This window comes from Larimichthys crocea, chromosome XXIV (assembly GCF_000972845.2).
Source record: "Larimichthys crocea isolate SSNF chromosome XXIV, L_crocea_2.0, whole genome shotgun sequence".
Taxonomy (NCBI): domain Eukaryota; kingdom Metazoa; phylum Chordata; class Actinopteri; family Sciaenidae; genus Larimichthys; species Larimichthys crocea.
Genome location: NC_040034.1, coordinates 18,268,255 through 18,526,540, shown reverse-complemented (window position 1 = coordinate 18,526,540; position 258,286 = coordinate 18,268,255). Strand labels below are relative to the sequence as shown.

Below are 258,286 nucleotides of genomic sequence, written 5' to 3'. Positions count from 1 at the left end.
CATATTGTTCGTCAACGGCCTTTTTCCCTTGACTAAGACGAGATGATGACGAGACGATTTTTGAAATGAAAAATGTGCCACTGTGCGTTTATGACGAATAAAAACAAGACGAAAATGTCATGCAAGAAATAAAAAAATGAACAAAAAAACGTCCTCCTTGTTTTCGTCTCTACTATATAAGAAAAAAAAGCAACATCCCGTCCTGCTGTCATGTTTTTGTGCCAGCACTTCTTTTACTGTAGGCAACGTCACAGCCCTACGTTTGAGATCCTCTTGCTGCTCTCGCACCTGTGGCTTGAAACAAAAACACCATGCAGGAGAAACACGGCGTACGGACAGGCGCATCATGCTTGTGTTACGGCCCAGCCCTGTCCTTTTTGGACGGTGGCCCCGCACGTGTGTGTGATGTACAGGTGCAAAAAGGTAAACACGGAGGGAGAGGTACACATCCACTGTGGTAGATGTACACAGAAGAGCTAGCTCACGTGAATGCCCGAGAGTTTGTTCGCAGGATTTGAATGGCCTGGTGTTGTGTTCTGCTTTTGATGAAGAGAGGAATTAAATGTGTGGTTTGCACGAAAGCCCCTAATTCGTCCTCTTTTCTTCCACCAATTTTCCCGGACTCTAAGAAGCCAGTTACCAGCAACGGCCCAAATATCAAACCAGCTCCCAACTACGGTTCGGAGCGAGGGAGTTTGGAGTAACCCTTGGAGGACAAGAGGCTGGACGTGTGGTCCCATTTCCAATATTTAGAAGCAGAGAAAAAGTCACAATGCCTGGTTTTCACGGATGGGAATATGTGCAGGGAAAAAAAATTGCTGGTAAAAATACCACCACCTGAAAAGGCAGATTAACCCCAGCCACCCCAATATTAAGTAAGCTAACTGGTCTGGCACGATCTGAATGCATTAGTAGCTATCCTAGCGCTAGATGATTCATTCAAATCAATTCAGTCAAGACATTTATCAATATGTAGCTGTGGAACACAAGTGAACTAGAATAATAAAACAAAAAAAATCCTGAAATAAATGAAAAAAAGACTAAAATGTTTGACTAAACTGCTAAAAATTGAGATTTTAGTCGATCTAAAATATGACTAACAAAATGATTTGTGAAAGACTAAAAGTGACTAAGACTAAGAAAACTTGACACCCTTCTTAAAACCCACCTCTTTCTTTGGCTTAACCAGTAGATGGTTTATTTTATGTGCATATGCTTTTGTTATTTACGTACTTATTTTTGTCTATTTTTTTTATTTATTTATCTATGGCCTTTTATTTTTTATTTTTATTGTTTTCTACCTTCTTTTTCTCTTGATTTTTGTTGTGTTTCTTATTGTTATTCATTGTGTCTATCGTATTGTGCAGCACTTTGGAAACCCTGTGTTTGCTAAAATGTGTTATAAATAAGTGGATTGGATTGAATTGGACAAGACTAAGATACTAAATTGAAAAATGGGTGACAAAATGAACACTGGTGATTAATTTAAACTAATATTGATACATTATCACTTTACAATGTTGGCAAACATTAGCAAGCAGTTAACTTTTAAACACATCAAGCAGACACATAACAACTTGTAACTTTGAAACACCATTAACTCTCCTTTGGTTTTTTACGACCGCTGGAGAAAGCAGGCTAGCGGTAGCAGCTTCACTATATTTACCAGGCAACACCATAAAATCTGAAGCACGATACAATCGAATATGACAGTAGAACTGAGATAACTACCTAATTTCAAATTCGAGATTCCAAATGCCCAAATAATATCTGTTTGGTTCACCATAACTGAAACAAAATGACATTTTCAATGTCTACACATGCAGCTGCAGCAGTAATGAACTCCTCTTCTCGTCTCTCTCAGTTTTCGAACCTGCTTTTTTCTCTTCAGGGTCACCGAGGGTCGTGTAGTCTACCAGCATGCACTGCATGGGAGAAAGGAAGGGGAAAAAAAAACCAATCCCGAAACACCCGTGACAGGTCGACCGTCTCTCACGGGGCCAACAACCGGAAAGCTAATTCTCACCTTGAGGTCATTTAGGAGTGTGGTTTACCTGGCCTGCATGTTCAGGTTTGGTTGAGGAAAATGGAACACATAGAGAAGCTCAGGCAAAAAAACAACAACCCAAAAAACAGTGGATTTTTATGATAGGGGGAAAAAATGATAGAGGAAAAAGTAATGATTGGAGCAATTACTATCATGCTGTCTGCCCTCTCTTATCTAATTTGTCTTCCTCTCACTCTCTTTGTTCCCTTATTTGCTGCCCCCCCACCTCCCACTCAGCGTTTCCCCCCTCATAAACCTAGACTGACGCTTGCCTTCCCATTGAACACCTGACCTTTGACAACATTTAAGCTCCAGATCAATACATATTACCGCAATTTAATTACCCATTCACACACTGTGGATAAGTTGTTTTTTTTTCTCCTGATAAGCATGCTTATGTTTAGTTGCTGGAGAGGAACATTCAAAGCCAATTATGATCACATTAGCCTAGTCATGCAGGTGGGGACAGGATGATGGCTCAGCAGGATGCACTCACAATGGTTGTCCATTATTAATAGTGTTGCGCTGTTATTTGCCGCACATTCATCCCATTTTCCATAATAAAACTAGCTAAATACCTACCTGAATCAACCCAAATGCATGTTTCAAAACATGGCAACTCTTTATATAAATGTTATACAGAATCTATTGCGGAGGGGTGATTAAATATCTTTTTTTTTTATGACATTGGAGAGACTAGACATACAGAAGAAACACTTATAATAAATAAAATGCAAATTTTAGAAGTATTACATCAGCAAATCTTTGTTAACCTGTCTTCCAGGAGGTCTATCCATTTTCTTTCCTCCAACCCTTGCTTCTTGGAAATAACTTTGTCGACCCAGAAATTGGTTTATCATGGTGCGATGATGAAGAACTGTCTGTGGGGACAGAGAATGTGGCTTTAAACCGAGCACCAATTTTACCTCTCGCCACTGTTTCCTCTTTTTTTCCTTCCATTTATTAATTCACTGACCAGCTGGAGAAGAAGAAGAAATGACACTGCAAACACTGAAAAATCTGTGTTCGAGTTGAAGTAATAGTCCGCACAAACTCAGTCTACTGGTATCCGCTTAAAGGTTTAAAGGTGGCTGTAAAGAATAAAAAAGTACTGTAGCTGTTTGCGCTTTGCTTCTTTGTGAAGATCAGCACTTGTAATCAAGTCTGTGACCAAGTTTTTGGCCAGAGAGGTATCAAATCACAAATTTGGGGAACTGGGAACAAATCTACTATGGCTCAATGTCTGGCAACACTGATCCTTCTACAATGTATCTGAAAGCAACTATCCACATACTTTTTTACATTCTAATGGACAGGCATCAGTAAAACTGTGACTTTGATATGACTTTGTTGATTATACGTTCAAAAACATGTTTGTGTTTTTTGTAAATATCGCTATATTTGAACAAAACTGTTGCTGTCAATCATCTTGGGAGTACATCAAAAAACAAGCATTTTATAGTACCTTACTGACTGATTACACACATTTTTGCTTTTCACTGTGAACATATAGACTTACACCAGATTATTATGCACATCTGGACTTGGACAGCTGATATGACTACTACATTGACTTTGAAATCTAACATTTTTGCAGTAAAATTTATGATCAAAAATAATAGTTTTACTTCTTCTATGTCCGTCCTTGTCAATCTTGTAGCTTGTGTTTACTTTTAACATCCCACGTACTACTCTTCCACTAGTCACACAGCTTCGAAAGACCCCACCAGACAAACTCACACAGGCTAAATGCATTTGCTGTACACAGCCTGTCAGATGGAAAGAACAGAACTGCAGACAGACAAACAAAGGTCATACGTTTGTTGTTCCAAGGACAAACTCGCCTGTCACTGCTGCAGCATTTATTCCAAATGGAAAGTCACTACATGAGTGCGTAATAAAGTAAGGTCCAGTGTATAGGATTCAGTAGCATTTTGCTGTGTATTTGGTTGCAACCCCGTGGCCTCACCTTCTCCTTTCAAACATGCATAAGAAATTACAATGGTCATGGAAGAAGAGGACCTGATTGTCTGTAGACATAGAAGGCTCATTTGAAATAATAAACAATTTCTATTTTCAGCTGATTATACACTGAAAAATATTGCATATACATTAGAGCTGCAATATGCGCCCCAAACCTGCACAGAGCCCCTTAAAGTAGTTTCAATAATGATTGCAGTCTGTTGGTATTCACACAGAAAACATAAGGGCGGTCAATTTTTAACGTACCTGATCTGGGTCGACGTAATGGAAAAAAAAAACATGAAGTCAAAATGGACTGGTGTTGTGGTAAGTGAGAAGCGGGTTACATTGTACCATCGTACTACATCCAGTGCATAACCGACAGAGTAATGGCGGGGGAAACCTGCAGGGGTTTGTAAGGGGGACACGCAGCAGAAGCAGGCGGCCGGCCGAGCAGGAGGCCCCAGGAGGGCAAGAGGCGGGGGAGGGATGGGGCACAGTACGGGGGGGCGTGGCCGCTGAGAGGCGACCGGGGAAAACAATATTTCGTCTCGTCTCGTCTGACAAAATTAACACTGATTATCGCACTTTATTTGTTTTATGCAAACAGCAACAGTTTTTACGCTAGCTTGAGGTGGCGCTTGTCTTTTTTGAAAAAGCCGTAATGTAGTGAACATTTGCTTCACGTGACTAATCAGCTGTTTGATCAGCCGTGTGATTGTGTGCATTCGTTTACACATTCTTTTGCTGAATTACTTAATATTTGGTGAAAATGTCAAAATTTGGACAGAAACACGGTTAATGTTGTGTTAACCATAACTCCTGCAAAGTGTGTTCTGTTTTTTTTTGTTTTTTTTGTGCCTAAATCCAACCATATAGCTGTATACGATCAATATCTTTTCTCACCACAAATTAAGTACAAACTATATGCAAATTATTATCAGGTTATATCATATGAATCCTATGATATAAGGGTCATAGATGTAGAAACTTAGGGCTGGCAGTCTATAGCGAACCAGAGGGTGCCCGGTTCAAGTCCACCACAGTATGGAACCTGGTGGCAGTAGCTGAAAAGGTGCCAGCCAACCTCCTGGGCACTGCCTAGGTGCCTTGAGCAAGGTATCAAACCCCTAACAGCTTCCAGGGCACCGCTACAAGACTGTCAGTACTTTCCAAAACAGCAGCAAAAAATGTTGCTCTTCCTATGGGGCTGCTAAAACAGAGATGTCACAAACTACATTTGTGTCATTTAATCTGAGGATATGAAGACATCATAAATGGTCAGTCATTCAAGAAATGTATGAAGAATTGATGGATGTCAAGTGCGTGAATGATAAGAATCACAATGATTGCACCTGCCACTATAACTGCTGAGGGTCTGAAATGTAAATCATGACACAGTCTTCCATACTGTATTCCTTATCTGAGGAGCACATATGTGTTGATGAAACACTTTGGGTTTTCTGCACTACATCTGCGTTTCAATAATGAAGTTTATCTCTCCTGCACCACAGCAACTATTATATTTTCTACATGCATCAATAGCATATTTCATATACAAGGATGTACAGTGTTTTCCACTGACAGTATACAGCCACTGCACAATGCACTGTCAGCATTTAGACCTGAGGAGGTAATTGCCAACTGCAGGAACCAATTGAAAATTTCCCAAAAGATTCTGAAAACATTCTTTTGTACCTCCCTGCAAATCAGGAGTGCTGTTTAAAAATCTGCTTATGTGGACAAATGTCAAAGTGATAATCTGACAGCAGCTGGAAAAAGCAGCTTTTATATGCAGCATGAGAAGAAAATTATAGAAACTTTTCTTTCACATAATCTCTTCGAGCTATGGTCCAGCTTTGTTAACTCAAGCTTAACATCCTTACACTTTATTATCCACTGTGAAACATAATGATAAAGAAATATTCCTTTATTTTTAAACATGTTTAAAAGAGACATAAAATCCATCTATAAGAAATACATGATACTCATATATATACAATGCTTACTGTCAGAACAAAACACTGCCTTAACCAAAAAGTACACATTTTCTTGTGCACACTTTCATTTTAGAACAATTTTAAATGGGTGAAATAGAGTTCAAACTGTGAATTGGTACAGGGATACACTAGGGGAGTATACTACTCAAAAAAATAAAAATAAAAAGATGTTATTAAGAATTTCTGGAGACCCTGCATGGTTTTTAGTCAAGGTGCAAGGTGTGCTAACAAACAGGGTCAGAAACCAAACCGGAATGACTAAGAGTTAATGGAAAGAAAATCAACATGAGTTGTTTTTCTGCTATAAACTGCATGAATTACAAAAGTAATGAATGGAAAATGTTTAACATCACAAGAAAGCCCAGGGTGTATAATTAGACATTAGCATATAGCAAAATGGTCAGGTCCCTGGGATTTTAATGAGGCGCTGGATAAAATCTTACAGAATTTGTGGAAAACAAAGGTAAGACAGCTAACAGTGTCACTGTGTGTTTATGGATGTGTAATGAATATATTAAAAAGTTGGTCGGGCTCTGGGATCAATACTTTGCTGACAAGTTTGATGTGTGTTTAGGTTGTGATGTTAACAGCTTATAGAGCAGACTGATGGCTTTGGATGATAATGGCTTATGTTATTATTTTCATATTCCCCTGTGGCCAATAATTATAATAATGTATTGATGCAATTTCTATTTTTTGTACTAACATCTAGCAGAGCATTGCTGTCTGAAAACCACATATCTCTTCTTTTTTATGATTTGGATTTGGATAGTTTAATCTTTTTTTAATCTTAATGACCAATGAAAAGATGCTTTGTTACATCATGTCTGTAGAACAGAAAGAAAGAGGATAAAGGATGGATGACAAGCTCTGTGATCCTCGCATGTGACTCAATAACTTGGATTATGCTTGATTAGGTGGAAACATGTAGCATAACCTTGTGATTGATAGTTTACCATCTGAGGTGGACACAAACAGGAGAGTCAAGGCTTGGAACCACTAAAGATAAGACATAAGAAAGTGCAAAGTACAGGGGAAAAGACACAGAACCAGCGAACACAGAGAAATAGGGAACAAAATGTAGACACAGAAGCTAAACACAGCAGAGAAGGCATGCTGACGAGACAAGAAATCACGGTGGAAGAGATAATCAAAAGTGGTGGGAAATGTAACAAAGGCAGGAAGTAAAGTTACAGAAACGAGGAAAGGGGAGAATTATAAAAAAAAAAACAAAAAAGCTGTAAACCCAAACCTGACAGTTTTAGGTTCATCTTGTAAGCTTTTTGAACAAAGAAGGGTTTTTCACCCTCCTGAAGAAAAATATTTCAGTAGAAGTATTTAGTGTCTGCTATATTTTGATGTCAAACAGAAGGATTTTCATACATATTAGAGTTAAGAACATGGAAGCTTCAACTTTCTGGATTTTGTAACATTATCTATGAACAGCAGGAGTGTCCTTTATGCTTAGAGTACAGTAACAGTAGTTCATTTCTTTCACTGTCTCTGCTTCTAGCTGATGTTTCTTACTGAAATCATGTTTCCGATTCCCTTCCGCTAATTAACACATATTAAGAGAAGTGTGTGCTACCATACATAATACTGACTGACAATATTTCTGTTTGATTGATCTGTTACACAAACCACTTCTGCTTTAAGCGGCAATACCGCTGTTACTATGATGATTCAGTTCCTTATCACTCTGATTTTATCATAGTGGATGATGTGTCTCACCTTGTTCTGAGAGTATTTTCACTTCGCCCCTTTCAGGAAGATCAGAGATGAGGTTACTCCGGGTAAAGGCTACTCTCCCATGTTGATTTCCTTTATTAAATCTATAGCAATCACAGAGGAGAGCATTTAAAGAGAAAGGTTCAGATAATATCAGTTGATATCTCTTAGGCATTGGAGGATAACCAAACTCAGACATAAAACCCTGCAGAAATACTTCAGGGATCTTCACTATTTCTTCAGAATCTCATTTGCATGCTGCAGTGGATCTCTGTCCCTGGCTCCAAAGTGAATCAACACATTTTCCCAGGGGATCAAGTGGTCACTGATCGGTAAATAAATCAACTGTCATGAGAAGATGAATGTCTCTCTGTCTCCCTAGTGTGGCATATTGACTGACTGACTGATTTAGGCAGTGACTGTCATCTGGTCAGTTAATTCATCATTTTGTGTCAATGACAGTGAATGCGTCACTTCAGTAATTGCTCATATGGATGAAAGAGCATGTGTGAGAGATTTATCATCGGTGTAAGATAATAAAAACGATGATGTTCACTGTTTTTTGAGAGAAAATTCGCTGGACACTTTCCTTGACTTGACAAAGGGAAATGTGTAGGAGGCACAGATACCAGCATATTATGGATTGTCTTTATTACAGGGGAAACGTTGATTCAGTAGGCTACGATTTTATTCCATTTTGTTCTTTTCTAACCAGGCTTGGATATGTTTGGCTTTATATGAAATGTGTCTAATGGATGGGTTATCATGAAATCTGGCAGACATTTGTGTTTCCTTAAGATTAAATTGTTAGAACCGGTGAGATCCTGTCTTCTCATCCAGGAGCTTGGACATCCAGAGGGATCTCAGAGCTCTTTTTCTTCGAAAAGAGTCGGATGAGGTGGGCATTTGATTACGATGCCTCCTGGGTGCCTTCCTTTGCAGGTGTTCTGGGCATGTTCAACTGGCAAGAGACCCCGGCACGGACCCAGAACTCGCTGGAGGGACTATACGGCCCATCTGGCCTAGTAGTCTGTGTTTAGTACTAACTGACAAATGCTAGCATGCTAAAATACTAAACCAGCATGACTGCAGACTGTTGGTCTTGACCAAAATATTCAAATACCAAATAATAAATGCTACAGAAAATGTCTGTTGCCACACCAACAAACTTTAACTCAGACACTGGAAATGTTTAGCCTGGAAGGCCATTGTTTACCTCGGTTCCTGGCTCAGTGTCATCCTTCTAAATGCTTTCAATAATGCTGTATGGGTGAGTAAGTAAACAGCACGTATGCTCACATCTGAGTAGCGAGATGTTTATTTTCTATTTTAGAATATAATATAAAGACTGGAGTGCTGTACACAAGTGTCTGAGATTTCCTTCACTGTGGTCATATTGTGGCTGACTTATGAATGAAAGTGCAAATGTGACTGGAGAATATAGTTCGATGTATAGATCTAGCAGAATCTTTCCCTTTTTCTGCTATATTGCAGGGGGAATATACTGTACCACATTTATCTTATAACTAAAGTACAGTTGCTGTCAGATAAGTTTAAATGTAAAACACATTATAGGTCAGAAAAACAAGATACATTGTACATATTACATGATACATTGTGTAGTGAAATTCATGTAATTGAACTAGTAGTTTGGCATTTTACAATAGCTTGTTGTTCAACTTAATTTATTGAGCAGTGATTCAGGTGTTGAAAAGACTTTTTGGCCGTTTTTTGAATTGGCTAAAACTGAAAACAATTTTGAGCAATGAAATGAAAGAAAGTATATATTAAAGTTTATATTGCCATTGTTTTTTTTATAATTAATCCCTTTTGACCAGCCTCACCTCTATTTTTCTTTCTTTCATCCTGACCTGCTGTGAAGGCACAATATAACAACAATAATCACATTTATATAGCACTTTTCAAGCTTAGGGACAAAGTGCAAAAAGTGCAAAAAACAAAATATTATGACATGCATAATAAATTACCCATATGCATAATCAAGCAGCACTGACCCCATACGTAAACAGATGGAAGTGCATACAGGCATGACATGCATTTGTCAGGCAGCCACCATCACACCGGGTGGCTGTTGCTCAGTGCTCACACAGCAACAGTGTCATGAAGAGGATAATCCTCCCGAATCTCAGCCTGAGGAAGAATCACCATGGACATGCTAAAGGAAATACATGACACAGGGTCCATCAACAAAACCTAAGTTTTTATCTGTGAGCAATGCAAAGAATCAGAAAAAACACACTATCTACAGCAAAGATGTCAAACACCAATTTGCTGAATTGAGCCTTCTCCATGGTACATTTTGCTGTTAATACTAGTCAACTTTGCTAGCAGCCACATATCGAGCAAGTAAGAGCAAGAAGAGCAACAGCTAGAGGCTTTTTATTTCGCAGTGCTCTCACCAACAACTAAAAGTCAGTCCCACATTTGCTCTCGTCCAGCGGCTTTCATTTTCTCTCAGGTTCCCACGCCAATGTCCTTCTCAGTCTTGTTGCCTCAGTCATTATATCCATAGAGTCAGCTGAGCCCAGTTACACCGCTTGCTTACCCAGCACTGGTTCTGGTATGTCACCGACACCACTCAGCATCCGCTTTCTCCTGCCCCCCCCCCCAGGGCTGACAAACTGAACTAACATAAGCTAACAGCAGCTACAGTTTAGAGAAGTTTACTTTGCTGTCCATCAGGAATTTCTCTTAATAACCCAAAATTGTGCAGCAGCTGGAAGACATCAAAGAGAAAACCAGAAAATATTTTCTCCATAAAATATCATCCTGTTTTAACAAAATCAGTGAAATAGTTGATCATGTGTGACTTAGTGCCGTAAAGTGTTACGTACTTCTCGCAGGTGAACATAGCCAAAGTTAAATAGGGCGCCATTCACCTGATTACTGTCATTATAGCTTCAAAATGATTTTTTTAAATGTTATTTTATGGTAGAAAAATTGGAAAATGTTACAATAAAATTGTAATACTTCCACCACTGCTGGAATCAGACACATCCTGATGCATCTCATCTCAACTATGTAGTTATATATGCTGATTCAGTCAGTGTGTGATGTAGCACCGCTGCTCATTTTCTCTGAAGCTTAATACGCCTAATAATGTATTTCATAAAGCATAATAATTTCTTTTTTGGCGGAGCTTCTCTTAATTTCATAAAACGCTGCGGGAAACCCTGGATTAGACCATTTATTTGCATTCATTCTTTCAAATGAAAAAAAATCAGCTCCTATTTGATGCTCAATTAAGATCAAACCATTAAACAACGGAAATGTCTTTGTCCTCGACATAATGAGACATATGAAGGTCAGCGGGTACAGTGACACCACCAGCTAACAAACACATCAATTAGAAGCTGTAATCTTTGACAGCTGTGACATCCTACATCATTACACATCAATAACATGTTCCCATCATTCATGACCACGTGATCATGACAGCGAACAGCATCAATCACTTCATTTTCACACATGATGAAAGTTCATCTGACTGATTGTGGGGTTAACTGCATTAGCCACATACAAGTGGTCATGCCTTGTTTTGTTTTTTCACTTCTAGAAACATGTTGTTAAGTGCTTTATTCAGTTACGTCTTCCCCACAGAGGCCAGTATGTCAGCAGGTCACAGACACTGATACCCTGACAGCCAATCGACTCTGCGCTCAAGACGACAGATCAATAGAAACGGAATGACAAACTGAACTCTATCCACTTCACCTTTGATGGATTGCAACAGAGTAGCAAAGGATAAGGGCCATGCATCTTCGCCATAACGTTGTCACGGTGCCGTAAAAACACAGAGGACAAACACTGCCGAGTGGTGAAACTGGGAATGCCTTCCCTTTTTTTCACTGACAAGCTGCGGGTGCTGAGATGTGAATCATCGGGCGTATGGTGCTCCGCTGTGGAAACTGACACAAACAGGAACAGTATGTATGTTTCCCGAAGAGAGTAGTAGAGTACCAGTAGCTGCTGGTTTTGTGAGTTTCCTGCATTTCAAGTGATTACCTCGACCAAAAAGTTATGTGGCGCTATTTGTTTGCTTGTCTGTCAGCGGGATTTTGGAAAAAAACCACAAGCGTGATTTTCATAAAATTCTGATGGAAAGGTGTGGCATGAATCACGGGGCGGATACATGCATTTTTTTTCTATGCGTACATAGCTCGGTTCATTGAATTTGTCAAGCATGTGCAAACAGGTTGCAATTGAAGTGAGTCGTGTGTGACTAATCATACAACAAACATGATGGCCATTGTAGTTCTTTAACAAAAGCCATACAGACAATACTCAGTGGGACTATTTCATTGCTGCTTTGAGTCTTTTCATGGGAATCATTGCCAATAAGAAAAATAAAAATATACAAGACTTTTTTTTTAAACTTCCAAAGCTGTGATACGAAATATTGTTGTTTACTCTACACTAGGACATGTTGACTATAATGTTTCTTGAAGCGTACACAAAGACCAAGTTTAAAGGTGAAAGAGTCCTTTAATGAGTGTATCAATGTGACTCCATCTCTCTGAACGTCTTCCATCAGTGTTGTTGGACTCCTCCACCCTGCCTGCATTTGTATCCCACTCATCCCACTGAAAACCATAATCACTGCTGTCTCAGCTGGCCACTGCTGTTCTCTATCTCATTACCCTTTCTTTTTAGTGCCTTGTCTTTGTTGTTATGGCTTTGTCATGTTTGCTGTTGAACACGTATGCAGTAAGGCTGTCAATTGTGTCTTGTTTACTGTCTGGCTTTCATAACTTGTTTTCGTGTCTACATTTTCCTCAGCAACACAGTTCTGTTTATTTCGATCTATTATTTGTCTGTGCACATTGATGTTTGGCAGTTTGGTAATGAAATGTACTTAAACTAAATGAAACAGCCCTTGTCTCCAGTTCCATTTACACAGGCATGCTTACGGCCTACTTACAGCACTTTTACTGTAATTTAACTGTAGCTAAAAGCCTTGTTTGGAATCATTATTATAATGAGTTCTCCATAGCCAAAGGGTCATTCACAAGAGTCACAACAACCACGACTATGTGTCAAAATGAAATACGAAATGGTGTGGTTTATTAGCCTTTGCGCAAGTCTCATAAAGCATAGTGGAACGAGCACAAAGTTTGAATTACACCCTGTTTCCCAACACAATGATAATGTTTTTTATGTGAACATTGAGTGGCTCTTGCTATGTCGTTAGCTTAGCTGTTGTTTAAAGATCAAGAAGTGTGTCAGATCTCGGGGGCCATCTATTTTCGTTAAAAAATAAGAATCAATATGTTTTTTCTTTCCATGTAATGAGCCTTTTAAATCTTGTATATGCCACAGGTTTTTCTTCCACTGAGTCCGTCATGTTGAAACACCATGTTTCGACAGCAACTCAAAATGGACAACCGACACACTGGCTCTAAATTGGGCCATTTGCGTTTCTCTCATATTTTGTGGTATTTCTGTGGTTGTATCTCCAGTATGCTAGGAAGGAGAGGTTGAAGCAAGCGGGTTACAATATAACTGTAGTGTCTCGGTCATATAATGATTTGAAGTCCATTGCTATGACTTTAGAAGCCACAAGTCACCGTCTGAACTAAGTTGTTGTGTCCTGCATTAATCATCTAAACTCCTGTAGAGGTCTGTACTGTATGTGAGGTATAACTTAACCCTCAATTAAACCAGGTTTACGTTCATAAAGTTCATAGTAGTATGAACATGAGCATAGTAGATTTATACAGCTGAGATGATTGATCGTCTGAATTTTAGATGTTCAGAACATTTATGTTTTTTTGAAGGCGACATGATAAACGTCTATAATTGTGTGGTTTCAGTTACAGGCGTCAGTTCTTCCTCAATTAATTTTTAATGCCAGAAACATGATAACTGATGGTCTGACAAACATAACATTCAGTTCATTGATGCACTGATGCACGTCCAGTGGGTGAAAGGGGGCCATGTGGTCAGTAATGCCAGTAATGTAGAAATCACAGCAAGAAATAGTATTGTCAGATCAGTTCCCACCACAATTTAATGTAAAACAATGCTGAAATTATTGATATACTATACACATTAGACATGAAAACACAAGTATGGAGACAGATTGTCACTTAATGTGATTCATTGTTGGAACTAAATTTATTATCAGTATTGCATTATCATAATTCCATTGGCCCAGTGCATGCTGGTAAACCATTAGACACGCCTGTGTGCTACATGATGATGAGGTTCTCTGCAATGAATGGCTTGCATTTTGACGGATCAGCACGCAGCTACCTGTTGAACACCTGCAGGTTCTGGTTTGACTAGATCTGTTTAAAAAAAACACATTTCTCAGCAGTTAGCAGTTTAAACTAGACAACTAGAACAACGTGTAGTGCGGAAACCACATAAGCACTCTAGCTGTGATCTATAGGCAGAGTTGCAGGTCAACACGACACTTATACCATTGTTTCTTTTGTAAAAATATATTTCTCTTTACGGCAATTTGAAATGAAATAATAATACATTTCAGTCGTCTGAATGTTGCTTTAAGTGGATTTGAAAGGAGGATATAAACACAGATCAATGGCACAGTGAGCAAGAGAGGCACAGCAGCCATGTCTCCTGCCGTCTGCATCGATAACAAACAGAGGGAAAGCTAAGAAAAGGGAGGAGAAGGGAGGGAGAGACTTCCACTTCTTCTTCCTACAGAGCTCAACAGCTACCAGACAGCTGCCAGGGATCCTTTATAGTTCAAGAACACTAGAGGACAAAAGTCCTGCCCAGTGTCCAGCTACTAAAGACATATCAATGGAGTCGATGGAGATCAGAATCAGCAAGAAAACCTCTTTTTAAAGTCTCTTTTCCCTGAAGAGGTTTACCCTTCAGTAGAATATACTCAGGTCTATTAGATAATAAGCAATAACTTGCATACAAAAAGAACATTAATTTGTATACTACCAATTTGTTTTGCAGATGATGCTTTGATTGGAAAAGTAATTTCTGTCTGAATTGAGTTCCAAATGTTTAATTGAGGTTTATGTAACAAAAGCACAAACCACGGTTTGGGTAATATTGTTTTTTCATTTAAAAAAATCTGTTTGTTTTTTTTTTCTTATTGGGTGTAATATAAAGATAACAATACTTTATGGTCATTTCTTTTCCCAGAGATGTTACCACTAGGGGTGTGCGATATTACAGCATTTGGTATCCAATACCAAGTAAATACAGGGCCAGTATTGCAGATACTGATACCGATTATGCTACTAAAAAAGCAGCTGATCTACTTTCATGCACCCTGGGGGGGGAATACTGATGTTCCCTTGACAGTTGACACAAAAGGGTTATTATATTCAGCCATATTTACATTTCAGGTCTGAGGTATATATCTTTATATAGGAATATATTTTTCACTTCCAGTAAAATGGTTTATTTAGATGTATTTTAACTGGCTGAATATATTATATGACTGTCTGGATGATCTATATTTAATAAGCCTGCTAAAATTACAACTATGATGACCAATTACACTTTTAAAAATAACATTAATGCTGGAAATCTTACTTTCACTTCTATAGATCAGCTACCTGGATATACTTGACAATACTGAAAGACCTCTCGCACTGACCTCTGTCTGGGGGTCTGGTACTGGTTTGGGGATCCCCCTCCTCCTCCCTTCATTTAGCAGTTTGCAGCTCAGAATTCTTTTGAGTGTGTTTTTATAAATTTGTATAGATTTAAGAGGAGCGGCGTGTTACCACATGCACATAACCACTGTGCTGTAATGGGAGTTGAACGTAGAGAAGAGAACGTGAAAAGTAAGTATTGATCTCATCATGCAAGTATTGGTCAATACTGATACCAACGTTGGTATCAATGCTATCGATATTTTAGGTCAAGAATTAGATTAGGTTTTGATTATGTCAGAAGACCAAAAAGAAAATTAGATTAGGTTTTGATTATGTCAGAAGACCAAAAAGAAACATTTAAAACATAAAATTTTTAATTATTATTATGATTTTCAGGCCCAAAAATTAAATTAAATGTTTATTTTTTGTCCTTAAAATGACTTAACACCTGAATCAGCCTACAAAAACAAACAAAAAGCTTTTTGCTTGTTAAAACCTGCAATTGCAGCCTGACAATACCAATCAGTGTCCTCAGTAATAGCTATACTGCTGATTCTGTCTAACAGGAACTAATCATCACACGCTGATATATAAGTGGTTCCGAACCTGAACAAAAACACAATGAAATCTGGTGGTGGACTGGGAATCAGAGGTAATATATTTCTGCTACACAGAATTGTTTATTTGGAGTTTACTCTAATGTTTGCAATATATTTGTGATTTGCTGACTAATTTTACCTATTTGGATCAAAAAACAATTCAAATAAAACAGGAAATAAAACACTCAATATGAGTGTGAATGGTTGTCTCTATGCGTCAGGCCTGTGATGAACTGGTAGTTGGTCCAGGGTGGGTACAGGCGTGGTGCCTCTTGCCCAATGTTGGCTGGGATCGGCTCCAGCTTCCTGGAAACCTGATAAGGACAGGCGGTTACAGAAAATGGATGGATAGATGGATAAAACTCTTTGGTTCACAACCAGGAGTGAGAAAGGGTCACATGTACGCATATCGGGGTTTTTTAAGGGGTCACACCACAAAGTTGGGAAACTGAAGCTAGTGAATCTAACAAGCTGAAACATTAACGGTGGATGATTTATTCAGATCAGTTTTATTATTATCAATTATCATTAAAAGTAAAAGCCCTGCACTAAAAGTGTCACTTTAAGAGAAAAGTACTCATATGCAGGATGACCCCTATCATTGTAAACTGTTGGACAGTTCAATATAAAAGTGTTATGTTGTGTTATAAACAAATCATATGTCTAGTGTGTAGAAGTATACACAAACATGAATTGATTGGTTTTTCTTTAATCACTGACCAGGACACACAGGACTGTTGTCCCTCACTGTGTCAGTATTTCAGAACGGAAGTAAGCTCTCTTGATATTTGAAGGTCAAACAGGATGCAACCAGCAGGTTTTTTTTTTTAAAGATTTAAAGATGAACAATGCGCACGCATGGGCTGTTTTTTTTTTCAGGTACTGACAAATAATATAAGACCACGGCTGCCCCGCTGTCCTAATAGGCTACTCTGTTGGTGTGAACGCTAAACACCACTAAGCACACACTAATCCGTGGTCGGTCCTTAATCTCCTGCAGACAACACGGTACTCGCTGTGGGCCGTGCCAAAGTGGCTCTTCGCGCGTAATCATCGCTTCAATCTCATTCCGGTATCTGTTTGCGTAAAAAAAAAAAAAAGGGCGCTGTGGTTCGAGCTGACCTGCCCGTTGCCCGCCCCTGCCCCCCTCTCCTTCTCTCCTCCCGGTGGGCTCTGTGATACTTCGTGGTGTTTGTGCCATCTAGGGTTATCCACCGCTCCATTGCAGTCTTTCTAGCGCAGAGACTTCGCACCTAGGGTCGCACCACTCCTATCTTTCCGGCTTTTTTTTTGGATAAACAAATAACTCCTGCAATTATCGAAAGAAAAGAAAAACAACTTTCTTTTGGATGTACTATTTTCGCTATTCTCTTCAACTTTCTGACTTGGATGTGCGATTCGGAGATTCAGAGAGAAGCAAACAATTACCAAGGACATATTGTGTTCTCACTGACAAGTAACTCTACAGCACCGCGGGGAGACGAGGAGAAAAACGCCTTTGCCATGTAGCAACACTCTAAAAAACCAGTCTGGAAATACAGAGAAGAGCACACACACACACGCGGGCGCGCACACACACTTATTAGTAAGCTGGTTATTTTTACTTGAAGGGGAGAAACTACAAATATGCTGTGAAGCTCTTCGTCGCAGTTTGGCTCCCGGCAAAGGCGCAGGTTTCCAGAGCATCTGCCGGTGGGAATTTTTTTTTTTTTCTTGCCAATGAGAGAAGAAGCGATATGCGGCTGAGAAGGCAGTTGCTGTTGCAGTCCGTCTCCTGGAATTAGTGGATGAATGGGAAGGGAGCGGCTGTAGCCTCGAACCAGGGAAAACAGAATATACTGTATAGCCTGCGGTGGCACACAATGGATACGTGTCCCTCTCTGAAGGTAAGAAAAACCGCTAATTGTCTTAATGCACGCAGGAGTTCTGACTAACATGCACTCCTCACGGATTAGATTAGCAGTTAGGACTTTATGATGTTGCTTTCCAATCTGCGTGTGCTGGATCTTTGAGTTACAGTTCACCTTCAGCTGGGCTGCATGTGATTTTTAACGCACCGAATGCGATTTAAATGCAGAATAGTGTTCCCTGTTGTTAAAAGCGAACTGGATGAACGAGTGTGTCACACTCTTGGACAATCACAGGGAGCCACAGAAAAGTAACATGATCGTCGGAAATCTGATCTTTGCATTGGGGGGAAACTGTGCGTCCGATTGTTCTTTTTCATTTTTGTACTGTCACATATGTGCGCAAGGTTGCAGCGTTACACGGAAAAGGTTGGATAGCTGTGCACGACGCATACTAATCCTGGGTGTGTGTATAAACGTGCGCGTTTTGTGGGTCCGCCTAGTGTGTGTGTGTGTGTGTGTGTGTGTGTGTGTGAGAGAGAGAGAGAGAGAGAGAGGAGGGAAAGATTCGCCTACTCTTTCCAAAACCTTCCCTTGTGATAACAGTAGGATCAGACGTGTATTAAACTCCCTTTAAGTTGCAGGGATGGACTGCTGCGTGTGCGTCTTGGAAAATTGCATTGTCTATGTGCGTGCGCCTGTGTGTTGCTGGTTAAGCGATCGATGGCCGTCATGAGGCACCATGGGCAGCAGTGTAACGCCACCAACCACTGTAATCACCACCCTCTTGTGGATTACAAGTGGTACCATGGCACTAAGAAGAAAAAAAAAGTGTGGCTCGGTCAGCACCGCGGACAGCGCAGAGAAGTCTGGAGCTCCAGTCCGTTTGGACTCCCACAACGGGGCATATATTGACATATGAATAGGGTGGTGTTCTCCTTAAAAGAATACAGAGGGTGGAGTTTTTTCCTGATTCCTGTGGTTTAGTGAAGAGGTTCGACAGTGTTTTATTCATGAAAATTATTCTGCCACCATGCTTTACATTTTGTTTTCACAGTCACTGTAATTTATTTCAGTCGTTCTCATGGAAAAAGTCTGTTAATAGACCAGAAAAGAAAGTAAAAAGAAATAGACAAATGACAAATAGAATAAAGAATATAAAAGCAGAACACAACAAGAAACATCACCTCCTACTTATTCCAGTTTAGTTCATCTCTATAGAATCTCTTAAAAACCCTGAAAACACTGAGTGATTGTTTTGGTCACCAGGAGGCAGCAGAAACAAATTGACATTGACATATCATCACCTTTTGATATGACAAACGTGTTAGCAAACAGTTGCTTATGTAGAGATCTAGCATTTATGGAGCAACATTATAATTTTTTGGAGTCGTGTTTTTGTCCACCTAGACTCTCCGTTTGCTCTGTTTTGGTCTCCACCAACTCCTAAGGGAAGTATTTTGGTTCTTTAGCTGCCACCACCTGGTTGCTAACTGTGTCAGTCTGCTGTCTGTTGCTGGGAAGGTAGTATACAGTGGGTTTTTAGAGATTTTAAGCGGAAAACAGCTAAATGAAAGCAGTGAAAGTGAATCAAAGCAGTAAAGCTGTCGGCAGGAGACTCTAAACAATGAGCTGGAATTTGCTAGAAAGCTCCATAAAGTTGAGGGCGGCTGCAGGTTCAGGTGATAACTCTCTGTAGGGTTATTATTATTATTGTAGAGTTATTTGATGCATCATTCTTGTAAAAAAATATTGACTAAATACACAACAATAAATAAAAAAACAAACATCCAGATTCGAATGATAGTGACCAAAGGAGTTGCCATTTGTCATTAGATGTTGTGAAATCCTAATTGGTGCACAGGAATATGTAACATCACATTTCCTAACCAAGATCCACCCACTTCAGACCAGTGAGAAGAGCAGAGACAAAAACCGAAATACAGAAATCTCTTTCTCAAAAAGACTTGACCCAATCACTCCCATAAAGCGGATTAAGAAAATCAGTTTTCAGGGTCTTTAATTCAGTAATTTAATTAAAATGTAGCAATAATTAAGTCAGATTAAAGTCATTCTGCTGATTTTTACAGATGAAGTTTAGCAAACTTGTCGTGAGTTGTACCACTCTGTGAGTTTTCTCCTCTGTGTTTCTCTGGAGGGAGTTTCATAAAGTTGTACATATAACCCTAGTGATGTCATCAGGATTGTGATGATGTCATCAGGGTTATTTATCTGAGACTACAGATTTGTTGGTTGGATTACAAAAAGACATGGGCATGTGCACCACAAATGAAACATGCCTTTGAGTTGCATTATGGGTGTTTTGGGAGCCTCCACAGTATTGAGGCTAAAAGTCTCTGCAAATTTGACTTTATTTTATGGTAAATGGTAAATGGACTATACTTATATAGCACCTTTCTAGTCTTCCGACCACCCAAAGTGCTTTTACACTACATATCTCATTCACCCATTCACACCCATTCACACACTGATGGCATTGGCTGCCATGCAAGGTGCAAACTGCTCATCAGTTTGAGGAGCCAACCATTCATACACATTCACACACCGATGGCACAGCCTTTTGGGAGCAATTTAGGGTTCAGTATCTTGCCTAAGGACACTTTGACATGCAGACTACCGAACCACAGCCGCCCCTACTACTTCACATTCTGTCTTTTGTATTAAAGACTAAATACTAAAATGTTGGTGTGACCCCTTTAAAATATGTTTTCAAACTCCACAGTGATTTTTTAAAAATCTGTCATCATCATAATCACACAAACAGCCTTTACAACATTTCAAACAATGATCTGTTTTGAACTTGAACACAAAAAGTTTTAAATTCAACTAGCAGCGACATCCCAATTAAATAGTTTAAATAGATTAAGCTATTGTTTCCATTTTGGCTTGCTGCTTGTAGATTGTGTCTTATTGTCCTTCTAAACTTGATAATCAGAGAACAAAATGAGCAGGAACTCTTTACGTCATTTTTATTCATTCTGTATTCATTGTTATTCAGGTCTTTAGTCTCCCATTGCTAACAGTCACAACCAAATTGTCAACAGTGCTCATCTGATATGTTGATATCACAGTTAGCTGTTATTGTCTGTCAATGCTTGATGCCAGAATGATGCTGGAGGGTTAATGCCTTCTGTCAAGATGGCTCGGTGAAATTGATAGGCCTGCTTTGACAGATGAGATAACCTGCAATCGCAGGCAAATGCAATTTACTGGTACGGCAGATGGATGCTGAAGAGGCACTCAGAAGTAGGCCAGTTTTACCTTGGGGAAAAGCTCGGCATGCACAGAAGGCTTCCAGAGAATGCTAGAAAGTTGTTGTTTTGCAAGGGAAATGAAGAGAGCGAGGTGGGAGGAGCGGGAATGGGAGGACTGTTATATTAAACATACAGTGAAACAGCAGAAAGGGGTTTCAGTAACCGTTCGCATGGAATAGCCTCCGATGGAAGGCATTTGTAGTTCAAAAATTAAGTGGAAAATAACTTGGGAATTGGCTTTATTATTGGTGTCCCTGCACAACTCTCATTTCCATGTGTGCTGCGTGAAGAAAACGAGAGCTTTGTTCCTTTCCAGAAAACTCTCCCTCATGATTTCTCACCTGCACCAGCAGAACAAGGCGGTGAAAACACAACAATTAAATAAATAAATCCAAAACTGAAGCTAGGAGGAGCCAACATGCAAGCAGTCGGATGCGTTTGATCTCTTGTAAAATAATGCACATGCACTACGGCACTTCATGAGAATGCGCAGCTGCAGGGTATTTCCATGTGCTTCTTCATCTCAAATTGCCACGCATTAGAGGAAGACATTTCCCTAATGAATTTAATCATTGCTCCTGTTGTCTCTGACTTTGGGCTTTTGTTTGCGTTCACGCCCGGTGACTGTAGTACAGCTGCTGTAGTACAGCATATGTGCAGAGTGAAGTTGACACTTGATGCAGCTTTTCAGAGGGATCAGCTGCATGGGTGGAGCCCCAGCATTTGAAGGAACGGACTTCATGTTAAGGAGGGTTTTGTTAGATAATTGAGTTGTCTTATTTTCCAACCCCACCCTTAAAACAATCCTTTAAAATCCCACCTATGTCACAAATATCTTAATGTTTTTCAAGGTGTAACATATATGAAAACTTGAATTTGTTTTTTGACACAAGAAATATGATATAAGACATTTAGTCAATGGAACTGCTTTCTTTGTATGATTGAGCCCACTAATTACAAATAAATTAGTGTTAATATCCTGCGTTTATTGGCAACCGTTGTTTTCATCTTACATTATGAAAATATTATGAAAGCCAACTTTTCTCAAATCAAACTTACGTTATGATTTTAACGTAATGACAGCGAGAGAAGTCTTACTACTAATCCAGGTGTTGCATCCATGTGCTGGTGGGAAATCCTGATATCTGAGAGTTTCTTACACAAAATGTACACATAAACTATACCTTCTGAAACTGAAGCTTTCAACATTATACAGGCTGCTGTTCTTTGCCAACTGCATCCCTAGTTTCCAGTGTGGGACCACTGCGGCGCTTCCCACCAGCTGAACTGGAATGGAGTTACCCCATGAAGCCTTTTAAAAACACTGTTTGCCTTTGTTGTGTCTTCATTACCTCCCAAGAACAAAATATCTATAAACATAGTAGTGGAAGAAGTAAAAAAAACTTATCACCCTGATCACCCTGACCTAAGTTTTACAGGTATAGGCCTGAAATACAACCACACACACAAGGGGCTTATAGACGTGCAAATGTGGATAGATGGTGGAGTGATTGGTGGCTGATGGACAGTACCCAGGAGGTGAAATGGCACCTCTCCAGCTACTAGTTCACCTTCCATACTATGATCTGTGGTGGACATCCCAACCTACAGAACAGGCTGTAGATGCAAGCCCAGAAATTCACACTCTGGAACACAGGGTGGTAAAAAGTTAAAAAACCAACAGTACAATAAACCATTTTATTATAATCACCTTAAAATATTGACAGTGTAATGAGTCATACTGTTTTTTTCCATGTATGTCAGTTCAGCTAATGGAAATCAAGAAGTTCTCAAGTGAGCCCCCATAAGTGAATGATGGAACAAGAGGAAGAACTTTCCCAAAAAAGCGATTTGGGCTGGTGTGAGTTCACCTGCCTTGTGCTGTATCCTCGTGGCCACACTGCTCCGGCTTGTCTGTGATGTCTCAGCAGGAAGCACTTGACTCCAGAATATATCAGAGTGAGCTGCAGTCTCTGAGGGCAGAGCCATTGTGAAGCTTTAGAGAGAACCTCGGGGAGTTTACATAGGCGACAGCGCCCATCCTTTGTGAAACACTAGTCGGAACATTAAGATGTCACTGCTGACTGACCAATATGACCATGGGGACACAGCGGCTACGGATGTGAAACTTCAGAACACTTCAAGTCAGTGGGAAGATGTCTTCTGGTGCAATAATTATGGAACCAGTATGGGCGACAGTGTGTCTGAGGCATGACTCAAGCACTTTAAATACATTAAGAAAAATTATACCACGAGTCAGATTACAGAAGCCAAATTCTTATTTCCTCCCTTTATGTTTCTTTGTTTTGTTTAATTTCCAGATTCAACAGGCCTGTAAGCACTGAGAGCTGACATTCTAATTTTGCCATCACGCAGTTCTCCTCTCTCTCCCACGTGAATTCTCTGATTCTCTGTTGTTGTTGTTGCACTTTTGAATACAGAGGCCCCCGTCATGTAATGGCGGGCTCATTCATCATACTCAGCATATCCAGCCCACTCAAGCTACTGTATTTCAACAAAGCTTTACATTTTAATAAAGCCCCTGGGTCTCAAATTTTGCTGCTCATGGAGTGTTCCGTGCAGCTGATATTTGTATATGTCACAAGTACACGTGATAAAACAAATGTTCAGTGACCAAGACTATTATATTTACAAAGATGGTACACGAAGGGAATGTAGAAACTCACAAATTGTTGTTTTCTGTCACGTAAAAGAATGCAAAAGATGGTAGAGCTTGTCCCACAGTGCATTGCACTCAGTGTGTCCAAATCACACACCCTAGTCGACTGTGACATGGCTTTCCGTCAACAAACTTGTGGTGTAATGTACCCTTGTCTGTTACAGTAATTTACAGCTCACAGGCTCTGTGCTTCACAGCCTCCAATGAGAAAGGTGATACATCATCATGTCAGTGTCAGGAAACGTGGTAACTAGTGGTGATTAGCTTTGATACAGGGCACAGTTTTTGATAATGGTGGTTTTCTCAAAAATGTCCATCAGTCTCTTGACTTTGACTTGTAAAACAACATTGTGTAGCTTTTTTCTATCATAAAATAAATGAATGGTGTCTCTACCATTCCCACTCTTCACCTGCACTATGTAACTTTGTGCTCCAGGTACGATCACCCACGAGAAATACATTAAGTTGACACACTAAGTCACACACCACCAACTATTTCACAGATTTTGGTGAAACTGGATCATATTTTATAGATTTCAATCTGATGTCCTCTGACTGCTGCACATCAACTCTCTGTGATCAGTAATGTAAACTGCTGCCAACTGCTAATGTTCGCTCAGTTCGTTAGCCGAGCTGCCTGGACTGTGAAATCAGAGCACAGAGGGGGTGTTATTGTTAGTGTACCACAAGCTACAATAAGCTGGGCAAGTGGGTAATGTATCACACAGAGGCTAAGCAACCTCTGTACATGGCTGTGGACATAATGTCAGTGTGGAGGGGGCTTGGGTTGGCACACAGCTGCAGCAGAAAGAGAGGCGTGGGGAGGAGAGCAGTAACTGGTGAGTTGACTGACACAGCTGGAACTGGTTATCTAATCACTCTCATCTTTTAACACAGTATCGCGTTGGACATACGAGGCAGACACACAGAAGTCAGAGGTGGACTGAGGTAGATGCGCCCGCCAGTTTGAGTTCAACTTGAGCAGCTCGGAGTACATGAAAGGCATTTATTTGCTGTGTTAAACTGTGTGTTCCTGCAAAGTATCAATAAAATAATTGGTAATTATTATTACAAAGACCGAAGGGGATGTTGATGGAAGAAGTGACCGAGCAAGAAGTCACTAGATGAGAGTAAATCTGGGACTAGCTTTTAGTGGTTGGTGAGAGCTTGGTGAAATAAAAGGCTGAAAGACGAACTGCTATCAGACTAGTAAGAAATATTAGCTGGCTGCTATGTCTTGTGTTATTGCACTTGCTTGATGTTTGGCTGTTAACAAAGTTGTCGCTTACTATTTATTTATTCTTTCATAGTGATATTGTTCTCTGAAACTGGGGGTGCTACGCATTGTTGCTTCAAAGCTTGACAAAACCTCCAACTCAAGGCCCACTTACTGAAGTTTATGCGTGGAAATAAATTTTTTTTCCATTTAAATCGGAGTAAAAGTTAAAGAGTAATTTAATGCCTGGCTGAACCACACCTTTCCAGCACTACAGCCAAGTGAATTTAAACCACTCACCTTGTGAGAAGAAGCTTGAAATAATTTCAATTCTGGCTTCATAGCTTGCTCTGGAATGTTTTAACCTGCATCACATGGATTTCAACTGCTGCCACACCTGTTCAGGCTGGTGTTATTTTAGTTTTGAGTTGAATTATTGTACATGGCCCAGGTTATTTAAGTATTTTGGTCCTCTAGATTACATTAACATTATTTAAACTGTTTAAATTAAGTCAACTAAAAAATATCTCTTTTCAGCTTAATGAAGCCCAGTATGTGTATATGTACGTATATGTATGATTATACCTTGAGTCTGAGATGCAAATCACCAGATGGATGTGTTGAATGTAAGGTTGTCCTTATGTTCAAATCAACACATCTGGATGAAAATGTCTATACTTCCATCTGGATGACACTGAAATGTCTTTATGTGTCTGGTGTGGTGATTAATTTAATTGGGCAGATCTCATATGTGTAACATATGTGTGAGAAACAATTAACATAGATCCATAACTCCACACACTGCAGTAATTCCTTATCCACATTTACAGTATTTGCATTAATGTGACTTCTACAGTGTGCAGTTGGAGTTGGAGGGTAATCTTCATTCTCCAAACATACACTCCCACATAACCACCCCACACTGTGAAAAAACACAGCCATTGCTGAAGTTATCACTGAGAGCATGACAGCAGCTCTGTTAGGCCGGCTCCTCTTACCCGTTGATGTGCGGTGGGCCCCAAGCTTAGCAACAAAAACTCTTTAGAGATCTAAAATGGAGAGCTCCTCATGCCGGTGTGGAGCGATAACATTCAGGCTCTGCTGGGGATGTCGCCTCTGTGAAGAAGCTGTAATTTAGGAGAGGGGGTTGGAAAAGCTTATCTCCCTAAGCCTCTGAGAAAAATAAAGAAATAGTTGGGGGGTAAAAAACACACTTGACAGAAGGAATGAGTCACTGTAGATGGCAAAAAGGAGTAAAAAAAAACAAAAAAAAAACACTTCAGATTCTGTGGCCCCGCTTATTGTTCAAGGAATTCTATGACTAAGACAGTGAAAGTCAACCAAACTGGGTCCAAAAGGTCAATTGCCACTACACACGGGCGATGTTGTTCATTCTGCTACAGGGAATATCTCAGCAGGAAATCAAAAAGGTAGACAAGAAATGAGATATTCGGTTTGTCTTGCTATGACAAAGTTGTTGGGCTCACAGGATGCTGACCCTGACCGTGCCGGAAAAGCATCATTATTCTTTTCCTGTTTTCTTTCTGGTTTGATTTTCTTCAAATCCTCCTGAAATCCCTTTCGAGACATTAACTTAAGCTTAGGGTATACATGTGTGTGGCCTTTTTTTTGACAGGAATTCTCTGGAGATATTAACATATTTTGACACAGAATCGCTAGAACCATCAATAAGTACAATTCACATGGATGCAATTTTAAGTGCTCATTATAATTGGCTCTCAAGATTCCAGTTTCGCAGTCATCCATGCTCTGTTATAAATTGCAGTCATTAGGCAGAAAATGTCCCAATTCTGCTTTAAAGTTGAAGTTCCCTCTCAGCAGCGTCTTTGATAAATTGATAGCAGGTCTTTTAATCTCACTGTGCTCCTTTGGGGTCCTCCCCGATGATTGCTCTGTTGATGGGTTCTTTGCAAAGCGCCGTCCTTGTCTCATAGCAGCGAGCTTACATCTCTTAGTCAGCACCAACCTAAAGTATGCACACAGTGTTCCCTTGGTGATGCTTCTGAACGTCAACCTTTTCTTTTGCTTGTTTGTTAGACAGTCGGTCGAGAGAAGTTGCAAAGGATCAGAGATTGTGAAATGTTTTGCACTGTACAACTCTCTGTTAGCACACATACCAATGAAGTTAGATCTGTTGATTGTGGTTGGAGGTCGAATTTAAAGATACACTTCTGTCTTTGACAAAGTTTACATTGTTGACAGAACTAACATACAACTTTGTTGCATCAGTAGGCTACAACACATTATACTGCAACTTCAACTCTTTTATTTGTTTAATTAGCCATGTTTTTCAAGAAAAACAGATTTGGTTGGGCTCCATGGCAACGTTGATTAGTCAGTGCAACATGTTGGTGATATATTGAGAAGTATTTGATGGACTGCCATGATATTCATGCTCCCCCAGAGGATGGATCATCTCAGTAACTAATACTTTGCTATGGGAAAGACATGTATGGTCTTTAGGGTATGAATTTTAATAACTTTGTTATATGTCATAATGCATAGTAGGTACTTGAGTTTTGGGACTCTTTGGGGCTAATGCACTGGTTGGTCTTCAAAGTTGTAACAAGGATAGATGTGTACACATTGATAAGGTAATCACAAATAAAAGGCAACAAGTCTTTGCTGTGCTGAGTCTTTGGTTTGTGCAATATGTGAATTATTGTTTTGCCGTGGTAAATTATGTTTCATTTAGTATTATTCATGAGCAATTATAATACAGAGATGTGTTGACAAAAGTGGATGATTATGCAGATCCCAGTCAGATATTAGTCTATATTGTTCCTATAGTGTGAATACAGTCATTTAGTTGCTTTTCTTCCTTTTAACTGTAACTAAGATGTTTCGCACTGCATGGCTTGTGTTCCACATGATTACATGAAGTGGTGTAATTGTGCTGTAATTAGTTATAATAAGCTGCTGGCAAGCATATCCTGGGATGCAGGGAAAACTGCCAGAAATAGAAAAAATTAGGTGAGAGCTAAAAATGTAGCTCGGTGTGCCTCTGATGATCATTTTGTGCAACTGCATTCTGACACAAAACAACCAATTTCAGTAACACAGAAAGGAAAAAAAAAACAGCTAAATGAATTCAGTTCCCAGAGCTGAATGCATGATCATGGATGCCCAGTGTATCCCTGTTAATCCCATTTGATGAACCAATGGTCATGATCTGTTTCAGCCAGTGTGCACACTATGCAGTGAATTGTTACTGTGAATTGAGAGTTTTGCTCCCAACAGACGATCTTTGCCAGAAAAACAAACAAACATAGAAACAATATCTTAGTATTGTGTTTTTTTTTTTCTTTTTGCTGGTGAAGTGCATAGATGGGGAAAAAAAGCCAGACAGCTTCAGGCATTGAGCCCATATAATCCCACAGCAGGCGATCTTTTAGATGTCAACAGTAGCAACAAAGCCTCAATTTGTTGCTTGTATGAAGTGGGAAGTGGGAACTCAGTAGAGGCACAATGAGACATCATTCACAAGTCGATGGGACGATGGGAAACATAATGCAAACAAATTGATTTGACAAATACTCACCTTATGAATTTTTAACACTGATGTGCCTAGGCTGTTCTTTAAGTGCAACAGTTTAAGAGTTCTCACCTGTATTTAAACACCACAGAGAGTCAATATCTGCTGTCTGAGATTCATGTTGTAATGTTTATGCAACATCTCTGGTGCTAAGTGCTCATCAGCGTAGTGTTTTATAGCACTTCTTTAAGGTCACTCCTCAGTTAGAGTGAACTGAGAAGTAACCTTAACTTTATTATTTTAGAGCTGCTAATGCTGAGGACCCTGTTTTATTAAAATATTTTCTAAATGGATTGGACCTTTGTCTTTAAGACCTGATTCCATAAAACCTGACACCAAAATCTTTATTTCATTCATTACCAAAGTAGTTCAGTCTAATTTCCCAGGCTAATGCATTGCATTGGCCACACTTGTTGGTTTTCCTAAGAACAAGAAATGTCTTTCCTGTGTATCTACTTGCTACATGCACATGCATGCAAACACATGGAATCAGACAACTGCACAATCAAGGAGAAGGTGAGAGGATGTAAGCCCATGGCAGAACATGTTAAAAAAGCTCCTCACTGATTTGCTATTGCAGTCACAATGGACAGAAAGGATCAAAACTGATGCGTCAAAATTAGAAATATTATCTTTTTTACCTAGTGTCTACATTACTCGAATGCCAACAGTAATTTGGGTGTGTTATGCTAGAAGTGCTGGTAATGTAGTGTGTGTAATGTGGTAAGTAATGTGCTAATGTAGGCTCTTGCTGCTGGCCTCCACATCCCCAAATATTATTTATTTTCATGTCAGCACCAATGACACTGACACAAGCAACATCAACATCACTTGAGTCAATTTATCAGATTTGGAACTTCATACAAGTTTCATGCACCGTAAACAGACATTCATGTTGGAATTCCACCAAATCCTTTTATAACCTGGTTTTGAGTTGCAAGATACTGCAAACATATATATATATATATATATATATATGTTTGCAGTATCTTGCAACTCAAAACCAGGTTATAAAAGGATTTGGTGGAATTCCAACATGAATGTCTGGGTATTGAGTTTGTATGGGATGTAGTATAGGTTTTAAAATTATAACTTATCATTAGTATTATTAGCCCTTTATTCTTCTTATTCTTATTTTCTGTAATTATTTATTAATTATTACCTTAATCTTATTATTATTATTATTTGTCCTGGGTTTTGCCTGTCTTGATGTTGTTGGCGCCACCCCACCTCTATCATCACCTTGTCTGAAACCACAGTACTGAGTCAACTTTCAACCAAATGCAACCACTTAAACCCTTTTTTTGGAAACTATAAATGGAGTTGAGTCGATTGTAATCAAAACAAAAACGGTGTCATTATAGCTCGCACACCCTGTACTGGTCTGCAAGCTGACAGTAATAATGGCTTATGAGTGCTAGGGGTTACCCTCATTAGTCATGTGATCAGTCGATGTAAAATGCAGATGAAAACAACAGGCTATATATAGTTACTGTAAGGGTCCCCTGTCTTGCTCTCTATTTCTCCCCCTGAGTACAAGTATTAAGGTATCACTCAGTTCCTCAGAGCCGTGAAAATTTTGAGCCATTCATTTGGAAGGAGTTTCTTTGTTTCTGATTCCAGTTTCTACTTTTAATATATGTATGTTTATGTATCTCAATTATTTATCAGCCAGTGGAGAAACCGGTAGGGAGCTGCTTGTGCCTAAGCCTGATGATTTGGGGTTGGTAATGGTGGTAATATAGTGGAAAATTATGAGATTCTTATGACTCATGCAAGCTAGTGAATGATTGGTATGGTATGGTCATTCAGCTGGCACACAGCTGAGCAATAAGGTATGTGTATGTATGTGGTTTGTGTGTGTGGAGCATCCATTTGCACTGCTCATTTGGAATAACTGTGCCATCATACTGTCATCATATTGAGCTCTCCTGCATGAAATAGCCCTGTGAACATACCAGTAGATAATCATTGAACAATGCCTTGCCGGACCTGAGCTGAGCTCCGATTTATCTGCATGATTCAGTCATACACTGAAAGGCAAATTATCCCAGAAATTGTTGCTCCATTCTTCTGCTTGAGCAAATTGCTTCTCTTCTCACTAGCAACAATAGCTGTCTCATTGACAGCATACAAGGAAAACAAAAAAATGTGTCACTCAATGTTCTCTCCCATCTTTCATACGGCTTGTTTCAGGGGCACAATTTTTCGCCTGCATGTTCTTTTTCTACATGTCGCTGCATGTGGTGCGGCCCTGTGGCGTCAACTACTCCTTGCAAACAAGGCACCCACTGATTTTAGTCAAGCACCAATCTTAGCTTTTGTAGTCAGCCTTTCATCTACCAGTGATGCTGAAGAGCCCCCATGCATCTCAGTGTGCACAAGTTTCCTCAGACGCAGAAGACACTGATGTGGGAGGAAGCTCAAAAAAAAGGGATACTGGGTGATCAATTAAAGTTCCTCTCCAGTGATGCCGGGAGCATTTCTTTTGCATTTTTTTTAAATAGACATTGAAAGAAAATAAGTGTTTTACTGAGCAAAGAGAAAGTAACATCTTTGTCACCTGAAACAGACACAGCCGTACCTCCTTAACAGCTGTGTACCTGATGAATAGAAGTATTTAGAACTTAAAGTTCCAATGTGTATTTACAAAAATGGATTTTATTAGTTTTTATTAGTGCACAATCACCTGAAAATAGGAGTGATAATAATCTTTAATTTATATAGACATTGCAGGTACTCTTCCATGGAGTCCAGCATGTTTCTAGAGTAGCCCATAACTAGAAATTAAACACTAGATAGGACCTTCTGCATTTCCACGTTACACTAGGTGAAAAGTGTAAGGCGACTGGGATGCCACTAAGCTTCAATTAATTCACTTACCAGTCAGTTTACACAATGGTTAATACTCAGTCTGTAAACAGTAACAGTGTACATTGTCTTTGTGTCTCTGGAGACTTAAACAATTTAAAATCTGACATTTCTTTCAATATACATTAAATATGTTGAAAAATAGTTGCTGAAAACATGTGAAAAGACTTTGAACAAAATATTACTGATGTGGAGTTAGAGGTTAAAACAGGTTTTCACCAGTTTTCAGTCCAGGATTTTGTGGGCAGTCCTAAAGGGTGGCTTGATGACACACTGAGGTCACCCTGAGCACACCCCTGCGTCCCTAGCAGAGAGATAGAGATTAATTCATCTCTCTGTGTTTCAAAGTTAGTCTTGTCATTTTCTGAACTCACCTGACACGTTTCAGTCGCTTCAAAACTGCTGCTTGACTGCTCCCACAAGTGGGCGTGGCTTCAGCACATTCAGCAGACACACCCCCACAGTCCTGGAGCTGAGAATTCATTTTTACACGATTTTGACCTGATTTCATAAACTTTTCGATATTTTTAATGATTTAAATTTGGCTGGCTGGTTAATAACGCTTTCTTCTTTGGTACTTTTGTACTGGCACAACCACAAGTACACGTCTACATCACTGAAGCAAGGGTGACGTGAGAAGTAAAACCACCAGGCGTAATTTAAAACAAGACTTTCAGGTGCTATTAAGTTGCTCTTTAAGAGAAGGTTTTTTGATACGAACCTGTTGTGTGACATTTAGTCTGCATTTACCAGGAAAGGGTGATCAAATAAAATATCCTAATTGGTTGCGGGAAGTGTAAGATCCAGCTTTTGAGGAGATTGACCCAAAAAATGACCTAGATAGACCCTAAACTTTCTTCCACAGGTTTAGTAAATGCAATTAAGAAATGTCTGCCTGTGCAGCTCTCCACACCGGTTTGAAGTGGTTCTGTTGGAAAAAGCTGATATGTCCATGCACCAATAAAAATTTAGCATTTTTTGTGTGCGTCTGTCAGAATCTAATGACAGTTGCTAGCCGGTTGCTTATGTTGCCATCTGTAAAGGGCACTGTCAGATCAAATCACACCCACATGGTCCTGAAGTTTTTGAGTGTTCAACTCTTAATAAAATAATACTTAACGGGGGGTTTGTTTTTTCCATCTTCTTGTAGCGCATCTCCTTTCTTTCTCTCTGTTGGTATTTTCCAGACTGGTTAGCAGATGATTTTGTTCACATTTTCAAACAGAAAACAGCAGCCTACAACATTTTCATGGAATGTTTCAGTGGGGTGATAACGTCATTAGAAGAGCCTTTCTTAGTGTTGTGTTGTGGCTTTCAGAAGCCAGAACAGACCCCATAAGGCCAAACGTTGCTCAAAGCGGCGAGCAGACTCAGACATCATGGATGACAGTGACATGGCTGAAGATTGCTAGCAATAAAACTGTGGCCGTACTTTCATGGCCACGGTGCTGACAGCCCCGGCCGGCTGCCGCAGTTCGCTTCATCCTCTGTGTCTCTCACCCCTGACAAGATTGCAAAGAGAGCTGTTACTGACTAATAAACATCACATAGTGTCAGCTCTGCCGGGGCCAGACCACAAAAACACACAGCAGCTTTTGTGCCCAGGCCTGAATTGATAGCTGTGGTAGTTTGGCTTCTGACAAGGCTGATGTTCAGCTATCTCAATGGCCCCCTTCTTTCACTGACTCTCCCCCAGCGGCTGCTCTGACACCCTATAACGTGCTTAATGCCCCTGGCATTTAGACTGACCTTTTAGATTGGTTTGCAAGTGTTTCATTATGTTTATTCAGTAGCAGAAAATGTTTGTTGCGTAAGAAAAAATATGAAAGTGAATCTAAAGGTTACATTATGAAAAAGTCTACTATATGAACTGCAAATCACACTTTTTCACAAATTTTTACAGCTTTAGAATGGGCAAAAAACATGTTATACATTAGAGAATCACATAAGCCATACTCTATTATCATATTAGCCTTATTACTTTACATGCATTAACTCCGTAGTACCAGCCAACAGATGTTAAAGCAAGTACATTTCCTCTCAATTAGTCTGAGGTGCTTGTGTAACCATCATCTCCAGGGCGATAATTTAAAGATAGGGGAAACAAGCCTGCCGCGTTCTTCTCTATAATGGCTGTGATAAAGGCTGTTGTTAAAAAAAGAAAGTAGTTTTGTCTCACATTCAAGTTTAACGGTGCTAGTGAAACAAAAGCGAAGCCATGGATCTCCCGCTGCATTAATGAGGAGTCAGATTATGATTAGAAGTCAAATGAGTTTTCACAGGGCCAGAATGAGCTCAATTACCTGCATTAATGGAAGTTACTGGTGACAGTGGAAATGCAAAGGAGATGGATTAAACATGGCCTTTGGCAGGTGCGTGGCAAATTATCTCTTTCAAGGGTAGTGCCCAGAGCATGGATCACTTTGTTCTGTTTGGTTGATGATATATGTATTAAGACCTTTATCATTGCTGTCCCATAATGGCATGCAAGTGGTTCCAAGTCTCAACTCTTCTGTCTATGTCAACCTCAGTTGAAAAACCATCAATAGCAAGGCTGTCCTAAATGTTTCCATAGAGCACATTGGCCTAATCAAAGCTATTTTACTATTTTACATTATACATTAAAATAGAGACACAAAGAAGTTTAATTTGGTTTGTGCCCAGTGGTTTCGAGAGAGAGAGACTGACAAAGAGAGAGAGAGAGGAGATCCTGAATCTCTGGCACATTCATACACTTAAGTGCATCTCAAGTTACATAAAGGCAGACATAAGTTCAGCCAGTGTGATTAATTTCAAATAAAAGATTACGAGAATGTTGTAAGCTATCTAACTTGAAAGTAATATTTTCCGGTTTCTTCAATCTGCTGTAACAGTAATCTGAATATCTTTGGGTTGTGAACAGAACAAGACATTGAGGATGTCACCTCGGGCTTTGAGAAACAGTGATCATCAGTGATTCATTTTTCGCCATTTTAACTCAAAAAAAAAAAAAAATGACAGATGACTCAGTAATAAAAAAAGTGCTTTCAATAAAGATAAGCTCAAACTATATATATATATATATTATATATAAATATATATATATATATATATATATATGTTATAGCAAACAAAGAACCAACTGCTTATTCACACATCCAACAGTTATGCAATAACATCAGCATTTATTTGGAGTCGTGTTTGTGGCCTCCCCCAATTCTTAAGGGAAATATATGGCTCTTTAGCAGCTAAATGCTCCACTATGTTCACAGCTAGTCGCTTACTGCGTCTGTCTGCTGTGTGGTGCTGAGCAGGTAGTGAAAAGCTGTTTTAGTGGAAACAGCCCCCTGCAGCAAATTGTCATTTGGTACATTGTTATTATAAAAGCATCAATTACAGTTGCTTTAGTCATAAGTTTCAGTGTAGCTTCCTCAACACTGTGGCCTAACAACAAGAAGAAGAAACTGGCTGTTGTCTGCAGTATTTCTTCATTCCGTAATGGGATGTTTTGCTGTTTTGTGTTTTCTTGTAGGCCATCCAGATATTTGCCTAATGTCAGTTCCAGACAGGTAGTTAGCATTAAACATTAACATTTGTTTTTTGTTGTCAGAATACACCAATAAAATTTGAAGCTCATCATATTATTTGAAATGATCTCAAAACGTTTGAATTGAACCTCTGTGATTCTGAGCTGTGCAGCAGTGCAGTTAAGTACAGAGCTGTCAATAAGGGGGTCTGACATTGTCAGATGTGACTATAGTAGTATACTGCTAATGTAATATTCTAATTCCAATTGTGGCACCCTGAAAAGTCTATAGGAGCACCCCTGGAGCACAGCTTTTACCTTATTTGAAACTTACCTGCCATTCATATTGAAAGAAGTGACACAGCACATTTCTGAGACTTGCTAGACATGAGGAATGAATCCTTGGGAACATTTCGTGGATGTTCATTTAAATTGAAATCCCTACCATTTTCACTAAAACCCATCTGGATTTCACTTTCACTTTATGGGCTTTATGGCAAGAAATGTATTTCTTTGACTGCTTTCTATGGGCCGACAAAATGTATCTGATTGGTTAAATGTCATGTGCAGGAATAGAGAGATTGAAAGAGTGCAAAACCGATTTCATTAGATTCAAAAGCTATAGAGATTCAAAACTGTTAAAATAATAATAAGGAATTAATCTTCACAGGGATACATTCCCTTTGCCCAGAAAATTCAAATGTTTTTTCATACCTTTTAATTGATGGAGGCCGGGCATGCCTGTGCCAGTTTCTATGTCAAGATGGAAACAAGGTGAACTAAAAAGAAAAGTGACAAATCCTGCAATTCCATGTTCGTCCTCAGCTGCTGTTAAGCTGGACAATGACAGTGGGGATAAAAGTAGCAGAAGTAGAGAAAAGTCATAAAATCAGCAGCTGACTCAGTGATACACAACAATAAATCTTTAGTTTGCTAACATTAGCTACTGTTAGCCACCATTAAGTAATAGTAATAATTAAGTAATAATCATATGAGACCAAGTAAAGTTGTAGCACCAAAACCCCTTAAATGTATTGAACTGAATAAGTGTGTGTTTTATTGCTAATGAGCTCAACTTTTTTTATTTGTGAGACGAAGTATGTGTTATTTTTGTCTGACTTTAAATGACAGAAGAGAAGTTATACTAAAATGGATGGAGTTAATTTTAATATTTAGTGTAATGATTGGTCTATGGCTGACAGTATTAGCAACTTTCTATTTCTTTGCATATTTCATCAGCATTCCTTAGCCATGAAAATCTGATTTTACTGCACTGACTCAGCTTTAACTCTCCTTATACTATTACCGTATTTCTGCCACGCCAGCAGCTTGTCTCAGAAATGTTCATGTATCAACAATTTTAATGACTGTCTTCAAATATTTGACAGTGTTTCTAGGTGCATAATGGTACGATAAGAGAACACTATGCTGTGTATTCGTATACACACAGTGGAAACAGGAGCCAGGTTAAAGAACTGCCAGGTCAAAACAAGCCCTGGTGACCCCAACATTTACTCTATGTTGGATACTGATTCCTATTTGTGAGTGTTTCCAGATTTGCAATTTGGATTCCAGACAGACACTGTGCGAAGCTTACATGTTGGCATAGTGTCTATGTTGACTCTCTCTGGATTCTCTTAGACTCCCTCCCACAGTCAAAAGACCATCTTGTGATGAACTGGCAGCCTGACCCTGGGTGGGTACACCCTGGACTGTAAATTAGATTGCACCATCTCAAACTCTGTATGCTTGTACTTTTTGTAGTTATTAAGGGTGGAACAAGTTGTATCCACTGAGAACTATATTTTGTGATATTAGGTGGAGGTTGCTGCTGTCATTTCCAAGTCAAGGGCCTAAAAATGATCAATAATCCTGAGTGTTGTGCAGTTTAAAAAAATAATTTAAAAAATCATTGAGATACACAGGTGTATCTGTCTTGCCTCACTGGTATCTGAACTGAATTGTAGATTAGAAAATGGCAACAGCCACAAAAGTCCAATTGAATATGTCCAATAACAGCTGTGGTAGTAATATATGACAGCATGAAAATCTGTGAAAAGTCAAAGTATCAGTTAACCGCCTTCAAAGTAATCTTCAGCACTTTTGATTAACAGTTAAAGACACACAGACATGCTAACGAGACTTGTTAAATGTCAGTCAGCCTCATCCCACTACAATACTTCTGAAACTGCAACAGTGTGCGAGCGCTGTGCAGAGCAGCATGCTTACTCAGAAGGGAGAACATTGATTTTTTTCCCTTGGATAACAAGGCTTGACCGACTTGGGTGCTTGCCTAAGTTCGATTGCTTCCTCTCCCTGCTGGTTGTCTATACAGATCTCAGACGTATGCATCAAAAATCTAAGTGTCTTCACACGGTTTAGGATGTCTATAGAGAGAGGCGACCTAACAGGACCTCCATGATGCCTTTCAGTGCAAGTTTTCATACAGGTTGATTAATAACAAAGAGTCTGATGTTCAATCAGGGGAGACTGGACAAGACAGTTAAAATATAGGAGAGCTTTAATTGATTAAACGTAGCCGTTTACAACCAAAGTGGACTTTGGAGGTTTTTGACAGTTTCACATTTAGAAAAGCAGTGGCAGTAGCAGCTGGGAATACTTCATTAACACTATTTGAGGAGAGGAATTTCAAAGTTGCGTGTTATCCATTCATACTGCTGAAGCTGGAGGGTCCAGTAATTGATTCATTAGATTATTTACCCTGAAACAAAAATGAAAATGTTTCATTACAACACAAAATTAAATGTTTTTCTTCTTAAAGGGGCACTCTGACCAAATTTAGACATAAAGCTCCAGAATGATGACTTATCATCCTGGAAGAACTGTTGAGTAGGATCCAGGGTTTTGGAGATGTGAGTCATGCAGCTTCTGCTGCTTCTATTTTGATCTTATTTTTTTTTAATCCATCACTGGCCTAATTTTATGGAAGTAAAATACTAATTTGCCTCCATAAGTGTTTTATATAGCCCGTCATACATATACAAGAAATACATATACAATACAAGAAATCCAATCTTCATCATAGCAAAGTGAAGAAATGGGGGTAATTGGGGGTCAAATTGGGTTGATAAGATCATTTTCAAATATCTTGTGTGCAAAGTGTGTGTGTGTGTGTCTTAGGACAGGACTCATCTCGAGCCCAGCAAAGGTTTTGTAAGAAAGATCATTTAAAAATACAAATGCTGAGAAACAGATATTTACAGACAAAAAAAAGTTTCAGTTTATGCAGCTGACAACCTTTTCAGCAGACAGTGCTGTCAGCAGAACTATCAGGAACCTGAAGGCTGATCTGGCTTCAGCTGTGGGAAAAAAATTAGGTTATTACAGCAGCAGAAAGTAATTTAAGAGAGAGGTGAATCAAATATGTTTCCATATCTAGAAAAATAAGTAAATAATAAATGAGATAAAAGCAATTGAAATAATATACAGACATTAAAAGTATAGATTGTATAAAGTGGGCTAAAAATGAATAGGCTATGTTTCTAAGATGACAACCGCATATGATGTCATGAAACTGCAAAATACTGAGTATACAACAAAAAAGCTTATGGAGCCATATTTTCATATGATAACAGCAAATTAGCTGTTAGCCCTGAGAGTTAATGACACAAACTTGTCCAAAAAGTGGGTTCACTGACTGCTGGTGCTTCTTATCAATGACTGTAGCATACTTAGGCTGTGGCTATGACCTTGGAAACTACTAATAATTTATTGAAGCAGACTTCAGGCTGCTGTTGAGATTTCATTATGAAAATCACAAGCAATGCATCTCAAGGCCCCCCAATATTATTTTAGCATTCAGCAGAAAGAAGAACAAAAATCTCATTGAGCAGTTCAATAATAATCAGCATTAAATCATTTGATTTAAACACTTAATATCATTGTATGTCATATAATCACATTCTATATTTTTTGGTGTCAGAACATGAATCCCAAAGCCTGAGTTTAATGTTTGGTGAGTTGGTGGCTTTTTACAGCAGGTTTTTGTTTTGTGTCAGTGTCGGCAAGAAATTCAGTGGATAAAAACAATAGTGCGATCAGGGAGGCTTTACTGCAACACAAACCTCACCTGGAACGGTATAAAATGTGACAAATTTGATTGTTTTATTTGTTATTGTCACTTATATTGAAAATAAAATCTGTGCCCCACTGTTTTTGGATCTACTTTTTGTATGATGTGACAATACTTGAGATGTGCATATAGAATTAAACATCAAAGGTATAATTGAGTGGTGAGGTAGGAAAGGATGGAGGCAATCTCAAGGTGAAACCCAATACACACAAATGCATTATACTTAAAGATGGTGCTTGAACTAGAGGGCTGATTGTGTCTTGGCACTCATCCTCTCCCAGTAGACATATCAAGCATGTCAACAGTACACCCTACAGTGGATTGCTTGACAACACCAGCAGAGTGGTGTCATCTGTCTTTTTCCCAGCATGCCCAGCACTCAAATCTACTGCCAGTTTCTGCAGACTGGATGTGGGGATTTTATAAATAATAGAAAAACCCTCCAGATTGGGAATACAAGCACCAAAAGCAATGGAGGAGCCACATTGTTTTGGCTTCACCAAGTTAACATCATTTCATTACGCATTAATGAGGAGCACGGCTCATAACCTGCTCCTGTTCTTTGAAAGCTTTTTTTTATTTTTTCATGAGTGCTGACCAGTTTTTGTCTGTGAAGAGATTTTTTCTTGAAGTTCTGAATTGACTGGAATCTTTTATGAGAAAGTGCTTGATATCACAATAACAGGGTCAGCTTACAATCATGCAACTTTTATGACTGAAGCCAGGGTTGAATAAATAAAAATAAACACAGTTTAGTGCACTCCAAGTTCAGAGACCAGCTTTTAACCTGTTATGCCCACCAAAAATTCAATCTAAAATTGTGACAATTTAAACACATCTCTTCAGTGTTACTTTCCTTCTCTCTTCTATCCAAAGAGATGTTGATTTTTGAGAAAATTATTACAATTAAAATCTCATAGATATAGAAACATAGATACTTCATTGGCCGCTGCTGTATGTAGATGCTATATCTGCAAGGTCACTATATTGGGGAGGTCAAGATCCGCTAGTACATAATATGACTTCATATGACATATGAATATGACTTCACTATGAAGTTGACTGTAACTTTAATTCTGAAGCGATATCATGAAATTTGTTTTGTTAGAAACGTGACAAAATGAACGTAATACCGGTTACTTGTTGTAATTCATTTTGGTTATTGAGGTTGTACAGGATTTTTCGGAAAAGCCACATCTTCCACTGATGTGTAGGCTCTAATCTATGAACAGGAAACGTGTCAATAATTTGAAATTTCAGCTTTTCTATATCCATGATAGCGTTATGAAGCCACCCGTTTGCTTATTATTGTATTATTAATCATATTGCATATCAAATTGTAAATGTATAATCTGTGTTTCTATGTCTATGAGCAGTCTGGCATTTGCAACAATACTACAACAATATTATCATCTTATCATCTCTCTAAATACGTGACCTAAAAATACAGTTCTGATGCTGTCCAAGCTCAATGCTTCAGTAATTGTAGGATTATTAAGAAGCCTCCTTTTTACGTTGGTCCCACAGCAGGCTTGTAAAATGCTAGCACTCACATAAAGTCTTGCCTGTTTGTACTAGAAGCTGTTGTTAAACAAATGACTGAATACCGACATCAAGAACTCCAGCTGATGCATCATGAACTAGCCACCTCTGCTTTGCCCCATCATTACACACTCATTATACAGCTAACCGTCCAGCATTTACTGTCGGTGGGGTTGTCTTGGCTCTGACTGCACAACAATTTTTCCCATGTGTTGAATAGGGCAGCTATTAAATGTGCAAAATAGTGGCTGCTGGGTAATAAACAAGTGTCCTATTGCTGGATGTAAGAGAGAAAGCACTGATTAATGGTGATATTATGCTTTTCCGTAGCACAGGAAAGTTTTTTCTCGACCTTGGAAACAGGAGATAAAAGATAAGAAAAACTGTACTGTATGGTCCCCTTTTTTTTCTCAAGCTTTAGATTAAAATATCCTTTTTATCACAATCCCTATTGTATATATGAGGAAGGATTGAGTCTAGGGGTCTCAACCTTCATACAGACTTTATTTATGTGTATTTTATTTCATCAGATATTATGCAGCCATTCATGAAAAATCCAATGATGGTGGAAGGTGGAAACGACAAAGATTTATTATTAAAGTTTATTTTCTTGCACCATACATAAAAGCTGAAAATTTGAATTAATAAAGTACATAAAGAAAAAGCCATGAAGCTCATCATTATTCTCACATAAGTTAATTCATTTATAATGTTAGCATTCAGTATTTCTACACAGCCTTTCTAAACACAGGATTTAATACAAACACAAGGCAGAACTATCCACTAATCACTCATACAAATCCATGAAATAATCAAATTAAGTGATTGAAACAAATACAATCGTGATAATAATTAATTGATTCAGTGGTGCAAAACCACCATTTGACTCTAACTCTACAGTATAAACAATATTGTAAAACATGTATGAATGTGATTTGTGTCACATTATTACAACAACAATACTAATAATTTTAAAATAATAAATATAATTTAAAAAAGGGGACATATAGGAACTGTCAGTGTAGCTCAATGGCAGTAAGGAACAGCATACTTTAACTATCAGCTTTCTTTTCTTGAGTACCTTCAGCCTTCACTGAAATCCTGGCTGAGCTCACACTGACTGACAGCACACATTCTCCTGCTGCTACAACCTCTTTTTCTTTTTCTTTTTAACCTTAAATATGCCTTATAATAACCAGTCGCCTGGTTGTATTGAAAACAATGCCAGAGTTTAAGTAAGCGATCTTGCGAGTGAGCTCGCAAGATTGCCAATCCTTTAAACAAAGAGTTTTCATTATTTTCTTTGAGAGTTGGGAGAAATTGTGGCAGTGTCCCTGAAGGAATGCCAAAGTGGAAGCATGCCAGCAGACATGGCTTTCAAACATGAGAAGAAAAACAGTTGCCTTTGCTGGAATGGACAACTTCCTACTAGTGTTGGAATGTCAGAGGAATAGATGAAGCGTGAAAAAATAGCAATCATTCAAAAGCATCACATCACACAGTGTGGACTGTATAATATCAAGGTGATAAGAGAGGGTGATGATTAGTCCATGGCACTGCAAATGATGGGGTTTCTTTCTCTTCTTTCATGTCCATGTGAATAAAACAACCACACCAACAGAAGCCTCTCATCTTCCATGTGGGTTTGGTGGTTTTGTACCAGGATTGGATCTTCTTTGGATTCAGTGGTCTAGTCTAGTCAAATTACTTGACTGCACAGGCTCTGATATCATAGCTTTTTTTATTAAAGTTTGTCCAGGCTCATCTGCCAAATATCACAGCATGGTAGTATATAACTGTACAGACCTTCTGGAAACATGGAAGCAGACACAACATGACAGTCCATGCTCCAGTTGAACCCAAACCCGTTTGACAGTCCATCGGTATAACCACAAAGTATGTCTGAAATTCCTGTTGTGACCCACATGTTGAGGCCACATGGCAGGTTTTTTGTCTCCGTTTGAATCAGGGCTCGGTCTCAGTCAGAGTTGCTGAATCCCCTCTGGCTCTGTCAGCCTGTTTGCAGTGTATCATGGTCAGCAGAGATCAGACATTACATCAGCAACCAGAGAGGTAGCATGTGTTAGCCTTTCAGTATAGACTTGGACCTCAGGTGTTTGCACTGTGCTCATCTTGAATTGCAAATAACTCAAGTTATTTCATTTCCTTTCTCTGCGTGTTCCATTCTTCTGAATGCTGTGGTCATTTGTGCTCTGTGGCAAAGCCTCAATCATTTCTTTTCATACAGAAGTCAGAAACCATTCTAGCAGTGTATGAAGGTTGCAATATCCAATAAATATGCAGCAGAAGGACTGTCTTCATTTTTTCTGGTCTGGGAGCAGCTGCCATTAATGACTGGGCTAATTATTAGTACCATATATCCCATATGGTCTGTTTAAGATTAGCATGAATTTCATTTTAATTCATCACATGGTTTAGCTGTAGCACAGTCTCACAACAATTTAAGTTGTATATTTGTCATTCTGGCAGATCATTTTTATGAAATCACTGTTATAATAACTACTTAAAAGCAGGAAAACAGAGCGATCTTTTTATCTTTTTTTTTTTTTTGTAATGGCACACTTGGCATCTCCCACAATCCACCAACGTAAAGGTGGTTAGGGCTATTTTTAATAGAATAGCCGTTAGCCTCTTTGCTTTTAAAATACACATGACACATTAAATGTGTACTGACTCTGTTTAATATTCAAAACCCAAAGGTAAAAATACATAATGCATATTTTAGGTTCTAGGGGAAGGTCTACTGAAACCAGCAGTTCGATTTTTTTTCGCTTTTCAGAAATTCCCATAGGCAAAAGTCAAAGAGCGTTCCTTTGACTACACTGTAGTCGGTGTAAGTGTCTGGGATCCCATTTTAAATTTATAACGTACCGAAGCAGCAGCCAGTTGTATTATATTGACTTTAGCTGAGTATTTATTGAAGATCTTTTCATTTTTTTGTGTTTTCTTTCAGTCTTCTTTTGATACATTTTCATTAAGGTTGTTAATTATATCTTTTTTCAAACAAATTATGAAATTAAACCTTTGCAATAACATTTTTAGTCAAGCAAGGTCTGTCTAAGGTAAACTATCTGAATAAGTACTGGATAAAATGAAAAGAGAGATTCAACAGACATTCATGGTTCCCAGAGGATGAATCCTGAATCCCTTGATTTTTCTTCGAGGTTCACATTTGTGTTTTTTTTTTTGTGTAACATTATGATCAGGCTTTTCAAATCTACTTTGTGAAAAATTAGCAAATGTTAGCATGCTAACACACTAAACTAAGATGGTGACCATTGTAAACATTTACTGCTTGTTCAGTCATTGTAAACATGTTAGCATTTACCGTAATCACAACAGAAGTACAGCATGGTCCAAAAACATCTTTCTTATGAAACTGTGGCTATTTATAGGAAACGTTATCTATTTTCAACTGCTTGTGGTTCAGTAATAACACTTTTCAACAGATCTGAAAATTGATGACTCACATTAAAATTCACCATAAGAAGTGCTGAAACTGTGCCCATATGTTTAGGAATACTTGGTCCATTTTTACCTCTCAGTTCTGTTCAGGTCAGCAGTTTAACATTTAGAGATTATGGTACAAAAGAGCCTAAAATCCAAATCTCTTTGAGGCACTACGAGTGTTTTGCACACAGGGTAAGAGGGAGGAGCTGAGTCAAAGGGATTGAATTGTAGCCCAGTCAGAGTCTTAACTGCTGGAAAGCTCCACGTTTAGAGGTGGCTATGATTTCAAAATAAAGTTTGGTTTGGTTGTTTTTGCCTTCAGACATGCAATGAGATAGCTGTGCTTCAGCTTTCATCACTAATGTGCAGTGAAGACCAGAAACAGTCTCTGTTTTGACTGTTCTTGAAAAGGCTCCATCGCCTCTACGGCTAGTTAAGAGCACTGGACCATGCAGCTTTTTATTTGTTCCACAATGAATGAAAAACCTCAAGGGCAGATACAGTTTGCATTTTATTCAACTATTGCATACAATCCAGCTCGTTTAGAGTCGTTTATGTGCTCTCTTATAGTCAGCAGATGTCTAATTGAGGTTAAAGGAATTATGGATGAATAAACTAAGCCTTGAGGGAAAACACACATCTCTGGACTGGGATTTGTCTGCTAGGCGTAACTTGTTGGATCTCTGCAAGAGCTCACTGGTGTATGTTTAATTCAGGAGTGATCACATGTGCTTGTGGAATGCAAGTGAGGGGTGAAAGAAAAGCTTTCGGCTTTCTTCTGCCAGTTCATTCCACTGTGGGGGTCAAGTCAAGGATTCAGAGTCCCACAGTAGGCTGTGCAGGATTAGAGATGTGTTTGCTTCTGTAACAAAGGAGGGAGCTCGTAAGCTAACAGTGTTATTGAGTGACTGTGTAACATCTGAGTCAGACTCACCAGTTAATGAAATGTATCCCTTTGAGTGTTCATTGTTTACATTAAGTGTTTCTTGCCAGAAGTGTTGCTCTGTATTATTACGTACATTTCTTACAAATTACATTACATAACTGCATAACCAGTTTTTGCAGTCAGCAAACATGTTTCACTCCTGGAGTCCTGAAAGGCATGTACTTCCTCATATAATATCTATGCTTCCTGTGGAACACAAGAACATTACCTACCTTTACCAAGAACATACCTTTTCAGTACCACTAGTCAAAGCAGTGTAATGACACTGCTAGCTATTTTATGTGCAACAATTTTTGGACCAATTCTCATAATCAGAAATAATATCCAAGCCTTAAAGCCTCTGGGTTACCCATGGTAGTGGGCCAGGTTTGCTAAGAGACACGCTACTGACTGATGAACCTTATGAACATTAATACAAAGCCCTTGAAGAAGGTTAAATCTGGGGTAACTGGAGTTGTAGATCTGTGAAGATGTTTCGCCTCTCATCCAAGAAGCTTCATTAGTTCTGACTGACTGGTGGGGAGTCACACTTGGCCTTATGACCATCGGGACTGGAAACGTCAGGCGAAACGTCTTCGTGGATCTACAACCAAGTCCAGATGCCAAGAAAGATGACCTGGATGACTGAGAACCTTCACAGAATACAAGGCCCTTTTTTTCCATTTGGCCCACATAGTATTAGCTATCAACTGTCCACTCAACATTTAATATTTAGGGTTGAGTTTGTATTCCACTCCAGATAGAGGATGCTAGTTACTTGAGCTTGCTTCCCTCACATTAGCAACAATTCACAAATGATGTTACATTTTGTTTGTGGTTTTTCAACAGTCACTGGCAGCTCTCGCACACTCAGTGTTGTGTTCATAGAAAGGAGGAGGTGTAGCTAGCAATAGCTGTCTTTCTTTCATGCACTCCATATGTCACTTAATCACAACATGGAGTAAAGTACGTCACAAAGTAATGTTTCACAGCCACCTACACAGCTATTCCATTGTCAGTACAAAATAATCATGCTTACTAAATTACTCTAACATATTCAACTGCAGAAAAATAAACAAGAAGAAAATCATTTTTTGGCAATAACAATTTTGACAAAACACAAACCACACAATACAATTCACACAGCGATCATCTGTTTACTGATTTCATAGCAAAATGAACTCAAATCTGAGTTCAACTTTGAGAACGCATGGCAATTTAGAGGATAATGGTTGACAGACATGTGTAGTGTTTAGGTTGATGAGACATCTAGAAGAAAGGCCGAGAGATCTTTTAATAGTCACATTGTGACAGTAAGCTGTCTGGCCTTTATGTTCACTCTAACACAGAGCTGCTGTGAGATTCAGCTAATGAGATGCAATCTGACATTTAATAATGGATGAATTAGCAGAAAAAAACAGAAAGAGAAAGTAATTAGAAAATGGGAAATGCAGAAATTAACGTTAAAGTTCTTAACAAATAGTTGAAAAGTTTGTTTGTGAATTAAAGGGTCACTTCACAGATTATTTACGACTCACGGTGTGAACAACTCATCTGTGAAAATAGATGCGTGCCAGCTTCTGCAGCTCTGAAGCAGCTTGTCAGATCTAAATAAATAAATAATTGTTATGATGTCATTGCAATGTCATTTTTGGAGAAGTTGGGGGAATGGCGATTGAAAGATGTGGGTGTGTTGGAGAAGTTGGGGGAATGGCGATTGAAAGATGTGGGTGTGTTACAGACAGGGAGGGTTTAAGCACAGGCTCTATCATGTTGTATTATGGGAAGTGTAGGATCCAGGGTTTTTGGATGTTGACTCATACTAATGACTTCTGCTGGCTTGATTTTGATTATTCTTTTAATTTAGTCTCTTGAAAGTTGCCCTAATCCTTGGACTGGTCAACTAAAGTTCCAGTGTGTAGGATTCACTCACATCTAGTGGTGTAGTTGTTGAATGCAACCCCCTCCACTCAGAGGATTGTCGCCAGAAACGCAGAAAAAAACACGAAAGATAGATTTTCTGAGCCCTTTAAGACACATTAGGTCTGTTCATCCAACCACTAACTGAGCAGTGAAACACTCACATATATATCCATCAGTTCAGTTACTTCTCCAGCTCACAGATAGGCCTTCTATGTTGTAGTAGGGATGTAGTTGAACAGGAAATGAGAGGTTCAAAGCTGAAGCAGCTGACAGATGATACTGCTCGACACTAATGACCTCTCATACAGCAGCTTCACTCAGCCTATAAAGGTCGCTGTCCAAGGTCCTGAACGCGCTTCTCTGCTCAAAGGACACTGTTAGACTGTTAGACTGGACACTGTGCAGTTTCTTCATTATTTGTATTTATTAATGCTCTTTTTTTGAAGATATGGGGCTCTAGACATAGGGGAAATCAAAATCGATCTTACCCCTAGTAAGATCGATTTTGAGTCTGTATTTGAGAGTTTTAAGTTCCATATTATAAAGATCTAGTGAGGCACATTTGTTTCTATTTTAGGTGACACGTAATTATGGAGTGTGTGTTAAGTGCTTTCAAATCTCCTTTGTGTTATGTCCCTGTGTTCTCACCAAATGTGATGGAAAATTGAATAAAATGCTGGCCAAGAAAAAACAAATATCAGAAAGATGATACCACATATGTAAAGTAATATAAGCATTAAAAAGTCAATTAAAAACATAAGTAGGACAAGTTAATGAAATGTTTTGATTGGGGTGGTTTACGTCTCTGTATGGAGTTATTGTGTTCACTGTGCTTTCCTCCAAGTAACCTGGTTTCTTAGTGTAGTCCAGAGATGTGCAGATCACTCCTGAATGTGTGAGTGTGAACATATGTTTGTCTGCATGTATTAGCTCTGTATGTTGACCTGTCTATAGTCTAAGGTCACTTCGAGCCCACTGGTTAGATAATAGATGGATGTTCTCAGGAGTAATTTAAAAGAAGCGAGTGTTAGAAGCAGGCCTGATCTCCTCCGGCATCTTGCTCCACTGATACACTGAAGCCTAATCAATCTTCATTGTCAGCTTGAATTTAGAAACTGCACCCTGCCTCAGGATTTCAGACTGCAATTATGTTCACAAAGGTCAGAGATATAGCTTGGCGATAAACCAGCACACTCCCCGTGGATGACCAGTTCAATCAGTTTTAAAAAGGTAGACAAGCTAAACATTTCAGGGCCAAATAAAAGATTTCCACACACAGTGTACGGATATCACTAAGGCAATGGCTTATGTGCTTTTATGGTTGCATAAGTTGTGTGCATTTATGCACACACATGTCCATAATGTCTCAGTCAAAAGACATTTGTGACTGCAATGCCATTTTCCAGGGTGATTGAGTGAAATGTACTCAACAATGACTCCCAGGAGTGGTACACCTTATTTTTGAAGACTTAAAATGCACCTTTAGTTCTCTGGAGATTCTAAAACTAAACATAAATTTGTCAAAATACAGCAAAGAAATAACAGCAGCAAAACTAGTGGAATATCACATTTTACCATTAACTAATCAAGCCCACAGTTTTATTTTACAGCTGCGTACTGTAGGTACGAGACAGCTCAGGCTGCTGCCACCGGGGACATGCCGCAGCCATTATAAACCATGATTTCTTATAATGCATTTGGAAGTTAAGCACATTAGACTTAATACACTTTAAGATTTATAGGGGCACATGAGCGTAAAGGCCAACTTTCCTCAAACTTAATCCCAGAATCACACAAATGTCAAGGCTACAGCTGTGAGCCTGCGGGTGGTGGAAAATATCCAGAAGCAGAATGAAAAATATCAACATTTCAAGTGCACTTTAGTTTGTGTTATTGTTTTTTTCATATTTTTCATCATGTGGCTCTCGATTTGAACACATTTTATTTGGGCATGTGGTGTTTAAAAATAAATTGAAGAGGGCACATACGTAAGGTTTTTATAGGAGACATGCTAGACAGTTCCATCCACTTAGAATTGCCGCCCCAGGCAGCTGCTGGTATCGGATAGATCCATTCATTCCAATGACATAAGAATGGACCTGTCATGGACTAGCCTGCAATCCTAGACAGCTGTATCTCTACATGCAGTTGGAATACAAGAATAGTGGAAGTTAGACCTGCAATATTTAATATTTGGGACAGTGTCAGCTGCTCAAAAGCTATAAACACATCACTGACATATTATCACGTTACATTTATTTGCAGTCTTGCCGCGTTCTCCGTCTTCCTTTCACACTCCAAAGTGTTTAACAGGTTAATTGGTGACTCCTAATTGGCCGTAGGAGTGAATGTGAGTGTGAATGGTTGTTTGTCTCTGTGTGCCCTGTGATGAACTGTGACTGAACGGTGACCTGTCCAGCGTGTACCCCGCCTCTCGCCCTGAGTCAGCTGGGATAGGCTCCAATTTATTTGCAGTGTGTTTGTTTGTTTCGGCTGAGAAATATCTAAAACAGTATGGTGTAATAAAACCAAAACAATGAACTGAAAGATGCTAAAACTTGGGCATCTTTGTGATAATTCTCCGTGGGTTCATCACAACAAGACACCATTGAACCATTTGACCCATTTTAAACACAACAAGAAATCAGCTGCACACCTTCACGATATGCCATTCATAATCATCTGCTAGTTGTGGTTGTGAGTTTTGAGTATTTCAATCTGTTGTATGTCTCCTGTTTTTTTTCCTCGAGATATTCCTGAGATTCATTTGAAATGATTTGAGTGCTGATAATTAATTTCTAACAACCTAGATACTCCTGTAAGAGAGTGCTACTGCACAGGCCTACTATGCAGGTCAATACCAAAAATGTATGGGTGAATTTGTCCTTTTAGAGAAAGGATTTTATAATAGGCCGTCAAATTATATTTTAGTTGCCAGTATCTGCTATAAGTCGTCTGAAATCCTGACTAACTATCACTTCAGAATAGTTTTACTGTGCTTCAAATTGATTTTTAAACTTGTGCTTTAAAAGTGGAAAAAACGTCAATCAATGATCTGACATTTACTTTAAGTGAATCCAAGAAGGATATAGATGAAATTTGATTCTGCTAGTCCCCACAATGTCTGGTGAGGCTAAACAGCACGACTGTGGGAAATGTAGCAACAGATGCTGCTCGTGTGGGTGTTGCACATATGGTTTGCCAAATAATCTTACACTACAGCGAGAGTGAGAAGTGAGCGAAAGCATTGTGTGAAGTGGCTTTTTTAAAATCAACAGGATTTTCTGTTGAAATAAAATATCTAGTGTGTAACTCTATATATTGGTGCTTTGGAGTCTGGAGTTTCTGAGTATGTTCTGGGCTTTAGAAAAAGTTGGATGTTGATTAATCTTGACTACACCTCTCAGAATTTGACTGTTTAGAGAGATTTTCTGTTTTTTAATTAAATGCAAAAAAAAAAGTCAAAAATAAGATGAGGAAATTTCCACCTGGCTAATGTGCCACAATTCCGTTGACCTATAAAGGCTTCATACTGTCACTTATATCCCAATTCTGAGCAACTGTTGAAGTGTCCAGCCTGCCAAGCACATACATAAGCAATGACTTCTGCACTGACAAAAGGTCAGAAGATACAAGGGAGCAGTCTGCAGAAGGAGTCTGATATAAAGGGCACATACACTGCTGGGTCTCACTTTGGCTGCCTTTCAAAGAAACCCGTCAAAGAAAAAAAACAATACAGCTAAAGGCAAACAGTGACTGGGCAGAGAGGTTAAAGTCATTACTGGATCATTCTTTTTTTATCATTAACCGGCCAAATTAATCTTTTTCACAAATCTATCTATCCACCAACAACGATAAATGATGCATTAATGAACGCCTTTGTTCTTTTGACTTAGGACCTTCGCTTTATTTGCCAGAAGCCAAACGAAACGCCCATATGGCAGCTTTAATTTATGTGTGTTCACTTTCCGAGGTAAAACGCTGTCACCTTGCCCGCATATGCAGCGGATCAGCATGGTTTCATGACATGACAGATTGTTGTGCAGGTTATGCCCGCAATATGTGGAAAGCAATATCCAAGGCTGCAGAACCAATATGTCCTTTACTGTGTTGTAACTGTGTCATTCTCTGGTGTGTGTTATTCCCTCTCCTCTTGTTTGCACGAGAGCGTGGAGGTTGTACAGTGAACAGTAAGAGATGAAAGATGGTGGGATCATGATGCAGGCCTTAAGTACCTGCTGTTGTATTTCAATTAAGCATCATATGTTATGTTTGCTCTTAACACACCACACATGTACTAACTAGAACTAGAAGTGGAAATCGTTGTTGTGGGTTTATAGTCAGTGGGAAACATGCCATTACACCTCCATACCTTCCTTACTGTAAACAGGGGGTAGTGAAATGTACTTGAGCTGCTTAGTGTGTGTGTGTGTGTGTGTGTGTGTGTGTGGTAGTGAATTAGCTAATTAGCTTCATGCATGCCAGTTGAAGAGGCCAACATGCAGGGCATACATAAAGAAGGCAAGGGAGTGTGGGACTTAGCTCCAGAGGTTGGAGGCATTCAAAATAGATCTCACAGAGTAGACACGCGATACAGTTCACAAACGAGTGCAGGATCATACATGGAATGCTTCTCTCTCCATTGGGAAGTTCATTAATTTCAAATGAGCGAATCCATTACGGCTGCATGATTCACTGCAAATGCACTGAATCAGGGCGACCGTGTTGGCATGAACGCTGTAAAGATGTATAGGCAATTTACACGAAAATATTTTTTTGTTGGTGAATCAGATACAAAAGTTGATCGTGTAACACAGATTGATCAGTTTTCTCCACAAGCATTTGAAATACAGGTCTTACCAAGACTGACATGAAACGTACATGCAGGTGGTTAGCAGCACAAATCCATTATAGATTAAATGTGATCCAGGAGTAATGCTGCACATGGTGCTGTGTGTGCTTTTGCCCTCTGAGATATCAGCTTGCCTCGGGCCTTATGGAAACATTTTTCTGTTTTTTTTATAAGCAAACTGTAGGGAAACACCAACAACAGCCTGAGGACACACTGTGGCTATGTTGGCAATAGCAGCTTTACAGACTTTATAGATGCTAGCAGCTCTGCCTTAAGGGAAATTCGAAGGAGCTGACATCTACAATAAAGACGGCAGGGAGTTATTGCCATCCTTAACCCTCCGGTAGCATGTTATGTGACATGTCGCCTTTGAAAAATGCACTTTCACATTTTAGGGGTTAAGTGCAGGCCAGTGATGCTGACTTCAATAGGGTGATGCTAAAATAAGAATGGACTAATGCGATGTGGTTCACATCCAGGGGTGGTATACATGAATCATGGTGACAGTCTTGTGACCACGGTTTAGCTCCACTAAAGGATGGTTTTAGGAGGTAAACAGTCGAAACTCTTCATACCCTGTGTGTGAGAAAGAGCGTAACAGTGGATGCACTGTGTATCAAAAATTAATGAGCTTCTTTACACAAGGAACCGATGGCAACAACGATCGTGAAAATAATTATGTAGCAGCAAAAGTTTGACGTGTGAAATAACAACAGAACAAGAGAAGTGTGCTGCTGTAGTTCATGTTGCTATCAGCTCCCCTAATTGTCTGTGTTTGCCTCTACCGGACAGCTGGAAGGACACAGTGTCACATATGATGACAAAAACAAAGTCTTGACCCTTACAACCCCAGCTGGAGTGGCTCCGTAACATTCTCCACTCACGGAAATAAATATCAGATTGCACCTGACCTCAGCCCCACTGCTCAAAATCCTAGTGCCACCATAAGAGGCTTTACTACAGACCAGAGGCGGGTGAATAGGGATAATTTAATGAAACATTAGATGAGGGCACTCCACAGTCCTTTAACAAATTGTTTTTCTGACTGCCAAGCTTGGCTCAATTTGGGTTGCCTGAAGGAAGAGCTGAGTGAGAACCTGAGAAAAGAAAAGGGAAGGAAGAACAGTTATGCACCTCCAGCGTTAAGAGGTTGTGTATAGTAATGGCGCCAGAAAAAGAAAAACTATTGAAGTGTGAAAGATGAGGCCATCCTATGATGGCTAAGCTTTAACTAGAAGAAGAAGATCTTCTTTTGTATTTATGAGAACTTTCCACTGGACAGATTAAGTGCTATTGACTTTCCACCAGAGCCAGCAGAAGGCACACTTCCTCTCATCCACAGCCACCTATAGGCATAAACAGGTGGCTGCTGGGTACTGGCACCTTTTCCTTGGCAATGGTAGGTGAACAAAGGCTGGCCTTATTATGCTGGCGAGACCCAGGGAAACATTTTCGTGGCATCACAAAGTAGATTCACCCTTCATTACCTCTTTGTGCTACATAGTGTTCCTAAGCTTGGGATTTAAAGCTGGCCACAGCGAAAAGCCTTGAATTAGCTTAATGAGAAGAGCCAGGCACATGACTTAAACCTCACGTGGAGAGAAAGTCACAAACAGGCACTTAGGAGCCAACATGATTATTGTATCTGTGTGCCGCGATCACGGACTGTTTGCGTGTGTGGTTAAAAGAGTGGAGGCTTACATGCGAGAGAGTGAATCATGCCAAACTTTGTGTTTCTGCCGGATGGATTCTTGGTGTCTTAATAATGAGGGCAGAGAAAGGCACACGGCCATGAAATGTATGTCTCAGTTGTACATCGTCGGCTTTACTCAGTTCCAGTGGGTGTAGGCTAAAGCGTTATAGTAGAGTTTAGGGATATAATCTGTATTGTATACTGTGGTGTACAAAATAATAATTAGCTGAAAGTGGAAGAGATGTGTTTCATTGTCTTGTAGCCACCTCTATGGATGACAATAGAAAAAACAAAGAATCTCCAACAATGCACAGACTGCTAATGATTAGCAGTCAGCAGCAGCAGCATGGAAAGTGTGTGTTTGTGTTTTGAGTAAGTGTGTGTTCTTAGGTGTGCTGTGCAGCAAAGCCATTTAAATAAATTCCTTGACCTCAGCCCATGATCAAACATAAAAACATGTTTCCGCTCCTTCCCTCCTCATTATTCTTCTGCCGTTTCCTCTGTGCATTGTCCGTCCGTGCAGTGGTACCCTCGGACAGAGAGGTTAGAGTTCCCGGTGGCTTGACAGTTCATTGCAGGTTGTGAGCAACTGCCAGAGCACACACCATCCATTTTTTATTTTTTTTTCTGTGTTTTTCATTCTTCTGACAGTGATTGCATGAGCCTGGTGATCACATAATAGAAAAAGAAACAAGATGATTGGATTGTGTTCAACCATCAAGAGATGTTGATACTTTATACTGAGTTCAAGAGCAAGAGATCAATGAGCAGTGACCCAAGATGACATACGAGGAGTCAGTGGATGCAGTAGTTCTAAAGTAGTTCTTAACACCTGCTTCATAGTAGCTGCACAAGCAAATAGTTGCCAGCTGGCTCATAAATCAAGAGTTCACTACAGCCTTTAGCTTTGCACTTGTGACATGACCTGCCAAAAAAAAAAAAAAAACACCCCTCAGCTTTATGGGGGGAAAAAAATCCATTAACCAAAGAGTAAATACTTGGAGCCCTGTGACCTGTCTGTACACTCACACACACTTTCCGTAGATCTGTAGTGTGCATGATCTCAAGGTCTTTTTGTCAGGTAACACTGACAAGCAGAACATGGGAATCACATTAAACCCTGCATGCATCATTATCAATGTGCATGGCTGACTGTGTAGACAAGTATTAAAGCCTGGAGGGAAGCAGTGTGGAAGACGTAACCTTTGATCAAAAAATGTTCAGGAATTTACGAGCAGGTGTATCTTTTTAAGCCAAAAACCAGGAGACTGAAGGAGTATGTTTGGACAGCCGTGGACTCCTTTCAGGTATGTATGATTCATGTTGAGGGACCAGCCGACCTACTTTGGTGTCTCGTCCAATTTCATTCTTAAAATAAGAAAATGACAAAACCCTGTGATTGGATACAAGATTACAAAATTGTGAATGGGTCTGGGTTTCTGTAGCAGCCTAGTTTGCCTCAGTCCATTCACAGATGGATTTTGACATCAGTGGAGGATGGGAAAACGCTAAGTTCCTTTACACCTGAGGGCTCTTGCATCAATACATCACAGTTTCAGTGTGGTCTGTTAGATTTAGTTGAATTTGGGGTGGTGCTTAGCTCAGTTGGTAGAGCAACCGTCCGATGTGCGAAGGCTCAGTACTTGCTGCGGAAGCCCAGGGTTCGAACCTGACCTGTGGCTCTTTCCCACGTCATTCCCCATCTCTCTCTCCCCACGTTTCCCGTCACTCTTCAGCTGTCTCTAAAATAAAGCTTGAAAAGGGCAAATAAAATCGATTTAGTTGGATTCTGTCACTAATGCCGTTTTGGAGAATGAGACAACGGATAGCTGCTATGGCCCCTTACTCAGTAATGAAATGTTTCCCCTGTGATTATTGCCACATTGTAGTAAAATTGGAAATGTGTATTGTATTCACATATTTGTCAGGCAATAAGCAGTGATGTGACAAGGAGCTTAACAGGCAGGTAAACAGGCTCACTGACAAAGCCTTGCTGGGATGAGAGTCACTCCCAGCGTTGGCTGGGTGTCCACATACTAGCAAATGAAACACCCGAGTTATCCATTTTTTCCTAAAAGACATGCACCACAACACTTAGTGTTGACTGGGTATGGTTTATATGATAGCATGCATTGACTTAAGTACTGTACTGGTTTTACTTTTACAGTACTGTTTTTATCTGACAGCTAGAGTTACTTTTCAGATAAAACAACAGATAAAACATACTAAATCCACTGCCACTAAATATCACACTAGAGCACCTTAGACCAAAACAGACGGTTGTTACAGCCTGCCAGACTCAATTGACAAAGCCAGCAAAATTGTAAAACCCACTTCAGAAACAAAATAATACTCTAAACTTAACCTAATTTATTGAGTTAGATTGGAAAATGCAAAAATGGCTGCAACATAATTGGGACAAAGGGCACAAATCGACAACATTATGGAAAGGATCTCTGCAGATGTATAACTTTCTGTTAGATTAAGGTCATTTTTATTAATCAGAAATTGTTTTTATCATCGCTATATCACTTGCCACCAGACTCCCATCAGATAACAACACACACACACACAGACTGCAAGATCATTTCATGCCCAGGATAAAATAACTCCACTATACACTACATTTTACATAGTAAACAGTTGTTTGCTGCTTATTAATGTTGTAATGTTCTCATACTGTATATAACCTATAAATCAGTGATTCCCAACTTTGTTTGATCTGCTTGTTATGTCCCAGATTTCCACCAAATAGATTCTTGAACTTCTGAATGTTTCTTTTCAATTCTTCAAACAACTAGGTTTATGGTTTATGGTTTTTGTGTGTGCAACACCAAGAACATTTTCTATCCAAAAATCCATCCAACCATTTATGTTCACTTTCTTGGGGTCGTGTCATAGTGGCAGCAGGTCGACCACAGCAGTGTAAATCTATTTGAAAATGTGAGCCACAATCCTACGATGTAATTTCTATGATTTATTGTATTTATTATTATTAAAGAGTTTAATGTCTGTAACTGACGTAATTGACGTTGACGCCAACCTCACACCGACGGGAACGGAAGCGGCCGCCGCGGTCACCGTAGCAAATAGAATCCAGTCTAGTCAATGAGAGCACTCAACAGGGCGCGGATCAGAGCACGCGTCCCAGAAGCGGCTCTCCGCGCCACGGCGCGAGCTTTCCGCAGGATTTCTATTTCTTCCGCGAGCCGGGCTGAACCTCGTAAATTTCAACAGAGCACTGCGCACCAGACAGGAAACCGGGCCTTGAATCAACGTAATAACTCCGCCCCCTTTCAAAATAAAACACAATACTCAGTTCATGTAGCTTTTACAACTTCACATCAACGTTACGTCATGACCGTGGCACCAGGTGATCAAAGATCGATCAAAGGGTCTCAACGAGAGACTAATTGTTGAAGTGGAACAACACACAATCTTTATGACACAAAAGATGCTTTTATAATCTCCTCCACGTCGGAGAAGCAAAGTCAGCTGTTTGTTGTTTGTTGTTTTTTTATACACTGTTTATCGGCGGGGTCTCGGGTATGTCCAGGATTCTCTCGTGATCTCGTGTGAATACGGCCGGCTCGCTCCGGCTGCCGTTCCGCGGCTGATCCGCGTCCGGTGTGAGTTGACGCCGGGCAAAGTACTGTTCCGCTTCCGTTCTGCTTCCGTTCCGCTTCCGTTCCGCGTTCGGTGTGAGTCCCGTGTTACCCCACCAGGTTTCATTTTAGCCTTTAGTCGTGGTTACCCATTATACAAAATAGTTAATTTAAAGGCAAAACTGAACTAAACTTAAAACCGACAACATTAGACCGTGTAGAAAGTCTCAGTGAGCTTTTCTAAATTGGAGTAGTCTGTGAAAACTGCCTTCTTGTACAATTTAGGTTTAGTTTGGAAGCAAAACAGACTAGTGAAATTGAATTTATTTGACAGCAAAGTTTTCCACCTCAAGTTTACTTGTGTCTCAGAGGGTGAGGGGAAAAAAAAAGAATTGTATGGCATCACCTTTGGGAGTAACTAGTAAGTAGCAAGTGCTAGAGTGGGTGCAATCCTGCAGCTTTCTCAGCCAACCCTTTTGCTAATGGTGTTGCAGAAGTATCTCCTGCAAAGAGAGGAGAGAGGCTCAAATGAGGCAGTGGAATGACAGTCAATAGACTGGGAAATATGAGAAAGAGAGAGGGGGATGTACTCAAGTTGATGTGTTTATTTGCTGCTGCAAGTGCCCAGTAGAAATCTTGATGGGCAAATACATTTTGGGTCCCCAATGCATTAAAAAAATAGACATGGCCTGTCTCCTACCATCAAACTCTTGAGGGATAAAACATGGCCTGAGACATTTTGTGACTTTTGGCTTTACTTGGGATCAGTTCATACATGGCTCCAGAGTTGAAATTCTATTTAGTCATAACATAATTCACTGATTTTGCCTACGTTTTGAGAAATGTCTAAGAATGTGAAAGGGACTTACAGATTTCAGTTCAGATCACGTTTTGACACACAGACAACTTTCATTTACGACTGAAATGTTATTGTAAATGGGCTAGGCCTGACAGGTGAGATGACTGTGAAAGTGTTATCAAGTGCAATTGACTGAACAACTAAAGACACAAAGGTGCGAACAGGTGCCAACACAATAGCTTTGGATTGTCAGTTTGATTTCTCAGGTAGGTGTACTACAACCCAAATCGGAGCAACCTGGCTTTTTCACAGTCCACCAAATTTGAAGTGTACCACAAAACCATTCCTGACGGCTTGATGTACAAGACCTGTTCGATTCATATAGCACAATCAAGTCTTTATTCAGCATTGAATTAATTCAAAGAAAGGACCGATGCTTCGTGACAGTGAGGCAGAGTAATGTGTAGCATATTTAAAAATATCCAAGCCGAGATGATTCATTACATTAAGGATAACTGCTGACTCACATGTTAATCAATGATGCATTGAAACATCTAAGGTTCCTTGTTAACCTTTCATCCAGCGCTAGCTGTTGATAGCCCCGAGGCATAATGATTGATGAATGTTTTTGTTTAATTAGCATTGCCTAGATGAAGTTAGGCACACTGAAAAGAAGGCTAATGTTAAGATATTGTAGTTAGTAAAGTCAAGCTAATGACAGGAAGTTTGAGGTTGAAAAATGAGGCTAATGCTAATTTACAGGTTCAAAAGTCAATCTAATGTTAGGACTGAGATAGGAAATAAAGCTAATAATACAAAGGTTTTAAGTTAAAATGATGAATCACTGCTACGATTCAAGGCTAATGGCTTGTATGACTTCTAATTATGTGCTTTTAATGTTATAGCCACATGTCATGATTCATTAGGGAAGGGTACAGAACACCATACTTTTACAGGTACCAACCCAGTGAAGCCTGCACTGAATACTCATTCACATTTGATCAATTGGTGCCAAATTTCAGTGCCGTTTGCAACTGAAATCACACATTTCTTAAGAGAATAAAGTAGAGAAAAAAGATACAGCTGGGTACTCTTACTGAATACCAATATCTGTATTCTACCATAATTGTAATGAGAGAAGGCCATGAGAGAAGACCTTGCCCTCTTTCATTATCACCACTGAGGTGCTGTGGTTGTACTGGGAAGCTTCCAGGCCTGAATGTGTAACTGTGGAAATGTGATCAGGACTGTCAGTGAAACACCCAGGAATACTGTAAATAACAATCATAAAATTAGAACTGTATGTTCTCCACTTTCACACATATATTTGGACTTAGTCTGAAACACAAGATCAGTATTTTCTACTGTATTGAAAAGATGAAATAAAGAGGATGGTGGACAAGCTGGCTTTAAGCAGATATATGGATTGAAATATTTCAGTAGTAACACTAACAAGAGCCTTTCTGGACAGTTGTTTTGAGAGAAGGATGACTGGTGTTGCTGTGGCTCATTGACTATCTTCTTCTGCTGGACGATGATACAATAAAGCATCTATATAAGGGCATTTGAAGAAATTACTTCAAAGAAGCAACTGAGATAGCAACTACCCAATCAGATCTCACTTTAGCAGGATAATGGCATTCAGGTCCCCAGAGGCAGAAACAAGGATGTGTCATAAATTATGAATTTCCATGAGAACAGATATGGATGGCAGTGTCATGCAATAATTGGCACAGCACTTAGCGCCAAGTGAAGCTGGCTGGTGGCTGGCTGATGTATGCCACAGGCATCTAGCCCGAAAACACGTTAAAGTGATTTGCAGAGTCAGCGTGACACAAAGTGGTGCCTCCAATTATCATGTTGACCCGAGGCGCTATGATATGGCAACCTAGTTTGATGACCTGTAGGGCAGGATTGTGGGGAGGCACAGTGGGTTCAAGGTTAGAGGAGCCCTCTGAAATGATTGGATGTGCACTTGAAAATATCCTCATGTAAAAATACACCTGTTTTATTAAAGAAGGCTACACACTGAAAACAGGCTCATCTCCATCAATATACACAATAATTTCCAAATTGTTTGCCAGCCAAAAAGATACTTTCATAAACATTTCACAAACCTGACAGCATTTAGTTCATTATTCTGTTGTCATTATTTATTTGTCAAATGCAGTGTTGAAAGGGAAATGGAATTATCTCAAACAAATGACTCACAGACATAAGAGTTCCAAGAACCGTTAAAAGCTCATGATTTCAACAACAACAACAACAACAACAACAGGACACTAAACAAAGACAAGGAAGTTGCAAAATCAAAGACATTTAAGAAATATGCTATTTGCTCTCTTGCTGAGATGATACGATTAAAAACATGTACATGTCTGTACATACAATAATAAGCATGGAGCTTAGGCTGAGATTCATTTAGCTTTGCATACATAATGGGGACACGGGCAAACAGCTAGCCTGTTTTGGCCCAAAAAAATCCAATTACCAGCAGCTAACATACCTCTAATAGTAATTTAACCAACTACTGCATTATATGGAAAAGCTTGCAAAACTTTAAATTAAAGATTAAGTTCACAAAGACTAAAATGAAAGGATTTTAAACTAAGTTCATATGAAGAAATAAACAGTTCACATTGGTTCCGTTGTCTTTACAAAAGGCTGGTACTTTTGACTTGGGAGGACCTTTGCTTGTTGCAGTTAGCTCGTTGTCTTAATGATGTTTCTTTTAATGATTCCTTCATTTAATGAGCTGGATTACCATCTTCTTGTTCTCTTCTCTCTTCAGCAGTGTGGCGATGTAATAGCCCTGTGGAAAATTAAAGTGAAACCTCATTTCTGCCTGGGATTGTTTCCTTGTGTACTCCTTTCCTGTGTTTTAATTGAGTTATAAGTGAACAGTTTGTGAGCGTTGTTCTTATGGGCGTTAACGACGGTTACATCCTCAGTCATAAGTAGCAAATGCATGCATTCAGTTCACCGAAAACATCAACATGTTGAGTGAACGGTGCTCTTTTAGCATAATTTGCACCCTCCTGAGTTAAGTAACCATAATCTAAAGAGCTCTTCCAAGCCCAACTGTATTAAAATCCCTCCTGCAGGGTCCAATGGATTAAGAATGTTTCAGCAAATTCAGAAAACTGTAACAACAATATTAATAACAGTTTTTAAAAAAAACATAAATCAACAGAAAACAATTTGTTGTCATGTGGATTATCATTGCCCAGAGTGTTTGCAGACCCAGTGTTCTCTGCCCTTGAAATTAAAGGGATTAGATGTCAGACAAATGTTGAGGATCGGTGCCATTTCTCATTTTCTCCTGCTGTCTGCTTCCCCTCGTCGTTTTCCTGCAGGTGAAAGACTGAGCGGATGAGGTGGAGGGTTTCTTCCTCAGCTCACACAGAAACGACACCTTGCAACGTTCATCCGTGGGAGGAGGGGAAAGACTTGGGATTGTTTGCGGCCCGCAGGAGGAATTCAAGGTCAGTGCACAATGCGCTCACACACAAACAAACACACACACACTCACACACCTACGCACACACACACACACACACACAGTCAGGTTTGAGAGCAAATAAATAGATGGAGGCAGCTTTTGCATCGTCTGTGTTTGTATTAAGAGGAGTCCGATGAATTGAGAAGATTTTATGCATGAGCTGCATCACCTTCATGAACAAATATTGGAGAACAAATGAAGAATCTGTTCAATATCTCACACAGAATAATAGATTTTAAAGATAAATTGAGATGAAAGAAAAAAAAAGAATTTAATGACAATTCCCAAATGTCTGGCCTTCTTTATCTGCCATTCTTCTCTTTCCTTTCATTTGAGTCATTTAATTTAATCCACTCTTTCTATTTTATTTCCTTCCTCGTGTTGCTTCCTTTGTCCTTCCTCCTATTCTAAATATGTATATATATTTGAAGTAAAAAGTAAAAAATTTTAATTTATTTAAAGTTTCATATATTGAAAGAAAATCACTAATCAAAACTTTCAAACACTTTGTTGGGCTGTCCAAGGTTTTTTTTCCCTGTGAAGTCCACACTGTGGGAAGAATTTGGTTTTAATTGCTTCCCCATAGATTGCTGCCTCACTGAGAAACTAGGTTAATTGCATAAGAAGAGAGTCACTTGTGACCTTCACTGAATGCTGCCAACTGCAGTTACTGCAGCACGCATACTGCGGCGTTGCGTTCAGTTTATTCAGCCATAGCTCTAAAAATAAGAGGGCATAGCCTGGATGTCGGCCTGTTTTATATAAATGTTGACATCGGTTTCAAAAAGCTTTTTGAAGTGTCAGTCCTACAGAGCTTTCCTGACAGGATCATGGTTCATTCTGTAAATCCTCGTCCTACGTGTCAGCATCAGCCATATGGGTTTCTTCAGTGTTGTGATGGCACTACAGGTTGATTATCAAAGTTGCTTTATGATGAAGAGAAAATAGAAAGTAAATTTAGAATGAATCGAAGTCCGAGAATCCAAGTGCATCGGTATTTCTTTGCTTACTTCAGTTTTTACCTTTTTTCGTCCTTCCTCTCTCATTTGTTTTCAAGGTGAGTTGACCGGCCGTCATTTATCCTTTATATTCAGACAGCCGGAGAAAGGAGGGATTCAGCCCCGAGACAGGTCTGGCAGAAATCAATCAGGCCTGCAAAAACTGAGCCCTTCAACTATCTCTAGCCTTCCTCCTTCCATTCCCTTCTTTTTATTTTATTGCTATCTTTTTTTCTTTGTTTCCTTTCTTACTCTCTTCCTACTGTCTTTAATTCCTTACTTCCTTTGCTCCTTCCTTCATTTTGTTTTATCTCTCCAACTTTCTTCCTTCTTCTTGTGTTTGGTTTCTTCCATTTTCCATCATTTTTCCATCATTTTTCCATCATTAATTCCTTCCTTCCTTCCTTCCTTCCTTCCTTCCTTCCTTCCTTCCTCCCTTCCTGATCTTTTGATTCTTCTGTTCTCCCTCCTGGATATTCTCCTTCCTTCCATCCTGCTTTCCTTCCTTCTTTTTTTCTTTTGTTCATTATTTCCTGCCTTCCTGCATCCCATCTTCTTTCCTTGATTCTTCAGGTCTCCACCTCCTTCTTTAATGCATCCCATCTATTTTTTAGCTTCCTTTCCTTCTTTCCTAGTTCCTTCATGTCTTTCCTTCCTTCCAGCATTCCGTCTGTTTTTATTTTATTTTATTTTGTTTGATCCTCTCTTTCTTCTTTCCTTTCTTGCACTGTCTGCCCATATTTCCCCATGATTTTCCTCATCTCTACTTTGCTTCCTGGTGAATGTGAACCACTGACACAGAGCCAATGATAGCTGGAGATGAGGTTAGGGCCATGACATTCCCCTTAGGACTTATGCCTTGCACAGAGTCCTTGCAGAATATTCCGCCAAATTACGTCACTAGCTGAGGATAATAATACCTGTTTTATAGGTTGAGAATCCCAGGGCACTGTGAAGGACAAGCAGGGTCAAATGAAAACACAGACAGACTGTAAATTGTATTTCATTGTCAGAGATGGCATTCATTCAAATATACATAAGAAATTTAGATGATATAGATTCAGAGATGATTTGATTTGGTCTCATCATGCTGACCTTTTTGATACTCAATTCAATACTCAAACAATTTGCGGACGTCATTGATGGACTGGTGTCCTCACAGTATCCAATGTTAAAATTAATCAGAGAGGAAAATAAACAAACAACAACAACGGACATCAAGTATTAGGACTGCTACCTGGCAAGAATAGGACACATGTAGTGAGTCATATTCAATTCTCAAATGCCCTTCAGAATTTAATGGAGCCTCTAGTTTGACGACAGTAGTGTTAAACGTTATTGGCAGCTCAGACTGACTGACACAGAGCAGCATTATTGGTTGAGCTGTTGCTAATGAACAGAATAAGGTTAATTAAATGTAACAATCTGCGCTGTGTGTGACCATATAAACTGCTAATATGTCTGAGTTAAAAAATGTTTTAATTTGAGATGCATCAACCTCTGCATTAAGCGTATCACATTTACCTTCATCTTCTACAGTACAAAAGGCATTCAGGATAAAGAATGTAAATTTGGATAGCCCCATTTACAGTTTGTTTTTATGGCTTATTCAATTCATTCAGTTACCCATTAGCTGTTGCTCTTTAAAAATGAATAGGTGTGAATAGTTGTACGTCCTCTGGAGGTAACGTTCAATGCAAAACACACAATGATGTCACATTCAGTGTGCACATCTTTGTGTTCCTGACAATTCTTCAGACACAATTGTCTCCTGCGCCGGGTCATGAATGCCACCACTTCCTGTATCTATTTCAAATTTAAAGCCTGTGTTTCAAATTAAGGCCATACACAGGACTTCATACTGTCCAGCCATATACTAAGTCTTGACTTACTCTTGTCATTTGACTTTGTCCAACTTTGTTTTTAACCATACAATATCAAATAAGTTTTGTCGGTCAGCTGGTCCACTACTTTAGTCTATGCTGTATGAAAAGGAATTGATGGATTACCATGACATGAATGACTTTAGTGACTTTTCCTTTATACCACCATGAGGATGACATTGTGGCTTTGTGTGAGATATCTTCACAACTATTGGATGAATTGCCATAACCTTAAATCACAATGTCGCAGTTTGGTTCCGACATTCCCGTCAGCCTCTGCTATACTGTGTGGTAAGTGCCAGTTAGCAAATCTTAGCATGCTCACACATCAAACTAACATAGTAAGCATGCTAAATACTTTACTATACTTTATATTTAGCTCAAAGCAGAGTCCCAAAGAGAGGCTGCAGTCTTTTCATTTGTAGCTAACAGTTAGTTTATGCTGTTTTACTCATGTCGTGTCAGTATAATATTATTATAGCACATCTTCCTGGCTGTTATTGAATTTGCCCACTCATTTGGAGAGCCTCTGGAGAGGCCACACAGTCTAACAGTAAGGAGATTTATTGGTCAGTTGGCTGTCAGAGTTGTACTTGTAATGTACTCATCAAGGTTTAACACTTTTAGCTGAATATTTGATGACATACAAAAAGCTGCTAAATGGAATGATACTAGTGACTGACAGGGCTATTAACTTTAACTCCAATCTATAGACAGGAAAAAGCCTAATCATTTGTTAATAATCAGTGAATATCAATCATATTAACAAATCAATAGTTAAGTCCTCAAGGAAATTCTCCTGCTGCTTTTTGTCTTTCCAGAAACAGGCTCCTCGCCTAAAGGAGGACAATATTCAGTCTATCACGTCAAACACAGACTAATTGATTTGCCAAATAAAGCTCTTCCTACAGTGCACCAACCCCCCCACACACAGACACACATTCTACCCTCCATAATATGAATTTTAATAATAGCCAATGGAATATTGATGTGATCTCAATATGTCATTCCTCAACATATTGAGTAAGTGAAGTCTAGCTCTCTGAGGACTGACTGTATTACAATGTAATGAACTGAGGCTATTTGATTAAAGGGTTGTTTAGACTAGGTTTTCAAGTTTGCACTTTAGATTTTGGTGAACACACAGATTGGCAAAGAATGTATTTTCATAAAAGTTACTTTTGAATTTCAGGCCACAATTTAACCAGTATTAGTCTTGTTGACACCATGTCAAAAAAACACTACAGCTAGCAGTAGCTAGTTGCTACTTAAGACCCAATAAAATGAGCTCTGTCCATCAGAAATGGTCAGAGGTCTGAAATGTTGAGTAAAAGCAGCCAGACGACTTCAGAGGGAAAAGCAGGAAACATAAAGTATTAATGCAGCTTCACCAAATCAAAGTTGGGATATAGTGTTATGCACATCTCGAAGATCGTACAAAGCAACCCAAGTTACAGTGCAAGAACAGGCCACCGGGGCACCATTTCCACTATCATAAGTCAGTGTCCCATGAAAGAAAAAAATCTATAGCTGTTATTTTAAAGTTAATATAACAATAATATTTGCATAATGTTGCTTTAATATCACTTTTCTCTCTGTATCCACCGAGTAGCTCAGTACCTGGCACATAAATCAGCCTTGGTGGGACAAGGAGAGTGTGGAATCCTGCATGGATGCACTGTTGAACACAGATAACTAAATATTGTCAGGAGGCAAAAGGCAGAAAAGAAGAAGGGAAGGAAGAAGAAAATATGTTGGGTACATGACCCGTTGCAATGAAAGTGATGTGGCGTCAGTTTTTTGAATAACGCGGAGACGCATTAGTTCCTCAGCAGATATCTTTTGAGAGTGGGTGTACTTGGAAGGGTTTGCTCCGAGATCTGTGAAAAGAATACAGAGAAATATATGACATGCTTTAAACATTAACCAAACAAATTGAGTTCAAAGAACTAAACCAAACTTGACAGTCAAACAAAATCTGCTACATCCCACAGTCATGCAGATTATATAAAAACTGGCTGATGAAATTGTAGCAGAGAATCTGCTGTGCAGCAAAATGTTTAGTTGTTGTTGTTGTTTTCTTCCCTCCTCTGACTGAGCTTTGATCAGAAAATGTCTGGATGGTAAGATCCCTGAATAGCTCATCCTCCTACAGCAGCTGTTTATGAACTTGTCCCAAAACTGTCACCGTGGTTGATGAACGGTAGCACAAGCCCTAGGGAGGAAGTTTTGAGCGAAGGATCATATCAGCCCCTTCCTCAGAAACTTTCGATGGCCTAAGTGCTTCTGTATATTACCTGTTCGCCCCCTGGAGCTACCTGATTTGTGTGTCCTGTTCACCTGCCTTACATGTCTGGAAGAAACTGTTGAAACTGTTTGTGCTCCTACCCAAGTACTTGTATTGGTGTTACAGTTGGTGGTGGTTTAATGAAGTGTGATATGAACGTTTTGATAGATACAGATACAGGAGGAACTGAGATAGAAAGAATGAGGTGAACTATCTACACATGTGTGTAGATAGCCAAATGGATACATGGGAGGCCAGTACTTCCAAAGTGAAACCCTCATTGGTGGTTTACTTGTAGTGTTGTAATGTGATTTTATTATCATATACTTCTAAAACCTGGTGTGCTTATAAAACCATGTGACCACATTTATTCTAACAATTATCCAATATGTCTGCATGAATAATCCGGTATGCAATAGGAAGAACCTGCAGTTTATCAATTTGCTACTCTCCACAAAAAATGTCAGGCAAACACATACAAATAGCTAAAACTAGTTAGCTGGCTATCAGGACACCATGATTCTGCCAATGACTATCCCAAAATTCAAAAAGTAGAAATAGTGTTGCGAGTAATGGGACACTGAATCCTCCCACAATATAAGGGCAGCCAGACAAATCAAGGACAAAAACTACCCAGCTGTGTTCAACCCCAACCAAACTCTGCTTTTTACAGTTTTATAACCTGTAGTTTATCTAGCCTATTTAAAGCACAAGACCTTGTTTGCTATGCTATTGTGAAGGTGCTTTTACAGATATTTGAATAACAGTTCCTGGATACAGGTGTTGACAGTGTACTGTACATTGAACAGTTCTTTATTCTGATGATATGAAAGTAATGTCAAATGCTATACATTGAGACAGTCTTTATAGAGTTTGCGGTAGGGTGTAAATCCTACTGTGCCTATTTGTCCAGTGTGGATATAATTCCTGGTGACACTGAGCTGGTTCATGACAAGGTATCTTGAGTTACATGACCTTTTCTATGGATATTTATCAAATACTTTTTTGGTGACTGTCCCGACCTTATCCCCAATGCCACCATCCAGCGCGGTGTCTCTTCCCAGACATTGTTGCCACATTGTCAGCCACTCGTACAGACATACAAGGTAACCTTTGGCATCTTTCTGAAACACTTTAGGCTTTCATCTACTCCAATGTAACCCACATAAAGAACAACAAAGTTGATTTGTCGGGAGTGTATTGAACAAATCCAAGACTTTAACCCAGGAGATAGAACATTTCAAAAACAAATGTCAACACTGACTTATTTTAAAAATTGTTATGTACGTGACTTGTGTCACATAACTTTATTCTATTCTTTACTCTATTTCAGCAACCACATGTTTGACAAGTGTATCAAACATATAGCACATTTTATACTTAAGGCAATCTGAAGTTATCTAGAAAGTTATCAATCTAAAAAAAAAAAAACATTTTCAGATATACAGCAGTATCAGTTGTATCAGTCAAACACATTTAGGTCTGTTTTTAATATCTAACTCTATATCTCTGATGGATTTCGAATATGGTATCTGATATGTTTAAATGAATCTTGTTTGAATTAAGCTCTTTGTAGATGCCACAAAGAGAAGTGCAATTAATCTGAAGTGGAGGAGTTCTGACATTGACATTGCATGCATGTCTTCCTCATTCACCAAAATGGCCATGACCATGGGAGTCTGTATTGTTCTAACTACTGTAATGAGAATAACATAATTTATTTTGTTTTCCCTTAATTTCCCTCTCAGACTCCCAGTTGGGTTAATTGCACTTTCTGCAAAGATTATGTTACTGTCACATGATACACAGACTGATACGGTACACCATTATCTGAAATCACTGCGTGGGTTCAATGACGCACAGCAATTCCCATTCGCAACACTGCTCAACACAACAGGTGACCATTTAGTATCACTGTCAGTGATATGAGGTGGTAAAATGTGATTCTTATAAAACTCATTCAAGAGACAAGCACTGACATTTTGCATATATTCACATAACTGCATGAAATTGCAGTACTGAATAACAGTGGTGTGTTGGTGACATACCTTCTCTCACACCAATGTATCATTCTGATGAAATAGAGAAAAACAAAATATGTCTACAGGAGATAGAACCATCCCTAAGAGGCCACAGGGTTGGGGAAATGATTAATACCAGTTAATTACAAATAAGAAGCCATTCTTCAAACGTCATTGAAAAATAAAAGTTATCTGCACAGAAATACTCATAAATGTGGAGAAAATCAACTGAAGATACATTTTCCAGTTCTGGTAATCAAACGGAAAAGAAAATACACACAAAAAAAAACTGCTAGTCTTTTTTTAGAATGTGACTGAGCGACTGCTGACAAAGCTTTTCATGTTTTATTAATCAAAGGAGCTATTGGTAGACGAATGCGCTTTTCTCCATCTAATTAACTGATGGCATACATTGTAATGCCAGACAACAACAGTCCCACGTCATGCATATGTGGAGAACTTTTCATTCGCCACATCAGAGGAGCCGATGCACAGAGTGAGCCTCATATCAACCCTGTTCCTTTATTCATGTCTGTCTTGGGTGTTTCAGATATTTTTTGTGCTTCTGTTATTGCAGTCAGCAGCTGGTTTTTAGCAGCCTGGAAAACGGAATGAATGTTATTAACAAATATCTGTGTTGCATCAAAGGGAACGAATATAATTTGGTCACATTTCACTGACTGACAGCTTTGTGGATGTTTGATTTCATTTTCAGGAAGTTAATCAGACGTGACACACCTCAGCATGTAATCTGAAGGTCGGTTTGTTATATAGACGCTGTTTAGAGATTTATTTCAATGACCTTTCAGCCAATAAATACGCTGATAAAACATTTCACTTAATTAAATAAATAAATGAATAAAATGACAGCAGTTTCAACATTGTGGCACATTTATTATCAGACTGTGGATTCATTTGTCAAGTTGTATGTATTTAACTGTCAATTTGTGCATTTGTTTAACATGACATGTTAAACCTACTGTAGCTATAAACTTAGCTATATAAAATTCTCCACTCCTCCCAAGATTTTTAGGGGGAACAGGAGATCTTTAGGCAGAGTGTAATGGCTTCAGACATTATGATATAAGTATGACTTTCCAATTCTCTAGATTTAACATGAAATAACCAGTAACCATTTCTGACCATGTAACTTTTAACACAATGCACTGGCACAACAATGTTTCAATGTCAAAGTTTTTGGTAGATTACTTTTAACATGACACATTCTACTCTGCAATAATGGTAATGGCGGATTAAAAAAAAAAACATATACATGCAGATCTTTGAGAAACCCAAAGGATTATTTAACAACACTCATTGCTGTTCTGAAGATATCTCGGGAACCCTCAAAGGCTCCTAAAACCATCTGGATGAATATTCACTTGTTGCACGCTAAGAAAGTATAGCTAGGAGGAGTCGAAGCATTCTCGTCTTGGATCACATGTGTTGTATGGATGTGGAAGACCTTACTGCGACAAAACTTTCTTTATGATAAAGTTAATTAAGATTTCCATAGAAAGCATTCACAGATATAAATGACAACTATTATATGAAATACATCACATTGTAACCTACATAAATTGTGACAATCAGCCTTTGTCCATTGTCTGTAAGACTCCATCTGTATAGGAAGCTTTCAGACAGTATCGTGAGCTTGGTGACGTGCTGTAATATGTCCATGACAGCAAAATCCAGGACTACTGTCTAGCTTTTGGCAAAAAAACTGAAAGGAACAATCAAACCAAATCAAGCAAAGACAACATAATTATCAGGTACTAGATTCAGAGGTAAAGTCATTACAGATAACAGCCTGAAACCTTTAATTGTGAGGTGGTTTTCCTGCAGGTTTTGCATTCCGGGGCTGAGTCAGTTTGGTTAGCTACACGGCTGTCCAAACTAACAATGAAAGTTCGTAAATCACCTGAGGAATGTAACATCATTCCCTGTTAGTCTCAGAGGCTGTGCTTGAAACTGGTATGGCTGCTGTCATCAGAAAACTGTAAAGCATATAGAGTTGAAGCTAAGCAGCCAGAAGACATCAGCGGGAAACCAGCAAATATATCCTGTATAAAAAATAATAGTTTCTCACAAATCACTGAACAGTTATGAAGTTGTGCCAAATTTGCATGTAGTGGTCCTCAGAATCGAAAAAAATATAAAATACATAAAATATAATGTAGAAAGGTTGTGAGTAGTAGATAGGAAAATATCTTTATGTAACACTTTGTCAAATGAGGCATTTTCAGTGTTTTGAGTTCAGTGTTGAGTCAACATCAAAATGTGACAACCTCCTTCATCATCTATGATTAACCCTGACAGGAACCAGAGTCTGGTGGCTGGCTGTCACAATGAGGCACTGAGATCTGTCCAAAGGTGTCACAGCTTTACTTAAGTTAGCACCATTACAAACCAACTCACAGTAAATCCATCCAACACTGAGTGACAGGACTTAACCTTGATAATACCATGTATTTTATTGATGGACAATAAGTGGCCTTTAAATGTAAAGATTTTCATTTTCTGCGTGAAAGGCCATTCAAACACTCTTGCAAAATAGTGTTTGTAGGCAAGTAATGATTGCAAGCTTCCATCCAGCATAAAACGCACATATCTGTGATGAATTATGAGATGTTTTCCGAATCTGAAGTGTAAACTGTAAAACACTGCAATAAAAACAAAATGACAATAATGTGGTTGTTTACAGATTTGCATAGATTTATTTGTGCAGTTCTGACCCGGTGGTTATTTACCAGAAGAAAGGAGAACAAAAGAGATGATGTGGCAGGAGTAAAGATCATAAAAAAGAGGAGTTACCATGTTACCATTCATACTGTATGGACTGACCTTTCAAAATGCCATCCTTTGTCGTCAAGGACTGACCCTCTGCTACAGGAGAGCAGTATCACCGCTGCACTGCCACCTACACACGTGAATTGCCCTTCTACTGAGGCAAATGTACTTGAATATTTACCAAGAACTTCTTGAGTAATGGTTTAACAAGAACAAGGCAGAAAGGAGTCAGAGTAATGGTGTGAAACTAATCCACAGTCAGTTCATCTTTTGCATGCGGAAGAATACCGCTTTGTGTAAACAGGGAAGATGATGTACATCAGCTTGGCGTGGTTGTATGATGCAAGATAGAATGATGCCATATTGTATTAAGCTTGTTTCCAAAGTCTGTTGTGAAAGTAATCCAGCTAGCTTACCATTTACATCCTGCATACATAAGCGAGTACATTACAACCTGACAGGAGACAAACATAAGCTTCAGGCCGAGGCTCTTTATCTGAGCCTCATCCCAATATTCTCCCAAAAACAGATTTAACAACAACAAAGAGTTTTTGAATTTAAATGTTGTTACCCTTGCATACATAATGCACCCCTTCGCATCTCCCTTGTGTACTGAGCTCAAGTATTTCATCTTGGGTTCGGAACTGGAGGGCTCAACTTACACAGTCAATTACTGTATGTGGCTTCATCATACATCTGCATGCAAATGAGACTATAAATACACCGACTTATCTCTCAGAAGCATCACTCTGTTGAGGTGTCACACAGTGTGCTGTGACACACTATAGGTGTTTGGAGTCAACTTGCCCCGACAAGTTGAAAACAAAGAGTTTTCTTTTAGTTAAGTCATATCGTTTAGTAATTTATTGTAACTATTCATGGATAGGATCCAAAATATGTTTTGCTATCTGCTATATTTATATTCAGATCGCTAATTGCTGTAGCTAAGGATAGCTGTGTATATCTTTCATGCTCTTGCGCTTTATGCTGCATTCAAGCAATGTCGACATAATGGGAAGTGCATGTAATATTTCAAGGTGGTACGCCTCAGTGCTAGCCCTTTTAATTGCACCAGATAAATTTGCCATTTTGTGTTATGTAGGCTAGGTCTATTTAGTGAGTTGTGTTTATCTGCTGTTCAATTAGCTGAATCAATTATTTTAGTGTTACTCTTAAATTAAATCCCCATGCTCGCAGTCTGTTAACACTTAATATGGGAGATTTTTCATAAATGACAGAAATAACCAAAGTTCTCAGGCCGGTAATTACAACTCAGAGGCTGATGTGATGTGCGCACAGGATTAGCTGTCTAGTTAGCAGTCTCTCTGTGGTAGAGTACATGCAGTAAATATCATATTCACAAATTAGGCTCTAATAACTGCAGTCTGGCTTTTAGTACCACTGAAAATGTAGTCGTAGGTCTACATTAGTCATGTACATAGAGTAGTAGCCTGTGTCTTCAGGTCCCATCCCTGCCAATTCTTGGGTACAAATATTTGTATTTTGACATTCATAGGCATCCATTACCTAAAATACATGCTCAATGTAATCATAAACTAATTTTAAACATTTAATACAACGAGTTGGCATCACAGCACCTCACATATAAACTGCTACAACACACTCCTCCTTGCAGTGAGACTGGTTGCACCTGTTCAGCGCTGTGATGATGAGTAAATGGCTAGTGGTTTGAGCCAGGGCAACATTAATTCCTTTCAAGCTGTTTTGCTCAAACACAGATAAATTATGTTGTGAAGGCCCACTGAAGCAATCCATAAGCTGTGTCAACGGTGCTGCAGAACTAAAGTTAGAACCTAGGGAACCGGTCAGGTTCACCTCCCCTGCACAAAGCCCACTAGGTTTAATACAGAAGTGGTTCAAATAGCCAGAACACAGTGTTTAATGTCAAACCTGTCACAGAACACATTATATAGCAAGTAGCAATGCGATAATGAAAGTATGCATATACAGTACAACTGGAAAAAGTGAGTAAAAATGTCTGACAGTGTTGGACCACTGGCTCTGGGTTTAAGTGGGTGAGACAATGTGTTAGCTTGTGTGTGAGTGTATGATTAAAGCTTGGAGAGGAAGAAAAGGAAGCTGTGTGTCACACTGTTTGTTCAGAAACTTTGCTAAAGTTTGTTAATCTCCTTCGCAAACTGGTCTATTCTCATCCAACGAGCACATCTCAATTTTGCACCTTTGGGTTGAGCTCTCACTGCGACCTGCTGAGCTATATGAGAAAGACTATTGCGCAAAACGTTGTTCTTGCATAGGGCCTGCTGTCTGATATCTGCACACACCATATTGTTTGTGTGAAGTCGTCTTTTACATCAGGTTCAATAGCGTAAGGTGACTTTAGGGAGCAATGCTTCTTTGAAGACATCATTCATTAGCATTCAAAGGGACAGCCCCGGTCCAACCGCCCAGTGCTTGGATCAAAACATTGCCAACAGCAGGGCAGAAGGACGTGCGCAGCATTCTCTCTGACCTCAAGTCTTTGAGACACCTCATTTGCAGCTCAGTTGTCATGCGCAAATCCCTCCAGATAGATAACGTCATGGTATACTCAGCAACCTGCCGTGTTATTATGACAGGCCTGTTTGCAGAGTGAGATTGGATGTGATTTTGAAGGACAGTACACCAGTTCTTTGATGATCTAGATCCACATGGAAATAATAATAAGGAAGAGTATATACTATATGTGTAAGACTTATGAAAGACAAGACAAAGTCAGTGGAAACTCTCAGGATTTATGGATTTCATCATGTTGGCTTGTGCAAGTGCACCATAATAAGGACCTCATGACTCATTCTGTGAACTTTCTCTCTGTTGAGTGAAAGTTAAAGAGGTACTCCAACTATTTTACATGTCAAAGTCAATATAGTAGTCACTGGTATTACCACTCAGCCTGGGAAAACTGTTGTGTAATGTTTTATATTGTAAAGTCTGATAAAAATGACTCCAGTTTCATCAACTTGGTTTCTTTTTGGCTTGCAGACAGTTTTTTTTTTTTGTTTTTTTTTATCACAAAGTATGCATTACAAATGTGGGTGTTTGCCAGTCAGGGACGGTCGAATAAAAAGACAGTTACATGATGGGAAGTATAGGATCCAATGTTTTTGGAGCTCCACCCGCATTAGGAGCTTAAAAAGTCAGGATATATCAGCCTCTGCTCCATCTATTCTTGCTGTTTCTTGCCATTTTAGCTGGGTGGGTTGCCAATGTCGGTCTGCTGGCCCAGACTGAAATATGTCTAAGATGGATTACTATGAAATGTTGTGTCGGCATTCATTGTCCCACAGGATGAATCCTACTGACTCTGGGGTTGCTTTTTCTACTAGCATTTGTTTATTTGGATTGCCTTGAGAGTTGGCATAGATATCCATGGTATGAATATTTCCCTCGAACCACCAGCAGGTTTTAACATATCCAGAGAAATCCCTACCACTGGTCTGTTATAATGTTTTGTTCAGATATTCATGGTCCACAGATGCATCTAGCGCTAATGACTAATTTAGTGCTGATTAGTCATTGTTAGCACAATGACACACTAAACTAGAATGGTGAACATGTATGTGCTAAAGATCAGCCCCATTGTTTTTGTGAGCATGATAATGTGGTTACATTAGAAATGAGCAAGTACAGCCTCACAGAGCAGCTAGAACGAATCTTAGTGTTGTCTTTCTGTTAATCTGCTATTTATTGTATGTATATACATGTATGTATTCCTTCTGGTGCTGTGGGAGTAAGATGTAAAGTGTGCAACCTCAAAACAGACATCACCTCCCCTGAAAGCAATACGAGTTTACATTTGGATCTGGGTTCCATTAATCAACCACCACCCCCTTGCTTATTTTAAAAGTATGTTGCACTTAGTAACTAATATACAAGAAGATTAAATAAAATCTAATTTAGGGGCAACACTGGGGAGCACTCTCTGCCCTCTCCATTTGTGGCTTCGGTTCGGTATCAGATGTGTTCTTTGTGGCTCAGATCAGATTATTGTGTGTTGTCTGTTTGTGTGTGTGTGTGTGTGTGTGTATGTGTGTGTTTGCTATGTAGCTGATGTTCTGTTTCTTATCAAATATGACAACCTAATGAATGTATTGTAGACACTTCTGCGTGTTCACATCTGTGCCAATTAGATATATACTGCAGACTAAACAGTGTTATTCACAGTGTCTCTGCAACTCCTGATGTTCCCATACTGCTGTATCTTGTGATTGAATCCTTAATTCAGTCAAGGCCTTCACAGAAGGGATCGTCCTCATAATAAACCAATTCAAGCTTTAACATTTATTTTACCAGGATTTCTTTGCCCCCCTCCATCGGCCTTGATTGACCCCTAAAAGAGTACATAAAAGACAGGACGCATTCTTGATTGATTACTTTGACACAACTTCTTTGGAATAAAGTTCAGAGACCATGCAGCTTAATTAACTTTCTTTTAGACACTCTGTAGCACGCGTCTTATTTAAGATATTTGACATTCATGAGCACACACGCTGCTTGTTATACATCAAGAAACGGACAATCACAGCAAAGGTATTGGAGTACTTTTGGTGTGAGACAAAAACAGACTGCTATAGATACTAACTCGTTTATCATACAAATAAGACGGACAATCCTTGATTTACATATTCATCATCTTCAAGGCCTCGTCTGCATGTTTAATACCACGCTGTAAATATGCATTAACAAAACAACCTGAGCAAGAAGCTGAAAAGTGACAAAGGAACACTGTGTCTACACACAGTTCGAGAAAGCCATTTCCAGTGTGCCATGTTTCACTACGTTACATCAACAATAATCTAGAGTGACAGCTGTTGATGACCTACGCTACACGCAAGAGCAGTGTCTCAATTATCCAGCGTGAAATTGTTACGGCCTGATTTCTGGTTGAACTTTTACAGCTTCATGCCTGTTTGCACTCAAACAATGTTAAGCTCACTACAAGGCAGTGTGGGCACTGGGCTGCTGTAGGTGGCGAGAGATGGAGAACGCTGCTCGCAGGCTCTGGAATCTCATCAAGCATATTGTGCTGCCAGAATCAAAGAGGTGCACTTGGCAACAGTTAACTGCTACAGCCAAAGAAGTCAGGGAATCTCTGTGGCTTAGTATCACCCCACATTGCAGAAAGAGCTTGTCAATTGGGTTTTGGAGAGGGTATTCTGCAGCTTCTCACTTTGACAGAGGCAGAAATCGCATGACATAACTACTGAAATTGTTTGACAAAGAGGGCAAATGGTCTTTTCCACCTATTCTTTTCTAATTTATCGTTTTAAGTCCTAAGGAAAGCATCAATCAGTCATATCTGGGACTATGTGTATTTTCTGTTTTGCTTTTGAATCACTGCAGGCATCAGATCTTTTTCAAAAAGGTTTGGTTTTGTGTTCACTAAGGGCTGTTTCCTCTGAACCAATAAAGAAGCAAAAAGCTGACTAATAAAAACCCAACTTAAATGGGCATATTTATTTTGCTAGCCCTAGCGACTGCTACTGCAGCTCTTGTGTTAACTTAAAATGGTGCTGATGCAACAAATCATGTAGTAATTGAAAATGAACATGATGCAAAAAGAAACCCAGTTGATGAAACTGGAGTAATTTTTATCAGACTTGACAAAGTTCTTCCCGAACCACAGAAAACATCATGTTCATCAAATGAACAACCTCAGCAATCAAGAGGAAACTAAACGCCAATCCACTTTAGGAATTCAGGGAAGTTATATCAAGGCATAGATATGAGCTATCCATTTCTGCAATTTCCTTCTCCGTCCAGAATCACTGTCCGCCTCACACCAAGGGTAAATCTACCTACAGTAGAGAATGAAATACTTGCTTGGAAGTATTTCACTCCTCCTAACACTCATTTACCAGGCTACTGAAGGTAGCAGGCTAGTTATCTTGGGAACAATTACAGTTCATGTTAGAGCAGAAAGATTTAAACACCTTGACTTCACTGCTTAATTTTTGTTTTTAGTGTTACCCTTTGTGTTACTTGACACGTTGCTAAGTAATATTTAAAAAGCTAAAACAGCAGAGTATCTTTACTTACTGGCTTGTTTCCATATTGTTAACACCGAGCTGCATTACTATCACAGCAAAATTCAGTGTTCAAAACCAACCCAGAAAATGTGACAGTGTTGGTTGCCAATCAGAAAGAGTTCTGATAAGTCAACGATCAGTCACTCAAAAAAAAAACAGCAGTCAAGAGGAGAGCAGGCAGAAGAAAATAACTAGAAATGTAAAAAGTTATTTTGCAGAAATAAAAAACATTGCCCCTATTTTTTTCTAGGTTCTCTCTTCCCACAAGAGAAGAGCAGTGCACCTTTAGATACTTTGGTGAATGTGAGGGGATTATGCACAGGTAGTTAATTATTATATTCTAAGTATTTATGTAACACTCACCACAGTAGGAAGTCAAGAAATGTATTTTTATTTTTTAATATGATGCCTTCACTTCAGTAAGTTAGACACTGATGCTCTCACAACACATTTTTATGCAAAAGGTTTTCATTGGAGCTACTTATAAAGAGAATAAACAGTCCCAATGAAAGTTGTTTCATGTCGTGTGTCTGGTGTCCACACATTTCTGGAAAAAGATGTCCATGTCAACTTGGGTATCATTTCATATCTGGGTGTATCAAAACCAGGACAGATACAAATCAATTGTTCTTTTCCTAATTTGGATGAACAGACCCTTTAAATAAGCAGCACATCTCTAGATCTCTGGTACGGGAAGATTTTAAAAAGGAGAAAGTACAAAGGATGGTTGTTCTCAGGGATGTGCTTTTTTGTTATGTTAGGCTGCTGTGACACAGCGCTTATTATCCGGTATCACACTGACACTATTTAATTTGGTGTCTCTTGTTCTTTGTCATACGACTGCGGCATCTTCTCCTTCAGTCAGTTGGATTTTGTGTCATTTAGTGTTCTACCCCATCGTCCGATTTGGCAAAGACAGACGTCTGGCAGATGCAGACGTTAAGAAGGGGCTTGTTTTTAAAGAAAGATATATTGTTCTGTAATGAGACCACTAATTGCATTGAGACTTCAAAATTGCTCTTGTTTATTCACTTTAGCCAGTGCAGTCTGGAGCCAGAACACAGTTTTCACCAAAATAAACATTATGAAACCTTGTTGTTTCTACCTTTCTCCCTCTCACTCGGCTTTTATCTTCTCCCATTAGGATGAGTAGTAGCAGCAGGCTTTGGGAGAACGTGTGCGCTGACATGGTCACAGAATTTTAATGAGGAGATGTATTAATGCTGTGTTATTAGACACCAGCCATTCCCTCTTTTCATTAGACTAACACAGAAACTGTCAGAGGACTGCTTTGAAATCTTGTCTGAAAACATTATGGATTTGAATTTGTCTCTATCTAACCATCAGGATTCTTATGTTTATATTTCCCCTTAAACTGACTTGCCTGTCCTTTAAATGCACAGACTGATATCAAAGACTCAGAAAGGTATAATTACCAAACTGAAAACTAAAATACAGCTTTTCTGCTCTCTGCTGCACTCTAAAGTGCAGTTTAAATGTTTGATGTTTTAATGCCATTGTGGTTATGGCCTTCTGGTACCAGATGCATCTCATGACAGGCCCAATCTAAAAGTGCAGAAAATCTTCAACATTCAATATCATTTAATATAGAAATGTCAATTTCCTGTTTTGTTTTTTCATAGATTTGACTATCCCATGCCCATAACCTTCACTTATTGTCCTACTGTGCCTCTTCCTTCTTTAGGTGATCTTGGAGATCCAACAGAAACAAATGTGACAACTATCAAGAGGAGGTGTTGTACGATTCAGACCCCACCCTCATGACATGACTCAATATGTGTTTGGATACCTGACCGAACCAAACTACTGATCCTGTTACTGTGAGTACCGAAACATCAAACATCATTTTCTCACAAAATGATTGAGGTACAGATGCCATCATTTAAACCACATTATGTAAAATGCGATATTTGTTTCAATTTTCAGCCCTCAGTTTCAAAGTGTAATTCCCTTATTGTAATGATGGACAGTTGTACATGTGCGTTTGTAATGATTGTATTACTTATGATTGAAAACTAGGAAGTTAATAACTTTGCTACAAGCCAAACATCAAGCGAGTGCAACAACACAAGACAAAGCAGCCAGCTAATATTACTTACTAGTCCAAAAGCAAGAAGCCCAGCTCATCGTCTGTCTTTCAGAGTTTTATTTCATCAAGCTCTCGCCAGTTACTAAAAGTCAGTCCAAGATTTACTCTTGTCCAGCCCCTTCTTGCCCACTCTTTCTCCTTTTCTCTTCTTAGCTTCAACTCTCAATGTCCAATTCAGTCTCTTAGCCTCTGCCATGTCTACAGAAGCTGCCGAGCCCGGTTACATTCCTCACTCACCTAGCTCTGGTTTTGATCTCCACTCCCTGGCATTTTCCATTGGCTAAAAGAACCTCCTCCTCCCAGCAATCCAAAGCTCCTCTGCTACCAGTGCTTTGAGCTCCCAGTCCAGACAGCATGAATTGACCCAACTAGCTCAGAAGTTAACTTATTTTAGCAACAGTTAAAACTTTCTGCCAATCATAAAACTCATCACAGTCAGAGTTGAGGCATGGCAGCTGGAAGACATTTTTAGGGAAAACCAGTAAACCTAAAATATGATCCAGTTTTACAAAAATCTGTGAAATTATGATACAGTGCTGTGTAAAAGAATATACCCCTTCTCGCAATAAAGTCTAATGAAATAGTTAGACTTTATTGCGACCAGGTTAGTTGAGTGTGTGGTTTTACATGTGAGATTGTACCCAGAGTTAGTGCAAGAACAGGTTGAGGCTGTGCATCAGAATAATTGTGAAGGTAGAAAAGGTAGAGAGGTTTCATAATGTTGCTTTAAAAGCACATTACTGAAGGAGTACACAATGGTTTTAGTCAGTTTACTCATTTATGATGAAGTGATGGCAGCACTCATCCTGTACTTAACAGGGTTATAGTCAGCTTTCAGCAGTAATGTGATTTCTGTAACATTGGCAAAAAACCTGTTTTCTTTTTTTTTTTGGAAGTTCTCCAGGTAGATTTTTCTTGAAGAAAAAGACAATTTCTTGGCCACATACCGAAAACATGCAATAAAGCAATGGAGGCTATGGTTAACTGCAGATGTATGGATGGTGTTTTCATACTTAGCAATGAGAGAGGAACCTCACATCAACTTTTTATCCCCATGTCCAATTTTTCCTTTCACAGACATGTGACATCCTTCACCAAATCTTCTTAAGACCATTCTGTCACATCTTAAGTCAGCATTTGTGCTGCCTGCACAACAATGATTGGATGATATGTATCACTTCAACAGGACAAACACTCAGCAAAACCCAAAGCGTTATGATTTACAAAGTTGGATTAGGGTCTTAAGCTATCTCCCCAAACTCTTCGTTTCCTTTCTCATTCTATCATCCTCCCTTTCTCTGAGAAAATTGGCATCATTTACTGCTGCCACTGCAGAGCTCATTGTCAACTATTATCCTAGGGACAAAGCTGCTGTGACATTGAGTTAATCCGTGCTTGTTTCAATTTTGCTTTCAGCGGAAGAAAATAGATAAAGAGTTCAGGTAAGTGATGGCAAGGAGGCGCCATACCCGAGGCAAAGAAAAGGACTGCAATGATTGGGAAGCTTGAGAGAAAGATAAAATGCAATCTGCCAAGCAAATTAGGTTGATTTCCTCAGAAATGTCAGGGACGTGTTGGTCGTGTTTGTGATTTTTTATTATTTTTGTCTCTGGGATTGATGGAACACTCTTTTAAAGACAAAAAATGTTTGCCAGAATGTCAGGCACACACAAATACTGTAAAAAGACGACCAGGGTAAAAGGAACATTTTATGAAATCTAGGTCAGGGGAACTTTAGACGGAGACTCTCCCTCATCAGTATCAGTGCAATCATCCACATGAGACATATTGTAATGATAAAACACTGCACTAAGACCTCTGTCAGAAGCTTTTGGAAGTAGAACCATCAGTCTTCCAAATATATGAAATAGCCTGTGATTCTACTTAAAAGTGAAATGTCACTTCTAAAGTTCACTGTCTTAGATAAATCTCTTTCCAGGAGTCTAATTATAGCATGTCTAAATCATATGCTGTATTATGAATCTGCAATAAGCTCACTTAATTACATCCACATAATGTATGAGCGACAGAAAGTAATGTCAAGTGTAAATCTACTGTGACGTCACCCATTGGTGAACCCAATAGTTTTGAAGCTTCGAGTTTGACATTATGGATGCATTATGGTGTTTCTGTGCCAGATACACTTCAAACCTGAATGCTCTCTCTAACCATTGCATAGTGTTATGGTGTTTAACCTAAATTGTGCCATAGCAATGTCATGTGAAATTACAGAAATCAAATATCATGTGTGTTACATATCATGTCTACTATTAGCCTGTGAAATCAGTTATGGAATCAGGCTCTGGTACAATTTTGTCATGTCTGACAAAGTGACTCAAATGAAATGAGGTTGGACATGGAGACTACATATTTTTAACTGAAAGCCTGCGGCACAAACTGGGGCTGTAGAGAAAGACATTAGTGTTAACCAGGAATGGAAGGTTTTGGGTTACAATGTGGGAAATGTAGGATAAAGAGTTTTTGGAGCTTGACCTATAGTTAGGAGTAAAAGTCAAGCATTTTAGCCTCGGCTGAAGACCAAATTTAAAGCTTCAGGCCAGTTCAGTCTATAGTCAGAACTTACTAAATGCCTGCAAAACATTACCATTTGAAACAGTAAAATGCTACCAGTGGATTTGATTTTGACTAATCTTTTGTGTTGAGTTCAGCTTTAGGTGAGCATTGACAAGTAGCAAACAGCCTTGACAGCGCTGACCTTTGAGAGAGTCCAAAATGTAGAAATATATCCTAGTTTTTCCTGTGTTCTATTCAATCTTGTTTAACCCTCCTCCGTTACAGTTCAAATTGCTCCAAAATAGGTCTTTATACAGAAATTAATGGTACGTTTCCTGAAATTACACTATTCTAAAAGCAATAAAATGTAGTCTTGCTCAAGTCAGTGCACCCACTAGCTACATAAGTAGTGTCACTTTGAATAAATTGAGTGAGTACATTGTCACTTTTGCAACTGAGCTAACAAGCTTGTTAAATGGAGCTAGCTTGGAAAGCTATCCTGACTAGAATTGAACCCATCTGCTTAGCATATTAACTAATTACCTGGCCAGTAGCTCACAAACTAGCCCTGCCAATAGTCACTACCAAGCTTCTGGCGCTTACTATTTCATGAGGATGACCTTCGTTGTGGCATCTTCTCTTCTTCTTCTTGTGACTGGACCTTCATAAGATACATTAGCAGAAATTCAGCACTTTATGCCAGGGTATTGGCAAGCCTCAAATCTGATTCATACATTGGCAGTGCTGAAAGATGAATCTGGATGTAGGAAGAACTCACCACGTGAGAGCAATGCTGAGTTGGCATTCAAAGCAGTGAACAAAACCTAATAAACACGACAAATATGTCACCGTTATTGGTCTTTAATACCTAAGTCTCTCTCCAAAAAATATCTGTACCCATCTGTCCCATCTGCTATGATGGGAACAGTGAAGTAGTAAAATGCCTCTTGACAGCATATTATGGGCAAATTAAGCAATTAACTAGAAATAGATTCATAAAGCACTCTAAGATCACATAATGTTTGTGCTGAAAAATTAATCATGAACATTTGTGGTGCTGAGAAGACACAATTGCTGAACCTGGGAACTGGCTTCTTCCCTCCCATCCCATCTCAGCGGGATATCAAAAAGATTATAGCAAGTTAATATCACTGTGAGATCTATTGATTTCACTTGTCAGCTTTTACAATCTGGCCTCATCTATTGGTCTGCGTTCCCTCTGTCTCATTTTAGAGTTTCCTGGGAGCTGAGGTGAGCCCGTCCTCTACCTGACAAACTATTGCTCCCTCATCCATTCAACCCTGGCTGCTACCAGCCTCACCCACCCCTCTCATAGCTGCACACGAGAGCCCTATCATGGTTCACTAATAATCCTCATTAAGGCAGGCCCCAAGGCTCTCGTTACTGTACATCTATTCCCACATGCCTTGTACCAGACTCATGGCTTTCTTCTTTGGCAGCATGTGCAGATGTCATGAATTTGCCATGTGCAATATAGTATGTGTGTCAGGATTTTGATGTCTCAGTCAGCTGCGGGATCAGATAATGAGACGAAACAAAGAAACTGTTCTCACTCAATCTTGGTACCGGTGGAAAAATTGCATGGATTGCATTGATTCTATCAATGTCTTTAGCACATAGTGTTTTCACCTACACTGAGGCCTAAGTGTTTTCATTTTGGAGACTTTGTAAGATTTTCAGGATCAATATGAGTTGAAGCGATAGTTATATAATTATGTGTGCATGTGGTGTTTGATACTCCAGGTTAAGCCTAAGGGCAGCATCCATCTCTGCATTTATTGCTGTTATTCTTTTTTCTCATGGCAGTGTTTTTATACCAAACTCACCTCTAGGTTCTAATAGGAGAAACACAAATACATTTTTTATAGGAAAAATAGGAAAAGTTTTCTTGACGGTGTAATTCTGTCCGCTCTTCAGTTCTTTCATTGCTCAGAGGATCTATATTAACCTTGCTTTGAAGTTACTCGTACAGCCCGTGAGCTCTTTGGATTTCCTTATTAGAAGCCTTTCTGATTCATCTTCGAAACAACTGAGACCAATCGGAAACTGCCTCATCCGGAGAAGGGGGGCTAAATCCTGGGGATGCAGCATACCCATCCAGTCACATAACTTCCTCTGACAAACGATGCAAAAGCTCCGGTGACAGGCAGCAGGCAGCAGAAGAAGGCTTGAAGGACACAAATCATCCTCTGTGAAACTGAATCACATAGTCAAGCAGCTTTGGATCTCTATCAGAAATATGCTCTGAGTTATAGGGTGTTCTCTTTATAAGTGAATTGTAATAAGGAGAATGGGTGTGTGTCACTGCACCAGAGAGGAGTTAAATGTTTCTGGCAAGGCATTAGGCCTAAAGAACCAAAGGTGGCCTAGGTAAAAAATAGCAGAATACCAACTGTTTTTTTGTTTGTTTGTTTAAATTCTGCATAAAATGTAACATCGCATTCTTTTGTTAAAACAGTGTAACTCCAAGAATTGGTTATGTTTATCTTAAAAATATTTCATTTTGTCTTTTGCATGGCTCAAGTAGGTTGTGTAGAATGTGTTTTTTTAATGTAAAAAGAAATCTGGTCTGATCTGAAGTCTAATTCTTACCCTGCAATATTGTGATAATATTCAAATCATTTTAATGTTGTCGTCCATGCCTGCCACATAGTCATTGCTTAGGGGCAATATCAAGTGTGGGGGGCTAGTATTTTTGATGGCAGCCATGGCAAAAAGTGACACTACTTGTGACTTGATATTTGGTTGTGTTAGTTATATTTTGTGACTGACCACCAGCAGTTTTGAGAATTCAAAAATCAAGTCGACCCAAAGTGCGAACACAACCACAGACTAGAGTACAGTTCAAAAAGGGTTATTTTCACAAAGCCAGGAGGGGTGATGAGGGTGTCAGGTAGTGAGGAGATCCAGACGGCGCAGGGCTGGTGGTGGCTGAATTCTAGAGATGGGAGTGATAATGAAACAGGGCTGGATGTGGCAGGCGAATGGCAGGCAGGGATTCTGAGGCACAGAGTGAGAAACGTTAGCAAAATAAGTCACAAAAACTAGAGAAAGGCTCTGTATTTGGCCATAGCATTGTTACTGCAAGCAACTGAACATCTAGAAGGTTGGACCAGGTTTATGGCGATTAGGCGATTAGCCGTAGGTGGTGAAGGTGATCAGGCAGTTTAGAGGGAATTGAAGGCCACACCAAGTGACACACATACATACATAACACACAAGAGCCACAGATGCACAAGGAACGGGGAAACAAGGAGGTTGATAGAATATTGATCAACTAGTATTTGAAGGCACTACGTATATGTTCTTCTGATGTGCCAGCTAATGCTGAAATAAAATCATCACCCCACAAAACAAAACCGCCTCTACAGACAAGTCCATATGAGACAGATGTGACAAAATAAGTCCAGAGCGAAACTAAAAATACCAAACTTGATGGTTTCAACAGCCAAAACAATAAACTCTTTTCAAATAAGGTTGAGGAAATTGTGTCTCTAGTAATCCCTCTTCTCAAACAAGTCGAAATAATCTCACTTTCAGTTTTCTTCAGTTCAGTTTCCCCCACAGAAATAAATCCTCTTCTCAAAAACCAAATCAATTACGGATCTCTCAAAACAAACGTAATACAACATCTTCGATGCTGTCAGAGTTGATTGTCACAAGCTGACTGTTTTTTTTATTTTTAGTTTGGCGTGCATCGATGATGCATGTCCATGTTAAAGAAGAAATCACTCTTCTGCTTCTCCTCATGACAGCTTTCAATCATAATTCAGTTATTAAAGACAAGAAGCTAAATAGTTGTCATCTAACATACACATAAGGAAACGCACATAACATATTGTGAAAGCCTGACCTACATTCCAAATTTTCTGCAATACCTGTGTGTTTTCATGATTGTGTCTTGAGGTGAGTTGGACCTGCCATTAGTTCAATCTATTAGACCAATATTAGATCTATTGGACCAATATACATCATGTTTGTAGTGCAGACTCTACGATTACAACACTGATATATTTAACCACAACTTATCTCCCAAATGTTTTTGTCCCGAGTCTTGAATGTGAGACAAATAACATACTTAGAGAATGACGTTTATGCATGGTTGCTTGTGGTTGTCATGGTTTCCATTATAACTACTGTACCCCATAAATGTCACGGCTTGAATTATTATTGGTATTAAAAAAAATATTTCCTTATAAATCTACAGTCTTTAAATCTCAGCTCCTTCATTTTTATTGATATGTATGGAAGGATTCATATCATAACAATATAACTTAATATCATGCACCAGTGCCTTTCTATATTCATAATTACGTCCCCACTCTTCCCAACTTGCTTTTCCACTGACATGATTCGCAGTCGAATAGCTACTTTAAATGATTTTCACTGTCGTAGTTATAGTTTCTGAGAGCAATAGAAAGAGAAAAAAAGGGCAATATCAAACCGCCAATGCTTAACAAAACCAGTTTGTGTTCCTGCATGATATTGAAGGCAGGGCATGGCAAAAAGGTGGCCAATAGAAACAGTCTTGAGGCATAGTGTGTTTGTATTAAACAATAATTAATACAGTCTGTTTTTAATATGGAAATGATTATTCTAATAAAATGTGAACTTTCCTAATTGATCTGAAAATGTCCCTGTCAACCGCACAATTTGGAGAACATAAAAAGTTGATGTCTAAGAAAAAAAAAGGTGCCGATAGGGTGCAATAATGTGAATGAGTTGTGAGTCAAACAAGCATTGTGGAGCGTACAAAGAAAATCTTGTGGAGTGTTAGAAAGTGTTCTATGTTGCAGAACGGAAATTGGAAATAGAGACAAATAAAGACTAATAGGGAAGTACATTATGTTAGTCAACAACATAATGTACTTCCCTAAATAAACTGAGATTGAGGTTATTCAGTGTTTTCTCCAAGTTAAATTCTCATCAGTATTCATTTAGAGGGATTTGGCAGCTGAGACTGAGATACATTTTATCATCTCACCGCAGATTAGGCAGATAGGAACTGCCTCTGTGGTTGTTTTCACATTGGAGCTACCACGTGCAGACTAGAAAAGAGTTGCAAAACACAAATATTGAATCCAATATTCTCACATATGCATGGGATATAAACTAGGACACACTATGGTGTATTTATGGGAACATAATCTGCCTAAATCAATATAAAGGAGGGCAATAGACCAAAGACTTTTCTTTGTCTTTCCTGATAGCAAGAAACAGGGTTTTGTTTTAACTTTAGTTGGCTTTTTCATTTTATATTGCACAAAAATTAAAAAGAAAAAATGGAATATTTCTGTCCAGTTTTTCACACACCTGTAACCTGTTGTCATCATTGCACCTGTTGATTGCCTCTGTGGGCATGGTCTTTATAAGAGTCTGTTTGAGCTCTTATCTTTAACGCTGACAAAGGCATGCTGCCAAAACTTGTTTGTGGCTTCAGATCCATCTTTGACAAAGGCTTTATGCATACAAGCATACAGTTGTGGCTAAAATTGGAGACCCCTTTTGCTTTATCTATAAGCACTTGTGGAGTTTGTTCAGGCTTTTTTGGAACATCCAAAACACAAATGCTGTGTCCCAATTCAGATACGTCCATTAGTACACTTCTATGTCGTACACTAAGTACTTCCTGGTGTAGTGTGCTAATTTCGGCATGGTAGTGCTGACTCAATTCAAGTATGACCACTGTGCACGCACCACAGATGATAATTGCAATGTTTTTAGTATGTTTTCTTTGCCTATTTGTAACCAGGCTGAGTATTAGCGCCAAAGCCTGACTACCAAAATATAAATATGAAACATATGTACATCTCACATTTATATACTGTATAGCAGTATTGACCCCAAACATTTAAGCTCTGACAGTTTCTTTTTTTAAAAATGCCAGTGGTTCCGCACCTTCTGCTACAAAGCCAAAATGGCATTGTGTGGGTGTCGAGCACTCAACTTTTTGACTGTTATGAGTGCACTATATGAATACTCACAGTACACTGCATTTTCCCATAGATGACAGTGTGAACGCACTCATGTACTCAAAATAGCAAGTGTGTGGAAGTACGCAAATTGGCATTACATAGAGCATACAGTTTTAAGAATACTACTGTAGACGAATCCAGAGGCATACATATTTCTATATTATTTCAGTGTTTCCTCTTCCCACACACACACACACACACACATGCGCGCGCGCGCACACACACACACACACACACACACACTGCAGTGTACATGCAGAGCTGTTTGGTGCCCTCTTAGGCCATGTTCACATCAAAAATAGCCTTGAATAGAGGTTTGCATTGATGTAGGCGAGCTTTTACAGGTACTGGTGAGAAGATGAAACCCAACCCATGAAATCTAGTTTAAAGTCTTATCAGACACAAATACAAAATGTACAGCAGCTTGTGTTCCTGTGAGGCAGGACTTTACAACTCAGAACCATGTGTGCACAGTTATGGATTCTTGAGTCTTTCATGGTAGATACTACATTACAGAATGCAACAAGGTACACAGTAGTCTATCTTGTGTTTATTAAAACAACAAAAATACTGTATTGATGTTGGACTGTGCTATGAGTTTTTGCTACCATGCATCCTCACTGATTAATACAGTGCACTCAGTGAACAAGAAGCCTGTGTTCCTTTGATGAAGTGCTATTGTTAATCCGAATGTAGGCTCATTGATTTATCATAGTCATACTAATGAGAGACAAACTTCTGAAGTTAAAAATCCACAAAATGATTTCAGTCCCCTCCAGTCCGTTCACACACACTTCACAATACTTAAAAAGTGTTTTAGCTCCATGACATCTTCTCTTTGAGCTTTTGTGTTAAGTGGTCCTTTATTGAAGAAGGCACTTACTAATATACTTTTAAATGTATGTACAGTTGATAGTTTTTCAGACTCTGAAGATCTAACTCTTTTGTTGGCATACACTTTACCAGGAGGGAATAAATCATTGAGGCACTTGAAAGCAGGAGAACACAGCACTCAGTGACGACAATATGGAGCTCTACACTGACGTAATGAGCAATATTGTTGCCATCCCGCCAAAACAAATAAATCAATTTGTGGCATTTGGACACTTTTGCCTCAGGGTTTTATTTTCTTTCTCAAATTCTCACCTTACGTTTTTGTACCTGGTCTCCTGTGTTTGTTTTTTTCTTTTCAATTTTACACAACATTTCATTTTAACATTGTGACACTCATATTGTATTTCACTGTTGTACCATTACCTGGGGATAGAAAGATGGGCTGGGGTCACACAGTACTCATGACAACCATTAGCCACAGCCACTATGGGATATTATTTAAACTTTGTTCAGCTCACTGCTGCCCCACACATCCACAAACCTCACAGCGAAAAAAGACTCCAGATGGCCTGTGTCACCCAAACTGGAGTAAACATACTTGTTCTTCTCCATGCTTAGATGTCAGGGATGACATACTTTGGACTTCTAAAGAGGCCAGAGAACTTCTTAGCCCACTTCCAGATCTATAATGGAGAAATGATGGAGGTTACAGACTAAACATTAAACAAGTAATGTCCTGCTTAGTTTTTTCTCAGTGGATCAGGGTAGGTTTTTTTTCTCTCCACAAAGCATTCTTCCACAACCAATGATTTGGACAGCTTCAATAGTCTTCAGCAAGTCTGCAGAAAATGAATGGAAAGATGAACAGTAATCTGAGTATTTATATTTCTCCATTTGGTGTTTTAATGATGGTGGTGCTGTTAAACGCACTGTTCCAGAATCTCCCATAGGCAGCTCTTCAGTTAAACTGATATCTTAAGCTGCATCAAAGTGACTAATGGGGAGAATCTATAAATTCTGAATTTGGTCGAAGAGTGGTCTACAATGTAATTCTTATGGGCATTCACACATCATCAAAATATGTCAGCTAAAATTGCTTGGTTTTGCACAGACCGGCTCAGGTTGTGATATAAGTGTGGGGTTCTTTTCCAAGGTTGTCAGACAGAGGATAGACACCATTCCTGTACCTTTCGCTTGATTTGTGTAACAGACATTGAAGAAACAAACACTTGCAAGGATATTTTCTATTCTAGCATGCCACATATAGGGTTACACAGGGTCAAGCATATATCCCGAGGTTACTGTAGGGATATTGTTAAATCCTGGACTGACTTCTATCCCTGAGATACAGAACAGATGTATGTTACTGTACTCATTACAGTGGTAACCAAGGTCAGAGGATAGGGCTGTCTCACTCCCTAGACACAACAGATAGGTAAATAATGTAGAAGCTTCTGCAAAGTCGGATAACAATGTCAGACCACTAAGGGGAAGCATAGTTTGTGTTCCCTTAGTGGTCCATATTATATTATGTTTGTAGCCTAACAACCATTTAAGGACAGAGAGTATTTGTGGCCACTATTCTGAGTGCATAGACAAGGCAGAGAGGACAGCTTCTTCAGAGTTGTAAACAGTATATGGACTATACTTATATAGCACCTTTCTAGCCTTCAGACCACTCAAAGTGCTTTTACACTACCTATCTCATTCACCTATACATACACTGATGGCATTGGCTGCCATGCAAGGTGCCAATTGCTCATCGGTTTGGGGACCATTCATACACATTCAGCAGCTTCTTGCCCAATGAGACTTTGACATGCAGGAATCGAACCACCGATCGTCTGATTAGTGGACAACATGCTTTACCTACAAACCACAGCCGCCCGCGTCATGACAAGTGTATAGATAAACCCTCTATTTTCCTTGGTTCAATAAACCTTTCAACATAAGACATCTTGGACCCATGTTCACTTTCTCTGATCTGACCATTGATGAATGTTCTTGACAATTTCATGAAAGTGAAACATTAAATTACTACAACATTAACAACCACACCACACGCTAAAGAGTATGACTCAGAAGTATGAAGCCATATGACAAGTAAAACAGATACAAGGTTTTAAAATTGTTTAAAAGGTATAATTGCTATCTCTAGACTTCAGTTTTTGACAGCAGTAAAATAATAGAAACATTTAATAATTTTTTGACTCAGGGATTCACCAGTAAACCTATTGTGCGATCACAAAAACACCAAATGCAATTCATCACACATCCCTCAACCTACTTTGTAATTTCCCTCAGTGTTATCTAAAGCACTCTTAGCATAACGACAAGTGTGTCTTTCTTCGCCTTGATACTCTTTAAACCACACTGGTTGGATATAAGTGGTCGCCGATACTGAGGGGGAACCACATGGGCTGCGTAATGACAATGTGTGCGTATTCGATAAACCCTTTTCTCACAGGCACTGGAACCACCCTGGCGGAAAACGTGATTACACTTCTCTACAGGAGGTGCAATGTAGGACGTTGTTGCAAAGGGAAAGTGGTGCTTGGCTTGTCATTTAAGGCCACAGTTTGACTGTTGCCTCAATGCCACTAACAACTTTGACATGCATGTAATGTCTGAGGAGGGATGTAGAAGAGGCGTTTCTGTCCATTTTCTGTCCACATTGGAAGCTGAGTGTGAGCCAGTTACTAATGACTCAATGATGTGTAATGTGGATGACACCATGTGTTGTAGCCTCTTTGATGTAAACTGACTAGAAAGTTGTAGGGAATTGAAAAACAGAATAAAACACCAGCATACTGTGGTCACAAAGCGAAGGGTTTTTAGTTTGAGCCAGAATGCAAAACAGCTGCCAGCTGCCAGGGGCTGTTGTTTACAGCCTCATGACAGATACATATTTTACTGGAAAATGGATAAAGGATTTACTCACTTACAATGCACTAGAAGAGTTAGACTGGTATGATGACTGCTCTTTGAAATAAAATTAAAATACTCAGCCTTGATCAAAATCCTGGAATGTCTGACTTTTGGCTTATTTCTGATGGATGAAGTGGTTTCAGTGAAAGTGTTTTAGAAATTCTAAACATATCTAAGACACTGTGGCCTTAGTATGACAGAGAAGCAGAATAAATTAGTCAGGCTTTTCTTTAGTAGCACTGCTCCCTTCCCCCCTACCACTCACTGGTATTCAACTGACTAAAAATATCTGAATAGTAGATATAATTTGCCTTTTTTTATTCATTTTTCTTCATGCTCAAAGTGCTCATGTATGTCATTGAAGAGTTTTATCTAAGTCTTTTCACAAATGATGACCCTAATTTAATCTAATGTAATTAAGTCTTCCAATCTAAAATTTGGGCTAATTATGGAGAAATGTTGTGAGAGAATTAATCTCGACTTGGAATAATGGTTATTTTAATTTTAGTCATTTAGTTTATCATCTGAATATCCAAAGTTTAGTATCTGTCAACAACCCATTCATCATTGGTGTTTAAAGGATTTCTTTTGTATTTTTTACAAATCCCAAAATATCTTAGTCTGTCTCTCAATACTTTCTATAATTGTTCCCTACCATAAGGTGTCTGTGACTCCACGCCCATTAATTTCTACTAAAGATGTAAGTCCAGTTTATTCTGTAAAGTTTTGTCTTCTAAAAAATGATTCTGTAATTTCCTAAAATAACTGGACACAAGTATTTGGTGTATTTGCTGGACTATATTTAGTGATAGATTAACAGACATTTGGTGCACTGGCAGGACATATGTTTGATCTGTTCAAAATTAACTACTGCGTGTAGATTCATGGCATGTGTTTTAATAGTCTTTGGAAAACAATGGAGCTCTATAGTCTTGGGTAGGGTTGGTTTCAAGGTACGGTTTTCCAATCATTTCTACTTTTAAAGGCCCTTACAATATGTAAAATTAAAGAGTATCTATTGGCAGAAATGGAATATAATATTCACCAGGTTGTGTTCATTATAATTGCCTGAAAATACAAATTGTTGTGTTTTGTTACTTTACAATGAGCCATCTATATCCCCGAATGTGCAGGTCCTCTTGCATGGTATCCACAATGTTGTACCACCATGTTTCTACAGTTACACTGGCTATAGAGCCTTTCACAATTTTCACAGGATGGTAGGGGGGAAGGGGAATGTAAGGTGAAGGGTATTTAGTTGACTGCAATCTTCTACCTCTAGATGCCACACTGTCCTACACACTTGTCCTTTAAGAATAAAGTTAAGGATTTATTTCATCTGATCTGGAAAACAAGAAGGATGTTTCATTATCTTGAAACGTTATATTCTGAATATCATGGAACAAGGATGGTGTACTTTTATAATGAAGTTTGGCTGTGTGCGCCGTACATGTATTTGTCACTCTTCATATGGAAATGTTGCAACTTTATTTCCTGGTTTTTAAGGATTCTGGATTCTGCCATCTCTTTAGCAGAAGAGTCAGTGGAATCATTAATTTAATTCATCATTTTATTTTATCTCCTGGCATCTGTCATAAAACAGGCAACCTGCCCTAGCAACCTGCTGTAACTAATGTATACAGCAGCGCAGATCTCCCGCTGATGTGCATTCACATTTTTTAGGCTATTTGATATTTGAGCTGACCTTGTTTGGTTTTGTTTTTTTTTATTTAATGAAAAATATTTGTTCACGTTGTCCGTTGCAAGAGGGACACAGGACACTTTTATTTTCCACAGGTTACAGCGCACGCACGTGCCAATTAGCGTTCCAACTTGTGCGTCAAGTAAAGAGACTGCAAGGATGTTCTGGCTGCTGTCATGTTACTTATCAGCTACTTTTCAATAATAATAATTGTTGTGAAATCTGTGGAATTGTTGTATTTTTGACAGAAAACATGAGGTTTAAAAGATATATTTAAAAATATATATATATTTTAAAATAAATCAACGTCATCTAGCGGGCCAGATATAATTGTTGGCAGGCCAGTTTTGGCCCGCGGGCTGCTAATTGCCGACCCCTGCTGTAGGCTTTTCTCATTTAGTGCTACTCAGTAACTGAAGATACATCTAAAATATGGCTAGCTAAAGGTGTAATGCATGTCACATTCTGAATGTGTTTTTCATTTCTATATCTCCAATTTACATCCCTTTAAAATCCTCTATTGTACATTTGTAGTGGCAGGACATTGAGTGCCTATCAGCTACAGTAGATTGTCCTCACAAGATTTCACCTCATCCTATGCAGGCTAGTTCTGAGCTGCTAAGGTACTGTAACACTGTAATATACTGAGTTAAAGCACATTTTTATGGTGCTGATTTGTAAATGATCCACTTACGGATCAAATTATTGCAGCATGTCACAAAAAAACAAGCGACAAATAGATTTTAAATACATTGTGAATGTTATTAATAGGCTTATTGTGTTGTTATAATGAAACAGCATTCTCTTGACATCTTTTAAGTCTCAATTCCCTCAGTCATTTTGTCAGCAGGTAATTGCTGAAAGCAGTGTTTAAATATGTCTTTGAATAAAGACGGCTAATGACAGTGGGTCAATAATTTTGTGTTTGGATTCTCTAGTTGCAACTCCTTAAAAGCTAATAATGACTTCATGAATGGGCAAATCTCAGGTGATCAGCACCAACCCACCAGACACCCTTCTGGATCATTTGGACTTAAATATATTTCAACCCAGGAAATGTGTGAGTAAGAGATACAGTCTCTTAGGTTAGCATGAGTGCATCCTGTGTTGGCGTTCTTAACACTGCGATTGACAGGCAAAGCCCAGCCAGGGACCTGCTCAAAACTGAGGCTTTGATTGTTCTTTTGTAGGGTCCCCTGGTCGACAGAAAACTGTTGATGAGCGAGATCTGCCCCAGATATCAAAGCACCGTTGGGGGTGCACTTCCATGTCTTCCTCTCATCAGACTGACATCCTCTGCATGATCATGAGCAGGAAAACACGGCAATGAATCTAAACCAAGAGAACTTGTTGTGTCGTGGGTCCCCAGAGAGAATCATATAAGGAACAGGAATGTGTGAATGTGTATGAAAAGGTCAGTCAATGCGGTGGGCTCTACTCGAAAGGCTGGATCATGTCATTCTTGGGTGGGAGGCAAATGCATGGGAAGCAACATATAAACATATCAAAGGACCTGCTCTGAGTGGGATATAAAGACGTTTACTATGAAGGGATCGTATGCAGCATTCATCGTATGAATGCTGTATACGATGGCCAATTTCAGACTACCATGTGTCCCATACCCTCATTTATAACATTGGGGGTACAACCACTGGTACAGTACATGCATGACCTGATAAATTAAACATCCCTTTCTCATAAGGAACATGAAGCCGAGCACAAACATATTCAGGCATGTATACATGCACACCCACACTCATATTTGCATAGCAAACAAACAACACAGCTCTCAGAGTGTGTGTTTTTAGAAAGGCAAACAGCTTGTTGGGACGACTGGTCATAAAAATAAGAGAAAGAGACGAATAATGCACGTTCAGTCATTGCCGAGATTATAATGTCACTTGGGAGCCGGGGCCCTGCACAAACATCCTGCTGTGCTCTATTTCAATAACTTTCCATAAACCAATCTAATCTCCCATCCCTCCTACACGATGCTTTAAGGAGCTTTTGTTTGAAAATAAGATAATTCCTTATAAATCTTAATAACGCTGCCTGAATTGTAAAAGGTTTCACAGCTTAGGGGCATGATTGGCTCACAGCAAATACAATACACAAGACCACCTAAGTATGTTTAGGATGTGCGTCAGATGGCATTCTTTCAGACCGTCTCAAAGGTTAACTTGTTATTCCTGCTGTCACACAGATCACATGCACAATCTGTAGCATGGTTCCTCATTTACAGTAGGGCACTTGCATTGCATGCAGTGCTATACAACACAATATTCACTGATAGTGGTACAATGAGTACATCAACATTTCAACATAATAGTGGGAAATAACAGAAGTAAAATACTGGTGTGAAAAATGGGATTCTAACAACTCACATTTCCTTTCTATAGGCTGCCTGTTCATCGTGCTCTTTGAGTGTGAATGAGTGGCCTTGAGGTGTTTTCAAGGGACCATATGGCACAATACCATTCAGTATAGGTAAGTGTTTCTAAACCGTTGTCACCCATTTACGATAGAAAGAGTTTGAGGCTTGAAATAACTCCTGAATAGTCAATGACAAGTCTTATCACAGCACATACAAAGCAACCTCAGACCTAGGAAGGATATTCAGTGTTGACAGGACTTTTAACATGATAAAAGTGACAGAAACCTTCAGTGGGAGGTGATAAATCGGAGCCTTTAGCGCCAGATTTGTGGATTTGGTTGGTGAATTATTCTTATTCTCTCTTTATCTTTCACCCAGGATGTGTGAGGCTTAGTATCTGGAAAGTGAAACATTTTGTAGTGTTAGCATGAATTAGTAGTTCTGCAAACACATAAAACTGTCTCAAAAAGAAAAATTGCAGAATGACAAATAAATCTGTCGGGTCCATGTTTCATTTATGATAGGCTAAGTCTGCTATTTTTCCTCTCCCTTCAGCTCCTTACTGTGCAGAACGCAGACAAATCAAATGAGCTAATAGCACCTCCCACTCACATTAAAGGCTTCCATATTGAGCTTTATGCAATATGTTTATTTTAGCATTGTACTTGTATAATGTCTCCATTTTTGTTAGTTAATTAAATGCACTTCATACACTGCATTCTTTTAATTTAAATGGCCCAGCTTCATATTTAATGGACACATCTTGAGACAAAAGACTGACACCAACCTGCCAAAATGATGATGCTAACAATAAGAAAACTATAGGCAACTAATTGGAAGTTACTTTTTTTGTGGAGTTTCCACAAAGGTTCAGCCAAAGGTTAAAGAATATAGAACAGATTGCAAAGCAATAAAAAAGCTGACCTGGCATGAAAGTTTTAGTCTTGACCTTGGAAACAGCAGCTGACAAAACCATTTCATCACAATGTCACTCACTTGATGTTGGAGCTTCTTTTTTTTTCATCAAATAGCACAATATTTTACAGCGGTGACAGTGACTCTGACAACAGTATGCTGGGATAATGACTGAACAAATTTAAATAATGAAAAAACTGTCCAGTGCCAGCTGATGGAAGTACAGTTTTTGTCTTGTCCAGTACTGAAATGCTGTCATACTGTACGTATACTGTATGCAGGGATCTATGAATGTGCATGTAGTGATAAATAACCCAAAATAACACCTGGTTGTTAAATGCCTCAAAGTAAGGCTGTTGCCATCCTTGATGTCTTTACTATAAAGCAGCCTATATTGGAAGTGAGCCTACATTTTCCTGTATCTTCTAAGTGATCAAAAGAATGCTTTCATGCTTGTGAAGCTTTATGGTTCGTCACTCAGAAGGTTTGAAGGTCATTAAAAAATATAGAACAGGTGCTTTACATGGAGAATGAATGTGTGGTCCTTGATAGACTAATTGGAAACAACATATGCGTACAACTTTCAGTCAGTTTGGCTTCAGTCTTTGCAAACCCTGTACTGAAGAAATAAAATGCTTAAACTCGAGGCTGTGGGGGACTTAGCTTGATTCAAAGCACATCTAGTTGGAGTATACAGTACTTGAATCAAGTGCAGTGATGTCTGGCTGTTGTTAGAAAATGAATTTTCATTGGTTAGATTACTGTATATGGACAAATAAATCAAGTCAATTCAAAATAGAGTCTCTCCTAGATGATTCATAAAGTATCTTTTCATGGTGTGGAGAAGGTACGTCACATGTTTCCATTAACATCTGACTTTGGTGATGCTAATGAGATGAAACAGATGAAGATGTATTTTTGGAGCACAATGTGTAAAAGCTTAATAAATCAGCTCTGACCTACAGTAAGAAGATCTGACATGCTCAAGACTCAATAAAGAAGTCACTTTCCTCATACACTGTTTTAATTAGTTCCCCTCTTCATCCCATGATTCCACAAGTCTGATGTCTTAATGAAAACACTTTGCACATACACTGTAGATGTTAACTTGTCAAATTACTGGCCATGCATAGTGTGACACAAACTCGTGTTATAGTCCGATAACATCTGCAGCAGTTTTTCTACTTTGTTGCTAAGTGACCCAAATATATTCAAAATGTGTGTGAATCTGGTAGGCAGTGAAGTCTGAAGATCAGAAAATCAGTTACAGTATAGAGACATTTTACCTCATTTGAACTCCATTCAGGTCACTGGCATGGTTGATTTAAGAAGCCCTGACCTGAACTTGAGCCTTGTTTGAGTCCCTACAACCTAAATATTTTTGTGCTGTTAAAGTGGTTACTCGCAATGGCAAATCATGCATTCTTTGGGGGTTTGTGTCCGCCCAATTCACAGAAGATCATATGATGATGATGATGAAGATGATGAAGGCTTTAATTTGTTATTGCAACAGTACAAGTACAGTACAATGAAACTGCAAAACCAGTCTGTCCATATGTTAAATATGTCATCCTTTTATGAACCTTGTCAACAGATCTGTCTCTTGTTGTTTACATTTTCAATCTATATATTTAGGAAAACACGAGTGTGTGACCCCAACCTTGAAATGTACACGTAGTTTCTACCCTCATTCAGTGTGGCCGACTTTATGGGTTTTGTACCTTTCAGACCCTTTTAACAAATGTATTTCTAAAATGCAACTAGTGACACATTTAGCAACTTATACTACTACTACTACTACTATAATATATTATATTGTAATTCATTCCCATGCTTGCTACACAGCCCACATGCCTCTTCAGCCAACAGTGGTAGGGTCTTCCCTTCCCCTGAGCTTTATGGTTACATGGACGCTCTTGCTTTGAAACTTTGTCTATTAATAGCTTGTTTGAGTTTCTCTCTTACTCTTTCTCTACAGATCTCCAGATTACGGTGTTCCTAGAGCTTGTAAATATGCAACACAATAAATATGCAGCCACTAAAACTGGTAATGAAAGCAGAATACTAAAATGAAAATGACCATCAAGGTCATTCTCTGGTAAAATAAGAACATGGGTGGGATCTAATTGGCTCAATGCCCATACCATGGTTAGCTCTTTAGTATCAGTGAAACTACTGAGGTGTAAACAGGCTGTTTGCTAAGACACTGGCCACACTGGGGCTGTTACTAACACATATCTTGTTAGTTAGCATATCATAGTAGATAAGTAAGTGGTCTGACCAAACCTTCTGTAACACACTTAGTGTGAATATTCCCTCAGTATTTGTTTTTACAGCTGAGCTGCCACATTCATGATCAGGAAAAGAGAAGCAGGTGCGATGAAAGGAGGGAGGGCTGCCGGTGGTGGTATTGGTGGTGGTGGCAGTGGTGGGGGGGGCTGATCAGGAAATGGTGTAGGGAAATCTAATTTATTTTTCATACGCTGCTGAGATGGAATGTCATATATCATGCTATGCAGCAATTTTGTGCCTGTCCCAGGCTCACAAAAGATGAAAGAATAGCGATCAAAGATACAGAGAGAGAAGTCAGCTGCTGGAGTTGCTATGGGATCCACTTCCTCTGAGAACAATATAAACTGTGAACTTGAAATAGTCATCCAGCATATTGTCACTGTTGGTTTTCAGCAAGGGACAAGTCGCTTCATATATTTTACACTGGAGGCGACCGGAATGAACACATGCGAACACTTTTGTGGCATGTGTACACACTTGGAAAAGAAACAGACTTGGGACTGAATGGACACAGTTTGAACCACTGGACTGCAGATTTACGGGAAGGTCTATGGAACCTCGGAAAAATCTGCATTAAATAAAAAGACATAAAATAAATAATCAGATTGTGTAAAATAGAACCAACAATAACACAATTCTACCCATTATGTAGTGTTATTTGGCCATTCAATTCCAAGCTTTTTATTAACATTTTATTTCAAAATAAGGTTTTTTAAAGGTCCAGTGTGTCAGATTTATTTTTTACAGAATATGGCATGAATGTTTTTTTTGTTTTCATTTGTTTAAGATGACCTCAAAATTTACAGACACCACAAGACTTCTCACCACAGTGTCCACCATGTAGAACTATGATATTTCTGTCTTGAAAAAAGTGAAGAGGGGTGGTTGCAATCAGAAACTACACGACTACCACTGATCAAGTTGATTTTGATTCCATGGCACAGCTGTTAAAGAGCATGATATTTCCACTCAGGCGTTGGTAGAGGCTAAAGACAGAGCAAACACGAGACCTTGTGATTTAGTCAAACAACACACATTTAAACTAGTTCAGGCTAAGCTAATGGTTAGAAAACAAGAACATAATATTTATTATATAAAATAGTAACTTAAAATATTAACAATGAGACATTTCCTGCCTCATTTATGATCCATCAGCTGCATACATTCTCTTTTTCACAAACCAAACCACCTCTTGGGTTTAATCTGTTGTTGCTGCTGTTTTTTTTGTTTTGTTTTTTTTTGTTTGTTTTTTACAGTGATCATTAAACCATACATGCTTTTAAGATTCACCAGAAGCTTTCAAAGCTATAAAGATATTATTGAGTTGGCTGTGAATGTTAACAGACAGACACATCATAGTTTTTATGCCTCCCTGATGTGCTTCAATTGTTCCACATGAGTTTTCTTATTTTATTTATTTTATTTTTGCTGTGTTCAGCCTCTATAAAAACACTCATCCATTCTCATATCTATTACAGCACACTTCTTGAGTGTATACTGCTAGCTCAAACACAGTATGGACCACTGCTTTACAAGACAGACAAAGTAGAAAAGCATCCATCATTCATATTAATATACAGAACAAGTCAGGGCTTTCCCTTTCAATTACTGTTTGATGTATTTCTTCATTCACACAGCTTGTCATTGATTGGCTGCACCAACATGGCCACTTTCCAACCTTTCCCCCCTTTTTTTTTCTGCTTCAAGGTTTGAGAATTTCCATCGTCTTGTTACACACCAGAGCTCAACCAATTTACAGTATCTATATCAGGCTTTAGAAGCTCTTTCTGCTTTACTGGCTCCATGGAAAATGTTCTGATCTGCTCCATGTTCCACATTATGATTACTAAAGGAGATATCAAGCTACATATACAGATGTACAGCATATCCACTGCTAAAATGTCCTTTTTAGCAGTCCATTTGTTCGTTATTTTTTACTGATATAATTTGCTTGTGGGTGTGTGTCATTATCTTCAAACAAGAGAAGTCGATTTGCATTGGGAACAAGCAAAAACGTGCCCTGCAGATGCAGTCAGTCAGTACTAGGTTAAGTGACTAAATGGGATTTTTTTATTTTTTATTTTTTATTTTTTTTTTGGGGGGGGGGTTCCTGATACAACACTCAACACAGTAAACCCACATAGCACTTGTCTTTTGCTTTATGAAGATGAATACAAACCAAATTGGCGAGGACTTTGAGTGAGTGTAACGTTTGTTTGTGCCTTCTCACTCATTAATACAATAATTGGGGCTACTCTATTGCCTTGAACATTATCATAAGTCTGTGTGCCGCAGAGTAAAAGTCTTTGATTCTCTGCAGGAGCAGGAAGGATGTAATAAGCACATAGACGTGGTGTCTGCTTTAAGAGATACTAAGATAATCCTTTATGGATCCCCCAGAGGGGAAACTTGGTGTAACACTGGAACAGGGATAAAATAAGTACAGATAAACAGAGAAACTATGAGCAAATTGTAAGAAAATGGCCAGAAAATAAAATAGGTTTATTTGCAACAGCAATATAAATTATATGATATACTGCAGTATAATAAGGTGAAATGTAGTCATATATAATGGAAATACAGATATATAGCTCAGAAAAATACAATCTTACAATTAAATGCATGAATATTATTATCAGTGTCTCAAGTGTCCATGAGACTCATGTGAAACGGGTGTGTGAAGTAGTCAGGATTGCTTTAACATTTGGACAAAGCTTAACTTCATAATAAGTGTCAAGAGAGTGATGGCATGCAATAAAGATCAGTTTCAAAGGGCCAGTCCGCCTATTTTACATGTCAGTACTACTACTAAACCTATGAAAAACTAAATCACTGGAGAAAAAAAATATTTGTTTTGTTTTGTTTTGTTTTTTACAAACTTCGTGCCATCATTTAGGCTTTCATTATCACCACATATTGTTAATATCGACCTCTCCACACACAGATGTTGGTGTAATGGAGCCGACCAAGTAGTCAGACAAACAAGCCAAAAATACTTTACCAGTTTAGCCATGCTGTCAAAAACCATGTGGGCTTTATTACAAGTTATTTAAGTTAAGTTCTCCATTCAAGTTGTCTTTATAAAATCTGTCAGGATAAACAAACAGCCAGTTACTAAATACATATATAAAACATTAACAGTATCATCTGTCTTAATATTGTATGGCTATTAGCAAACAGTGCATATGTACACATAAGAGAAACATTGTTTTTTTTGGCCACCTGGTGAATACAGGTCCAATATTTCATCTCCTTTTAGCTCAGTTTTGGTCTCCACCAATAGCAGAGGGAAATATCTGGCTGCTTTGGCTCACCAGGAAGTGCACAGTGGCCTCATAATAGCTTTAATGCTATAAATGCTGCAGGCCACGAAACCAAAACAATTCTCTCAAAAAAGAAAGGAGGGGAACAGCAGAGTCGGATGATCATTTCCTGTGGCTTTGTCACCACAAGCAACCCTTCTCAGATTACACAGTCTTGTGGGCCATTGTTAATATGAAAATGTTTAGTGTAGTTTGAAGCTTTTGAAAAATCCAGAGCTGTTGCTGTGAAGTCCAGCACCAGGTTTTATGTGTAGTGTAATTATAACTCTATCTTTTATCTTTTACAAAGCAGCAATGAGACTAAATGATATCTATAATGACCTGACTGTACTTAAGTTTTAACTGTGAACATCAGTGAGGTGTTTAAACTGAGCCCCTGGTGCAATCATGCCCACACATTTTAAATCAGTGGAGGTGCTGTGAATATGATGCAGGTATTTTGCAAACACTCCCACACCATGGTTCTATATATTATGACATTTTTATGTTGCAAGCTTAACATTAACTACATCATGGACTGTAAGTGTAAATCAAACATTAGCTTTTATTCTTTGAGGCCATCAGGGATCCCTCCCTGCAGTTGTGTTGGTGAATTCACAACCGCTTTAGTACATGCACTCATCAAATGTTCTTAATGGCTCACTGACAGGTTGTTTTCCATGAATGCAAATGAACATTATCATTGTAGCATTCAACTAGAACAACAACAAATATACTTCTTTATTTGCCTGGCTTAATTGCTTATTAACTCAGCATTACTTTGTGTTTTTATTAAATGATTTCACATGATAGTTAATCAGTTACAGTCCACAAAATGCAGCTCCTCCTCAACAACAGCCCATCAGCCAAACAAGCTTATATGAAGCATTGCAAACTAGGCCACCTCTGACGCTCTGCCGCGTTGCACACAATGCACAACTCCAGAGACTGGGGAGCATTGATCTGCAGTAAATCTGCATGAGTTTTCTATCCTCTTCCGATTCGGTGTGACAAACCCACTGGAGCTGAACTAATGCTGTTAAAAAGCTGCACCAGTTGCCATGTGCTTTTTGTCTGATGTGTTTTCTCGTTCGCTCGCCGCCACCGCTGTGGAAGGGGGGAGAAGAAGAAGTCTTGCAAGTGAACACAGAGCTGAGTCAACATGCAGCAGAGCTCGGTCTTGCCAAAAAAGAGCCAATCTGTCTCTTTTGTGATGCCATTTTTGGATTTTCACTTGTTGGAGAAAATCTATTTTCCCTCTCAGTCTGATTCGTGTTGTAAACTTTTCTTTTCTTTTTTTCTTTTGCCATGTTTTTCATCACCTGTCGCCCCTTCCATGATTAGCTTGTATTACAGCATCAAGGGTAAAGCTTTTGTGAGGATAGGAATCTTTTAGTAGAGCACATGACATTGCCTCTCATTGCATCATACATCAGTATTATTTGCATGCCTTGGAAATGTTTTAAGGGGGATTCTTCAGTACAAGGTCCTCCATTATCCTGCAGAATGTGTTTTAACAAGTTTGCGGCAGGAAACATGAGTGCTGTAACTGAAGTGGTGCACTGCATAAAATAAAGGTCATCATCTGTGATTCTGTTAGAAATACAGCTCAGAATTGAGACAAGCTCTTGGCATATGATGATATTTCTCTCTGGATATGAACATTTGATGAGCTCTGAACATACAGTACAGCTTCTGAATGTACGCAGTAGTATTCCACAATCCACTTCCATTTCTTGCTTTGGAACAATTTGCCAAAAACTTAAATTAAATCAAATCAAAACACTCTGTAGAAAACATATTGTTGTTACACTGTGCGCCGCTGTAATGTCAAAGTGTAAACCTCTCGTTACATCACATATTGATTTGTGGATAGCCGTTTTAAAGCCTTTAGCCTTGAGATGTTATATAAAATATATATATTGAGAACTTTTCTTGTGTTGTTCAGTGCAGGTAAAAGCTTGTCTGACGTCCAACAGTTGTTATTTTTAGCTCATGATCAGACACTGAAGTCTGGCACCTTGATCTATTCGACAGTCTCTAACCTCAGCTTGTCAGTTCACGTCTCCTGTCTTAGAAGTGCAGAATGGCCAAGAGTGTTTTTTAATGAATGTGAATTTCAAACCACCATTATTTTATCTTAAACAATATTAACTTGATTTAATCATATACACTTAAGTAACAATGCTATGCCCTGTATTATTTTCACTATTCACTTTTGGACTCAATTTTTTGTTTTTAAAGGTAACAAATCATGTTCAGATTATTATTTTGTTCTGTTTGTTTGTTTGTATTCTGAGAGTCTTAACTTAAACAAACATGTGTAAAGGAGTATGAGGAGTAAGGAGTAAAAAAAAAGACAATTTAAGACTGAGGATTGAAGATGATGTCTCATTACTTCCAGTACAAGCTCTGCTCACAGATACAGACAGCAGACTTCATGTTACAACTGTACTTGCAGCTGCTGCAGATCCCAGAACAAATGTTACCGGTATCAGCATTGTCATTGCAGGTTGAGCACAGGAAGAAGTTTTATGGTAATGTTTTCCAATAACCCATTTTACAATATGTACAGATGATGTCCATCTACATCTGTCAAAGTCCATTTCAGGGTTTGATGTTATAGGTTCAGCAACTATCTTCCTATTTCAGACTATTGAAGGATGATTAGAACAGGGCTAAAATGTTGTCTTTAATGTGTTTAATATTCATGTCACGTTTACTGTTTTGGGTCTGGTGATTTCACCATTTTATTCTTTTTATTTATTTCTTAACAAAACTTGTATTTACCCAAGCAAGTCCCATAGATATGGATAGAATCCTGTTTTGTTCAAGAGATATTGCCAAAACAACATAAAAGCTTTTAGATAGAACAAAACAAATTCAGGCAATGGATAAATCAAAAACAGAAAATACTCAAATAAAGTATTAAAGTAAGCTAAGAACAGAGAAGTCATGTAAGAGAAGTCACAGTAGTGCACAATAATTACAGTTCTGTTGGATTCATGTTATTTCCCATCTCCGTCTTTAAGAACAGATAGATAACCAGTCTTTTGATCTCAGATAATGATTGTAGGTTGAACTCTAACTAAAATAAGCTGGTGGAGGCATGATGGAAGTTTGCCCAGAGCCTGTACCAGTCACTCAGTTGAAATATAGAAACAGACAATGGGTGATAAATCTGTTTATCACAGCATATTTAGATTTGTTACCAGAGTCCAACATGTGAAGACATTGCTGAGGCAATCATATACATCAAATCACCATAATGTTGCCTTCTTGTGATAAGAGATTTTCTCTCGGTCAGCAAAAATATATTCTTCTACAACAAAAACAAATTAGAATTTCTATGCAATAATATGAAAGCCTCTTCAGGTGCTAAGCTAACATTTTCTGGACTATTTCCATAGCTGTTTTTGAGATACAAACAATATTCCCTGTGCTAGAGCACTTTAACATCTCAGCATACTTCAGCATTGGATTTAGCAAGCCAAGCTCTTAAACTATATACCCATTCACAAAGCTGACTGCTGTGATGTTTTCACATATGACAGGAGAGGCATCAAATGTGACACTGGCTCTGGCCTTGAGTATTACATCTTTTCAGCTTTTACCATTGAGTTAAAATGTGCAGAACTACGGCGAACTATGGGAGTGAAAATGATTTGTACATCACTGCCTCATACAGTCAAATGAAGAGAATGTATGTTTCCGATTTATTGTTGTGAAGCTAGGCAGGGCCACTTCCAAACAAAAAAGACCCTTCAAAACATATGGTAAAGAAATCACTGGGTAGTAACTGTCATCGCTGAACTCATGGCATCCGATTTGAATCTGTTGCTATGGGAAACGAGAAACTACAATGTTAGATAAAATGACTGTGCCGTGTTTTCTAATTTCTGTTTACTATTCACTGCCTCAAGCAAAATCCATATGGACTACATGAGTCTTCAACAGGATGCAGACAGATTTTCAAAACTAAACATAGTTAGTGTTCTTGGTGTGGGGATGATCAAAATAAGGGACGCAGAATTAAAGAAACCGTCTTGTGCAGGACATCGTACATTCTTTAAGACTCCTCAAATCATCAAAAAATTCAAAATTACAAGTCTCCTTTGGCAGACTGGGTGTAAAGGTTACATGGTTTTTGAAGGGAGTCAGTGATGTCCTTCTGAGGATCCTATCTTGTCAAAGGAAGCAGTGAGCAGCCAACCAAGATCGATAAATAGATTTCAGGAGCCTGCAACCCCATCAGGCAGATTTGACAGTACACATACACCTCTCTCTCCCTCACACACACACACACACACACACACACACGCACACACACACACACGCACACACATACACTCCTCTTGACTGTTGTGTTTCAATCAATGGACTCCAGTGACTGTGTGTCTCTGGTCAGTGCAGCCATCCCAATGAGCACAGCACTTATCGAGTTCCTGTGTGGTCTTTGCCCTCTGCAATAATACAAAACAGAATGTTCATGCAAATGCTGCTTATAACAATAAGCAGTGAAATGCCACGGTAAAAGAAATGGAATAATTAACCATTCTTATAGCGAAATGAAAATGTAAGTAAAGCACAGTAATCAGTAGTACAGATTTATCTTCTTACCACATGCTGTTTTAAAATATTGAAATTTAGAGCTGCACTAATCTGTATTTTTTTATAGTCCCACTGTGGATTTATATGACTCTTTTCACAAGATACATTTAATTTCTTATCACCTGGATCTGCAGTTTGTTTTTGCTCTATGTAGCATTTTATCATCTTTCAGCTTGTTGTTTTGGCTTTATAGCCTGCAACTTTGATGTACAGTAATTGCCCAGCACCAAACAGACAAAGTTAGCAACTACTTTGTGAATACAGCGGTGCATTTAGCAGCTTAAGAGCAACAGATTGTCTTCAGGAGTTTAAAGGAGAGTCAATGCTGGACCGTGATGAAGACATCAGATATCAAGTAGCTACGTAGCCGGTAGATAATGCAGCCAGTGTCTACAAGACTACAAGTTTGAAAATGATAAATGAATTAGATTAATACACTACAAAAGTAGTCTGTTGGCAGCCTTAAATCTGGCAATGTAGGTCTGCAAACATTTTGGTGTTACAATTTTTTCCATTTGCTCAAACACAATTTTGCAAACTAGGCTGGTTTTATCAAAATACTAACACAATTCACCAAACCACACACCCAAACTGCAAAACATCTCATATATCACACAAAATGAAGCACTGCAACCAAAATCTAACTTTTGCACCAGATGGCACACACTTCATTTACTGTCTCTTCATTATCGTATTTGTAGATTTTTGTCTAACCAACTACACACTGTTGGGCATAATGAAAAGCACTCTCATCTTTAGTATGCTTTGCCATAATACTAACATAGTTACTTAGTAAACTGTAGAGAATTCTTCAGATTGTTTACATGCACAGAAATATTTGCAGATACACACACATGCTATTGAAGTATTTATTTTATTTATTTTTCACCAAACAAGTCAGTGCAACATATGCACAGCAGATATATTTACATTGAAGTGAACTAAAATATGTTCACAAAACAGTAAGCTGAAAAATACAATTGCAGAAAAAATCCCCTCCCCCTCTCATTCTCCCCTCCCTCTTCCTCTTCCTCTCTCAACAATGTCTTCCAAAGATGCTCACCTATCTTCTATCGTCTTTTATTGCTTACTTCCTGATTGAAGTGTTAACAATTACATAACACCATGTTTGGCCAGGTGGCACATATACAGTAGTGGCCAATGAGCTCATGTAGTGTCATTTTAAATGGCGTGTTTTGACTTTATGACTTTATGTCAGATTGTTGTGTCTTATGCAGAGAACCGCGTTCAGTACACTTAAAAAGTGCCACTTCGAATTGCAAAATGTGTGTAAAGCAGAAAATGTGTTTAAATTTTTGGAGATTTGAGATGAGGTTTTGCTCCCTGCGTGTCAGTTTAAATATTTGTGCTATCCATGTCATTTCAGTGTGTTAGCAACTAGATAAAACTGTAAATAGAAAATGCGCAATTTATAAATACCACTCACTGTATGAAGTGACAGTACATGACTGTACTTCATTTTTTTTTAGTTCAGCCTTTTACATTGACTACATTGTGTTCATAAGATGAGCCTAAAATGATAAAAATAGCATCAGACTGCAGATAAGTGAAACCGATGTCAATAATTCTGAATTAGAAACAAACCCACAAGATCGAGACGTCTGAGACAGCAGAGAAAGTGTCTCCACACCGGTCTCGAGATCTATAGCCCAGCAGTCACAATATGCAATATAATGCTTATACTATTGACTGATCTTATTTCTGGGCCCACAAGCCTATGAAAAGACTTTCCTGGGAAACAAGTAAAATGGACTGCCACTTTCTCTTTTTCCCAGTATCACCAGTGTGTAACTAAAGCCCAGAGAGATCAGAAGGAGGCAGGAGCTTTAGTGTACGGCTTCAGTTGCCTCAACATGCACTAAAGAGGTTCACTAAGCAGTATAAATTACCAGCTGCCTTTGTTGTACAAGCCTCTGTTGATGGGAGATCTTTTATTATTTATTTTTTATTTTTTGTCTTGTCTTTAGGCCAGTTGTATGACAAAGACAGGCAGCCACATCTGCTCTGTGACAGGGGTGTTCGCTGCACAGAATACGCCTGCAAAGTGCATCTCACATCAAAGGGAGCGTTCAGTATCTCCAAATCACTTCAACCATACATCACTTTGAGTTCTTTTATTATCGAAATTTTTTAACTAATTAAAAGGGGGCCCTTATCAGGCTTTGAAACCAAATCACGTATTGAGTAGGAAACAAAAGTTAATCCTATTATTGCAGCCGGGATATTGGATGAATGAATCACATGCAGATTATTTTGATTTGATTCGAATCTGCTCCAGCAGCTCCTCTTCAAACAAATTCGTGACATACTGCTTTCTGTCCACAAGGGAAGCCTCGCATCAGACATGTTCCTGTTCGACAAAAAGCTGGCTGACAGCCTACTGATTGGTTTTTGTGCCCTTCATACAGTATTCTCTTCCCATTGTGTATCTCTGTCCTGAGCATATTTCTCCTCAGTGACTTTTTTTTTTCTCCCTTGTCAGCCATTTTGTGAACATGCAGGATCCCTGTACATGAGGGCTCTTATTTCAAAGCTGCTTGTCTCTCATTCAGGAAGCTTAAGCTCTTTAACACCTGCAGTATGAATTATATAACAGGCCCCCCCATCATATGGACAGTGTCCTGCATGTACACACACATCTTTCTCCTCTCTGCATCCGTCCGTGTCCAATTGGAGACTGATCATATCTGACAACACCTCTGTTAGCTTTCACTCAGTCTGTGGACACACCTGGGTTCATTTTCTATCCGCTAAAAGTTCTTGATGTTTGTTTTTAACCTTCTTGGAGTGGCAGATGGATGGAGAGTTTACTACCTTAGAATTTTGGGTAAAGTTTGAATTACAGATGGCTGTGTTATTTTCCTCTCGCAAACAAACCAAAGCCAAAAACTTGAACTAAGATAGTTAAAATATTTCTTTAGAAACAAACTTTTTAGAAAAGTTTAACAAAGCATTAGCGGGGGATTAGAATTTTTGTAGGATTTTAGTTGTGTTATAATAGTATTGTTTTACAAGATAAGGCCTAATTAATTCCTTGAAAAGATCAAAACCATCATAGACCGATCTTGCTAACACCTATTGCCTGTAAAGATGAAGCTGGATAAAATGGATCTCATTCCTCTGTGCCCTTATTGTCCAAAACCATGACTGAAGACTGGAGCCACACTGGTACCCTGGTCCATTCATTACAGGAGCATGAAAAAATAAATTAAATCAATGCATCAATCTAGTACATCTTATAAGTAGATAATGTTTATTAACCAACAGCTAAAAGTAGGCTCGTTTAGGAGTATCTATTGGCAGCAATGTTATACAATATTGATTTAATCACCTAAAATGAAGAATTATTGTGCTCCCATTGTCTTAAAATGATCCCCTTATATCTACAGTGAGAGTGTTCAAGAGGAACGGCCATGTTCTGCTTTGTTCTACACATCCCAAAACGCCATACACACCCTCATCCCCGTTCAGCTTCAAATTGTTTAGAGTAAAGCAGTCGTCCTGCTGATAAATCCTGAGCCCCATCAGAACTGTCCAAAAATGTATTTCAGAGGCTAAAGGTTGAATTCTGTTCCCTCAGGAGAGTTTCTTGGTTTTACGACTGCAACTTTTCATTTTTCTGCTTAAATGTCTGACAAATTCTGCTGCAGGGACATTAAAGAATGATTAAAATCACTGAAAGGAGTCTCTCTAAACTTGTGCATCAATGCAACACACAATAAAGAAATCTAATGGAATGCCCTGCTCAACATTATCTGAAAGGCAATAGAGCTGACAGAGACTGATAGAGGTGGAGTGAAAATGTCAAGGTGGATGCTGGTCTCTGTTTCGGAGAAAATAACTCATTGGTGGGTGTCGTTTGAATGATATATCCGTACAAATGAATTGGGATGACGTCAGAGGTGATAACTAGTACTTACCCATCAGGGCTTCACTGACTGCTCTCCTGCCTGCAGGTCGACTCCTGTCGCTCCCCGCTGTGCTGAGCTGTGTGTTACCTTGTGGGAAGCGGCGAGGTCAGAATGAGCGTTAAATATTAATGCTTTATATATTGTAGCTTATCTTACTGAAATATGACTAGGCGATTGACAGAACATGAATCAGCAGCGATTTATCAAGAAGAAACACCTCAAACGCAAAGGTTATGCTGATTTCTCTATATTATGGCATCAATTCATTCGAATCATTTAACATTTTTGGAGTGTTGGTTGGATAAAACAGACGTGACATTGACCTCTCAAAACTTGCGATGAGCATGTTCACATAAATAAGCCCTTGGCTAATTTTTCAGATCCAATTTTTTTTCCATTCTTCTCATCCTTTTGATCCCTCAAACACCCACACAAATCTCTCTCCTTTTTTTCCCCCACTTTCTGTAACAGAGGTATGTTTTTATACAAGGCTCAGTACCTTTTATGACAGCTTTTTGTATGTCCCTGTCTCTCAAACTCCAATGTTATGCTCACATACTCTGCTAGCTTTCCGCTGTTTGTTTGGAGGACGACTGGAGTTGGTAATCAGCTTTCACCGGCAGCCTGAAAAATAAGTTAAGGCAGTGAGCAGCTGCCAGCCATCGTGTGTATGAGTGTGTGTGTGTGTGTGTGTGTGTCGGCACATCTGTCAAGTGTGTGTACATCTGAATGTCACCACAGATAGTTGTCTTTAAGCAGAGCATATGAGAAAGTGAAAGAAAATTGAATTTTGAGGCTGTCAACCGACACACTTTCAGCAGCCTGTCAAAATCTAATCACAGATGGCTTGATCAGACAGTGTATCTCGCTGTGGTAAAAGCTTTTCTGTTTTGCTCATATGAAATTTAGAAAGCTTCCACCCACATTGAGAGGCTGCCTGTAGGCTTTTGCATACACTGTGTGCATAGTTGGCTTTGCTGCTGGGCCTGTGCTGTACATTGGAGCTGTAACAAGGGTGATGGATGAAGCTTGTTACTCACAAGTGATTTGCATCATCTATACTGTTGCCACATTGCAGCCGTGGGAACCAACGTAAAGTACATTTTTTCCCTCCTTTTTCACGGTAACAGATCACACTCTGTCAGAATCCATCTGAAGTTGTTTCTCCTTTCTTTGGTCTTCAGCCTCTCAGGCATGATGTGGTGAGGGGGAAAAGAGACTGGTCTTTTTCAGGCTACAGATCCACTTTTTCCCAGAATCCCTCTGCTCCAATCGACCCACCTCTGCATGGTGATCCACTTTTTTCCTTCCGAATGTTCCCAGGCTATACGTCTCTTTTTCCCTCTTCCTCTCCCTCTACTGTATCTCACTCTCTCCTTTGCTCTCCCTCCCCAATGCGATGGCTTCATGTTGCGGTGCACCTTCAGGCTGTGTGTGGGATGGTGTTGTGGGCTGGCATCTGGCAGCCTCTGATAAGAGAGCGAGTGAGCTGGTGCTATTCCTTCTGAGATGTTTTTAATTTTTTATTTTTTTTTACCTTGTCCAGGGCAGCAAGGTTCCTTTATTGTGTCTGAAGGACCTTGCATGAAATGTACTATACAATAGACTTTGATCACAAAAGACTTTTTTTTTTTTTTTACCTGAAGGCACGTGTGTCCACCATGTTTAAGTGTCATTATTTGCTCTTTTGTGATGATTTCCTCACATGCTGTACCAAATCTTAAAGCTACAGTAACTGATTTTTATGGCTTGGCAGTGGCAGAACGAGCTGAAAACACAACTTCATATTTTTGTTCTACGTGTTAGAAAATAATTGCCTGTAGCATTCAATCTTTTGTTTGTTCCCTTGATGACAAATATTCACCCTCTTTCTCTTTTTTTTTAGCTCCATTTTGGTCTCCACCAACTCTCGAGAAAAAATGTTCGACAATTTTGCTGCTAAATGCTCCCCCGTTTTGATCAACAATTCGCCAACTCTTTTAGCAGCTGGCTGGTGGTTGGTGTTGGTCGGTTAGCATGTGGTTGGGTTTTTATTTGCCTATAAAAGCTCCCTTCTGTGACTGGAAGTTAGGCAGTTTGCTTGGCGGAAAAGCAAAACATTGAGCTGAAAGTGACTACAAGCTGAAATGAGCTTGTCCTGCCGTTCCTGCACTTTTCTGATTTAATGTCCCAACTTAAGTGCCAACAAATATACTGTATGTAAAACCTTAAAATTAAATTAAAACTTTCACCACAATTGAAATAACATTTTTTTTGTTTTGTTTTTAGGTCTTACATAGATGTTTAGTGTGTTCTGTCCCATTCCTGACTACCTAACCCGATATGAAGACATAAACAATGCAGCACATCTGAATTCAATACTGAATTGTCTGTACACACGTCAATCAGTGTCATTGTCAAGGCTGCTGCTCGTCTGTGTGGTACACTTTGGGGACTCGGTTTGGGCGAAATATGGTCCCTATGATTATTCTCACATAAGCGACACCCTTTCATATATTTCCTCCCATTTTGTCTGGCCTACTAGGTAGTTGCTAAGTATAACTGTTAAAAATGAGTTGAACAGGCTAAAAGGCTATGTAAGGGTGCACAGTTGTTGATATTATTATGTTGGTTTGTCACTAAAGAGGGACACCTTACCTTTTACAACCTACCCTTTTATTATTATAACAACATGAACTTGGATTACTGGGATCTGTGGCATCTGTAGATCTGAAAGGCTCATTCTAAGGTGTCAAAAATATAATTATTCTTATTTTTAGGTGATTATGCACCAATGAAATTGTGATTTTTTTGTCTAGATTTTCATGATACTGTGCTGGCTTCCTTCAGGTACTGATTGTGAATAGTTTGTAGCTAAAAATGCTTTCTAGAAAGTTGTGGAATTACTGCTAACCTCAGTGGATACTATCATAATTTGTGTATAATCATTTTAATCCCCTACCCTCATGCCCCTGAGGGCATGCCCCTTCTTAATAGAAATACCTGCAGTTGTAGACTTTTTCACCAGCTTAATACTATGTTTGACCTAGGGTTATGGGCGTTGCAGTATAGGGACTAACACTATTTGTCATTCTGCAATTAATTGCAAATGTGACTTCACGGAAAGAGTCAGATATACCTAGAGTAATTGCTATCCATGTCCTCAAAGATCGACCTTCCCTCTGCAAATAGTAGCATCAGAGAGGAGGAGTGCCAGACTGGCTGGCTACATCATTTCCATTCTATTGCTCCACTGACCACTCAAATGTGTCCCCAAATCCCAATTTATAAACCCTATTGTATTTTAGAAGTCAGAGTCTGTGGTTTTTGTCTTGTTCAATACAAATCCCTTTATGCTAAAAATTGTTGAATGTCAGGGGTTCTTACCCTCAAATTAGAGTCATAACATGTAACACATACAAACCACTGAGAGGTAATTTGTTTTGAACTATTTTTGGCAGGCCTTATATGACTTTTATTATAGCCAGAAGTAAAGAGATGACTGGAAATGAGGGAAGACAGAAACTATGGCCAGATATCAACCAGGGAGGCTGTTGTTTTCTGTTGCTGCCTTAACCATAGGCTACCAGTGTGCCTTGAATTACTGAATATGTTCATATAGAGTAGATGGACAAACATATGTGGTGTCACTTCCTTTCTCTTAGTCTTAGTAATACAAGTCTTTGAATGATGTTAAAAATATGTATTTGTGGGGGTGGCCAATGGTTTTAGACACATTATTAATCATTTTCTGTCATCACACTACTAAAAGAAACTTAAAAAATCATTTTGTACTGAATCTGAATGCTGAGAAGAAAATTTATGGTTTCACATTAATCTGATAAACTACACTCAGTAGACCTACTTATTTTTCAGTCAGCTTTGAGTATACCCTCTTCTAAATGATGTGCATCATTCAGTGGTGTTCTGCATCTGTGGGCCTGTATTTATTGCAAAACTTCTTCTGTGGATACTGTTAAAGTAGTCAAGCAGCAGAAGTTAGTTAGTTAGTTAGTGAGTTAATATACAAGAGTAGTCTAACATGCCGGTGTTTTTAACACGGTGTGTTTCTCCTTTGCTACATGAGCCGCTTTAAAAAGAAATTTTGCCATTTCTCCAGGCACCACTACACCACTGAATACATCTTAATCCTCTTTAAAGGCACTTGGAAACTTGGTTTCAAACCTAAAGCATACCATCTGGGTATGGTTTGATCAGATCTGACTCACAGTGGACTGGCAACATAAGCAAGCGACCCCTGAACTGCCTTGACATTTTGATATATATATCTTGCTCAATGACACCAGAGAGAAAAGAACAGTCAGAACAAAAAAATAAAGTAAGAAATAAAGAAAAATCTTTTATGTAAAATAATCAGACCTCTTCTAGCTTTTGCGCAAAGAAGACGATTGCCAAAATATCAATGTGCATAATGTTTCTGGGCCTTTAACATCTTTACTGACTCGTGTATTGAAAAATATCTTATTCTGCCTCTAATCTATGCCAGAAATAAGGATTAGAAGCCTACGTATATCCAAGTAAGTTTGAGTCTAAGTCATGCATACAGTACATTTTAGCATTTTTGACAATAATTGACTCGCCCCAGTGCTGAACGTTGTAGAATTGAACAGGTATGTAGACAGTAGAATCATTTAGATGTGATGTTCCACATCTTTGAACCTTTGTCTTGAATAAACTTCTATCTATCATTGTCAGAGCTCCTCTTTTTTTAAGAGACTTGATTCCCCCGTTAGACATGTGATCAAACACATCATGGAGCATATAAAAGTGCACACACACAATTCTGGCCCTGGGTATCTCACCCTTTGCACCATCTCACGCTTGAAAGGTTCAGAGGCTTTGGCCGGAAAGTTCAGCAGTCAGGAGTGATGTGATATGCCGGGCAGTGAGCCAACCAAATATTAAATGAATGAATAAGAGACACAAGTGAGATTCTTTGACTGGATAAAGGGAGCAAAAGCATGAGGTGTAGCCAATGACTTGTCAATTATCCATTTATGTCTGATGTAGCGCAGAACCTTTGAGTCGCCTCAGGAGGTGTGTGTGTCGGGGGTGGGGGGGGGTTATGTGATGGATACAGGAGCGTATCCACCACTGCAACCTGATTTGTGTGGGAGCTGTCTGAAACTGTACAGCATACTGACTCATCCTTACATATTTATCTTGTTTTATACTGTATGCAGGTTCCATATCTGCACCTCTACAGCCACTCTTATTGAGTAGTTATGGGGGGGGGACTAATTCAGTCTATACTATAGTACTATAATACGGGTTGGTTTAGATTTTTCTGTCTCTCAGAAATCATGTGTTTTGGAACTATCTGAAAAGGAACTAGTGGAAACCAGGATATAGGAGGATACAGGAGTTTAGATTATGCAAATGTGGCATGATCAAATTAAAAATGTGCATACATTTCCAGAGCAAAAATAATCTCAAAAATAATAAAACCAGGTTCAAAATGTATTTCATGTAGTTGACATATTAGAGTATATGCATGCTATGAAGAAATCCCTTTGAAAAACCTTCAAAATATAGATTTGGTGTACGTAAGTACTACTGAAGAGGAGATTTCTGACCCAGAATCAACCATCTATCCATTTCCTGTAAGCACTTATCCTTATCAGGGTTACAGGGGGCTGGAGCCAATCCCAGCTGACACTGGATGATAGGCGGGGCATACCCTAGACGCCAGTTCATCACAGGGCTGACACATAGAGATAAACAACTATTCATGCCTATGGGAAATTTAGAGTCACGAATTAACCTATTAACCCACATGTCTTCAGACTGTGGAAGGGAAGCAGGAGTACCCAGAGAGAACTCACACAGACATGTGGAGAGCATGCACAGAAAGGTCCCAGCCGGCTGGGGATTGGAACCAGAACCTCAGTGTCAGAAAAACCTAACGTTGAGAAAATAACCTTTAAAGATATATTCTGCAAAATTCTATACATTTTGCAAGACGGCAGGTGAATAGGGTAACATTTTTAACTGATATATATGACCACAGTATAATCCCCCAGATGATTACATGAAGACATTTTTTATATTACAAGATTATGAAATGTCATGTTGAAATATGCAAATGAGGCACCATCTAATGCAAACCAAAATCTACAGACACAAAAAGACAGTAAAATAAATGTTTAAATGTGTATTTTGGGCATTTTCTTTCCACTAGTCTGAAGGACGGCATCACTTATCTAAAAATTGACTAGTTCATGAAATGTTCTTGCCTCTAGTGTCAGTTCAAATTCTTTATAACTTTTTTTTTTAAACTGACAGCTCCGACTCCATCCATTTAAATATAACAAATAAAATGATGAAACAACACAGAATTGTTGCGTTGCATGTGTTGTTGCGTCAAAATGAGCCTCAGAGAAAGCTGCAGTTTTCACTTCATTGTCAGACTAACTGGCTTACATATCTTCATACTACAGTATGTAAGATAGGGCGGACTTGTAGAGATTCCTAGTTCCTGATTTAGCTCCTTTCGCCCTTGGATAAAATGACCAAAACAAAGATGTCTGTCAAAATCAAAATCATTCTTGTTCTTCTCTTCCAATTATTTGGCCACTTGTAACAGAGTACAGTGAAAGTTGCCATAGTGTGTCGAAGCTACTGTTTTTGATGCTGTCTAAACACAAGCTTGGAAACTGGATCTAAAAATGAAGACGATATGTGATATTGCTGTTCACTGTCAGTAGCAACTTTGTGGTAGTTTGAAGGAACTGGTAGATCCTGAAACTTTTATTTTTCTTCTGTTCTCTGCTGGCCACTAATGGCAAATGTTGACAGCCAATTTGTTGAGTAAAGCTACACACATGCCAACTGTAACATTCAGTGAAACAATCTAGTTAATCCAAACATGCGAAAATTCCTGTGTAACTATTGAGAAACTCTTATGGCCAACAATTATTTCAAATCCCAGCTAATTACATTAACCAGGTAGTGTAGTGTCATTTGTTCCTTCAACTTGTGGCAAACTCCAGATGGTGTGAGCAACTGACATCATGGTGGTTGGAAATAAAATAAAACCCTGTCAAAGCCTGATTCTCCATCTGCACTATCCAGTGTCTTAATCGTGCTGCTGGCACATCTTTACTGCTGCATATCCCTGACAATTCAGTGCAACCTGCTCTGCTCAAATGATTCAGCTTAACTCCACTGGCACATTTGCTGCTGAATATTAAAAAAACAAATAAATAAAAAATAATCATCTCACATCAGGAAGCCCAGGCTGCTAGTGCATGTTGTAATATCATCACCACCGCCATTAACCTTATAAATTGACTTTTTTGTTTTCATTTTCAGTTTGTTATTTTTCATCTGAAGGCTGCAAGCAACCCCTCTGTCACTTCTCTGTCCTTAACACTTCCATCCTAAATCACTTCACAAAACATTCTAATGTCATTTCCGCAGAAAATTAACAAGAAGCATTGGGACATTTAAAGGATGCGACACATGCAGGTAAACATTACGCCATACAGAAAAAGATAGATAGACACAGTACAAAGAAAACAAACAAACAAACAGCATTTTAATTTATTAAGTGCCGGCCTCAAGCAGCATCAATTACTTTGATCCTCTTTGGGGCTGTGGAGACCTCCCCCCTGTGCTGGCATTCATTATTGTGCATGTGGGGCTTTTATCAAAAACCAAGCACTGTTTTGAAGTGTGATTCAATTTATCAGTGTGTATGTGTGTTTGCAGTCAGATGTCGGTGGCATGTATGTAATTAGCACAAGACAAAGGTAAACTACAGCAATAAAGAGGGTACACAGACTTAACATGTCTGACCTTTCCTACCGTGACGGCTTGTTAGAAAAGCAGCTGTATAGGATGATAAATGAAAATATCAGAGATGAACAATGAAACAAAGTGTTAATCCGTAGCTGACACATAATTCGTACATATACTGTCTTGTACCAGGCAAATGTTATGATTGAATAGACATTGAAAAGATGTTGACATAGCCTGTACACGGTAGATGTGTAAATATAGCACTAAAATGAAAGCTGAGAAAAGAAAAGCACAGACCTTCCCTTTCTGAAAAATGGAGACTCGGTCGATGGCAGTTCAAAACAGGAAGCCTTTAAAGAAAACGTGTCTGCTGACAGTTTCTAAGCTTATCTCAGAACCTTGTTCAGAGATTCTTGAAGCAAAGATACTGCATAAGGTGAAAGGGACAGGAGCATGTTGGCATTCTGAAATCAACAACATGAAAGTTAGTTATTGTAAGTTTGGCTCGCTCACCAACACAGTCAGCAGTTGGAGCTGTGGCACTGACTGTGACACACAGCTCATGAAGGCAGTCAAGATACTTTAAACCCCTTAGTGCCCAATTGCAGCATTTTGTGATAGTTATCCACATCCAGGGGTAAACTGCAACTGCTAACAGCTAATTCAGCATACTTTTAATGGTAGCATTTTGCCAAAATATAATAAAGACCGGGTTCTCAAGCTGTAGCCCGCAGTTGAAACTGACTCCATGGCAACATTATACTTCCTGTTTCCATTCCACAAAGTGTCACATGAACTGTAATTCTAAAACATACAGCATGATCGTCCAGCAAATAGACAATGAATTATGATAGGATTGTCAAAATCCATTAATATGAACTGTTTTCATGTTGCACTATGAATATTGTTTTGACATTACAGGACTGAGTGCCCAGTCAACGCAAACACAAACTCTTCTCTGTATCCGTTGGGTTGGGAGGAAGTTGTATTGACTTTAACTGGCAAAAATTGTTTCTTGCAAAAAGTTGAGCTCGTTCACGAAAAGCTGCTTTACTCCAGCAAAAAGAAAAGAAAATTGCACCTGAGTATCATAGTGGTTCTCTTGTTAAAAACTGCAGACAACAATTACAATTGCACCTTGCAGAGCAACAACCATTTCATAACTCTGCCAACTAGGCTGCAGAGGCTAAAAGATTGTCAAAGACAAAGTGTATTTACCGGCAAACTCGAGGCCGATTATAGAGTTTTCAAGTGTATTGTGCAACAAACTGAGTTTTGTGGGTTGTCTTTGATAGATAAACAATCTGGACATTTTTGGCTCTTTCAGTCATATTACATCATACACAGACCAGGGATGCATTTGAATGAACTCTGACTATAACAAAAGCTGGAGAAAGAGAAAGAAAACACACTGTTGAAGGGAGAGAAAGAGAGAGCCGGAGAGTTTGCAAACTTCAACTTACCTAGATACAGTAATAATGTCTTTAGTGCCAATGAAGGCTGAATACCTAGCAGGCTAAATTATTTTATTTTTTTGAATTATTATTACATTTGGGAGACATTTGCTATTACTATACTGCCTCTCTGAGGCTGCACTTGGGCAGTAATGTTTTGCATGTTAACCCTCTGAGTTTAGCATATTGACAGGTTGGCAGGCTGTCCCCCTCCCAAAAACCCCCACCACACTAAAGATATGACCTCATTGTCCCAGTGTCTGGGGGTGTAACCTTCTTTCACTAGCCTGCTTTAGTATTTCTTACTGACAGGGACCTTCTGGCTTCATATTTTAATTGCCGCCTAACATCATTATATACCCAGACTTGCAGCTTTGACTTTTTAGATTCAACTTAGTTGATAATATTGATGATTCAACTGTCCAACAAACCCTTGGATGTCCTCCAAGGCAGTCGACTCCCATTGTCTTTATGCAGAAAATTAATTGGTCTTAAAGTCCTTCAACTTTCTAAGTCAAGTGCTGAACCACAATAACCTTGGTTGTGCAGTAGTAAGAGGTTACAGTGGAGCTATTATGCTGATTTCCATATCTATATTCTTAGTCTGAGATTCCAGTAGCTTGGGTGATTCAAGCAAACTCTGAATCACTGAGAGCTGAGGCAGAGAAGTCAGAAGACATCAGACGGAAAACCAGAATATATGTAACTTTCTCTTATTATAACTATTATTACCTTATAAGTTGTCATTATTTTATTATTTATTATTTTTTAGACTTGTTTAATATCAACATCTGACACTGGAACATTAGATATATGACAAAATCAAGAAAAAGCATAATTGGTCCCCTTTTAAAAAGTAAGCTAATTTTAAAGCTCTTGATGATGACCTATGTATACTACCTAGTAAACATGTGGTGATGACCATTCAGAGTAACTCTTTAGTTTTACCACTTGACTTGAAACAGACATGCTCTGTCCAAGAATACTCCAACAGAGTTATCCTATAGGCTTGAGACTGATAACTGCATCTGAGTCTTTTTATGAGAAAGGTAGCAGAAGACAGGCTCACAGCTGGTTGATGTAATCATCAATAGCTGGCTGTCGCTCTTCTAGAAAGTTAGACCCATTCAGGTGGTCCTTTCTTATCCAGCAGACACAGATGACTCTGTACAATGTGTGTGTGGGTATGTGTGATTGAACAGAAAGATTGCTTTGGTTATCATCCAAAGAAGCTTCAGGTTTTAGCCGTGATGTGCTGGTCCCATTTTTCACACCGATAATCTCCATCTTTTGTCAAGACTTTCCATGTTGACAAGATCCAGTTTATAAACCCTGTGAATAATTTTGCACACGCATTTATTTTCACTTGTAATTTCCTAAAGACGCCAGATTGTAGATTCATCCTATTAAAAAAAAAAAAAAAAAAGGAAGCGAGAACTGTCATGTCAGTGTAAAGCTGCATGAGGTAACTCTATACGTGCCAGCTGCTCCAAATAGCAGCGAGAGATAACTGTTGTCACATTTTGAACGTCAGCATGCACAAATGATGCAACATGACATCAGTAGATTGTACGCAGCACACCCAGGTTTACCAAGCTGTCATCTTCTGACACGTTTTATCAAAGTGCAGCAGAAGAAAGAGAAAAGATGTAATGCTGGTGAGTCTAGCTCTCTCTATCTGCTCAGTGCTCACTCAGTGGAGACAGCAGTAGTCACCCCAACTCGCCGCCCACCCACCTCCCATGTGCGTGTTGCAAGATTACACCACTGAACATAGCTGACAAGTGCAAATATCACTGAGGCAAAGAGACCAGTGCTTAGGGTAGTTAGAAGGACTGGGGCTGTCCTCACTGCTGCAGCCTCATTGAAAAGATAGGAGAAAATATTAGTAAATATTAAGACCTGAATAATTAATTTGGGTCTACAGAAGGGCCTTTTTAAACATTAAAACCCTTGACTGAATGATAAAAGGTTTGTTGGTGGCAAATGAAGAATGAATGTCCTTCTGTCCCTCAGGGCCTACACTACCTATAGTACACTTGGATTTTTGCCTAACAGATGGCAACACAGCTGTGCAGGCATGTTCATGTGAAGGTTACCCTTGTTCAACAAACTCCCACTCGCAGAACAGACCTTGTTTTTGACAAACTCTCACTGTCTCTCTGCCACACCTGTCTGTCTTTGTCTGTCCCTTTTTCCGTCTCCCCCGTGGTACGTTCTAATAAGTTCTCATAGCTACATGATGAAATAGATCAGTATGAAAGTGATTCATGTGAGTGGTCTGACATCAAGACTGCGATGGAGGTTAAAAAGCTACTACTTGGTTAAAGTTAGAGAAGCGTGGTCATAATTAAAGGTAAAAGTGATTGTTCTTGGACGGGTTGCAAGCAGACAGAACAGTCAGTATTCACATGAAAACAAGAATTTGCTTCTCATCTAACGCATCGGTTGTTTTAGGGACAAACACCCTTTACTGCTGAGGACAGTATTGTTTTCTGACCAGTGTGCAAAATATCAGGTTTCAGAGGCTCTGAGACCTTTAAAAATTCAGGAATATTTCAAAAATTTTGAAAATGCATTTATTCTTTTTATTCCTGAGAATTAAAGCAGAGTATTGGTACCACTCACATGTATGTCTATCAAATATAAAGCAGGCAGGAGACTATTAGCTTAGCCTTAAGGCTGGAAGCAATGAGAAACAGATCATGTGCTGCTAGCAAAATATGAAACTATTCACCATAAGTCTTAGCACTGCTTTGAATCCCCAATGACTGGTCACATTGGTTCATACTTACTGACTATTTGAAATCTAGTCCACCAGCTGACCTGACAAACTCAGTGGTTGACTTTGTCACCGGTCAATCAATGTCTATCAGCAGTCAATATGATATATTTGCTACTGACAGGAAATCAGTTCCATAAATACATGTTCACTTTCAGGAAATGGACAAAGAGCAATTGATCAGTCTAATCTAGAGTTTCTCTGTGTTATTGTGTGTACTATGTATTTATTATGCAGGAATAACAAGCATGTAGAGACTGATATGTGAAACTAAAATCAAACAAAGGATGTGTGACCATCCTGATCTACCTAGAAAGCTGGAAAGGTACCTTTCTAGATGTATGAGCCTCAAACAGTGAGTGAGAAATGAAGAAAAGATGTGAGCTTGACCTCTAGACTGGTAAAACTCACAATCAAGAATCAAATCATTGCTGTTATCCTCTTTCAATAAGATAATACATTCAGACAGCATCTGCATGAAAGAGGGAACAAAGTATTTAAAGCAATAATCCATAGACGTGAACTAATACCTGTCTGAGAACTCTTTTTCTGTATTGAAGTTTGTTTATTGCCGGCACAGCTCATTGATACTGATACCAACACAAGTGATTCAGCTAATCCTTTAAAGCTTGTAAAGATTTGTTTATCTAAATACCTTGTGGGTTATGAGGTCTTCGAAAAAAATTTAAAAAATCCCTGATCTGCTGTGGAAATGATGTTCTTTTACATTCACAGAAGCAACAACAGCACATTTTATTTTGTGAATGCATGAAAGCGGAAGAAATGTAGCAATTTGCACAGTCTGCACGGGATCCCTATCATTCGTCTTGGGACCGTCTCTAAAGTACAAAACACTAAAGCAATGAATGCAAATAAACAAAGTTGCTGCCAATCGAGGAAAAAACACATTAGTTCAACCTCAATTCATTTGCATTTTTTCTAGGTGCACCTATACGGCTAAAATCATTTTCCAACTGCATGTAATTAATGCAAAGTAAGCAAAACAGTATGTAAAAAATAAATAAATAACAACAATAATACATGTACAAACAGTAGCTGCACTCAAATAAATGCTAATATTCCATGACGGATGCTTCCTCTCAGGTTTTAACCTATCAAGTGACACACAGCTTTTTTATTCTTCCATGGTACATGCTCATGCTGTTTCTAGTGGCAGTTTTACTGTCAAATTCTTCTTTTCTGATGTAGGCAATCACTGAAATCACAATTATCAAGACTCAAATAGAAGGCACACTTGTTCTCCAAAAAAGTGGAGGCTAGAGCTATAGTTGACGGTACATATATATAAGCCATGTCAATAAAGGAGCAGCATGTTATGTATTTTCAATGCAATATGGTGGACAAAATCACAAACACACATCAAACACAGTTTGGATTACAAACGCTCAGATTTCAGGAATCAGAATCGGAATCAGAATCAGAAGTACTTTATTAATCCCCGTAGGGAAATAGTTTTTGTTACCGCAGCTCCTAAAAGGTAAGTGATAGCAAGAAAACAGTAGTAAGAAAACAAAACTTTAACAATATACCCTATAGAATATCCTATTTTAAACAATATATACACACTATATACACATGTATAAATGGCAGTTAAATAGAACCAGTAACAGTAACAATAAAAAAAAAAAAAATAAGTAGCAGTGAGGTAACAGTGAGATATGAGATAATTTAGTTTTGAAATAAAAAACAGTTAAATAGAACCAGTAACAGTAGATTAAAAACTAAGTAACAGTGAACTGTGCAATATGTACATCGAACTGGCTCCCACACATACAGTATAACCACACAATTGTCCATAATGACAGTAATTACTACAAAATAATTCAACATTAGCTAATGATATTCTAACTATACTATACTAGTTAGTCATTAGTAACAGACAACCGTGTCCCAAAGGGGTGGCCTGCCACTTCTACATGATATTATACATTAGGTATTTATTTTCAATTAATAACGTATATTTTTTCCACAATATTTCATGTGAAATAAAATAACATTCAAACAAAAGTAAACTCTTTACATTGTTTTTATCACTAGCCCTATAATACACACTGACAAGTCCAATGCAAACTGCTTCAACCTGACGAGAAGGCTTCCTGGGCTTAGTTAGTCACTGAGCTATTACTGTGGTGTTTGCGGTTTGGTAAAGAATTATGCTAATGGTCCATTGTTGTAATGTTCTAATGACACAACAAGTAATATGTAAATGTTATTTCAATATACACTGTATTCTTTAAATAACTTACATATTCAATGCTTATCCTTTACGTGCCACACATGAAATAAAAAGCCAAGTACGCTTACTTATTTCTCACAGCAATAATAACTACCCAGAGGGTCACACATGTTCAAATGACATTAGAATGAATTTCACATTTTTATATGTCATCACCACTAATGCAATCTGTAAATGTATAGAATGTGTGCTTGTTGGTATTTCAGCAGCGTATTTGTCCCTCACATTGAACCGTAATTGATGTTGCAGCCTTAGTAAAGGCCATGAGTAAATGGATGTGGACATTAAACATCATCCATGGTTCTCATCTCTTTGTGACTGGACTTCTTCTATCCATAAAAGGTCACATCTGCCTCTCGTCAACCTGTTTTTCTCTGCCCAGTAACCGCATGTCACACACCGTTAATGGGAAACTGTTGCAATACTGGAAATTATACTGTACCTTTCAGCTGTATCCAGTCAGAGCTATGTGCATTTCTGCAAATTTGTATATCCTCTCTGGTTATCCATCACAGTGCTCCATTTTCACAGAGAAGGAAGATCAAAAGAAAATTAAAAAAGAGCTTCTTTGGGCTTTTCAATAGTTGTTTCCAGATGCTGTCCATTAAAATGAATCGATGAGAGAAACTGCTCATCATCACTGACAGCTCTCACCATGAGGCCATGTGGAGAATAGCTGCAGAGTGCTGAGAGGGTCAGAACAGTATGCATCAGGTCTGCAATTATTTGGCTACAATAAACATCGTTTCACAGAGTTTCACGCCATTTTCTGCAGTGCTGATTAAATTCTAATATAATGTGCTACTCAGAAACATGTGACAGCTGAGAGAGGTCACACCGGCTTTGCAGTTTACTTTTTTTTTTCTGTCACACTTCCAAATTAAACTGAAATTAAAATTCATTGTTGTGAAGCAGTCAGCAATCACTTTATGACCTTGGTGTTTGTTTTGACGTGTACATTTTTGGTTATGGTTGTACCATATTAGATAGAGATTTTACACTCTTATTTTTCTGCAGTGACAGCACCTCAAACATGACTGCTCTTGCAGTGATTTTCTTTTTGGTGCTTTACAGTATCAACAATATTTAATTGGTGAAATATCTGTATGGGCGCATTTTTTTTTAAATACATTTTTAATTCTGATCTTAAATGGCTAAAGACTGCTATCCAGTGCTATGTGAGCCTGTAGGAAAAGAGGGGAAATCAACATCAACAGCTAGTCAGTCTCCATCTACCATAATCGGCAGTTATTGTGACTAACATTAGCAGCATGTTAGCCACCCTTTCATAGATACTGCAGTGTAACTGAGTCAGCTGCTGACTCTGCTGGCTTTATCGTTCCACTTAACCACTGCTGTGACATTTTAAGCATACATACTACATACTACAGAGTGTTGCATTAAAGTTGGGAGTTCATCTAAATAACCCTTCGAGTACATCTACGCTATGCAAGTAAGCATTGTATGACCAGTTTATTTGGTTAAGCCCTTTTTTTATTTATGATAACTCTGTATATCATTTCTACAATACTAAAAGACTAAATAGTGGTACAGTGAAATGTCTGCATTTGGTCCCATCATAAATGTACCTCATTTTATGAACACTGTTTGTGAAAATGTCAATTTCTCCACTGTTATTCATTAAATTCTTCATTTTCAATGATTATTAGTTTCTGGGAATGACTTTTCCCTGTTCTGCCTGCCATTTCATTCTAATTATCTCTGTATAGCACACAGTCCAGATGCAGTGGCACTTCATGATATAATTACAAACTGGTATCGAGAAGGAAAGAGGTTATTTATGCATATTGCCTCTTGTAATTATGAGTTATTGAAAAGCGTAGTCCACACATGAAGCAGTGTTACAGGGTAGGCGAAGATGAGCAAACCTCATGCTGTGACCAGCATCTCCCACATTTATGAATGATAATGAATGATAGCACAAACATGTGTTTAACATAAAAAACATCACAACTGTTCCTTCCCATGTCTCTACTAGAAACCATATAGACTAGAACGCAGAATTTTGTGTGTAAAAAAAAATATGATTGAAATTGATTTTTAGGTTTGGGTGCATTAGGAATTAATGATACAAATGTCTGGGGGAATTAAAAGCTTGTTGGATGAAGCCAAGTGTGGCCATCCATTCGACAGAGTCAGCCAGGTGTGAGGGCTGTTAAGGAATTCACAGATGCGTGCTGATTTCATCAGTCAACTCTGACGAGTCTCACACCTGCGGCTTTCGGAATACTTTTTTCTCCAAAATGCATTATCTTTTACGAAAACAGAGCAGACATGATAGTAAAAGAGAATAGATGCAGACAAAGAAGACACTTTAATCCTACAGATTTTTCACATTTACATTGGCAAGATGATGTAGCATTTAGATGAAGAACACATCTATTGTTCACTGCATGTATATATATATATATATGTGTGTGTGTGTGTGTGTGTGTGCAATACACTTGAACTAGTTTCCACTGCATGCATAACATATCTGTATGACAGCCTACTATATAAGCATGAACATGATTAAAAATAGCTTTTTGGAGCTGTTTAAACCCGGGGTTCATTCAGAGAATTCTCATGTGATTTCTCACACCATTTTTGCATTGCAAAAGACATGCAGATGAACGTCATAATGGAGAATATTAATGTAAAAAAAATCCTCATGATGGCAATCAGACCAGCTCATCAAGTAAAGCAATTTTTGCTTACATGGTCCAAAGACCATGGTGAAACTACACTTTTTTTTTTTTTTTTATGTTTTGTGGATGAGTAAGTGAAAATTTCTCTGGATGTGAATATTACTATTTTAGTTTGAAATTCTAATATTGCAATGATTAGACATCGACATGCAGCTTAGTGCAACCAAATGTTGCTGGACATAGGCAACTAAAAATATGTTGTGTGGTAATTGGTAATACTTTGTCAGCTGGTTATAATCTTAAACTTAGACTGATCCTTCTTTCTTTTGTTTTTGCAGGTCCCCTTTGTATGAACTAACATGGACAAAGTGGTCATCAGTCTCCTGCTCCTGGGAACCGCAGTTATGATGGTCCATGCATGTCCCAAATACTGTGTCTGCCAGAACCTCTCAGAGTCTCTGGGGACTCTGTGCCCCTCCAAAGGCCTGCTCTTCGTACCACCGGACATCGACCGACGAACTGTGGAACTCCGGCTGGGTGGCAACTTCATCCTCAAGATCACCACTCAGGACTTTGCCAATATGTCAGGTCTGGTAGATCTCACCTTGTCCCGCAACACCATCAGCGCCATCCAGCCCTTCTCTTTCCTCGACCTGGAGACCCTGCGATCCCTGCACCTCGACAGTAACAGGTTGACTGAGCTGGGACCAGATGACCTCCGAGGTTTGATCAACCTGCAACATCTGATCCTCAACAACAACCAGCTGAGTCGAATCTCCAAAGCAACCTTTGATGACTTGTTACTGACACTGGAGGATCTGGATTTGTCATATAACAACTTACGCAGTGTGCCTTGGGAAGCCATCCGCAAAATGGTCAACCTTCATCAGATGAGTCTCGATCATAATCTCATCGCCTTCATTGCTGAGGGGACTTTTATAGATCTGGATAAACTGGCCCGCTTGGACCTCACCTCTAATCGTCTCCAGAAGCTCCCTCCAGACCCCATCTTTGCACGTTCCCAGAGCAGTGTAGTTATGAGCACTCCTTATGCTCCTCCGCTCTCTCTAAGCTTTGGTGGAAACCCATTGCACTGCAACTGTGAAGTGCTTTGGCTTCGAAGGCTGGAGCGTGAGGATGATATGGAAACCTGTGCTTCTCCTACTAGTCTAAAGGGGCGCTACTTTTGGTCTGTTCGTGAGGAGGAGTTTGTTTGTGAGCCCCCTCTAATTACGCAACATACACACAAGTTACTAGTGCTGGAAGGCCAAACAGCTAGCCTGCGCTGCAAGGCAGTAGGTGATCCAATGCCATCTGTGCATTGGGTTGCTCCTGATGACCGTTTGATCAGCAACTCCTCCCGAGCAACAGTATATGAAAATGGTACCCTGGACATTATGATCACCACATCTAAGGATTATGGAACTTTTACTTGCATAGCTGCTAATGCTGCTGGGGAATCTACAGCCTCAATTGAGCTGTCAATTATTCAACTCCCCCATCTGAGTAATGGTACAAATCGTACCACACAGGCCAAGTCAGGGCTATCGGACATAACTAGCTCTACCAAGATCAGTAAAGGGGAGCCTAAACCTCTGCCAGAGAAGGTGGTGTCTGCAACAGAAGTGACTGCTGTCTCTGCTCTTGTCAAGTGGACTGTTAGCAAGTCAACCCCAAAGGTCAAAATGTATCAGCTTCAGTACAATTGCTCTGAGGATGAGGTGCTCATTTACAGGTAAGAATAATGAATGTAGCCTGATCACATCCAAGTAGGAGCTGAAGTAGTAGGTATAATCTTTACCTTCAGAATACTAGCTGCTGAGCTTCTTGAGGCAATCGCTAATTGTTTGCTGGGGTACTTGAGAAAATCAATTTCTTGAAGTGTTACCCAGAGATCAACTTAAAATTTTCTTAATCCATCTTGAAACTTTTCTTTTTTTCTTAATTTGCTTTTACCAAAAGAATGAACAGCGAGTGCCATTTTAAAGAAAAGTAAAAACCCAAAGTGAAATCCTTGCCCTGAACCATTAATTAGAAATCCAAGAAACGAAAAAGGATTATAGACCCCCCCCCCCCCCCCTTTTAATGTATCCTTCTTAAGCTGCTCAAGCCCATAAAGTGTAAGCTTGGATACTGCAGCTGGAAATCTTTGGGCTCTGTGAAATCAATTTCCTATGTCAAATGAGACAGTGAAAGTAGTGACATTCAACCAAGATAATTGAGGAGGCGATATAGAACAGAGCCTTGGAGTTTAACATTAAATCAATTTGGGGAAGACATTAACAAAGATCATATAGCTATACTGTAAGAACAAACATATCGATCAATTTTATGAGGCCTATATGTGAATCTATGGGAACATTTCATCTGACGGCTATTAGACATTTTCGGTATTTACCATAGATATCCCATCACACTCTTTTTCGAGTTCAGTATCCCATTGGGCTCCAGTGGCTCAATATACTTAAACACAACAACACAATTAGAGAATTGCCTCACTATGCTAAAGATAGTAGTTACAGCATCAGAATAGTGTGAGAATTGACAAAGTGGCCTGTCAGTGGTAACTGATTGCAGTTACAGCAGTGTTGTCAGTTTCATGCTTCCTCTAATACTGACAATTGATTGTGAATCCCTTTAACAACAACTCATCCAGTAATCTATTCTGTGCCATACTCCTGCACAATTTACCTGTACTGTGTCTTCCAGTAAAAAGAAAAAAGATATGACTTTGTTCAAACACCATGATTGCAACTCACCATTCCTGGAAATTCAATAATACAGTGTTTATTTAAATGTCTTGCTTGCACACACTGTGCCACTTGCTAACGCCCGAAAAAAGAGAACAATATGATTTCCGATAATGGAAACATTGGATGACTCACCTACATTTCTTGTAAAGGCATTTATTTTCCATCATGTCTTCAACATTGCAAACATAACACTGATCTGTGCTTTATAAACAGAATTTTTCCCCCTCATTCATTGATTTGCAACAGCTAAACTATTTCTGTGTTTTTTTTTAAATAGCATTCTTGATATTGTTATCAGTAAATAATTATAAATAACAGCCCCTACAACATATAGATATAATTGTCCTGACAGCTAGTTTGAAACATGCACACAAGAAGTGGGTAGAACGTCTCTCTGATAGCCATTAATTTCCTTAGTATAGCGATTAATGATTACAAAGTTTAGCTTACTTTCCTGCCCATGAGTCCTAACTTTCAAATTGCCCTGGTTATGTGATTTGTTGCTTTAAATTGTTTTGTACTTCATAATCAATGGACACTGTACATAGTTCATAAAAAAGCAGAAAAATTCCCTAAAGAAATAGATTTATGTGCTCTTTTATAACAGCTGTGCAGTCCTTTCGCATGTCAGAAGACAAATTAGGAGCTGGAAGTAAAAGATAACGAGCACAGAGAGGCCAACTACTGTTTTCAAATTAATATTGATATGACTTCATTGCTTGCACATGCACACCTACTGCGCTCCTCTTGTTGGCTGACACAGTTTCCCAGGGCGCTGCCCGCACTCAAGCAATGGCATGATTAAAAATCAATCAGAGCCATGTGGGGGAGGAGAAAAAATTGCATGGCTTCTCTCAAGCATGTGAGCTAACGCAGCTTCTTCCTAGTTATGGAAAAAGGCAATTAAGGATGAATAATGGACTATAGCCCTACTGGTGTCTGGGCTCTGTGGTGGAGCCGCTTCAGAGGGATCAAAGCTATGGATGCATAAACTCTTTGAGAACATCAAGCCAACAATGGGTGGATGACGGAGGAATCTATTTATAGATAAGGGTCATTAGTACCCATATGGTATACAGTATGTAACAGCTATGATTCTTACTCCATGTTTTATAGCTTAATTAGTCATTAACCTATTTTGTCAGATGTACCCATATCAAATGATTTCAAGTACCCATTCATAATATGGTCTGCTATGTTCTAAATGTGTCCTGAATGATCTTACGTTGTTGATGTTTGGATCCTGTTTGAAGTAGCTTTGGTCAACTACGCCACAACCTGCAGTGGAGATGTTGAGCTGGATCCAAGTTTTAAGCGTGACATCACACTGCAACCACAAATGATAAGATCAGACAAACCCTCCACAGTCAGCCTGAAATGTCAGTGAGACAAAGGCTTTAATGTTTTAAAGGTTATACAATAGGAATTTAACTCAGAAGTATAAATCCAGCTCAAGTTTAGGGAAACATCATGCTTACCAATTAATTAAAAAGTCATAGGTCAGTGGCAGGACACAGACTATTGCAACCTGTCCATGAAAAATCTTATGGTTTGTGTATACAGTTTGTCAGCAAATGATTTACATAGGTTTGACATCTGTGATATCCCATGCTGTTTTAATGAGATGCAGTCAGTAGAGTTAATTACACTTGTCAGACAGCTTACTGTACAAAAGCTACAACAGCCGCAGCAATGACTAAATTCTTTCAAAGCTTAGAAATACACCTGTGTAATTATAATTGCAGCAATTGTTTGTAGTAGCCAGATGAGTAGACAGTTGACTCTGATGGAGAAAAAACACTTTCCTGTCTACAAAATGCAATGGTTCCTACTGCATTGCATTGATACAGATAGAGAATTAACCTACTACCGAATTATTTCCAGTCAAAATTATGCAGTCAAATTTAAACATCTGGAATAATAACAAAATAACTTGAAACAACTTAATGTGTTAAATGGAATGAACAAGAAATGACATTTAATCAAAACAATATTCAAAAAGTGGCAATTGAACACTCATCTCATTACTATTGCTTCATGCATATCAAATTGGATATACTGGGACCAATGGAGTCATCTTCCTGAATTACTCTGCATATAAATAGCCACTTAGCTTACTTCATTTTGGGTATTTCTTTGATCTACCCCAGCATGTTTAAAGCAACACTGGCTAAGTCTGCTAAGCCAGTGTTGCTTTTAAGACTAAGTTCCCTAAACTTGTCTTGAACTCCCATAGTAAGAGGTTTGAATTTTAATGCTGTACCGTTCTGTCTCTCTGCCTCTTTTCAGGATGATTCCCATGACTAACAGAGCCTTTGTAGTCACAAATCTTGTCCCAGGGATGCAGTATGACCTGTGCGTCTTGGCCATCTGGGAAGACACTGCCACCACCCTCACTGCCACCAATATAGTGGGTTGTGTCCAGTTCATCACCAGGGAGGACTACCCACAGTGTCAGTCTCTTCACAGTGGCTTCCTGGGTGGCACCATGATCCTGGTCATTGGTGGCATCATTGTGGCCACGCTTCTGGTGTTCATCATCATCCTCATGGTGCGGTATAAGGTGACCAGTGGCATCCAGACTAATAAATTACCCAATGTGAGCAACACGTACTCGCAGACCAATGGAGGATTGAACAGGTTCAACGGTGCCCCACCACAAGTCAAATCCACTGTGGTGGTCATGCGTGAGGAAATGGTAGAGTTCAAGTGTGGATCTCTCCAGAGCAGTCTCTCTTCATCTACATCCTCTTCTAACTCGTTAGGCAGCCAAACAGGAAGGGGGGCTGGTGACCGCTACAGCATGCAGGGCAGCGAATGCAGCACTCTGCCCAGCAGCAAGTTCAGGAGACACGGGCATGGTGCCAAAGCACGGCCAAATCTGGACCACCTTTTAGGGGCCTTCACCTCAGTGGAGCTGCGAGGGGTAGCGAGGGACCACCAAGGGGCTTCTGGCCCATCCACCAGTTCCAATACTATGATGACGGTGGCTATAGTACCCCCGTCTGATAAAGAACCCCTTCTTGGGAGGGCCGAGTCCACCACCATGCTGGGACGTCTCCTAGGGCTGCCCCAGGAGGGTAAGCCCAAGAGGAGCCACTCATTTGACATGGGTCACGTTGGAACCACACAGTGTCGCAGCAGCTATCCTCGCAGGATTAGTAACATCTGGACTAAGCGCAGTCTGTCTGTTAATGGCATGTTGTTGCAGTATGATGATAGTGAGGATGAGAAGCCCACATCTGAGAGCTCTGAGTGGGTGATGGAAAGCACTGTTTGAGTGCAGTTGCTCATAACTGTGAGGTCCATGGCTAAACCACAAACCTATATCAGGAACTAAAAGAACATGAGTGTAGAAGCAGGGATGGTCCAGTGGGGATCTGCCTTCGGGTACTGCATGAAGTTCATCCATGTGAATACTGTATAAGTAACTATGTGAGAAAAGACACTCAAATCGATAGATTCCTGGCCATGAACCCAAATTGTTGACAGTGTTTAACTGTATTTGTTTCCAATTCAAAACAACATGGAGTCCTGGCAGATGGAATAAATCCCTATCCACAGGGCACGTGAGAGTCTTTCAGCCAGAAAAGGGGACAAGAAAGATGAGGAATTCAAAGTGGATTTACTGCATCTTTATCAAAAGAACTGAATGCCAAGAGGATTTGCCTCGAATGTGGTGAACTGTATGTGCATCACAATGTCTTGGATCCTGAGCTTTCAATGGGACTACTGCAACAGTAGAGAGAAGGACCAGAGGAGTGAATAGAAAATTTAAACAGTCATTTTTATTTTCATCTGGGTTTTTCTATCATTTTTACTATTTATTATTTCAGGTGATCCATCAGCAGGCAGAGGCACAGCTCTTCAGTGAGGTTATCAATGTCAGTAATCAAAGAAAGAAAAAAGACACACAGAAGCTTCACATATCACAATTTAACATAATTCAACAGTGTTTTCAGTCAAACTTGATTTTCTATTTTTTTATTTTACAAATTGAAAATATGATTTCTTCTGAAATAACAGCACGACCCCATGCTCTAGATATCGGCAACACAACAAGCCAGTCTTGTATTTCTACCTCAGATTATATATCACATGAGGTTATTTATATATGAAAGCAAAAGGAAATACAACAAAACCTAAATGCACAAGACAGCAGCTCAAAACACAAGAATTATTTAGTATCCAGCCAGTCATATTCAGCTTAGGTTAAATTCCTTTTGTGACAAAATGTCTATGTTCTGATCCTCTAGCCACTGGTGAACGTTGGTGACAACGATCCCTGTAGGCTAAAAGGCCATTGATGTAAACAGAGAGTTTGCCTCAGGGCTTGGTTTCAGATGCAGATGAAAATATTACAGTCGCCAGACCAGAATAGTCTTTGAAATCCATCAAACCTACTTAATCATTTGCTTAAACCCACAGCAGGATGTATTATTCAGCTGTAATTCTCTTTAGGTAACACAAAACAGAGAGTCAGACAATTACAATTACTCATTTTGCTTGGTTAAATGGCAGAATGAGTCTAAATTGAATTTATTAGCTTGATAAAGGTCATTATGCTGCTTAGTAGAAGTTGTTATGGACGGAGAACGGGCAAAAAGATAACCTTTTAAGGGCCAAACAGCTGAAAACTCTCTTGAAATCGCATGATACAGAACCACTGTTGGTTTTTTTGAATTGATTTGTCAAATAATGCATTCATTTTCCATTCACATTCATACAGAGCTGTACATTGCAGTAAAATACTGTGAATTAGTGGCTATTCAGATTACTGCCTAAACCAATACATCCCGACACATTCTGATGCCTTTTTCAATATCTTGTTTATCTCTGCTGCATTTCAAGATGTAGGGTGGTCATCTTTTTTTTTATTATTATTGTTTCCTTCTCTAGGTGTACTGTTCTGTATATTGGCATTTTTTTGTACAATATCTGGGTGAGAATGTAAAGGGGGAAAAATTGTGCAGTAGTACTTTTATTTTCATGTGAAGCAAACAGTGAGAAGGTGCTTTACTGTGGTGTTCTGACCTGGTCATTGTTAGTTGGCTCACTGAAATTGGATTTTACATGATACTGCAAGAAGACTGGCAAAGGGTCAGTTCACCCAAATTATAAAAATACATAATTTCTGACTTACCTCTTGTGGCATCTAGCCATGTAGATAATTGGTTTCATTTGCCCAGTTTTTGAGATATCCTTCTTTAGATTTCTACTTTCTACTTTCAGAGAAGATATCTTTTTAATCTCTCTGGGTATATTTATTCTTTGTGTTTTGCAAATCATCAAAGTGTGTCTGGTGATATTCTATATTTTTCTCATGGTCAATGGATCTCATGAAAAGATCTGATATATCTTTTATCTTCTTCTATTGTTGTCCAGAAACAAATAAGTGACAAGTTCCTTCTTTGCCATGAATACGCTAGTGTATTTAGACTAGATCCCATATACAGTAGATTGCAGTCCTGGTGCATTAATCCACTGCTGAAAATAGACTCAACAAATGTCATTTGCTGTCGAAGGTCTATATACTGTAGGCTTTTGTTTTGATTGGTTAATAAGAATATAGAATATCACCAACCCTATTCTTTTAATTTGTCAGGTATTTTATTTGTTCAACTTGTCAGACAAAGATTATTTTATCCATTAATACTTTCTCTGATGGATTTCCTGAAACCCCAGTAATAATACTAATGATGACAAGAATAATCACAATTCCCATGAATGTATAGTTACATGTACAGTACTGTGATAGAGGATTTTATCCACATCACCAATTCTGTGAATGTGTGGACAGTGGAGGCATCCACAAAATCAGCATAATTTGCTATGAACTGATATCTAATTGGAAGTAGGACAATTCTTGGAAAGATCTCTGTAATTTGGTGCTACTGATCAGTGAAGACATACAAGACATAAAATTCAAGATGGAGAGTAAAGTTTTGTAATAATATCTGAATATGGGGCCGTTCTTTCAAGGACGTTCTGCTTGAAATCAACAACTTCTCATGAACATAACACAACTAACTGAACTCTAATAACTCTTCTTCCTGAACTTATTGCCATATTACATATTCTCCAGAAAACCTCCTAAGAAATTCTGTACCCATAAAATGAAGCCTCGCTACAGTTGTTTCTCACGGAAAACTGTTTCACTGAAACCTTTGAGATGTAAATTTTGAGTACTTTGAGTGGCACAAGTTTGAGCTGCATTGGTGTGGAGCCAGACATCTCAAAGATGGATATCCCAAAACATGCATAAATCAAACAAAATATTTTGGCATGGAAAGAAATAAGAAAATGTTTTTCTTTTTTTAATTTAGGTGAACTTACCTGTTACCTGCTTTCTCTATTTGTGACATCATGTAACATCCTCTTCCACTCTGCTAACTAAGAATACAAATTAAGTGTGTACTTGACTTAACATAGTCATGATTCTCACCTGGAGTTCTAGGTCAAAAACAAGAAAAAAAAAAAACTGTTTCTGTGTGAAAACATTTTGCTACAAAAGAATATAAAATATTGATTAATTCCTATGAACCAAACTGGCTCTTCTGTGTTTTTTTTAATCTTCTTGCAACATCTCACAGACACACAAATCTTTCCACGTGCCTTAGATAACATCATTAATTACATTTTGGCCATCATCCTTCTGAGGTTAAAGTCTTGCCACATTCTTCCCACTTACAAAGTACAAAGCAGCTAATGGAGTGTCCTTCCTACCCTGCTGTATTTGTTTACCGTGGATGAGCCAAGGGTTTTCCTCTTGAGGTCCAGATGCTGTAATCAGGCCAGTCGCTGCTGACTCACCTCACCGCTGCCCTTATTACAAATCACTAGTACAGGCAGCTCCTGGCCAGAGCCCATAATAAGGCCTTAATTCATATAATCTGTCAAGAAAAGTGCTTACGGCAGCATAGAGTAAATATAATCTCCACAAGGGCCCAGCGTTGCATGATAAGACAGAGATATGCACCTGCTGAACTCTTCGGAGGAGTCCTACTGCCGGATATGGAACTATAGGAATTATGTCATTAGCAGGTTTGGGTTTGGCACAGAAAAAAATCGAATCAAGGTAAATATATATATATTTGTCTTTTTGATTAACATGTGTTGAAAAAAGTCATCAGACAGAAATATTACATTTATGATAAGGTATAACGCCTTCAGCGCAGTGTAACTCTTATAGTTGTGACTTAATCATCATCACAGCAGGTGAAAATGTCTCACCTTGCTTGATGTGAAAACACTTGAAATGAGTAAAACTTATAAAAAGACACCTTTCACCTGAAAAAATGTGAGGTTACTAAATTGACTTACGTAAATTGACTTGCATGTGCTGCAAAATAAGACCTTTTTTTCACACTCTTGTACGTGTCTGGGAATCAATGGAGCACAGAAAAAGAGTTCTCTGCTGCTGAATTTGGGATATACAACATGAAGTCTCACCTCTGTATGAGGAGATACTAGTGAAACAGTCTGATGTTGTCAGCTGAACAACAAGATCAGCAATTAAATGAGACTGTTTTTGTAAATGGATGGTAAGGAAATATCAGTACTACACCCTGCTTAATAAGAATGAATGACTTCTTCAGTTATATCAATAACATAAAGGTAAAGTTGTGTGGAAAAAAGAACAGGTTGCTGCATTTCTGCTGGCTTGTCTTGTTGTGGTGCCATGTGGGGAGCTCCACTGAAGTAGCCTAACTTCATGATGCATCTCAGTCACTCTCTCTCTCTTCCTCTGTCTGTCTCACTCACTGTTTCCATCTGACATGTGTCTCCCTCCCTCTGTGTGTGTGTCTGGTGAAACAATGCAGCAGATTTTACACCTTTACATTTCAGATCCACTTTTGCCTGCCGCAGTGATCAGTCTGTGATCATGTGCGGTAAATTTCCATTCTCTCCTCCCAGATTTTTGCACCTCTGAAACGGAACAACAGGAACGCCTTACATATTACATAAGAACAACTTTCAGCAGTGCCTCTCTAGTGCATACATTAATGTAGTCCTTTAGTCAGTGAGGTGACTGGCATATAAAAAGGGCCTAAAAGTCCTTAGTGAACATACTCCTAGCAGATACTGATTACTTCCTATGAACCAACCTGGCCCAAGTAAGGCGCAAGGTTAGGATTTCTTATCGGTTGACAGAAACAGTTGAGTCAAAGGAGTTTAAAAGTAGTACCAAAATCCGCCCACTAACTTTTCAGAACTCACTGAGTCGCTGATCTTGTTGTTCAGCTGACAACATCAGACTATTTCACCAGTATCTCATCACACAGAGGATTCCTGTTGTGCAATGAATGCACACCTACAGTTCCAAAAGTGTCTATCCTCTTCAAGCAACGATCAATGTCAGCAGCAGAGAACACTTCTTTTTTTTTTTTTTTGCACTTCATTGATTCCCAGACAAGCACATCATTGCGAAAAGAAAAAAAAAAAACAGTAAAACGGGCTGTACCAGTTAAATGATTAAATAATAATTAGCTATAATAATTGGCTATAATAACAACACCTCCCCTTTGTTTAGTGCAAAGAAATACAATGTTCAAAGACAAAACATTTGATAAACAGCCTACGATGTCTCAATTAGTCACATGTATGTTTGAACTACAGTATAATGGAGTGGTTTACTTCTTTCTCTGTGCAGTGGACAAATCAGGAATAGCTGTAAAGCTTCCACACTTTGCAATCCAATTGGAAAAATTAAACCCTTTGGTAGGCCGGTTCTGGCCAGCAATGTATGTTTGATATGACTGGTCTACATTCCAGCCACTCTACGGGGATTACTTAAGCACAGTACTACTTTGATCACGTCCACTACGTCCATCAGCATCCAAACATCACATTTGTTAAGATACTTCACTAAAAACAAAACTCTCATCCTCATGGTTCGAATCCCCTGGCCATTATAAATATCTGTTCTATTTTATGCCAATTCATGTAACAGTTGTTGTGTTACACTCCACTGAAAATGGCAAGGATTCCCATGTTTTCAGTGAAGTTAAAGAGAACTGTCGAAAAGAAAACATGCCCTGAGTCTTTTTATTTGGCACGAGGCAACTGATTTGACAGGACTCTTGTATGTGTGCCAACACATTCAGATTCAGTGCAATCACTTGAGCAGAATTACCAGTTTGATATCCTGTCTACTTGACAAATTAAAATAAATCCTTCTTGTTTTTGTTTGATGCGTACAGAAAAAGAACAGTAGATTTGTTGACTAGCATTGTATCATTTGACAGTGCTGCCTACTGGTGACATCCATACCAATTATCTTACTCTACTCTTATTCCTGACCTTCACTGTCAGTGTTTTATTCCAGAAAATACAACAAAGTTTTGTTTTTACAGGGCAATGACCCCTTTTAGGTTTTGTAAAGTACATTTTCTGCAGTTACTTTATGCTGCATTTGCAAACTAGCAGCCCCACAGTGCTTCTATCCATCATCTTTTATGCCTGAGCACGGCCTGCAGCAGTGTTTTTTGTAGTTTTATAAAAGGGAAAGAAGACTATATTGGAGGTCATGACAAAAAGTTTGCATTTGGAGACTCTCATATTCCCAATAAAAGTGGGTGTCCATTACAGAAAGCTCTCTGAAAGCAAACCTTATCTATCATCTGCTTCTGCAGCCTCATCACCATTTTCATGGGGATTCTTTATTCCCAGAATCCTATATTAATAACCTCATTATTAATAATGTCTGCGGGAAAGACTGGCTGGGTGCGGGGTTTGTTTATTTCTGAGACAAAGTTGTCTGGCTGGAGAAAAGTTATCCAGCAAGATTGGAGAATGAAATTTGAACCTGCCAAAGTTGATTTTGTCTTGTCTCAGAAGTGAAATCCACTCACTCAGTCTTAATAAGTATCTCATCCGCTGTCACTCGTTCTCTCTCCCTGTAACAAGCAATTAAGTGATACCTGCTGGATAGTGTAATAATCTGTCAGAATGCAATAAAATGCTCCTCTGGATGACTAGAAAATGCAATCACATCACCACATTATTACATTAACTGTCATTTATGGTATTTCTTCATAAGGGTGTCACACATTTTTAAACAATAATGTAATTCCAATCCTGATGCATTCATGTCTGCAATTATGAATAAATAATATGGCAGTATTTTCATTATAGGAATGTAATGTAAGAATCACTGGTGTGGAAGACTAAGTCATCCACTTTAGTAAAGTAGTAATACCACACAAATACAGCTGCAAGTAAAGTGTTCAAAACTTTAGTTAAAGCTGCATCATTTTGTTTTACATAAACAATGGATCAAAAGACTATCTTTTAGCCCATTGTTCTGGCTTACTGCCTTCAAATTTTCTGTACAGCAGTTTTCAGTGAAAAAAAGCTCTGATAAACTAAGCACCAAACAGCAAATAGACAAAGTTCAGGAATTAGTGAAGACAAAAACAGAGCTTAAGGCGAGTCGATATTGGACTTAGATTGATCAGGTGTTCAGATACATGACTCCAACTGAATGGTAATTAAGGGATCGGACTAATACCTGGAAAACAATCAGTCACAGCAGTAGACTCCTGTATGTAATGGAACCCAGTTCACTACCCCAGCAAATAGCCCGCACCTCAGTAACGACCTAGCAACAGAAACGATTTCTAGTCCCATTAAAACGTATGGAGATCGTGGAGTTTCCCAAACTGAACAACTAGTGCACATATAAACACTAAACTGCTTTGCTAGTTCAGTCTTGTAGTGACTAAGATATCTGCTGAAAAGGAGATTTTTCCATGGACAGATTGGCCTCCTAACTTCACATTTATTTTGAAGTTGGCGCCATATCACCGGCACAGATGATGAAGGATGATCCAAACATATCCAGTAACTCCACAGTGTTGTAAAGTCCAAAAGTCAAAATGTATTGAGCAAAGATCGATGTAATCAAAATGAACAACGTGTTTTTATCTAATCACATATTCCTCCTCAGTCCATATTAGTCCACCTGTAGTCTTTAAAAATATTTTCTCTGCGCTCACTGAACTGTTTGATCTCTGACACAAACGAGGTACACACCTGTATTAACGAGGCGGTCTAACAGCTCCGTAACACACAGAATATTCATTAAAGAAAGCTGAAATTGTAAATTCAGGTGTATTACTTTATTAAAGTTGACTTCCAGTGGACTTTTCCATATTTGTTTACATGTTATATATTTTCAGGACACGACAATGTGGAGATGACAGTGTGGAGTAATATTTTTAGTGATTAGTCAGGTGTGCTGTCATGCTTATTTGAGCACATTCTAAATGTCTTGTTGACCAATCAGATTGTTCAGTCGGACCTACATGTTGTATAATATTGCTCCATGTCTTTTGGATGTATCAACAGGTGACTGTTTGCTAACATTAGCAATGTTAAGTTATTACAGTGATGATGATGTGCTAATATCGCATGTTTGTTCCATGCCACATATGGAGATTACACAGGGTCAAACATATGTGAACATAAACATTTTATGAACACTATCCCTACAGAAGCTGTAGGGATAGTGTTCATAAAATGTTATGCTGAAGCTGACTTCTCTATGTTCTCTATCATCCTGATCACTAATATGATACTGACTGAGGTCAGAGTATAGGGTGGTCTCACTCCCTAGACACAACATATAAGTAAATAATGAAGAAACCTCTACAGACTGATAACAATGTCGGGCCACTAAGGTTAAACACATTTCCTTGTTTGCAGACTAATGACCATTTATACTCATAGAGTATTTGTGGCACAGACGGGGAAGAGAGGACAGCTTCTTAGGGATTGAGACGACATCATGTCATGGCAAATCTTCAATAAACCTTTCAGTATAAGACACTTTGACTTGTGCACTTTCAATCCACTGACTGAACTGACCACAGAATTCGCCTCAGCACTCACAGTACTCATACACTTCATTACTCATGCATCCACCTACACTGCTGACCTAACTGATTACACATGCCACTGTTAAAGTTTAAAGCCTGTTTTTTTAGATAAACAATGATAAACTTGTCTGTGTGCATCTCTTTTATCATAGTTACATGTGACACAATATCGGTGTTATACTTTAGGCTCATTGTACATAATTACAATGTGATCTGCTGTTTGGTATTTGATCTATAGACATCTATAGATGTAAAATAACTGTAAAAAGTATAAAAGACATCAAATGTAAGTGCTCAGGTACCTCAAAATGTTAACCATTATATAACTCGAGCATTACTCACTTGATATTAAAACCATTTCAAGAAAAATGACTGGCAGTTACTAGTTATGTAACTGTCTGGTTCTTTGTTACCTACGGTTTTATCATTATTTCCTTCGTTTGCAGATGTTTTTGTACAGATTCTGCTCAGAGTTGCTTTTGTGCTACAGAGATTTCAATCTTTCTTTTTTGTCTCTTTTTTATTTTTTATTTATGTAAAAATCTCAAACTTGTGTGAGTTTTTAGAATCGGGGTAAGATTCATACTCATGACTGATAGATGCACCTCCATTACGCCTGAGCTAAACTTTCCCTGCAGGGAGTTTTCAAATATCCAATCATTGTGTGCCTCGTGTTGCATCAACACCTCTCCACCCCAATTGATTTTTCTTTCACCACTGCCAACTTCTCATCTTTTTTACTTCAAGTACTGTATGTCCAAGCTCAAGGACTACTGCCATATTTTTGACCCTATATGTTCACCTTATATGTGATGGGAGATTGGCACTGAAATCACCTCTGTCTGCTGTCAATATCTTCATCCAGTGTGCATGTCAATACTAGCTAGAACAGACTACGAACTAGCAATTTGCAAAACTCCTATCGGCATAAATCTAGAAGATAAATCTCCTCGTCAAATAGTCTTGTCAGCAAACACACATTTCAATAGATTTAAGTCTGTTTGTGTACAAAGTTTTGAACTTTATCTTTTCTGTATTGCAGTTGTACACCTGCCAGCTCAAACTATAAACACTGGCCTAATTTATCGTTCACTTGACAGCTGATCATAACAATTTGACAAAAGGAAAGCTTTCAAATATTTCTGTTTACTGAGCTTACCCAGAGGGAGGATGAAATAAAATTTGAAATTGAATTCTTGCCATTCAGAGTGGCCCCTACTGTTCATTTTCTGTCCACATCAAGCCTCTGGCACAAAAAAACAACCATAATTTCATGTATTTTCATTAAAAAACATGGTTTTAAACAAACACCTCTCACTGTTCCTCTCAAACAAAACTGGTATCCCACTGATTGAAGCTGCTGAGCACAGCCCCCCTGCCTGACATCTGTGACACAAAATGTTTGTATTATGGCTATGAGGTTAGAAATCATGATGACATTCTCTTCAACTTAAAGCTGCACTAATTAATTTTTTGTTTCATATTAGAACCTTACCAGCCATAGCAGGCAGCAAATAAACTATGATAAACCCACTGTAGTTTACTTTCCCAGCGTGTAATAATATTTTAGAAATATGTTGTATAACACTAAGAAGCTTAAGGGGCGGCTCATGTAATCACAGTGGCTCCAGTCTGAGTTCTACCTTTGAAGCAAATTATCTCATTTATATTCATCTGACTTTCTCCTCACTGTCATGTTATGTCACCTCACTACTGCAGTGTTTCCTGCTTTTTTTTTTTAAAGCTCCTTTTTATGATGATTTTTTAAAATGCTACCCCACTTTTTATCGTTTGTAAATATAATATGGAAAATATAGTTAATGTCAATTTTTTGTTTGTTTCTTTGTTTATTTTTGTTTGTTTTTTTTTGCGATCCACAACTTTAGCAATAAGACACCCACTTTGGGAACTACTACTAAACTACTAAAAGATTAACATGGCAAAACAGCACAGACAGAGCATTTATCTCATGCTAAATAACTGACATTGTTCTAACTCTGGCAGACACTATGTTCATGGTCCCCCACTGCTCTGCTCTTTGTAAGATGCTGACAGAGAAAATATGTTTTCTGTATCTTTTAAAAATTCACTTCATGTTGACCACATACAATATTAAAATCTCTTAATCTATCTTAATGCATTAATGATAACCCTATATATAAGATAATATAACATTCTGCAGTTTCTTACTCGCCAAACAAAAAATCATATGTACTGAATGACCTTAATTCTTCCACCACTGATAAAATGTGCAAAGAAAATAATTTTACTGTATTGAATATTGAATATTTACCATATTGGTAACAGATTAGATTAGTCATTTTCAATAAATATTGGCCAGATATAGCCTTGTCAGCTAACACTAAGACATATTTGCTGAACTGCAAGTTAAAACATGAAAAAATTGATATTGTCCAAGGTTTTATTTGAAAGGAAATAAGTAATGTTATGTATTGATTCTCATCTAAGCTGTACTTCAAACAGTGAGCACAGTATAATGTAGCTCAGTATGACATCTAAAGCACGGCATGATGCATCTCAGCAGTTCACCTCAGCTCACCCCTTTGTAAAACATTGTGTAAATGTCACTCAGTAAATAGAGCAAGGGAAGTGTGTGTGACCTTGAACCATTTCTCTCTGAGGCTCCAGTCCCCCAACACGACTGGATCTGACTAAATCATCGCATCCAACTGTAGCAGGTATATGTGTTAAACTTGTTCGCAAATCTCATGCATAAAAATTGCCTCTGTAATTGAGAAGAGAGATTTTGTTTCTCAACAACGAGCATTGTGATTTTTTTTATGGCACACTTTCAAGTTGTAAAAGCTCCAGGAAATAAGCTGCATCCAGAAACTGTATTAACTGAAATGATATTTCTTCAGGCCTATATGCCAGGTGAACAGTCATCCTCTTGTTATATCTGTTTTGTTTGCTGTTACCAGTGTAGGAAATGGGCAGAGACTAGCAATGACTCAGATATATTCTGTTATTGTCACCTATTTCCCAAAGAAGAAAATGAGCTTCTTTTATATTCTCCATGACATTTTCATCTCCTGTATGAAATTTAGTTGATCTGACTTTATTGATCTAAACTACAGTAATGCCAAAATGTGTAAACCTGTATTTTCCATTAAAATTATTTTACAGAGAGACATATTGACAGGAATATGCAACTACGAGACCAAGCTATCGCACTCTATGACACAGTCAACTAAAGCGCTTATGCAACATTAAATCAAGTAAAACATATAGCTAGCTTTTTTTCCCCCTGTTCTCCCAGCAATTAAAAAATAACAATTTTGACGAGGTAACATACGCTTATGTGTCATCATATATAAGTAAATGAGGCAGTACATAAATCTAGTTCCATCCATTCATTTACTTCTGCTTACCCAAGGTTGGGTCGCGGTGGCAGCAGCTTTAGCAGGGCGTTCACCAGCAACCCATTCAAACTCCTCCTTGGGGATCCTGAGGTGTTCCCGGGCCAGATGAGTTAAATAATCCCTTCAGTGAGTTCTGGGTCTGCCCTGGGGTCTCCTGCCAGTTGGACGTGCCCGGAACACCTCCAAAGAAAGGTGCCCGGGAGGCATACTAATCAGATGCCCAAACCACCTCAGCTGGCTCTTTTTGATGCCAAGGAGCAGCGGCTCTACTCCGAGCTCCCTTCAGATGTCCATGCACAGCCACCCTACAGAGGAGATTTATTTCAGCTGCTCGTGTTTACAATCTCTTACAGTCTTTGGGTCACTACCTAAATCTCATGATCATGGGTGATGAGGAGAGAATGTAGAATTACTGGAAAATCAAGAGCTTTGCCTTCTCGCTCAGCTCCCTCTTTCTCAAAACAGTCCGGTACAATGTCCACATTACTGCTGATGCTGCACCAATCCGCCAGTCCATCTCAAGCTATATTTTCTTGTCACTCTTGAACAAGACCCTGAGATATTCAAACTCCTTCCCCTGGGGCAGCAACTCACTACCAATCTGGATATCTAGTTATGGAACAAAAAACATGCCGTACATTTCTGAAATACAAAATGGGTATATACATAAGTATATGTTTCTACATTCGATAAGTTGTCTTTCTTTATCTGAAATTCAATATTTGTTTGTAGGATTTCTTCTAGGATTTCTCTACCTCTGTATGCAGAGAGCATTGTAGAACATTGCATTGTTGGCCTATCTCGAGTATTTACATCAGACATATTTAGATAAGTTCTAGAGCTAGTTGCTAAGTAATGCATCTATATTTCCCAAAGATGTATCTTTCTGGCAAACAGTGCTAAGAGATAATAAGAGACACCCAAACAATAACTAATGAACCATTTCTGTAATGCAGAGATATGGTCTCTATTAAAAATCTTACAAGGTGCAATATCACAGTTCATTTCTATGTGGTAAAGAAATAAAGACATAAGGATATTAACACACACACACACACACACACACACACACTCCACAACCCCATATGGCTGATGTTTAGTGCTGTTCTTCGCATCATTACCCGGGAGCAAGCAGGTTAACTATACAGTATTATACAGTGGGTAATTAGTGCTCTGATTTTTCCTTATGTCGAGACACATTGTACTTCACATTCTGCATGTCAACTTTACTGGATGAATTGGTTACATGGAACGGCGTGTGCTTTTAGAAACACACATGAGAAAACTGCCCTTTGTTTGTTATGTTTTTCTCTCATCAGTTCAGAGGGAGCATTAGAGATGTTTTGGAGCATGTAGTCATAAGCATATCACTGCAGTGTACACGAATAATCAATCCAAAAATCGAGCATTCCGCATACAAAATGTTGTGGTTTTCAAGAACACTCATGGGGCAATTTTCCAGCAGCCAGAAATGTCTACTGCAAAATCTACAAACATAACTTTTGGAAACAATAACTCCTTTAACTGCCTGGCCAGTGTATATCCAGTTTCAATCTACCATTCCCAGTTATGTGCATCCCCTGAGACAGTAGCAGAGGTTAGCGAGTGTGGAGACAGATATGCAGCTCAGGCCAGACTAAAGTGGCGTGTACTTCCTGTGTCCTGCAAGCATGCCCTCGGGCTATGTCTGAAATCCCTCTGGATTGTGGAATTTGCTGGCAAAACACTAAGGATAACTCAGTGGAACAGGATACAACTTGGACTGGAAAGGTAGAATATATATATATATTGGGAGATAGCTAACAGCAACAATAGAACTCTGAACACAGTGTCATTAAACTCAGCCACAGCCAATCAATATTCCCTGAATGACAAGTAAATCCCATAATTCTCACTTTTGTCAAAATCTCAGGACATTGGAGAGTCTCACGATTTAGTGTGTCAAAGCATGCCATAATAAGGTATGGGTTTAGCAATTGGAAGAATTACCTGTTGACATGCTGGCATTTAGCTTTCAAGTGTAGAGACACAAATGCCACTTTGTTACAGGATGAAGCTGTGTGCGTCCTCTTTTCTACCAAAAGCCAACATTGGTTTTGTGTCTAAACTAAATCAAACCATAGCGAGGGTAGATCAGAAACTTTTGTATCTGTAAAAATTTTCAGAAGTAAAATATATAATATGTGCAGTGTGCCTAAACAAAGTCCAGAAATGTGTAACAAGTATATGAGAAAACAAAACAATCTATTCTCCAGTCTGTTCCACAAACTTGAACTTGTGACTTTTTTTTTTCTTTTCTGTCACAAAGTTGTTTTTTGAAATTATTGATTGACAGAGCTAATGGCTCACATTAGATTGTTGCATTGTATTACTGTCTGTTTTTCCCATTCCTCTTGAAGCAGCAGACACTGGTCCCCAGCAACTGAGCATTAATGGTGCATGCTGGGAAAAAATGAGTATGGCTGTAACCACAGGGGACATGTGAGACATCGAGTGCCTTTATTGTGAAGTGTTATCCCACAGCATGCTACAGGGTATAGCTTGGTGTTGAGGATGTACTTCCACTGTCTTTATGTTCTACAAAGCTCTATAAAGGAACTTGTCCCATCCAACAGTTTTCAGTGATGCATAAAATAGTGGGCTATTTTAGATAAGTGAGTCAACTTTTCTCCAAACTGGAAAGAGCAGGTCACATTCTGATTTTAAAATCTTGTACAGGATATTATGCTCTCAAATAAAAGCATTTCCTGACAGAACTGGGGCAAAAAACTAAAAAAAAAAAAGTATTATTTTGGCACACTGTGGGGAACCCAAGAAACTAAATAATTGCTACAGAGTATGTGCTATTTACAGATATCCCAAAAAATGACAAAGGGTCTGGTAGGATCTGTTTAAATCTATATTGTAAATGATGCTACTTAGCTCTGCCAGCTAAGTCATTTATCAAAAGGTCAATCCAGGCATTCATCTGAGGGGTGTTTAAGAAAATCAATGAGAAATTAGCATATATTTGGAGTTGGTGGAGAAAACAATCGATTCTTCAATAAAGCAGTTGGAGTGATCGCAAAATGGCAAATAAGAAGCACTAATGAGCAACGAATTTAAAAGTCAATGAGGTATCACTGGCTTAGTCCGTCTCTGTGTGTTTACGAAATTAATCTGTAAGTAAACATCACTATGGGGATGGTGGAATATGTAAAAGAATAAAAAATCCTGTATTTTTCTTTTCATATTAATCTTTTTGTACTGTAGTGCCTCTAAGGTTTATTGAGATCATGTCTGACAGGAACTGGAAAGCTTAATCCTCACCCAAACAGTGATTGTTAGGCAGGTCTGTCATGCTTCTAAGCTTTCCAAAACTAAAAACACTATAGCAAAGTGCAAGGAATTGATTAAACCCCGTCTTTATCAGTATAAACGGCAAGTCTGCCTGACTAGTTCACTACTTACACTACAGCAGTAACAACCCAGAGTTACTTCAAAGGCTAAGTTAGCATATTATCAGGGGTTATTCTAGGATTTTTTAAATTAGGTGGCACGGATGGGACCAAAAACCAGTCAGGGGAGGGCCCATGGGAAATCTATTAGAAAGAAATACAGCGTTGAAAATTGGCTTAGAAAACAATGGACATGATTCTGGCTTTTGTAGTACCCTGTGCCCTAATACAAGTATTACATGGGGAATAAAGAAGCTGAATCTTTTTGTATAAAATAATAACAACACAATTTTATTCTACTGAATATAGGGAAACATTTTTAAGATTTTGGGGTCTTTTATTGCCTTTTTTTAGATAGTAGCAGCTGTGGAGTGACAGGACGGTGGGAGGATAAAGAGATGAGATGACATGTAGCAAAGGGCCACAAAATTGGTATCGACTCAAGGCCACTGCAGCAAGGACGCAGCCTTTGTATATGGGGTGCATGCTCTACCAGGTAAGCTAACAAGGTGCCCCATTTAACTCCAGAACAAACATTGCAGTGCTTGTGTATGTGTGTTTCTGAGCTTGAAATATGTGTAAAGAATAAGTAAAAGTCTCTTGATTAGACAAACCATTACGCATTATACAGTTCTCACCCTTGATGGCTTTCTCTTTTAAGGTTTCAAGAATATACTGTCTATCTAATGCTAACCTCTGTCTTACTAGTATGAAAGATAATCATCCAAAAAGGGTTGTGTTAGAACAAAATGGTTAAGTTTTTCTTCATCATACTTGCCTGGGACCTTTAGAAGCCTCGATCTTAGCACAATATCATATGTGGCCAGAATCCCTGAAATCAAGGGATTTTCAAAAATGAGAGGTATATCTGCCACCATTATTGTAAACTGTGGATTTGCATGAATGGGATTCTTGACCGGCACAGCAACCAGGGGTGGAGCCCCTGGCTCCCTCTGGAAACTGACTGGACACCCCAGGTGCCACCCAAGTTGATTGACAGCTCACTGCCCGTCTCGTCGAAAGCAGCGCAATTTAGGAAACGCAAACGAAGAAGGCAGTATAAACATTGTTCAAGTGACTGGCATGGATTAAGAGGACCCACTCTCAGTGAATACATCCATTGTTGTTTTAAACTTGACAATTTGACAGCACATTTAAGAGATTTTGTCCCCAATAGTTCAACTGTGTAAGTAGGCTAATGTTATCAAAGGCAATATTCTGACATTAGCCTGAAGCTATGTAGATCGAGACTACTAGATCAATATAATATGGGAAACCACATCATAGTTAGGTTACAAGTGTATTTACAGTAAGGACTTTAAATCATTATTGAGTTCACAAGAATGTCATACTAGACCTCAAAATAAACTGTATGTATAAACTGTAATGAATGCCCAGAAATGGTCTCGGTGTCCATGTACAGTAGCTTGTTTGCTATTGTGAAGGTCTAAATTATAGCCAAGTTACTTCAGCTCCAGTTTAATGTTAAATGAGCTAGGTAGGTAGCTAGGTAGTTGATTTGAAGCTACAGCATAAGAATGTGGAGAAATAGTTTAAGATTTGGCCTAACACAATCTTAAGGTGTAACAAGGCTGTCTTATTTTGTAGAGGGACAGATAACAATGAAGAGAAAGGGAGATATATTTGGCTTTTTTTTTGTAAAGAAGCACAAATCAGGCACAGATCAGGCCACAGCCCAGCTATCAGCAGCCCTGGCAGCTCCCAACCTGGAACTAGCCAGGCAAGTCAGTGTGATCATACACAAAGACCCAGTCTACCACCACCAGGTCAGAGCATACAGAGGCAGTAAATTATAAAATGTAGACATTGTCACACTGTAACAATAGATGATTTTGTGTGTGATGATTTTGGTTTCTTTAAGGGATAAGAGTGACACAGAAACTTCTGCATCTGAGGTGTTACATCCGGCCTAGGGGAACCGAACATAAGAAAAGGGTGCTCCCCTCTTTCCCCCACTCCCAAGAATAACCAAGGTCACAGAGTTGCAGTCCAACGAAAGATCATTTATTCAATTATCACTATTATTATTATTATTGTTATTTCCAAAGTGGTAAGTTTTAATGATTCAGGGTGAGCATGGCCCAAAACAACAAACAAAACAATCTGATCAAAAACTAACTTACCTAACCAAAACAAAGAAAACAAAATACAGGGTTCTAACCTGCCTCCCTATAAAATAAACAGGAGAAAAAAGGAGATAAACCAAAAGAGCTACTCACCCCTACTACTACCTGGACTGCTAAGCTAAAGTCTGCAAAAGCAGACTTATACAATTTCACAGAGCACAACACAATCAATAAAATACAGTCTGGTGCAGTTGGGAGTAAGGTCAAGAGAAGAGAACAAAGGAATCCAGCGGTGGCCATTTATAGCTGATCCGCCAGTCCATTAACCAATCGGCAGGCAGCACCTGGAGAGAGGGAGAGACCCTACAGTGGTAGCACCACCCCTAGGCAGGGAGGAACAATGACACAAAAACAACACATAACACTAAATTATGACCCTGGGTCATAACAGAGGAGTAAGACAGTGAGCCAGAGCCGCTAAGGAGGAGATGCCACCGAACCCTTCCACATCCACATCAAGCACCACCAAAAGGACCAAGTGGTAGGCCAATAAATACTTACCTATCTATGAACCTATTTAACAGCAGCTGTTCTGACGTGATATATTACGACAAATGCAGTGTATGTGTGTGTGTGTGTGTGTGTGTGAGTGTGAGTGTGTGAGTAAGAGGCACACACACATGCACACATGCATCTGGGTTATGAAAATTTTCAAGAAGGCATATTCTTTAGGTACCAGGTTAAAGTATCACAGCGTTTTCCTTTATTAGGCCTAGTATGGACCCCCCACTGATAAAGCTTTGCCCACCCTATGGCCACCCTTTCTATAAAAGTCTAGTTCCGCCACTGACAGCAACAATAATAAATGGAGAGCTTTTCATAACAAAGGGATTTGTATAATATGACTATATGATGCATTGCACAAAATTGGCGAGAAACTTTCCCTCCCAGCCCTGGCTTCTTGGGCTTATGTCCCCACAGCACTGAACACCCAGATAAAGCAAGGCTCTCCACCACCAGTGCTCTTTATGAAATAAGAATAAATGAACTGCACGCTAAAGTCCTTTCTAAGCCAAGACTAGTAACGGTGCTGTGCGTAGGGGTGGGGTGGGTGGTTATTGCTTTTTCCATATATTGAAACTCCCAGGTGTATTACTTAGCTTGTTACGAAAGGTCAGGTCTCACAGGAGCGGAGATGCAAGGACAGCAAGGAGTGAAGGTTTTCAATGAATGTCAACAAGAAAATGCTTACCAGTCCAAACGTAGAAATGATCCTGTGGTGTGAGCTGGACAGTTTCACTGCATACTCCACATTTGACTGAAGGTCAAAAAGCTGTTTAATCAATCTATAAATAAATAACAGAAAATGTTGTGTTTTTTTTCCAGTCACATCCTTAAAGGGCCGAGCCATGTCTTATTATATATTACTGACTATATTCATTAGAAATTAGGTTTGCAACCATAAAACTTTAAAGACATTAGATAGACCTTGGAATTTTTATTCCGCCTTCCGTTATTTTTTATGTGGGGAAAGTACTTTAGGGTAATTATTTTTGATTCTAAAAAAATTGAATAATGTTTTATAATTTCATATTTTTAAAATGGACATGTAAGAAAGTGCTCATAAGGAGAAGATAGGTCAAACAAACACAAGACTTTAACCCAGGAAAATGCTGTTCGTGTTCTGTGTGAATCCAAAAATCAATGTGAACTTCAAGTGACATAAATTAAATTATGCAACATACTTAAGTCACGTGAGATATATAACGGAACTTATTATCTCTTTCTCAACAGAATCAAATAGTTTTTGTGATGAGTAAGACCATTTCACAACATTAACCAGGCAAGCCAAGTCAAATTGGACTTAGCATATTTATACTTGCATACCAACTTGACTGTGGAACCCTTTGCCTCAAGAAATTATGCAAGCGAGTTACCTCAGGTTTACTTGCAGCATCATATTTTGAAGCAGACGGAAGCTGCCCAAGTTGGGAGTAAGAATGTGTTGACAGGATCATCACATTAATGTAGAAGATGTAGTGTAGATGTTTGATGTCTAAGTTCTGTCCTCGTCACTCAACACCAAGCACAGCACACTAGCCAGGGAATGTGAATTTAAACTTAATACCACTGGGGCCAACTGCCCCAGGTGGTCAACTAGTTTATGTTTATTTAAATGAACATTTGTTTGCACCACAATATGTGCCACTAAATTACAATATAAATGGACATGGTAAGGGCCTCGAAATAGGCACAATAGGCACCATTAACCCTTGTCTCCGTCGCAGTTCATTTCGGACATGTTTAGAACTCCTCGTCAATGGGTGATCAGGGTCTCAAAACGTTGTATATCCACGTGAAGTACGGAGATTTTTGATCATATTGCATGATTTTCATCATCAGTTGTTATGGAATTGTAGATTTTCCATTTTTTTAAGCACTTCAAAGGCTTATCATCTATGTTGAGTTTCAAAGTTCTTTCTTGACCTGGAAAACCAATTTCATTCAGTTTTTATTAGGGCTGTCAATCGATTAAAAAAAATTAACTAATTAATCGCAAAAATTTCTGTAATTAATCGCGATTAATCGCGATTAATCTATCAATAAATATATCAATACATTAAATGCATTTTTCTGAGACTGAAGCTTATAATGAATATTTATTTATGTAAAATGATCAAATTAATGTAGAATAAACACAGAGAAAGTATATTTAAATTCATTCATTTTATTGGCTTAAGGTGCACATATGCACAGTGCAAACAGAAAAAAAGCCAGAATGAGGAAATATACTGAGGAGTGCCACACTCCTGTAGTGTAGACTGGGTGTTTTGCTTTGAGGTGATATGTTAAAGTCGTGTTACTTCTGTGGAGTTTAAATTCGGCTTTGCAAACTGTGCAAATTGTCTTGTTTTTGTCCAACAAGCCGTCGGGCAACTTTTTAAAATGAAATGTTCCCCCTAAAAATCCGTCCTAATCCATCTTTCCGCCATAGACTCTCCTTTAGTTAGGATAGATCATAGACATATACACATAGACGCCTCATTGAGCGGGTTGGTCCGTTGTTGCGATACGTTAACAAGTCCGCCATATTGGATGTGGCAGATCTGCCCGTAAACTAATACAAGCAGGGCCGGTTTTAGCTGTGGGCAATGTGGGCGACCGGCCAGGGCGCAGTCTCCGTGAGGGCTTTAAGTTAATGCCCATTCACACACACACACTAATATATCTGGGAAACAAAGCTCTACTTTGCCACATCCAAAATGGCGGCCGCCACCGGAAGTAAACAAAACAGCGTTAATTGCGTTAATTTTTTTTAACGCGTTAATTCTTTAAAATTAATCGACAAAATTAACGCGTTAATTTTGACAGCACTAGTTTTTATTCATTTATATAGTGCCACAGTTATCAACCTATCTTACCTCAAGTATGATTAAGATCATGTGAATGGTATTATCAAAAGTTCCAGCTCTATTAAATGCACATTGGGGTGAATTGCCATTGTTGGCATTACAGTATCATCTGCTTTTTCCAAGGTCAAGAATTAATTTTTAAAGATATATGTCGAGTATTTAAAAGCACTCCCACCGGTGTCTGTGTCTGTGCCAGTGTTTTTAAATGGTCTGGTCTGCTTGAGATCACATTAAACTGCATGTTGCCCATGATGTTTGAATGTTAAAAAGATGCTAAACTGATGCATATTTCACTCCATAATGTTTCATACTTTTGTATCAAAATGAGTCAAATATCCGAACCTGCAATATAAGAACAGATACTCAAAGCACCACAACACACACACAAATATTGTTTTATCTAAAGCCGACATCCGCTATTCTTCTTCCATCTGAACACTTTGGTTTGTCTTTGAGATGTTTCACACTCATTAAGTCACGCTGAGGCACGTGAACATGGCGATTTGCCACTGAGAGTGACAGATTAATCATGTGTGAATCTGCAGGCTTCATCCTGCTCCCATACCACCCCCTTTCCACCTCAATTGTCTCTTTTCACATAATCTCACCTTTTATATCTCACCTGGCTCTTATTTCACATGTCACGGGGCAGTGGAAGCTTTTTTTTCTCTCCTCTAAGATCTCCAGGGATGAAGAGGAAGTCTGCTACTTAATTTAGAGCCTTCTATGACTCCCGGTGGATTGGAGCCATGTGGGGTCTTGCACATCACAGACTATCCTATCATTTTCTCTGAATTATGATATCAGAGCTTGACCTCCTATAAGCAGCCACTCTGACTGTGTGATATTGTCACAGTGGAGAGACAATGGGTTCAGCGGGTCATCTGGATTTAGATTAAAAAAAAAAAAACAGCTGTTTAGTGAGGCTGCATCTATCTTTCAGCATTTCAGGTAAAATATGAATGTCATTTAAGCCCACTTTCTTCATCCAGTGTCTGCTTTATAGCCCCTCTTCAATCATTTTGCACTGCATGTTGCATGTAATTGGACTTCCTGACATTCACTAATTTTGTCATCTTAAAGGATGACAATTTTACAGTGTCAAAACTAAATTACCTGCTTCACAGGCTCACAGAGCCCCCATGAATGAGAAGACATGTATGTGACAATAAAGTAAGTAAGGTGACATGTGAGGATTAATTCTCACAGTCCTCCATTTCTTTCTGGTGCAGCAGTCAGAAAAAAAAAATCTGTGCTCCTACAACTGTATAACAGTAGAAGTAAAAGTGAAAATCCCCTGGTTTCTGAAAAAGGAGATTACTTTAAACTGATTTTCAGTCTGATTTCATTTTTTTTTACATCCTAAAGTTGTTTCTCTTCAGACACCAAGAAGTTGCTGATCACCATATTTCACAGTAAAATGGTCCTTTTGTAGTGAGCACAGCTCAAAAAATGCTTCTAGTAAGAGGAAATAGGAAATAAAGAGGAATAATTGGGGTAAACGTCTGTGTGCTGCTGACTATGCACCAAAGTCAGTAATCAAACAAGGTGAAAATATTAGCTACTGAGTTGTATTGTGTTATAAAAATTAGGATCATACTGGGGTGCAGATGTCTTTTAACTCATACAGATAGTGTGTGTCTGTCCTGTTCTTTGTATGTCTCGCATACCTCCCTTAGTTGGCCTCTAATTTACTGAGGCTGGTAGGGAGAGACAGTTATAAATTAGTTGTATAAGGACAGGAGAGACAGGCTAGGGGAGTATGCATGTGGATGTAAAATATAATGCTCATTACTGAGCAGTAAACCAACTAAAGGAATGTTATGACATTATCTGTATCAGTGGGGAGGTGTCAGAGACAGCCCATTTTTGAACAATGTATAAGAACTTATTGATAGTGCTCCTCAGGGAGCCTTTTCCCTGTAACCCTCTTGTGTGTTGCACTGTTAAACACTCCTTCTTGTACAAGAATATTAAATTCAACTTAAGCTTTGATACTTTGAATCCAGTCCTCTTTATTTAAGAGTTCTTCTTAAAAATTCTTGTAACATATTGGTTTGTAAATCTGAATTTTCTTTTCTTATAAAGGGAGGAATATGTACCAGATCCTCAATTTCTCCACCTACACTGACTGTGTAAACATCAACATGAGGTATTAAAATTAGAGGACCTAAATTATCGTTTAAGCACCAGGGTCCCCCAAACGGGGTACTAACCCCTAACCCTAACCCTAAAAAACAATGCTGGGCCTTAAGACGTTAATTCTACGGTAAATTTATTCCAAGTTTTAGAATCTGCTTTTTATTTTCTCTTCAGGGCTGATTTTCGTTGAAAGTAGCAGTTTAGCACTGATGTCTTCTTCGCTGATATAAACTGCTCTTTTATGATGTCAAAGTTGACAAGAGTGTTGGCCCTAAAAAGCGTACCCTCACCAGGAATTAGCTATTGGTCACTCGTCACTGAGAATAAGTACTGTCTCTGAAAACCAGTAGCACATGCATGGTAGCATTACTGCTGGATCCCAACAGGCACCATGGCCACTGGAGCTGATCGTTGGCCATTCAAGACAATGTTTTCATCTTCTTGACACAGCTGGTCGAGGTGTCTGTCAAAAATAGAACAGCTGTGTATTCTTTACAAAGCAGAGCAGAGAGCTGCTTCTGGGATGCTTCTGAAACTCACTGTGGCACTTCTGGTCGGATCACAGAAGCACAAAGTGGATCGAGATGGCCGGAAGTCAGCAAAATAAAACCCCCTGTGCAAACTTCAGATCGTAAAAACACCCATCAGAGAAAACACTTTAACTATGTAGCCTACTTACACATGGTAGAAAACCAAGGAAAAATGAAGTTAACAAAGTCTGGTCGGCAAAACTGCAGCCGCAACGTAACAGAGTGCCTGGTGGAAACCAGGAATTGCACTGTTTTAATGCTGACGATTGGTAGGACAAGATATACACCCATAGAACACTCTTTGCGTCTCAACAATCATGTTGTTTGCTGACATGTTAATATAATCACAATCTTTCCTATTAAATGTCCAGTGTGTGTTGCAACCGAAAGAATACTCCCCCACGGCTCATCCTCTTCTTCCAAAAAAATATGAAACATAAAAAAAGCAAAAAGACATATCTAGATCAGTGTTTGGTTTGTCTGTTCTGAACTACTAAGAGCACCTGCTCTCACTGTAGATAAAGGACTCATTTTAAGACAACAAAAACACAGAAATTCTTATTTTCAGGTCATACACTAATGAAAACATACTTGAATATTATATTCCAGTCCTGCTAATATATACTCCTAAATCTCACACACTGGACCTTTAACATTAACCATGTAGCAGATTACTAAAAGAAACATTGTTATGATTTGTTTTTCTGTAGGGGATTGGGCTGCACTCCTGATATATTTTGAAATGTTCCTTTAGCTAGCACCCAGGGGCCATTTATTGAACTGCACCCTAAGGCCCTTCAGAATTCCTGTGCATGTTGTTTTAGCTGTTCAACTACAGTGGCTAGTACTACTTATACTAACTATGCTGTCCTGTTGTTTTTTCAACAAAATAAAACTCACTTCCTCTTTGCAATAACTGAGAATTAACTGGGTTTAGGTTTAATCATTTCACTAATCTAAACCAGTGGCTGTGATGCCATTATGCAGAGATGCATATTTTTAGAATGCAGTGTTTTGCACTTTCTCTTCATTGCTTTGGTTTGTACCAACAGCCCACCTCCTTTCTGCTTCTCCCACCATCATAACTGAGAGTAGCAGCGTGCTTCCCCCTCAAGCACCTGCATCTTTTGTGATGTCTGTGAATTTCAAGAGCATCAAAACACCCTCCCTGCCTCCATCCCTGTCTGTTCTACCCTTTCTCTCTTTCTCTTCATATCCCTGACCGTGCCTCGCTCTTGCTCCTCTCGCTACTTTCCTCCCCCGCCCCTCGTCTCATAGTGAGAGACATATAATCAATAACCGTGGCTAGGCATTCCAAGTCTTATTGACTTTGTCTTTCAGGAAGACTCCATAAAGAGTCATTGGGGAGATTCTGTCATTGCCCGTTCCATCCCTTGGCATTAAAACCTCCTTCGCTGCCGCCAAAGACAAGAAGTTGTGGATGAGTTCTAGGTCTGCGTGACCACTAGAATACCAAATAACAGTGAATGGAGACAGCAGTGCCACCTGCAACAGAGACATGGTTCAACAACGTGTGATGAGAATACAAACAACGCCCCAGGTCCTTCAGAGATTGAGGAAATGCTCATGCGGTTTTTGGATGTGTAGCTGCAGGATATTTAGGTGATTTCACATGATAAGCTGCTGGGTGAATTGTGTATTAAAAGGGAGAATAAGTTCAAGTTTTCTTGCCCCATAGCAATGACAATAAAATCTCTGCAGGGGTTGATGGGGTTGTTGATCAATACCAGTGACACAGCAAATTACTTTCCGTCCTTCACCTGGAGTGTCAAGGTTTGTTAGATTTGTGTCAGTAGTTTGGGTCATTTGAATTATTTCTTACAAGAGATAGATCAGTGAAGGTCATCAAGGACTAAATGCCTCTTAAAACCTTTAATAGGCTTCATCAGACACCATACACTCATACTGTATTTACTGTATTTTTTTAAAAAGAAAGTCTCTGGTCACTAATAGAGACAAGTTGGAAATCATTTGTGGCTCACATGGTGAATTCCACACAATGGACACATCCACAACACTACAATAGGTACTTGAAGCAGTAATCCTTTGGAGCTGCTGGAAAGCTTTTTAAGTGAAATATCTATGTAGCTTGGCAGGAAGTTTTGGGTTTCAGTGGTGGTATCTTAACACAGAAAAAACCCAGCAAAGTAGACTGCAATGAATTAATGACTGAGGTCAATACTTCTGTAATATCAATAAATAACAGCAGACATGAGGATCAGGTTGGATTACTAACCAGGCAAAGTTAACAGCTGCCCCAGGGAGCTAAAAAAGCCATGTAGTAATTGATTTTTTTAAATGAACACAGAAATTTGAATAACTGCATATTTGTTAGAGAGTTTTCTTCACTAATTAACCAATGTGAATTATTCAATATTATTACAACCAGTCCTGGATATTACATTAAATGTCTCATAAGGTAAAATTACAAACTAACAAAAGCTGACTTATCCAAGTTTTGTGCCATTTATGAGTAAGACCTAAATTCCACCAGGAAATTGGCTGTGACACATACCAGTTATTACCAGGAACTAATCGTGCCCAATCTAGACAATGCTTGTGATTCCACCAGAAGTGTTGCAGCTCTGTTCCGTGGAGAATACTCAGTTGGTCCATTTTTGAGGGATGGCCGCAACAAGCAGCACAGAAGAGTAATACACAGATATTACACAGAAGATCATTTATATAGCTTACTGACCCATGGTAGAAGCACATGAACCACAGAAACGTAACCAAATCTGATCAAGCTTGCAAAATCTGTTGGGCAAAATGGCCTGCTTCTAAAAAAAAAAAAAAAAAAACTTAACTGCGACATCACAGAGCAATGCCCTCTAAAATTTAAGGTTCAAGCTCTTTCCATAATGAAATTCCATAGCACCATTTGTTAAACCATCCCAGGCTGATAAATGCCAATGCCTTTTAAACACCCCAATTTGTAAATCTGGCTTTCTGTTGGAAACATCAAACATCCAACTCATCGGGGACATTATCATCATCAGGGTTATTTTCTCACACTTTACACTCTCCAGAGGCACAGAAAACATTATACAACTGCTCACAACTCCCCATGAGTAATAAACTGATCATGTGTAAAGCGCTGGCCTGCCTTTTGCACTGTGCTTGATGGGAAATATGGATGTATTATAGTGTAGGAACTTACTACTCAAAAAAACAAAACAAAATGGATCTTATTCACATAAATGAAAATTGCCTGCTTACTAATCACATAAACAAAGTTTGTTTTCTTACACTTGTGGCCCCTGCACATGCACATTGGTGTTTCACCAGCTCAGTCCATAGACTTACAATTGGGATGATGTCATGCACATCAAACAATTTGAGGCTCTGGGAAAGGTTTAAATATATTAAAGCCTCTGAATAAGTGGCTTGAAAAGTAACAGAAATGTATATATGATATCAAACTTGAACGGTGAGCACTTTGAACCTAAATGCATGAAATTGAAGTAAATTAATTTTGGTTGCAGTATTGCAAGTGACCACTGAGATAAAGTGTGTCACCATATTCAGCACTCTCTCCTTCCCAGTGTAAAGGAGAACACTTGAAAGCCCCTGTCTAGAGTCAGCATTTAGTTTATCTGTTCTAGGCTACTGTAGAAACACAGTGTTTCAACATGGTGGCCTCCTTGAAAGAGGACCTGCTCCCACTGTAGATATAAAAGGATAATGTTAGTTAACAAAAAGAGATTGTTATTTTCAGGTGATTAAAAGTAGTTATAAATATTATATTCCATGTCTGCCATATTCTGAAGATAAAGGCTCCAAATCTTACACACTGCACCTTTAGCGCTATATTGTGAAGCTCTGTGTGCTTGGCTCTAGATGTCGCCATCTTGGACCCCACCAGCAAAGATTATTGAAACCAGCTGCCTGTGATGGCTATTATCTGTCACTCAAAGTGGCGATGTACTTAATTATGCATAACTTTAAGACCAAATATAATTTAACTGGTGTCATGGGTGGTTCAGTTTGGTTATTTCCTGTTTCATGTTGAAAGACTCTTTCCTCATGTCCTGGTTAAATTCATTTTCTGTCTTTGTGTGTTTCCTACTAGTTTTGATTGTCTGCTCTGCCCTGATTTGGTTCACCTGTGTCTTGTTATCCCGTCTTGTTAGCATTTCTCAGTCTCTCTCACATTTTTCCAGTGTTGTATGTACTTCTTCTTCTTTTTGATTTTTATATTCTGGAGTCAACCTTGTGTGGCTGTTCAAGGAACTACAGTTTTTGCCACTTCTGTGTTGGCCTCATTTGCCACCCATGGAGGTTGAAGCTTCTTCTCTGTACATCCATGATGGGACAACAGAATAGACACATAATGAAGCGAGCGTGGAAGCCCTGGGGCTGCCTCACAATTTGAACTAACCATGCATGACTGTGTTGTTGCACTGCAAGTACATTATGCTGACTTTATCCAGACAACAGGAAAGCAAATAGGAAGTGTAGCGTTTGCATTAACTGCAAATTAAAACATGAGCAGAAAGCATAGATGTCTCAGTGAAATGTACGGCGATATACTTAAAATAAGGAACATTAGGAATAAAGACCTGCATAACCTCACACAAGGCTGAAACCTGATCCTCTCTGGGGTTGAGGTGAATGAATGTAAGCATCTATGGGAGTAATGTAGGAAGGTGGACTCTTTTAATAGCAATTCGTCAGCAAAGGAAGCCCATGCAGTGATGATGCAGACAGAGTCTGTGGTCATAGAGTACACTGGCAAGATAATTCCCAGCAGCCTACACATCCCCTATAGTGAACATGTGGGATAATCTCATTACAGAGAGGCCACAGCTCATAGCTGTCATAATGACAGGGAATAGACCAGGTGACAAAGCTCTGAGGATGAGAGAGGATCATCTTAATTTGCTTTAGCACAAGATGCAATGAATCCACAGAAGATTTTGAAGGATATTCACCCAAAGCACAGAACATGCTTCGTTAGAAAAGACGTGTCTGCGTGGGCTTGCAGGAGTGCTGCATGGGTGGTCTTGGCTGTGTATGATGTGTTTATCTAGTGTACTAATGAAGGACCATGATGTCAGTCAAAAAGCTGGGGCCTCCTCTTCATGGCAATGTGCTCCACAGGAGGACTACATCTATTAATCATCAATCAAACTTTATCTCTCTCTTAATTTCACCCTGAGAGGTCATGAATGATGTTGCACACAGGCAGAATGTAAAGCGCTTGACGCGGCGTAAGTCTGCTATACAATATTACAAGATCAGTGTCTAAGGATAGCTGTGCCACAGCAATGTAATGCCTCCTAAATATAAGGAGCAGGGGAAGTTTTGCGCATTTTCAATAATTATACTCTACCATATTGTTGGATTTAAATTACCTTGCTTTATTTCGGATGCCTCCATAAAATCAATAACCTTTTCCACACTACAATGGGTGAGGACTGGTGAGGATTAGCTTATTGCACTAAGCCATTATGTTTTATTGCTTGAAACCTATGAGAGTCCGGTTATGAGCTTCCATATGCCCTGATGGCATTAGTTTTTATTCCTGTTGACAAGCAGGAGCAGAGTAAGGCTGCTGTGAATATCGAGCATAGATCCAAACATGCATACAGCATGTTGCAATATATTATACCTACTGTACATAAGAACAAAGACCAGAGCTATACTATTGTAGGCTATATGAGAAAATCATTACTTATTTGGGCTTACATGTCCCAGACTTACACGATGGGACAGTAATCCATACAGTAATATATTTTTATTAATGTCTCCAATAGAGTCCCATTAATGCAAAAGCTTGTCTAGCCGATTGGAAAATAAGATCAGCTCAATGTCAGAGATTGAAATAAACTCCACCATGTTTTGTCTCTCTGTTTTCAATACTGAGGAAGCTGTCAGCCTGAAATGGATCTGTTTTCATCAATAGCTTGCTCTTGCAGGGATAAATCAGTAGTTAATCATTTAGTCTCCAGAGAAGTAGACTTAGGAGGGACAAAACATATTGCCATTTCACATTATAAGAAGTAGGGTAAGATGGACTCAAGATGAAACGGGAAATTTTGCTGTCAAAATCTGTTCATAAAAGGTAGTAATATAAGTATTACACATGCGAAAGAGGTATTACATGCTCAGTTCTCATATTTACAGATGTGGTTTATTCCAGAACCTTTTTGTGAATTAGCCATATATGGCTATTTGCAGAATAAATTACTGGGGTAGGCCATTCAAAATTGCGTACAGAGTACAAACTTTGCCAGTTTTTTTTGAAGTGAGAAAAAACAAGGTAACTTGTTTACTGTTCCAGGTATAATGTATAATGTTACACACAAATGTTACACTTTGATTGTGTTTGTAAGATAGTGATACTGATTTGTTAGTTGGCAGTAAGACAGTGATGCATTTTGTTATTTATCACTGCTGTGCACTTTAGAACATGATAACATGTTGAATGTAGTTCCAGTTAGTTAGAAAGGAGGGAGGTTTGTAGATAGGTTGGAAGGTAAAGAGGTAGGTAGGTGTGGAGGGAGGGAGGGAGATAGGTGTAGGTAGGTATGAAGGTATGAGGGAGGGAGGGAAGAAGGTAGGTAAGTGTGGTGAGAGGAAGGGAGGAAAGTCTAGATAAGTATGAAGGTATGAGAGTATGGAGGGAGAGGCAGAGGGAGCAAGGCAGGTGTCGGAGGGAAGATAGGGAGGGAGGTAGGCAGGAAGGTAAGGAGAGAGAGAGATGTATTTATTGTTGGGACTTTTCTTTTGTGCATTTTCCAATAAATCCAATGAGTGTTCACTATTTATTGTGTTTTTGGGGCTTATTACCATTAGTAATGTTTTTGTTGTTGTTGTTGTTAATTAAATTAGCATGTGTCATTTTAATGTATATTGTAGAACTCGTTTAGGTCAAGAAAATTAACGTTGAATTTACCTGAATATGATAGATGAGTAAAACTAGAGAATTAAGCTTTCACAATTCATTAATATTAAGTTAAATCTACAAAAAAAGATATCTGAAATCCATTGATTTGAGTTAATTTAAGTACTGCAAACTCAAAATAAATAAGTTACTGTAATCTAATTTATCTAAATCAACAGAAATTACTTTTTTTGAGGCAACAACTTTGCATATTTTTTTAAGTAAAGTCAACTTATTATTTTTTACAGTGTAGCCAAACCAAGAATAACCACAAAAGTACAACTATGCATGATAAAATTGAAGAGGGTAATGTTTAAAAGTACTGTAGGTAATCAAAGCAAGCTGAAGTTTATTACAGTTTATTCAAATCCAGTGTCTTGTATTAAAAACAGTATGATGATTTATAGCAATTAAGTAGCCTGGCCCTTTTTAACTAAACAAAAGCAAGTTATTAAGTGAGCACCAATTTGGAAATGAAAAGAGTTGAAGTTGTTCAGCCTTGTCTCTCCTCTCTAAGATGAACTACCATTGGCTGCTACAAGGATCACACACAAACTTCAATTTTGTTGAGCGTTGGACCATTTCATGCCACACAAGCTAACTGGAGTGGAGCGACAACTTCAAACTTATTCTAATAAATCTGCTCTGACTCTTTATGATTTCTTGGCCAAAGTCTTTCATAGGAAGATAATCTGAGCGGCCACCAGGCCTAAATACTGACTCACACCAGTGACCAGAACGCAACAGTACCAGAGTCAAATACTCACTGTGACCTTTTTCTTCACTACACAAGTCCAAGTGAAGGATTATTCAACAACATGGAGGCGAATCAACTTGGACAAGGGCATAACTTTCTCTGTGTAGTTGTCAAGAAACACAGTACAGAGTTTGTGTATCCTTTTTATCTCAAGGTATTATAAAATATAAATGTTTTCTTCTGCTGTAAATTAGTTCTTGTCAGTTTTTAACTTCTGCTTTTCTTTTCATTAAAAATAATTTGTTGCAGTCTATATGTTCTAATTTGTATTTTCTGTAAACTCCGGAAACACTTTGCCAGGATGAGGTGTATGAATTCATTCAGGGTTCCCAGAATTCAATTGCAGTTATTTTAACTGTCTTTTCCCTAAAATTGTATTCATCCACAATCCAAACAATAAAAAGATAGGCCTGTGTCCCAGATTTTATAATATAAACTCTGACATACTTTTTTTCACACCTCTCTGATACTAAAATTATGCTAACATTGATAATCAAATAATGATGATAAGCTTTCCATGTACTATTTGCACACAAGGCTGTGGCTTTCAAGATAAGATTTTCTTTTTTACTTCTAGCATATTGTTAGGCTGGTGAGCCCCCACTTTGACTGAAATATCAGCTACTGAATGAATTGTCTTGGAAGTTGATACCAATGCTTGCCCAGCAGATGAGTCCTAATCAAGTCTTATCTTATACTTTTATCCAGGGTCACCAGCAGATCGAGTTTTTACTTATATAGTGACATACAGCATCTCAAGAGATGGTTTAGTGGACATATTGGTACAAACATTCATGATTCTCAAAAAAAAAGTATTCCAATGAGGTTCATTAGTGCTGAAATTGGGTTCATTTCATACCCGTTACAAGCTTTGGCTGTACTTTGTGCTTAGTCCTAATTAGCAAATGTTAGCATGTTAAAATACTAAGATGATGAGCATGGAAACCTGCTATACATTCACATGTTACCATGGTAGCGTTGCGTTTAGCTCTGCTGTGCCTGAAAACTGCCTCTCAAAAGCTGGTGGCATTGCTGTAGCCTTTCAGTCTTGTTTACAGAGAAGTTACAGCACTGTTATCATATGTTCTAATTCTTATGTTAAATTAACTGTCTGTAATTTAGTTTTATAATTAGGAATTGATTTGCGGGAGAGTTGGACATTATTTGACATAAGGATTTAAATTCATGACTTCACAAGGACAAGATGTGCTCACTTTATTTTGTCCACATTGCTCACATCACCAACACCACTCGCTGCTTTCCAAGAAAGTCTTTTGAGAGGTTCTTTCTTGCTTAACACTGCATTCTCACATCATGCCAACCAGGGGTCAAATGAATCCTGCACAGTCAGGAGACAGCGGCATGACACCAAGAACTTTTTCACCATCTCAGACCTGCCCTCCTAAAGGGCCAGCGACCTTCCCTCAGGCTCCATTATTTTCCCCCTGTGATATAATGGATCAAGAACCTCCTGTAGAAGGAACAGATGGTCAGAGCTGGGCATAACCCAAGGCCCTTCTACCCAAGGCCACTTTTCTTTTCCTCTTTTGTAATTATGCCTTAAGGGGAACAACCTAAAGTGGCTTTCCAGCTTGAAGCTTTTGGCCGGAGCTCCAGGTTTAGCTCCAGACTCTGTCTGAAAAAGAAGGGTGTCGTGGCACAGATTGTAGGGTCAGAGTGACACAGAGAACTTAAGCAGAGCTGTGGTACTTTAAATCCCAGAGATCGACCAAAGGAAAAAAAAAAACTGAATCTGTATTTAAATATTAATTAAAAGTATTACATGGTGTAGAATCACATGCATTTGGCATGGAAATTATGAGAGGTGCACTCAAGAATTCCCAACCACACATTGTATTGAGTAAGTGAAAGAAACAAACAACATAGAAGGGCAGCAGTAATGTTTCTTAAGCAATCTGACCCAAAAATCTATTTTTTTAATTTAAAAAATGTCAGAATAGCTATAAAAGGCTACCTGGGTTGAAATGATTACTGTACCAAGGCATGGCAGAGTAGAGAATGGGGTTATGGTTAAATAACATCTTGTTATTGTTTTTTAACACTGACTATGTGACCTTCTATGTGGGTTATAACAAATTAGAGCAGTTATTAAGAAGCACAGCAGCAAAGCACAGACAGTGTAAAATATCACAGATTATGTGTCGGGATAAATTATGAGGAAGCAAACAAAGAGAGCAGACTCATTGTGATTCTGCCAGAAGAAAGAAAGAAATGCAATAAGTGGCCGCGAGCACATGGGGACAGTCAGAATTGGAAAAATGCAATTTGTCCTGGATAAACCGTTCTTGCTGTGTGACAGTTCACACAATGCCAGGGTGTGGCTGGAATGTGAGAGACAAGCCAAGCAGTCTGAGACCTCCTTATTTATTTTCAGTTCACTTTGTAATCTTGCAGTAATATAAAGTGCCATTACTTTTTTTTTATTTAATATAATTTAATATAATTTATTTTTTGATCTTCTTTTCTATCATAATGCACTTTCACGTTGTCACTCTTTTTCATCTACTAGCCAGTCACTCTTAGCAGGTCATTAGCAGTCCAGTCTCATGGTTTGCTGCCATCCGGTTTATTCTGAGCTGTTTACCTAATCTCATTCTACAATGCAGCTCAACAGAACAGAAAGGGCTTTACATGTCTAATTTACACTTTTGTTATATCTCTGTTGTGCTGAACACGCCCTAGAAATTGGAATGACACCTATTCAGACAGCCTACAGAAACAAGTTGTGGACATACCACCTTTTAAGTTGATATGGCAAACATCCTAGCAAACAGTTATTTGGCTCTTTAGTTAATAGAAACGTGACTATGTTCACCAGCAAGCCTGTAACTGTGTGTCTGCTGGTAGTGTAAAGTTTGTTGGCAGATTTTTCAATGCAGCTAAAAATCATGCTATAACAATGACAAGATGAACCAGAACACTGAAGTTTTGGGATGGAGAGCTAAACAATGAGCAGAAATGTTCACTGTAATGTAGTTCCTGCTGCTATAGGATCCGTCACTTTGCAAGAATAACAAAAGATGTCATGAAGTAGCCTAGTGTGGGATTATAGAAATTGCCTAAACAACCATGTAATAAGGTAATGTGTTCATTTCAGTTACGTTTAGTGACATTTGACAACAACCTTCCTCACTTCCTTCTGTTTACCCTGAGGTTAAAGAAACTAGAGGCAAGTAAGGAAATCCACCATAACCTGAATCAAGGTTACAGATTTTCTTGGGTTTGAACATCGTTGGGCACATTGGGGATATTGTAAGTACAGTAGTCCCTCGCTATATCGCGGTTCACTTTTCGCGGACTCGCTGTTTCGCGGATTTTTATCAGTGTAATTTTGCATGCTTTTTATTTACAGCGTACTTTACAGTATGAACGCGCATTGTGTTCTGCGTCCTAAATTGGCTAAGGGAGAACCGCACTGCGTCCTGATTAAGGAAGTACTGTACAAAATGCGTGTAAAAAGCTGTATAAAAGTGTGTGGTTAGGGGTTTTACGGCCTTAAAACATGTATAATAATTGTAAAACTTACTTCGCGGATTTCCTTTATTGCGGGTTATTTTTAGAACGTATCCCCCGCGATAAACGAGGGACCACTGTACACAACAAAAACAATTATGTAGCATTTATAAACATTTCAAGGCGTAAATGTTAGATTATTAAAGCGCAATAAAGCTCAAGAAATTTGCAGCTTCAGGTAACAATTCTCTGTTGGTTCATCACTATGACTCCCCTTTGCACATTATGTATTGGCGTTTGATTTGCTATTCTAAAAATATTGATTATAGCAGTTAGCACTACTCTGAAAAAAAATGAACTATTTACCGACGGAAAGAGAATTGTCAAACGCTCTTGCGGTGGCAGTCAAATCAGGAATATTGCTGTCAAAGGAAAGGTTTGACATTTTGGTTATATGTGTTAGCTTCCTTGCCGAAAGTTATTCGATGCCACTCGATCCTGCATGGTAGCTGTAGCCAGTTAGCTTAGCTTGAAACATTGAGAAACAGCTAACTTGTGACTGGACTAAGATAAAGCTAGATGACACGTTATATCTTGTTTCTTTTATCTGTACAAAAAACAAACCAATGCTTTGCTGTTTTACAGGGTCCTTCTATTTGCTGAACTATGTCTTGGCCTGGACCAGTTGCTAGGCAACCTGCAGAGCCTGCAGGAAGTTGCTTGTCCTGGCCAAGAAACAGTCCAGTAACCTTCAGTAAAATGGAAAATTATGGGTTTTAGACTTTGGTATCTAACCAAAGCTTGAGAGGTGCAGATTATAAAGTACCTAAATAAATTATTAATATAACGGGATGTTTTGGAGAGCAATAACAACACAGAAACAGCCTATTTTGTCATTTTTGAGATGCAGTATCTGTAGTAAAGGAACAATTTTTGTCAAAGAGACATGTCTGATCTGGATTTGAATCATAAAGACAAAGGAGACCAGAATTTTATTATGTTAATAAACAGGCTTGCAGCAATAGATGGGCAGTTTTCACATTTCTGATGGGTAAAGACATTCTGAAAATCTAGTTTCAAAATTAAACTCTCCATTCCTCCATCCTCTTTCATCACCACATCACGAAACTAAACTAGATTTTGTGAATCTATCATGTGCCAAAAAAAATCTTAATTAAAAGGTTGAAATGATTGACAGGATAAAAGATAACAGATAATTATTGTGCTTTTTGAAGAGAACCAGGTACAGTACCTTGAGGTTAAAGAAAATGATAAGACTTGGAGTAATTGTGAGAGATTTAAAGAATAATTTCTCAGCATTTTAGGAATAAAAACACTCCTGTGATGTGCACTTTAACACTCTACACTTAATTTGCCTGTGTGCTTGTCAAAACACATAAAGAGATGTTACCTGAATGCTGTTGAATTGTATACAAAAGCATCACAAGTGACGGGAAAGAACAACTCATCTTCCTTGGAAGTGAAATTTAAATCTTGATTCCAGTTATTGCATGTGTATGTGAATTTCACGAGGAGCTTTCATGCCTCAGGATGTCCGTGAACCAATTAATCTAGCCCATAATAGACTGTATGCCAGTGGATTATTTTACTGATTGGAAGGTTCAGACATGAGCGGTTAATTAGCTTTAAAGAGTTCAACTGACATCCACAGCTCTCTTAACTCCCTAATTTAATTTTCAATCCTAATATAATTATCACACAGACCCAATTATTGATCAGCTGCAGGTATGGTGACATTCAACAGGAGGATGGCTCTGAAATCATGCCACTCTCTTCAGACTCATTTTTCCACTAGAGACTGGCAGAAATATCAGCGGCTCCTGCCTCAGTCTGTCCGCACTCTAATAAAAAAATAACATGAAGATGAGATCCATATTGTGTGAGCCGGGGAGCAGACAGGGCGTCCGGGTACAGAGATAGGAACTAATTGGAAGCGACAGTGAGTTGATAGGCTGACATGATCCAGGTCATGGTAACACTGGGAATATTACATCATTCAATGCCATCCAGGACTATGTATGAAACAGAAGATTTAAGGATTTGTGCAATTTAACTTTGGCTTTAAAAATAAAAAAATTAAAAAATTAAACCTTTGATGCAGTACAGACATGACTGCATCCAAATTTCAAAATCCCTATGGCATATTTGCTTTGAAGTTTGAAGTGTGTAAAAGTGGCTCTTTTTTGTATGAAACTGGACAATGTTGTGCAATACCAGGTACAGTGCCCACCCTATATGTTGTTTTTTTTTTTTATCCATGCAAAAAAAAATCAATAAGTTCACCACTTTGGTTCAGACTAAATCAAATCATAACAAATATTTGCTGTCTTACCATGAAATTTTATGCCTACTGACAGCAGGTCAATATTTTCACATAGTTAGTGAAACATCTCCACTTTTCCTCCATGATTTGGCAAAGTCATTTGTGCAGACATTCATTGTTCTCAGTTACTGAATCCTATGACTTTGGTGGTCCCCCTGGAATGGGCTGCACCATCTGTTTGTTTTCTCTAAAAATCCCTCCTAATGCAAGTCTTTTTTGTAAATAGCAGCTAGTAAACTAGTTGTTCACAAAACTAAGTTGCGCCAAAACTTAAGGAACATCTTAGGTAGGAAAGGGATGGAAATGTGTAAATTGGTTTTCAGGAAACATTTGTAGCGTGTCCAAGTGCCACAGTTACAAATTACAAAGATAAAATACAGAAAGTACTGAATCCATCCAGCATAGTCTGTTAGAGGAAATGTGACAAACGCAGTTCATTCAGGCCAAAAGACATGTGTTAAGATTCACTTCTAGGCTGGATTATTGCAGTTCTTTATTATCGGGGTGCCCCAATAAGTCCCTTAAGACTCTCTAGTTGATCTAGAAAGCTGTGGCAGCACATGTACAGGAACTGAGAAAGGGATGATATTTCTCCCATTTTTAGCTTAGTCTCCCTGTAAAAAAAAAAAAAAAATAGAATTTAAAATCCTTTTCCTCACCTGCAAAGCTCTTCATGGTCAGGCACCATCATATCTCAAAGAGCTGATAGTACTTATTACCCCACTACCCCAGAATGCAGGGTTAAGCAGACACCCTCTCTTTTTCATAGAGCTTATAGTTGGGGCTGGCTCAGATGAGTCCTGGACATCCTTTTAATTATAAGGACTTTCTCCTCTCTAACTTCTCCAGAGTTTTTGTGGTTTCGTGTCTCACAGGTTTTCATGGATAGGTTGTTCCTGGATCATGGTTACACCTGCTGCCACAGTCCTGCTTGGCATCCACTGCTACTACTACTATTATTATTGTTGTTGTTGCTTTTATTGCTCTCTGTTTTCCTCTAAATCCAACCAGCAGAAGGCAGCCCATTTTGAGCCATGTCCTGGTCAAAATGTTTTTCTTTGTCACTGTTGCCAAGTGCTTGTTCAATGTAGGAATTGTTACATCTCTGTGAATAATATAGTGTACAGTCCAGATGAAGGTCCCCTGTGGTAACTTCTGTTATGATTAAATAAATAAAATTGAATTGAGAGTACTCCATTGATGGATGGATGGATGGATTGAAAGTATGAATGCAAATAGTGTTTTGTTTCAAAGTTTCATAATCAATTTTACCAATTTTTACATTTTTACAAATATTATTATCAAACTGTTTTTGTCATTTGGTGTCATGAAGCTACTTCTGGCTAGTTAGCTATAAAAATATTTAGTCATAACTCATCTCATCCTTAAATTTCCACATCATAAACACTAATATTATAGGCTAAGTTTGAGCTTAGCCATTAAAACTGTTTAAATGTAAAAAATGTGTGTTTCTTTTACCGGAGATAGAATTTTTCAGAAAATCATAAGTAAGTAAGTATAATGACATGGATTTCACAGGCAAGCAGTTGAGTGTAGTCCAGGGATCTTACAAGCCTTGAGGAAATCTAACTATTGATTAACTGATTAACAAGCAGAAACTTAGTTGCCTTGGTGTGTCTATATGCCTGGCATGTGGCCGGGAAAGAAAAATGTACTCAAACAGTAACCATCTGAGTGTATTCAGTAACATTTGCATGTTATAATAAACCTAGAGATGATGTTAAGTCAAGTTTAGAGTGTTTATGACTGATGGAAGATGGGCCCTAGTGTCACATGCAATTTATGTCTGATTTAAGCAAAAAAAAAAATGTAGTCAATAATTCTCTCAGTGTATCCCTGGTGAGGTAGTTATTAGTTTTCTTTCTCATCCTTCGACACATCTATCTCAATCAACTGGCACTCCATGATCTATTGAATTGCACAGCAGAAATAGATTTGCAAACTTTTCACAAAGCAAGTTGGAGAATGGTGTGAGGAAGACATCACTGAGAGTACAGCTATTAACATGACAGGGGTGGAGGTAGAAGCAGATTGATGCAGCACTCACTATTTCCTACTGTTCATTAGCAATTTCTGAACCGTAGGTTCTTAATACCATTTGGAATAAGAGAGAAACACCATCTATCATTTTCAGACTGTTGGCTTTCACCTGCATTATGCAATTATTCTTCCTACCACTTGACTCAATTGTCTTGCTTGCTTGATCAGTTGGAAAGCTTTTTAGCTCAACCACTAAAACGATTTATGGAGAGGATTTATATTTGTCTATGTAAAGGGTACCTGAAAAGTGTTCCATGGCAGTACAGCGGGCCATTAAATATTTCCTTGTACCTCACTGCTAATTCAATCTAAATCAATTCACTTGGGAAATGCACAGGGGAGGAGGTGAAGGGTTAAATCTACCACCATGTGATATGGACATCACAAACCAATTCTGCATGGCAACCTGTGAGTCAGTCTGTACAGCCACTCAGTGGTCACTGGACGCTCAAATAGGACTTTATCATCTATTGGCTCATTTAACAAGGAACAGACTCAGGGGAGCTGATTAAAGACCAATCAGGTGATGTCCTACGATTTCTAATTGCCTCCCGGGGGTCTAAGGGCTATGAACTAAAAAAAGGAATGTAGGAAATCAGGGGATTTACTGTATACACTGTATATACCGTGTACTGTGTGTGTAAAGAGAACTCCAAGGAACATTTGCAGTCTGACTGTAACAGACATAGTCTACTGTAAGTGTAAGGATAAGGAGAATTAGAGCCAGCTGCAATGTAAGAATTTGACACGATTAAATCTGACATGCAACACCAGAAATCACAGCTGTGTACATAAATACATTACTGTAGGGCTGGTGCAAAAAAGTAATCCTTCACATTAATAAACAATCCCAATATTTTTTTTCAGGTGGGCTCATCACTGTAACCAAACAGTTGGATATATTGATGGATTTAATGAGTGAGATTAAGGAGCTCAAAAGACAGAATATGGAGAAAGACCAAAAGATTTCTGTCCTTAAAAAGAGACTTGATGACTTGGAACAATACAGCTGAATTAATGACTTAATAGTCAGTGGACTGCAAACTAAACCTCAGGCCTACGCCAGGGCTGCAACTATGGATGCTTTGCCCACGGTTAGTGACATTGAGTTGTTCGAACAACAAGTCATTATCTATCTAGGAAAAAAGGAATACAGATACAAACCGATGATATAGAGGAATGTCACCCCTTAACAAGGAAGAACAAAAAAGAAAATCCGGACATAGAATTACGTTTTGTAAACAGAAAGCGAAAGGTAGAAGTCCTGAAGCAGGGCCGTAAGCTGAAGGGCTCAAATGTACTGTATACCTAAACGAACATTTGACGAGGAAAAATGCCAACATTGCCCACCAGGCATGTGTCCCGAGAAGAGAACAAAATACAAGCCACCTGGACAACAAACTGCAAGATATACATCAAGCTTAATGGTACTCCAGAAGAGGCAAAGACACTGCTTATTAGTGAACTTTCATAGCTGGACCAATATGTCTGATGCACATGATGATGAAATAACAACTTATGGCATAAGAAGACAAAAACCAATACTTGTTGGCTGTTGTTACAGGCCACCGAGTGCCAGGATAGAGTATTTAAGTGTATTTTGTAATACGCTGGACAAAGTGACTGAGGAAAACAGAGAGCTATACTGGCTGGGAGATTTAAACATTAATTGGCTATCTGATAACTGCCCTCTGAAGAATAAGCTTAAATCTATGACTGACACCTGTGGTTTATCTCAATTAATGTATCAACCTACAAGAATTTCTAGTAACAGTAAAGGATCTTTAACATCAAAATTCATTGATCATATTTACACTAGTATGATATGTGCTCTACACCTGTTTCTGTACCAGTTGGCTTCAGCGATGATAACTGTGTTGCTTTTTCCAGCAAAACAAAGCTACCTGTCCCAAAATTATAATGAAAAGAACTTATAGAACATTCAATGAGGAGAATTTTCTTAATGAACTGAGCAACATTCAATAGGATTAATTTGCTTAAGGATTAAAGCTATTTATGATGTGGATACCTCTCTTAATGTATTTATGGATCTTTTTATGAGAATTGTTAACAATCATGCCCCGTTATAGAAATTTACAGTTAAAGCCAAAAGTGCTCTTTGGATTGATAATGAATTAAAGAGCTTCATGTCTAAAAGGGATTAGGCTAAAAAGGTTGCTGTGCTTTCTGGTTCTACTGTAGAAAGATAACTTTAATGTAATCCAAGGAATTGTGTGACAAAATGAATAGAGGAAAAAATAAAAAATATTATCAAAAGAGAATCTCAAATTGCAAATTATTTAAATGATTATTTTGTTATTAAGGTTTCTAAACTTTGCATTATTTGTTGTGTAATTTTAAATTTCATCAGGTCGATACTGGGCAGGTGGAAATGATGTTGAGATCTTTGACTGTTGGTGGGCCAGCTGGTACGGACAACTTGGATAGTAAGCTGTTGAGATTATCTGCTGCACAGATTTTCAAACCTATCTGTCATATATTCACCAGATGTCTGATTAATGGTGTGCGTCCAAAACTTTGGAAGGAAGGCAAGATCATTCCTCTACCTAAAGATAAAAAATCTGATTTCTGTGGTCCGAATAGTAGGCCTATTAGTATTCAGCCTGTTTTGAGTAAAATATTGGAAAAGATTGTATCTAAGCAAGTGCAAGATTACTTTTCCCATAATGATTTAACAACGTTCCAACATGCTTACAGGTCTGGCCATTCCACCTGCACTGCAATGACACAAATGTCAGATAGCTACTTAACATCAATTGTTAACTCAGTGCTTGTCGGTACAGTATTGCTTGACTTCAGTGCTGCTTTTGATGTTATCGACCATGACATTTTGATTTCTAAACTCACTAGTTTTGGTTTATGGTTTAATTTCTCTGCAGTTCAGTGGTTTAGGAGCTATTTGTCTAATAGGTCACAGAGAGTATGTTTTAATGGTGCTTTTTATTGCTGTAAGTCTCTGTATGGTGGAGTCCCCCAAGGAAGCTGTCTAGGACCTACTTTATTTTCATTTTTATTAATGATATGCCATATGTACTCAGTAACGCTAGGGTGACTATGTTTGCAGATGATTCTACTCTTTATTTTGCCCCCACATTTTCAGAGCTTAATCAGGTTCTGTCTTGTGAGATCAGCATATTATTAAACTGGATCAAAACAAATGAACTTAATATATCAAAAACAAAGAGTATAATGTTTGGTTATAGTATATATTAATACATAATCCTAAAATAATATATAAATAGATGGTCAAACAATACAGAAAGTAAAAACTCAGCCATGCACATTGTCATGGTCTGATCACATCAGAGTTGTTGCCAAAATAAGTAGAGCTGCTGCCATAACGAGTAAATGTGCTCTGTTTCTCAACTCACAGTTGTTTTATTAAGTAGTTTGTTCATTGGTTTTATGTCATCTTGATTACTGTTCAATTGTATGGTCTGCTACATCTAACAGTCTTTTAAATTAAGACTTAAATTTAAATTACACGTCGCTCAAAACAAGGCTGCAAGACTAGTTCTTGGTTGTTCTCCAAAATTGAGATTATTATTTGACATCAACACCTTAATTATATCATCATCTTTTTTGAGTGTGGTTGGGTTATGTGGTACATGACTGTATAATGTTTTGCTTTCATTTTTATATATTTTTATATGTACTTGAGATTATATATTATTTTCTGGACCCCAGAAAGACTAGCTGTCATCTTGGCATCATCTGATGGGGATCCTTTTAAATAAACAAATTAAAAGCACCATGACAACAGTCATAGTCACCATACTAGTTTGCACTAAACCTGATCTCCCATTCAAGTTGTTCATGTAGCTCTCCACAGTTCCAAACATAATCACACTGACAACCGGTTTGAATGATTTCCAGTGGGACGAACCGCAGCAGCAACTACATTTGCAGCAATTTTTGCTAAAAATTGCAATACACTTATAGTCAATATAGGCACTTTTTTAAAAGAGTGGTGGTGATACAGCATGAACAATGTTTTTTGTGTTTTATTTTGGAGGAAAGTGAGACATTTACAGTAAGTATGCATTAATATTTTTTGTGTCTTATGGTCATAATCCTAATGTTATCTTATGCTGAGACAGCCAGCAAATGTTCATTTTAAGACAACAGCACTTGTCAATAGTGCAAAATATACAAGGTAACCAACTGCATTCAACAAAACCTTTTATTATATAGCATGTGAGTCCATGGAGAGGGGCAGATAAGTTTTTCCTCGAATGAGCACTCTCCAAAGAAACTCATTCAACCTCCTACAGGGAGCAAATGATGGCAGAAAGCAGGCCAGGAAAGGCATACAGTGTTCAGAAATTGCTATTGCATTCTTCCATGATGGCAAGTCCCTTTATCATTGGCATACTATGCTATCAGGCAAAACCAGGGTTGAAACCTGGTCATGGATGAGGTATTTACACGTCACCCCAACAGCCAAGCACTCATGTCCAGTGATGCTCTTCCACTTCTGGTCTTGCTATCGCGACTGCTGCTCACAAACCTCAGACTGAACACACACAGAATTATGGAAATGGAAAGCACAAATACACTAGCTATTTTCTTACGATAAACATTAACTAAAGCTGGCTATATAAAATACTGTTACTGACTAGATTCGTGAGAGGTTAGCTACTGCATTAAAGTGTCACAACATGTGTAATGTGCTAGCTTGTTGGGTTCCCACCAAATGGCCGAAAATCCATTAATGGAGAATTAAAGAAATATTGGGGTTCTGAAATAAGGTTGGGGTATGTAATGCAAAAAAGCTAAAACCATTTGGTTGTGGTTAGAGATTATTGTCATGTTTAACCAGCATTAAACAGGACATGAACCCTCTGGTGCCAAACTAAAAGTTTAGTAGTTCCCCTCCCTACTTTTCTCTGAGACATATGAATATCACATTACTTCTTGCATTGGCGTGACTTAATGTCCAATGTTAAAAAATAATAAATTGCTGTTACAAATCGAATGTACATGAACATGATATGTAGGAGAAATGATTGGTTAAGGTCTTAATGCTAGAAACAAAGCTGCTACAGTCAACAAACTTTGTACACATCATGACCACATAGCAATGGGCAGGCTTGTTTCCTTTCCTTGAATAAACTTGGGGTCATGAATTTTAAATTATGTCAAACAAAAATACATTAACATTCTCACACTCTTGTGTTGGCACATTGTTCCGGTTAATAACAATCATAAGTTTCTTGGATGTTATGCTGATGTTTGTTTGTTACAGGTAGGAATCATTTTCTTTTTAATTCAGACTGGCATCTTGCCCATCTCCCAGCTTGAAGTAAAATGCAGAGCAGAGAAAATATTTCTGTTTCCAATGTTGAGAGAAGTGTAATTATATTTTCAATCAGTCAGTGTGTTGTAGTTTCTACCACTGGAGTGATTCTCAGCAAATTCATGCAGAGGGCTTCCTGGGGAGTAAAGTGCTTTGACTAACTTATTGTGGAGAGATTCTGACTCACTCGCCATTTCTATTTGGCTGTGAACTAGATGTAAGCTCAAGTGTAAATATGGGGTAGTGTAGATGAGTGCACCAGTGCTCAGTAAAAAAATGGATGAGGACTTTAATGAAAGCCAGGTATGTCTGTATTACTCAACCATCTTGTCTGTTTCTTTATTTAACACCCAGTGTCCAATTTTAAACTACCCAAAAACTGTCAAGTGTTATGTTGGCTCTTGGCACACCCTCTTTCCTCCTACAAATTACTAGCAACTAATATATGTGTAACTGCAACTGGCATGTTTTTGCCTTTACAAATGGCTAAACCAGAACTATATACAGTCCACAGGTTTGTCCAAGCAAAAAGAGGCTTTCACATGTGTTAAATCTTGGCTGAGCCCATGGTTTCCCATGAAGCAGTTTGTGGAACTTGATTTACTGAAACTGGATCCGTTGTATCCAAAGTACAATCCAGCGACCAAAAGTGACCACCCCATCGGAAGATCAATACGAAGAAGATTGGATTAGTTTCCCAAGAGACAGAAAAGCAACTTCAATTCTCCAATCAGTGAAAGTACTGTCACAAAAATGCTAACTAGTAATGGTCTCAGGGGATGAGTAGCAGTTTTAAAACTACTTCTCAGGAGGGGAAACAAGGCCAAACACTTGGGGTGAGATACCAACATTTCACAATTTACTGATGAATCTAAGTTTGAGATTCATGGCAGTAATGGAAGGGTGTATGTAAGACGACAAACCCTACTCTGATGTGGGACACCTGCATCAAATGGACTACATCCTGACCAAAGAGAAGCAGCACTTTATTCTTCAGAGACATGCTACACCCTCTTTATGGAGACTGCAGCAAGATAATGACCCCAAACACACCTCAAAGTTTTGCAAGAACTACTTAAATACCAAAGAAGATGAATTAGTCCTGACTGCCATGGACTTTCCTTCACCTCACTTCAACTTCAACCCCAGGCACTTGAGGACCGAGAAAGCCAAGCATTCTGTGACATCACAAGAGGCTCTTTGGGACATTGTCATATCATACTGGGATCACATGAGTCATCAGGTTTTACACAAACCTGTGGAGTCTATGCTGTCATGACAGCAAAATACAGCCAACATACCAAAAAAGATGTACATTTCTGAAAGTTTCTCATCCATTCACTAACATTGCATTTACTAAAATAATATTATATTATAGTTGCTAAAGTGGCCAAACCGTGCATCTGTTAATACTGACAACAGTTTGACATTGCACAAGTTTCATTTCATTTCTAGTCCTATATATTGCTGCTTTAAACAAACCCTAGAGCTGAATGGGAGTGTGCTTTTGTATTTGCCTTATGATAGACTGGCAACCTGTCTAAGTGTTTCTTGCCTTTAGACACAGTTTTCCACCAATCATTTTCAGACTCTAGTACACTAGAAGGCTCTGACTTTGATTAAGTTAGTGACCCACTTTAAAACACCTCTGGTGCAGCACTACAATATGTCCCCTGGCTATGCTGAACTAGGGAGAAATAACAATGAAAGCGGTTAAAGTGACAGAGGGCAGATACTGTGATATAGGAGAAAGCAAGAAAAAAAGAGAGCCTATTTCTGTATATCTATAAGGGGAAACATGGTAGTTTAGAGAGACGGCAGACTCCACACAAGCTTTCATTTGTTTAATCAGACCTTTGTGCTTTGCATGCATATTACAGACCAGTGTAATTTGATGAAACCTCTTCGCTCTCATAAAATGAGTGTAAGCGCTGCAGAATATTATCAGGAGAACATTCATCATTAGGCGCTCTCCGGGAATCTGTGCATTGGGTATTGAGCGGTTACTCGGTTGTTTTCTCAGACAATGCCTCTCAGACATCCAGCCTCAACATGTTCCTTATCTCCACCTGCTCTTATGGGCTCACTGCCACCGTCAATGATGTGGGCTCATTTGTTTTACTCTACCAGAGGATATTGTTCACAGAGGAGCCAAAGGTGATGCCGATAGCCTGATCTGTCTATGTCTTAGTTTTATCCGCACCTTTAAGCAGTGAAAATGGTAACATTTGCATAATGCATTTCCACAGTGCAGCAATCATTGTTTTTCCATGTGCTATCATCACCTGTTTTGGTAGGGGAATAATTCATGAGCTATTCCCTTTAAGTGCATTATTCTATCTAAACTATTGCCATGAAGAACTTTGACCCCCATAAAGAATGATTATCATAACCAAAATTATATAAAAGCATCAAACTTTAGCAATGTATTCATTTTTTTCAGCAGCAACAGAGGAAGAGGAAGATATATAATGTAATTAAATTTGCTAAAATCACCCCTCTGTCAGCTACTGTTGTGATGCCTGCAAAGTTTGACATCCTCACACATTGCATACACATTAATGATAATTAATTATGGCAGATGTACTACTGACATTCATTGTAATTTTTGAAACAATGGGTCCTTGACTCCAAACAGGGGTAAGCAAAACAGCCCTACAAATGAAATTGTTTTTGAAATTTTTGAAATTTTGCTGGCTGAAATGACAATCAGGTTTATTACCTAACTAACTAATTAAGATAATGGTAGCTTCATGAGTGGCTTAAAGGGCAAATTATTATTGCAAAGGTCATAATTTTGGTAAGAGGAAGAATCAGGTTTACATCCTCTTCTGGCTATCAAAGGAAATCAAAGTTGACAATAAATGTTACACATAATTTAACTCATGTTATAATAACCTTGGGGCACCACCCTTTGAAAAGGGAAAATTGTTAGTGAATTAATCAGTTTAGTCTAAACCTTAAGGTTAAGCTCTTGACTTGAGTCCAGTGACCATACACACACAAACCACATAATCACAGTCTTTACTATTTTTTTAGGGGGACTATAACATTGACTCGGGTTAGGGTAGGACCAATGATTAGGATTTAGTGGCTGGCTGTACAGTTGATGATTGCAGCCCCCTTGCCTCACCCCCTCCTTCCTAGACAGTAAAATGCTTCTATGTAACAAAGACAGAAATTCTTATTTTCAGGTGATTATACATTAATGAAAACATAGTTTTGAATATTATATTTCTTTCTTGTCATGTTCTGTAAATACAGGCTCTAAATCTTAAACACTGGACATTATAAAAAAAAAAATCCTACAATACAAAATGATATCCTTGTGAATCTGGCTGCAGACTTAGATTTGTCTGCATTGCATCCTTCTCACTACTCTTCTCCATCTATACACGTCTGATGCTAAAGACTGAGGCCACCAGGGAAGCTGCACCACCTGCCTCATTGTGTTCTCTCTTCCCTCACTGCAGCTGTACTTCCTCCACTCAGCTCAGATCCTCCCAGCACAAGCAGGTCCCTGCAACAGCAACCCAGCGAGACTTTTACCCTGCATGCTGTATGATTTAATAAAGGGATAGAGGGTTCTTTGTGGTTAACACTAATATATTGTTTTACTGGTGCTACCTCTATAGAAGATAATTCTAACATAATTATTATTTTGGGGGCAAATACATCACATATGTCACTTGATAGCTAACAGGAAGTGAATACAGATTGTGATTAAATTATGTTTTTTGCGACTGCACTTGCAAACAACTAAAGGGAAATTTTATGTACTTAAAGTGATGATGTCATTTCTCTAAATGGTTCTTGCCATAATATTGTTTACTACAGCGGTTGAATAGGGATATTTACTGTATGCCAACACAACCTCTTAAAGACATAAATGATGTTCTCAAATATATAAGGAATGCAAAAAATTACACTAATTAGCTTTTGACATGGTACCCCTGACGACCTCATGAAGCATTGCGAGAATGGCAGTGGTGTGCAATGTAATCAAAGAAAAGGGTGGCTACTTTAAAGAACCTGACATATAAAACCCATTTTAATTTGTTTAAACTAAAAACAGTTACACAGATCTACAATCAAAAACCTCCTGTGTTTGCTCTGTCTGCTTTCACACCACAAACAAACCATTTGGAAGCAGACCATCCTGTTCAAACTGTCTTGCTCTGGTCTGATTCAACTGACATCTTTTACACCAGAAGTGCAAACGCACCAGTGTTCTTTATAACCAAACCAAACTAGTATTATTATGTGTGAAAGCACCCTAAGAAACATTGCTACTGTGCTTCACTACAACGCCTGCAACACTGCACAACCCTCCTCTGTCATGGTTAGGTCTGATCTGTAATAATGTGAATTAAATGTACCGGGTCATTTGTCTTTATACAGGCCTAATTCTTATGCCGTACCTGTTCTGATGGAACAAAATAAAACTCAGCTTATTCTTTCCATATAGACAATTTTGCATTTAAATCTTTTCAGAACAAGTACGTTCAGGCTGCTGTTGTTCACATGTGAGTTAAGTGTGACAGCAGTGGTAAAAGTTATGCTGTAAATTCATACAAATTTGTTATAATAGACCTTTCATTTCAATGTTCTACATGAAAGACCCGACTTTAGACTTGAAATAAATCACAATCAAGCATTTATTTTAGCTCAGGAAGACAGAACTGGTCTATTCAAACATGTCTTGTATATAAAAGTATACAAATTTTTCGAAAAATTGTTTACCATAATCATACTTTTTAACACCTGTACACAAGTACATCTCATCTCACAGATTTATTTCAACTACATTTGGTTCACCTCTATGCACAGTAGATGACAGCACAGTACTTGTTGTGACTAAGCCTGACCTCATTTTAATTTCATTTAAGCTATATATCTGTAGCCCTTTGCATTCCCAAGGGTTACAGGCCTTTTTATGTAGTTATTATAGTTATACAGTGACACCACTGCAAATCCCACAAAGCATTAAGCATAAAGGATCAAGCAGCTCCAAGTGGAAGGTTATTAGTAAAATGTCTAAACCTACCAGGCATAAAGATGCAGTCATTACAATGGCCCTTCATGTATGTGAGGCTATTACTGTTACCACAGGCCACTGACTCTTAACCTGTCTCCTCTGATTAAGTGCAGCTGAGAGAGAGAGAGAGAGAGAGAGAGAGAGAGAGAGAGAGAGAGGCTGGGACATGACAAGCTTCACACAAATACAGTATTGTGAAATTTATGACAATGATTCTGTTTTAGACAAATACAGTATTGTGAAATTTATGACAATGATTCTGTTTTAGCTCTTTTGAAAATAATAATATTATAAGCAGCTGGGATAGTCATGGTTCTATGTTCGAAAATGGTAGAATTCTCCCTCCAGGTTGGGAGTGAGTGCCCCAAGCAAAAGGGTTCAGGTATCTTGGGGCCTTGTTCACAAGTGATGGAAAAATGGTGTCTGAGACAAATCTGCAGATTGGTGGAATTGGAGAAAGAGTGAGCTGAACTGGAAGTCATAGCTCTTGGCCCATCTACATCCCAACTCTCACCCAAAGAATGAGATCCTCTGCCAGGTGTCTGGGCTCAGCCTAAGAGATATTGTGTGGATCTCGGCTGTTTAGATTGAGCCACTGCTACTTCTGTTCTGGGCACATCCAACTGGCAGAAGGGACTCTCTGGAGGGACTATATAGCATCTGGCCTGGGAACACTTTGGGATCCCCAGGTGATCCCTGGTGATAGGGATATCTGGAACACCCTGTCAAACCTCGTACCACCAAACCCAACCCAGGATAGACAGAAAGAAAATGTATGTATGTATGTATGTATGTATGTATGGGTGGATGGATGGATGGATGGATGGATGGATGGAGACTAAATACTGGCCCTACATCTAGTCTAGGATGAGCAAAGGTTAAATATTAAAATCTGCTATTGGATTTTTTGATCCATTATGTCTGAAATTTTGATTTTACACTCATTCATTTTACCACTTTTGATTGCACTTGTATTTCTCCCTTTGTCCACCATTGTGGTGCTTTATAAGATGACTTTTAACCTAGCTGTGAGTGGCTAAATGAAAGGTAAATTATCATCCTATTCAAAGTTGCAAGCAGAGGTCTATCTGTGCAGTACTGTATTTCATTGAAACCTACCTTTTAAATGACCACTTTATGTCAGCCAGCTGTCAAAAGGATTTGGCTGAGTATTATAGTTTAATTAACAGACATTTAACCTTTGGAAGAGGCTAGATGGAGGACAAGTAGGAGATTCTCAACAGGAATGTGTGCTTGTGCTTCCATTGTGTGTCCAAACTTAATAAGAGCACTATATTTACAGTCTACCATTTCCATTTGACTGCCTGAAGGTGAGTAGGAAAGTAGTGCAATAAATTAAAAAGATCCCAAAATGGAATGAAAATGTACACTAAATATGTTGATTTCATTTGATTTTTGTGTGCAAGGAATAAGGTAATTGACATAAAAAGGATTTTACCAAACATGTCTGGAACTGGTCAGAAAGAAAATCACAGATGGTGCACAAAAGTAAGAAATTCATACACACCTACATCCAACAAGATTGATCTGCTCTGTTGGCTCTGTACGAGCCCCTCAAGAACCAAATTCTTACCCACTTTTGCGTAATTCCAAATTCAGTTCATTTCAGGGATGACTGATCTGTAGCACTGTCTGAATCAGAGACCTATGCATCACGTGCACCAGTCACGCAAGAACATTTGTCATGGAATCTCACGTCCAATTCATGGCAGATGGAAAGACGTTCAAGTAGCCCCGACAGAGACCTTCACTGAGGTCAAAGTTCCAGTCTTAGCTGCTGCATTATACTGATTGATTTGGGCAAGTTAAAATCTAAATGTGCCAGTGGAAAATTATATTGTTCTAATTTCAGATAATGAATACGCATTACTTTTTCCACTGCATCCAAAGTTTAAGCATAGTTAAAGAGTTTCTCTGATTTGCAGCAAGCTGAGCACACAGAAGAGCTCATCCACCAAAACAATTTGTTATAAAAATTAGGGTTACACAGCTAGTTAGATGTTTTAACTTATACAATGTTTGTTCCTATTTATTATATGTCCTTAGGGCCACTTACCTTTATTGCTGTTTACTTCAGGACTGGCAGGGTAAGGTCAAGTTGAGGTTAATGTATAAATAGAGGGATTTCAGAACAGAATGAGCCAGGGACAGGTCAGAGAGGTGACATCTAGATTGGGGACATACTGGATACTCATTAGGTGATATGTAGAAGAAAGCTGTTTAAATGCATTATATGCAAATTGACTGTTACCAATTTACAGGGGTTGAGACAGCCCATCTTCAGGAAAATGTATAAGAACCAACTGTTAACGCTCCTCAGGGAGCCTTTTTCTCTGTAACCCCTTTAGGGGGTTGCACTGCGAAACGCTCCTCTTGTACAAGAACAATAAATTCAACTTAAACTTTGATGTTTTGAATCCGATCCTTCTTATTTAAGGGTTTTTCTTTAAAAATTCCCGTAACACAATTTATTTATAATAACAGACAAGTTTTTTTTGTTGTTTTTTTTTTATCTGGTAATAGTACACCAAAAAGCAACAGCAGTGCGTTTGTCTGTGAATAAAAAAAGAAAGAAAAAATTAGATGATGGTGGCTACAGTGCTTCGTTCCATACATTTAAATCTCTGTCTAAAATGTTGGAGCTGTTTCAGTCTTAAGTCGATCTGCTCCCTGAATTGGAAAACAGTTCAGGTCATCTATAAGTGATGCAGGTCAGTGTGAGGTTCAAAAGACTGGAGGTTGCAATATACTGTAACTGAACTGTGACAAACCAAAGATGCGAATAAACTGGCACTAATCTGTGTGTAAACCTCCATGCAGTGTGCCAACAGAGGAGACAGGGGTGCTCGGGGCATGTGTGTGAGTCAGGGGGGAATGTGAGGTCAGAGGTGTTCTTCTGTGGTTCGGGGATATAGTATGTTAACAGCAAAATATCACAGATGTCAGCTGAAAGTAAACACCTTACAGCAACACATGAAATAAAGTATATACGTAGATAGAAAGCCAAATCAGTTGATGTGAAACGTCTGTATTCAACTAAAAGACATTTTGCAGGTAGTTTCATAAAATAAGGCTGACATGCATATCATTTTTGTCAATAGCCTGGCAGTAGGATTCTTCACTACAGCGAAAAATCCTAGAAACTTGCATTGCCTTCTCTAACTCAGTTTAAAAGATGCTATGGGAGGACTCACGAAAATCATTTAATTCCTGCAAACAGAAAATCATCCCTGACCAATAATTTTTGTTTATGTTTCGTGTTCCTATCGGATTTGACAGGAACATGTTGGCAAACATCATAGAAATGATCCGTGCAGAGAAGTATGGTCCTAAAAAAAAAAGTTCAAAGGTAACTTCAAAAGAAATGTCTCTCACACTTTGATCAAATTTGACTTTCCTGCATTTTCGGTTCTCAGCACAACTTTTAATTCCTCTGGGTTTTAATAAGCTGTAAGGCGGGGTTAACGGAAAACTTTTAGCTCCTTATATTTCAGGTTTTTGGCCCTTGGAGCACACAAAATGTTTCACAAGTTTGACAAGTTACGACAGTTTCCCAAATCAATTTATCTGAAGATGACTAATGGAGAGTGTCAACATAGTTAATGAGGAAAGAATGGCGACCTTAATACATTTTTGAGATGCAACCGTAATAACAAATGATGCTCTGCAGCCCGTCCTCAGAGTCTATGACAGGCCATAAAACGCTGACCTGAGTCTAGCCCTCCTGCATGAAGGAAATAATCACCAGGTGCGCCGAGCAATATCTCTTGATTTATTGAAGTATTGATTTTGTTACTCAATTTTAAAATGGGGTCTTGGTGACATATGGGGCAGCAGATGAAAGATAAATGTTATAAAAACAGACATACCAGCAGAAACCATGATTTACTCATTGCATCAGTGTTTTGAAGCCAATATGAAGACATGGCGCGTGGAAGCATGCAGGGCGTAGTCTTCAGCCAGCTCGCATGGCTGTCATTTATCATGCTAAAACCTCTGCCATACCAAAATGAAGACCAAAAAAAAAAGTGTCTCGTCAAACATATAAATGTATGAATGTAAAAGAAGTCACGTAGGATTATTTACTTTACTGTACTGGTTAATATTTGATGCAAAGGCAGATTTGTGTGTGTTCAGAGTGGAATGAAATAATATTTGTTTGTTTATTCTGCGTCTAAATCATGCAGAGTGTGTGATGGTTTTTCATATTACTTCATTGTTGATGTTTTCCTCGTTCTGTTCCTGGCAGCCGGCGTATTTACTCTGTGTACACTGAAAATACAGTAGCAAACAAACAGTAAATTTAGAAGAATTTCATTGTGATTTACGAAGACCATTAAAATGTTCCATTAGTGTACTCCAAGCGAAAAGAGCTTATGCAGAGTAATTGACTGTATAAGCTATTGAAAGCCTGTACTTAATGAAAAATAGATACACTTTCTATGAATACAAAGCATATTCCATGCATATGGCAATGGCAAACTGAGGTGTAATTATTTTTCCGTGCTCAATAAACTACCTGACTTTCTTTTTTGTTAAAGTGCACATTATTAGCTTGTGCACTGCAAGCAATTATGTTGTATATATACTCTGCTCCTCAGGGGCCCACACTGGACAATGACGCTTCCCTGGAGGCTGAGATGTGATAGCAAAGTGAGTTTTTAAAAACAATCAAGATAAAGGCCTTGGAAATGGTCATGGCTAAATTGTTTTTGATTCTATCAAAAGTACACCTAGATCTCAGAAGGTGGGAAGAGATCGATAACCATATATGTGTTATTATATCTGATGGAAGATTGGAAAGATTGCTGTAGTCAGTAGAACTGACAAAGTGTCTGACTGGGTTTTCTTTGCTGAAGCGCCGTGTCATGGATGATCTAAATCTGAATGGAGTCTGTCAGCCAATTAGTGGTGATGTTGCACCTTGCACCAGGTGTACACTTTTTTTTTTTTCATTTAATGTATGGAACAGATGCAAAATACATCTGTCAAATGAGATCTAAGATCTCCTCCTCTCCTCTTCTCACCAGTATGGTTAGGGTTATTCATTCATTTGTTTGCATTTGATCTGAAATTCATATGAAGCACACATTTCTCAGAAACAGATTTTTGAGTTTGAGTCTTAGAGGTCATTCGAATCTGCATGTACGCATAAATCATCCAACCAAAGAGATGATTTTCTCTGCTTTACAGACCCACACCCACATGGACAGTTCACCACCCTGTAGGCTATTTTGTGAGCTTTCCAGACAGTTTCTTTCACTGTGTTGTATAAAATGTTTTCTTTAATAAATTACTGTAGTTGTTGGCTGCTTTTTTTTTTTAAGTGTTTCCATGAGTGCAGTAATGTAAAAGACAAAAATAAAAACTGTAGTCAGTCGACAGGACAGAGGAAAAAGATTTTATCAAGAGTATACTTCAAACAATTTAAACCTGGATTGTGTTGTCTGTTTGGATATGTAGAAGAACACAAAACATGAATTCACATTAGATCCTGACCGTTCCAGTTAGCGCGTCGGGAAGTTTAAATAATCAATGTAGTCACACTGTTGTGCCTCATATGTAAATGTGCACAGCGTCTCTCTTAATGAGGAGATGCTTCACCCTATTTCACCCACCCACAATCCATCTGTTATTAATCAGAATGTTCATCTCTGTAGGGATCGTTTCCATAGTACTACAACATGTTTTTGCCATCGACAGGCTCACATTGTTTTTTCTGAAACGTGGATTTACTCAGTTTTGAAGTATTACAACAGTAATCCAAAAAAGGTCACCAACCACAGGAAACCATTGTGGGGGGTCTCAGTGCGTAACACTGAAAAAAATTCAGTGATCTTGGTTCCTGCATTCTGGTGACTTTTAAAGAATGGAAATAACAAATCAGTACACTGCAATGCTTTATCTTAATTCTGTAAAAATAATATAGAATAATTCACCCCACTGATATGAACTTTGATTAATCTACAGCATACTAGTTTTAACTCCTTCATTCACGTGTTTGTCCTCATCAGGGTCTGTCCATTATAATCAATAAACACTGCAAAAATTATTTCTTTAAATTTTTTCAAACTGCTCTGCCCTGCTTAGCTGCATCTATGTCCCATGTATTTCAGGAGTTCTACAGGCTGGACAGTGCCAGAAAAATGTATTTCAGGAGTTCTACAGGCTGGACAGTGCCAGAAAAAAGTTGTGATAATGAAAGGGGAAAAAAGTGTGAAACTTTGTCATGAAATGGGAGAATCATGGTAGAATTCTCCTCGAATTTAATCTGCGATAATGAGTTAGTCATGCTTGGGCTCTGCCTCACCCTCATGCCCAGTATTTCAGCTGTTTATCCGTCTCTCGTGTCTCTTGCGTCCCCTGTTTGTCCTCTCTCTGTCCATGTGTTTTGTCTAGGCGTGGCACTCCATCTCACTCCTGCTGCCAACAGTTCTGCACAGCTGCAGCTCATCCACTCATCAGGTTACTACAGGATAAACACCGCGGTCTTCTCCACTCTCGCCAGATTGTTCAGTTTGCCTATGTGGTACAGATGCTACAGCCAAGTTTGTAATGAAGCTTCATATTTTGTCATGCTTTTTAAAAATCCACGACTCACCTGTAATCTCTGCCTGCCTGCCTGATTTCACCCAGTGCCACTTCACTCTGTTTCCTGCCTGCCCTGCGCCACAATCCTGATCCAGCCCTTTAACCTCATTTCTCTTGTGAATAAATCCAATTTGAACTGTTGAAAAGCCTTTTGTTCAAGTCCTGCGTCCTTTCCTGGGTCAAATAAAAGTACACAGCTTAACGGAGTTCAACTTTTGTCGACTTAACCTCCTCTATTAAAGTAAAAACTGTTTCACAAAAGAGTACTTTGGAATAAAATTAGTGACCAAGCTAAACTAATTAGCTAATGTGGTAGCTTCAAGAGGATTATTATATATTGTTATTATTATGAACAAAACTCCAGGGGACAGTAAATGACTGTAAAATGGAGAGAAGCTCTGGAAGTTATTGTGATGGAGCGAATGATTAGCTTCTCATCCACAGCAGTCCACTGCTTGCCACTAAATCTCTGCCCCCGACCTATTGTCCCTTTGTGATACGACTGCATTACTTTCTTGTTTCTCGTTTCTCGTGTCTTGAATCATTCACCATGCTTCTATAGTAGCCCAGAAAACCAAAATACGTAAGTGCTTATGAGGTGAAGGTGTTGTAATCAGCAATCACACTGCTAAATGCTACTAAATCCTCCACACTGGTCCTTTAATTAATGACTGATTTAATGCACCACCCAGAGAGTTTGTGAAGTGACCCAAATCGAACATTATGGCAACGCTGCGCAGGTGCATGCTGGGTCTGGCTAAATTCTAAATACTAACGTGCTCGTGGTGAACTCTCCAGCGTTGACTTCTCAGTTCACTGAGGAACTTTTACCTTCTGCTGTTTCAGACAATAATCCCAGACACAGCTGTCACTGCAGAGATCTCATTCAGCTTCAAATGTTAGAAAACTATTTTAGGAGCACTGTGGGACAGAGAGGCTCATTGGACCGGGTTATATTATGCATCAAGAATGAACGAGAAGATGAACCTATTTGGGGGAGGATTGTGCATTGCACAAGACTCCGAATGCTCATTCAGATGGGTTAGTTTAACAACAAACTCATTAATCGACGTAGTCTCCAGAGAACATCCACAGCTGTGTTACTCTGCAGCATACTGATGTGTGTGTGTGTTTGTGTGTGTGTGCTACACATTTGTCAAACTGTGCAGCTCTCTCTAGTTGCTTCAATATGTGTATCTCGTGTTGCCTGTCTTGGTGATGTTTTATTCTGCTGCTGACAGCATAAGACGCAACCATTAGGCTTATTAATTCATGTAGCTTAATTGCCCTTTTCATTCAGTCGCTCGTTTTTTATCTCTTTTTGTCCTCTTTTCTAATTCAAGCGAGGGTTCACTGAGGAGGACGCTGTATATTTATAACAGGTAATCAGTCGCACGCCGCAGACTGCAATATTGGTACTATAACTAATCATTTGAAATCATTTTAATGCTACATTGACTTGTCATCAGTTGAATGGCTGTCTGTCCTACTCTATATGCAGTGTACTTTGTGCTCTAGGTGTGATCACCTGCAAGAAGTATAATACTGCTTTACAACACTTGAAACTGGCTCAGACTTTAATGGAGAAAATATTTTCTGTTTTCCATCTGATGTCCTCCATCTGCTCCGTCTCAACTCTGTGATTTACAGAGTTTCCCGATGAACAGCAAAGTAAATTGCCGCAAACTGTAGCTGCTCAGGAGTTTTAGTGTTCTCTGTGGTTGTCCCCAAATGGTGGAATGACCTACCAACGGCTACTAGAACAGCAACATCCCTTTCGACCTTTAAAAAACTTGTAAAAACCTGTTTCGAGAATGCTTCCGTGCCTAACAAAACTAACAAAACTAACAACTATTCTGTACTCCTTTACACCTTTCTCAGCTTATGTCCTCCTCTGTAAGTCACTCTGGATAAAAGCGTCTGCTAAATGCAATGTAATGTAATGTAATGTAATGTTTGTACCACAGACATTTTGGACCCCCAGAGGGAGGAGGGCCGGGGGCGCGAACAAATGAAGATGACATGCAAAAGAGCTAGTGTCATGCCAGAACTGGGGGGTAACTGGGGGTTAAATAACTGGGGGTGATTAAGCACTGATGGTGCTTAATCACACACCAATTTCTACACAAAATTGCTATAATTAATGCTACCCTATTTTAATATTAAAAATGTAATGCAGTGAGGCACCGGTTAGCTCAGTTGGTAGAGCGTCAGTCCTTGCTGCAGTGGCCCTGAATTCCAACCTGTCGCTGCATGTCGTCCCCCTCTCTCAATCCCCACCTTTCTGTCACTCTTTTGATATTTCTGTCAAACCTTTATACAGTGACGCCAAAGAAACTGGGAGAAAGGGAGAGGGCCACAGGAATTGAGCCAGGACTATTTAGTACACATGGTATGTGCTACCAGGTCAGCTACCAATGCATTTTAACTGACCTGCCTTTTACTTTCAACTCAGGTAATTATATTTGATACATACATACATATACTTGAGTAAAATATTTTAGCACTTTCCATTTCTCCCTTTGAATCACGTCTCTATCTCTCTGCCTATCATTCAACACATCTGTGTATCATCTAAGAGTGATTTTAAAGTTATTCCTACTGGGTATTACCCAATTTCTACCTCTACATCTGTCCTAGGTTAAATTTCCCAAGCTGTATAGTTGAACACCTTCTAATTTTATCTTCGCTCTCCTGTCCTATCAGGTCATATCCAAACCATATTTCTGTGTATCTTTAAGCATGTCAATATACAAAATAAACTGACCCTTTAACACCATAAAGCTCCACTGCAGCATAACGAGATGTTTCTAAAAAAAAAAATCCTCTCACATGGTAATGTCATGGAAGTGATGTTGGAGTTTGATTAGGGGTTTAGTCCAGAGATTTCAATCAATAGAGGAGAACACTGAGGCTGAGCCCAATTAAATACATGGGCCCATTATATCAGAACTGATTGCATCGGCAGCAGAGGTCCACACTCGACAACAAGAGTAGCGCTCAAAACGAACAGGCTTAAGATTGTAGATTTCGGGGTGGGAGTAAGGAGACTGAAATCCTTTAACTACCTTTAGTTGGACTTCTTGAAGGGGATTTATAGATATAGAGAAGTGAATAAGGAAATTTATGATGGGGCCATATATAACAACGATAAATGAGCTCTAGAATTATTTTATTAATAGAATAAATTCCATGCTAAGGTGCACTATGAAAGGCGTGGGTGACAATCAAGCCTCTTAAAGCACAACTAAATATTTACTGTTTCTAACATGGTTAATATTTAATTTTGTCATTTACTTAAAATGCCATGTTAATATGAACGGTAATGTAAAACGTGCATCAACAGGCTAATTTCCTGTCATCTTAAGTGTCAAAATTAATGCACCAGTGGCTGATTTACTGTTCAATAAAATAAAACTAGAGCTACTTCAAACCTATCATTTCAACAACAGACATTTTTAATTTGGCCGTGTGTATTACTGCAATTTCATGCACTGCCGGCTTTGTCCTTGCTCATGACCCTTTGGCCCACTGTTCCGAGCTGATGGATAATCCCTCCTGCAATGTTTTAGTTTTTCTGAGCAGCTTGGACAAGATATTCGGGCCAATGGGAGTGATGTTGTGCTTGGATGACATAATGAGGAACAACACGTTGGTGGAGCTGCTGGATGCTGCTCTGCTCATTAATCGCTGCAATGTAGGAGGAAACGCAGTCTCGTCAGAATGCTTTTTTGTCCATGTAATTTATAAACAATAAAAAAAATGATGAAAATACGCAGCTAATTACATACCTTAAATAAACTGTTTGCCAATTCAACCCGTCTAATTGCTTCAGAGCTGGTGTAAGGCAGAAAGACTTGTAAATATGTAATTTGTAGTTGTACAGTGTGCATAATAAACAGCAATTATTAAAAGTACCATGGTCAGGGACAGATGGCTGCGCGAACACTGGAGAGAGAGAGAGGCTAGAGCAGCTATATCTAGAGATATATAGATGCTAGATTATATATATATATATATGGCATAAATGCACAGGCAAAAGGCAGATGACTGTTTGTGTGTACATCATAATGTTGCAATGTAGACCCATTACCACTGAAAATTCTCAGTTCTCATTAGCTGGTACATGTGAATTAATTATTTGTTAGCAGACAGTATAACTAAATGAATGTCGCTATTTACTGTAGGTTAATTGCAGCAATGAGGCTCATCTCTAGAGATTAGTCCTTGGGTTATTTGTTTAATGTCATGTTCACACTACACAACATCAGCCTGGTCAGACAGACGTACTGTAGGGTATCGGGAACAAAAGTGGGTGTCGGGCTGGAGATTTGATCATTTTATCCCATGTAGTGTATCATAGTTAAGGTCAACTAACGCTATAGTTAGGTTGCCTTACAACGTCCAAACAAAAAGACTAGCAAGTGTTTTGTCTTCCAAAACAAATTCCATCAATCCATCCATTTCTTTTAACTTATCTGGGATCAGGCCTTGCAGCAGGTTTAGCAAGAAGTTTGGCATTCCAGATGTCCTTCTACCCGCAGCAACACATTCCAACTACTCCTGAGGAATACTAAGGCATTCCCAGGCTAGATGGGCTATGTAGTCCCTTCAGCGGGTTCTCTGCCTGCACCAGGGTGTCCAAAGGGACACACCAAGGAGGTATCCAGATGGCTCTTTTCGACGCAAAGGAGCTGCAACTCTACTCCGAGCTCCCTCCGGATGTCCAAACTCCGAACCCTAACTCTGAAGCTGAGCCCAGACAACCTGAAAAGGGTTGGCCGGTTGTATCTGCAAGCTCATTCTTTCTGTTACTGCCCAAAGCTCATGACTACTATATAAGTGAGGGTTGGAAAGTGGATTAACTGGAAAATCACGAGCATTGCCTGACGAATGAAGTTGGTGCTGTGAGGAGAAATTTTGAAACAGAGGAAAGGTCACTGACGCTTTCTTGCCCATGACAATTGTTCATTAACATTTTGTCTTTCACCATGTAAGATCATAACCCATTGTGCATGTGACTGAATGTGAAAGATAAATAGATTGTTCAAGAAAAATCTACATGGCTAGGATGCTAATGCTAATATTGGTAACTTCCAAATGTGGGCTTACAGATGAGGAATGATTAGTACATTTAGTAGAAGTTATTTTCAGTGAGATTGGTCAACGTTTCAGTCCTGGATTAGATATTATTATAGCTTTTGGGGTTTATGGGGTTTTCCACTCTCCTTAGATAACAAGAGCAAATTTCTTCTTTCCTTTTACACTGTTATATTGCTTCCTGACCTTTCCAATCCTATCGTCTCCCAGTTTGTGTCCTTTGCCAAATGAAACTAATCAGTCTCTTTCTCCAACCTTTGCCACCATAGGCTTTCTACCCTGTCTTTTATTTATGCACTCACCTAGGTGGGGGGGGGTGTTCAATATGCTTCAGCCCATTGCTCTCCCTTGCCCCCTTTTCTTGCCCTTTCTATCCCTATTTGTCTTCACAATCAAACCTGCTTGTATCACATCTTTTCACTGAGAACTGCTGCAAAGGTTTTCCAAGACACACAATATCTTATATGTGTCTTTCCTCAGGTAAAGCAACATAATGAAGGCATGTTGCATTGTGGAATCTTAAATTTAGAAACAAAGAAATATTATCATGGCTGCATACATTTTCCTTGATTTACATAATTACCTGATTTTGGTTAAAGTTTCTGATGAGAAAAGCTCGGAGGTTCAAGAATAAACACTGCATCAGCATCAACATTATCACAAAGTAAAGAGGCGTTGAGAAATTATAAGAAAATCAGAAATTATAAAACAATTTAATCTTCAGAAACATGTTTGTAGAGAAAACAGGATGTTGTGGGAGTTTAGCTATTTTTGTTTCTTACTTTCCTCTTTGTGTCACACTTGGCATCTTTCTTTTTTTCTCTGTAACTCTAAGGAGAAGTTCAACATAATTTCATATCAGGTGAACATGAATATTCTCTCACAGGTGGGCAGAAAGGATTAATTGTCTTTATCAGTTTTGTCTGCACTGAGGGAGATTTGAGTGATTGAAGTACTATGGATATTATTTAATTTCTTATTTATAGGGCCATTTTGGAAGACCTTGGTTGTTTCAAAGTACAGTAGTTGTCTTTCCTGTTCCTTTCTGCTGTTCAATCTTTCCAAAGTATTATACACAACAAGAACAACGAAGGTCGGAGGAATAAACATGGATCTTCAAGATACAGAGACATCTTACACACCTGTACAATTCCAAAGATGGAAATGGTTTCAAGCTAAGTGCACACCAATTTTTCCAGCTGGAGCTCCTGAGGTTTACTTGTGATTTACTGTAGAAGTACAATTCAAGCCTGTGAAAGCCAGATGATGCCAGCTTGGACAACTCGACATTTTCAAAGAAAGTCAGTGTACTATTGATAGATAAGTAAGAGGTCTTTCTAAAATGTCATGTCTGACAAGTTGCCAAATCTATAGCAAGAAAGTTGCTAAATTGGCAACAGATGCTTCAACTAGCTATTTGGCTAGTCACAAAAATAAAATAAAAACCCTAAATCAGCATAGTATAAACATTATCTTATTTGTGAACTATTATTATCGAAATTACATTGATAGCATTCCTAAAATAAGGGCAAGGTAAGCCGTCTGAGTAATGATAATTACTGGACTGAAGATAGCCTGCAACCTACAGAAAGATTTCAACTTCATCAGCTGCATTTTCAAAGATTGTAGGTTGGGTGCCTTTTGGAAATAGCAACTGTCATAGCTGTTGTTATAATACCCACAAGATATTGATGCATTTGACAAATGTTGAAGACTCAGTGATTAGGTTAATCGCTTCTCTTATCCATTAAGTTCAGTGTTTGCAGGTTGATATTAAGTTTCAGGTATTAAGTTCAGCTCTTAGTATTTGACTGAATTTGTAATTGTACGATAAAATGCATTTTCTGTCTGATTCTGCTATGAAATTACATTTGGTAACATTTTATTTGACTGGTGAACCTACAGATATATGTATGTATATATATTATAGAGTATTTGTAACACTTCAACTGTTTATTAATTCATGAACTGTCAAACATATTCTGTTGAATATGTTAAACATCTGCAGACATAGCTGAACTGTTGTAATGCTTCAAATATTCTATGAACAATCTGTAGCCGGACTTCAAATGAAGTGTTTCTGTATAATTACATCAAATCTGTATCACAGTTTCATTTCTGAAACACTATTTTCTCTCAAGGTCTCAAGGTATTACCGCCATATCTCTTTCATGATATACATTTCTTGTCTGCTTTCAGGGTTTTGCTGACTCGCTCCTATCTGAGTTTTGATGTTTTCAGTTAAAGTTTAGAGTTACATCACAAATCATCACTCTTTCTGGCATTTTTCTTCTTCAGGGAGGCATTTGTTTGACATGGGGGTGTCACCTCCGAGCTTTCTGTTACAGTGGCAATAAGACAGAGGAATATATATGTGTGTGTGTGTATGGGTTCACACACATTTTTCTTGAGACAAGGGGAGGGAGACAGAGGATAGGAGCACCACCTCATCTCTCTCCCCCTCCCACACACCCATCTCTTCTCCTCCCACGCCATCCGTTCCATTACAATGATAATGGGATTTGGAGGGTTGCATTATTGCTGCTGTCTGAGCTGGGCCTTGTGATATCCCTGTCCGTACCGCTCCTACCGACTTGCATGTTAGTCTCCTGATTCATACTCCATTCGGCGAGGCCTCCATTTAAGACCGAGGGGAGTCGTTTGGTTCAGGGTCGTTATAGACCTCTGCTATATGGACTGCTGAGTTTTATTCTTGGCAGACTGACCACTTTAACAAAACTGATCTGAGCTATGGGGGAATCCAGTTTAACGGCTGCTCTGCTATAGCCCCCAGCGAGGCTTATTTGTTCAGATGGAGGTTATGTTTATGGCCATTCATAAGGGCAAATTTGAAAAGCCATAACTTACAACAGCGTTGCTTTTAAAGTTTTCCCCTCATTTTTAACAACTGAAAAGAGGAGCACAGTTGCCAAGGTCAGAACTGAAGCCAGATCCCCTCTGAAGTAAAGATACAGTATGGTAACCAGTGATAACATGGCAACAGCGAAGAGCAGCCTCACACTTTGCTGCAGTACAATATGGTAAACAGTGTTTTGTCTTGTATTCAGACACAGCTACAAGTTATACTGTAGTACTGTTTCAAGAGCATACTGTATGTATTATTTGTACTATTCAAAGATTTATTCCTTTTTAATTAGCAGTAAAAGACAATAAGGACCAAAACAATCTGTCTAAATTCAAGCAACATTGTGTAGAAATTGGTATTTTTGCGATTTAAAAACCCAGTTTCAGAGTGCAGTAACACTTTGGTAAATATGGACAGTACACCTGTGTTTGTTAAATTATATTATATTACTTATGAGCAAAACTAACAGCCAAACATCGAGCAGCTTTTTCTTGGTCATTCTTTTTCCCTTCTTAGCTTCCTTCTTCAACATTTGGTCTTTTCACCTCTGTAATTATATCCATGGATGCGGCTGACCCCAATTGCATTACCCACTTGCCCAGCTCTGGTTCTGGCATCGGACCAGCTCCTCTCCCCGCCAGCATTCACCCGTGCCCCAGATCTGAAAACCTGAGGATTCTCTGGCATTAACTAAGAGTTGAGGTAAGGATGTTGATCCAGTTTCACTAAAATCGGTTATTTGATCTGATATATGGTTACACGGTTTGGCTATTTTATGTTGCTTTAAAAATGGTTTTACACTTTAAACAGTTAGGCAGTCTCCTGCTAGCAGCTCTGGGATGCTGGTTAACAGGTAAACATTACCATGTCCACCATCTTAGTTTAGTGTGTTAGCATGTTAACAAATTCTAGTAGCAATGAACACAAAGTACGACTGAGGCTGAGGGAAATGTAAATGTTTTGCATGCATCTCTCCAGTCCTGTCCAGTCAAGTATTAGACAATTTAAATTTTTGATTTGATGATGACACTAGAATAAAAGTTAATGGATCACCAAAGCTTGGTTAGAGGAAAAGTACCCAAAGATCCATCTTCTGGACACCACAAATCTGTGTGCCAAATTTCATGACAATCTATTGATCATCAAGATAATCTTCCCTCATGGCAGAAAAAAAAAGTAGGATTCAACCTCTGCAAACAATTAATTCTAAAATGAGTACGTATGCCATGGCAATTCATCCAATAGTTGTTGAGAAACTTTAGTCTACTCCATCAACCAACCAGTCAACACACCAAATAATGTGGTTTAAAATAGAATAACAAACTTTTTTTTGTTGTTTTGCTTGATTAACCTCAAACAGGATTTAACACCAGTATAGTAGGGGATCTTAACTTTTCATTTTGCAGGGTTTACACTGTTGAATAATTCCATGCACTCCAGCTCACAAGCAGCTCATAGATAAATCATCTGCTCAGAACAAATATTTGTAAATGACCTCTCTTCTTCTCCCTCTTTAGTCATGGTGTTCACCTCTAGCTATGCTCTTCAGCCTAATTCCTGTCTACATCATAGCTCAATGTCTGGCTTTATGTTGTTGGCAGTGTTCAGAAAACGGGATGGATTTTTTAGGGATTATCACAGCTCTCAACTCCTTACACGGGACTCACACCGAACGCGGAACGGAAGCGGAACGGTACTTTGCCCGGCGTCAACTCACACCGGACGCGGATCAGCCGCGGAACGGCAGCGAGCCGGCCGTATTCACGCGAGATCACGAGATCACGCGAGAATCCTGGACATACCCGAGACCCCGCGATAAACAGTGTATAAAAAAACAACAACAACAAACAGCTGACTTTGCTTCTCCGAAGTGAATCTACAATGCAGACCAAAACAGGAGTTGTTTTAGAAGGCTTTTAATTGCCAAGACACAACACGAACAGACAACACAGGAGGAGTGCGGGAGGAAAACTTCAGGGCAGGACGACGAGGGCAGGTGAGCAGACGACGGTAGGCTGAGCGTGGCTTGCAGGGCAGGTGAGTGTGGCAGGGCTGGAGACAAAAACAGACGAACAGTCAAAAATCTCCAACAAAGAACCTTCAAAGATGGTTTCTTCCGAGCCAGTGCAAGAATGCTTACTGTGAAAGGTACAACTACAAACTGGCGAGTCTGGAGTTAAATACCACATGAGCTTGATGAGATGCAGGTGTTAGAGCAGAGCAGATGAGGATCAATGAGGGAGTGGTTGGAGCCTCCACAGACATGGGAGACAAGACAAAAACAGACACAGAACATGAAGGGCAGGGAAACACCGGGTAATAGACATCCTAACATGTTTCTATATTCAAGTATTTGGGAATTCATGTCGTCTTGGCTCTTTTCCAGCTTCTTGGGATAGCCAGACATGTGTTCCAGTTATGTGATTATATTCTTCTTGAGAAATTTCACTTCATTGAATATCACTTTTATGGTTGTTGTAAACAATTTTTGGGGTGGTCAGATTACACTGAGGGTATGCTTGAGCTATATAAAGCCTCACAGAACCTAACTCTGCTCAGCCGATATAACTGACCTTATGAAGTTAATCAAATGGCTACTTTATTGTAACAAGTGACACAACTTCAAAATGCCATGAGTGTACCAAACTCATTTCAGACCTCACCACACACAACTCAACATTTGTGTTTTAAACGTAAAGCAAAATTCTATTTTTACTGTCAAATAGCAGCTTCAGACTTTGTAATAGGAAGAATGGTGCCTCTGTCATTCCCACTGCACCCTGTAGGCGACGCCTTTTGTTGTCAGTTTGGTTGAACTGGTATGGTCCCTCTGATATCATCTGGCAGCTGGCAGATAACTTCTACAGCTGCTAACTGTAGTTGCCATTAACAAGTTAACTTCTTGAGCAGTTCCCAGCCTGAGAACTCCTAGAACCGGGGGAGCTTTGAACTGCCAGAAGGAAAAGGTTTTCAGGCCCAGTGTGGCACACTGGAGGGAAGCCTGAGTCGAATTGGCTCCAGACCCAGAGCTGGAAGAGCAAACATCAGGAACAGGCTCTGCAGCCTCTGAGCAAAGAGGACAGTAACGGGAGAAGCTAAAATGAGAAATATAGAGTGACCAAACAAGAAGCTCATGCCTTTAAGTCATTGGTGAGAGCTTTGTGAAATAAAAAAAAAACAAAAAACTAGTAGCACTCATAAGTATTATAAGCTTAACATGATGTGTTGTTGTGCTTGCTTTATGTTTAGATTTGTCAGCAGAGTTGTCTTATTGCATGTTTTTTGTGCAGCTGTCCATATTTATGACAGTGGTGTAAGTCAATTGCAGTCTGAAATTGTAAGAGTGCCAAACCACAAAAAGTACCAATTCTTGCATAATGTAGTTTTAACTAAGCTAAGTTTGAACTTATTAACAGCTGACGCAAACAGTAACAACATACTGATGCAGAATGCAGAACTGCTAAATCTCTGTAGGTGTGAATGTGAGTGTGAATGGTTGTTTGTCTCTATGTGCCCTGTGATGTCTTGCCCAAAGTTGGCTTAGATAGGCTCCAGCCCCACTGTGACCCTGATGAGGATATTTGGTGACCCATGACCCTTCTGAACGAAGGGTGTCACGTGGCTGTCATATTCTTGAAGGCCACACGGGTCAAGTGTATTGTATTGTATTCTGCTTGCTTGTTTTTATCAGTCACTGCTGAAAACAGCTGGCTGTTCTGTGATTTCTATGCTGCTTGATGCACTTTCACATTAAAAGTTTTCTAAAATTGTTTTTTATTTCAAAGTCCATTTACCCACTTCTGAATAGAAAACACCATTGAATCAATAAATAGCATTGATCTAAAGACACACACTTACTGAACTGCAATAGGTAGTTTTATTTCTTAGTGCAAGCACTATTCATGCATTTATTAAATACATTACAGACCTTGTAGTATAATTGATCTGCCCACTGCAGTAAACAAGCTAATGGTAGCAGCAAAGCATAATACAATGGGCAAATCAATTAAGGAGGTGGGGATTGTATTGAATAAAGGCACATGTAACAAAGGACACCTACCTATTTCACTTACACTCCTGTGTCTAGCTTCATCCAGCCTGTGCTGTGCTGAAGACATTTTTCAGTCTCTCATAGCAACAACATCTTCATTCTTTCATTCTTTGTTTTATTGTGTTTGCCTTTACGCTGCTAAAAGTTAATTTAATTAGGTAACACTTTGTTTGGATAGTCCGCATACAGATTTGATTTACATTTCAAGCAGTAGCAGCAGATTCAGTTGCGTTTCCTGTTTCATTTTCCGACCGAAGAGCTGGGGCTGTAGTCAGCCAGGCCGCCAATGGTGTTGTGGTCCGCTGACAGAGGCAGGATTACAGGCAAGCTTCAGACACAAAATGGAACGACAAAGAAACACAGGCACTAAATAACCATGCAGGATACCAGGTAAAGCTTATCAGGGACAGGTGCATAATCAAAAGCAGGTGGGAAAACAAGGCTGGAAGTAGAAATGCGAGACACAGACTTGGGAAAACTACAAAATAAAACATGAAAAAAAAAAACTCAAAACTGTTATACATATACTACAGATAATCTGTTAAACACCTACAGACAAAGCAGAACTATTCAAATGTTATAAATACTCCATACAATATACTATAAAGTTATCTGTAGGCAAATTATCCAAACAAAATGTTAACTAATTAAAATAACTATGAGAACTCTGGATTTTTAGCGGTGTGATAGCAATCGCCATATCATCCAAACCTGTATTACTTTTAACATCACGCCATGCACATTGCTTCCTGAGGTATGCATATAGAATAATATGTACTATAATTCAGTTCAATTTATTTGTCACATACAATGAATATGCGCATAGATGTGCATATTGGATGTGGATGTGGATGTGATGCAAGCATGACAAGCTGCACATGCACGCTGCAGCAAATGCGGACAGTTTTATTCACAGAGCATCTCATTCGTTGTCTCACCCTTTTTCAGGTTAGAATGACAGCCCCTCAAAATGTGCCTGGATGAATCTCAATAACTGGTAATCTTCTTTTTCAACTGATGCCACCACCAGGTCAAAGCTTTTACTTATTGAGTGATATGTCTGAATGTTGGCTTGATCTATTGGTGCAACATTTTGCACATCCTTATTTTATGTTCATAGTTTTGGTCTTTGAGAAGGTTTTCAGCAATCTGTTTGTGATTACTGCCTCTTCTAAAGTCAGGGCCCAATGCAATGGAGGGGAACAGGTAACTGTAATAGATGTGGACCCTTTGAACTATAGGTCAATGAACTTGTGAACATCCTTCCTCTCCTTGCCAGTGAAATGTTGGCCCTGCCTGTTTATTTTTAACTCAACCAATTAAGTTATTTCAGCTTGTGAAGCAACCGGATGTGAGAAATGTGTTTAACTAAAACTTCAGTCTGCAGTCTCCCCTGTGCCAGCTCCTCTTTACCCAGCCATTACCACATCCGAAACAAATCGGCAGATGTGCTTCTCCAGTGGAACCTCTGGCTCATTAAGCTGCTGTTGTTGACAGACTTGAGGAGTCCACACAGGGCTCTTCTCAGTCTGATTAGTTAATCTCTGTGAAGATGATATAAATGCAATTAGCAGCTTTTTTTTTTTTTTATCATTTTCAGGTTGTTTGAATGAGACAACTTTTCAATGGCCTTCAGTCTTCTGTAAGGACAGTTAATCCTCTATCTATCTGAACTCTACTAGATTCTTCATGTATGTCTTCATGTCTTCATATTTAAAGGTTTGTATGTTTGTGATCAGGGGATTGGTGCAGTGTCAGCAGTATTGTGGACATTTTACCAGACTGTTGTAGGAAAAAGGGTCCCGAGCCAAAAAGCGAAGCTCTTGATATTCCAGTCTAACTACGTTCCATTCCTCACCTATGATCATGAGCTTTGGTTAGTGATTGAAACAACAACAGCACAGATACAAGTGGCCAAAATAAATTTCTTTCGCTCAGCCTTAGATATAAGGTTAGGAAACCAGACATCTGGGGGGACCTCAAAATAAAGACACTGGTCCTTCATGTCAAAGGGAGCCAGCTAAGGTGGTTTGTGTTGTGGTGAAATTGCAGGAGGGAAGAAAGTGCTCAGGAACCTCTGATGTCTTATGCTGTAATATTTATTGACGCTTGCCCAAGGAGAATTAGAGACACTCTCATAGTACATCAGAATTGCCTGAGTCGGTCTCACATTCTGCCCCAACTCATGCTCATGGACCCCTGCAGATAACACCACAAATACTATACACCCTGAATTAGCCAAAGAGAATGTCTTTACCCTTGTTAGTGTTACCGTCAGCACATTCTACTCTGGAGACACTGTTGTCTGTTCACGCAGATTCGAACGTCAATGGCAAGCTATCTATTATGTCTAGGAAGGCAGCAATTAGGTCTCTTCGACCCTGGCCACCACAGTGTTGAGATAGACTGGCGCCTACTGTTCCCAATCAAAGCCAAACAATTAATACTGCTGAGGACCTCAAGGCCAACATGTGACCCTATGTACAGTTTGGGCATCTGATTAGGATACCCCCTGGGCACCTTCCTTTGGATGTGTTCCAGGCACATCCAACTAGCAGGAGACCTCGGGGCAGACCCAGAACCCGCTGGAGGGACTATATAGCCCATTGGGCCTGGAAACACTTCAGGATCCGTCAGGTGGAGCTGGAATGTGTTGCTGAGGAGAGGGACATCTGGAACACCCTGTTAAACCTGCTGCCATCACAACATGACCCTGGATAAGTGGAAGGAAATGGATGTATGGATGTTTGTGAAGGTCAGAATAAATAATCAAATACAACCAAAAGTATTCCCATTCTCTAGACTAAATCAAATGATATTACATTATATAAAAGACTTAAAATCTAAATCTTACAGAGGTTTTATTCTGAGAAGCAACTTTATTTTCCCTGAGACATTTATAGGGATCTCCATGTCATTAATGTCTTGAAGTTCTTTCAGAGGATAATGCGTTCAGGTGTGACCAACAGAAAATCTATCTCATGCAGCATTTAGATAATTGATTAAACATTATATGAAGGTAAATGTATGGATCCACATCTCCTTGGTCCACAGAGTATATCTGGTGGTGATTTCCCTGGTGTATAGCAGAGCATGACAATCAGTGAATTCTTCATCACTACAGTAACAACCTGTAGGCTATAATTTACACTGCTTGTATTGATGGAAAAATAAAAAACAAGCCATGTGTTATTTCTTTTATTTATTTATTTTTCTCATTGTTGTAGTTGAGATAGTCAGAATTTGACTTTGCCTTGTCTGTCATTTACTGTGTGTAATGTCTTCTTATATGCAATGGTTTTCATTCTAAGGCTGAAAGAAAATAAAGGTAAAGAACAAACCTTAAACAAACAAACACAGTCAATGAAATAATGCTCCTAAGCTTGATATTTTTTATGGACACTCTCCAGGTTTGGGCATCTAAGAGTTGTCAAAAAAAAGTCAGGCATCTAAGTTATTCATCTTGAATAATCAAAATGTAATCATTTATGCCTATTCATTATGCAGGAAGGTGCACAAATCAACCAGGTGAGATGTTAAAAATAAAAATAAATTTCCCTTGTGAGTACCTAACAAATTCCCCTGCTGAAATTGTTTCTTATTTAATCAAATCCTCAGTACAGGCCCTGCTGAGTCGAAGCATTGAATTATGGACTTTCTGCCTGAATAAAAGGGCCATAGACGGATTAGCAATCAGCTTTGCAAAGCATAGAATTTAGTTTCCGTTTCATTTTAGTTTTGTGTGAAAATAAATAAAATAAGTTATTTTTCTTTGTTCAATCATAATCGGTTTGTATGTGAGGTTAACTGGAAATGACACCCATCTTGTAGATGAAGGAGGTTTACAGAGCATCTTGCACATTACCATCATTTGTGTATTTTGGCATATTTAGATTGTATTCAGATTGATCGTACAATGTCTGGATAAAATAAAATAAAAAATACATGAAGTGCAATTTGTGCAAATCCAATCCAAGTCAATTGGATGTGGTTTGAAATGCCATTCCATGCAGATTTACAAATGTGTTTTATTCCAGATGGTTTTTCAAGTGTCCTTCAAGTCAAAATAATGAACAATGGCAAAGCCAAATTCAGAGTGATGGAAGATGATCAGAGCGGCTGAGCAGAATCATGCTTCTACTTGAAGAGCGCTATGGAGGACAATGCAAAGATCAACAGTCTGCAGCCAGAGAGTAACATAAATTTCACCTTCTGCACAGACAAAGCTGGAAGCAGACAGGCCTCAACAGAGAAAATTCACACATACTTTCAAGTGAATTTTCTCTGCTGTGATCAGGGCGGTGTTACATTTTACGTGCTTGTAAAAACAACCTGTACTCTAATACTCTGCAGTCTTGTTCTTAAACCATTGTCCATGTTGGTGTATGCTTTTTTTAAATTTTATCTGGTCTTATCTATTTTTTTTGTTTTATTTTTATCCTGTCTTTTTGTCATTTTTTTTTTATCAAGTATTTATTAACTCTTCCACATTTACCTCCCTAGTATCATTTATCTGTGTGTTTGTATGTTTCTGTGTGTAAAGCTGCTCCAAATGAATTGCTCCCAGTGGGATTAATAAAGTTGTTTTCACATATGCGAAATTAACAAATGTTCAACCTCCCATTCACTTCCATTCTATTCAAACTAGGGAGCAACTGAAACCTTCCTTTCTGCAGCACATCTTGCACTGTCCACATGTTGTCTTGACATTCACGTATGTGTGAGCATAGCCAAATTACATCCCACACCACCATCAAACCTCTAGGGTAGGGGGAAATGGTTGTATATTGTAATTAATGATATGTTTGGTTTTGTTCAGGCTTAAAAACAAAGGGTAAAATATGAGGTGCTGCCTCTTTATCATATTCTGACTGCCTGTTTCTTCACCGGAATACTTTTCTGCATCATTTACACAGCTCCAATCCTTCATATTCAATGATGGTTTGGTAAAGAAAAACAACAAAAAGCTGTGGTTCCTTCCCTAAGAGATGCCACCTGCGTATCCACCCATCTCTGCAACCCCCCTATGACTCCCACCACCTGCAGCCACCATTTGACAAACAATTCAACAAGCCTTAGGTGTTTATTTTGCCTCTGTTACTTAGCTAACGCTGTGCATCGACAGACCCACTTGGGGACACCAAGAGATAAAGGCTGATAGCTGCACATGGGACAGAGAGAGCACAAAATTTTACCCAAGTATCCGGTATGCACATGTGAGAAAAAAAAATGAGGTAGAGAATGAGGCCAAAAGACTTATTTTTCACACATCCTTTCCTCAAGACCTTCCCTAGTCATTTACTACAGGAAGCATGTGGCAGCTGTAGGGAGAAAAAGGAGCAGAGAAAATTGGGGACTGAGCTCATGGTTCCCCTCCGGTGACTTCCTCAGGCCCCCAGGACAGAAAAAGTGTTAATCCTAGTGCATGTGTGTGTGTGTGTGTGTGTGTGTCTGTTAAAGCAGCATGGTGGTTCAAAGGAAGGTAGACAGCAGTGTAGAGAGGGGGTAGAGTTATGACTGTGTGTGTTTGTATGTTGGTGGGGGTCTGAGGTAGGCGGAATGATAAATTTCATTTGTATTCCATGAAGCAGCTATAGACACTGCAAAGGACATGCACACAGGGACACAAGAAATCACACCCCCTGGTTATGAACACAAACACACACACACACACACACACACACACACACACACACACACACACACACACAGTTTGAGGCCATGAGCCAGTATTTCAAGAGCCTGTATTCCCTGCAGGGCCAATAGCAACATTATGATGTATACTTTGTCCCCTTCAGCCAGCATGTTGGGAAAAGAACAGATCCTTCTGAGGCAAAGGGTTAAACACCTTGTCAACCCCTCACACATCATCTCATATCACCCACAAACCCTCTCCCAAGTCAGCAATCTATCTGCAAGCTACTTGTTGGTAGAAGACGGGTGTGTTGCTACAATGGCGGTCCCTCATGACTCAACCATCCCTGTAAGCCCCCACCTGTTCTTCCCCACCCCTCAGCCTTCCACCTGAAGGGCTTGTTGCACCGCCAGTGGATCTGTCACAGGTTTTCTGGGGTGGGGCTCAGAAGTTATGAAGAGTGCCGCTCAAAATCTAGAGCATGTACATAATTCAGCACTTTTGTACTGGGATTTCTTTATCTTGTCATGGTGGTGATTCGGTCCCAGAGCCTTGAAATCTCTCCACTGCTTTTATTAAAACTTTCCATCACAATAAGAAAGTGCTTCAGCAGAAATAAAGGAATATTCCCCCCAGCTCTGTATTCCCTGGTTGAAACAGGCTTCAGCTCTGATGGAAGAATGCTTTAAATGTATAGTAGCCTTATATATACTGTGACTTGAATCAATAAATGAAAACTGTTTTCAGCTACAATGTAAGCAGATGGTGATGCTTTGACTTTCAAATTCCACCATGCCCACAAAAATATTTCTAACATGTTGATGATTAACAGGTGATGTTTAATGAATTTAATGTTTTTTTAAGCATGTTATCAGCATTCTGACAAATTGAAACTAAAGCTGTAATGAAATTGGTTGAGGCAATTCTATTAATTCTTATTACTAATTACTACCTATTACTTATTACTATTACTGAATAAACAAGTGGAAGAGCTCATGAAAAGTTGACTTTCAGAGACGTGGTTTTTCCAGGACAGCAAAGATACAAATGCATGACAATCTTATAGACCATGATGCCTTGCTGTAGATGAAACTACCCAACAGTTCATCAAGTAGTTAAAAGCTGAGCCTCAAACGTCTACAGCAGTAAAATGCATCATACAGACTAATGCAGCAGTGAATTGAGGAAAGATGAAGCCTACTGCAGCTTTACAACAGTGATGTTTGGGTTTTTGATCTCCTGCAAAGATCTGATACTGAATTCCTTCATTTTCCACACCACACAAGTGTGAAGTTATGGAAACACACGGTGTCTTCACAAAAAATCATCCTTTATTGATTGATCCATCTGTAAGCTGCAGCTGAAAGGTACATTGGACAGAAGGTAGAGAAGATACATTTAATGTTTCCAATAAGAACTGCCAACATCTTAACTTATCTTGCAACTTCCACAAGTGCAATATGAAAGATTACTATAATATTTATTACTTGTGATATTTTTGCATAACTCTGTCAACACAATACACACAATGCTTACACATACAATGGATCCATTTCTCCTTGCTGAAAGTCAGCATAGGAACCTTCATAAAAAGTTTTTATTCCCCAACTTTCCATTTAAGGAGTGATTATAAGACTCTTGATAAATATGAGCCCAGATCTGTAGTCATGTTATCAGAGTTATTCCTAACAGCATCATTTTTACTTTATTTGGCGTCTTAATTTACATTGTCAAAAAGAAAAATCTTTATCATACCAAATTCTTTGCAAAAATAAAGCAATTCCCCAAACAATCAAGAAGCAACTCACAAAGAGATGTGATTACTCACCTCTCAGAGATGAAAAATCCATCTATGTGAAATAATGGGTTATATTATTTTGTTTCTGAGCATAACCAATTCATGTCATGTCTGAATGAGAACACAGCTATTATAGCATCCTAAAATAACCAAAATAATGAATGTGCTCCTCACTGGGCATGCATGATCGGAGCATGTCTGAGTGTAAAAACAGTGTGTGCGCTGGTGTGACTCTTTATATTAAAGGTGTTACAGCTTCAGGTTCTCACTTCTACCAAATTTCCTTCCCTAATCCCATCACTAATAACTCTATACCTCCTCTGGACTTAGCATTTGGTCGCTGTCTTGTCTCCCTCTCCTCCTTCTGTTTTGTAGACCTTTCCATCTGTCCTCACCTGAAGCTTTGTGAACTGAGCTCACAAGGCTGAAAACAGTTTAAACAGTGGCTCGTCAGATGACCTCTCTCACAGAGCCTCTCCTGTTGTCAGACTCTGTTTCTTTTTTCTCCTGCTTTCATTCTATTGTCACTCTGTCTTCTGCACCTAACTCTCTGTCACCTCGACTCTGCCACTTACTTTGAGAAGAAGGTTGATGAATCCAAACTACACCCTAACTTTGCCACTAAAACTTGTGCTCACGTAAAGCCGCTGCCTTTAGCATTTCAACATACGTACCACATGTAATATCATTGATCATTAATCAACATGTGTATAAACTATGGCTCCTTCTACCTGACTGCATTTACATACTAAAGATTCAAGAACTTTTTAATTCACTAGTAGTAGATCATTCTAGTTCCACAATTACATAATTTTATGTTATATTGCTTGGTTTATTTATATATTTGCTGGTCAAGGACTGTTGAAGATGCCGTCTTTTCTACCAGGCATTCAAAAACACAAGAGGTTGTGTTGGTGTCATTAAAATGTATTTTAGTGAAACAGAGCTGCTGAGTCTGAAAAGTGAAGGTATGGCAGAACTGCCTTAAACCTGCGGCCAGCAGGGATGACACTACTGGTTCCAAACAGAAGCCTGACTGTATCCAACCAAACCCCCTTCCTCAATTAACTCAGTAACCAGTTTCCTCATGGGTTTATGGTCTCAACTGCTTCTTCCATACAGCATGACGTTCATTTAGGAAATAATTCTTCCATTAAGAGTAAAAAATAAACAATAAAGCAGAGTATGCTTCAGGGTGCGGCTACTTACTGATTGACACCCAGCGCAACATACCAACTCACAGTAGGTCACCAATCAGCTCCACTCTCGTCCAAATATGGTCACATCTGGCTCCAAAAAACCAAGACGGCATCGGATATAATACCAAACTTGCGGCTTCAAAATCGTTGTCCACAAACAAATTGCTGATGTCACTGTGACAAGTACCGGTTAGAGGATGAAATATAAACTTTGACCCTTTGTTTTGGGCACAACGATATGCTGACAAATTCATTAATTGAAATGAATGAGGGAGCTGTAGCAACTACAAGTAGCTTAAACTAGTGGATAGACTGTGTACAGTCGTCCCTCACTATATCGCGGTTCACTTTTCACAGACTCGCTGTTTCGCTGATTTTTATCAGTGTAATTTTGCATGCTTTATTTTTACAGCATACTGTACAGTATGAACGCGCATTGTGTTCTGCGTCCTGATTTGCTAAGTGAGAACTGCACGTGTGATCTGCGTCCTGATTAATTAAGGGAGTACTGTACAAAATGCGTGTAAAAAGGTGTATAAAAGTGTGTGGTTAGGGGTTTTACAGCCTTAAAACATGTATAATAATTGTAAAACTTACTTCGCGGATTTCGTTTATTGCGGGTTATTTTTAGAACGTATCCCCCGCGATAAACGAGGGACCACTGTAATATGAATGTGGTCGATCTCCGTGCAAAAAACCCAACCTTTGCAGTTTCCATGAACTCTGCAGACCATGTAGCTTTTGTTTCTATATTTGGTTTTACAGTTTTTCGCCTTTTAATGTTTGGTCAACTCTCAGCAGTCTCAACTTTTTTTCTAGTTGCAGCAGGCAGCGGGTTTCACTGAAAAGGTCTAATTAACCCAGTGTATACTGTCTGCACCAGCCCTGAGTGGAGCATGTATTAGCTAAAGAGTCAGATATTTCCCTCAGGCAAAACCAGAGAGCAAAAAGGAGAGGGAATATTGGACTTGCATTCACCAGGTGGACAAAAAATAGTTCCGAATGAATGCTAATATTGGTAGGTATGTAAATAAGCAACTGTTTGCTTACATGTTAGCCACAGCATTTGAAAGCTGAATAGACAGTGTGTCAATGTGTTTACAGCTTGTTCTGCTGCTCCTAAGTGAGCAACAAATCTAGCAGTTTAAACCAGCGTATGATCTGTCCTGTCCTTCTCCAGACCTTTGTTGTTGATCTCCTCACTCTCCTCTCCAACAACTCCTCTATGCCATCTCCGTGGCTTTAGATCAGCCGCTGCTTCTGTGAGAAATCCATTTTATTTTCTTCTCTTTTTAATTTTTTATTTCTATTGCTATTGCTTGTCTTAATGTCAAATGTTTTTCCTTGCCTCTGTAAAGCACTATGAATTGCCTTGTGTACGAATTGTGCTATACAAATAAACTTGCCTTGCCTTGCCTTGCCTAGCTGCAGCAGGCAGCTGGTTTCACACGAAAAGGTCTAATTAACCCAGTGTATACTGTCTGCACCAGCCCTGAGTGGAGCATGTATTAGCTAAAGAGTCAGATATTTCCCTCAGGCAAAACCAGAGAGCAAAAAGGAGAGGGAATATTGGACTTGCATTCACCAGGTGGACAAAAAATAGTTCCGAATGAATGCTAATATTCGGTAGGTATGTAAATAAGCAACTGTTTGCTTACATGTTAGCCACAGCAATTTGACAAGCTGAATAAGACAGTGTGTCAATGTGTTTACAGCTTGTTCTGCTGCTCCTAAGTGAGCAAACAAATCTAGCAGGTTTAAACCAGCAGTATGATCTGTCCTGTCCTTCTCCAGACCTTTGTTGTTGATCTCCTCACTCTCCTCTCCAACAACTCCTCTATGCCATCTCAGTGGCTTTAGATCAGCCGCTGCTTCTGTGAAGAAATCCATTTTAAAGCTCCAGTCCAGCTTCTGTCTACCCCGTCATATCATCCCTTTCCTTTCTCTCCAAAACAAACTCCACTTGATCAGCTCTGTCAATACCACAACAGCCTCTACATCAAGAACTGGCTTCAAACAGCACCGCTGTGTTTTACTCTGTGCTGTCACTGTTACTCTGTAGTGCCAGAAATCACTGCTGAGCCTATAGTGGGTTAGTTGTCATGGGTCTAATTCAATACCACATCTGTGAAGACCCCTGTGACAGCCCTGCATTCACACCAACCTTGTAACGTTTACATTGGGTGACTGCTGAATGATGCTGCCTGTTTAATGGTCCTCGAGATTGATGATGGCATATCCTGATGTTCTCTATTGTCACAACTGTTGGTTAGTAAATTATTCTATTGACATCTCAATCGGGCTTCTGAGTGAATCATCACTTTGCTTAGGGTAGAACGAATTGTTACACCAAATGCTGTGGTAAATGTCTTCACAACTGTTTAACTGGAGGCCCTCTAGGCAAACCCACCATCCCTACTTTTATTAAATTGGATCCTGCACCATCATCATATATCCCAATCCAGTGTCATCCCTAACTTTTCATACTATAGCTATAGCAACAATCCCTTTTTTCTCCCATCGTGTGACTTACAGCTGCCATACAAAGTGCTTAAAGTGCAGGTGAAATCGAATCATCAGACTTGAGCTTCTTCAATCTAAAGTGCAACTGCCCCCTGAAACACTGACCCACGGCTCATTGAGACCTTTGCAAGCCATCCTCACTTCTTCCTCCACAGATTATCTTATTTCACTCTAACTTATAGATCCATCTCTCCCACCACTCCCCTCCAGGCCCAAAGTCTGTTGAACCAACTGAGTGAGGCAACACAGTAATGCACATGTCACAGGACACAGCACCCAACTGCAATTGTGTTTGTTTGTTGCAGTGTGCCTCTCATGCACGGCTGTTTCCCTGTTTGTGTCTAGGGAGTCAGAAAGCCCTATGCTCTGATGTTGGTTAGCAGAGTAATGATCAGAATGGTGCCTGCTCTCCTGAACACAAAACATACAGCTGCTCTGTATTTCAAGATGAGATTTCAGTGCCCCAATAACAATCTAAGATTTAACACTATCCCTACAATGACCACAAGACGTATGCTTAACCCTGTGTGACCTCATATGTGGCATGCTAAAAGAGAAAAAAATTCTCATAGAAAGTAACATTGAATGTGAAGATTTTCCTGATTATACTTTTACAAAACTAAAATAAATGATGCATTACTGAACACCTGCATGGAAAAATGTGAAAAAATGTTGTGTTTACTGTACTTCAACTCGATTTCACCGAGTTACAGCATAACTCCCACGCTACATTCAAACAAAGCATGAAAATATCTGGTACAGAGGTCTGTACAGGTTCTGCTACTGTTAGACACTTAGCTGCTCTTCCCCTGTACAGCCACCATCATTTGGTCTCTACTCTCCAACATAATGGCTCCCCACTGGTTGTTTGACCTTTCCTCTTCAGTCAGAACAGTAGTGTCAGTACCCCTTGTCCATTTACCGTTAAGGATTCCTTTTTTCAACAAGTATCATCCGCCAGTCTCGCTGAGTCACATCCTTTCACCTGCTGCTCACTATAATCCCTTCCCGGTCTTATTTTCTTTCGCTGCAGTTTGATGCTCACAGAAAATTGCAAGGATGACTCTGAACTTTGCAGTTATAAATGCATCAGGAATGGCTTTCTGCTGTGGTTGTCATACAAAATATGATTACACATTCACTTTGCAATAAAGGACACTGGTGGGGCAAAACAGTCAATGGCTGCTGCCAAGGCTCATTCTCCCTCAGGAACTATAGGGTTCAAATCTTATTTAGATTGGGGAAAAAAAATAATAATGACATACTAATCAGTTGTGGAGCAATTAGCTTACCTGATGGAGTCGATTGAAAAGTGTAATTGGGGGTCAAAGGTTTTATGGTCCCAATACCAGCAGCCAATAACATTTTAATTATGGAGAGGCTGTGCAGCTTATGCTAGAAATACCTCTTTCAGCTGTCTATTCTGCAGTAGAAATGTAGAACTGATAGTAACAGTTCCTCTTGATGACGGAGCAGCTGTAGCTTATAGCATGTTGTGATAAGCGAGGCCTCTATGACGGATAAGCCTGTGATTATGAAATTAATGTTCTTGTGCCACGTTTGCAGCTTAACAGGGTTTATGCATCCCTGAGAACAACTGACAGTTTGCAAAGCTTCACACCCTTAGTTCCTGTTTCCTTCTAGCTCTGCATCTATGCATTTGTCAATGACAATGAGGCGGATTTACCACATGAAATTTGTGCTAATTTTTGAAACAATGGATATCTTAACTTTAGACCAAAATAAGAATGAGAGAGCTGCAAGAGGGTTCTAAATATGCATTTCATGCGCTCATACATGATGTGATGCCAATTAACGGATCCCGAGCTCCAAAATATGGAAATGAAGAAGCAGCAGTCTTCTTGCAGGGTAGAGCAAGTTATTGCATCAAATCATAGTAGCAAGACTCAGACTGCTATATCCTTCTAATGACACTTTCCAAATATTTATTCCTGGACGTACTTTCCCAGAGTAACTCTGCAGGCCGATAGCAGGCCTCAGAAACATTTTGTTCCCCTAAATGTGACATGAAATTTAATCCTAATATTTAAATGAACCCACAGTCCATTTCACTTTCAATAGCCTACATTAATCCACACAACTTTCACTTCACTGAAACTCAAGAGACTGATCTGCCTTATCCATAAACAGGTGAATTTATTGTTATTCATGAGTTTTCCTGTACAGGCCCAAATGATATGGTGTCTCCCTAAATTGGCGCTGCTTTAGAAATACCTAATAAGTTACTTGAACAACACAAAGGTTAGAATTGTGCATTATTAACGTTTCAACAAATTAAATACAGAACTGAACAAAGCCACTAACATTAGTTTAAAGTACTATTTAAGGGTCATTAACATTCACAGTTTGGATCAAACAAATGTTTCAATCAAGTGGCAACATCCACAACATCAAGTGAAGTGCAAAGAAACTGCAGTTCCTTGAACGCCCTCTTGAGGCTGGCTCCAGTTAATCTCTATAAGTAGAAATAAACATGTTTAATCTGGTACAAAGACTGTTTTAGTCTTATCTTCTTATTTCTATTCTAGTCGTATAGCTAATTTTGATCATAATCATGACAACTATGGGGGTGAGGGTGACTTTCTATATAACTCACCTGTTAATAATTACGAGTGTGGCAAACTTTGATTGACAGGTGGGTGCCATTACAGATGAGCATGCAGGTGTCATTCAGTTCACTTCAGGTCCACCAACAATCCATGTCTTTTCTGCCTCCTGGCTGATCCAAAAATGGTTAAAGGAATAGACTGCCAAGATAGTGGCTCTTCACAAATTTGTGGGAGACATCATGAATATGACATCCATGTTTTACACTGTCCACAGTTTCAATCCTGAACCAAATCCTTTGGTGAGACAACTCCATAAGTGTAGTCAAGAAAGTATGCATATGCATATAAGTCATGGCCTTGGAAGTAATGCTACAGTATGTTACTGTAAGTACCAACAGCTAGTTATCTGTGTGCTAACAATAACATTACACTTTTGCTCTGTAATTTTCTTTTGCTTTGAGAAGGTGAAAAAAAAACAAAAACAACAAGAGCATTCAAACTCTGTAGCTTCCAATAGCCCAATGCACCCCACTTTAACATGCAGGGAATCCAAACCTTGACAGCCGTTATTAAAGATGCATCATACATATAAGTAGTGACAGAGATATGTAAGTGAAAAAAGTATGTATATTACAAGTGTCCATCTTCTCACTTGCTTGACACATAAGCTTTGAATAAAAGTTGATTACATTCATTGAAGTCATGAGGAGGAAAGAATCAGCCTTATCTTCATATCATCATACCATCGTTCATTCTTGGCTGCCTTCATATTTCTTTGCATTGTTTTATTTTTTGAATTCTTCTTAGTGCATTGAACATGAATACAAAGAGGTTCTATGAAGTGAATGAAAGAAATATTAGCCATCAATAGTTTGCTTGGAGTGACCAAACGCACTCGGCAGACCTCATAAAGTCGGTATATCTACTTTTGCATGCAGTTCCTACATAGCTTGGGGCTTGTAGCAACACAGCAATAAACTGAAATCCCCGCTGAGAGTTGGCAGAAATCCCAGCATTCTATATTTACGAATGTCAGTTTTTTCAAGAGGTAAACTCCGACTGACAAGCTGATGCTCTGCACACACACTTACACGGGGCAGCAAAGAGTGAAAGCAGAATTTAAATAAGTATCAGCGGTTCTCGAAAATCTTTGCAGAGTTTCAGCCCACTACAAAGAGACTTAATGTCTCTCAGCAGAGAAAGAGATGATGTTAAACTGTGTCGTGATCTGACGTATTTCGATGTCAGTAGATGCTACAGGAGTGATGCAAGAGGGCAATGTTATTACCTCTCAACTATGAAGGTTTAGATGGGTAATTTAGGCACCTTGTTTCCAGTATATGTGCTCAGAGGCCATTATGAATTATTTAACATTTTATTACATGCTGTCAGAGTCAAAGCACATTTTTATGAGCCAGTGTGCAGCGCTGTGGCAAAGCAACAAAGAGAGGCAGATGCACAGGCCGGTTTGTCCGGGCAGTGGCACAGCGAGCCAGATACCACCTGACAGAAACAGAAACCAAGTCGCTGTGTGGCCGACAGTTTTATGGTTAGTATAGTTTTATTTTGTATTTTTAGTTTTCTTTTTTTTTTCTGTAGCAGATATAGGCACAGAGTGCTTTTACATGACACCAGGAGACTGGAAAATTTCATCAGATTTAAAAGAAACAGTCAACACCAACAGAGTGAACAAAAGCCTAACTCCAACAAACTATGTTCACATACAGATGTCTACGTGGTCCTTTACCTGAGCCATTATTTTTCTATTCTAGTAATATTTTCACATGGTAACTAAATTACACTTAATTTTCACTGGACTATACGACCACCAGTAACACTTAATGACACTATGGCCATACAAATTGGAACAACAAAACATAACTGATTATTATTGAACATTCAGATTAGCACAAAAATTATTCCCTAAAGTATTTATTTATTTGACCCCTTACCAACCCCATCTGTTCATGAATATCCAAGATGATGCCTGATCAGAGTAAAATCAGATAAAATCAGAAACTATTTGCATTTACAATAAATTAAGCCTAAAATGAAATAAAAAAAATAATTTTAATAAAAAACATTACCCTGCATGATAATTTTCCTTTAATGGTTTCCTGAAATTTTGTACTGTGGTGTTTTAGTGCGGTGGAGCTGTGGTGAACTGAGGTTCGAAAATGATTTGGATTACCATTCTTCATCGGAACAAAATACTCAGTACTCCACATGTATTTTTCAGCCAACACCAGGACCTTTGAGGTGTACTGCACTGTCAATGAAATCAGTGCAAATTACTCTTTTATTGTGGTACTCAAATCAACTGTACTACCCACTGCTCGTTTAGTGTGGGCATCAATCTGGGCAGCAGCTGGTTGGCAGCTGAATCCTCATTCAGTCGGTCAACAGTCAGTGTCGCCAGAGCAGAGCTTTGAATTTTTAGAGTCCCCATAAAAGTTCCAGCTTGTGCAGTGATGCTGCAGTACTAGATATATGTTCTTGTTTTGTTTCACAACTGTGAACCTGAAGCCATTCTTTTTTGTTTGTTGTAATCTGTAGTAGTGCTTTTAAAACCACATGCTTGTGCATACAGTATATCATTCAAGCAGAAATTGTTTCAGAAGACGACCATGATAAGCAGCTTCTAGCTGCTGACAGCCACTTGAACATGAAAGAACAGGATTAATAAAAGTATCTCTTCTACTCTGTCATCCTCCACCTGTTCACCCTGGATGGAAACTGTGTTCAGGTTAGACCTAGTCCCCCTGAAGTCCTTAGTCTCCTCTCCATCGCTGACACCCCACAATTGCAGAGTCATCTGAAAATTTCTGCAAATGACAGAACTCAGAGTGGTGCTGAAAGTTTGAGGTGTACAATGTGAAGAGGAAAGATAAGAGTACGGTCCCCTGCAGTGCTCCTCCTATTGTGTAAAAGGAACTGTGGAAATCAAGAAACATCATCCTCACAGTGCTGCCGGCTCTATCCAGGTAAGAAAAGGAGAGCTGGAGCAGGTAGATGATGGCATCTTCAACACCAACCATAGGACGATAGGCAGGAGGACAGATGGTCCTAAATGAGTTATTAGGATTTGCTAGATTTGACTTCCCTGTGTTTTCCCGGTGTCTCCCCTGTTTGTGCAGGCTGGGCATGGCTTACCTAATTCTCCGACCACTCCGATGTTGATCCTCACCTGCTCTGCTTTCACACCTGCTTCCCATAATCCCCTCAGCTCCTGCAGTAGTTAACTCCGGTCCATCCTCCTAGACTCAGTTTGTTGTACCCTTTGTGGTAATGTCTCAACTTACCAGCTTAGAAAGACCTACTTGTTGAAATATCTTTTGTCATATTTCTGGATGCCAGTTTTGTTCTCCAGTCCTTAGCTCACCTGCTCTGCTTGCTATGCTCCGGTTACCTTTGTCTGTTTCTTCACCATCCTGCCCTGAAAAATCCTCCCTGGACTCCATCATGTTGTGTCTTGGAAATAAAAACCTTCAAAAATAATTCCTGTTGTGCTAACCCTGCATTGTGGGTTCAGTGTTCTGCCAAAGCCTAAGCTTAACATGAGTCTTCTTTGGTACCAGAATGAGGCAGGATGTCTTCCACAGCACCGGAACCTTCTGCTGAATCAGAATTGGGTTGAAAAGATGCTGCAAAACCCCACATAGCTGGTCCACGCAGGTCTTCAGGGGTGATACCACCCGGACCTCTGGCTTTGTTCTGGCGTAGACTCTCCAGCTGTCTTTAGCCCTGACTGCTTGAAACAGTCAGGTGGGTGGGGGAAGTGGGTAAGTGTTGATGGGGCAATGTTGAGGTCCATTGTGGGGGTCGGGAGATAATAGGCCCAGTCCAGACTTTCCTCTGACTCTTCCTCACTTTGAATCCAGTGATGGTCCTTATTCCTGACCGTACATCCCTCATGTTGTTTTCCTCGGGCTTTTACAGATATGCATCCTCGCTCTCCCCCAGCTTGACTTTCAGGTCCCCAGTTACAGTTTACTAATGACTGTGTTAACAGAGATTTTCATTTCTGGTGCTAAATGTGTCTCATTACAATGTTTCATGTTTATTTTGTAAGCTAGTTTCTGAGATATTTATATATATATATATATATATATATTTTGGACATAAATGGTTTTCATTGGACATGTGTGTACAACAGCAGTCGACAGTATATGTGTTTGCTGCACATTCCATCATCCACTTAGCCAGTTTCACATTATTCACTTTCAGACAGGTGCTGTTATTTGAGGAAGCAACAGCAAACAAAAACCAACAAACTCTGTTTTGAAATCTGAAGTCGGGGTGTACTCCTCCCACATAGCAGCAGACAGACATAGTGAGGAGGACGAGTCATGAGATCCACAGCACTCAAAACTGTTTCAGATAAAATAATTGTTATACTTTTTTGGACAAGGATCTGAATTAAGAAGCGAGCTGTGTTTTGATGGCATGGGTATGGTATGGTACGGTTTTGGGCGTCCTTTCTTGAAATAGCTCAGGAAAATGCTAAAAGAAAGGTAAAAAATAGTCTCGCACACAGGCGTTGCATGTAGCCTTTAAGCAAAGACCTGAGTCAACGGCAAAGGAAAGTAAGATATAAGCTTTGTTATTTCTAAAAATGTACCAAAATAATGAAGCAGCTGCAGGTGAGTCATGAAAGTGTCTGCTGTTCTTCTCACCTGCTCATAGAAGTTGTTACAGTCAGACACTTTCTAAAGTTTTTGGTGAGACATCAAATTCGAGTCGTTTGCCTCCAGCCATGATATTCCATTTCTATCAACTTTAATTGTAGACGGTAGTGTTGTTTTTGGCAACCTGTTTTAATTTTAGTTTTAGTCTAGTCTTTATGTCAAGCTGTCATTTTAGTTTTTTAGTCTAGTCAAGTTTCAGTCGACTAAAAGCCTGAGCATCTGAGTCTTATTTTAGTCAGAATTATCAGTAACTATTTTAGTCTAGTTTCAGTGAATGAAAATTGTATTTTAGTCTCTTTTTAGTAATGCAATTCTATTTAACCCAGTCATTATAGTCTAAGAACCAAGTAGTATAGATGCCAAACCCATTTCACAATTCAAATAAGGTTGGCTTATTATTATATTATTATTACCTTATAGACTCAAAAATACATCCATTCCAGACACGGAAGACGCTCTGATTTGAATTTACAACATATTTATTTTACCAACCAAACATGTTAGAAGTACGCACACATACATTTTAATAAAATAAATAAATAAAATAGCATCACATGACAATGCCAGAAAAAAATGATTCCATTCATTCATTCATTCATTTCCATTTTCTTTTCCACTTATATGTAATAAAAGTGTGTCCAAATGTCTCTTTCTTCTTTTTCTCTAAGTGACGAACCTCGGCTGGCCGGCCATCGGTCCTTTTCTCTGTGTCAGTTGTCTGTCGTTAACACGAACCCGCTGCATCTTGTAAATAATGCCACGAGTGGGGATTGAGAAAGTGACGTCGCCTGCAACTGCGCAGTGCGAACTGATACAGCCCCTGAAGTGAGACACAGGAAACAGAAATACTGCAAAATAATAATAACAACGAAAATTAAGAGACATTTTAGCAGAGTTTTTATTTTGTAAACGACATTTAGCCCCCTTTTATTCGTCAGAAATATGGCATTATATATTTAATTATAGTTACCGTCATATGACCAGCATTTATGTTGCGTCTCGTCTCGTTTTCGTCATGTGATAAAGGTTCGTTGACGATGATATTTAGTCATAATTTTACTTGATGAAAGCAACACTAGTAGACGGCACAATGACAACATATTTAACGACATACAATGAGTCTCAGAACAATAATGCTGCCAGGATTCTAGCTGCATATTTAAGTGAAGCCAAAAAAAGTACTTGTTGCAAGCTTTTACAGCATCCCTAGTTAACACCGACAACAGCTGCCACAGGGCCAAAGAGCTTTTTTAAATTTGTGTTAATAATTAAAATGCATTATAATTCACTTAAAGATTCAAATGTACTTTAAATGAAGTTTTGATATCCACAAGATTTATTTGTGGTTTTAAGTATCAAAAACCATAATTTTACATCCGATCTCTCACGCTTTAGGAAGCGTCTAACAAGTATTTGTGTTGCATTTTTCCTCATTAATATTAATGATCCTCTCTTCTTTTTAGTATTGTACGGCAAGTTCAACCACAGGCAACTAAAGGTGCTTTCACACCAGGATAGTCCAGGGGACTCGATTGGGCGAATGCTGAAATATTTCACATCTTCGTTTGGTTTGGTTCACTTTCACACTGCACTTTTGAAGGCGTACCAAACCATCTGGACAATGTCATGCAGTTCAACAGCTGCTTGTTTGGGGCGGTATTGCCCAAAATGAGCACTGACCAAGAAGAAAAAAAAGCGAGGAAGAAGAAAACCCAGCTCATCAGTAGGCCAGGACCGGGAACAGAAATCCACCCCCTTCAGTTCACAACAAAACCAAATGCAACTTGTTAACCAGAAAGAATACATCTGTTCTGATACAAGCTTCAACTCACCTCTACACTCACCGGTAGATGAGACACAGAACAGGGCTCTGCTGGAGCATGTGAAAGATCTGAAAAATCAATCAAGGAGGGCAAATTTAAGCACTGAAAACCCACCAGGTCAGCGAATACATCTAGGGTCCTGTGAAATTTGTGTCTGAGCTGTAAAAGAAATGATTGTTCCGCAAATGTTTGCCGAACCTCCAGAGATCAACTGAACACATTGTTGATTCACTGGCCTCAAACCTGTTAAGCCAAGAGGCTTTTGCTGTGAATTTTCATCAGTCTGACAAGAAAGAGGCCAGACAACATGAACTCAAGGATCACATAACCATGCTGAGAGTGTAGCATGATCTGGCTGTTGCACCTGCAAAACAGGTATCAAGCAAGCGCTTTACAAGAAGGGAATATGATCCTGTCTGCTGCATTATGCCAGTTCTTTCTCTACTTGTCTTCATGTTCCTGTGCAGCATATGTTGACTGATATTCAATGCAGTGGGTGTTATAACCAGCTGGTGATCATCTTCTGATTTGACTCACTTCTAAACTTTCAACAACCATATGTTGCCTCGACTCACTATTGATGTGATGTGTTTGGTGCGCCATTTTTACCCCCTCCCTTTTTCCTTCCTGTACTTCAAGTCATTCTAACCAGAGATTTCATGTTTTTGCTTATTTTGTCTTTGGTCAGCCGTCCTCACATTAAAGTTGGCATAAAGGTATGTACTATCAGAAAGTGTATGGGGTTCTGCTGTAGTCTCTAGTTCATGTGCCCATCTTAAGCATCTTGGAGGTTAAGGAAGCCATGGGTAGGTCAAGTCTTCCACTCTAATTTCAGTGAAAAGGCAAGCGGCAAAGCTTTTTTAATTCCCCAAAGAACACAGTTTATAGCAACAGACAGAGTATCAGACCTTCAAGGGCATTTTGTAATGGTGTCTGGATAACGTTTTAACACACGTCCTACTGGTAAGTATTTATGCTGCCAACTTGGATGACAAGCTTTTCATTAATGGGATTATTTTCTTCCCTATCTTATTCAAACTCTCGCCATTTCATTTTGGGGGATCTGACAGTTCTAAACAACACCAACCCTCTAAAATAGCTAATCCTCTATCTACATTCATGAGCTGAAGGAGATTCTGGACCTGTGGCGTTTTCCTTTTTTTATTCCTTGTCCATTGATATATTTACATATTGACTACATCTTTATACTTTCTCCCTTTTAATTAAATCAATTTTATTCCAACCTTATGAGAGGGGAATTTAGTATTTATTATTATTAGATCAGCTGATTAGCTATATGGCAGAACTGGATCAATTGGTTTCACCATCTCCTCAGCTGTATGAAGAGAGATTAGACCAGGTACAATATAACCTACTTTGGAATAATCAAGGACAATTATTAAAATGTTTAAGATTAATAAAACAGGAAACATTTCACTAACAATAAATATTTCAGGAAATTTCTCTTTTCCTATATAAAACTTGGGTCAGACCTTTTTAAAAGATAATTTTATACGTTTTAGTGGACATATTACAATAAGATTTTCAGGGCATAGGCATAGTGAACTATTAGGCATAGTGAATAGTAAAAAAAAAGAAAGAAAAGTTTTTCCCGGACTTCAGTTTCCCCATTGCCAAAATGTTTTTTTCTACTCTATAAATAAACTGTAATAATAAATTATTTTTCACCTGGAAATAAAGAGAACAAGAAAATAATAGTCACATAGATCTGAGGATGGGTTGGCCCTAATTTGAAATAATATTAATAATATTATTTTTGGGCTGCAAATTTTTATTGGTGTGAAAATTAAGCAAGTTATGCTTTTCATCTTCCCTTCACTTAAGAATTATGCCTCTATCCTTAGCAATACTCCTCCAACAGCATTGTGATGTCTACTTTAAAGATCTGTTTATCTACAGATTTTAGATTTGACAAGGTTTTGACTTCCACTGCTCTGTAAATTATTTAATTTAAAAGTGAGGTCACACAGATCATATGTAACAGCAGAGCTATAACTTCCTTAGATAAAATGAGTTTCTCTGCTGTGTCTTCGTACAGTTGTATTCAACAGTGGCTGTCAACCTTTTTGACTCCCTAAAATGAAGCAATCTTCACTCATGACCTCATACGACAGGATAAATATGCCTGCGAGTAGAGAGCAATGATTCACCCGCTTAGGGATGTTTCGTTTGATTAATTATCAAAAACCTCAAGGCTTCAATGACTCAGTGCTTTACTAGAAAAATAGAGCAAAATACCCAATAATTCAGTCTTTCCTCCTCCATTACTCATCGCATGACCCCTCTGGCATATCTTGTGAGCCTGTATTTGGTCTTAACCCTCAGCTTGTCTACCACTGATTTAGATGCTTCCATACATGAAGTGACAGGCCACCTAAATCCAGGTGGCTAATGCCTAGACTATACAGCTGTAGGCCACATGACCACATAGTACTTCTATATACACTACTTTCTGCTGCCCATTTGAAGAAAGCATTCCACACGTGCACTATACATGTAGCGTGGTATAGCGTGAATACCTGAATGGTGCACTCCTAACAGCCAAAAAGTTGAAAGTGGAACGCAGGACACTTATTACCCTTAATGGTCGCCATTTTGGCTACATAGCAGAAGGAAAGGGATCATTGTAAAAATGGCGTCAGTGAACACAGCAATATACATGTGGAAGTTGCACATACTCATACTGTATGTTTTATTTTCATATTTTGACTACTACATAGAAGTAAAGTCATGGAAGTATCCTTATTAAGACACAGCTATGGACATGAAAAGCATCATCTCAGCTTTGTGATTGTACCTAACAGGAGGCATCCTCTACTTTACAATTACACACTTACAACACATTCACCCCAATCTCTCTTTCACACACAGTCTGCATTTGTCACTCTTATTATCGCTTTTTTGGGTGTGCTAATTTGATCAAAATTCAAGAGGCACGCACCTCAGAATGAAAGAAGCATACATTTACAGAAGGAGATCTGCAGGTGAAAAGTGTCAGACTGCACTGTCTGACAAACTGGGTGGACCTGTCCTCCTTTATCTTCGTGTGATCCATTGAATGGAAGTGACTTTTTTTTATCCTTGTTCTTACCTCTCAGTTTTCAATAGGAGTCAGTAGCCATGTCCTGCTAATGCCAAGACCAGCTGCCATTAAACTTCTCTTGTCTCTCTCAGCTTCAGCTACTTTTAGTATTTACAATTAATTTCAACCCCTCCTCAACTTGAGTGCTTACACTGATAATTTTGACACCAGTGATATCTGTGCTACTTTCAGGAACTTTAAGTTATGCTGACTTTCACTTTCACTTAAACCTGATTCAAAGCATTCACTTTAACTCTTAACACGTCCTCCTCCTCCACTTCTTCTGTCACTGGTTCTGTTTGAGTAACTATCAACTCTTAGTGCTTGAAGTTCAGGTACAATTTTATTTGCCTCTTGGAAACCTCAAAATGTCAAGACATTTAGACTGAAATGTTCCCAACTTTCAAAAATATAGCCACTTAGACTGGAATAAATGAAAGGTCATTAAAGCTTAAACAAGCTTCAATCACCATAATGATGTTCATGTATTCTTCGAGCAGCTTTATTACAGGACCACTGAATAAAGCCCAATAGGGCTGCTTTCTTTTTATGCACTGATAAACACAGCAGCCAGCCATTTTTGAGGTGTGCATTTATCTGGTCACTTTTACAAACAATAGAAGTGGATTTATTGACTTACTGCAAGGAAGGCAAGGAATAAGCACAGCATAAATGGCATGCTTGCAAAACCCTGACAACACTGAGGTAGTGACTTACATGCATACTAAAAAAAGCATATAATATACCCACACACACACACAATAAAACAGAGAAATCAAGTTGTCTTTGGAAGCACACGGTGAATCAGTAATGCGCCTGTTGGAGCCGAGAAGAAAGATAAGAGAGAATGTATCAGGTTTAAGTCCGCATGAGGAAACGTATCAATTTACAACTATGAGAAAAATACTCATTCACAATGTCTTTTTTATTTTTAAACAATTTTATGATATATTCCGCATTTTGATTTCATTATATATCTATTCTAGTAGGTTACACATCTAGCAGAGTGTGAGGACACGCTTTTCAGGTCGGTGTTGGTCTTGGTGTTCCGTCCTCAGGCAGGTCATTGGCTCAATCCCTGGACCTGCTGTGTGCATATGGAAAATATATAGAAGGGTTATTCAAGTGAAGTAACATACTCCATCAAAGTCTTGGGGGTTTAACTCTTCAAGCATGACCATAGTAGCAGGCTAAAGGTAGCTCAGATGTCCCAATGCTCCTCCTGGGGGATCCTATAGTCCCAGGCCAGATGGGAAATGTAATTTCTCTAGGGTCTGTTTTCTGAGTTGGACATTGTTCAGAATTCCTAGCTCATGACCGCAGGTGAAGGTTGGAATACATCTTCAGTATCAGAGCTGGTCATCCAAGCCAATATACGGACTGATATTAGCTTGCAGAGATATTGTAGATATACTGTATCTGTATCATGTTTATATGACTTTAGGCTCCTTGCCATTTTGCTGATAAACAATCTTGAAAAATGGAACTTGCGATTCAACTAATACCTCAACTTCTTCGACCATTTCCTTAAACTTACAGTGCTTACTAATGCTTTCCATAATACCTGCACATAGCAACTATGGTTTGGTGGAAGATAAGGGAAGATTGTGGTCATGGTAAATAAATTATGATATGATACTGTTAGGGCACAACATCACTTGGTTAAAGATAGGTTGTAGTTGAGGTTTGCCAAAACCAACATTTTGTTGAGGTTAGTAAAAGATAGTGGTTATGATATGAGTCTATGACAGGACACAAACACGCTTAGTTTTCTCCTTGCTACATTAAGGACACACTACCCCTGCAGTGAAGATTGACATTTGACCTAATTTTTGGAACAGTGTGAGGTGAAGAAAAGGTTCAAAATAATTTCTATCAGCTGATTACATTATGTATCACATGTAACTGAGCTATGCTGATATATTTAACCTTGATTTAAACACAACCACTTCTCCTCTGGATCTGACGGTGCCAAGTAAAGCTCTTGGACATTTATGATGCAGCTGCAAGGTTGCCATAACGTGTCAAACCATGAAGAATTTCTGGCCTTCTGTCTTGCGTCCTGTTCATTAGTCTGCTGCTGGCCGTGAGCTGTGGCTGTGTAGATGTGTAGCAGGAGGAGGGAGACACTGTCTTGACAGCTCAGACTGCTACAGCAGCACAGAGAAAAGGTTGACTTGGGCTTTGCTATAATATCTGCTTCCTTAGCATGTACTGCATATTAAATCACCAGTGTGTCAGTGGCCCTTCCGATGGGTTTTTTTGCCCTGGTGCATGAGCATGCAAGTGAAGAGAGCAGTTCTTCTTATTCCCAAGGCCACCAGTAAATTCTCTGCAGGATTTTGTTGTGTATACTACTGTGAGTACGTACAGTAGATGTCAATTTATAGGAACTGCTGACCAGTGCTGCAAGAGAGAACACAATTTAACAGAGTCGACGTTCACTTCAAATGCTCACAGCTTGATTCCCAACAAAATCATACCTTTTCAAACTAAAACATGTCTAAGGTTGTTGTCCTTTAAACACAACTCTGTGTACACCAACTGAATATTAAGATATCGAGTTTTCTAAATTGGGTTTATTTTAAGTGTTGAATTATGAACACTGGATTATATTCTTTTCTCAAAGAACAATAGGAAATGTAGCTGAAGGATGCATGTGTCAAATTGTAGATTGTAAATTAGTTTGGGGTGCCCATAAATATTAAGATGAAAGACATTTGAGAATATTTTGTTTTGAAAAATGAGTTTAGTTGAAGGAGTACAGAATTTTCTATGTGATGAATAATTGATTTAACCTTGTTAGGCATAGCTGGAATATAATAAATAATATTTGCTAAACAATGTTCAGAAAAGTTGGTTGTAATAGTTTCTGTTTTGCGTTCATATTTATCCACTGTAGTAAGTATGATATTTTGTAAATGTTTATGGTGATGTTTTGTATATGTTTGGTGATCTATAAATTACATTACTAATCTGTATATAAGGAAAGCAGAAATAACCTCAGACCCCTCGCTGATAAATGCAAGAGAGCCAAGAATGTTTGATGAATTGAATAAAGCCCAGTGGTTTCATTTTGACGGACAGGTCGGCACCTTGCTGTGTACAAAACTACAAAACTATAAAATGGTGCAAAGCCCAAAGAGGACAAAGCCAACTGATTTCGGTGATCCCTTGATCATAGTTGGCATTGTTGGATTCTGCGGAAAGGTCATGGTATTTGGTTTATGTCCCCAGCAGTGTAAATTGTAATAACTTTGATTATCCTCTGACTTCACATGTGACTCCACCACCTGGTCATAATTTCATCACAAACACCCGAAACGACTCAATGGTATGGCAAAGGTTTAAGTAGAAAAACAGAGGTTCAGCGAAAAAGTGAAGTTAAAATGTGTACTTTGTTAAGATTATAAAAAATATAATAGTTTAGATGAAAGCTTCCACTTTATAAAGGTTCTTCATCATCACAGTTACAATAACAAACGCTTAATTAAGTTAATTAGTGAACAATTGAGGAAAAGGGTGATGAACGGTGCCCCCCTGTGACAAAGTCAGTTAATTTGTTGGCCCATCCATCCACACTGACTTCCCCCCGCTGTGGACTTCCCCCCTACTTCTTCCTCTTTTCTCAATAGAGCAGAGTCATAATTCATGGCAAAGCTGTAGAGCAGTGGTGTCAAACTCATTTTAGTTCATGGGTCACATACAGCCTAACTTCACCTCAAGTGGGCCAAACCAGTAAAACGATAACTCTAAATGATTTGCTTTATTTTAGTGTAAAGAGGTATAAATACATTCTGAAAGCATTCACTACTAATCGTGCATTTACAAAATAGATGATGAATAGGCTGAATCTTTAGAATAATGCAATCTGAAGTGCAATTCAACAATATGTCAGCCAGGCTACTTAAGTACCAGTACATTCTGAAAATGCTGACAATTAATGAGCTATTCATGCACAATGGTTAATATTTTTTAAATATGATCACAATTTCTTACACTATTTCGTTAAGTTAACTAGATTTCACAGCTGTGTCACAGATCAGACTGCTCTGCTGTTTCAACCCTGCAAACGATTAATTTATCTTCTGTGTTCTTAGTTGTCCTGGTAAGTCGTTGTATGATGTACAGTATGCTGTGAACACACCAGCCTCCAACTTACGGTACTTCTGTGAAGAAATAGGAACTGGTCCATTTTTCTTAGAAATGCAGACACTGCATCCACTTTTCTCCTTTTTAACAAAGAAATTTTCAACCAGCTGCTCCTGTATGAACAGTAGCCGACATTGTTGTGCTGTGTCATGTAGCCTGTAGACTTTTTAGCTTCAACACGTTCATGCAGTGGGTTGCATTGGACCGACTACTTCTGGCCCAGGTTTGTCGCCCCTGCTGTAGATCAGAAATACAATGAATTGAAACTCTTGTCCTGTACCTGAAAGTCAATTATTTGTCTTTACCTGCTGATTCCCCTCATCTTCTCAAGGACCCTAACCCTAGCAGTTGTCTGTTTCACAGTGATCTCACATGGGGAGTCTTTTTGGCAGCTCCTGCCACCAGTTCTTTTTCTCATCTATTGGTACAGAGTGCCAAACGGAGAAATGAAGCATGGCATCTGTAACTAATACAGTCCATCTCTGCTGTGGGATTATCTGACATCTCAGGCTGGGCTCTCTGTGTGAAATGCTGTTGCTCTACCTGAAAGACCAACATCAGTGATATAAAGCCAGAAGTCAGAGCAGCTGTAAACCTATTTGATAGTTCAATCAACAGATTATGGCATGGCATTGCAAAACACAACACGTCAACAAGTCTCTTAGTGACAAATCAAGACACACTGATCCTCCTGTAGTCTCAGCTGGATATTGAGACCTAATCTCATTCGTCTAAGCAACACGCTTAAAACGCTGATGTTTCAAATGTAGATGAAATAAATTCACATTTGTTCTCATTTACTCTCTGATTTAAATCCATATGTAGGGTCTAAATCCTCCAGAGGCTCATTCATAAATTCATTCATCTTTTCACAGCAGATTTGAGGCATCCTTTTTTTGTCCGCAAGTCACCACTTTCTCAGAGTCAGCTGCACTAACACAAGCAATATCTCCATGGACATAAAAAAAACAAAAAAAAACAAACAAACAGTCATATCTTCCAGGCATGAAGTTGACAAAACTGCAGATCTATGTGTGTGTGTGTCTTTTTATTTACAAAACACATCGTAGCCTGAGCACGGAGTCAAATTGAGCTTCCAAACCTACAGTTTGTTTTTGTGTGTGTTGTAGACAGTGGTGCCCAGGGGAAGGCTACGCCATCCTCTGTTATTCCTGTTTTTGTGGCTGCTGTTCCGTGGCTGAGGACATCCTGCTGAAAACACACTAAATTTGCTCAAGTTCATGACTTCCACAGAAGTGTCTTTAAATTGTCTCGAACTCAGGAAAGTTAAAGTACATGAGAAAACACAACCTAATGTTTGAATCCTCAGGAGTCCTGTGTCTCCATCTCAGTCTAATGACGGGGCTGTTAGTAATTAGAACTGATATTTAGTGCTGTATTGACTACATTAAAGACATAATGGCATCCTTAGATGAGTGCACCATTACGTGTTGGTTAGGCCTGAAGACTACAAGCTGTAAAAGTATATTATAAATATATTACTGAAATGTGGAGTTAGAGGTTAAAACAGTTTTTCACCGGTTTTCAGTCCAGAATTTTGTGGGCGGTCCTAAAGAGTGGCTCGATGACACGCTGAGGCCACCCTGAGCATACCCCTGCACCCCTAGCAGAGAGAGAGAGAGATTGATTCATCTCGCTCAGTGTTTCAAAGTTAGTCATGTCATTTTCTGAACTCATCTGACACATTTCAGTCGCTTCAAAACTGCTGCTTGACTGCTCCCATGGGTGGGCGTGGCTTCAGTGCATTCAGCGGACACGCCCCCACAGTCCTGGAGCTGAGAATTCAGCTAATTTTACCCAATTTTGACACCTAATTTCATAAACTTGTCAATATTTTTTTTACCCAATTTTGACACCTAATTTCATAAACTTGTCAATATTTTTGATTATTCAAATTCGGTCGGGTGGTTAATAACACTTTCTTCTTTGATCTGGCAAACTCAGAACGCATATTTATTCTTAGATTAACATGGACTTTAGCCAGACCTCTGTAGCCGACTCTTCATCTCATCTTAAGGCCAACAATTTGAGGCTACGTTAGCCACTACTAGTATAACAAACCCAAATCTTCAACCAAAGTGCTAATGGTTGAGATGCATTGTAGATAATGTGGGCATCAGGTTTTCAGAAGATTGCATGGAATTCAAAGGACGACTCCCCTGCTTCTGATGCATCAACTGTTTTAAGCGTCACATAAAAGTGCCAATACATTCTTCTTCATGTTTTCTTCTTTGCTACAGTCCCACAAGATGTTCAGACCTGTGGTACAAGTCACACAGATAGCCCACCTTTATCCACAGAGGGATACAGATTTATAATAGCCTTGATATTTATACATGTGCAGTTTACATGTTACAGAATCTTTAAAGAAAAGAAAACTTAGAGCACCTACTTCGGGGCCTCTATGCAGGTTGCTGTCCAAAGAACATCCATCCAACAGCGTAACATTGCTTATAATGGAGTTAGTTAAATTTTTTGTGAATTAAACTTTTACCACGAACAGAGCAGAACAAGAAGCCTTATTCTGTGAATGAACAAATCTCAAGTGCACACCTCCTAGTATTTTTTTTTGCTTACAGTCAAATCCATTGCCGTTTTTAAAAGAAAGAGACTAAATATGCTTTAACAAGAACCAGTGCACTGATGCTGATGCAGCCACATCTTTTTTTGTGTGGTTTATATGCAAACATTCTATGGTAATTTGGTGCATTTGTACCTAATGTCAGTCTGTGTCAAAGGCATCACAAAAACAAAGTCAGTGTCAGGGCAAGACAACAGATTGTCCTTTTGTGAGTAAAGTCTGTGTAAGAGCCTGAATGCCGCACTTCTGTCACCTCCCGTGTGTTCTAATAAGCTGCAGGTTTTCCTCACAACCGTTGTTTTTGTCTATAATAATCAGAGAAAGACGGGAAAGCATAGAAGGAGTTGTGGAGCAGTGTTCATGATCATTATATATCTCACTATATATCCAGGTGTAGGTCTAGGAGTTTTTAGGTTAGGGAATTTTTTTTAAATGTTTCCTTCTTTCCTGAATTCTTCTTCAAGAAGTAGCAGTATAAGAGACATTTCTAGAAACACCACTTTATGGAACAACAAAACGTTCGACTGATTCTCTTTAGCACCAAGAACAGTGTATGTCCTATAGATCTTGTTGTTTTTTTCAGTTTATCGGTGAACAGTGAATAGTTTTAGTTTGTGTGGCCAACAACCACACACAGACTTTGTCTATAGAAGACCCTCGTTTGCTGGATAGATCATCAGTTAAGTGAGCGTCTTTCAGGACTTCTTTAGAGAAGAATGGGAGATTTGAAATGGGTCTGTGATTGTTAAGGATTTCAGGAACAAGGATGAGCAAGGTTTTAATCTTTGCTCCTTTAGCAGGCTGAGGGCACAATTCCACCGGAGAGAGGAGTACTAATGAGAGTGAACAGAGGGAGCTGAAAGGAAGCCTCGTAATGAGCTCGGCATTGAAAGTGTAGAATAGCCAGCATGTTGGTTTAATGGCAAGCACTAATTTGTTGAAGGTATCTCGAGATCCTGACTAGGGAGTCTTATGTCATGCAGGTGGATCACAAAGCACAGGAAGAATTCTGAAGTGTTAATCATCTTTGATTAGGTTAATTTGTGATTAAGGAAATTGAAAAGTCTGTTGACATTAAACAGAGGGATCAGCACAGGTGAGGCTTTAAAATTCATTTCAATATGTCATGAAGGAAATTATGCTTGTCTTTCCCTGTTTCCCTGGAAGTATTTTGTCAAGGTGCCAGCCAGTTTCTCATTGAACAGTTTCACTTTTCCCCTGCTATGTACTAATTCTCCTCTCATTTCAAATCCTGACAATCCAACCTGCCATGCAGAAACCCCTGTGTTGCCTCCATTCCCAATCACCTGACCTCTCTCCTCCCACCTGTTCCCACGTCCCCATCAGCCCAGTAGGATTCATTCCCCTGTTTGATCATCTATTGTGCTTCTGCCTTAGCATTCCAGCCAATTTATCTATCTGTCTGAGTTTTGCCCGTTATGACCCCCACCTGCCTTTTGAACACATGCTCGCTAATCTGATCCCCTATTGGACAAATCTGTCTCATCTACCCTACCGGCTTGGCTTTGCCTGTTACCTCTGGGAAACTAGTCTCAGAGTCAAACCTGAGTCTTGTATCCTGATAATTCATAATATATTTATTTTTTACACACAAGCTCAAGTGTAGCAATGCACTGCTGTCTTAGGAATTACTCATGTTCATCTGTGCGCATCGGCAAATAGGTTTCATTGCCATATTTTCATTTTAGATCCCGTATGGATCGGCTGTTTCAGCTTCTATGAAATGGACACTTTCCAAGTGAGAATCATACTTCAGAGAGATGGCAACGTTGCCACAATAACTGATGAAAAATAAGGGGAGATGAAAAACTATTTCCAGAGTGGTGCAATATGGAAACACTGGTGCTACCAGCCATAGTGAGTCAATTCTAATTAAAAGTTTCTGCCAAGCCAGTGGATGCATTTAAAGTTGGTGAGGGGAGATATCATCACTAACTGTGAGATAGGAGCAAAAGTGGTCAATAATACTGATGAGTTCTCACAAAACATTTCAGATCAGAATACAAACCTGAAATGAGAGAAAGTGAGTGAGAGTGTGGCTGCAGTTGCACATTTTCTTTGGGTCATGAACTAATAATTAATTGATATTTCACTAAGCACGACTGTGTAGTCTTTAACATTGTGTATAAATGAATGATATCACCCACCAAATCTGATGCAATGATAACTGGGCACTGTAATGGTATTATATTCATGTTATTTTAAGGAGTAGGAACATTAAAACTACACTAATCATATTTTTATAGTAACAATGAGTCGAATAATTAAAGTACTAAAAAGCTGCAGTATCTCAAACGGCCACTTGAGGCTGGCTACAGAATGAGTCAGTCCCCATAAAATGTCCAACTTCAAAACAGAAATAAACATGTTTACAGCCTTGGTCTCTAAAGCTAATTTCCCTCTTTAAAACAACTGTATTGAGTCTGAATTTTTATGTAACGCACACGTTCAAACTATATAAAGGTTTAAAGTTATGACTGCTTTGATTGACAGGTGGGTACCATTGTTTGAGCAACCAGGCTTCATTCAGCCCACCTCATGTCCACTCATAATCCACATCTTTGCCCATTTTTAGATTAACCAAGAGACAGCAAGACTGCCAAGATACACAGCAGCTCTTCAGAAACAGACCTATGGGTGATGTCATGGATACAACGTCCATATTTTATACTGTCTATGGTAGTGACAAACCCTCACTTCTACAAAGCATTTTGGCACCTCAACCTCAACTCACTGTTTTGATTTTACAGCTCACGACTTTTGATTCTCACCACTCTCTTCAATATTATTTCCAGATGCACCAGGCAGTTGTTTACATGAAAGAAGCTCTGGTAAACCCAGCGTTCAGTACCTTCCTAGCACAAACAGCAGACAGACAAAATTAGCAACCATGTGGTAAACAGTAGAGCTTTTAGTAGAGTTTTAGTTTTAGTAGAGCTAAAGCCAGATGTTTCACTTAGGGTTCGGTAGAGAACAAAGTAGGATAAGAAGGTGAGTAACTTTGGATGCCAGTTTACCAGAAACACAAATCCAATTTATGTTGCTCTTCAGTGGGCAAAAGGTCCAATTAATGTAGTGTTATCATGAACATAACATCACAGACATCAACATCTGATATTTTAATATGATGAGTAAGATGGTGTTAACAGAAGAGAAACTCTTGACTAACACTGGCAAGCAGTGTCTATTGTCCAGATTTACAGGAGGGGCTGAAAGAAACTGAAGGTTAAAGTTGCAACTTGCAGCTATTTGCAACTATGCAAATTATAATGTTTTTTTAATTAGAGGTTATCAAATAACAACAAAGTCCACTTTCACCGGGCACAGCTGCAGAGCTGATCACGGCCCTTTTAGAAAATGCTTGGAATTCCACCAGAACTACCGCAGCACATTTGAAGCAGCTCTCCACACTGCTCTGCAGAGAATATGTGGCTGGTCTATTTTTGACAAAAGCCATGTCAAGCAGCACAGAGCTGGCCGAAAGTCAGATACAGAACAGCTTAGAGAATCCAGTCAGTTTTTTAAAAGAAAACACCCTGTGCAGACTGCCGATCATAAAAACAGAAAAAAGAGAAACAATTGAACTACTACCTACTTACCCATGGCAGAAAACACATAAATCAAGAGAAAAATGAACAAATCTGAGCAGGTGAACAAAATCTGTTGGGAAAAAATGCTCAATTTCTGAAATGCTCCTTGGTGGACTAACCAAAACAGTGTCAGGGCCAGAACGTCATAGAACGTTGATGTGTCTGTGGGACCCTGGGCTACAATAGGCTACATACTTGCTCTTCAAGCAAGCAAGCAGCTTTCTCTTTACCCGCTGCCATTTTCTTGCAAGGGCCTGATTGATACTGTGCAGTCGCACAAAGATGAGGAGAAGGGAAGATGGCAAGGGGCATTTTACTTGCCCCAGGCAATTTAGCAAACTCTGCGCGATGCAATATTGTTCCTTTCGAATGTCTTCTTTTCTTTTTTTTCTTTTACTCATTAGGCATTCAGTGATTCAAACATGATTCAAATGCAAACTACTGAATGTGCTGAGAGCACACAGGGCAGAGAGATGCGAAGTCTCATGTAGCGCACTGGAACATTGTTTTAATAGCGACACTACATGCTGAGACTAGAAGTACAGAAGGTCAATAGCTACTGCAAATATTTATTTACACAAAAATAGGCAGAAATCTTAACTTTTGGCTGACCCTAGAAAAAAAAAGGCAATTGTGTGTGCATATAAATATAAAAAAATAAAAGATATACAATGCTACCACTGACAGAACTAATGGTAACCATGATATTATTAACAAAGCACCAAGATTTGTCAGTCTTTTTGGAATTGGTAGACCTGTCAGTCTCACTAACGGCGGGGATTTGACATTCAGATATTTCCATGACATTTAATGTGATGTCACGGTAAGACAGACTATGATGCCTGTTTTGTTATGTGCACAAAAACATGACCCAGAACTGTATATGTCTAGAAATTAAAGTTCTTAGAGTAGTATAGCTAGTATAGCTCAGGTGGACACGACACACACGGAATGGTGGAATTTGTGGGTTATGATACCCCAGAACTCTGTTGTGTTGTCTTGATCAATGGGATGTAGCCCTCATGTTACCAAGCCAAGCTTAAAAAAAACACGGTTGCATCTTTGTTTTTGTTTTTTTGTTTTTTTTAAAGAACAATCTGCACAATACACAAAATACTGGTGATGATGTACCATAAAACTGGGGACCAAGTTCAGTCCACTACCACTCCAGCACCTGTTATCTCCCACTCCACCACTAGTGACCATTCCATGGTCCTCCACCAGAAGTGGTATTATCCTACCAGATAAGGTCCCCTGTCTGTCACATCGACCCCTGGGACATTGTGACATTTGGTGAGTAGAACAATGTCACAGCTGCTTACCTGACCTTTCACAAAGGCTCCTGCAACACCGTCTGAGAAGAACCGCAGCATTTCTCTCAACTGTATTTCTGGGAAATATCTAACAGGAACTCAATTTGTACTCTAGAGTTGAGATGTAATGATGTCGTAGCTGCAAGTTTCTTTCATTTACCATCTGGTGATTGTCTTGCACATCTTCATCTGTTGGGCGAGTGACCGTGTTATAAAGGATGCGTGTTTAATGTTAAGATCCTTTGTTGTGCACCTGCAGAACCTGCATCTCCGGTGTACTTTTTATATCCTTAGAAAGGGCAGGTTAATGTGTCTCTAATTGCAGCAAAACACAAGTGAGCAGAAAAAAACAGTAAATTATACCTGCCAGGAAATAATCACCAACATAAAGAAGATACCAAGACAAGAATCCCCTTTCAAACACTGCCACCCGGTGCACAGGAAAATTGTTACACCCATTTTCCGGCAAGGTAATCCTACTTTTTCAGCACCACAGTCAACAAAACAAAGACCATGCAGAATGCCAAAGCTAAGCCACGCTGTTCCTTCTATGCAGAAGAGTAACAACAGACATTTTACAGAGAAAGACACATGCAAGTAAACAGCATTTTAACTGCATTTATCTAATCAAGCCCACTCTTAGTTTGCCAGTATTTTTAGTCCAGCCGAGTTTACAGACCTTGAATACTAATCGTAATATTGAGATGCAGAGCATGCCACTGTGCTGGGACCCCAGCTTTCATGCAGTGAGTGAGTACAAAGCCCAGAGATGTATGCACACGCTCTGCACTAATAGTCTATACAATATAAACACACAATTTGTCTTTAAAGATGTTAGGGCATCTTTAAGCTTAGAGATCTATAATACGCTGATTCCTTGTTCACTCTGCCCTGAATACCAATAACGCTGACCTGTTTGTCCTTTCCTTTCCCTTCTCTGGTATTTATTGTCATTATTGCTTGTTATCACATGGGCAACTGATTGAACTTGTTCCTGTTAATTATTAGTTTTCATCCAATCATCACTTTGGCACTTGCACAATCTAAAAATTCAAACTCATGTCGTTGCAGATCTTTGATTGTGCTATCTATATGCAAATGACCTGTGAAATTTGACAGCGGCTCAGCGGACTTTTGTTGGGAACACTGTACCAACAAACCTGTATAACTCAGCATTATCTATTGAAAACCCAAGTCACATATACAGTTAACATATAAAGATTTTTTTTTTCTAGAGTTAGATTTTTATATTTATATGCAGCAGCCTTGTATAACTGTAATAACATTTTCCAGCCACAATCTTGTCAACACAGTGTGCGAGTGTGTGTGTGTGTGTGTGTGTGTTTGCAGTTACCTAGCTGCTGAATGTGCACAGCTGTGCTTTCTTTAGAAGCCGTATGATTCCCAAGGCTGTCTGTGTGCGCATACTGGACATATTAAAGCACAGCATGCAAACCTCCCACATAAAAGTGACACATAATCGACTCTTGCATAAGGAGGAGATGAGTAACATTTACATATCTATATGATCTAATTGAATGTACTTTAATATTCCAGCCTTGAGTGTTTAAATAATAATTAGAGCACCTTATATGTAAATGATACAACTGCAGAGGAGTGAAATTATGTTTTAGAATTACACTCGTATAATGATCTCGGTATTAAGCATTTTATGGTTTAATATATACTCCTCAAGCTTTGATTAAAAAATGATTAGAGTACTTAAGGACTGTACAGAAATTATTGGAGGAGGGAGGTGCGTTGAATCCTTTTTGACTTTTTAAACGATCAAGAGCCTCCCTAAAGGTTTTGTTGCAACTTTTGGACATTATTCAAAAATACGAATAACTTTAGTTCTTAAGAGCAATTATTCAGACATATTTAGAAATAGAAATAGTAAAAATGACTAAGGACCATTGGAGAAACAAACATAATTAACAACAAAAAAAATAACTCTACAACAGAAATATATATATAAATCAAAAGAGGTAGTCTATTAGAAGAATCCCAAACAATTCCTGAAATGTTTCACCCATACTATATGAAAGGAAATTATTATTACTATTTACTATTTAAGTAATTTGAAGTCTCCCTAACATCCCAAAAGGTAGTTAATATGTGTCATGGTATGTTCTATTTTAGCTACCAGTTCACATATTATAGGTTACCAAATTTATTAGACATAACATAAAACATTATGTAACACCAGTCCTTTTATCCTCCTTCCCCAACTATAATAATTTTCGTACGGTCCCTAACGCCTCTCATCTTTTCTGCCTGTCTCTGACACCTGATGCTTGGAGGAAAACAATCTAATAATCAAGTCATTTACATAAATATCAACACATGGGGTAACCAGTTTGAATGTTCCCAAGCAAGCGATCAGCAAAAATTAACAAGACAAGGCTCAGTGTGAGCTGCATTGTTAAGAGATGAAAGAGTGTGAGGGCCCGGGGGTACACTGATAACAAAACAAGAAGCAGCTGATCTACAGTAGATGAAAGATGGTGGTATATCCAAGTGTGAAGATTCCTCTTGTGAATACATTTGCATATGGCATCTGACATAGAAAAACAGACATGTATTATAATTGTTCTTTTTTCATATGGATTATGTACATAATACAGTCAATAAGATGTTTCGACATCTCCCTATTCACCCATATTGTCTATGAAAGGCCTCATGGATCACTGTTATGTTTACCTATGCATGACAACCACTGTTTCTGTATTGAGGAAACGAACATAACACAACAATCAGGAATTGGATTTTAGATATTTATTCATGAAACATTATTTTTCATCTTCAGGTTCAAACGTGATCTGCAGACAGGTTTCAACAATAAACCCTTTGCTTGGATAATCAGCTCCTATTTTATGGGTTCATTCACAACACAAACAAAATACTTCATGAGGACATGGTTCAACTTTGTTGTTTCAGCAGTGATGGTCTTGATGCTACTATTTTTGCTCTGCCTTCTGAGCATTTTGAGGCTACAGCGGTCGCTATGGTTACAGGTATCATTATTGTATATGGTGAGGTTAGCAGGAAATGCAGTGTTTACTTGCTCATAATGTTATGTGAAGGCTGTCTGCCTCTCAGTTCCTAACATTTTCCCTTGCCTTGTGTTTCTGTCTCCCTCTGTGTGTGTGTGTGTGTGTGTGTGTGTGTGTGTGTGTGTCGCTGGGCATGGCCTCCGATTCAATTGCTCCTGTCTGATCACCTTCACCACCTGGAGCTCATCAGACAATCACCTGTGCAATATAGAAATCTAGTTCAACCTTCCAGATGCCACCAGATCATTTCAGTAGCAGTGTCATAGCCAAATGTAATGCTCGCTTTTTCTTTTTCTTTTTTTTGCTCACTCTGTGTCTCAGGATCCCTGTCTGCCACTCAGGTGCTACATACAGTCCTGTTTCATTATCACTCTTATATCTGGAAATCAGCCACCAGCAGCCCTGCACCTAGTGGATCTCACCACCTGACGCCCCCCTTCCTGTGCACTATTTGTCCTTATGGCTTTGTTTTAATAAACCTTTCTAAGCTATACTCAGTCTCTGGTTGTGTTTGTGCTTTGGGTCCACTTACGTTCTACATAGTGCATAGTGTCCATGTGACTATTTCATTCCTGCTCACCGAGCCTCTAGTGATCGGAATTCCAGTTCTTTTTAGAGAGCCAGATCATTCGACTCGGTTCACCAAGAAGGGCCGGCTCTTTCGGCTCCCAAACGGCTCTTCATTTTACCACTTATACCTTTTATAATTCAGCCAAATTTAGCGCTGTTTTGACTTATGATTTGTATGTCTACACATAAATCACTTAAATTATTAAATACATCCTTTGTACTTCAGCATTCCAAAGTAAAAATTTATGTTGTCTAATATTAATAAATTGCTGTAGTCAGTTGTTTGCATTGCATTTACAGACCCTGGTAACTATCTGCTACACAAAGCAGGTAGAAACACCCATAAAAACGCATGTGACATTCAGTCACTGCATGCATGCAGCGTTGGTAGTGCACCATGTTACTTTACAAAAAACAAACAAAAAAGCACTTGATGATTTTACATTAGCTTAACTTTTTACAGATGTTGGCGTGTTGCCTGCAAGCTTTGCGGTAACCCTAACTCGGCAACACAACAGAGATGTAACATTACTAAATGCATGATGCTTGTAATTAATAGTGTTCGAATCTATACATGCATGCAAGTCATTCAAGTAGACTTTGACATTATAGTTTATTTTTATCCAAATTCAAATTTTATTTAGATATAACCTCTTTTTAGTCTTTTTCTTTTCTCCCCTCGTGGTGAAAAGTTTATATTTTTCATCATAGTTTTAATTGACAAAATTATTGTTTCAATTTATAGATAAAATGTAACAGAAATCAGTATTTTTCAGTTCGGGATATCTTTATATACAGCCAGTTGAATCTATAAATTGATGTTAACCAACGGGTGATATAACGGTTTGTTATAGACATGCGTCATGATGTCCCGATAAAATCACTGCTTCTTGCAGGCACTGCATGTATATATTGGAGATTCGCAATATGTGAGCATGTGTTTAAAAGTATATAGCTGAAACAGCATTTCTGCAGCCTATGTAATGGCATGAATATCGATAATCTTGCACACAGCCATGATGTATGAGACAAAATGTTTTTCACCTGATATTAACCAGTGATGGAGAAATGTTTCACTGAACTCTCTTGCCAAAACCTCTGAATACTCATCGTGCCCACCCCTCCCATTAGGACACTTTTTAGGCATCTCTGCATCTGCATGAGTGCAGTCCAGCTGGAGCTCACCTTCAGGTTAGGGCCATTTGACACAGCTGGTTATCACATAGTATTATCTGGGAGCTGCCATGTTCAGAGCAGCACTGGGCACACACAGGGCCTGATAAGAGGCGTCCATGGCAGCTGGTGGGTCATGTTTTTCCTCAGCCCCGCTGGACCTGAGAGTATAGCAGCAGGATTTAAGGCTGTGTAAATAGGATAAAGAGAAACACCATGGACTTATGTATTTCCTTTGGTCTTGGATTTTGTTTAATGACTGGAATCTGGGCCATCTCAACAGGGTGGAGAGAGTCTTAGATAGCAGTACTTTGGTGTACTATTGTGTCAAGGGGTCTCCTGCAACGATAGCATGCACCACATTGGAGGATTTGGCTTTCCTCTATTAAAGTCTGTGTAGAGTAAAAATAAATGTGTTTTGAGTTTGTCAGACTAAAGAATAAAGTGTTATTAATGACTCAGCCAAATTTGAATAATTAGAAATAATGACAAGTTTATGAAAGTAGGTGTAAAAATTACCAGTATTTTCAGCTTTAATCTGTACAATCTCATTACAACGTGTCCCAGTCCATCTGCATAAAGGCTGCCAGAAATTCCGCTATTATTGTGGACAATAAGCTTGTTTCCACTACAAGAATAGCTTCAGGAGTCGGGACTCAGATAAACTGACAACGGGTCAGTGTAACTGTTAGGGATGAGTGAGTACAGCATTATCTGTATCTGTTAACCATATGAATTATCTGTATCCGTATCCATGGGGGCTGACTGGGGACTCACACACTGTGTGTCCTTCCAGGGTTATGCCTCCCAAGACCATCACTGACCCACTACCAAACCGGTCATGCTGAATGATGTTGCAGGCAGCATAACGTTCTCCATGGCGTCTCCAGACCTGTTCACATCTATCACATGTGCTCAGGTTGAACCTGCTCTCATCTGTGAAATCACAGGGCGTCAGTGGTGGACCTGCCAATTCCAGTGGCCTCCTGTAGGTCTTTTGTAGGGCTCTGGCAGTGCTCATCCTGTTCCTCCTTGCACAAAGGAGCAGATACTGGTCCTGCTGATAGGTTAAGGACCTTCCTTCTACGGCCCTGTCCAGCTCTCCTAGATTAACTTACCATCTCCTGAAATCTCCTCCATGCTCTTGAGACTGTGCTGGGAGACACAGCAAGCCTTCTGGCAATGGCCCATATTGATGTCCCACCCTGGAGGAGTTGGACTACCTGTGCAACCTCTGTAGGGTGAAGAAAATTGGTGAGATAAGATGTAAAACCATTCCTGTTTTGGGGGTCGTCTCATTGTTGCCCCTCTAGTGTACCTATTGTTAATTTCATTAACGCCAAAAGAGATGAAAATGATTAACAACACCCCCCGCGACTTACCTGACCAGATCAATATCCCAGAAGTTGAAATGACTTGATGCTATACTATACTACTACTGCTATACTACTACTACTATATAGATTAAAACGTGTTCCTTTAATTTTTTTAAGCAGTGTATTTTTCTTGGTAAGAGAGTTTGAAGATAAAATTAGCTCTAGCTGCCTCACTTCGTCTGCTTGCTCTTCCTGCTGATTGGTTGCACTGACATCTGTTGAGGAAATGGGTGAAACCTCCCAGGTGTGGTGACTCTACATTAAAATGGTGTGTTTACGGCACAAAACTGTTCTTGTCTCGTACCTCTATTTTTGTGTGTGTGACCAGCAAGAGGCTCTCCCTGCTGCCTCCCCTATTCTGCGAGCTGCTGTCTTTTTTGTCTCCTTTCCTGTCATTCCAATGGCTGTGATCATTCTCCAAACTGACTGGGCAGGGAATCCTCTACAGCCGACCTTGACCAGGAACAGCCATGCCTGCCATCCTTTCCCCCTACAGTCATGCAGAAGGTCTTGGTATTTGGCGCTCTTCCTTTCAAAGGCCTGTTCACACCCCTCTTCCCATGGGACTAAAAGTTCTATGAGGATGATCGTTTTTGCCTCTTCAGACCACAGTACAACACCCGGCCTCAGGGTTGTCTGGACAAACTGGGGAACTGCAACCTTCCCCCCAGGTCGACCTTCACCTCCGATGATTGGGCCATCTGTAGCAGACTGGTTCTTCTTGTTGCTGTGGTTGGTGGCTCTTCCCCCTCCCTTACAAACTGGATTAATGTTGTTTTACATAGAGGTATTTATTCTTCCTCTCCTGCTCTAAGGTGTTAGCAAATGTCATAAACATCTTGTCATGGCGCCACCTGTACCTTCCTTGGGTGAGTGCTGTTTTACAAGATGTGTGCCATGGTGCCCCTCTCCCCATAAAGCTTGCACAGTGGGTCCTCTCTTATGCCCCACTTATGTACGTTTGTTGGGGTTGGGAGTGTGTCATACACTGATCTCAGCAGGAAAGAGATGTGAAATGGCTCCAGTCTCCATAAGTCCGCCCAAGTGATCTTAGATAATATTGATCATGGATATTGAGTGTTTTACCAGAGTTTACATGCTTTTTAAGCGGCCCATAAACACTTCTGTGTGAGCAGTGGGGTGGGAAGGACAACATACCATAAACACTTCTGTGTGAGCAGTGGGGTGGGAAGGACAACATAATGATGCCATTTTCTTTGGCAAAATTCAGCTCATCAATAGAAAGATGTGAGCAGTGGTTATCCAGAAGGAGTAAGCAGGGCTTTTTCTTTGCGCACTTGGCATGTTCCACAAAATGCTGGATTTGGATTTGCACCTCTGTTACTGCTGGGTGGCCCATTGTTGATGAAGTCATCATGAAAGTGCACCTGGGAAAATATGAAGTGGGGGGGGGGTACTGTTCCCTGTGGCTGAGACTGCGCAAGCAAGCATCACCAGGGTCTTCCTTTCACCAGATGTCAGTGACCCCACATGCTTGAACCCTCGCCTGGCTACCAATCAGTCTGATTTCTGTACCACTGTCACACCAGTTTTATCCATGTTCCAGATATCTCCTGGTCCCAGGGAATCTCTGATTAACACTTTCCCCAGATTGTCAAAAACAGATTTGACATCTTGACTTCTCCTTGTTAAAAGCACTAGCTCTGGTTGCCTCTGCTTTTCTGAGAGAGAGTGAAGGGTGCTGCTTTAGGAAGCCTGTAAACCAGTCACCACTGGCTGTTTCTTTGTCAGTCCAAGCTTGCGGAAATTGAAGGTCCTGTGCCACTGCAAATTCGTATGCCAGCTTTCTCACCTCAGTTGGAGACTAACCAAAATAGATGTCAGCTGATCTCATAATATATTTATCAAGCTGCAGTTCCAACTCTGCACTAAAAACTGTGCCATGGTGATTTGTACCCAGCAACTGTAGTTGGGACAGCTGTCTGACTGTATTTCGGCTGGGGTGAATGTCTTGCAGTACCGAACCAAGATACGATAGTTGACATTATTATTAGCTAGGGTCACCTTCCTGACTGCCCTCAGCATCACGTCAGGTGCTGCACTGGCCATGTCTTCTCGCTTTCTCCTCTCCTTTAAACCACCTTTTTTCTGTAAAATAAAGTCAAAATTTCATTACGACAACTGCTGATAAGCAGACTCTCTATGTTAATTTAAATCCTTTTTTTCTTAATTCTGGGGTTAGCTGTCACATGTGACAACTACCCCAGAATAACAAGACCAAACTACCATGTTTGGTCCACATGTATCACTGTATCACAACATGTATCACTGTTAGGATTTTTATCTGAAAGAAGCTTACTTTGAAATACATAAGCTGATTTTTTTTTTGTTTACTTTGGGTTGTGCAAAATGGTTAATTGGTGCTCATCTCAGCTCACAATGTGCTATTCTCTTCTCAGACAGGACATGACACCTGACCATGTAAAGGAAGAAAACTAGTATTCCACTTTTTAGTTGCTCCCTCTGGTGGAGAACATAATTGCAATGTGACAACTTACCCGTGTGACAACAAGCCCTGGTGTCCCCTACATCTTTTATTTTTGATACATCACACTGTCTATACTGTTCATACTGTTTATACTGCTAGATCTACACTGTGAATATCCCTTTAGATTTGCCATATTTTTCTTAGAAATTAACTTATATTTTATATTCATGTCTTTTGCTATTTGCGCCTAGGGATATGAGGGAAATGTTATTTAAATTCTCTGTATGTCCTGTACATATGGCAGCATTGACAATAAAGTTGACTTGACTTCATAACTTTAAGCCTCAATATAATTTGGTAAGGTATATAGAAATCCAGCCTCAGTACAGTTGTGAAATTAGCTATAGAACCCCCCCAAAAAATGGTTTAGCCAACTAAATCTGTTGTGCAAACAGTGGTCTCTGGTGTCAGAGTTGGAAGCTTTGTATGTCTTGGTAACCAGCGGCAACCTCCAGTCTGCCTCGACACTGCAGATCCTAGATTGGCCACTTGAGGCTGGCTACAGAACGAGTCAATCTCCATAAACCCCCATATTAAAATGTCCAACTTTATATTTAAATTAGACTTAGTATTCAGTTATATGTAATTAGGTATGTGTTTTTTCTGTGTGTCCAGTTACTGTCTGTGTCTTTGCTGTGTTGTGGTTTCCTAGCGTGGGTGCTGTCCTATGTGAACTGATGTGAACCAGTCAGATCCAGACAACAAATGCAATTGTTGGAACCATGACATCCACTGAATACCTGGAGAGCAAGGCAAATGTTGATTTCACCTCCTGACAGGCTGTGCAAACATGGAATAACAATGTGTAGTGCAGGCAATTATGAGAGGAACTCATTCAGTAAATATCACTTTAGCTCCATCTCATTAACAGAGAAATAAACCAAAACAATGAACAACATAAATACATCATTTCACTCATCATTTACCTTCAATGATTAGAAGGCCACATTCCACGTTTCATATTGGAAGGAGTGTAATTGCATTGTAAACTTTGTATGTAAGCCCCAGCAACAAAAGGGACAAATCTGTACCTGGTTTTGTCTGCCGAGAGAAGATGCCCACGCACTTATTTTCATCTCTGTGTGCAATGGCAGTATGTCTTCAACATCCACTCCCTGTCAACATCTACAGAAAGCGTAAAACTATTCTGGAGCTCATTTTAGCCTGTCAATCTGGCTAAATAATCTGACAATGCCCTGATAGCAAAAGCCTGGTCACCTTTAGTTTTGAGCCTTGACTTTGCAACAGCCAGAAGAGATCCACCCGAGGACCTCAGGGTGCTGGCTGGCTCACACAGTGCCAACATGTCTGCTATGTAACATGGAGCCAGACCCAGATGTGCTTTAAAGGTGATCAAAAAATCTTAACATAAATTCTAGTGATCAATGAAACTGTGAGACAAACAGATCAGATCAGTTCAATTGTTTATTAAACTCTTCTCTCTTAACAAAACCAACAAAAAACAGCTGGTGTGTGTGTGTATGTTTTCATATATGATAATTTCTGGTAATTTAGGTATAAATGACCTTAAAACTCAGTAACTTCATTCAGGAGCAAAATTATAAAGACCTGCTCCAAACAGTAACAGCTTGGCAAAAAACATGTTGTCTTCATGGAACAAGAACAAGTTTAAAGGATACAAAGGCCATCATCCAGATCTTGCTTACAACATCTTACTACCACTGCAATATGTCTTGGACTAATAAATGGACTGTTAGTGAGTCACTGTCACATTATTAACATAACAGAACAGGGGTGTACTAAATAAAAAATGTATTATAGTTTCAGATGTGGTCATCGTTCTCCTCTATTAAATTTAGCTTTTTTAAGTTTGAGTTAGTCTAATTGGTCATTGTAATTCAGTCTTTAGTTTTAATTTAAAATAAGTTTCTTTAATCTACCTCATTGTTTTGTGTTTTGATTAATGTTAAGTGGCTAAAGTAACCCGTTTATTTCCTTTTGGATTAATAAAGTAGTCTTGCTATGGATCTGTCTGTGTTTAGTAGTATATTTATTAGCCAAGTCTAGAAAAGATTAACGCATAGATAGCTTTTTCCAAGTTAGAGCGAGAGAGGATTGATTTGATTCTGGACATGGTTTTAAACTGAAACACAAATCACGTCAGTCTTTACTTCATTGCTGAGATTTGAGTCAAAAATGACTCCTAAATCACAGGCAGAGGGCTTCACACAGAGTAGGGACCAAGGTTAGTTTGAATGGAGCTAGTGTGGATAGAGGGATTGAGCAACATGATCTCTCATTTTGAGTTGTAGAAAATTCTGTGTCATCCAACATTTCACATCGCAAAGACGGTCTAAAACAGCAGCTAGGCTTCTAGGGTCAGCAGGTCTCAGGGAGAGGTATAACTGTGTGTTGTCTGCATAGCAGTGAAACCTGACCTAAAATGTACTATTTTGAGTTGTGGAACATCCAAAAAAAGGATTTAAAGAGGAAGATGTAGAAGGGGAAAAGAACAGCAAGAGATTTTGACAATAATAGTAGAAGTAATAGTTATAATTGTTAGGGATATAAAGGGTACTAACTGGAGCCACAAACCACCAGGACACAACTGCTGCAGTTTCCGTTTAAAAAAGGGTTCTTGGGGATGCTTGCCATGGTTATTAAGTAATAAACAAAGATGCATGGGGGCTGCATGAGTCCAGCCCTCCATTTATACTGTAGGGTGCTTTGAACTATGCTGAATTTAAGGTGGATCTCGCAAGGAGGGAAAGTGCACTTGAAACCTGCAGTTTGTAACAATAATGTTAGCAATAACTAGAAAATTCCTAAAGAAATTTTGAGTGTGCCTGACTCTGGCTCCGTCACCCCCATACATTATTACTGACACTGCTTAGCAAATTGAGTACTAGAAAATTCCTGCAGAAATTTTGAGAGTGACGAGTGGGCTGTTGCCCACACCTCAAATAGTCATTACACGCTAGCAATTAGCATTGACATGTTAGCATTAGCATGTTAGCGCTGATGCGCTGACGCACTAGCAATTAACATTAGCATTTTAACATTAGCATGTTAGCAATAGCATGTTAGCATTAGCATAATAACAGTGATCCGCTAGCAGTTAGCATTAGCATGTTAACATTAGCATGTATTTAATTCTTAGTGGCTAATGCTAATTAGCACTAATTTTAGCATTGGTCGCTTATGTTAACAAATAGCGTCTCTGTCATTTTAGCGTGGCAGATACAAGCGGCTGAAATTAGTTTTCTCCGCTGCGTGGCCGGGCTCAGCCTTAGAGATAGGGTCAGAAGCTCGGCCATCCGGCTGGAGTTCAGGGTAGAGCCACTGCTCCTTTGCGTTGAAAGGAGTCAGCTGAGGGGGAGATACTTGAACTTCCTCGCTTGGGCCAGTAACTCGCTCCCAGGCGCCTCCCTTTGGACGTGTTCGGGGCACGTCCAACCGGAGTGCCTTGCTAAACTTGTTGTTTTTATGTTTTTCTCCATGTGGTTAGGTTCTCAAGTCAAACCTCAGATATTGTTTGACAACATTAACCAAATTCTGTTTAAATTTCTCTCATTTCAGAGTTGAACGTGGATATGTTTTACTAATTTTGCTTGTTTGTTTTTTATTCTGTAACCTGTAGTTGTCCAGTGGCCCTGTCCCCTATGTCGATCTGGCAGTCAGTGGGGCTCTAGTACCTTTGGTTGTCCGGCAGTCCCATTCTCCACAATTATTTTGTCAATCCAGCACTTGATTAAATGAGTCAAGTCTGGTGTGCTGCTGTTTGGTTGGAAGGAAAACCTGCAGCCACACCGGCCCTTTGTGGAACAGTTTGGGCACCCCTGGCCTACAACATTATGAAAACTGAAAAAAACAGTAATATCTAATCTAACCACCTACTTGGCAAACTTTACTCTTACCTTAAAGTTCAAATATAGCCCAAAGTCACAAAGTACATTTGCCTTGGAGGGCTTTACAATCTGTACAGGGAGTAACACCCTCTGTCCTTGTTCAGTCAGTTTAGTCAACTCACCTATAAGCTCAGCCTCTGGAAATGTGGCACTCTACTATTTTTAATGCAGGATGTAACCAGAATGCAGGTGTCAGTTGGCTGGATTACAAAACAACGTAAATGAAACAAAGTTATTGTTTGTTGAGTGTTTGTACTTGAGAAGGTCGACTGGGATAAATAAATAACGCTTGTAAATGAAAAAAACATGCAATATATTGTATTTTGTTGTTGTACTTTCCGTGGTAACACGGAAGTGATTTAGCTAATCCGTTTTGTCTTCCAACTTATCAATACATAATGAAATGTGAATCGTATACACTACACCCAAGGAAAGACTGGTATCTACATTAGAACTGCTATGGTGAAAGTACAGGTTTCATCTGAATGCCATAGAACACTCATAGAAGTCAAACATATCACACAATTCTGACCTGCTGTAACATAACCAAGTAAAGCACCCTTACTGTTGATCTGGTTACACTAAGAGCCCCTTCATGAAAAACTCTTACTAAAGAAAGGACATGGTTTCAACATGACTGTAACGACTAAATTCCACCAGCCTCAACATCACAGCACTGTATTGGTCCATCCTCTTGAGCTTTGGAAGAACAGTGAACCCACAATGCAGACCACAAACAGGATTGCTTCTTAAGGTTTTTATTTGCAAGACATAAGACAAGGCATCCAAAAACAGGCATCTAAAAAATAAACAACAAAAACATTTTTAACAAATAAGAGCTGGTAAGTTGGGAATGCTGACAGAGAGAGAGAGAAAATGCTGAGACCATCCCTCGAACAGACTTAACTTTGAGCATGCTGAGTCCTTCCTGAACATCTACATAGGCATTTTGTGTTGATAAAGTGAAGAAATGTGCCCTTAAGAGCAATTCAGAGAAACGTTACTTCTGCTTTCCTCCAGAAAATTTCCCACCTTTTTAACATGGCAGTCTATGAGGCTGTCGATGGGTGTTGTTGCCACATCTTTGCGTCTCCTGCCAAAACTATATACCTGACAGCTTTAGCAGGCGAATGTGAGTGAGACGACAAACTTTCCTACGTTTCTAGCTATAAATTGTGTCTGTAGCTGGGCATTTGAGGCCACGGTAGTCGACGTTTTATTTTTTCACTGATCGTTCTCCCCCCTCTCCACTCTAGCGATGACATCACACACTCTAGCTCTCGAACATTATCGCAATACACACCCATTCATTTTTTTGGTGTGGTTTTTGGTGATTTTTGGCAAAACCGTTTGCCGAAACTCTTAGAAAAGTGACAGCACACCGATCCCGGCCGAGTCGCACGTTTTGATACCCATTTTGTGTGTGTGCGACAAAAACTCTGGGAGGAGATGCGAGCCAAAAAAACGGCGTAACAATAATAAGTTGAAGAAGAATAAGCCTGGTGGATAACATATAGTGTGCGCTTTCAGGCACACTCAATGTAATAATATAACCACAATACTATGGTATTTTTTTTTTCTGTACTATGCTGCTTATCAGATAGTATGGCTGCTTATATTAGTAGAAACTAAATATTAATGGCAATTTATCTAAAGGGAGGGAGAATTTATACCAAAGTTTGCTCAAACATGTGGCATCACTGACGTTTTTCACGACCGCTTTGATGACCGCTGAACCGTTTTCATCTCCAAGTATTGTTTCAGATAGGAGACAGAAACGGCAAGAAGCTAGACATGCGTTCGTTATCTGAGATATTGTAAGTTAAATATCCGAATAAATCACATTGTACATTTACAGTATTTAATAGACTCCCTTCCATAGTTGATTGGACTTGATTGAAAGCAGAGTTCCTTTTCTTATAATGTTAAAGTCAGAATGCCATGGTCAGTAACGACCATTGATTGTTTCAGAAGAAAACTGTTTCCATTTTGTTAAATGCAGCGAGCATAAACAATAGTGTGTTTCTCAGGAGGAGGCAAAAGTTGTAGTTCTCATTCTGTATGGCTTTCGCAGCATGTTTGGTACTTTTTTGAAACTGTAAACAAGTTTTCTCTACAGAATAACAATCACACTTTGTACTGGACAACAGCACTCCAAGGCAGCAGAAATTAAACAACACATTGATTCCTCGGCCCAATCGATGATACTAATAACTTTTCCAGTACTATGTGTATAGAGCAAAGAGTGAATACTACTTTGAGTGCATCTCAAGTTACTGATCTCCTTGGGTTTTATAAAATGTTTTTTTTTTTTTTATTGATTGCTTCAAACTTGGAAAACAATTTTGAGGGATATTATTGCATTTTTATTCAATGCACCATCTTTATAAGTGCTGATTGTTGTAGCCTATGAATGTGTTGGTCTGATAATGACACATGGTGAGGTGGGCTTTTGTGCTGACAGTGATTTACAACTGTTACTTCTATAGAGTTGTGAAGTGAAAAGAGCTTGTGGGAGTACACCCCAGTATAATGACTCACAGTTGGAGAACTTCTATGGCTTTGATGGGCATGAAACTCTCCCAGTTGAATCAACAGTACAAAAGATGAACAACTGTCTGAAAAAATGTTGTTATTTTATCTTAAATTGAAATGGGAAAAACACTTCCAGGACCAGCACCCCTTCCCACTCTGCACTCTACTGTAACATTATTCTTCTGCTTGTCTTTAAATCAAGACATGTATCCTACAAAAGATGAAAAAAACATACTCATTTATTATAATCAATAAGCTCACTTTAATACATTCAGGTTTGGGTTTTTTTCCCACCACCACCTTTCTTGGTCTGGTATGACCAGCAGTGGCTAATAATTATTACAAATATTGCTGTATAACTGACATTACTATTGTAACTGACATGTCCCTCGCTACTGCTAGAGCTGGGGTGTTGTTTAGCTCAGTCGTTAGAGCAGCCGCCCCATGTACAAAGGCTCAGACCAACAATTGATCCCAGTAGTCATCTTTGCGGAATGAAAACAACTTCAAACTCAAAAAAAAGATTAAATTATACACACCGGTGGTAAAGTGCCTTTAGCATTAGATTTTTTAGTAGGCAATAAAAGCAGGCTGGTCAGGTGGTTTTACCACAATATTGCACTCTGTGCGGCTATTGAGACTCACAAGCTATGAAGCTATAAATGTAAGATGGACCACAGAACATAGGCAGACCATATTTGTATAAAACCAAAAGTAGATAAATATTAAGAATGCTTGCTTTAACTCCCGAATGTTTTGTGTGCATATTCATAATTTATACCTGAGGCTTGAAGGTGGATTTGTTTTATTCCTGCAAATGATACCAAACAAAATTAAGTATATCTATAAATGTAAATCCGAACTTGCTGTTTTATCAGTCCTCAAGAGGAATGCCTGTCATACATGAACCTACTGATCATTAGTAACACAGCACCAAGGCTTCATTTACAAATATGTAAAAAGTAAAACATTTCTATTTTTCCTTGGTGTGGACATACCAGCTATTTTTACAGCAACATATTTTTGCAACATGCATGTAAAAGTCTTAGCTCCGGGTCTCTGAGGGAAAAATTAAAGATAGGAGAGTAGCAAAATGAAGACAAAGAGAATATAACCAACACCATTACTAATAAATTGGCCAATTCTTATGTCAACATTCCCTCATCAGCATGAAGATTATTTTATTCAGTCTAATTCCTTCGGTATAATCCAAACGTTTGTATTCATGTCCCTCAGGATTCACCCCATATATGTCATCTTTACCATTTCTACAAATTATGCTCCATAAGCTGCATATCTCAGTCAGTGTATTGTCTGGCACACCAGGGAATTTGCTGATAATGGTGATGATATGTTTGTTTCAGCATAACACATCATGCTGCATTACATTTGCATTCCATCTGTGTCTGTGAATCCTAAGCAGGTTTCATTTGACTGCAGAGGGCCGCTCAGACATGGATTGTGGTGTGAGATACTCCTCTGGTGGTGACAAGATTTCATTGCAGGTATGTCTTCATGTGGCCTGTCCTTGCTTTTGAATGAGTGAATAAATGAATGATAACTATTCATCCACCGACCAGACAACAGCAATGGGCAGCAACTAAATTAAATCTCTATAGACTGAAATTTTGAATTCATTATTATTTATTATTCTTATTATTATTATTATTATTATTATTATTATTATTATTATTACATATAATACATGCATACAAGCATTATTTTGAACTAAATTATGAAAATAGCGCTAAAACCATTGATTCTAATACAGGTCACATATGGAAGAACATATGTTCCAATGACAAGTATAATAAATAATAATAATATATAATATAATATATAATAATAATATACCTTTTGCATGAGACCCACTGTCTTTGACTCTCAGTAAATAAACACAGATGGTGTTAGTGCAACCAAAGATGAGCGGCTGAGCATCAGAAAAATCTATTTCCGAATTTCATACATTTCTGAATGACATGTGCACAGAGGCAGAGACAGCGTTATGACAGGCTGAATGTCAGAGTCAAGTGAGAGCATAGGCTGTAAGTTTGTATCCATCATCTGGAAGCATTGTTTTTAGCCGCAGAGATCCTGTAGATATGTGCAGCCTTGATGCAAATATATAGGAGGTGTTTCCAAAGGACAATCTTCTTTTAACATATGTGAAATGAAAGTACTCACAGGATGTTTGCTCAGAAATCTAACAATAAAGATAACTGCAAAATCAGTTCCAGTTATACTCCTACATATTAGGAACTTATATTGAGAAAGGGTTTCTTCTGTGGAACACGATAGTTTCCCTTTATCAGCATTATAAATCTGGTGGTAAAGTGTGAGCTGATCATGCCTTCTGTCAGTTTATCCTCCTGTCATATTAGTCTAGATTGTGAAACTGTTGGATGCTCTAATGTTGGATACTAATCTGCAAAAGAAGTCTAACATCAGCTCCCTGTGACATTTAATAAACCATTTCCAGCTTCACAAGAAGCTGCATGTTTTAAACACACGTCTGGTATTTGAAATGAGGATTTTGGCGGCGTGCTAAAGGTCTGCGCCACAATTACTACTGCCCACAAGACTTTTAGATCACAATTATTGCTTCTCCCTGTACAATTAGATGACCCACTGATTCACCTTTTCTCTGAAACAGTGACAGTGATTTAACTGGTTGTTGTTAAAGGGTATTGTGTTATGTTTCTTCATAGATTTGTTCTGCTTGAAAGCCTTTTGTTTACCACAGTTGGTAATTTGCAAATACAACCGAAGAAACAGAAGTGACATAAATGCGTTCTGATGGCATTTACTACAACATGAGAAAATCATCTCCAAGGAATAACAAAAAATGGGGTGGAAAAATTACCGTAGCTTTTATTTTATGTTATTTTATTTTATTTTCGTAAAGGTCTTTATGTGGCTATTACTCCTTTTGGCAAAAGAAAGCATCACTTTGGTTGCTTGTTAAGTTGTGTCCTCCAACATGATTACAATTTCTTTTAGAAATGAACCCTTGCCTCTCAATCATTACATGAGATCAGTCTAGTTGAAACTGAATATTCCGCTTGTGTAAAAAGTTGTATGATGTCTTTTGAGGATCTGGAAGGAGCTTCTTAAAGTCTGAGAAAATAACTCACATCGGGGTTATGGTGAAATCTGCTAAATTCTTAACATAAAGCCTACAGTGGAGTTACAAAAAAGTTACAAAAGTTGGGAATTGTAGTCCAGCATTTTTGGAGCTTGACTTGTGCTATGGACTACAAGTCAAGATATCTCAGCCTCTCTTGCCTCAGTTTTGACCATGTTTATTTTTAATTTCTCTCGTAATTCTCCTAATTTAATGAAGGTACTCGAGTAACACTTCAGGTGATTCCACTGAAGCTAGGTATTAGTAAAACAATTAACTCAATGATTAATTAATTTTAGTAAAATGTGTGTTTTTTTTATTAATAAACCCATTGTAAAAATGAAACTTGAAACAAAAAACAAAATCATTGATAAAAAAAACGATAGATAAAAAACAAACAAATGAGGAATTAAATAAAAATACTAGTTCAGATTGGCCTTATTTTTAGCTTGTAGCACATGACAAAAGAGAAAAATGACATCTCATTGAAACAATTAAAACAATCATTTCATTATTGATGACAACAGATTCAAATCCTGGAATGGCTTATGTAAGTTAATTCAGTGAAATGGCTAAATCCTGGAATGGCTTATGTAAGTTAATTCAGTGAAATGGCTAATTTGTCAATAATTAAGCAATTAAGTCAGGTGATGATTGTAAACATGAAAATGTGTCATAATGTGTATCTCTCTGTAAAATACATAATACATAATACAGGGTGTACTCCCACACAATACATAATCCATAAACAGTTCAAGAGTTCAACAGTTCATAAACAAGTTCAAGAGCATGTTTATGCACAGTATACACACATATAAACACTGTGGAGCAGTGTTACCATGGCGGAGTGAATAAAATTAGCTCTACCTCCAGTGACATAAACACCATCATGTTAAATCCTTAAGGCCTGCTAATCCATAATCCTACTGGCCCTACATTGGCCCCTTTAGTCTCTGTGCAAGGACTGTCCAACAACACACAGGTCTGGGTGTGATGCAGAGCGTGGTGTAGCTCTGAGGTCTGATTGGCTACCCCATAAGTCATCATCCCTGGTTGGTTCATCATCAAGCCTATGAGAATAAATGGAGAATGCTGTCATTAGCAATTAGGGAAAAGGGTCAGGTGTGTTTGTGTCATGTATAAACAGGAAAGGTGGGATTAGCTCCTAAAGTGAATGATGTAAGCGTTCACTCAGTTACTCTGCAAGAAACAGTGTCAAATAACGCATGATGATTTAAAATCAATGCGGCATTCAATACAGAAATGGCAAGATAGTCAGTGTTGCTATAATTCAAATATTCTCTTTTATCCTTAATGTACTCTCAGTGCAATTTGAGAGAAGGTCATTGAATGATCTAATAATGTGGTGTAACAGAATTGTCTAACGCTGGGCCATGTAGACAGGTCCAGTGTGAACAGGATGTGTAAACACTCACCCTTTTGAATATATTGCTGGCTCACTCCCACAAGTCTCAGCCACAGAGATGCCTGGCGATCTTGGTGGCAGATTTAGACTTGGTCTTCGGTCTGAATGACTACGCCGGATGAAGGGTCGAGGTCCTTGAACAGATACAGGGAATCTCCCACGACTCCCCCAAGAACGTGAGAGAAAAGAGACCCCAGTAGAGGTCCATGCTTGAGGGGGTCGAGGGACTGGACAAGGCTGGGCCTCAAACAGGGATGGAGACACAGGGCAGAAGACTGAACGTGCATTACTTATCATCCGAGAACTAGTTAAGTCTTCACTGCTGTTCTCCCTTGACCATCTTTTTACTTTTGGCGAGGCTGGTGGAGATGGTGCTTTGAAAGGGTAGGAGGAGGAAGGAGATGGTCCTTTGAAAGGGTAGGGGGGTGAATTTGAGTCTAAAGTATTTTCCTTTGCCACTGGTGGACTGGGAAGCCTCCTCTGAACAGCTGGTGGTGTAGGGAGTTTCCTGTTAACAGGAGGGCTAGCTGAAGTGGTCGAAGTGGGTTGTCTTTTGAAGTTGTGGGGACTGGAAAGTCTTTGATGTAGACTGCTTGGTGTAGAAGGTGTGGATGGTAATGTTCGTCCCCTAGACATGGGTGGGGTGGCAGGTGGTTGGCTACTGACTACTGAAGAAGCAGGCATTGTAGACACTGTAGTGTTTGGTCCAGGCACTGAAAAGTCACCATCACCTTGTATGTCTGCTGATTTTTCCTGACTAGCAGATAGATTTGTTTCTGGATAATTTGTTGACGATTTCTCTGAGTCTGAAGACTGTCTTAGGTGTATTATCTTTCTTGCTTGCTGGTTCAAGGAATACTTTTCCTCTCCTGGGTCTACCTCCAGTTGAACATCTGCTGGGCTGACCTTTGGTGAAGCAGATGTGTCCTTCTGATCTGCTCTACCAAGGGAAATAACCTTGGAAGCTTGTGGCAGGCCTCCTTTACTTGGCAACACTGTCACTGAACTGAACTGAACTGAGGCCCTCAGCCGTTGAGACACTGCAGCCCTTTTTAATACAGGTGATTTTCTGGCTTTTATAGCCCCTTCATCTGCTACGCCAGTTGAAAGACTTTGGGCACTTTCAAATGAATTGTCCATCAATACTTCCAGTGGAGGTGGAGGAAGACTATCCAGGTCAAAATAATCTGTTTTCTCAGATGAAGAGGAATGAGGTCTACAACTGGTTATCCCAGAGCTAAGCACAGCTTGTACATTTCCTAAACCAGGTAACACAGGAACACCACACTTCCGTACTCCTCTGAGAGGGCCCAGAACTTCAGGACCATCCAGTTCCTCAATCCCTTGACTGAAGGTATCAATCAGTTTTTTGACAGAGTTCCGGCCTCTGTAAAGACCTGAAGATGGGCGTGGTGATGAAGGAGGGCTAGGGGGTGGGGTGGCTTTTATAGGGCCCTTAGATGTTTTTTTGTCCTTTGATTTATCTTCTTCAGCATCACTGGTTACCTCTTGTTTTTTATTGTTACGCTTTGTACGGTCTTTGTCTGTCAGTGGTTGCGTATTGCTGTTCTTCTCTTGTGAGGGATGTTTGCGAATTATTGCTGGAGATTGTGCTGGTGAAGTTCCTTGATTTTGTTTAGATGGAGCAGCCCTCATGTCTCCACCTGCCTTGCTTTTATTCATCTTTTGCAACCTCTGGTTTAAATCCTTCTGAGTTCTGTCTAGTTCAAGCAGAGTTGGATCTTCACCT

General features: G+C 39.0%; 2 protein-coding genes across 6 annotated transcripts; one reads left to right on the top strand and one right to left on the bottom strand.

Moving 5' to 3' along the window:
• Nucleotides 1-16,840: 16,840 nt before the first annotated feature.
• On the top strand, nt 16,841-137,012 carry LOC104930751 (leucine-rich repeat and fibronectin type-III domain-containing protein 2). Of its 5 annotated transcripts, XM_019267559.2 has the most exons (6): nt 16,841-17,832; nt 61,156-61,284; nt 79,033-79,168; nt 95,811-95,898; nt 128,060-129,456; nt 132,764-137,012. In XM_019267559.2, the coding sequence occupies exons 5-6, from the start codon at nt 128,081-128,083 to the stop codon at nt 133,752-133,754; spliced, it is 2,367 nt and encodes a 788-aa protein (XP_019123104.1). In that variant the 5' UTR covers nt 16,841-17,832; nt 61,156-61,284; nt 79,033-79,168; nt 95,811-95,898; nt 128,060-128,080; the 3' UTR covers nt 133,755-137,012. The 5 variants fall into 5 exon arrangements, with proteins under 5 accessions (XP_019123104.1, XP_019123105.1, XP_027130955.1 ...); XM_019267560.2 differs by lacking the exon at nt 95,811-95,898; XM_027275154.1 differs by lacking the exon at nt 16,841-17,832 and having other exon boundaries at nt 61,033-61,284.
• Nucleotides 137,013-256,021: 119,009 nt separating this feature from the next.
• Nucleotides 256,022-257,352, bottom strand: pcare (photoreceptor cilium actin regulator). Its single transcript, XM_019267555.1, has 2 exons — nt 256,547-257,352; nt 256,022-256,180 (listed from the first exon to the last, which is right to left on the bottom strand). Exons 1-2 carry the CDS (start codon nt 257,218-257,220, stop codon nt 256,057-256,059), a joined length of 798 nt encoding a protein of 265 aa, XP_019123100.1. The 5' UTR covers nt 257,221-257,352; the 3' UTR covers nt 256,022-256,056.
• Between the last annotated feature and the right edge of the window lie 934 nt (nt 257,353-258,286).

Excerpts from the sequence above, each read along its gene's own strand:
- pcare (XM_019267555.1), bottom strand. The coding sequence starts at position 257,220 with ATGCCTGCTTCTTCAGTAGTCAGTAGCCAACCACCTGCCACCCCACCC. Across the intron at positions 256,181-256,546 it reads CCAGCAATATATTCAAAAGG|GCTTGATGATGAACCAACCA; the intron begins GTGAGTGTTTAC and ends TTATTCTCATAG.
- LOC104930751 (XM_019267560.2), top strand. The coding sequence starts at position 128,081 with ATGGACAAAGTGGTCATCAGTCTCCTGCTCCTGGGAACCGCAGTTATG. Across the intron at positions 129,457-132,763 it reads GATGAGGTGCTCATTTACAG|GATGATTCCCATGACTAACA; the intron begins GTAAGAATAATG and ends GCCTCTTTTCAG.